This window comes from Scyliorhinus torazame, chromosome 2, assembly GCF_047496885.1.
Source record: "Scyliorhinus torazame isolate Kashiwa2021f chromosome 2, sScyTor2.1, whole genome shotgun sequence".
NCBI classification, from domain to species: domain Eukaryota; kingdom Metazoa; phylum Chordata; class Chondrichthyes; order Carcharhiniformes; family Scyliorhinidae; genus Scyliorhinus; species Scyliorhinus torazame.
In genome coordinates this window covers 372,389,261-372,633,053 of record NC_092708.1, presented here as the reverse complement: position 1 = coordinate 372,633,053, position 243,793 = coordinate 372,389,261, and the positions used below count along the sequence as shown (strand labels likewise).

Genomic DNA, 243,793 nt, shown 5'->3' with positions numbered 1-243,793 from the left:
ACAATGCTGAGGTCCCAGGTTCGATCCTGGCTCTGGGTCACTTTCCATGTGGAATTTGCACATTCTCCCCGTGTTTGCATGGGTTTTGCTCCCACAACCCAAAAGATGTGCTGGGTAGGTGGATTGGCCACGCTAAATTGCTCTTAATTGAAAAAATGTATTGGGTACTCTAAATTTAAAAAAAAAAGATAATTTCCACTTCAGCATTCCTGCCCGTGATTTTCCAATCCTCCAGTGAAATGGGAAGCAAATCAGTTTGCTGAAGATTCCGTCACGTCAGTGATCGTATTGGCAGCATACTTTGTAAAGTTCTGTTTATTTGTATATACATAAACATTTCGATGTAATATAGTTCATTCATTACCTCCTCCTCATTTTACACTTCTGTATAGCAGGAGTGAAAAGTCTCCAGTAACTACCCTGGCTTTCAGATGCAGTTTTGCAAAGGATTGCCCCGTCATCAACTGAAAACTATATCAGTTAATAAAAAAAACCCCATAAAATTAAGGAAACTTCTAAAACCAAATGACTACGTTGTCCCCACTAAACACCAGCCTCTTACAGACGGGTGGTGCTGCTTGTTGCCGTAAATGAGTTATTAAAGACTATTTACTCACTTCGCAGAGGCTCAAAGCTTGAGCTTCAAGTTTAAGGATTAAACCTGCTGATGCCCCACCAAAAGATAGATTCTTCAACATCTAATGTTGCCCTTCCGTTGAGACGCACGAGGGCACCTGCACTGACAACAAAGCATATTTCACAGGCAGCAATGTTGAATGTACACTTCATGTCTCAGTCACAAATGGTGGAACAAGCAATAATGAAGAATTCGGTACAATTGTCTGCTGGAGGCCCATGCCTCTTGAACCCAGTTACCAGCGCCCAACTCGTTGGGTCATCCAGTTACAACAAGTCTTTTAAATACCGATCTGCATCACCTGGGCATATTCTCATGTGGTTTTCCTCACTGTACTTTGATATTAATGTATACACAAAGGATTTACAGCTCAGCATTCCTGCTGGACATCTCCAGAAAGAAGCAACATCTCAAGACAGATACCCGTTATCGATGGGCAAGGTGATCCAGGAATCTGCCAAAACCTACTCTTTGGAATGACACAAGTGCCGTTTTGGCCAAGACAGTGAGCAGGTGCTGGTTCTTCTGGAACATGCAGCAAGAGACAGCATCTTTAAGACAGGAAGCAAGAGAGAAAAAGAGAATTCAAAATTAACCTGCGGATTTTGGAAGAATAATCAATTCAGAGTTCTTGAGGGGAAGATCCTCCGTTTGCGGTTCCATTTCGATGGGAGATGAAGTCAGTTTGAGCCCACCCTTCGCCAGCTTGTAATTCTCTTTGCTGACAGATTGGTTACATCCAGTCCATGTGCAGATCAATAATTTATTTAACTAGGATCTGATTATTAGTTATTTCAAATTTATGATTAGCTTCCCGTGCAGCTCCTGTGGTCTTTCTACAATAAATGGACACAGTGGTTCCAATAGCAAATTTATTCGGCTACAATAGCCACTAAATGTACAATACTATGGTCAATGCCCAGCTCACAGTACAATCTCATATGTTACATTCAGGCATTGACACTTGTTGGAAAAATAAACTTAATTCTACCTATAGACAAGTAATCTACAGAGAAAGAGTAAATTACCTGGAATTCTTATTTTCAAGTTACGTCAGACAACTGGAAAGAGAGGGGAACTAAACTAAACGTAAAAAAACCCCAACAAAGACCAGCATGAAATTCCCAACTGTCCGAGCGTTCCACTTGAGACCTCAACCCAGGAATATCATCGGTTTAAATCTCAGACCGATTGGAACCAACGATCACTTTACCAGCATACATCAATGTGCTCCGTATCACACTTTTGAGAAGTTAGTAAAGTTCATGGACAATTAAGTTTTCTTTTTAAACACAAGCAGACATATCCAAGGAAATAGAAAGGTCCGTCTGATCAAAGCAGCAGTGACGCAGAGTCATTCTCTCAAACCAGGGGCCAGAGATCATTGCCCCGGGCTTTGTTTTGTTTGGTTCTTCCACTGAAAGACAATACGGAGGTGGAGCAGCAGTAGCCCGAGGAAGAGGAAGAAAGAGAGAGGGAGAGAGAGAGAGAGAGAGAGAGGGAGAGGGAGAGGGAGAGGGAGAGAGGGAGAGAGAGAGAGAGAGAGAGAGAGAGAGAGAGAGTGAGAGACTATCGATTACAATAACCAGAGATCAATTCCACCTTTCCAGGGTAACAAATTTATCCATACAAATCAAAACACTGAAACTACTGGTTTTTGAACAAACATATTAGGAGTAAAACAGGCAAAAATGTAACCTGATGGGCTTCTTGGGTAGGGCCAGCATTCACGCAGCTTGCATCAGTCAGTCACAGCCGGCGCAACAATCAGGGTACCAGAATTGGTCTCAGCTCCCTCGCACTGAGGGCCAGCAAGGAAAGAGAGATGGAAATTTATCCTCCAGGGCTCTGGTTCCTTATCTGGCCACTCCTATTGTGCGGATACCAGGATCAAATATGGGCATAATGACCCCCCTCTTCCCCTCCCGCCCCGGTAGAACAGCCACTGACATTGTCTGGGGGAAGAAAACCACCTGTACCTCTGCTTGGAAATGGGGGTGCGAGTGGGAAGGGAAATAACATTATAAGGATGCGAGAATCACCACAGCTCAGCATACCTTTTTTAAATTTAGAGTACCCAATTCATTTTTTCCAATTAAGGGGCAATTTAGCGTGGCCAATCCACCTACTCTGCACATCTTTGGGTTGTGGGGGCGAAACCCATGCAAACACGGGGAGAATGTGCAAACTCCACAAGGACAGTGACCCAGGGCCAGGATTAAACCTGGGACCTTGGCGCCGAGCTCAGCATACCTAACCTATCTTCTCACTCCTAGCAATAAAAAAAAAATCAAGTGGTTGCTTCCTTTAAACATGGATTTAGTGACAATGGTGTTAAATCTTGCAGCAGGAGCTGGGATAAGCTGGGCACGCAAGAGTTCAACGGGCAATTGGTAAGGAACCAAGTCATGCAATTCACGCTATATCATTGAATTAAACTTTTGCCGTTTTCAGATATGACAAGAGCACAAACAACTGCTCTGAGGTCTCCTACACCAAAACGTGAAAAGGGCGGTTTATAATGTTGGCCAGTGTTCCTTACCCTGGGTCCTGCTGAACAAGCTTTGATGAAATCCACATTTTGGAAGTGCATTTCATCAGGTTTAGGAATAACCCTCCATAGCTTCAAGTCTTCCAGCAGTGACTGCTTGAGCTAATTTATGAAGAGGCAACAGGATGTCTGCTATTGCTACCTTTGGAAAAGTGGCAAGAACATAAAACATTGGAAAAACTTTCTTACTTGCTCTCAAGTTAAAATTATTTATTGGAGATTGGTAACCTGTACTGGAGGTCAGTACAATCAGATTCAATTCACAGCCTTCACAGCCAAAGACAGGTCCAGGACAGAACACAATACAAATCTGGTTAACTCTTCCCCCAATTCAGTCTTTCCTCTTCCACTGATTTGGTTGCCCCCCCCTTCGTAAACAAAGTTCCAATGGAGACATTAGTGGGCCAAAAACCACTTGGCAAGAAGAGGTAACCCGGAGGAAAACTTGCGACACAAATTAAGAAATGTCTGGTCACTGATTTGCCAGATAATTCCATCTGGCCGCTTCACGGACTGGTGCATTTTAAACTGGTGGCAACAGCAACCGAGAGAACAAGTTGTAGGAGTACATTTCGGTGGGAGGGAGAGGGGTAGAAAGCTGGCTAAACACAGGAGATGAGGCATCTATGCTGAAGCAAAGCTCCTTCTCACTCACCTGCATCTAGGAAATTCAGAATAGATGGCAGAAAATGAAATAGAAGTGTATACAACTGTTGAACGATATGCATCTGCATTATTGTAACCAATTATGTGGGAAATCAGGCAATCTGAACCATATTCATGGCTCATTTCAGGGCCTTTCCAATCCCAGTGAGAAACCAAATCCCATTTGCCAATTACCAAAGTCCAAACATACATTATCTCAACCAACCTCCCCGAGTCAGCCCGGCCACAGGCGGCATGCCTGGTGGTGGCGGTGGTGGTCCGGGAGGTTGCCCCCCAGGCGGAACTGTGGGAGGAGGGTAGCTGGTTGGTGGGAGACCCAGTGCTGGCGGAGGAGGCACCGTGTGAGCGGGGGGAATCCGAGGAGGGGGCAAGTAAGGAGGATTGTATCCCGGCGGAGGATATCCTGGAGTAGGAGGGGGGATGTTGGGTGGATAATTTGTGGGAGGCGGCACGGATGGATTGGGGTAAACGTGTGGGTGATAAGGGACATGGGTCGGCGGTCCATAAGATGGTATGTTTCCATAAGAGGGTCCGTCAGTCTTCATCATAGATTGCAAACTCTGGAAACCTTCCCCAGACATGTAGGAGCTTGTTGTCGACATTCCCATTATGTAGGCAGCAGAGGGTGGAGGTCGTTGGGGAATCGGTGGCTGCTGGTGTACAGTAGGAGGATGAGGAGGTGGTGGGATGGAGGCTTTTGCCACTTCAGAGGAGTTTCCTGTTGAAGGTGGTTCACTCTCTATAATGTTGGTCCCTGTACTTATGGGTGGTTTGCGTTCTGCAAGTTAATAAAAAAGACAAATTTTATCTTCAAGTACTTAACAAATACCGAGCGACTTTGCACTAGTTTGGGGGGGGGGGGGGGGAAGACAGATAACAGGCAGCAGACACATGCAGAAACATCACTGCAATGATAAAGAAGGCCTAGAGATTTTTCTCTAACATGAAGATCGAGAGTTTGGTTAGTGGGAAGAGGGGAGAAAGGAATAGGTAGAGAAGTACAGGCAACCCCAGTTAACGCCCACCACCTGAAAACAACTAGACAACCAACTGATGCACAATTAACAAGTGGGACAGCATTGGTTGAGAGCAAAAACTATCTGTCAATGTGATCACAGATCCTGCACTGTAAATTCTATGATTCTGATTGAATTGAGGCACAAATGCAGTAGAGAATGCCATCCTTCCATCCCCACACGCATCTGGAAATAGAGAATATACTGCAGAAAATCAAAGGACATCCAACTGTATTAACTGTATTAAGCCCCATCCCACTTAACCCAGTAACACCTAACCTTTTTTAGACACTAAGGGCAATTTAGCATGGCCATTACACCTAACCTGTACATCTTTGGACTGTGGGACGAAACTGGAGCACCCGGAGGAAACCCACACAGACACAGGGAGAATGTGCAGACTCAGCACAGACAGTGACCCAGGGGGGAATGGAACCTGGGACCCTGGCGCTGTGAAGCCACAGTGCTATCCTCTTGTGCTACCGTGCTGCCCCATGAACTAAAAGGTGCCATTTTAAAGGATTGCAGGAAGAGAGAGACTTGCAGGATGTGAGAGGGACAGGACATTAAGAAAAGGGATTTGATCCTAGGCTTTATTAATAAAGAAACAGAGAAGAAAACAAGGAAGCTATCCAAAATCTTTATAAGACACTGGTTATGCCTCAGTAAAGTATTGAATTTCAATTCCAGGTAGCACCTTCCCATCCCCACTCGATCCCCCATTACACTCAGCCGCCGCACACCTTCCCACCCGAAGCAGCCCCCTCCCATTCCCAATCAGCTTCCCATCACTCATTCTTCCATCCCACGCAGCTCCTCTACTCACTGACTCATGCCCTCCCACCCCATTCAGCCACTCCCCAACCACACCCTTCCATCTCACTTGCTCATGCTCCCATCCTTCTCCAACCCTGCTGACCCGCCTGGGTTTCCCCACCCTGCCTGAACATGGGAGACCTGGAATGGAAAAACAGCTAATGTGATGATAGATACATTTCCCCCCCCCCTTTTGACGAATGTGATATAAAATAGTTACTTTAGAGTTACTAGTTAATGTATGTAGAAATAAGCCACTTTGATTCTGGCAGTTAGGGACAAAGGGGTTTGAGACCGCATGGAAAAAGCAGGAAGAGGTGTGTCTATGAGAGTGATGCTGCATTGATAGGGGCCAGAGAAAGGGATTGGAAGTGAGCCAATCAGAATAGATCGAACAGGTCAGGAGGGACATAGGCGGACCTATGTCCGTCGAGTATGTGAAACTTGATACCATTTGAATTGATTTTGCAGAGATCCCTTTGTCTTTTAGTTCAGTCGTTTTCTGGGGTGTAAGAGGCTGGATGTCTCTTACGTTTCTGTAAGATGATTCAAGCTTGCAAGCTAAATAAATAACTTCTTTTTACGTGCGAATCCATCTCAACTTTTATTGAGGCCAGACTGACAGAGAAAGAAATTTGGGGATCAACATTTGGTGCCGAAAACCGGGATTTCTCTGGGCGATCCTGATCCAACTGCGAAATCAGAATTAGACTGATTATGAACAGGAGGATGGGGAACAAAGGGCCCTCAATGTAGAACTGGAAAACAACCGCGCATTGATTGTTCCCCTCTTCTTATCGTCTGATTAGTCTGGTCACTCGCGGTTGGCACAGAAAGACCGCCTCGACGAAATCACAGGTCAGTCTGGGGATTAGCACTTTAATTGATGGGATTTCATATTGTTGTTTCGGCTTGGGTTAGGGTTTTGGGCTGATGGGACTTTAATAATGAAGGTTCAGTCTATTATATGGGTTCAGAGGCTGATGTGACTTCATTAATGAAGGTTCAGTCTATTATAAGGGTTCAGAGGCTGATGTGACTTCATTAATGAAGGTTCAGTCTATTATATGGGTTCAGGGGCTGATGGGGCTTCAATAGATGGAGGTTCAGTCCAGTATAACTGTTTTTAAATCTGAAGATGGTTCAACTCTATGTGTGAGTGTTTTAAATATATAGTTGATTAAGCTAAAATTGTCTCCTTGGACTGTAAAGTTCCGAGGTCTAGTTGAGATTGTGAGGAATGCTGCATATTGGTTGAAGCAGAAGTCTCTCAAAGGGTTAACAGCAGCAGGCGGAGTTGAAAACAGACAGTGCTTCTCACTCAGGCTTTGAGATAACAGCAGCAGCCGTAGTGTAATCGGATACCTTTCCTTTGAGTCAGTGAACACCAGCAAAGTTACGTTTTGAATTAATTAAAGGAAACCAGTGGGTTTCTCCACCTCTTTGATAAAAGTTATTATTTTCAAAAGCAATTGATTGAAATTGCCAGAATCTTAAGTTTTACTTACTTGAAATAAGGTTTATCTCATTTTATCTGGAGATTAATAGAAACTTAAAGAAAATCATGGACACCATTTTAAAAAGTGTCAATCTGGAGATGATAGTTGATTTTGCTAATACTTATGTGTATGTAAAAGAAAAAAAACTTGTTAAAAGAAAAATTGTTAAGATAAAGAAATAATTAAGTTGTAAATGTTATACAAGTTTGTGTTAAGCAAATTGTAAATTTAGTTCTGAGTTGAGATCAGAGCTAAGCTTGCAAGTTGCAGTAATTCAATTTGAATTTTCAAACATTTTTAAGTTTTAAAAAAAAGAGAGCAAATAGAGAAAAGAAGGACACAGATCTTGAATGCGTTGAATAGCACATTTCAAAGGCCCATAAATCTTTCTGTTATCTTAGACCTAAAACCCAGGAAGATTGACGAGCCAGAGGAATTTCTGGAGCGTTTTAATGAAATCTACCGGGGGCAGTCAGGCAATTTGCTGTATCAAAATGGTCAGAATTCCCCTCAATACTGTGCTATGTTAATGCATTGCCTACCACCTTCTGTGGTTACTGCTGTGAAATGTAATAACATGAATTGGACAGAGAACGACCCTTCCCAGATGGCAAGGGCAGTCAGATTTTACTGGAAGGAGGGTGTAGGCCAAGAAGGAGGCTCAGTTACAAAGGTTAAGACTGAGTATGTAATGAAAAAGGATGATCTGCGACCCCAACAAGCGGCAGAAATGGTAGTTTACCAGCAGGAGCTCCAATATGGTGACTTTGGGTGGGTGGATCAGCGAAGAGGAGGATGAGACAACAGTGCTATATTTCTATCACCCCCCCAGTGGTGGACGTTAGACGTTGAACAGTCACTGCATCACGTTACCCTGGCCTATGACAGAACTGGACGAAACAGGGAGTTGGAGGACAAATACCGGCCATTACTTGAGACCGAATGGCCAGTCAAGGTTACAGCCACAGTCACGGGAAAAGAAGGTACAGCCGATTTTGTTACAATATCACCACATTTATGGCCACAGTCAGCTTCGGTAAGCCCTCATATTACAGGTCAGGTCCATGACCAGTACCATGCCAGGGATATGGGGCGAATGGTCAGCATCTTACCGCAGCTCGTCAGAATAGGTATGAGATATACCTTTTGAACAATCCACGTCTGACATTTAAATACTGTACCACTATCAATCCAGCCTGTTTTCTTAGTGGTCCCCCTGTCCATGAAGACGCACCTGGCCACGACTGTTTAGCCTTGATTCAGGAAACTACCACAATAAGGGGCGATTTGAGTGACATTTCGTCAGAACAACCTGACATGATTATGTGTGGTCAAATATCCCACCGGGGTTTAGTTAATGACCTACTGCAGGCCCTCCTTATGCCCGCGCAGATTTCCGTTATTAAATGCGCTGCCCACACGAATGGTACAACCCCAGTTGACGTTGGTAATGAACGAGCAGATTGTGCAGCGCGCACAGCCGCACAAATTCAGCAAGTGATGGTGCCTAAAATGTTAAGTCAGACTAAACGATCTACTATGAATATGTCTGCTTCTGACAAGCCAATGCCAACCATCCAAGACGTCATAAGGTTACAGGAGGACGCTCCTGAGAGTGATAAACAAATGTGGAAACGGTTAGGTTGTACATATGATTCTGTTTCCTCTTTATGGACCACGCCTGCACATCAGACTTGTATGTCTGATGCGCTGGCTTTATGGGTCATTGAATGTGTACACTTTGCAACTGATTGTGGGGCTCGAGGGACTAGTGATTTGTTGCTGGACACTTGGTGGCACCCTAAAATGCAGGGGTTGGCCCAAAGTATCAGTAATCGGTGTTTGATTTGTCAGCAATATAACACCGGAAAAGGCATCCCTTGTGGGAAGGGGCAAACCCCGTTGCCCAGTGGTCCCTTTGAGACGCTCCAAATGGATGACATTGAGTTGGAAAGGTGTCAATGTTACAAATATGTTTTGGTCATTGTGGATGTGTTCAGCAGATGGGTCGAGGCGTATCCGACTATCTATAGTAAAGCTGCTCCTGTGGTTAAAGTCTTGATGAGGGAAATCATTCCCCGGTACGGTATACCAGCTCAGTTAAGTTCTGATAATGGGCCTCATTTTATTGGACAAATTAACAAGGAGTTTTGCTCCCAGTTGGGCATACGCCAGCAGTTACACTGTGCTTACAGACCGCAGGCGGCCGGGTTGGTTGAGAGACACAATCAGACCCTCAAAACTAAATTGGCAAAATTAAGAGCAGACACGGGACTGACATGGCTTAAGTTGCTCCCCGTTGCCCTCTTCCAGCTGCGGGTTACACCTGCGGGACCAGCCCGGCTCTCTCCCGCCGAGATTCTTTATGGCAGGCCTCTTAGAACTCCTTGGAGCCTGCAGGTTCCCAGATGGGTTCAGTTTCATCAGATGACTGAAGAAATGACCACCTATGTTCTAGCCCTTACGCAAGTGCTCAAGGAACTCCATGGCCAAGTCCGTGCGGCTCACCAGCCATTGCCCCAGTACCTAGCTCACTTTCAGTCCAGCCCGGTAGTTATGTCATGGTCAAAAATTGGACTAGGAAGGGGTCGGAGCCGCGATGGGACGGGCCCTTCCAAGTTCTCCTTACCACCCCCACAGCAGTTAAAGTGGAGGGGCGAAGTGCTTGGTTCCACCTACATCACTGTAAATTGAGTCCATCTCCACTACTGTAAAAGGTCGGATACTAACCTGCCTCCCTTCTCCAGTGCTATTTTACAGGTGTGGAGCATGATGGAGTGGCTACGCATCGTCTGTCTGATATTTGGCCTCACTTCGCTTGGCGTGTTATTGGCGATGGACATGGAAAAGGGGAATATTATGTATCTGTGTAGCCCCAACCAATCTACAAGGATACATCACCTATGCAAAGGTGATGTTCTTCGCTGCCCCCATATACGAGGACATGGTATCGACTCATGGAAGGTCATCAAAGTTAAGGAGAATGCAGGAGTCATGAAGCAGCTGCACCGGTCCCGGCGATGGGAAGGGAACATTATATGGACATTGCCTTGTTTTTGGAATACATGTAAATTTGATTTTGGATGTGTTAAAAGTGGTACAATAAAGGTAAAATCAGGCTGTCAGAAGAGTGTAGGAAGAGACCATGAGAAAGAGAAAGGGACTAGAGAGAGGACGGGGCGTGTGAGAAGGGAAGTACAGCTAGAACGTAGGTTACCGGGAGATACACTTAAGTTAGTTAAAGGCCAAACTGAGGAAAACCCGGGTAGTAAACCTTGGGAGCCCTCGGGGCAATAACCAAGGAGTTGTCTCAGCTACGGTTGTTTGCAATGCAGAACCGGTATGCTCTTGACTATCTTCTGGCCCGTGAGGGTGGGGTATGCGCCATAGTACAGGGCAAGTGTATCATGGGTGTTCAGGACTTGACCGCTAACATTACTAAATTTATGGATCGCATATGGGATCACTTGGACGGGATGCAGGATCCTGACTCTTGGGGTAACTGGGGATTTGGAGGATGGAAGGACTGGTTGATAAATATGGCCATGTATCTAGTGGTAGCTATCGGCTGCATCTTTGTGGGCCTGGCCATCCTTAAATGTGTGATGGGTAGAATGCGGGGTGCACTAGATCAGATCACCGCCCCAATCACCGGAAAAAAAAATTTAACTGTTAAAATCCATGAGAGTGAGGCAGATGAAGGGGGGCTAAGACAGGAATTGGAAATGCAGCGACGGATCTTTTTAGATGAGGAACCGTAGCTATGGATTGGATAGTTCAGTTATCATGGAATGATAAAAGGAGGGAATGACGAATGTGATATAAAATAGTTACTTTAGAGTTACTAGTTAATGTATGTAGAAATAAGCCACTTTGATTCTGGCAGTTAGGGACAAAGGGGTTTGAGACCGCATGGAAAAAGCAGGAAGAGGTGTGTCTATGAGAGTGATGCTGCATTGATAGGGGCCAGAGAAAGGGATTGGAAGTGAGCCAATCAGAATAGATCGAACAGGTCAGGAGGGACATAGGCGGACCTATGTCCGTCGAGTATGTGAAACTTGATACCATTTGAATTGATTTTGCAGAGATCCCTTTGTCTTTTAGTTCAGTCGTTTTCTGGGGTGTAAGAGGCTGGATGTCTCTTACGTTTCTGTAAGATGATTCAAGCTTGCAAGCTAAATAAATAACTTCTTTTTACGTGCGAATCCATCTCAACTTTTATTGAGGCCAGACTGACAGAGAAAGAAATTTGGGGGTCAACACTTTTATCCATCAGACTCAAAGGGAATAAACCAAGGCTGTACTAACTCATTGAGGTGAATATTATTTATAATCATTGCCGAGAGGCTGAGCTGTTCAATTCCATTTCCGAATGATAATAATCTTTATCAGTGTCACAAGTAGGCTTACACTAACGCTTCAATGAAGTTACTGTGAAAATCCCCATGTCACCACACTAGGGCGCCTATTCAGGTACACGGAGGGAGAATTCACCTAACAAGCACCTCTTTCGGGACTTGTGGGAGGAAACCGGAGCAGATGGAGGAAACCCACAGAGACACAGGGAGAATGTAGAGGCTTCACACAGACAGCGACCCAAGCCAGGAATCGAACCTGGGACCCTGGCGCTGCAAAGCAACAGTGATAACCACTGTGCTACTGTCCCACGATAGGAACAACTTGGATTTCTATAGCACCTTTCATTAAACTCAGCACATCACATACCTCGTTAAAGGTAGTAAAGTAAAACAGGAAAAATTGCCACTTCAAATGTTTTAAGTAGGGGTCATATAAAATGGCCCAGGTTGATTTGTCTGGATGAGAACTGTAACGGATTTATTCGTATGGTCTGTCACCAAAGGGTGAAAGGGACTTTGTACATAACCAACCCACTCAGCAGTGCTCTTCAAAACACATTGAATGAAGGTTAATAAGCTTGGAACAAACCATCACATTGAACAATTCAACAACTATAAAACAAACAATATACGGCTAATAAAACAAATTAATAGAATTGTAAGGACAGCATAATTTGACAGAGCATCAGTGTGACAATCTCGTGACAAAAACTCAGAAGCTCACCTGGAGGCGGATGGCTAGTTGGTGGTAGTGTTGGATGTGGGGTTTCCAATTTGGGAATTTTAGGAGGCTGTAGCTCTGTAGGGAGATGAGAAACACACAGATAATACATTTGGATTCAGATACTTACAGAAATATAAAACCCAAAGAAATGAATTCAATTAATTTGATATTTTGAGGGCTAGTGCCAGAAAATAAAATTATGAAAACTACCCAATTAAAATCCAACTATTCACTCAAGTCCTTCAAAAGGAAACCTGCTACCCCCTAGCTAGCCTTCCTACACGTGACTTTACTCCACACTGTGTGATTGACTCTCAAATGTTCTCTGAAACAGCCAGGTAATCCACTCATGCACAAACAACTGTGACAATGTTTAAGCCAAAAAGGAATACAGCAAGAAAATCTGGAATTTCTTTCAAATGTCTGTGGAATCTGTAATTGTTTTTTAAAATATTTGAAAAAGACTTAATAGTTTACATCAACTGTAAAGGGATAAATTGCAATTTTCTTGGTTAAGAAATATGGATGTACATGACACGGCAAATCTCAACTTCAGGAAGTTAAGACCAGAAGCCATTGGCTGGCAGACACAAAAGGAGAGCTACAAGCAGGAGAGCTGGAGACTGTGTCTGCATCTTTGTGCTGATCACCTTCAAAGAAAAAGCGGTACACACCAAATTTGTGTGAGGCGATACAGATAATCTTTTTCAGAAAAAAGTCAGAGACAGGAGCTCCTGAAGGCAACATGTGAGCTGGCAAAAAATGTCTAAAACCTGGAAAGCTGTGTGTATAGTTTAGAGACACTAAAGACCTGGATGTTGTCCCAGAAGTGGCCAAACCGGGATCCAAGTTGCTATTGGTTGGTTGGAACAACTCTGGAAAGCCTCACAATTAGGACCATCATGAATAGAGGGAGACAGTGTTTGTAAAAGTGCGCATTGCTGATGATAATTATGCCTATGAAACACAAAGAGAAAAGCTATTGTCGGACAGAACACCTGACCTAGGTGTTTGAATAAAGAACGCATATTGTGTAGCTACGTAGTACCACATCCGCGGAGGGAGTGATGCGCATATCTGTGGTAGGATAAGAATATCTTTGTTGGACTTCCGGTTGCGGCGATGACCAGCTGAGTCGCACGTTTCGGCACCTCCCGTTTTAACGGACGTTTGGGCTCTTATCGGGAGCCCCAACGGAAATTTTTCACGGCCAAACTCAGTGTGAGGCGATAAAGGAAGGAGTCCCCCCGGGTGTGGATGGAAAGAAGCAATAGTAGTGGCCAGATTGCGGAGGGTCCTCTGGAGCAGCGGCAGAGAAGAGAAGGGAGTAGCAAGATGGCGGCTGAGGGAGCCCAGATGGTATGGGGCCCGGAACAGCAGGAGTTCCTCCGGCGATGTGTGGAGGAGCTCAAGAAGGAGGTGCCGGCGCCGATGTTGCTGGCGATTGAGGGATTGAAGGAGACGCAAATGACCCAGGAGATGGAGCTCCGTGGAGTGAAGGCAAAGGCAGCCGAGAATGAAGACGAGATACAGGGCTTGGTGGTGAAGACGGAGACGCACGAGGCACTACATAAGAGGTGTATAGAAAGGCTGGAAGCCCTGGAAAATAGCTCGAGGAGGAAGAATTTAAGGATTTTGGGTCTTCCCGAAGGGTCAGAGGGAGCGGATGTTGGGGTGTATGTGAGTACCATGCTCCATACTTTAATGGGAGCTGAGGCCCCGACAGGCCCCCTGGAAGTGGAGGGAGCATACTGGGTCCTCGTGAGAAGACCGAAGGCAGGGGAAATACCGCGAGCAATAGTGGTGAGGTTCCACCGCTACAAAGACAGAGAAATGGTCCTGAGAAGGGCTAAGAAGACACGGAGTGGCAGGTGGGAGAACGCGGTGATCCGCGTGTATCAAGATTAGAGTGCGGAGGTGGCGAGAAGGAGGGCGAGTTTCAATCGGACCAAGGCGGTGCTCCACAGGAAAAAAGTGAAATTTGGAATGTTGCAGCCGGCAAGACTGTGGGTTACACACCAGGGCAAACACCACTACTTCGAGACGGCGGAGGAGGCGTGGGCATTTATTCAAGAAGAGAAGTTGGACTAGATTTGAGGAATGGATGTTTGGAAAGAAGTAGCGAAGTGGTGGCAAGGAATTGTAAAGGGCTTATCTGTAAAAATGTTGGACGGGAGAATTTTTTCTCCCCCACCCTTAGAAGGGGGGATACACGAAGAAAGGTGGGCACCCATGGGGAAGGGGACAGGGAAGGGGAGAGGGAACTGTGCCATTAGGGGCGGGGCAGAGAGGGAAGCGCGGGCCTTTCTCCCGTGCTACGGAAATTGTGGAGGGAAAAGTGGGCGCAGGAAGGCCAAGGGTAAACGGGGGAAGCCGAGGTCAGCCAGAGTTTGCTGACTCCCGGAAGCAATATGGGGGGAGCAATCAAGCTAGAAGGGAATCTAGCTGGGGGGGGGGGGGGGGGGGGGGGGCGGGATTAACTGGGTTGCTGCTGCTGAGGGTAAGGGGGAGCTGATATGGGATGGTCGGGACAGGAGGGCGGCGTCTGGGGGACAAACGGGTGCGTGGGACCCGGGTGAGGAGCTGGTTTAAAAAAGGGGATGGTTAGTCGACGATGGGGGGGGGGGTAAAAGGGCCCCCCAACCCGGTTGATCACGTGGAACGTGAGAGGGTTGAACGGGCCGATTAAGAGGGCAAGGGTATTGCGCACCTAAAGAGGCTGAAGGCTGATGTGGGTATGCTTCAAGAGATGCACCTGAAAGTGGCGGATCAGGTCAGATTAAGGAAAGGATGGGTGGGACAGGTTTTCCACTCGGGATTAGATGCGAAAAATAGAGGGGTGGCAATACCGGTGGGGAAACAGGTACTGTTTGAGGCTAAGACCATAGTGGCGGACAGTGGGGGCAGGTACGTGATGGTGAGTGGCAGATTGCAAGGTGAGGCGGTGGTGCTGGTGAACGTATATGCCCCGAACTGGGATGACGCGGGTTTTATGAAGCGTATGTTGGGGTGCATCCCGGACCTAGAGATGGGAAATTTTATTCGGCTATAGCCGTTTCAGATCACTCCCCACACTGGGTGGATCTGGATCTAGGAGAGAAGGAGCAGCGCCCACTTTGGAGATTAGACATGGGACTGTTGGCAGATGAGTGGGTATGTGGAAGGGTGAGGGGATGTATTGAAAGGTACCTAGAGGTCAACGATGATGGAGGTCCAGGTGGGAGTAGTATGGGAGGCGCTGAAAGCGGTGGTTAGGGGGGAGCTGATTTCCATAAGAGCCCACAAGGGGAAAGAAGAGGGGAAAGAAAGGGAGAGACTGATAGGGGAGATTCTGAGGGTGGATAGGCAATATGCGGAGGCCCCGGATGAAGGGTTATACAGGGAAAGACGGAGACTACAGACGGAGTTTGACCTGCTGACCACGGGTAAGGCGGAGACGCAGTGGAGGAAGGCACAGGGAATACAATACGAGTATGGGGAAAAAGGCGAGCCGACTGCTGGCCCAACAACTTAGGAAGAGGGGGGGCGGCGAGAGAGATCGGAGGAATTAGGGACGGGGATGGAACAGAGGGCAGAGAGGGTGTTTAAATCATTCTATGAGAGGCTGTATAAGTCCCAACCCCCGGATGGGAAAGAGGGAATGATGCACTTCTTGGACCAGTTGGAGTTCCCGAGGGTTGAGGAGCAGGAGGTGACAGGTCTGGGAGCGCAGATTGAGGTGGAGGAGGTGGTAAAAGGAATCGGGAACATGCAGGCAGGAAAGGCCCCGGGACCAGATGGGTTCCCGGTGGAATTTTACAGGAAATATGTGGACCTACTGGCCCTACTCCTGGCGAGAACCTTCAATGAGGCTAAGGAAAGGGGGACACTACCCCGGACGATGTCGGAGGCGACGATATCGTTGATCCTGAAACGAGACAAAGACCCGCTGTAGTGCTGGTCATACAGGCCCATCTCCCTCCTAAATGTAGACGCCAAGTTACTGGCCAAGGTGATGGCGACTAGGATTGAGGACTGTGTCCCAGGGGTGGTACATGACGACCAGACAGGGTTTGTTAAAGGGAGGCAATTGAATGCCAACATACGAAGGTTGCTGGGGGTAATGATGATGCCCCCACCGGAGGGGGAGGCGGATATAGTGGTGGCCATGGATGCAGAGAAGGCATTCGATAGAGTGGAGTGGGACTACCTGTGGGAGGTACTGAAGAGATTTGGATTTGGAGAGGGGTTCGTCAGATGGGTTCAGCTCCTGTACGGGGCCCCGGTGGCAAGCGTGGTTACAAACAGGCAACGATCTGACTATTTCCGATTACATAGGGGCACAAGACAGGGGTGTCCCTTGTCCCCGTTGGCAATCGAGCCATTGGCCATAGCGCTGAGGGGCTCGAAGAAGTGGAGAGGGGTGCTTAGAGGAGGAGAGGAACATCGGGTGTCATTATATGCGGATGATCTGCTGCTATATGTGGCGGACCCAGTGGAGGGGATGCCTGAGATAATGCAGACACTCAGGGAGTTTGGAGAGTTCTCGGGATACAAATTGAACATGGGAAAGAGTGAACCATTTGTGATGCACCCCGGGGAACAGGGCAGGGGAATAGACGATCTGCCGCTGAGGAGAGTAGCAAGGGACTTTCGATATCTAGGGATCCAGGTGGCTAGGAACTGGGGAACCTTGCATAAACTTAACTTGACATGACTGGTAGAACAGATGGAGGAGGACTTTAAAAGGTGGGACATGGTGCCCCTGTCATTGGCGGGTAGGGTACAGGCGGTCAAAATGGTGATCCTCCCGCAGTTTCTTTTCGTGTTTCAGTGCCTCCCCATGCTGATTACAAAGACCTTCTTCAAGAAAGTGGATAGGAGTATTATGAGCTTTGTGTGGGCTGGAAAGACCCCAAGGGTAAAGAGGGGGTTCCTGCAGCGTAGGAGGGACAGAGGGGGACTGGCACTGCCGAGTCTGAATGATTACTATTGGGCCGCCAACGTGTCTATGATATGTAAGTGGATGAGGGAAGAAGAAGGAGCGGCGTGGAAAAGGCTGGAGATGGCGTCCTGTAGGGGAACAAGTTTAAAAGCACTGGCGACGGCGCCGTTACCATTTTCCCCGAAAAAATACACCACAAACCCAGTGGTGGTGGCGACTTTGAAGATTTGGGGGCAGTGGAGACGACATAGGGGGGGTGACGGGTGCCTTGGTGTGGTCCCCGATAAGGAACAACCACAGGTTCGTCCCGGGAAGGATAGATGGGGGATTCCAACCTTGGTAACGAGCAGGAATTATGAAATTGAAGGACTTATTCTTGGACGGGACGTTCGCGAGTCTGGGAGCACTGGTAGAAAAATAAGAGTTGCCACCTGGGAATGCCTTCCGATATATGCAAGTGAGGGCATTTGCAAGGCAACAGGTGAGGGAATTTCCGCAGCTCCCAGCGCAGGGGATCCAGGGCAGAGTGATCTCGGGGGCATGGGTCGGTGATGGTAAAGTGTCCGATATATACAGGGAAATGAGAGACGAGGGGGAGACGATGGTAGAGGAGCTAAAGGGTAAATGGGAGGAGCTGGGGGAAGAGATTGAGGAGAGGCTGTGGGCAGATGCCCTAAGTAGGGTAAATTCCTCGTCCTCATGTGCCAGGCTCAGCCTGATCCAATTCAAGGTTCTACACAGGGCGCATTTGACGGGAGCAAGGCTGAGTAGAGTTTTTGGAGTGGAGGATAGGTGCGGGAGGTGCGCGGGAAGCCCGGCGAACCACACCCACATGTTTTGGTCATGTCCGGTATTGCATGGGTTCTGGGTGGGTGTGGCAAGTGATCTCAAAGGTGGTGGAGGTCCGGGTCGAACCAAGCTGGGGGTTGGCTATATTTGGGGTTGCAGAAGAGCCGGGAGTGCAGGAGGTGAGAGAGGCCGATGTTTTGGCGTTTGCGTCCCTAGTAGCCCGGCGAAGGATTCTACTTCTGTGGAAAGAAGCTAAACCCCCGGGCGTTAATTCATGTTAACTTGCATCGATTTGTGTTCAGATAAAAGTTAAAAAGTGAAATCTGGTTGGCAATTTCTACTTTGGTGTAATTTGGTAAACTTGCTTATTTGGGGTTATGACTCCCTCAAGGGGACCATAACACAATAGTTACATTAAAAATGATGGACCCATCACCAACTCCAGGTAACAAGGGACAGACAATACACACACAAGTATGGTACAATCACTGTGTGTGGGCACAATGAAGATTAAAGTCTAAAAATGCTACCTGTTGTCTTGCCATCTTCCTTTGGAGAAGCAACCTAACAAAGGGAAGAACAAATGCAAAAAAGGTTAGATTCAACATACTAACAAGATGATAGAAACAACACAATAACACAACTTGCACCGGCATAAATGGGGTTCAGTGGCATGTTTCACTGTTCTCAGACTGCACCCTCAATCACCAGGAATACACCTTGAGCAGAAGTTGACTGTACCTACATTTATGTTGCTTCACTTACCGCGGCTCGTTTGATCTGCCGAGGCGGTGTTGACTGAGGTGAAAGTTTTTTGGTCTGCTGCACCTGTAGTGGTGGTATCGGCTGCTCCAAGCTTGGGATTGTTGGCATTTGCTGCTGGGCTGCCTGGGGCATCTGTTGTTGACCCTGGGAATAAAGGTCCAGTATCTGATGGCAAATATCTACATGAGACAAAAAAAAAAGACATCAGTCATTATAACTGTACAGAGTATTTCAAGAGAAAAATCTAGCAATTGAGTTATGCATACAGATTTTGTACAATGGATCAAAGTTGAATTTGGTAAAAGCTTTGATAAAGTTAAAGTGACTGCCTTGGGTTACAAAGTAGAAGCACCTTAATTTTATCCACAAATCGGAGTATTAATCGGAATTAGTTTCAATTTTTAAAAAAAATCTTCAAATCTTCACTAAATCAGTGGGTTAGGTTCTTGGCACCAAGAAGTGCTACTGGTGCACCATCAATTAACCAAACAATTTTGGGAACTCCTTTCTTTTAAGCTTGTTCTATATCTCAACTGCTAAATTTAACAAGTCAATAGCACGTTGTTAAAAAAACCCACAAAGCCAGCAAAACAATGGCTTATATATCACAACAGAAACAAAGATCTTTGAACTTTTCAGGTTAAATTCCACAAGGTGTCACGACACCACGGGATAGCGCACGGCCAATTTCAGCCCACTTGATTTGGAGCCCAACACAGGTGAAATTAGATGTTATTTCAAAATACCCAAGGACTTAGCCTGAACCCAATAAACTGCTGTCACCAGGTTTGTAATTTTAACACAAATAACCTTCAATTATTTAACAGTAATAATGTACTACTATCTAATATCCCTTACCCACACACACGCCCATGAAATAAAAGATGTCAGAGTTAAAGTCTTTCAGGAGTTCAATCTTTCGCTTTGATGCTTCTTCCTTCTAAGCTTGAGAGTTTTCTCTGGCAAGACTGTTTACTTTCTTTGTAGATTCAACTATATAGTAAAGATGCGCCAGGCAGAGACAAGGAGAGAGGCAGAGAGAGAGAGAGAGAGACAGACAAGGAGAGAGGCAGAGAGAGAGAGAGAGAGAGAGAGAGAGAGACAGAGACAGAGACAGAGACAGAGACAGAGACAGAGACAGAGACAGAGACAGAGACAGAGACAGAGACAGAGACAGAGACAGAGACAGAGAGAGAGAGCTCCTTCATTCAAGATCCAAATCACTTTTGACCAGCTCTCTCAGTCGCATCCCACAGGAACCAATCACTGACTGTTGTCGGCCAGAATACTGCCCTTGACCAACCCACAGATTGCCAGCCAATTGAACGGATTTCCTCCAAAGCCGGTTCTTAAGATTCCCTCAGCACCGAGGAGTCCGTTTTCTCCCCTCCAAAAAACAAATCCTGGAATACACTGTCCTGACTCGCGGGCTGCCTCAGCTTAAGACCGCAGACCAAAAATAATATAATAAAACCAAAGAAATGGGAATAAAGGGAAATCAAGAGGAAAGACTGTAACAAAATAAACCATTTCTTTTTAATAGCATGGAAGGTTCGAAACACACAGCATACTGCCAACACTGTATGGTAATCTGAACTGTTTACTGTACCTTCCAGTAATTCCACAGGCACATCCTGTACAAACTGCTCCCACCACCTTCTGTAAATGGGCTTTGCTGACCACTCCTGGATCTCAAATTTGCACAGCCTACCAGCTAGGTACATCACAGCCACAGCAATGATCTCCGGCTCCCACTGCAGACACAGCATGGTGCACAGGCTGCAAGACAAAATGGATGTCATCCCAGGAGCCAAAGCAAAGCATCAGACAGAAAGAGGGAGTCTGAACGTTTGCAATAAAGAATTTTACCCTGTTAATGCACAGTTGTCACAGCTTTATAAACGAGAATAGATTTTTAAAAATTAGCTTACCTGTCATTTACAAAGGTCCAAGCCATTTGCACCAGCTTTTGAAGTTTATTTTTGTCACCTGCAGAAAGAGAAAATTGGACTAACATTATGTGTAACCTCGAAGCTCAAAACCTATGAATGAAGAAAAGGTTAGGATTAAAGCCTAGCGTCTGTCTATTTTAAAACTGCATCTATTAGCATTAAAGGCAATTAACTCCATTATTTTCAAATCACAATCAACAACACATTTTAGGAAGCATTCTAACGTTAGGTATTAACACATTCCATGCCTTGTTTTGCCAAAGCTCAACCACTGATTATTTAATTTGGGGTGTCCAAACTTTTTGGATCAAGAGGTAATATGGAGCCTCTGGGATACCGATGAAGTTCACACCAACATCCCCATCGTATACCCCAAGGTGCTGATATGATATTGGATGTTCAGATTAACAATTTCCCATGGCCACAATAAACAGCCCGTGCCAAATTTCCAGGCTTCACAAAATTCACACAGGATAAACTAAAGAGTTAGGAAATACAAGTATAAATAGAATGAAGCTTTCAAGGCTTTGAAGGCCAGAGTTTTGGGGCTCTGTGGTCACAGATGTCTCTTGGGATATAGGTTAGACACCCCGTTTTAACTAACTCTGTTCGTGTGGTGTGGTTATAACTACTGCCACAACATGCATTGTACAGTTCATGCTTCAAGTTCACATATTTGCGCTTCTCCCTATAACACTGCAACCTTGTAAATGCACCACATGGTATTGTACTTAGCACGAGAGATCCCAAGCTTAGCCCCTGGAATGTCTGCTTATTTAAACAGGGAAAAATGAAAAATAAAAAGATGGGTGCCAACAAAATTCATAAATGGAGCCTCAACTTTTTTCTTTAAATTAAGAAAAGGAAAGGTTTGAGGGGGGCAAGGTTGTCTCACTCGTAACTTTTACCAGGAACATGCATATTTAAGATCATAGGAAACAGGAGCAGTAAGCCATATGGCTTCCAAAGCTGCTGTATCATTCAATAAGCTCATCGCTGATCCTTTACCTCAACTCCACTTTCCTTTTGAAATTTTTTTTAGATTACCCAATTATTTTTTCCAAATAAGGGGCCAATCCACCTACTCTGCACATTTTTGGGTTGTGGCATCGAAACCCACGCAGACACAGGGAGAATGTGCAAACTCCACACGGACAGTGACCCAGAGCTGGGATCGAACCTGGGACCTCAGCACCGTGAGGCAGCCGTGCTAACCACTAGGCCACCGTGCTGCCCAGACTCCACTTTCCTGTACTATCCCCATCTCCCACAAAAGTATCCAAAATTAGATGGATCTGTCATGAACGTATTGAACAAGAGGGCATCCAGAACCCTTTGTGTCAGAGCATTCCAAAGATCAACAACCTTCTGAACGAAGAAACTTTCTCTCCGTCCTCAATGACCGATTGCTTATCCTGCAAATGTGGCCCAGAGCTCCGAACTCTCTAGCCAGGGTGTCTATCCGGTCAAGGCAGCTCAGAACTTTGTATTTTGCAAAAATTCAATAAGTGGATAAATTGAGGATAAAATGAAGATAATATGGAGTTTGACACTAATGTCCATCCAAGCTCAAAAAACCCTGTGAGGTTCACAAAGAATGGACACAGCCAACAAAAATGGTTGAATGCCAAGGACCTATACCCTAGCAGGAATCAAAACCTGAAGTTACAGGTGGACAGGAGGGGAGCTGGAGGAGGATGGGGGGGGGGGGAGGAATAATTACACTGTGAACTATAGGCAACAGATACAACAAAGGCAGCCAACTGCAGATTCAGATTCTAGAATTACAACCAAATACTAAAAAAAAATGGAAGATGAGCAAAATATGAAATGCAATGGTGCAAACTCTGGGGATGAGAGGGTATGTTTTTAAAACAGTCTGCAAAGGGTGCTGGTCAAATTTGACCTGGCAAGTCCTTGGGGCCTTGCAAATCAGGGCACTTTCAAAAGACCTCCAAGCATTAAAGGGTGGGTGTTATAATCTTGGAATGGAATTGTAGAGTAATCAGTTGCATTAGTGAAACCAGCAAAAAGATCCATAAGGAAGTAAAACATTTTTTAGAGTCACTCTGCGTCAGTCGTGCAGAATACATTAATAGAAGCTACCTCAGCACAGTTGAGGGGTCAAACCAGAGCCATTTTCTATGGCTTAGTGTCATATAAGGTTGTGCATTTACAAAGCAAGTTATACATTGGGGTGGGTACATGCAAGGGGAGTATGCCTGAACCATTCGTGTCATGCTTGACATCACACCGCTTACTTCTAAATGTACTAGACACACATGCAGCGTATGCACATGTGCTTATATACATAAATTGAATACACACATCATCCCATCCCATCCCATCTTACTACATCTTTAGATATGTATGCAGCACTGCATAAGTCATTAATCCTTCAGTGTAAACATCCAATAGATCACATTGAGTAAGCTGGCTTGTCAATATCTTCAAAAAAAAATTGTTTTTTAAAAATTCTCCTCCATTTTCATCCATCAACAATAAACAATAATCAGCAAGATATGTCAGTCCCCATAATAACAACAACGATCCCATCTACCCACCAACCCCCAAACCTCAACCCGCATGTTTACATAAACAAATGACAAAAATAAATCAGGGATTACCCGTAGTCACCCTTAATCTTACACAGCTCCCACCCCCCCCACCCCAGGTCTCCAGCTCCTCCCGTCCACTGCCTCTTGTAAAACTCCTCCCCCTACCCTCGGTTCCTTCCCCCCCCAACTTTCCACCCTGGCTAGACCACTCGGACCCTGTTCTGCCAGGCGCCGATGGCTGCAGCCCCTCCCCCACCTCACTCCCGTTCACTGGCCGGCACACACCGGCCAGCGTGGAGGCCCTCCGCCCGGGTCCCTTTCCCACTTGCCCGGCCCCAGGAAAGCCCAAAGATCCCCTTTTAGCACACAAACCCCACCTATCCACCTACACCCCAAAGAACTCTAATTTTGAGTGAAAGTCCCATCCCTTCCCTTGTCCAAATATATACCACATTGGCTCCTTTAATCTCTACACCCGCGCACAGTGATACAAAAAAGAAAATACAGTCATGAGGTTACATCGGCACATGGCCATTCCTCAATTTGTCAGTTCTGCCACAGTCCTTCTGCTTTCGCAAACTCCTCCGCTGCTTCCGCCGTTCCAAAATAAAAGTCCCTGAGCTTGCAAGTCACCCTCAGCTTCACTGGATATACAATGCCGCACCGCACCTTGCTAATGTACAGTGCCCTCTTCACCCGGTTGAAGGCAGCCCGCCTCCTTGCCAGCTCCACCGTAAAGTCCTGGTATACACGTATACCAGCTCCAGCCCACTGCACCACCCGCTTCTGCTTAGCCCAGCTCAGGACCTTCTCCTTCACCCTGTACCTACGGAAGCACAGAGTCACTGCCCTTGGCGGCTCACTCGCCTTTGGTACAGGCCTCCACGACCGATGAGCCCGATCCAGTTCATATCGGGAGGGGTCCTCCCCCTCCCCCAGTAGTTTTGCCAGCATCGCGGCAAAATACTCAGTCGGCTTCGGTCCTTCAACTCCTTCGGGCAGCCCCACAATCCTCAAGTTCTGTCGCCTGGATCTATTTTCCAGGTCTTCCATTTTTCCTCGCAGATCCTTGTTAGTATCCATCACCTTCCACATCTCTTTCCCCATCGAGGCAAGTTGATCACCGTGCTGCAATAACATCTCCTTCACTTCCTTCAGCGCCTCCCCTTGCTCTCGCACCTCCGCCACTGCGCTCGCCACCTCCGTCCTCACCGGGGAAACCGCCTCCTCCGCCAAGACCGCCCTCATCTCCTTCCTCACCATCTCCATGCATTTCGCAATCTGCGCCAACTGCTTTTCAAATTCCGCAGCCATCACCTTGGTTATTTCTTCAGCAGTAAGCAGTGCGGCCTTCCCTGGTGCTCCAGCCTCCATATTTCCTGGTGACCCCTCAGTGACCTTTCCACTCCCCGACGGACCTCCAGCTGGTTTTTCTTCGGCCGTTTTTTTGCTCACCCGTGACATTTTTCTTTGGGGTTTTTTTTCCCTCCTGTGTCTTCAGTGCCTTCTCCCTTCTTCTGCCGCCTCCGCGGACCCTGGGACCGGGCTTAAAGCCCCGAAATTGCCGTTCCCGAGCGGGGGCTCTCCATTGCGCGGCCGCCTCCCGCCCGCCTTGTCAATATCAACACGCACAAATCAAAACCACTTGAGAAAGATTTAGCGTCGCGAATTCAAGGCTATAGTCGAATTGCGGAATTCAGAAGGTTGTTTTGTTGCCTTGCGATTTAGTTATCTCAGCCCAAATGAATAATTACCTGGTGGCCACTTAAGTTATTCGTTACTAAAGCCAATTTTTTTAATGCATTTCGTGCTCGTTTCACCAGATTATTACCCCATATGTTATTGCAAATGATCTTTCAGAATATATAGCCATCAGAAGCTCCAGCTTGAGCTTTTGTTTGAAATGTGGTGCCTTCTATGCTGAACAAGCAGTGTTAAAATAGCAAATAGAAATGCAGTAAATTGAGATTGCAGATGCTCTGCTTAAACATGTAATTCCAGTACCTTTAAGTTGTTTGGCATACTTAAGCAAGAACTGATAGGGATGTTCAACCTGCAAGTCAAATTTAATTGTCTGTAACAGTATCCTCTCGAGAACCATGACTTCTTCCTAATTTAGAAACAAGACAAAGAAACAGAATGAGTGAAGACATGGTGAAACGCTACCCCATTTCAAAACCATAGTACCGTAGCAATATGAACATGCACAGAATTATATTACTCCACTATATGCAAGAGACATATATATTAACAGCACAATTGTTCTGAAGATTTCTGAAACTGGTTACAAGTTGATGGATTAATATATACAGATTTAACATAAATTATGCCCAAAGTTGGTTCGAGAAATACAATACATCCCAATTACAATATTTGGACAATTGGGTAAGCAAAAAAAACAAACACCCAATGTACAGAGAATGTTGGTTTCACTGGGTAGAATTGCTTTCTTTACAGAAACCCAGTTACTGTATAATACCTCATTGAATGGGCAGCACGGTAGCATAAGTGGCTAGCACTGTGGCTTCACAGCACCAGGGTCCCAGGTTCGATTCCCCGCTGGGTCACTGTCTGTGCGGAGTCTGCACATTCTCCCCGTGTCTGCGTGGGTTTCCTCCGGGTGCTCAGGTTTCCTCCCACAGTCCAAAGACGTGCAGGTTAGGTGGATTGGCCATGCTAAATTGCCCTTTGTGCCCAAAAAGGTTAGGAGGGGTTATTGGGTTACGGGGATAGGGTGGAAGTGAGGGCTTAAGTGGGTCGGTGCAGACTCGATGGGCCTCCTACTGCACTGTATGTTCTACGAATTAGTCTTTTTTCGGATCTATTTCATAGACAAAAACAAGATTCTAAGTTTTGGTGGTGTATTGGATGATCTAACCAAGTCCAGAAGCATCCAAAAGCTCCACAGCTAGTTTCTTCATTAACACATTTTCATAAATGCCTCTTTTGTCTATCTCTACCCACCTACTGGTGAAAGTATTTGTGGCGGCAACTAATTTTTAATTTGGCACTTCAATAAAGTCAGGGTAAAATGCAGGTGAGAAGAATGAACAGTGTGCATGTGCTGTAGGGGCCCACACCTATCTGTCAAATCGCTACAACAGGTGACGACAAAATAATGTGCCCCGAGACATGAATCCCCGTTCTCCAAAGTCTGGCTCTTTCACCCTCCTCTTATTCTCATCGCCTCTACTCTTTACCTCCTCTCTCCTTTCACTTTGCAAAAATGAGCTTGAGGGTCAGAGAGAAGGAGCACATGCACTGAAGTTGTTGGTGTACAAATTCCTTAGAAATAGAAATTACACTGCAAAAAGAGTTTCATTCTGGGACAATTTCAGCAAAGACAACAAATATAAATTCACACAGTTTCATCAAGGGACACTCATTAGCCAATACTTCCTTACCCCAGAAAATATTATTTTGGTGGGTGGGGTGGGGCAAGGTGGAGGAAATTGCTTAATTCTCTGCTGCAGCAGAAAGCACAATGGAATATCAACGTATGTCAGATTTTCAGGTACTTAAGGAGAAGCCCCTGTGACTTGCAATGATTAAAAACAAAATGTGACAAGAGAATTGCAGGTACAAAAACAATGTGATGAAACTTTTCTTTCCACCCAGAAAAGGACGGTAGGGGGCTAGAACTGACAAACTACAACGGGTGGCGGAGGCGAGAGAAGCGCTCGGTATCTTTAAAAAGTACTAGCATGGACACAATGGACCAAGTGGTCTCCTCGTGTGTCAGAAATTTCCTATGATTTGCCACATCGTTAATGTGTACTCTTAAAACATGCAAAACTATAATGAACACTAACCTTGGGATCATCTCCAAATTGTGAGAACTGTACATCATTCAGCAAACTTCGAGCAGTCTTAATGATGTCTTTACACTTTTTGGGAGTTTCTTCTACTTTCCCAGCCAGGAAGAGACAGCAGGCACCTGTGACCTACAAATTAAATTGATATAATACAAGATAACATTAAGTTAGGAAAACAGAGTCCGACACATTTGCTGTGGTGAACAAAACCTATTTAAAGTAGTGGATCTGTGATGCCCACTGTACAAATGATTTGTAAAGTGCGTTTCAACAATACAATATCGTTTCGGCAAGGATCGGCCCTGACCATCCAACCAGAACACGTTATTAATAACAGTTGCGGCAAACCCCAGACATTTTCTAAAATAAATTTTTATTTGTTTTCCTGTGCCATGCTCTTTCCTCAGATGAGCAGCCAGGTATCCAACCTGCACCAATCTGCAACTAGCCTCTCATAACTACACATTAGAACAATGGTTGAGCTTTCTCTTTCTGTGGAGAAATGCTTAGCCTGTCATCGAGGGTTGGAAGGAAGAGCCCCATTTTTCTATCCTCAAGTTTGATTCTCCAGCTCCCACTTAGCCACATTCTTTTCATGTTCTCTTCTCAGCTCCAGGTCAGGCCCAACCAACATCCCTGTGTAATGGCAGCATTACTAGACTTAACATACACTCCAGTCCTTGTTTTACACAACCCAGCATACTAATGGTTTTGACTGGGACAAGGACACACTGCACTACAGAAACGTTATAGTCTTTGATCAAAAAGATTAGAACCGAGCCAATTTCAGACTAGGTTTGATTACTCAATATCCAACAGATTAACTCCTAAAAAAGTAATCTAAATGAGCAGAAAAACTGTCAGTGTAACATTTCTAGAGAAATGGCCATTTCCAAATTTCTGCATTGAAGGGTGATTTTCTCATCCGTAGAGATCTGTGCTCATCCAAAGGTGGTTTGAAATATTTGAAAACTTACTTTCTTCCATTTAAAGAGAGATCCAGCAAATTGAGGTCTCCTGATTGGAATGTCAGTCAGCAGTTTCAGAGCCTGTGGCTCTCATAGGCAACGCTGCACTTATTGCTCTGCTCTTTGCACCAAGGAGTACAATAGAGTTTCTTGTCAGCCCAATAGTCAACCCTGTGCTGTGGACTGGAGTCAAGAGTGGGCCATGTCTGTATCATCAGTGGAACAAGTATAATGCGAGAATTGATGATTACACACTTTTAGTTTATTATACTCGGAACATTTAAAATCTTCATTGCTCTGGATCCATTTCTGAAAATGATTGCCTGTATTGTAACAAGGTCGAAGGAACAAAATGAGAATACCAGATAACACACAATTCCCTTTGTAAATAACACTCGGAGGATCAATGTCTGGATCCTGCTTTCGGCTGCTAAACTGCACACTATTCAAGATTATTCAGGAATGCAGATAACCCCAGTCCCCTTTTGTCTAAATTTTGCTTGCTTAAATCCCTCACCCATGTCTCCCTCCAACAATAAAGATGAGGATTTCTTTACCACGAAGGTCGAGTCATTCAATTAGCACATATGCTATCCTCACAGCAATAGAAAGCTCTTAGGTTTCATTGAGAATGATTGTTGGTACTTACATATCTTGGAAATTGTTTGAAGGAATGAAACATATAAAAACGATGAAAATAGATGATCCCCGTGGCCAGTGTGTCATAATGTCTTGGAGATTTGGTTAAAGATAGGTTCAGTTTGCAATAATTTCTCTCGGCAGCTGTAAACAGGACTAAAATACAGGAGTTGGATAGGGGTGCAGCAAAGACGCATGAAACACCTGGAAAAGGGACACTTGCTGCTGTCACAGATACTATTACAATAGCAAAATACTATTCCATCATCAACACCAGGGCCATTTTCCCTGGACCCTGTCTGCCCGTCTCTCGTATTTCCAAAATTCCCCAATGAACCAGTTGATTGCTCAGTGTGCACTTTAGTCACGATTGAGAAGGTCCACGTTCGATCTCAAAGCAGATCAGTTTACAACTGAAATTCCATTACATTGAATTATCATTCAAAACTGTTAGGTAGGCCAAGACATGACTACCATAGGATGCAAAAGTTGTTTGGACAACTGTTGACAAAAAGAAAAAGAGCAAATTTCCACCTTAACCTCCAGATACTCCCAAGGTTTAGTAATGGAGAAGAGCATGAAACAATCTAAAGTAGAACTTCTAAATTGGAAGAGGGCTAGCTTCAAGGGGATGAAAGGGATCTAGCCAGAGTAAAATGGAACCAAGTTTGATAAGAAAAATTGTAACGAGTGTCTTTTCAAGGAATATATGTTTCGATGTTTCAGGTTAGGTACATTCCAACAAGAGGCATTGGGAGATAGGCCAAAGTTAGGCCACCTTGGATGATGAGAGATAGAGAATATAATGAAACAAAAAAGATGGTATATGATGCATATCAGGAAAATTCTTCAAGGACATCCAAGCATACAAAATATAAGTAGGCTACTTGGCCCTTCGAACTTGCTCAGTCATTCAATAAGATCATTGCTGATCTGTCTGTGTTTAGAGCTCCACATTCCCATCTACCCCCAATAGCCCACGATTCTCTTGCCTAACAAGAATCTATCTACCTCTGCACCTTAAAAATATGCATTGGCCATATATCCATCACCTTCTGAGGCAGTCACACAATCCTCAAAAAAAATAAGGGCTTTTAAAATTGTGCTATCTAGTTCTGGACTCACCCACAACAGGAAGCATCCTTTCCACATCCACCTTGTCAGGACCATTCAGGATCTTATATCGTTCAAATGTCACCCTTCACACTTCTAAATTGTAGTGGAAATAAATCCACTCTGTTCAACCTTGCCTGACAAGACAACTCGCTCATTCCAGGATATTCGTCTTGGAAACCTCCTCCAATGCATTTACATCCTTCCTTAATAATGAGACCAAAACTGCACACAGTATTTGAGATGTGGTCTCACCAATGCCCTGCATAACTGAAGCATAACATCATTATTTTTATGTTTAATTCCTCTTGTAATAAAGGATAGTATTCAGTTAGCCTACTTATTATGTGAATTACCTGCAGAAGTAACATTTTGTGACTTGTGCGCCAGAATCCCCCTGCATCTCAGAATTCTGTAGTTATTCGCCATTTAAGTAACGCTCTACTATTGCATGCTTCCTGCCAAAGTGAACAACTTCACATTATACTTCATCTGCCAGAGTTTTGCCCACTCACTCAACCATCTATATCCATCTGGAACCTCTTGTCCGCATCACAACATACTTTCCTACTTATCTTTACGTCGTCTGCAAATTTAGCTACCATGCCTTCACTCCCCATCATCTCAGTCAGTGATGTAAATTGTAAAATGCTGAGGCCCCAGCACAGAACCCTGTGGAGCTCCAATTGTCACTGCCTGCCAATCAAAGAACCGTTTATGCATATTCTGTTTTCTGCCAGCCAGTCGATCTAATATCCATATATCCTCCTCCACAACATAAGCTTTAATTTTCCACAATAACCTTTGATGTGGCACCTTATCAAACACCTTTTGGAAATCCAAGTACAGTACATCTACAGGGATAAATACAATCAGTTGAGAAGTGAAGAGGAAAGTAAGACTGGCAAAGAGAGAATATGAGAATAGAATGGCAGTTAACATAAAAGGGAACCCCAAAATCTTCTACCAGCATACAAAGAGTCAGCAGTAGTGAGAAGCAGGGATAGGTCCTATTAGATAGAGAGGGTAATATATGCTGAGGGACACAGTGCAAGGCATGAGTACTTGAATCTGTGTTTACTAAGGAAGAGGATGCCGAGAAAATATCAGGTAGCAGAGATGGTGGAGGTAATAAATAGGAAGGGGCAATGGGCACATTTATTAGCTGGATGGGTAAAGTTGGCTATGCTTTGAGTGGTATGTCACCTGGTCTAGATGGCTTGCATCTCGGGTTGCTAAAGGGTGGGAATGGAGATAGAGGAAGAGTTTGTCAAAATCTTCCATAGATATGGGGAGGTTTGGAAAGTGGCAAATGTGACATCTATGTTCAAGGAAGGGTGCAAGGGAATTCCCAGTAATTATACACCAGTTAGCTTAAAATCAGTGGTGGGTAAGGTTTCAGAAACAATAATCGGGTGGGGGGTGGGGGGGGTAGAAAAAAAAAAAAAAGAGTTGATAGACTCTTGGAAAGGTTAGAGTTTACACAGAGCAAGGAAGGATTTGCAAATGGCATATCATTTTTGACTAATCTAATTATTTTTTTTGATGAGGTTACAGAGGTCAGTAAAGAGAATGCAATGAATGTTGTCCCTACAGATTTAAAGAAAATGTTTGACAAAGTACCAAATAAAAGACTGGTTAACAAAATTGAGGCTGTTGTGATAGAAGGGTCAGTGTTAGCTTGGATAAAAATTGGCCCAAGAGCAGAAAACTGCAAGTTGCAGTGGTTGGTTTCAAACTGGAAGATGGTGGATAGTGGTGCCCCCCAACAGTCAAAAAGATCACTTTTTGGAGAGTATGATTTCAAAATGTCTTGATAAATTATTATAATACCAAACTTGGTGTGGCAAACAGTGGGGATGATATCAATTGACTACACGGGATGTAAACAGGTTAACAGAATGGAGAGCCAAGTGCATGATAAAATTTAATAAAGACATGTGTGGGATGATGCATTTGACAAAATGGATCGGTAGGAGGAACATAAATTTAATGGCACAGTTCAAACGAGTGTACAGGAATGGAAGGAGCTTGGGGTTTATATTGATAGATATTTGTAGGCAGGAGACACATTAAGATAATAATAATCTTTATTGGCACAAGTAGGCTCACATTAACACTGCAATGAAGTTACTGTGAAAAGCCCCTAGTCGCCACATTTTGGCGCCTGTTCCGGTACAGAGGGAGATTTCAGAATGTCCAATTCACCTAACAGCACGTCTTTCGGGACGTGGGAGGAAACCAGGGCACCCAGAGGAAACCCACGAAGACATGGGGGAGAACGTGCAGACTTCGTACAGACAGTGACCCAAGCCGGGAATTGAACCTGGGACCCCGGAGCTGTGAGGCAACAGTGCTAACCACTGCGCTACCGTGCCATCCGGTTGTAGGTATTGAGAGAAAGAGTTCCTTTTGCAAGTCAGTAACCCTTTGTCTAAATGAACAAAAATGCATGTTTAGGAACACTTGATTTTAAAATGTGTGATGACAGCAGAAAAATAATAGCTCACAACCAGGCTCTGTGGGTAGGAAGGATAAAAAGCACCTGCTTTAATCACAGCAAATCCCTTTATTAGACACAGAGCTCCCGACAATTCTACCGGGAAACTGTGGTTCCCTATTTGTAGATGGAATTGGATAAATGAGAAATGATGGTTCAATTTCCAAAGTGATAATCTCGGATGGACTTATTATACCCACGCTACTTTCTAATTCCTCAGTAGGAATATCAATCCTCAGATGGTGAAGTCAGGAGTAACAAATGCTCCGGTCAGACTAGTTACACAAGAAATAACAGCGATGGATGTGAACTATGGATTGGAAGCTGCAACATTTTCAAGAAATCCAACAGATAAATAATATCAAACTTTAAGGCAAGGTACATATTCAGTCAGCAAGGTACAAATTTTGGCAGAATGCATATTCTGGGTTGTCAAAAAAATGGCACACACTGAAACGTTAACTGTTTCTCTCCATTGGTGCTGCCAGACCCGCTGAGTGGCTCCAGCAGTTTGTGTTATCAAAGAGCTAAGTGATCTGGGTTTGAAACGAACTATAATTATTGGACCAGAACCATGTCTTTGCCAGGTGTGACACTCCTACTTGAAATTTACTCAATGTATTCCTTAACAGTAAAAGAGTATTCCATTGCTGGCTGGCAGGCTTTGACTGGTAGATCCTGACAATGGGAGAGGAGAACATCCAATTTCCCAGTGTTGGCATCCTTACCTCAATGAGCAGAAATTCTGAAAAGACACCAAAAGGATACAGCCCAAGACGTGTCCCAACATCAAATATAAACCTGGCACCCTCCCGACGGTAGCGTGCCTCTGTTGCTGGATCAAGACCCTCTAGCTGTGACGGGGTGTGCGCAAGATCCTTTTTATCCCAATACCAGCATGGCTTCCTGAGATCCACGTTTGCCAGTGCCGCCGTCGTCGGGGTGGAGTTCTCCTTGTTTTCCTTCATTTACCTGGAATCCGGTAAGCAAGATTTCACTTAATACATCAATTTGCTAAATTTATAATTACCGTTGCAAAAAGTATCAAATTTTGTAAAGCTATTGACCTTCCAAAAACATACTAGATTGAAGTGTTGGTTTAAAGCAAATAGGGGTCAATTTGAATATTGGGGGGGGGGGGGGGGGGGGGAATTGGTGTCGGCCAACACTGCAACATGGTCTCTCAGTGAATCAACAGCCAGTTTTTTTTCCACAAAGCCAGTTTTTATTTTCCAATAAATTGGGAATATTACCACAGCTTTTAATTTCAAACCAAATAAACACATTAGTAAAACTAGCAAATGCGTCTCCAAAGAGAATTCCATTATTGCTCCTTGAACTTCAGTGGTAGTCGTCCTGGGGCAGTGAAACACATGGTTGCTAATTTGCGACAAGCCCATCTCATACGTCCGGGTAGACAGATTTAATTCCCATGTGCAAATAACACCAACCTCACCACTTCTGGGTGGGTCACTGGTAGGCACCCAAGGAAAGAACAATAATCAACTTTACACTAACTCTACAGTACTGAGATTGTGGTCGACTGCAAAAACTTGCACATTCTAAATGAATTCCACAATGATAAGCACCGAGTTAATTACCTTTTGTCTACTATTAAAATGTTTGATTAACGCTAAGAGACATGATAATTTCTGCAAAAGTGTGTTGCATTAATTACCTTTCAATTCCACGGCTAGATATCAGATTAGGTGATTCAGGGCACACCGCCAAGCCTTGTTTTATATGCATGCTTTGAACAATAATTCAGCAACCATTTCAGCTCGGGAGAGACAGAGATATAAACTATGATTCGCTATGGATCACTGGAAAATATGTCTCCATTATAAACCTGTTAATTTCAAACAACATCCAAAAGAAAACAATATTCTCATTTAGGATGCAAACCACTTCAATTCACACCCAGAAAACGTATTTCACTTTGGCGATGTAGAGTTTTGGAAAGCCTATTTATTAAAATTTAAGTTTTCAGTCTTTCAAAATCATGGATCAATTTTCAGCACTGCTGAAGAAAAGGAGTTTCAAACAAATATAAATCCTACCACCCACCTCACTCAGTCTCTGAGCTAGCCTTAAAATGGGAAGCTGGTGATCTCACCATAAACAGGCTCGATGTGGACAGTGATCATGTACATCAGTCTTCAGCCAATACGATTCACTCCTCGTGATATCAAGAAACGGCTGAAGACACTAGATACTGCAAAGGCTATGGGCCCTGAAAATATCCCAGCACTAGCCAAGCTGCTGAAGTACAGTTAATGACACTGGCATCTAACTGACAATGTGGAAATAACTAATAATTTAATAATCTTTTATTGTCACAAGTAGGCTTACCGTAACATTGCAATGAAGTTAATGTGAAAAGCCCCTAGTCGCCACATTCCGGCGCCTGTTCGGGTACACCCAGGGAGAATTCAGAATGTCCAATTTACCTAACAAGCACGTCTTTCGGGACTTGTGGGAGGAAACCGGAGCACCCGGAGGAAACCAACGCAGACAGAGGGAGAATGTGCAGACTCCGCACAGACAGTGTCCCAAGCCAGGAATCGAACCTGGGACTCTGGCACTGTGGGTGTACCCAAGGGTCTGCAACAGTTCAAGAAGGCAACTGACCACCACCGTCTGAAGTGCAACTAGGGATGGACAATAAATGCTGCCCTTGCCAGCAACACCCATATCCCGTAAATGAATTTAAATAATGAAAGAATACGAGCACAAAATATAAAAAATGATAACAAAAGCTTCCATAATTATATAAAGGGGAATAGAGTAGCGAAATTGAATGTACGGCATGGTGACACAGTGGTTAGCACTGCTGCCTCATAGCTCCATTGACCCAGGTTCAATTCCAGCCCCAGCTCTCTGTGCCACGTTCTCCTAGTGTCTGCATGGGTTTCCTCCGGGTACTCCAGTTTCCTCCCACAGTCCAAAGATGTGCAGGATAGTGGATTGGCCATGCTAAATTACCCCTTGGTGTTAGGTGGACGTATCGGGATGGGGTGCGGGCTTGGGCCTAGGTATGGTACTCCTTCCAAGGGTCGGTGCAGACTCGATGGACCGAATGGCCTCCTTGGAGGATGAAACCAGGGAGTTGATAGTGGGGAACAGACATGGCGGAGACGTTAAATCAATATTTTGTCTGTTTTCATGGTGGCGGACACTAATACCATCCCAATAGGTACTGCAGAGGTAATAGAAAGGGAGGAACTTAGAACAACAATCATCCAAAGGGCAAAAATACCAAACAAACAATTGGAATTGAAGGCAGATGGGCCCCCAGGGCCTGATGGCCTACATCCTCAGGTTTTAAAGGAAGTGGCAGCGGAGTAGTGGATTAATTGGTTAAATATTCCAAAATTGCCTGGATGCAGGAAAGCTTCCAGTGGATTGGAAAAATGCTAATGTAATGCCCTTATTTAAAAAGGGAGGGAGGCAGAAAGTAAGGAACTATAGACCCGTTAGTTTAGCATCTGTCATTGGGAAATTGTTAGAATCCATTATAAAAGAAATAATAACAGGACATTGGGGAATCCATCAGTCAGCATGGTTTTATGACGGGTAAATTGTGTTTGACGAATTTGCCAAAGTCGGGATAAATGGGTCATTTTCTGGTCGTTCCTCAGGCCCCAACTATTTACAATCTATATTAATGATTTGGATGCAGGGATAGAAGGTGCTCTCGCCAAATTTGCAGATGACACTAAAATAGGTGGGGTAATAAGATGCTATGAGGAAATAAGAAATTTGCAAACGGATATGGACAGGTGAATGGGCCAAAATTTGGCAGACGGAGTTTAACATAGATAAGTGTGAGGTTATCCATTTTGGTCAGAAAAATGGAAAGGAAACATATAAATAGAAAGAAACTTTAGACTGATTCAGGGCAGAGGGACTGGGTGTCCTTATGCATGAATCACAGAAAACATGCATGCAGGTACAGCAGGTAGTAAAAAAGGCAAATAGAAGATTGGCAGTTATGGGTAAAGAAATAAGAGTATCAAAATACGGAAGTGTTGCTGCAACTGCATAAGGCATTGGTGAGACTCCACCTGGTGTACTGTGTACAGTTTTGGTCCCCTTACTTGAGGAGGGATGTAGTTGTATTGGAAGCATTTCAGAGGAGGTTCACTAGGTTGATTCCAGATATGAGAGGCTTGTTTTTCAAAGAGAGATTGAACAGGGTAAACCTATACTCTCCGGAGTTCAGAGAATGTGAAGAGATCTAATTGAGGTATATAAGATGACAAAAGGTATTGACAAAGTAGACACAAAGCAGATGTTTCCTATGAGAGGTCATAGTTTTTGAAGAAGAGTAGTAGTAGTTTTAAATGAGAATTACCACTGCCCTTAGCTACCAAGGTCCCAAAGCTCTGGAATTTCTTCCCTAAAGCCCATCTGCATTGATATAGCACTGCCAGCAAAGCATCTCAAGGCACTTTAAAAGAGTATTATCAGCCAAAATTGGACACTGAGCCATATAGAGAGATCTTCAGAGGCGATCAAAATCTTGGTCAACGTCTGAACCAAAGTTGCCGTCATACTATTTTGAAAAACACGACTAAGTTTTACAGAGTGACTAAGAAAAGAGAGATGAAAGGGTAAAACCTGAAATATTAACTTGGTTGCCCTGTCCACAGTTGCCAACAGATCTGCTGAGTATTGCCATAATTTCCTGCTTTTATTGATGAAAAAGAGAGATGGGAAGTCCACAGCTTAATAGCAGAAGGAACAGTTGTCAATGGCAGAGCAGCATAAATCAGGAATGCACAAGAGGCAAAAATTGGTCCCAAGGCGCTGGAACCTTGTAGTGCTGAAGGTGGTTAGGAAAATGGTGTGTATAGATGCACAATGTTGTTCTTTCACTTTCTATTATACATCTTACATGAATGTTTCAACATTCATTAATTCTTTCTAGGCTACTACTTCACTAAACATACTCAGTAGAACCACAGATTTGAAGAGTTCTTCCCTCTTTCTAGTACTGCCCTGTTTATGGTTCTTTTATTTAAAAAAAATAAATTTAGAGTACCGAATTATTTATTTTCCAATTAACAGGCAATTAGCGTGACCAATCCACCTAACCTGCACATCTTTGGGTTGTGGGGGTGAAACCCACACAAACATGGGGAGAATGTGCAAACTCCACACAGATAGTGACCCAGGGCCAGGATTCAAACCCGGCTCCTCAGCGCCACAGATACAGTGCTATCCACTATGCCACCCTCATGGTTCTTTTAGAATAATCTTTAATAGTGTCACAAGTAGGTTTACACTAATGCTGCAATGAAGTTACTGTGGAAATCCCCTCATCGCCACACTCGAGCACCTGTTCGGGTACACTGAGGGAGAATTAAGGATGTCCAAATTACCTAACAGTACGTCTTTTGGGACTTTGTGGGAGGAAACCAGAGCATGCATGCAGACTACGCAAGAACGGTGGCCCAAGGCACTCTGAAGCAACAGTGCTAACCACTCCTCTTCTTTAAACAGTGGTTAATTTCAGTCATCTTTCTTTGAGCCTTGCTATTACACCACTCAAGCATCACAATAGTATGATTATCGTAGTCAACCAGAATCAAAACGATTTTTGAAAACCGTGCAGGCAGTAAAACACACTGCACATTTAAATTACTCTTTTTCCATGATTGGGTAAGCCAATTTAAAATAGAAGTACAACCATTAACTTTTTATTTCATGTACTTCTTGGAAAATTGAGTGGCCATTAAGAGTTTGACACACCTAATGGCAGCTAACAATTTACTGCAGTACCGAGAAGTGCTGCATTGTTAGAGGGGTTTGTTTGATCCTGGCCCTGGGTCATTGTGCAAACTCCACAAGACAATGACCCAGTGTCATCATAGAATTTACAGTGCAGCAGGAGGTCATTCGGCCCATCGAGTCTGCACCGGCTCTTGGAAAGAGCACCCTACCCAAGATCAACACCTCCACCCTATCCCCATAACCCAGTAACCCCACCCAACACTAAGTGCAATTTTGGCCAATCCACCTAACCTGCACATCTTTGGACTGTGGGAGGAAACCGGAGCACCCGGAAGAAACCCACGCACATACGGGGAGGATGTGCAGACTCCGCACAGACAGGAATCCCAAGCCGGAATTGAACCTGGGACCCTGGAGCAGTGAAGCAATTGTGCTATCCACAATGCTACCAGTGTCTGCGTGGGTCTCACCCTCACAAACCCAAAAAGATATGCAAGATAGGTGGATTAGACACACTAAATTGCCCCTTGATTTGGGGAATAAATAATTGGATACTTTAAATTAAAAAAGAGGGGTCACCACTCAAAACCTGAGGCCTAGTTTATTCATTCCTGTACCATGGTGGAAGAGACGCCCTCCCAGCTAACGTTTAGCTCTCACAACATCATAATTTATCTCACTGACTTTAGTGTTCTGTATAAGTGGCTATGAAAAATAAGCTCTAAAATAATTGGCTGTAAAATAAATCCAAAACGTGCAGATCAGTTCTCAAAACATCTCGACAACAGAACTAAATATGGTCAAAAATTTCGTCAACTCAACTGATCAGAGCTTTACCAAGTGATCGGAATTCCTCAAAGACAACATATGCAGAAATGTATCTAACGTGAGGGGTGCATTGCCCCCAAACGTGCGTGGTTGTCCTTAGTAAGCTCCCGCAAAACAACAAAGACATGGAGCGTCCTCGGCCCTCTCTGTACTGGTAAACAGCTCAACACAAATTATCCAGGGGTCACCGAATGGACTCTGTAAATTACACTTCCTTTGTGGAGAGGTATAATGTTCCTCCCCACTTCACTCTACCTCAACCAGAAGACGCGAAGCTGAGAGATGAACCTCACTATTATCCCCCGCCTGCTCAAAAGGAGCAGACGGCCCAAAGCAGTTCAGAGGTGAACCAACGCACAGTATCCCGAGGCGCCAGCGACATGTGCCCGTCGCGCTCTCTTACCTGAGACAGTGCCGAGGCCCCAAGCCTCCACTGAACCAGGTTCGGCTACCTCTCCCCGACCGTCCAACCGAGTCCACTGCCCCCGCTTAGCAACCAGCTGACTCAGTCTCGACCCAGCGCGGGGGCAGGATCCGGGGTGACGAGGGTGAAGACGGATCGATCAACGAACCCCAAATCCCTCGCCGGCACTTTCACTCCGCCTCGCTAACTTCCCAAACGAGTCAGAGACAGGGCGCCGCCATTTTGAATGAACCACCCCCACGCAGACAATGGCCAACTGCGCCAGCGCGCGGCCCGACCGGACCTGCCTCCACCCCCTTCTGTGCCCGACGTCGTGTAATTGACATGGCATTCTCACCAATCAAAAGCCGCCATCGGATGGTCGGGCTGGCGTCATCCGCCTAATCGGCGGTAATCCTCCCGGAGGGGGACAGACTGAAGGGGCGGGGCTGCACGAGGAGGGGTCGGAAGGAGGAGGGGTCGGAAGGGGGAGGGCGGCGGCGCTCGGTTGACAGTTGAAATCGGAGGAAGGCTCGAGCCGGCCTGTGATTGACAGCAGGCCTCGCCAATGGGTGCCAGGCACGGGGGAAGGCGTGCTGCTCGGGCAGCTATCAAGTTAGGCTGAGAGGTCAGCAGCAAAGCTTGACTGACTGGGGTGTTTTTTTCCGCTCTCACTACCGAATCCATTTACCTTCATCCAAGAGCTGCGGTGTTCAGGTTGCTTAATTATTCTCTTCGGTGTTTAATTTTTTAAATGTTGCCATTAATTCTTTTCGGTATAAAGTGCGGTGGGCACCCGGCTCTCTGAGCTCCTATATAAGCATAAGGCGATAGAGCATGAGTGAGTGATGGGGGTAAGGCTGGGCCTTGCAGAGCTTCCTCTACCAGCCTTAACCCTTTATTTGGCCATTGCACACTCGATATGGTGTCAGGGATCATCTAAACCTTGCTCATCAAGCCAGACTTTGGATAAAGCGTGTGCAAAGTGAGACCAGGTTCAATCAAGGCTACAAACAGTGTTTGTTTCATTCTGCTGTTGAGCAATTGTTGAAAGTCACTTGCTGCTTTTAAGACTTGAGTAGAAGAAGTGAACTTTTTGGGGGTGAGGGAGCGGTTCAATTTTAAATATGAATGGGCAGTGCCATTCACTGCACTGTCTAATGCCAAGGACAGCAGGCAGTTGCTGTTCACCGAATTGTGAGGCATGGATGGTTTTGTGAGGATTCAGAAAGTTCCACTCCAGACCCTTGTGACCAGACAAAAATCTAGACTGACAGCCCAGAGCCATTACCAGACACTGTTGGGGATGTTGTCTTTCGGATGCATGGTAGCATTTCGGAAAAGAGCAGAGAAATTTTCCCAAGTGATCTGACAACATTAATGAAACCAAATAATCTAGCCTTTATCATATTGTCATTTGTGGGCGATTGTTCTGAATAAGTTAGCTGCTGCATTGCCTACATGACAATAGACCTCATTGAAAGCCCTCCATGCGAGGATGCTATCTACTCGGGGTCGTGAGTTTCTGCCAGAAGATCATAAGACCTAGGAGCAGGATTAGGCTGATTCTCGACCTGCACATGGGGCAGGACATCCTCAGAGGTAGTACGATCTGGAGTGCAGGATTTTCTTTCTATTTTTTCCTTCTCTGCTTCATTGTTACGAAAATGGGTCTCGAAGCTTGATGCACAAGTTGTTGCCATTCTGAGCGATTAGTGACAAGCTCCTCCCAGTTATTAAGGTCAACACTGCTGTACTTCAAGGAAAGCTCCAAAATGTCTTTGAAGAATTTTCTCTGTCCTCCCTGGACTGTTGCCAAGTCGAGAGAAAAGGACCTGGCGGAGCAGATGGTTTTCGGCCGTCCAGACTCTATGGCCATTCTGTCAAAGCTGATTTTGCAGGAGCATTGCCTGAATGATGACCTGGATTCAAGAAGGGCACTCGTGTGTTTTTTATGGTCCTCCTATTGAATCTGGAAGATGCGCCTGGAGGCAATGTTGATTGAATTTATCTAGCGCTCTTGTGTATACTGTTCAGGTCACGTTGCAATACAGGAATGATTCCTACATTACGACAGTGGCTACACTTCAAAAATAGTCTATTGGCTGTAAAGTGCTTTGGGATGTTTTGAAACCCTGAAAATGCAAGTGTTTTCTTAATGATTGGTCCTCCAAAAATTCTTCATACAACCTTTTTGAAGTAGACTAATGCAGCAGCCAATGATTTAATTAATCTGTTTTTAGTGATGTTGGTTGAAGGAGGAATGTTTGCTAGGCCAACAGAAGACAAACTTTGGTTTAGGGTAGTAACTATTTAAAGTTAGAGTATCTTATTTTTAATGGTCGTGATAACATTACAATCATGCTTTACATTGATTCTTTTTATGGTGTCTGGACAACATTTTAGGTTTAATAGAAATAAAAACATTATGCTTCTCTGAAACCCTTTTCATCCCTCTGAAAGGTTGGTGTGGGTATACTTATATACCAGGGCATTTTGTTTTCTTAGAACTGATAAGTATCTGCGATCTTGAAGTTTTATTGTGCAATGTTTTGCATTTGTAGGTAGGTTGCTTAGATGTCCAGAATGACCTGAAATACATAGGGAATCTACTTGAATGCAATATTTTTTTTCTTTTTTATATTACTCTTCCCCGGTTCTGCTGCTCGTGGCAAGTCAAAGAATGAACTGTTTTAGAATCATAGATGTTGATAGCACAGTAGGAGGCCATTTGGTCATTATGTCCATTGCTAAAACAATCCAAAATAAAACAATCCAAAATAAATTCCTTTTTTTCCTCCTGTGTCACATCAGCAATGCTTTTGTGACACCGAGGTCACTGTTGCTCAGAAATCCCTGAAGTAAATGCTTGATTAGGTTGTTACAAATCTAAGTGAGAATTCGGGAATGGTGTAATTTTTGTCAATGGTCACTGAGAGCCATTGGAGAGCTGGCCTGCATAGCAGGTAGAGTGGGGAAAACTGAAATCTTGTTTAGAATGAGCAAAAATGGAATGACCAAGTACAGGAGGTAGAAAAAGTAAATGTAAGAAACATTGTTTGAAAAGTTTTAACTTTCCTAAATTTACATATACACTTACAATTGCTCAATTTATTATTTAAACATCCATGGACTGCTTAAGTTGGCATGGTAGCACAGTGGTTAACAGTACTGCTTCACAACGCCAGGAACCCAGGTTTGATTCCCGGCTTGGGTCACGGTCTATCCGGATGCATGGGTTTCCTCCGGGTGCTCCGGTTTCCTCCCACAAGTCCCGGAAGGCAAGCTTGTTAAATGAAGTGGACATTCTGAATGTAGTGTGGCAACTAAGTGATTTTCACAGTAACCTCATTGGAGTGTTAACGTAAGCCTACTTGTGACACTAATAAATATTATTATTCTTGTGAAGGTAGTCAGCGTGTCAGTCATGCGACATAAAATTAGGAGATGTGGCGTGGTGTTAATGTCACTGGACTAGCAATCCAAAGGATTATTGCACTGGACTAGCAATCCCTAACCCTAATGCCCTAGGGACATGGGAATTTGAATTGAAATAATAAATCTGGTTGACTAATGTCCTTTCGAGAAGGAAATCTGCCATCCTTACTCAGTTTGATCTACATGTGACTCCAGACCCACAGCAGTGTGGTCGATTCTTAACTGGCCTAGAAATGGCCTAGCAAACCGCTCAGTTTAAGGACAATTAGTGCTGGTCAACAAATGCATTCTTTTGTCAGTGACTCCCACAGCACATGAAAGAATAAAGGGGGAAAAAAACTAGGTGTGTAGATTATCAGTTACACAGAATGGCCGAACTGCCATTTATATAGTGCATTTATTCTCTAAGGACATTCCAAAGCACTTGAAAGCCAATTAACTGCTTAATTTTAGGCTAAGGAGCGACAGATCTAAAACAGAAATGAGGAGGAATTACTTCACTCAAAGGGTCGTGAATCTGTGGCATTTTCTACCCCAGATTGTAGTAGACACTGGAACACTAAACAAATTTAACCAGGTGATAGATAGGTTTTAAATTAGTAGCAGGATGAAGGGTTATGGGGATTTGGGCAGGAAGGTAGCGATGATGCTGAGCTGAGATCAGCCATGATCGTATTGAATGGCAGAACAGGCTTGAGGTACTGACTTGCGTACTCCTGCTCCTTGTTCTTATGAAGCGTAGTTATTGATGTAATATAGGAAATGTAGCAGCCAAATTACACAAAACTAGGCCCACAAACATGACCAGATAATATGTTTTTAGGTGTGATAGTGTGCATTGTATTCAAGACTGAGTTTAAGTCAACAGATCAATGTACTGTGCGTAATGATTTATCACTGAAAATGTTCAGCAGTGACATGAAATGCACATCCTTGGAGGAGTGAGCTATCTCGTTTCCTCCATCATGTTTTCGAGGTGTATGTTTCAATGGTTGCCATCATTAATATATGCTAACCATAGAATTTCTTTATAATCAGATGATGACATTGATTATTCCATTTCAAATCTTTTGCATCAGTGGTTCAAGGGGAGACGGTGGTCTAGTCGTAATGTCACTCGACCAGTAATCCAGAGGCCCAGGCTGATGTTCCGAGGACACAGGTTCAAATTGCAGCACGGCAGCTGGTGCAATTTAAATTCAGTTAATAAAATCTGAAATTGAAGACCTGATTCCCTGATTGTTGTAAAAACCCATCTGATTCACTCATGTCCTTTTATGGAAGGAATCTGCCATCCTTACCTGGTCAGGCCTACATGTGACTCCAGACCCACAGCAATGCGGTTGACTCATAACTGCTCTCTACAATGGCCTAACTAGTCACTCAGTTTAAGGGCAGTTAGGGGTGGGAAACAAATTCTGGCCTTGCCAGTGACACCAGTATCCCATGGAAGAATTTAAAAAAAGACTGGGTCCTGGCAGCCTTGCCCACACTGTGTCCAGAAAATAGACTTACAATGTAAAAGACGTTAACAGAATATAAGTTAGTAAGGGGGAAACATGTTCTGAAATGATTGTAAGGCAAGAATCCAATTTCACTGTTCTGATGGCTATTATAAAATTACTCTAGACCTTATAGCTGATGATTTGAATAATTGTAATTGCTTCTGGATATCTGCTATTCTCGACATGTATACAGATGTATGTGATTTAGGTGCAAAAAATACTATTTTTAAAATGTTTGTGAGCACAAAGGGAATCCAGCCTGTGGCATTACAAAAGCTTTTTTCTGGATAGAGAATAACTGCACCTAATATATCCCCTGCAGCATGTTTATGCAATGAAATAGGCTTTTTAAAAATTTAATATCTTGCAGATTATAGTAAAGCCCTTTTGGATCTAGGTGTCAGCCATGCAATTTGTTTAATATAACTTTAATATTAATTACATTACCAGGCGTTTTGCCAACCGTGTTGGACATCTAGAAAAAACTGAGTCACAGTTGACTCCAGAACAGATAGAAACTTGTAATTTTGGTCTGCTCTTCTGGCATCATTGGTAGTTTTATTTTGGCATTGCAATAAGGTTGAGCTTTGGTTCCAATTGTGATGAATGTAGGAAATTATTACGTTATATTTTATGTTTTGTAGTAATGTTATTTAAAAACCCTTGATTCAAACATATATTGGCAGTAAGTTTGCTAAAGCGGGGGTGGCACGTGGTGCAGTGGTTAGCACTGGGACTGCGGCATTGAGGACCCGGGTTTGAATCCCGGCCCTGGGTCACTGTCCGTGTGGAGTTTGCACATTCTCCCCGTATCTACGTGGGTTTCACCCCCACAACCCAAAGATGTGCATGTTAGGTGGATTGACCATATTAAATTGCGCCTTAATTGGGGAAAAAAATAAAATAATTGGGTACTCTAATTTTTTTTTTTAAGCTGTGATTAAGAGGTTGTAAAGGTGAAATAATCATTGATTTTTAACAATTTACTTTTTACATATAGATGACTGATGCAATATCTGTTTACATGTAGATGGCTAATGGAATATTCTTAATATTTAGGAGTTTCCCTGTAGTATAGATAATTTTATGAGGGTTTGTGTTTAATCCTAGCTAAGCAGAGCACGTGACATTTTAGTGGGAGGGGACTGGATAATACCTGATGCTTGCGGTACAGATGATGTAATTAATGGGGAGGAGCCAGGTCAGTCTGTAGTTTTGCTGTAGAATTTTAGTCTGACAAGACAAAGATTTTCAGGTTGTTCCTGAAAGGGTCTCTCCAAATGTCTGCACAGAGAAACATGTAATTTTGATTTTTATAGTGGCATTAGAACTATATTGGGTTGATTAACTGGAATATACTGTGGCAGGTGTAAATAGTGAGTTCAGGTTTTTTTCCCCCTTTTGTTTAAGAACTGTTAATTGAAAAGCTATACCTTTGTTGATAATATGGTGAATTATATGTTTATATTAGTTTGTTTTACCATAAAAGATACCCATTCGTCAGTGTGGTACTCCTGTGGTTTAGTAGTCTTCCCTCACAGTCTCGCAAATTATTGGGATTCTCGCACAGTCCTAACATAATGTTGAATAATCATGATTGTGTTTTGTAACAATTGCAGTTGTCAAACCTGTACTGCAGGATTCCATTAGTGTTGAAAACTGGGAGGGAAGACCATAGACATCAATAATTAATGATTAGGTGATGGCTAAGCTTTGATTGTAAAACCGATGATAGTCGCAGGAAGAGAAGATCTTGCAAAAAAGTGAAGTAGTGAAAGAGGAACTTCTGTTCAATGTCGGGAGGATGCAGGACCCACCACACACCGCTGTAGTTTTCAAACATTATCATAGGATCACAGAATTGTTACAGTACAGAAGATTGCCATTCAGCCCATTGTGCCTGTACTGGCTGTCCAAGTGAAAAATTCACCTAGTGCTACTCCCCTGCCTTCTCATTCTTCCTTTTCAGAAAACAGTTTCATTTCTTTTTTAAAAAAAAATATTTTTAGTAAACATTTATCACTTTATATCCAAAGAATACAAAAAGTATAAAAATTACAAACAACAGTAAACCAAATAATTAAAACAATAACCTAGTTAACCCCCCCCCCCCCCAACAGTTAACAGTGACCAATTCCCTAAAGTACAATATGAACGGTTGCCAGCTACAGTAGAACCCTCCGATTGACCCCCTCACGGTATATTTGACCTCTTCGAGGTGCAAAAGCTCCATTAAGTCACCTAGTCACGGCAAGGCGCTAGGTGGGATCAGCAGTCTCTAACTCAGGATGAATCGCCTCCAAGAGCCAGCGAGGTGAATACCAGGACACCTGCCCCTGCACCCGTCCGCAATTCCGGCAGGTTCGATGCCTCGGATATAGCCACTAAAGGACAGGGCTCCAGCTCAATATTCAGGATTGCCATATTGAGCTTGGAAAAAATGAGACCCAGAAATCCACAAGCTTGGGACAGGACCAGAACATGTGCGTATGGTTCGCAGGCCCCCTCGAACAGCGCTTGCACCTATCCTCAACCCCATCAAAGAAACAACTCATTCTTGCTTGGTGAGGTGTGCCCTAAGCACTACCTTGAGCTGGATCGGAGTCCACCTCGTAAAGGATGACATAGCTTTCACTCTGCAGAGCGACTCATTCTACACCACCTCGTCCACCATGGGTCCAAGCTCCTCCGCCCATTTAGCATTCACCCACACCACTGAGACCAACTCTTCCCCAAAATCCGTCCATAGATGCCGGATGTACTGTCCTCTTCTGAACCTTAGCAGGAAAGAATCCTATCCAATAAGGTTGAAGGCAGCGCCACCAGAAATGTTGGAAATATTGGTTGAGCAGAATTTAGAACCTGGAGCTACCTAAACGTGTCTGAGCTCAAGAGCCCGACTTCTCTTTTAGCTCCTCCAGACTGGCAAACCGCCCCTCCAAAAATAAATCCCTCTCTCTCTCCAGGCCTGTTCATCCCCAAATGTGGCATCCAACTTCGCCAGTTTGAATAAGTGGTTCATGCAAATAGGGACCCACCTTGATGATGACCCCAGCGTTGCCGGAGTTGACTCCATATTTTTAAAGTGAACACAACCAACGGGTTTGAAGAATACTTTGTGCAAAGACGCCGTCGCCAGCACGCCCAAACTGTTCATGTGGAGTTTGCACATTCTCCCCGTGTCTGCATGGGTCTCACCCCCACAACCCAAAGATGTGCAGGGCAGGCCCGCAAATTGGACCCTCTGCATGACCCACCACCCCAACACCTCCTTGTTGGCAGCCCAGTAGTAATACATCAAATTTGGTAGCACAAGCCCCCCCCCCCCCCAAATGTCTATCCCTCTGTAGGAACTCCCTCCACATCCTTTTTTTTCCTGTTTGTTTTAACTTAGTACCCAATTCTTTTTTTCCAATTAAGGGACAATTTAGCGTGGCCAATTCACCTACCCTGCACATCTTTGGGTTGTGGGGGTGAGACCCACGCAAACACAGGGAGAATGTGCAAACTTTACATGAACAGTGGCCTGGGGCAGGGAGCGAATCCAAGTCCTCGGCGCGTGAGGCAGCAGTGCTAACCACTGCGCCACCGTGTCACCCAAAGAACTGCTTTCTCATGGGATTTTCAAACTGTTTTGATTCAGACAGAAGAGTCTCATTCAGATTTGACAACGTTAGCCACTCACCAGCCATTATAAGAATAGGAAGTGTGGAACAATGAATAGTATCATCAAACATGTTCCTTCTATTAACATTGTATCATGTACACCACCTGACCAACTTAATCCCCTGAGGGAACGTTTGAAAATTTTCTCTATAATGTCAAAAGTATATCAAGAAGATTGTAATCATCCTGTGGGTTTCCCCACCCGTATGAAACAAGATATACACGGAACAAAGAAAAGTACAGCATCGGAACAGGCCCTTCTACCCTCCAAGCCTATACCGATCATGATGCCCTACCTTAAAAAGAAAACCCACTGCCCTTACTCGGTCCATATCCCTCTATTTTGTCCTATTCATGAATCCTTCCAGATGCCTCGTAAATGTTGCTAATGTGCTTGCTTCCACCACATCCACTGGCAGCACGTTCCAGGCATTCACCACTTTGCGTGAAAAACTTACCCTGTACATCTCCCTTAAACTTTCCCCCTCACCTTGAGCCTTGCCCCCTTGTAATTGACACTTCCACCCTTGGGGGGGAACCTCTGACTATCCACCCTGTCTATGCCTCTCAATTTTGTAGACCTCTGTCAGGCCTCCCCTCAGCCTCCGTCTTTCCAGTGAAAACAATCCTAGTTTATTCAACCTCTCCTCCTAGCCAACACTCTCGAGACCAGGCAACATTGTGGTGAACCTTCTTTGCACTCTCTCGAAAGCTTCCACGTCCATCTGATATAAGTTGCTCAATCCCCTGAAGAAAAGAGCCTTGGATAGAAATACCAGAAGGCACTGAAATAAAAGCACAAACTCGGCAAGATGTTCATCTTATCAGATTGAACCTGGTCCGCCAAGGACAGTGGAAGGCTTTCCCACCTTTGTAGGTCAGCCTTGACCCTCCCCACCAGGTTGGTGTAATTCAATTTACGGAGCCACGACTAATCCAGAGCCACTTAGACCCACAAATACTGAAAGCTAGTCCGAGCCAGGCGGAAAGGCAACCCCCTCTCCCCCCCCACCTGGCTTCCCTCTCAGAAGAGTTGACCACAAAATACTCACTCTCCCTAAATTTAACTTGGATCCCGAGAAGGAGCCAAGGCTCTTCAACATACCCATTATGTTCCCCCATAACTGGCCTTGGGTCCCTCTTGTATAGTAAAAGGTCATCCACATACAAGGACACCCTTGTGTTCCACCCCACCTCAAATAATTCCTTTCCACTTAGTTGAGGCTTTCCGAGCAATCACCAGTAGCTCAATCACCAGTGGCTCAATTGTCAGCGCGAACAAGAGCTGAGACATAGGACAACCCTGTCTCGTTCCCCCTAACGACCCAAACTCATGGTACGCACGCTGGCCGAAGGAGCCATGTACAACAACCGCACCCATGTCAGAAACCCAACCCAAACTTCTCCAAGACTGCAAAGAGGTACCTCCACTCAACCCTGCCAAAAGCTTTCTCCTGCATCCAGCAGCACTATTATCTCCTGTTCTGGGGTGAGAACAACATTGAACAGTCGTCTCACGTTGGAAGACCCCTTTTGGCCCTTCACAAATCCAATCTGATTGTCTCTGTTTACCTCCGGGTGACGGGGCTCTAACCGTACCGCCAGGACTTTGGCCAAAAGCTTTGTGTTCACATTGAGCAATGGAATTGGGCAATAAGACCCTCACTCAGTGGGATCCTTATCCTTTTTCAGGAGAAGGGAGATGGATGCCTGCCCCAATGTCTCAGAGAGAGAACCCCACTCCAGGGAATCATTTTACGACGTCATAAATAACGGAACCAACTGATCAGCAAACATCTTATAAAATTCTACTGGGAACCCATCTGGCCCTGGCGCCTTCCCAGTCTATGTTTTCTTGGGCTGTTCAGAGCTCTTCCAATTCCTCCGGCACCTACAGTTCTTCCCACAATTCCTCCCCCACCTTGGGAAACTCTAGACCCTCCTAAAAACTGCCGTTCCCCGCTCGTCCTCTGGTGGCTATGATCTATAAAGCTTCTCATAACTCTTTCCCTTTTTAAACCCCCCCCCTCCGGCCCTGCACATTCCAGGTGACTCACCTTGTCGGGGGTCTCTCAAAGCCCGCTACCACCCCACTCACTCTTTCATCAGCCCTTTCCACCGTGAAAAATTATCCCCCACTCCCCATACCCAGGCTTTCAGACTACCTGCTGCCTTCGCTAACCCCAACCCCTTACCAAACAAATGAACAAATAACTCGACCCATTGGGCCTTACCAAAACTGGCCTAATGATTTGCAGCCACCACCACCACTCTTTCCACCCCCCCCCCTCCACTCACACTAACTAGCCACTCCTGCTTGCCAATGAGATGGCCCCACCCAGGATCTCCCTCCAAAAATCCAACCAGAAACAACAGCCTAATGGTTCCTTGCACACCCTACCCACCCAAGTACCCAAGCCCTGGCGTCCTAACTATCCTCTTCCCCTCCTTTTCCAACCCTAAAATCCAAGAAAAAATAATAAGAAACATTGACACGTTGTAGTAAAACATCATCATCAAACTGCCCCCCCACCCCATCTCTCTCAAATTCCCCATCAGCTCTCCTCAGACCGGTCCCAATCCCATCTCTCTGATGCAGGCCTCTATCAAATAAATGATTCTTCGAGTCCATCGATCCTCGCAGTCACGCCGGGTACAGCTACCTGAACCGCAGTCCTTTGCTGTAGGTACTGCTTAACTGCCTTCGCCTTATTGAAGACCGCATGCCTCTTCGCCAGTTCTATCCCAATGTCCTGGTAGATCCGCACTGAGTCCCCATCCCAATCAATGTTACGGTTCTGCTTTGCCCACTCCAGGACTCACTCCTTCCACTGGAGACTATGAAAGGGATAATCACCTCCCGCGGTGGCTCATTCGGCCGTAGCTTCTCCAGGAGTGCCCGATGGGCTCTCTCCAACTCCGGAGGGGTGAACACCTCATCCCCTCCCACCAGCCGAGAGAACATCTTCGAGAAGTACGCGGTTGGTCTCGAATCCTCCACTCCCATCGGCCTTGAGGTTCAATTGCTGCAACATGTTCTACAAATCTTCCACTTTTGCCCTTGTTATTCTCTGCCACGAGCAGCAACTGAAATGAAATGAAATGAAATGAAAATCGCTTATTGTCACAAGTAGGCTTCAAAGGAAGTTACTGTGAAAAGCCCCTAGTCGCCACATTCCGGCGCCTGTTCGGGGAGGCTGTAACTTCACTTCCATCAAGGCAAACCGCCCCTCATGCTGCGACAAGGCCTCCACGACCTTCAACATCTCGCCTTGCTCTTACACAGCCTTTGAGGTCTTACCCAGCTGCTCTCCGATCGGCCCAATGCCTCCTTAACAGTGGCTTTAAAGGATTCCTTCATCTTACCTTGTCGCTCAAATTGCTGGTCGACCTGGTTTCCAAATTCTTCCAGCTCCTGCGCCATCACCACAGCTAGTGTGCCCACTGCAATGGACGTGGCTGCCTCCACAATCTTCTGCCCTTCAGATTCCTTCGTCAGCCTGCCAAACTTTTTTTTTCCCAGCAGCCTTTGTTGTCAAACCTTTCGCCATAACTCTGTGGAGTAATTGTTCCCTCGATCAGCCAACTAGGTTTGGACACGTAAATCCCCTGAAAAACGGGCAAAAAGGATCAAAAAACGAAGAGCCTGGCAGGGGCCACCTTTCGTGCGACTTGCTCTCACATGATGCCACCGGACGTCCAGTAGTCTAATTTATTTTCCTCGTGTAGATTTTGCTGCTTTAAATCCAGTTGCTTTAAATCTGCGCCTTCTTGTTCTCAATCCTTTCACCTGTGGGAACAGTCTTTCCCTATCCATTCTGTTTGGATCCATCATGATTTGGATACCTCTATCAAATCTCCAAGAAAAACAGTCCTAACTTCTCCAACCTTTCTTCAACTCCTTATCCAGTCACTGAAGGTAAGCACGTTCTCCAGGCAGTAAAGAAGGCAAACTGTATGTTGGCCTTCGTAGTGAGAGGATTCGACTACAGGAGCAGAGATGTCTTGCTGAAATTATACAGGGCCTTGGTGAGGCCATACCTGGAATATTGTGTGCAGTTTTGGCCTCCTTATCTGAGGAAGGTTGTTCTTGCTCTAGAGGGAGTGCAGCAAAGGTATACCAGACTGATTCCTGATATGGTGGGACTGACTTATAAGAAGAGATTGAATCTGTTGGGATTATATTCATTGGAGTTCAGAAGAAGGAGGGGATCTCCTAGAAAAGTATAAAATTCTGACCGGACTAGACAGGGTAGATGCAGGAAGGATATTCCCGACGATGGGTGTGTCCAGAACCAGGGGTCGCAGTCTGAGGATACGAGGACCATTCAGGACAGAGATGAGGCGAAACGTCTTCACCCAGAAAGCGGTCAACCTGTGGGATTCGTTACCACAGGATGAAGTTGAGGCCAAAACATTGTATGTTTTCAAGAAGCAGTTAGATATAGCACTTGGATCGAAGAAGATCAAAGCAGATGAGGTTAAAGTGGGATTAGGCTATTGAGTTGGATGGTCAGCCATGATCATAATGAATGGTGGAGTAGGCTCAAAGGGACGAATGGCCTCCTCCTATTTTCTATCCCTGGAACCATTCCCGTGAATCTTTTCTGCACTCTCGCTAATACCGTCCTAAAATAAGGCACTCCGAACTGGACAGAGTACTCCAGCTGAGGCCAAACTATAGAACAAAGAAAAGTACAGGACAGGAACAGGCTCTTCGACCCTCCAAGCCTGCGCCGACCATGCTGCCCATCTAATCTAAAACCTTCTGCACTCCAGGAGTCCATAACCCTCTATTCCCAATCTATTCATGTATTTGTCAAGACGTCCCTTAAACATCACTTTCGTACCTGCTTCCACCACCACCTCCGGCAGCGAGCTCCAGGCACCCACTACCCTCTGCGAATAAAAGACTTCCCTCGCACATCTCCTCTAAACTTTGTCCCTTGTACCTTAAACCTATGTCCTCTAATGATTGACTCCTCCACCCTGGGGAAAAAGCTTCTGACGATCCACTCTGTCCATACCCCTCATAATTTTGTAGACTTCTATCAGGTCGTTCTAGTGAGAACAAACCGAGTTTCTCCAACCTTTCCTTGTAGCTAATGCCCACCATACCAGGCGTCAAGACACCCCTTAAACATCACTATCGGACAAAATTATGACACTGAGCTACATAAGGAGCTATTGGACAAGATGACAAAAAGGGTGGGTTTTAAGGGGGTGTTTACCAGGAGTGAGATAGAGAGGCAAAGAGGTTAGTAAGGGGGGAATTTCAAGTCTTCGGGTCTTTTCAGCTGAGCACATGGTTGCCAGTAGAAAGGTTGAAAATTGGGATGCATAAGATGCCATTATTGTAAGTGCTGGAGGACCTGAGGTTAAAGATGGGAAGCCAGCCAGGTATGCATTGGAATGGTTGAGTCTAGAGGTAACAAAGGCATGGATGAGGATTTCCATGTTGATGAGCTGAGCCGAGGGCAGAGTTGGGTAAGTACAGCACGGTGACACATTGGTTAGCTCTGCTGCCTCACAACGCCAAGGACGTGGGTTCAATTCTGGCTTCGGGTGACTGTGGAGTTTGCACTTTCTCCCTGTGTCTGTGTGAATTTCCTCCAGGTGCTCCAGTTTACTCCCACAGTCCAAAGATCTGCAGGTTAGGTGGATTGGTCACGATAAATTGTCCCTTGGGGTGGGGTTGTAGGAATCGTGCGGGGAATTGGGCCTAGGCATGGTGGTCTTTTGAAAGGTTGGTGCAGACTCAATGGGCCAAATGGCCTCCATCTGCACTGTAGAGATTCTATGATTCTCTGTTACAGGAAACAAACTGCCTTGGTGATGGTGTGACTATGTGGTGGGAGCTCATCTCGGTCAGATATAACACCAAGGTTGTGAACTGATTGGTTCAGCTACAGACAGTTGTCAGGGAGAGGAATGAAGTTGGTGGCTAGGGAATGGAGTTTGTGACATCGGCTGAAACCAATGGATTTGGTGGTCTCAATAATTAGTAATTTAAATATTGTTTTCCTGCTTTACAATTGCTGAACTGAAGGCTCTTTGTGTGCGTGCGTGTGAATTGGAGTGTGGTCAAGTGCTTTGGTGATACACTCAATATGTGTGAGATTCCTGTGTTAAAGCTAGGATCACGTATACTGATACAGGCAGGAGAGTATTCCCTCACTCACCACAATCTGAAGCTTCTTGTCTGCTTTTGCAAGATTCTCAAAACGTGAGAAAATATTTGATTTCACAGAGAATTGGGGATATAATTGTTCCAGATGTGAGAAGACTGGTGGCTCAAGAGGTACTTTGGATCATTTGACTGAACAAGAATCTGAGATGAGCTTGTCTTGGAAGATTTATGCAGGGCACAGCAGCGGAGGCTGAATGAACGCTGTTCTGGTGGAAAAGTCTATAACACCCAGAGGTGCAAGAGGGCAAGAAGACCAGAAAAGTAATATAAACTCCCTTTCTGTAAAACAAAGAAGAAAAAAATAAAGTAGATTAATCATAATGGGAAGGTTCTGTTCTGTACAATCAATAGCCTTGAAACTTTGTAATCTAAAAGGCTCCAAAACATAACTGTCTCCAGACATAAATGCTTGCTTAACATTTTGGGCAGCACGGTAGCACAAGTGGCTTCACAGCGCCAGGGTTCCAGGCTCGATTCCCCGCTGGGTCACTGTCTGTGCACGTTCTCCCCATGCCTGCGTGGGTTTCCGCCGGGTGCTCCGGTTTCCTCCCACAGTCCAAAGACATGCAGGTTAGGTGGATTGCCATGATAAAATGCTCTTAGTGACCAAAAAAAAAGGTTGGGAGGGGTTATTGGGTTGTGGGGATGGGGTGGAAGTGAGGGCTTAAATGGGTTGGTGCAGACTCGATGGGCCGGGTGGCCTCCTTCTGCACTGTATGTTCTAAGTCTAAGTCATTTTTTTAATGAAGGTAGTGTTCCTTTAAAGGGAGTGTGTATGTGCTACAGTAAAACTTTAGATCCAAGATGCCTCAACCATTCATTGTTTCCATACTTTTTTTTTCCTTGGTGTGTTTGTACACACGTGTACAGGAAAACCTTCAAGAAAAATACAGGGAAAATGCATAGTGTTCAGGAAAAGTCTGGTCACGATCTGGGAGCACTGAAAAGGAGGTAAGCCAGGGCCTAGTGTTAAGATCGGTTAAAGGAGTAAAATTCCCGAGATGTTTTGGGCAGGATATTCAGTCATTAGTTTCTGTTATTCCCAAAGGAATATTCTATTTTGTCACTCTCCTTTTAATACAAATTTGTTCTTTTGAAAAATAACTTTATGCCCTGAAATTTATACCCATATGTCTAATGATTAGGAATCTGTAACTAGGCTTCCAGTTGCAATTTGTCTACAGCTCCACTCCATACATTTTCAAACTGTGGCCACTTAACTTTAGGGGATGTGTGTGGAGAATTACAAGGGTCTCCAGTGTCAGATCTTGTCCTCAGATTTCTTTATTTCTTGGCCTATTGTTTTCTTTGTTGTGTGCTCATTATCCATGATTCTGAGATGATTGTTTTGCTTTCGAGTAGCTGACTTTGACTCTCAGAAGTTCGGACCAGAGTCTATTTGCAGTGGGTGCCCCTGCAGCAAAAAATATTTGAAGTCGCTGTTTCAGGGCTTCAGTCAGATACACTAGATTTTGAATTGGCTTACTTGGAAGTATAGCTACTTTTTATTTTGTATAACTTTTTGGTCCTTGTTTTTCCTCCTCTCTATCGTGATATAGCATGGACACTTGTTATCCTTTCCCAAATTATCATTCTTCATGTGTTAGCCAAGGCAGTGAGATTTGACCGGCTACTCCGCCATGGAGGGGGGAGGGGGGCTTTAGCACCAAGACTCTTTTTCTATCCCCCTCCATATTCACACTTGCAGATTTCTAGCAAAAGTGCTAGCTATTTGTCAGGCACAGGAAACCTGGCTTCTTTTTCTGCTTGTGTTTCACACATGCTTGTGTCTCCCAAGGATCTAGCCTTGCTGCCCCCCCTTTCTATCTTTCATCAACATGGTGGCCCTTGGTGATATCATCCAAACGCACATTGTTAGCTTTCACATATAACATGTTCCCTCCGAAAGTAAGAGTGATACTGCCAAATCTAGACGCCCCCCCTCCCCCCTGTTTAGAGGAATACAGGGGAAGATCAAACAGAAAAAGAAAGCGTACGAGAGGCATAAAGAACTAAACACTGCAAATAGTCTAGACGAGTATAGAAAGTGCAGGGACGAAGTCAGAAAGGAAATGAGGAAATCAAAGAGCGGGTATGAAAAAAGATTAGGAAGTAAAGTTAAAGAAAACCCAAAGAAAGGGGCGACACGGTGACGCAGTGATTAGCACTGCTGCCTCACGGCACGAGGATCTGGGTTCAATCCCTGCCCTGGGTCACTGTCCATGTGGAATTGGCATAATTGTTTCCCTTCGTGGAGAATTCTAGAACCAGGGGACATAGATTCAAGATAAGTGGCAGAAGGTGTAGAGGGGACATTAGGAAGAACATTTGTACGCAGGGGGTAGTGGGAGTCTGGAATTCGCTGCCTGAGTTGGTGGTGGAGGCAGAGACCCTAAACTCTTCTTAAAAAGTACCTGGATCTGCACCTTAAGTGCCCTAGGTTATAGGACTATGGACCAGGTGCAGGAAGGTGGGATTAGAAAGGGAACCTGGGTGTCCTCGGGCTGGCATAGACAAGGTGGGCTGAATAGTCTCCTCTTTGCTGTAACGTTTCTATGATTCTCTATGCGCTGATGACACCCAGCACCTCACTCTACTCCATTGTTTCTAAATTATCAGACTGCTTATTCAACATCTGGTAATAAATGTGTAGAAATGACCTCCAATTAATATTGAAAAGGCTGAAACCATTGTTTTGGGGTCCACACTCCGAACACCTTTCCTAGACATTGACTGCGTCAATCTCCCTGGCAAATGTCGGAGAGCAAACCAAACTAATGAAATCTTGATATCCTATCTGCCTCAAGATTTAAAAAAAAATTTAGTGTCCCCAATTCTTTTTTTTTCCAATTAAGGGGCAATTTAGCGTGGCCAATTCACCTAGCCTGCACATCCTTTTGGAGTGTAGGGAAGAATGTACAGTGACCCGGGGCCGGGATCGAATGCGGATCCTCGATGCTGTGATGCAGCAGTGCTAACCACTGCGCCACCATGCCGCCCTATCTGCCACCAAATTGAGTGTTCGACCAGATATCCGCTCCATCATGAAGATCACCTATTTTCACCTCCATAATGCTGTTCCTGCCTTAACCCATCTTCTGCTAAAACTCTGATTCGTGCCTTTGTTATCTCTCGATTTGACTATTCACATGTACTGCTGGCTGTACTCACACATTCTATCCTCTATAAACTTCAGGTCACCCAAAACTCTGCTGCCCATGTCCTTATTTACACCATGTCCCATTCACCTATTGCTCTTGTACTCAATGACTTACATTGGTCTCAGCCAAACAATGCCTTGATTTTAATATTCTCATCCTTATTTTCAAATCTCTTCATGGCTTCACCCGTCTATATCTTTATAATTTCCCCCAGCTCCACGCCATCTGAGATATCCAAGCTCATCTAATTCTGGTCTCTTGAGCATACCCAATTTAAATTGCTCCACCATTGGTAGCATGCCTTCAACTACCTAGGACCTAAGCTCTGAAATTCCCTCTCTAAACCAGAAATTCCCTTTCTAACCCTTTCTGATTCTCTACCTCCTTTTGAAGACACGCCTTAAAACCTACCGCCATGACTAAATTTTAGGCCTTCTGCCCGAATGTGTGTTATGTGGCTTGGTTTTCAATACTCTCATGAAACAGCTTGAGGCTTTTTATTGCATTAAAGATGTAATATGAATATAACGTTTTTTTAACCTAATCACTTCAGGAGGAGTTTGTTCTTTTGATTTAAACTGAAGTGAATTGGGGAAATAAATCAAGTTTCTGGAAGTGTTATACTCATTGGACCCTTTGAAACTGAGCAGCAACAGAAAAAACACACATTGTGAATAAAGTGAAGGCTGAAAATACAGTGTAACCTGTATTTACCTAGTTGAAACAGAACAGAACACTTCATGTTTTAAATTTCGTGTTGATTTTGAAAATTTACTTGGGTTCTTGCAGTATTGTTGAGAGGCCTGTGTGAAGGACATCTGTAAAACTGGACAATCTCTCAGTGGAGACTGAATTATTTATATCACAGCAAGTTATAAGTGTAAGATGATCAGTTCCATTTTTAATTTGGCATATCAGCATCTGCTAATAAAACACCTCTGTTTGGATTTTGTGTCTGTACAGCATGTGGCAATGATCTCCAGTTGCATTGGATCCCTGCCCCTATAATTCATTACTTAAAGCTTAGAAAATATCAGTGGGATGTAAGCATTTGCATTTATTTTGGGAATCTTTAAAGGTAGACTTAAGCAGTCTTTTAAGCAGAGAATTAATTCTATTGATTACTTGCGGGGCTTGGCGAATCAAATGGTTAGCAAGAAATTTAATGGGCACTTTTTAACTGTTTCTGCTCTGTGAATAGTTCTGTTTCATGCTTTTGCTGGTCCCTGGCCAGTATTTCTGCAATGAAATAAGAAATGAATGTGCGATGTAATGTGCTGCTTCTACTTTGGAGCAGTGATAGTGCCGAACATGCATGAAGTGCAATACATCAACTTCCTGTACTGTCTTAGTTATTTTTGTCTATTGAGAAAAGTTGGGGGAACCCGCTCTCGTTTTAATTTTTTTTTAATGGAATGGTATCACTGCAGGCTTGCTTAATTAGCTTCATTATGGTTGGATTAAGTTAGATTTAAACAAAGGGCAGAAAGAATGGGTGTAAGATGTTGATCATGACACTTTGTAACTTTTTAAAGAATGTTGGATAATGATCAAATTCGTAGGGTGAGAATATCCTTTGTCACATGAATACACCGCCCTTTTTGACGTTCTCTTGCCACAGGAAAGCCTTGGCTGAGATGCCAATAATTATACAAGGCTTACTTGCAGCCTGGAACCAATCCAGCTTGTCATCATGAAGGTTTATCTGTCTTTCATTATCTTTGGTTTATCTGCTGGATTTGTACTGGTTCTTATCTTATCTGCTGGATTTGTACTGGTTCTTATCTACAGTGCTTGGCATGATGGAAGTTTGAACACTTGAATGGACTGGAATACCTAATTACTGATGTGAACATTCCTTATACATTCAGATACAATTAAAATCTCTTGCTCTCTTGAGCAGGCATTAATCAGGCAAATAATTATGTTTATTATACATTATCTCTGTCACTAATGCAATTTATCAAGCATGTACACTAGGGAATATTTAGAATCAAAATGCTAAAATGGGGCAAGTTTAGGCAAAGGATGCTGGTTCTCAGAAGGATTTAGATCAGCTTTGCAAATAGGCAAATACATTCAATCTGAGAAATACAAATACATTTAGAGAATGAGAATCCAACTTTTATGCAGTTGTAACATTTTGGAGGCTGTGCATTTCAACAAACAGTTTACAAAAATAATCTGTAGGTTAGCTAAATATTTAGTACAACTCAGTCAGATAAAATAACTAGGAGAAACTGGAATTGCTGCAAACCTGAAAATGCTCTAAATATAGCATTGGTAAAGTAAAGAACTAAGACAGGGTCTGTCTGATGTTTTATGGAGGCAGTTGACTCGCATTGTTTACAGCCTTTTCTGTTCAGATTTTCTGTTCAGATTTTGCTGGAGGTCAGCTCGAGAGTAATGAAATTCGTTGTGAGCTTAGGTTTTAGTGCATTTCTGTCGTCCTCTGATCAGCAATCAGGTGGATCCAAATTGACTGTAGAATGCAGTGTACAAGACCACTAATTTTTTCAGTGCCAAAATGCATGTTTAGGCCGACACTTGGGAGTATAGGTTGTTCAGCTAATAAATTAATGTTTAGGGTTATACTCGCACATCCCAAATTACATGTTTAACATTATAATCACCTTCTAAGTTGGTGCATGGGATCAAGCAGGCTCCTGCAAAATGAATGAAGAGTGAAACTGGTTTAAAACTAAAAGTTGTAACATTTGCTAACTCATCAAATGACAGTGCCTCAATGAATGATTTTGGTGTTTGTGAAGAACGGCAGGAATGGAAGAAGCAATTCGGCCAGAAGATGCCCTAGATCAAATGTGTCATGAGAACCAGGACCAGCTACTTCCCTGACGTTGGCAAGCACGTTTCAGAATCGGCCTTTGAAAATTGTTAGAATAGTTATATCGTCACCGGAAATGCAAGGTGTATTTACACCTTTAAGCAGACCAATTGATGCCCTGAATCCAATAAAGTTTCAGAACAACAGCTAATTGGTGTAGTCGCTTTTTGGAATGGAAATGTTTAGTGTTGTGGAAGACAAAGGTAGAGTAGAGACTACCAAAAAACCTTGGGCTGCATAATAGCACAGTGGTTAACACTGTTGCTTCACAGCGCCAGGATCCCAGGTTTGATTTCCGGCTTGGGTCACCGTCTGTGTTAAGTCTGCACGTTCTCCCTATGTCTGCGTGGGTTTCTTCCGGGTGCATAGGTTTTCACCCACAAGTCCCGAAAGACGTGCTGTTAGGTAATTTGGACATTCTGAATTCTCCCTCTATGTACCTGAACAGGCGCTGGGATGTGGCGACTAGGGGCTGTTCACAGTAACTTCATTACAGTGTTAATGTAAGCCTACTTGTGACAATAAAGATTATTATTGATGCCAAAATTACTAGTTTATAGAGATTCATCATCAGCCAGCATCAAAATCTGAACATCTATTATGTCACATCGGTACCATAAATGTAATGTCCATGATTTTCGATGTGCCCCGCAATTGAATATTGAGATCTTTCAAAAAATGTGGCGTATCCAATTAAATGCATGGAGCAGAAGATAATTTGTTGTGGAGGGATGATTATGAAATTAAAGTGCCACCTCCGATCCAGAGTAGGATTCTTACCATGATGCCATAGCCAAATGACTCGTGATGAATTTGATAAACTCTGATGCCTATGATGATAGATTTGATTGTTTCTAAAACATTATAATTGTGGTTCAAACTATCCTTGTATAATTATTTAATTAGATAAAACATGACACATTGATTTAATTTGATTTATTGGTGCTATTTTGATACACATTTCAAAATGACAATCACTTTCATCAACATTGACGATTCACATTTTATACTGAGTCGTTTTCGGAAGGATGTTTTGAAGCTTCAGTGGTCAACTTAATAAGCCACAATTTAGGTATCTCACAGTTGTGACAGGTTCATAGACTTTTTGTATAGAACATCAAATATTACTAGATTAGACTACTGCTGACTGTAATGATCCATTCCGCAATAATAGAAATAAAATTCACTCGCAGAGAAGGAACCCTGGGGTGTGAGGTTTGACTCATGACATGCAGTATTGAACAGCTTTTCAAATATATGAAATTCTCATGGAAAAGGAAGAGAGTTTGCAGTGGTAGTTGTAGTAGTTTATCATAGAATTTACAGTGCAGAAGGAGGCCATTCGGCCCATCGAGTCTGCACCGGCTCTTGGAAAGAGCACCCTACCCAAGGTCCACACCTCCACCCTATCCCCATAATCCAGTAACCCCACCCTACACTAAGGGCAATTTTTGGACACTATGGGCAATTTAGCATAGCCAATCCACCTAACCCGCACATCTTTCGACTGTGGGAGGAAACCGGAGCACCCGGAGGAAACCCACGCACACACGGGGAGGATGTGCAGACTCCGCACAGACAGTGACCCAAGCCGGAATCGAACCTGGGACCCTGGAGCTGTGAAGCATTTGTGCTATCCACAATGCTACCGTGCTGCAATAAGTTTGCTTATTGCTGGATACTTCTTTTCAGTGAGCAGGCCCAGCATGCACTGAGGCACACTCTTTCTGATATTTTGTGGTTTGTGATAAGTTGTATTTTTGTGGAGGCACTAAATACTTCCAGAAATTCCAAAGCTGTGTGGCCTGTAGAGAACATTGTTAATATTAATGTTTTGTCTGTATCAGCATGTGGGATGTAAAAGGAAGCTGATACCTGCTCAGTAAATGCATCTGGCTTGAAATAAACTTGCTGGATATATCATCTGATTGGAACTGACCCACTTGACTGAGGCATGATCTGAGGCATGATAAATCTATAGCGGGCTGCTGTTTGGAAACAAAGGGAGGGAGGAGGACACACTTTGTTATTTTTTTCATACAAACTTGATATTCGGGGAAGGGATATCTTGTGAAATTAGTGCTTACTGTCATTGACTTGAAACCCTGTGGAGATTGTGTGACAAGAATGTAAGCATTTTGTATAATGTACTTCAGTTGTGCGATTTATAAATAAATAAATAAAAATGCTTTCAGGTTTGATAATCCCCCCCCCGCTACTGTGTCCATAGTATTAATTTGCATCTTTTATTTTGTAACCGTGCCCTCTTTTGTATGTACCTAAACCAGTTCAGTTGGATGCTAAAACTCCATATGTATGCACCAGTGATTTTAGTCTGGCTACGAAGGATGGGATTGTGGCTGATCCCAGCAGAACAGATTTGGATTTCACAAGTTTCCTGCAAACCTGACAGGCTGAGTTATTTTGCTTAGAAATGGGCTTAAAAATTTGTACACCTGGGCGGTTTATGCACTTTCAGAAATGGCTGCATCAACAGGTATTATTGGGTGACTAGCAGAATATAGTTGTGACTGGGAGTATGTGGAGTGGCTGGAAATGTTTTTCACTTCCTTGAAGATCCTGATAATTTGGCTGTTAGTCAGGCAATGGAGAAAAGGAAAAGGGTGATATTTCTGACTGAAGCAGGCTGAGAAGTGTCTGAAAGAATTTTCCTGTCCCTGCTGAGCCAAATGACGCGCTGCTGTCAGATATTTTGTGTAAACAATCCTATGCCATTTGAAATTACAGAAAACGGGCAGCATGTGGCACAGTGGTTAGCACTGTTACTGCGGCGCTGAGGACCCGGGTTCGAATCGCAGCCCTGGGTCACTGTGCGTGTGGAGTTTGCACATTCTCCCTATGCCTGCGTGGGTTTTATCCCCACAACCCAAAGATGTGCAGGTTAGGTGGATTGGCCTCGCTAAATTGCCCCTTAATTGGGAAAAAAATAATTGGGTACTCTACATTTAAAAAAAAAAAAGAAATTGCAGAAAACTATCAGTTTGGAACAAGTTGCCCAATGAGTTTATCATGGCCTTGAAATTCATTGTAACTTTGGAGAATTTCAAGAGAGAGAATTATGGGATAGAAGAGTGAATGCATTTGCAGCAAGTTGTTGTTATTGCTAAAATTAGCTTTTGACGTAGCTAGCCAAATAACATTGTCCATAGATATGGCAGAACGTGACTCGAGAGAAGTTAGCTAACAACCCCAGTCATTTACTGAAGTAAATAGCTGCAGCTGAATAAGCTGAAGGGCTCATCAAAGGCAGCTTGTCTTAGCAATGATACTTAAAGTCCTGGTCCCAGTATTTCGGCCAAAATTGGTTGGACACAGAATTGTCCATTTCTGAAGGCAGACTGCTACAGTTGCAAGAAGAAGGCCATCTTGCCAAGGCATGTCGGGTGTGGGTAAATGGGGGCAAAACCTGAGTGGAGGAAATGGCGCTCACTGTAAACAGTTATCACCTAACCTGCCTCTTACCTCAGACCCTGGTTATAGACCCCTCGACTAAAGGGAAAATTCCTTCCTATCCAGATAATGTGAAGTCGTCATAGACCCAGGTGACCATAGGCTGCTTTCCCCTTTGTGGGGAGAGCTGACTGGTGGCCTTTATGAACCGGTACGGGAATTGAACCCACGCTGCTAATCTTGCTCTGCATCATGAACCAACTATCTAGCCCAGTGAGCTAAACCGACCCCTTATTATCTGCCCAACCTATGTCCCTCATAATTTTGTACAACTCGATGAGGTCCCCCCTTCAGCCTTTTTTGCTGTAAAGAAAACAACCGCAGCCTAACCAGCCTCTTTTCATCGCTGAAACTCTCCAGCTCAGGCACCATCCTGGTCAATCTCCTCTAGTGGGGAAACGGTGCTGACTGAATTGCGAGAACTGGCTTGGACTCAGTGGGTCAAATGGCTGCCTCATTTGCCATTTTGACTCTGTGACAATAATTTGGAGTCTGCTTAATTATGCTTCTAAGTCTTAAATCCATTGGCATTTGATCCACATTTAAAAACAGATCTTCATTATTTAAAACATTTTGCCAAGGGTGTTTTACTTTAAATTTATTTATGGAATGTGGGCGTCACTGGCTAGGCCAGCATTTATTGCCCATTCCTAATTGCCCTTCAGAAAATGATGGTGAGCTGCCTTTTGAACACCTGCACTATAGATGCACCCACAGTGCTGTTGGAGTGGGAGTTCCAAGACTTTGACCCAAGGTCAGTGAAAGAACAGCGATGTTGCAAGTCGAGTTGGTAAGTGACTTGGAGGGTAAATTCCAGGTGATGTTGTTCCCATGAGTCGCTGCTCTTGTTCTTCTAGATGGTAGCAATCATGGGTTTGAAAGATGTTGCCTCAAGAGCCTTGGTGGGTTCTTGTGTACCAATGTGCATATTCAATTTTGCTTTTTTTTGCGGTGCATTCCAGTGAAGACATATTGAGAAGAAGATTTGAAATATTTCAAATTTGGAACATGTCCTAATTTTGCAGACTGCTTTTACATGTGTTTCTGTATCTCAGTAGATTGTTTTGTTTCCAGCCTTTTCTATTCTGATTTGGGACAAGCAAGGTCAGCTGGAGGGGAATTAAGTTGGGGAATACTGTTGTGAGCTTAAATTGTTGATACGTTTGTGCCATCCCCTGGTCATTAGGGTGGTACAGTGGTTGGCACTGCTGCCTCACAGCACCAGGGACCCAGGTACGATTCCGGCCTTGGGTGACTCAGAGTTTGCATGTTCTTCCGGCATCTGCGTGGGTTTCTTCCGTGTGCTCCAGTTTCCTCCCACTGTTCAAGGATGTGGAGGTTAGGTGGATTGGCCATGATCAATGCGTAGGGGTTATGGGGATAGGGCAGGCGAGTGGGCTTAGGTAGTGTGCTCCTTCGGAGGGCAGATGCAGACTTGATGGGTCAAACGGCCTCCTTCTGCACTGTAGGATTCTGTGAATCTGTCCGAGGAGGAGCCAAATCTATCTCTCAGTTGTGTCAATTCACATACAGGTCTATAAACCTTTTTTTAACAGAACACCAATTATTACTAAATTAAATTAACCTCATTTCAGGACTTTTGTAGCAATGTACAATCCTGTCAAAGTAAGGGTGGATTATGTTCATTCTTATTGTACTCTATTGCAAGTACCATTAGACTCCATCTTTTACATCTTAGTTGAATCTTGCACAATATGCCCAGAAATCCAAGCTTGTCATTTAAAAGAAAACTGTAAGAATATTTGAGCTTTCAAGATTATTTGAGCTTTCAAGATTATTTGGTTGCTGGTCTTTTGATGGATTGTCAAGTGTACAATGATTCTCCTGTGAAACACTGAGACTCTTTACTGTGTTAACGTTGCCATATAAATGGCAGTTGTAATAAGTTTCAGGAATGGAAATATGGTTGACCAGTGATTTCTGCTGAACAGCCTCCGACTGAAGTGAACAGACATTGTTAAGTATATAGGCTTTAAAAATAAAATAAACTGCCCTTGCCAGTTCTATCTCACCTTGCTGATCACCACTCCGAAGAAGAAATCATTGATTCTGAAAGAAAATGGTAGTTATCTGCCCTTCATTGTTGCAGTAAAACTAAACTCTGATGACCAATACCTCCGAGCTCCTAAAATTAAATCGGGCAACGTCACCAATAGCAACTCGAACAGCATAATTAATTGTTTTTCTATGCATGACCAACCGTCACACTGGCGCCTACTATGCAGTAATAAAAAGATTAAAGGTGCTGTCATGTCTTATTACAGTCCAGAAAGAGCAATTCTGGCAATCAAAAAACTCTGCCAGATCAGTTTAGTGTACCTGAATGATTCTTTGATCTCCAGTGGCAAATAGCAACACATTTGATTAACTAAATGATCTGACAATCAACTGCATTCCAAAACTAGTATTTTCGCAGCCTCCTGGAAATGTTATGTAAGATCATCGCAAATAGGCCATCCACATTAAGTGCAGAGATTTGAGAGTTTTGTCATGAGATGTTGCTTAGCACCAAATCATTTGCCATAAGGGATCCATATCCAGATTCTATATAAATCAGAGTTAATGATTGCAGTAAAAATACGCATTTCTGGAAATAAGCCTGGCAGCATCTGTGGGGAGAAAAACAGTTTGTGTTTCAGGTCAGCCAATGAACTTTCATCAGAGCAAATTGATTAACAATTGCAGACTGGATTGTCGATCCATTTGAACTGCTGATTTTAGAGCTGCTTTTCCCAGGACAATTTAACATATTTTGGGGTACTGTTTTCAGTCTGGCAAAAAACAAAGATAAGTCACGGAATTAATGGTACCTTTAGCAGCCACAGAGGAGTCCAAATGAGAGACATAAAGAAAACTCTTTTTTTGCAAAATAAACAAAATATACACAGTACACTTCAGGTCCCAGCCACAACTACACACACTCTGCACATCTGGGCCAGCTTTTATGCTGGAGTCCATTTCCTCTGCTGATGGGCTTCTGTCCCTCAGCAAGGAAGCCCATATTCAACGAGGCTCACGAGGAGGCTAATTGGTCCATCACTGTAGGTCTTGTGCGGGTTCTAACATTCCCCCCCCCCCTCCCCTCCAAGTGTGAAGAACTGTTGGAAGAAGGTGGAGCAGAAGGGCGCCGGCTCTTTTTCACGGGTTGGAACGGCAGGTTGGCTGGCCGCCCTGTGGCTTTCGCTCTCAGCAATTTCTCTGGCCACACTCCCCACATCGTCTTGGATCTCCCTCTATGGGACGTATCTCGCCTAGTCAGCCTGGTCCTAGATCCATGGCCCTGGTTTCTGCAGTGTTCGCCCCAAGACCGGGACCTGGGGGGTTCCTAATCTGGGGGTTGTTGAATGCTGGAAGGGGGTATGCCCCACATTGTTTACTTCAATCCCTTGGAGTTCCTGTACTCCCTTTTCTACATTCTTTCTCTTGAGAGCGATATTTTGACGGCCTTCTTGAGGCCTAATAATGGCTCGGCCAGTAACTTTCATATGGGTCACCATATTATTCACACCACCAAACAAACGGTCTAGCAGCATCTCGGGAAGGGATAATCATAAAATGCAGCTGGTTTCCTTAATTACATTAAGAACTCGGTAGCAGACTCCCCTGAGGTCCTTTTTGCCATGTTAAACTGGTAACGTTGCACGATGACCGGTGGGGGGGTCAGAATGGTTAGCCACGAGAGCTACAAACTCTACCAAGGTCTTTGAGTCCGGGGCTGCGAGATGCTTGAGGCTTCTTTTCACGCTCTGGGTGGGGGCTCCACAGGCAGTCAAGAGTATTACTGTGTTGCCTTTTTTTACCTGCTATAAATATGGCAATCAATAAGGTTGCCCTTCTTTCTTTGGATATCGATATTATATTGCTCAGAGTCGGCAGGTATCAAATGATACCATCACAAGGTTCAACCGGATATCGACCAAAGAGCCAAACACCAGTTAGTTAGTTCAAGATCAAGGGTACTTTATTTACACACACAATTAATCATGCAACATAGACACTACTAGTTAAAATACACCTATCAACTATGACAACCTGTACTTAACTTCAGGCACCCGGCTTAGGTCAGAGGAACAGTGGCCTTTGTTCGGATCTGGATCTATCGGGTCTGTAGAAGTAACTGCTGCTCAGCTGGGCTCATCTGTCTGGTAGCGGGCGTTGAACTTGAACTTGCTTCTGGTGGTGCTGCAATTGGTGATAGACGTTGCCGGAGCGCCAGGTCCAAGAGAGATCGATCGCATGGCGGTTTCTCTCTTTATCCTTGGGGAGTTTCGCGCTCTTTTGGGCGGTCCTTCGGTTTGGACCCCATTAATTGGGTAATTCTTGATCACTGGATTTGATTTGAGCCAATAAAGGGGCGGGTGCCTTGATGGCTGGGCGTGTCCTAAGCGGTCATTGGCCCTGTTGTTGATGCTTCCTGAGTACAGGGAGTGGCGCCAAAATGTCTGGGATTGTATCAAGTATCAGTCTTTGTCTTACGGAGGTGGGCCATCAAAATGCTAATCGGTTGGGGGTTTCGATGATGTCTGGATTCTTCGTTCACAAATATACATTCAGGTTCTGAGCCTGCCTGAACCTTACATTGGCGATTTTTCCCGTTATGCTTTGCGACCGTCCATGTTTCTTATTGTAAGTGGCCATCCCAGATGGCTACAACTGTCTTTCGCTCATCGTCACTTATAGCAAGTATCGCATACACTCTGCACATTGCGTCCAATCCTCCACGCTAACATAGAATGCATCAAGTCTCTCAAACTGCGGCATTTTGAAATCAGTACAAACCTTACACTGGTGCTGCGGTAGGAGATGACCGTTCTTCCAACGGTTGTCGCCAATTTAGTGGCCACAGAGGAATCTAAATGAGAGGTGTAAAGAAAACTGGTTTATTGCAAAATAAACTATATACACAGTGCACCTCGAGTCCCAGCCGGGTCTACATGTACTCTGCTCTCATCTGGGTCGGCTTTTATGGTAGATGCCATTTACTCCACTGATGGGTCCCTGCCTCTCAGCGGGGACGCTCTTACACAACGAGGCTCATGGCGAGGCTAATTGGTCCATTACCGTAGATCTTGTGCAGGTTATAACAGCATCTTTACTCCCTTCCACACAAACTGCTGAGTTTCACAAGTGTTAGCTTGTGCTAAATTTTCAAAAATCCACTTGCAGATGTGTAAATTGTCCTGTCTTCTCTTCTTTTCAGTGTGCCTGGTAATAAACAGATGCAATTTCAGGCAAAGTAAAAGTTTATATAGTTTTCCTGCACAGGGGTGGCACGGTGGCACAGTGGTTAGCACTGCTGCCTCACTGCGCCGAGGACCCGGGTTCAATCTCGGCCTCGCGTCACTGTCCATGTGGAGTTTGAACATCCCCCCCCCCGAATCTCACACCACAACCCAAAGATGTGCAAGGTAGGTGGATTGGTCACTCTAAATTGCCCCTTAATTGGAAAATTTTTTTTAAAAAAAATTATTTGGTACAGTACAGCTCATTTTTGTATCTTACAATTATTCCTCAAAGCTATTCATGCCTTCAACACAAATATATAGGGGGATAAAAGGCAATTTGTCCCTTTGTGATCATCCGTCCTCAGAGATGCCACAGTCCCCCTTTCTTATAGTGTTTGGGAATTTCACTCTTTGGGCCTACCCAGAAGTTTGAATGTTGATCACTGCATAAAACAGAATCAACTGCTGTCAGTCATGTTCTCACTTTTGCACTGCTGGGTTCAGTTAGGACCTCTCTACTCCAGGTCTCATTAAAGTCTTGGTCCAAACATGGGCAAAAGAGCTGAATATGTAGGTGAGGATGACCATGACATCAAGCAACATTTGAGTGTGGCATCAAGGAGACCAAATAAAATTCAAGTGGGTGGGAATCTGGAACGTAAAACTCTCCACTGGTTGGAGTCCTACTTAGAACAAAAGAAGATGGTTATGGTTGTTGGAGGCTTATCACCTCAGCCACAAGGTATTGCTGTAGGAGTTCCTTAGGCCCAATCATCTTCAGCTGCTTTCCTTCCATCATAAGATCAGAAATGAGGATGTTTGCTGGAGATTGCGGAGTGTTCAATTCTTTTCACACTTCTCTGGATTGTACTCCACTTTGGTTTGATGTTGCTGCATTGCAGCTGCTGGACATGTTCTGAGTCTGCATACATCCGTGGATTTTTTTTTTCGGGCTCACTGTTAGCTATTCATAGGTTCCATCTGTCACCCAATTTTTCTTTCTCCATGAATACTTTAGTTACCCATACTGAATTTCAATATGGTTAGTCCAATTACATGTTAGATGTAATGCGTTTTGTAGGACTTTGACTTCCCCCATCCTCCGTTTGATATCTGGAAATTAAACAAGGTTACGTCAGGGTACTGATTCAGGTTGTTACTGTAAATTACAAATATATGGAGTCCTAATATAGATTTATCCTTTAACCATACTTGTAATTATTTCTATCAATGTTCTACTGTTTATCTCATTGTGTCCTTCCCCTTTCTCTTTGCAGATTATATTTTTCTCCCTTGTATATCAGGTTTGATATTTTCTTATTGATGCATTCAGGTCATGTATTCATTCATAACATTATTTTGGTATAAAAGCTCTCTAACAACAAATTGTTAGTGAGAACATTGGCCAGAATAGTTATCAGAAGCAGTTTAACTTTTGAATTGCCAAATTAAGTACTGGTATGCTACAATAGGATGTAAACTGAAGGTGGATTTTCAGCTTTGAATCCCAGGATAACTTTCAGGTTTATAGCTTTAAGTCGCAACAACTCAGGTGGACGATATTTTTTTAAAATGAACAGGCGTATTGCAGCAGCAAAGGTTTTGAGGCAATAGTGCAGGATTAATTGTAGTAGGCCATGGCCTGTTTGAATGCGCATAGATGTAATTAATGAGAGACTTTGTACTGCTTTATTTTACAACAGAGCAATGGGCAAAAAAAGTAGAGTCAAAACACAGAAATCGGGAGGTGGAGCTACAGCAACTGTTTCGATAAAGGAAATAATGAATCTGATAACAGAACTGCTGCAAAGTAAGTATGCTTTAAATTGACTTACAAACCTTATACACAGTGTAATTTTAATTTATCCCCAGGTCATTTTAACTTATCAGGGGTGGAAAAAATAGATGGTAGTGACGTGGCACCCTACTTAACATCTTACCTGAGTTTAGTTCCCATAACTGGCTGGGGTGTGAAATAGGCTGCCTTTTTGCTATCCCCTATTTATCAGATTTGATTTTTTTCCAGTGATGCCTTTAAGGTCTCATATTTATTTAACATGCACCTTGTGTGATAAAAGGCATAATTCTTTCCAGTGAATTTGATTGTTTTCATGTCATAAAATTTCCAGAAATTGGGAATCATTTGACAAATGTCATCTTGAAAAGCCGTGCCACGTTGATTGAACTTGTGCCAAATCTGAAAAGTGAATTATGCAATGAGGATATAGAATCATAGAATTTACAGTGCACCGGCCCCGGAAAGAGCACCCCACCCAAGCCCACAACTCCACCGTAACCCAGTAACCCCACTTAACCTTTTTGGACACTAAGGGCAATTTTTTTATCATGGCCAATCCACCTAACCTGCACATCTTTGGACTGTGGGAGAAAACCAGAGCACCAGGAGGAAACCCACGCAGACACTGGGAGAACCTGCAGACTCCACACAGGCAGTGACCCAAGCTGGGAATTGAACATGGGACCCTGGAGCTGTGAAGCAACTGTGCTAACCACTGTGCTACCATGTCTATCTAAAATATAGATTTTAAAACAGACAGCGAGATAATTTCTTGGGCAAAGGACACCTGAAGAAACTGGCCACAAAAGATATGCTTTGGGCATCCTATTGGTCATCCCGCTTTGCCAATCTTGCCATACAGAAAGCCACTACTTTGCACCCTGTGGACCTGCCCAAGTCAACAAAACCACTTCAGTTTGATGAATGCTTTTGATCTGCAGTGATATACCCATAAAGTGCTGCAAACAGCAAAAATGGAAATTGTTGAGCTTTGAGCTTTTCTTGCAAGCTGCAAGTCATCCATATTTCACAGTCATACTATAACGTGCTGAAAACACAGGTCTTATATAAACCTTGCCCTGCAGGTCAGCTTGATGTTGTTCTGAACACATTTTGTGGTTTCTGCTTTCCCTATGCCTGAATCAAGATTTGGGGGCAAATTGGCTGTTCACTGAAGCTGTTCAGTCTCCCTCCACACTCCTTCCATGACAACATGCACTGCACTGTACAATTTGATGGTTCCACTTCTGGCTGTTTCAGGCTCCTCCTGCGGGTCTTCCCCAGGCTCGTCCTTTATCCCCACTAAGTCCTCCTCCTCCAGTATGTTGCCCTGCTGCTGTGCCAGGTTGTGCAGGGTACAGCAGACCACCACAAAACAGGAGACGTTCTGGGGGGTGTACCACCAGAGCAGTCCGGGCATCGGTACTGCTCAATCTCAGCATTGGTGGCAACATGGGCCTCATTCCCATAGATTCACTGTAGCAAAAGGAGGCCATTCAGCCCATCGAGTCTGCACCGACCCTCTACCTAGGCCCAGGCCCCCACCCTAATCCAGTAACTCCACCTAACCTTTGGACACTAAGTGGCAATTTAGCATGGTCAATTCACCTAACCTGCACATCTTTGGACTGTGGTAGAAAAACGGAGGACCTGGAGAAAACCCACGCAAACATGGGGAGAACGTACAAACTCCACACAGATATTTGATTTATTGTCACATGTACCGAAGTACAGTGAAAATTATTTTTCTGTGGCCAAGGGAACATGCACATATGTACATCGTCACTTAAGGCTGGAATTGATCCCAGGTTCCTGGCGCTGTGAGACAGCAGTGCTAACCACTTTGCCACAATGCCGCCCTGTTACATTGGGTCTCGTCATCGGTCTCTAACCTCCAAACTGGCGTCATTAGCTTGGACCTCGGCAGGTACCCCTTATCCCCCAAGAGCCAATCTGTCATCCTGGGTGTTACTCGGAAATGCCAGGGATCTCCCGAATTTCCCAGGATGTAACTGCCATCCACACATCCTGCGAAGCGTGCACATAAGTGCATGAACGGAGATGATGGTCGCACACGAGTTGAACATTCAGGGAGTGGAACTTCTTCCTGTTAATGAAGCGCACTTCCTGATGCCCTTGTGCGTGTAAGGCACATCAATTGCCCCCTAAACCTGGGGCAGCCCGGCAATGGTGGAGAATCCTTCAGCCCAGGCATCTTGGTGCGCTTAGTCTAGATCAAAAGTTGAAGTCTGATGCCCAGGCATGCAGGGCAGCCGTGACCTCCCGGATGACTGTGTGGGTTGTAACTTGTGATATTTGGGTTGTAGCTTGTGATATGTTGCACAAGTCCCCGCTCGAGCCTTGGAATGAACCGGTTGCATAGAAGTTCAGGGCTGCGGTCACCTGGAGCCGGTGTCCTCCTCCTCCACAGAGCCTCCTGCGGCACATGCTGTCCGTCATTTCTTCAAATGACCATTGATGTCTGTGCATCTTGAGCCGTCGCTGGCGTCCCCCTCTGGATTCCTCCTCTGCTTTATGGATGGCCAGGTCTTCAGGGTCCCTGCACGTGGGGTGCCACCTCCAGCCTGCATCAACCTTGGCTGCCACCAGCCCTGCGAGGACATCCTCTGCGCGACCAACACCACCATCCATTTTGATATATGTAAGGAATTGGAGAAGGAGAGAGACCGACAATCCGTTAGGGCTTCCACCCAGGGACCCTCAAATCCCACACTCTTCAATGCCCCTTCTTCTCTTAGAGTGCTATCCAGTGAGCCAATTGTGCTGGAGAACCAGCTCTGCACAGCCACCTCTGACCACACCAGGAGCCCTAGACCCCCCCAGATCCATGCCAGGAACAACAGTGAGACCGTGCTCCGGTGCCATCCCCTGATCCATACACTTGCCCTATGGTTGCAAGGATGTCCCCAGTGCTGAATGAGTGTTTAGTTATTGGCTGCTGCCTCTATGGTGCTGTCGCTTCTAGAGGTCAGGCGAACTATTCAGGATTCAAAGTTTGATTGAAATGTGATGCAATAAGCATCATCTGAGACATGGCACCTGCACCCACGAGAAGCCAGTGAGAATATTTTGTTTATTAAATGATCAACAATATCAAAGATTTTAAAATCAACTACATAACATCCAATGTCACACTAACCATTAAACAACAAGGAAACATCACCGTTCCACATTGACGCCAATACAAAGCCTTATCAGTTCATTTTCACAAAAACAACCAAACCCTTCGCAGGTTTCTCAACAGAAGTGGAGGATAAGCCTGAGAATGTGTTATCATGTCCAAGACTGTGTCATAGAAATGATCTGTCCATCAATGTGTTACTTGTTCCCCATATCAGTGCCATTCTCTGTCCAGGAGCCACAGCTGGATAGGCCCTCCCACATGGCCCAATCTCACCGGAACCAAATCCTGGCATCCACATATTCCACTGGTGCTCAAGGTGCAGTTGAACATCCTTGACTTCCAGCGTGTTTAATCTGCGGTGTCCTGCCAGTTACAGGCAGCATTCACCACACCAGCAACAAAAGCAGCCACAACTACAAAAGCATTGCTTTTATTTTTATTTAAAAAAAATAAATTTAGAGTACCAAACTTTTTCCCAATTAAGGGGCAATTTAGCGTGGCCAATCCACCTACCCTGCACATCTTTAGGTTGTGGGGTGAGACCCACACAGACATGGGGAGAATGTGCAATTTGCACACGGACAGTGACCCAGGGCCGGGATTGAATCAGGGTCCTCGACACCGTGAGGCAACAGTGCTAACCACTGTGACACCGTGCTGCCCTTGCAAAAGTATTTCTTCAACTGCTTCATCAGGTGGCCCATTTGGATCGAGCACCAGTCCCCGCAGCATCTTCTTGCTTCAAACCAGATTGCCTTCTGGATGCATATGTCCCCCCTGAGCCTGGTTTTCCAGGACACTGGTATCGTAGAAAAAATTGTTCTTCCTTCCAGCTACAGAAAAGGAAGGAAACAGCAAAAGCAGCCACCAGGCATCTGCAGCTACCAGCAGGAGCAAGCAGCAAACACAACCTGCAGCTGTGAAGTGCTCTCACAATTAACAATGCCGATTCCTTATTAGCAATAGCTTTCATAGAATCATAGAATTTACAGTGCAGAAGAAGGCCATTCGGCCCATCAAGTCTACACCGGCCCTTGGAAAGAGCACCCTCTATAAGAGGATTGGATAGGGTGGACAGTGAGAGCCGCCTTCCTCGGATGGTGATGTCTAGCATGAGGGGACATAGATTTAAATTGAGGGGAGATAGATATAAGACAGATGTCAGAGGTAGGTTCTTTACTCCGAGAGTAGTAAGGGCGTGGAATGTCCTGCCTCCAACAGTAGTGGACTCGCCAACACTAAGGGTATTCAAATGGTCATTGGATAGACATATGGACGATAAGGGAATAGTGTAGATAGGCTTTAGAGTGGTTTCACAGGTTGACGCAACATCGAGGGCCGAAGGGCTTGTACTGCGCTGTTATGTTCTATAAGGCCACACCACCACCCTATCCCGACACCTTCCAACTATCCCTGTAACCCCACCTAACTTTTTTTTGGGACGCTCAGGGCAATTTGGCATAGCCAATCCACCTAACCTGCATATCTTTGGACTGTGGGAGGAAACTATAGGACCCAGAGGAAACCCACGCAGAGACGGGGAGAACGTGCAGACAGTGACCCAAGCCGGAACTGTGCTAACCACTGTGCTACCGCGCTGCCCTTAGCTTTGAAGCTTGAGGCTGCTCACAGTCAAAGGGAGTTGGTGACCTTCAGCGTATAACTAAGAACAGGGCTGTGTCCTGGAAGCGTTTGGTAGGACAGACAGGCAGCAGCTGTTTTTGTCCCTGTTATGTTTGTCCAAAATATTTAAAGGTGGCTTGAAGGCTACATTGGATGAAAAGCCCCCCCCCCCCCCCCCCGCCCGGGCCCTGCGGCGACCCCCAACCTGGAACCCTTCAGGCCCCCGACCAAGCCCAAAGCCTCTGAGGTGTCGTTCTCTCTTTCTTCCTCCTCCTCCTCCTCCCCCCTCCCCCCCCCCCCCCACTCACACCCCCAGTTCCCCATATCAGTCATTGCATCAGCTTCACGATTTTAAAAAGGACGACTAAACGACGCCCGTGTGATTCTCGCGAGGAAGCCGGTTAATTCTCCTCAGGAGGCTGTTGCATTCGACTTCATTCTCGCTAATTAGATGGAAATTAATGTAAATTAGGTTCAATTATATGCTCGCCATATTTGGGAGAACTCCGGAACTCGCCATCGTGAGCAGGACGGTTACATAGCAAACTGATTCATGCCTGGCGCAAATCTCGATTTTGGCCTTTTAGAAGATAGAATATAGAATTTACAGTTCAGAAGGAGGCAATTCAGCCCATCAAGTTTGCACCGGCCCTTGGAAAGACCACCCTACTTCAGCTCCACCCTATCCCCGTAACCCAGTAGCCCCACCTAACCTTTTTGGACACTAGGGCAATTTAGCATGCCACTCCACCTAACCTGCACATCTTTGGACTATGGGAGGAAACCGGAGCACCTGGCGGAAACCCACACAGACACGGGGAGAACATGCAGACTCAGCACAGACAGTGACCCAAGCCGGGAATCGAACCTGGGACCCTGGTGCTGTGAAGCAACCGTGCTAACCACGGTGCTACCGTGCTGCCCTGTTTTCTGCTGTTCCGACACAGACCTAATGTTTCAAATTATCTACTCTCCAGGGAATCTCCAGCAATCATAACAAAGTTCCTTTCGGCATCTCTTTGTAAACAAGTACATGTTTGGAATGAATGATATTTTCACTTTTACGACGTACTAATTACATCCTTTGCAGATGCACCGCCTGGATGTTAAATCAGAATTTTAAAAAATATTACTGCAGCAGTTATATATACCTTAACCCAGGCTTTTAATAACATTACTGCAGACATATATAATACAATCTATATAAAAATTTCCTACATTCATCACGGTTCCCTACTCTTATACTCCAACCCCATTAATAAAGGCCAATATTCTATTAACCTTCCTGATTCCTCCTGCGGTCCCAGCACTGATCACTGTGGGACCTGCCTGGTTATAGGCTGCCAACCTGAAGACTCTTTAACCCCTCTTGCTGTTTTCCTGCCCAATAGCCAATTCTCTATTCATGCCAATATACCACCTCTAACATCATGGGCTCTTATCTTTTTACTTAACCTACTGGTGAGGTACCTTTTTGAATGCCTTCTGGAAGTCCAAAGTAGACATAGAGGATCCTAGGCTGCTTTCCCCTTTGATGGGGAGAGCTGACTGGTGGTGATTTAACCTGAGGATCACCGCACCTCGGGTGAGGGGCAAGGTTGAGAAGGCGGGCCTTCATGAATACCATCAGCCAGTATAGAGATTGAACCCACACTGTTGGCCTCGCTCTGCATTACAAACCAACTGCCCAGCCAACTGAGCTAAACCAGCCCCCAAAGTCCAACGCAGCTACTGGTTCCCCTCTATTCACTCCAGTTGAGACTTCCTTGGAAAACTTTAATAAATTAGTCAGACGCGATTTCCCTTTAATGACGCCATGCTGACTCCGTGATTAGATTATGATTTTCCAAATGTGCTACTATTACTTCTTTAATAATTGATCCAACATTTTTACAACAATAGATGTTAGGCTAACCGGCCTATAGATACCCACTTTTTTGCCTCCCTCCCATTTAATATCCTGTTAACATTGATTGTGCGTATTTTGGTAGAATAAGTTTGTCTCTTGTTTTGACTGCTCCCCAGCTGAGGTTCCCCAAATCTTTTAACCTGGGCGAGATCCTGCATTTGTTACTGTCCAGCTGGGATAGTCCCAAAATTGTTATGCTTCAGGTGAAGAGGGGTGAACTGGCTCCATTTCTTTATTCAACCCTTTCTGCTGGTTGCAACAGGATCAATCTAAAAATGATCCCTCCGTTCATGGATACCTTTTCCCAATCTCAATATTTATGTTTTAAAAGGATCCAATTTAACCAGGTTTCCTTAAGTTAAAGAAAGAATGAGTTTATTAACTACTAAAGGCAAGAAAATGGTAAAATACATGTTGTGTATTCATGGTATTTCTACTGTTTCCTCAGTAGCAACCTTGCAGTGGAACAGGGACACTTTAAGAGACTGATCACATGGCATCGGCAGTTTGCGCGGGCAAATAGGCAGTATAACATAGTAGCCTGTATTGTTTTTCTTTTTAATTTAGAGTACCCAATTCATTTTTTCCAATTAAGGGGCAATTTAACTAGTTCACATAGCCGAGGACCCGAGTTCGGTCTTGGCCATGGGTCAGTATCCGTGTGGAGTTTGCACATTTTCCCCGTGTTTGCATGGGTTTCACCCCCACAACCCAAAGATGTGTAGGGTAGGTGAATTGGCCAGGCTAAATTGCCCTTTAATTGGAAAAAAATGAATTGGTCCTCTAAATTAATAAATAAATAAACAAATTGGCTGAGGTCAATCTCATGACCGATTCTGAATCAGGCCTACCCAAAACCTTGGAGAAGTATGCCATTGTCTTCAACGGTGAGCTGGGAAGCATGAAGGATATCTCTAAAGCTGAAAATCAAGAAGAAAGCTCAGTCAGTCCCGTACTCAATCAGACTCAAGGTAGAGGCAGAATTCGAACGACTGGTCAAAACGGGAGTCCTTGAACCTGTTAACGTGAGTGATTGGACCTTACTGATCATACCCATGCTGAATAAAGATGGATCTGGATGCATTTGTGACTATTTTAAAGTCATCATTAATCCTGTACTGTGTGCAGAGCAGTACCCTCTGCCCTTGATTGATGAATTATTTGCTGGTTTGGCTGGTAAGCCAACACTTGGTAAAATTGACCTCTATCAAGCATATCTTCAAATGAATGTGGATCCAGATTCACAGCAGCCCTTGATGATTGTGACACACAAAGGGTTATTTTGATATAAACTTCCGCACCAGTGTTGTTCTAATGAGCTGTGGATCAAATCTTAAGATTATTAGACAGAGTCCAGTGTTACCTGGATGACGCGTTGGTTACAGGGAAGAACATCTCGCAACCTAGATGCCACATTTTAGAGATTAGAAAGTTATGGATTAAGAGTCTGAAAAGACAAATGTGAATTTTTCCAATCTTCAATTGAATATCTGGGACTTGTCATTAACACCAAGGGACTGCATAAGTCGTCTTCAAAAGTCATAGCCATTACTGAGGCACCGCACCTCAAGACTGCGAATAGACTTCAATATTTCCTCGGTTTACCAAACTACTACAGAAGACTTCTTCCTAATCTGGCTGTTATTCTAAAACCTTCCAATTTACGGTCAAAATAAAAGGTGGACATGGGTAGATCAATGTGAGAGAGCGTTCTTGCAAGCCAAATAGGAGCTACTCCAGTCAGATGTCCCGACACATTTTGATCCACATTTACCCTTGCAACTGGAATGTGATGCATCACCTTATGGGGCTAGGGCGGTGGTTTTCCACATAATCCCCACAGGTGAAGAGAAGCCGATTGTCTTTGTGTCCAGGACCTTTAAGAAGGCCGAAAGTAATTACACGCAGATTGAGAAAGAAGCCCTAGGAATCATTTTTGGCATGAATTCCTGTATGAGAGGAAATTTACTTTATTGGCGGGCCATCGTCCACTAACAACGATTCTTCAACCTCATACCCAAATTCCATCAATGGCAGTGAGCAGGATGCAGCGGTGGGCATTGCTCTTGTCACCTCACCCACACCACACGACACACACACACAGTCAAGCCTGCATAGGAATGCTGATGGACCCTTTTGACAACCCTTATCAAATAGTTTGTCAATGAGCAGTTCGTGTGGAAATGTTTTCTACTTCGAGCCAGTAGATAACATCTGTAGCCACAGGATAAGTTAAAAAGCAGACCAGAAATGATCCAATTCTGTCAGCGATCATGGACAAGGTGCTACAAGGAAAGAGTTCAGGAGCAATCCCTGTGTTAAAGCCATATTCCACTCGAAGACTTGAATTATCCGTAAAGGCAAATTGTCTCCTCTGTGGAATGAGTCATCATTCCACCACCACGAAGGAAACATGTATTAATTCAATTACGCTAAGGCCACTGTGGTATTGTAGGGGTGAAGGAAATAGCCAGAAGCTATTTTTGGCAGTCAGAGCTCGATGCCGAAATCGAGGAGAAGGCAGGAATGTTTTGAGCAAAAGTGCGGAATCTGCTGCCATTAGCCCCAATAAATACATGTGAAGAGGCCTGGAAACAGATACATGTCAATTACACTGGACCTTTGAAGGGCATATGTTTCTCATTCTAGTTGGTGCTCACTCAAAATGGCTTGAAGGTGTTATCATGAAGACGGCGCCAACGGAGAAATTGAGTGATTGGGTGAAATCTTCAGATTCGGTTACCCTGGATAACTTGTGAGCGATAATGACTCGCAGTTCAATTTGCAAGAGTTTGTGCACCACTGGACGACCTGGACGTCAACTCCAAACACTAGGTCGATTCTGGTTAAAACTACCGCGGACGATGTCCAAACCAAGCCAAAGACACAGAAATTGAAGCAAGCATTGAACTGCAGATGCCTGTGGTTTGCCGACAACCACACAGAATGACGGCCTCCGAAACATCTGATGTATTGACTTGTTGTTGATTGATTGTTAATGTTATACTGTTTATTGCGTCGCGGACCATTGATTTAAGAGGGGAGAAAAATGTTGTGTATTCATGATATTTCTAGTGTTTCCTCACTAGCAGTCATACAGTGGAACAGAGGCACTTTAAGAGACCGATGATGTGAAGTCATCTCCCTGCCATTTGCGCGACAAAACAGGCAATGTAATAGAGCAACCTGTAGTGTTAACATCATCTCACCAAGCTCTTTGTGTGTTTGAACCTCTGAAGCGTGCAGACTTAATTTTAAAACCACCACACAAGCACATTGGGCAGCACGGTAGCACAGTGGTAGGCACTGTTGCTTCACAGCATCATGGACCCAGGTTCGATTCCCAGCTTGGATCACTATCTGTGCGGAGTCCGCACGATCTCCGTGTCTGTGTGGATTTCCGCCTGGTGCTCCAGTTTCCTCCAACAAGTCCTGAAAGACGTGTTTGTTGGGTGAATTGGACATTCTGAATTCTCCCTCAGTGTACCCGAACAAGCGCCATGGTGTGACGATGCAGTGTTAATGTAAGCTTACTTGTGACAATAAATATTATTATTTTCTACATTCATCCAGGTTAGAAGTGGGAATTGAGTCCTAAGTAAGTAAAAATTAAAAAAAAAAAAAATTATACGAACAATCCTTGACTCGTGAGGAGTAGATGAATGAGCATATGGGCAGCATGGTAGCACAGTGGTTAGCACTGTGGCATCACAGACCACTGTCCCAGGTTCGATTCCCGGCTTGGGTCACTGTCTATGCAGAGTCTGAATGGGTTTCCTCCGGATGCTCCGGTTTCCTCCCACAGTCCAAAGATGTGCGGGTTAGTTGGATTGGACATGCTAAATTGTCCTTAGTGTCCAAAACGTTATGTGGGTTTACTGGGTTACGGGGATAGTGTGGAGGCGTGGGCTTGACTCTGGCCTCTTTCCAAGGGCCGGTGCAGGCTTGTTGGGCCGAATAGCCTCCTTCTGCACTAAATTCTATGACTCATTGCAGCCATTGTGATTCCAGTAACACTGACTTCAGGAGGCAAATGATCAGTTTTGAGATTCTGGTGTTCTGCAGTTTGGCAAAAAAGCTTCCTTGTTTCCATTACTGCTGTGGTCTGTGCTGACTTGGCTTATTTCAATACTCCAAGAGGGATTAAGATATACCTGCAAAAAGCTTTTGCAGAGGTGCTACTGCTGCTGGCTGACGCTTTGGTGTCACCCACGTTCTGATACATCCAGCACTAGTTCACACTTCCATACACACACCTGGGGCAGTTTTTTTCAGCTGATTGTATCCCAGTCATATCCCATTATGTCCCATTGTCTCCAGCGGAGATGGCAATTGATTTCTGTATGCTTTAGAAGTATCATTGTCTGGAAACCGGGTGTGGATCTGTTACTTGTTACATCCTCAACCATCTTTGGCTTGTGTGTCCATTTTAAACGAGACCTGAAGTCTTATTTATAGTTCAATATTTCCAGATGTAATTCCGTATTTTGACTCTGTATAATGTCTTTCATGACCTCGAGAGATTACTTCTTGGAGATAAACTAATATGTTACTAAAAAGCAAAATTCTGTGGATTCTGGAAAGCTGAAATAAAAACTGAAATTACTAGAGCAAGTCGGGCAACATCTGTGGAAAGAGTTAATTCTGGGGGCACGGTAGCCCAGTGGTTAGCACTGTTGCTTCACAGCGCCAGGGTCCCAGGTTCAATTCCCGGCTTGGGTCACTGTCTGTGCGGAATCTCCACGTTCTCTCCGTGTCTGCGTGGGTTTCCTCCAGGTACTCCGGTTTCCTCCCACAAATCCCGAAAGACGTGCTTGTTAGGTGAATTGGACATTCTGAATTCTCCCTCAGTGTAACCGAACAGGCGCAGGAGTGTGGCGACTAGGGGATTTACACAGTAACCTCACTGCCTTGTTAATGTAAGCCTACTTGTGACAGTAAAGATTATTATTATTACTTTTGATTAGTGGCTCCATCAGAAATTATTGTGAATCCTCTTATTTGCTGCCCTCGTACCCCATTGTAAAATTTTGATATTGTTCAACATGAGAGGAGGTGGTTCTATTTCTGTGCTAAGAATACCAGATTAAATTGAAATGTTTGTAATTTCCTTTTGTAACTTAAATCAGTATTTTGCAGAAGCTTAAACTATCATGGGTATTCCCAGATTTAGACATACAATTATTTTCTAGAATTTCATTGAAGTACGTGAAACATCATCTGTCCATGTTGGTGTTTAGGCTTCTCTCGAATTTCTTCCATCTAGCTTTATTGGCATAACCCTCTATTCCCTTCCCCCTCATTTGCTTATCTAGCTTATTAAATACACATAGAGGATTCAAACTCCACATTCTCACCACTCTCTGGGTAAATAGGTTTATTCTACAATCATTATTTGATATCTTGGTGATTTGTTTTTATATTGATGCTTTCTAGTTTACCCTTTCTCACAAATGGAAACACCCTCTACCTGCCTACTTTTTCAATACATTTCATCATTTTAAACCTACCACTCAGTAGAAGACAAAGCTATTCTTTTTCCCTTACTTTATCTGTCTACATTTGTTGGTCTCCCAGTAGTGAGCAAACAACTTGTAAATAAATTGAAGAATATCGTTATTTTCTTTTCTTCTTTGTGGGGCAACATTCCATATGGTTAGTAAATGTTTGTTTCCAAACCTGCCAGGATCATAATGATGAGTTAGTGTTCCGTTTATTTTCGTTTATTTCTAAACTCTTGAGTCATTCAAACTTATTTGTCTAAACTTTCATATTGCCCATGGAAGTGGTCATAATCATAAATTGCTTTGATGAGAGTAAATAAGGAAGAGCTACCTCTAGTGGCAGAAAGGTCAGTAACCAGGATACAAATTTAAGGCGATGGGCAAAAGAACCAGAGGCAACATAAAGAAATGTTTTTAATGCAGCAGGCTGTTGTGATCTGGAATACATGGTTAGAAATAATAGTGAAAGCAGATTCAATTGAATCTTTAAAAAGAAGTTGGATAGATAATGGAATGGGGGGGGGTGGGGTGGGGAGAAGATTATGGTGCTGCGAGGATAGAGCAGAGAAGTAGAACTAATTAGGTACCTCTTTCAAGAACCGGCATGGCCATGATGTGCCAAATAACCTACTTCTATGCTCTGATTCTATATGACATTTGAGTTCATCAAGTCATTATGTTAATACTGAAGAATTAAGCACTTTGCTACCCCAGAAACAATGGCTTAACATTAATCACCCAACGCGGGTTTATCATAGCCAGTTTCACAGTGAGGCTTAATGAGGGCAACAGTATGTTGTTGTCAACTTCTGATCATCTCTATAGCCCCAGAAGATTTGTATTTGTATGTTAGCTACCCTTGAGATTGGAAATGTTCATGCCCATTAATGCTGGGGTATTTGGAGGGGGGGATTCTTAAAATGTTCACACACTCAAAAGACTGGGTTATTGAGCCTGGACAATCATTCACATAGAAGAGATAGAGGGAATACCTTGTAGACTAAGGAAGAAGAGCCATTCCTGTCAGTTTAATGGAGATTTGAAAGCGGGCTACAGGACAATTGTCTACCTCCGTATCCACCTAGGATGAGATATTTAACTGCTTCACCTTTATAAGCACATGGATTTGTAATAAAATACATTTTATTTTTAATTTCTCTTCAAGAATGTAGCAATCCTTCCACAGCACCAGGAAAGGAATGGGAAGAATATGTGCAGATCCGAGGCTTGGTTGAGAAAATTCGTAAAAAACAAAAAGGTATATATGATTGATTTACACTCTTGCAGAATATGATTTCTTATGTCCACATAAACAAACTCACTCTGATTCCACACACTGTCATCGCTAACCAGTACAGAGGTAGTGTAAAATTGAAACTGGTTCATAACAGATGACATGATGTTACTGTGCTGTAGTTTTAAACATCCATGTTTTCTACAGCATTCCATTGCCAATTTCATCAGAAGTAATGTCAAAAGGAAGCCTGTGGCTTATCTTTGGGAGGACCAATTCTCCCGGAGCACGCTGTAGACCTGGAATTGAGTTTTCTACCCACTTTACAGCTATGCTGTGGATCGTAGCTTGGGCACCTCCAATAAAGCTCCAAAATTCCTCCCCAACCCTAGTATGTAATAGTGAAAAGACTCCACTACACATTCATTTGGAATCTCCTATGTAATAAATCTTAATTCTTGGAAGTCTTATGTTAGAAAACAATCGAAAATCTTGACTTTAAAAGTACGTGGCAACAAAACTTCTAAAATGGCATTGTGCTTGGTCTGCTGTGAAATTCGAGCATTAGAACAGCAACATAGAAAATAGGAGCAGGAGTAGGCCATTCAGCCCTTCACGTCTGCTCCGTCATTCAATATGATAATGGCTGATCCTCTATCTCAACGCCATACACCAGTGCTCTCCCCATACCCCTTCACACTTTTTAGAGTTTAGAAATCTATCTATATTCTTCTTCAGTATATTCAGTACTTTGGCCTCCACAGTCTTCTGTGATAGAGAATTCCACAAGTTCACCACCCTCTGATTGAAGACACTTCTCTTCATCTCAGTCCTAAATGTCCTACCACGTATCGTGAGACTGTGGCCCCATGTTCTCGACCCTCCAGCCAGAGGAAATAACAACCTTGAATCCAGTCTGTCCAGCCCTGTCAGAATTTTATACGTTCGATCCCCTCTAAATTTTCTAAATTTCCGTGAATACAGGCCCAGTTGACCTAATCTCTCCTCTTACAACAATCCTGCCATCCCCGGAATCAGACTGGTGGACATTTGCAGCACTACCTCCATGGCATGTAAACCCTTTCTTGGAAGAGGAGACCAAAACGGCATACAATACTCCTGAAGTTTCTATCCATGTCCTTTTTCCCCCCCCTGGATCCTTCAATATTGGAAACAGCCCATTTCTCTCCACTCAGTTCACATGCATGAAATAGCCTGATAGAAGTAAATGCCATTCTACTCAACCATTCTCTTTTGGTGCTTATCATCAATCTGAACAGTAGTCCCAATGCAATGTACCTGCTATGCTCCCATAACTCTCTACCTCCCTTTAAACCACTCATCGAAACATATCTTAAAGATGGTCTCTGTTTCAATCGCCCACTCTAATTCCTCTTACGCTTTGTCCTAAGTCTTCTATTTGTCGCTTTGTTTTCTGGACCCTTCACGGCCTATTCTCTCTACTCTGTTTAATCTGATCACAGCACTTTTGACAAATGATGATCTCTGTTTGAATGAAAACGGTCTTAGTTTCTCAAGTCTTTCTTTGCAATTTTGTAATCCTATACCAGGCAATTCCTAGTACATCTGTGCTTTACTCTGCTCATTGTCTTAAAGTCCTTCAAAAAATATGGGGCGGGATTCTTCCATTCGGCGGCAGAGTGTCCACGCCGTCGGAAACGCCGTTGCGTTTCACGACTGCGTGAACGGGCCGCTGTGAGTACCAATTCTGGCCCCTACAGGGGGCCAGCACAGCGCTGGAGCAGTTCACTCTGCTCCAGCCTCCCATCCCGGCGTGAACTGTGCGCTGCGGGATTTGCGCATGCGCAGTGGCACCGGCGTCAACGAGGACATGCACAGCCACCCCGCGCATGCGTGGTGGCCTCCCTCAACGTGCCAGCCCTGACGCGACATGGTGCATGAGTTCAGGGGCCGGCGCGTAAGAAGAGAGGCCCGGGGAGCGAGAGGCCGGCCCGTCGATCGGTGGGCCGCGATTGCGGGCCAGGCCCCATCAGAGGCCGCCCCCCGACCCTGCGCGCAGAGTTCGCGCCAGCTGCGACCAGGTGTGGACGGCACCGGTGGGACTCTGCCTTTTTATAGCGCCCGCTCGGTCCATCCGGGCCAGAGAATCGGCGGCCCGCGACTGGCGCCGCGCCAAATGCGCCGGCACAAATGGCACTGATTCTCCGCTGTGCGGAGAATCGCGTGCTGGCGTCGGGGCGGAGTGGCGCAGTTGCGGGGATTCTCCGGCCCGGCGCGGGGCTTGGAGAATCCCGCCCTTGGAGTCCAAAATGCACAATACTCCCAAAGGTGGACTAACTGCGAATACCCCTTTGATACTTGCTCAGCCTAGCATGCAACTGTATTTTGAATGCTTGTAATCTGTTTGACTCTTAATAAGGTTATGCTCAATTTACAATTGGCTCGTTTAAATGCAATTTCTTGGGTCATGCTTCAGCTCAAAAAATTACTCCTGCTGCATCTTAATTGCATCATTATATAGTACTTTATATCACCATATATACACCATCATCACTTATTGCTAAGCCTAAGCTTCCCTAGTCTTTTCTTGTCTCAGTTCCTTTAAATTTGAAGTTACTATGCTTCCTCTCCAATTCATGTACGCCTGTTTTAGCTTTGTGACCAATATTTTGCATTGTCTGATTTGGCAAATAAATTTAAACTTAAGGAAAGGTGAATTTATAGCACAGAAAAGGTGGATTACTCCAACATTTTATTTGAACTTTAACTATTACTCTTTGGGCTACTCCTGGATCCTTTTTTCTCTTTCTCAACTATTTTTCACCCAATAAGCAATACTTCATATATTTTATTATTAGGAACAGGAATAGGCCATTTAGCTTTCTAGTCTGTTCTGCCATTAGGTCTCTGACCTAACTCCACATACCTGTCATTGCCCCATATCCTGTTGCCAATTGAGGCCCTTAAATGGGCACATAATTCCCACTTGGGGACCTCATCCCTTTGCCACTGGTATTAATCCAGTGGGAGACGGGACTCACTATAGGGGGAACATAGCGAGCAATCCCGTGCAGGGTTACTTGTGGTCACCTGGGGTGGCAGGGGTCCAACGTTCAAAGGTAATCAGTCCTGATTCAGGGACTCAGAATTGGGAAGTGCGACGCTCTCCTGAGGGCCAACAACTGTTTCTCCCCACCCCACTGCCATTACACAGCTGTGCCTGGGTCCATTGGCGATCCTAGGCTTCGGGTGGATGTTGTACTGACAGCAGCCTCAGCTTCCTTGGTGTTGGTGCCATTCAGCAGTTCTGTGGGTGGGAGTTCTGCTCCCAGGGTTATGATCCCTGGGAAGGCCTATCCCGATCCAATAAAGTACCTGAGTGGCACTTAATTAAGCAGGCCTTCCCTAAAAGAGGAGATGTGAGGCTGTCACCGTTTCTCAGTCGATGGGCAAACCCCTCCTGTTGCTTCCAGTAAATACCGTCAATGATCTTTAATTCTAGACTCCAGTAGGTACAGTTAGATGAACTGGTCTATAATTCCCTGGTCACCTTTCTTAAATGGCAGATTGATGTGCAAATTTCCAGACTAAAGAAACAGTTCCAAATCAAAAGAACTTTGGATAATTCTCAGTAGAGTATCTGCAAAGTTCTCATCTATTTCCTTTCAAATCCAGGGATGGAAACCTTCTGACCGTGGGCAACTGTCACTGTAGTGCCAGTATTTTCATCAGTATTGTTATTTTGCTTCTGTAAACTTTAGTGAGTCCTGGTCCCTGATTTAATATTAGTTTCCTTGTTATGTCCAGCATGCAATCCTCTTCCCTGACTGTGAATACTGATAGAAAGTAATTATTCAGTATATGTGCTCTGGTGCAATACCACGGTTATAAGTTTTCAAGCAGCCCACATTTCTCTGGACCACAAAATAGAAAATGCTGGACAATCTCTGCAGGTCTGACAGCATCTGTGGAGAACGAACAAGCTAATGTTTCGAGTCTGGATGACTCTTTGTTATCTCCGTTCTCCATTCTCTCTGTTTTTGCTTTGGATTCCAGCATCTGCAGTAATTTGCTTTTTTTCTTTTTAAAACCTTTTTTTCTTAATATAGATTTTTTTGGTTGATTTTGATATCCCTTGCAAGTTTTGTTTTCACACTCCCTTTTTGAGGCTACTCCCATCTATCTTGCCACCATTTGCTGCATTTTCATCTGCCAGGATCTGTATTTTTTTAATATGTTTTTTCTTTGCTTTATGTTGTCTCTCACCTCTTCAATACTATTAAATTTTTGTTTGAACACTTTTTCATCGAAATCTGTCTTGTCTAAATCGAGACCTTCATCTGTTGTATTTCTCCTTTTGAAGCTCCATGTTGTGCTGTATCATATGATTGCTATTCGGTAATTTACCATTTTTCGTTCAGTTTAAAAAAAAAAACAGCTCTAAATTTGCAAATTATTAATACGTTCTCTGTGAGCTTTTACTCCATTTAGTGTTATTTGCAGATTTAATAATCTTATTATCGGTTTCTGCATCCAAACCGTGTATGAATATACGTTTTAAAGTAGTTTAAGCACTGAGTCCTGTGATATTCCACTCAATGCCTTACCCTCATCTGATGCTACTGACATTTGTATCAAGTTGAAACCAAATCATAAGGAGTTATACATTTTTTAAAAAGCGGAAATTTGTTGAATGGGATCTTTCCCATTTAAATTCAAGCTGGCTATTTCTTAAACAAATATCCTGAAGTTTACACCTTTTCATTTTCCATTATTTTACCCATTATTGATGATGCAGTTGCTCAGCTATATTTGTTTTAACTATTAATATAATATTTAAATTGTTGATATAATCTTGCTGAGCTTCATGCCTATTCCCTGTCGTCTCCTTAATCTCACCTGGGATAGACTCTCTATTTTGTGAGTTATGTTTACATGGAGGGAGCACTTCATACGTTAAGGAAACAGAAACATCTTGAGGACACGTGGGTATTTGTTTACTATTGAACTTTCACAATTGATTGGTATTTTCTGCCTTTGTGTATATAATGTAAATAATTATTCGATAATGTCTATCTTCAATGAATTGATCACTTTACAATTCCTAATTCCTCCAAACCAACCTTTTACTGTTATGGCACGAAAACTGTTTTAATATTGCTTAACCTTCCTTGCTACATTGCTTGCTAGTGTCTTCTTTGGACCAGTGTGTTTTTAAAGGCATTTAGAAATTCTTTGTACTTGCACATATCCAAAACACCCTGTCCCTCTTTTGTCCTGTTGACTTTGCATAGACTATTTGCTTAGCTTTATTTTGACTTTTAGTGTAGGTCAGAACATTTCCAGATTCAATCTCTGGTCCTCGACCCACACAAGAATTGGAAGCACTGAAGTGTGACTATGGACTGCAGAGAGGATAGAACTATTGGATCAGTGAAGCTGCATGAAAGTGACCGTCAAGTGAGGGATAGGATTGGTTCAGATGACATGACCCTTGTTTGAATTACTTCCCCTGACATTGTCTAGGTTACCACATAATAAAACTAACCATTTGAATGAGGTTGTTAGCAGTTGGATATTCACCAGAGCAATTTATGCCAGGACAGAAGAAAATGGATGGAGGTATGCAATAATTAAGTAATCCTGTGCAATGTGAGATTAAAATGGCATTGTAAACCACAAAACTGAAGTTTCAAACAGTTTATCAACCTCAAGATGTTTACTGCTTTTTAAAGCTCCAGACTGGAAAGCTCTTTTTTGAACTGTTTTATGCATCTGGGATAACATTTCAGACAGCAGCAGATGGCATGCTTCTCCAATTAAATTATGTTGCACAGCCAATCATGGTATCGGGATTTAATTAACTGAGCAATACAAATATTATTCTAGATTGTGTTATCATTCTTTTACCAAAGCTGCCGCCAATCAGTTTGTACACAACCCGAAGTTCTCCATTTATTCCTTTACATTTTTGAATTCTTGAATGTCTAATATTACGTTGAATTTTGTTTTAATCTTCTGATTAGTAGAATTTTGTGATTCACTTGTAATTAACTTCTCTGATTTTAAGTGACTATGTAACCATTTGTAACCATTTAGGACTATCGGTTGTCTTTGATGGGAACAGAGAAGACCACTTTGATGAACTACTGCAGTGGGCAGCTGACTGTGGAGCCTCAACTGAGGGTTTTGAAATCACTTACTTTCCAGAAGAGGGCTATGGTTTAAAGGCAACTAAAGACATTAAGGTTTGTCTCGTTTAACCTTCATCATCCACCATCTTTCCCATAAGGTAATTTTGGTCTGCAGAAATCAGAGTACCCCAGATCATTTGTAGATTATCTTTAGTTTAGAGGTCATCCCAGTTATTTAGCAATGGTTTCATAATCCTAAATGTCTGTCCTGTAGTGTCCGCTGCCACACTCTCAACCCCAACTTCATTGCAGTATTGTAGAGTAAATGAGGCTACTTCTGTCTTCTGAAGCAATAACTCCCACCTAAAGGTCTGACTACAAATCAGTTATAAATAGTACAATAATAATCTTTTAGTGTCTCAAGTAGATTTACATTAACACTGCAATTAAGTTATTCTGAAACTCCCCTAGTCGCCAGACACTACGGCACCTGTTTGGGTACACTGGGGGACAATTCAGAATGTCCAATTCACCTAACAAGCACATCGTTCGGGACTTGTGGGAGGAAACCGGAGCACCCGGTGGAAACCCATGCAGACACTGGGAGAACGTGCAGACTGCACACAGACAGTGACCCAAGCCGGGAATCGAATCCGGGACCCATGCACTGTGAAGCAACAGTGCTAACCACTGTGCCAGCTATTTATCTGTAGATATTGAGATTTATTGTCTATTTACATGGAACTGCCTATTCTTTGATTCTGTGTGTCGACTAACATTCCTATACAGACGGAAATGGGAAGGGCTATTAGTACTCTGCACACATGCTAATATGGAGCCCGTTTCATCATCCACCTTGCCCGGTCGTCTCTCCAAAATTATTTTAGAGACTGCTTTAAAAGCAGGAAATAAGGTGGGAAATGGTCTTTCTAGCCCTGCATAACCACTTACTTAAATATTTCCTGTATTTTTCTTGGCATTGTCAGGAAATAATTTCCAATTCTTCGCTTGTTACACAAGGATGTCGTTTTTATCTCAGCTAAATTTTTTTTGCATTGGTTAGAAGTGAGGGGATGCTAACACTTCTGCATTTTACCTCTCATCCAATCTCCACTGCTTCAAACCTGTGCCACCAGGTTCGACAGAAAATGCAAAATGGGCATTTTTAACACACTTGACTTTCTCTGCTCGCTCTCTCCTTTTTGCACTTTTTCATCTTTAATTGTGTCTTTTTATTTCTCATCTTACAATTTTCTTAATGTGTTCTTGGGATATGGATGTTGCTGGCAAAGCCAGCATTTATTGCCCAGCCCTATTCCCATCAGAAGGTTGTGGTGAGCTGCTTTCTTGAACCGCTGCAGTCTGTGGGGCGTAGGTACACCCACTGTACTATTAGGTAGGGAGTTCTTGGAGTTTGTCCCAGTGACAATGAAGGAAAAGCAATTTAATTTGAAGGACGGTTTGCGACTTGGAGATGGTGGTGGTTCTGTGCATCTGCTACCCTTGTCTTTCTGGATGGTAGAGATGGGGTGGTGTTTGGGAGATGCTGTTGAAGTCTTGGCGAGTTGCTGCCGTGCATCTTGTTGAGGATATATACTGCAACCACGGTGAGGAAAGTTTAAGGTGGTGAATTGGGTGCCACTCAAACAGCTACTTTGTCCTTCATGCTGTTGAGCTTCCTGATTGTTGTTGGAGTTGCTCTCATGATCTTGCTGTAGATTATTTTGACTGCAGTGTCTTGATCATTCCCATTATCAGTCCCAACTCTTGTACCTCTAGGAGTGTCTACCCTTTCCTTATGATCTATAATGAAATGAAATAAATGAAAATCGCTTATTGTCACGAGTAGGCTTCAATGAAGTTACTGTGAAAAGCCCCTAGTCGCCACATTCCGGCGCCTGTTCGGGGAGGCTGGAACGGGAATCGAACCGTGTGTGCTAAACCAGCCCATTCTGTAAAAAGCATTCTGTAACTTGTCCAGGTAAACAAACAGGAAATCCTGTTTAGTAATTGCTTTTAGGTACTAGATTAACCACACCTTATTATGATCAGTCCTTGAAGACAGCATAGGAGCACGTGAGATATTGTTTAAAATTTGAAGTATAATTCCTTAACCACGCAAATAATCAGTCATGTAAATTTATTTTTATAATAGACTTTTGTTTAAATCTAGTGGAAGACGAAATGATTGAAAGATTGCAAATTGAAGAATTATTCTCATTTATAAATGGCTTGCAAGTGCAGTGTTTTGCATTCTTAGTGGCATTTGAAGCTAGTGGTCTTTTTCAAACAATGAGTGCTGCTGCTGAGATTTCAGTAACTGCTTTCTCATGGGATTTTCGAACTGGTTTGATTCAGACAGAAGAATCTCATTCTGTTATTAGACCCTGGACTGTGAATGTCTGACCTTGTCCACTGGTCCTTGAAGAGGGCAGGATAGGTGGTCAAGAAAGCACGTGGAACGCTTTCCAATATTGGGCGAGGTATTGAATACAAAAACAGGAATGTAAAGATGGAACTGCATAAAATGCTGGTTATGCCACAGCTGGAATTTGGTGTACAGTTATCGTCAGCACATTACAGGAAGGATATAATTGCTCTGGCGCAAGTGCAAAGAGGTTTTACAAGAATTAAAAGTTAAATTGCAGCTACGAGAAGGGATTGGATAGGCTAGGGTTGTTTTCCTCAGAACAGGGGAGGTTAAGAGGTGACCTAATTGAGGTATACCAAATTATGAGGGGCTTAGATTGACAGGAAGGACTTGTTTCCCCTAGCTGAGAGGTCAATTATCAGGGGACATAGATTTAAAGTGTTTGGTAGAAGGGTGAGAGGGGACATGAGGGAAAACCTTTTCACCCAGAGGGTGGTGGGAATCTGGAATTCACTGCCTATGTCGGTGGTTGGGGCTGATAAGCTCAACTCATTTAAAGATGCCTGCATCTGCATCTGCATCTGAAGTGCTGTAACCTGCAAGGCTACGTATGGAAATTGGATTAAAATGAGCAACTGGTTTATTTTTTTATCTCTCGGCTGGTGAAGGTGCAATGGGCTGAAGAGCCTCTTTCTGCACGCCAACTTTTCCATGGTTTGTAAATTCAAGAGGGAAGTCAATCACCAAGTATATAAAAATGTGAAAACTGTGTCACCCACCCTTGAACCATCCAGGGAGCCCACAATAATCTTCTTCTTGAGTACTCTTCCCGAAGGCCAAAACATGGCAACGTGTTCTGATTTTTTTACTAGTGGTAGAATTCAGAGACCAGCCCCAAATTTGCTTCAGGCATAATGGGGATCAAACCCTGCGCTGTTGGCGTTAATCTAATTCACTGAGCTAACCTGCCCTTTACCACAACCGTAAATGCTACTAAGTTGTACTGTGGTTAGGACCTTCGCAAAAACTGGTTCAATCTAACTGCACATTGATAAGTTTCAAAGGGGTAGAAACCACACCAAAACATAGACATCATTTTTGTCATACTGACATCTTTATGTTTTTCATTCAACTATTCTTATCCATTCCATCCATTCAGTCACTTGCACCTAATTTCAGCGAACGTCACTGCTTATTTCTGTTAGTTTTGCACCTGATGTCAGTATAAACTATCATTCTACTAGTCAGCTTTACTCCAGCTGCACGTAAACGGGGCGGGATAATCCCATCCCGCGGCAGAGTGTCCACGCCGTCGTAAACGCCATCCCATGAACGGGCCGCTGCTAGGAGTAATTCTGGCCCCTCCAGGGGGCCAGCACGGCGCTGGAGCGGTTCGCGCGGTGGCGCCGGCGCCCATGCATGCGTGTAGTGGCCTCCTGCAACGCGCAGGCCCCAACGCAACATGGCGCAGGGCTACAGGGGCCGGCACGTAGGAAAGGAGGCCCCCAGCTAGAGAGGCCGGCCCGTTGATCGGCAGGCCTCGATCGCGGGCCAGGCCACATCGGAGGCCCATCCTGGGGTCAGACCCCCCCCCCCCTCTCCCCCAAGCCGCTACCCGACCCTTCAACGGCGAGGTCCCGCCGGCTCAGAGCAGGTTAGAATGGCGCCAGCAGGACTCTGTTCTTTTCTTACGGACGCTCGGCCCGTCCGGCCAGGAGAATTGGGCCGGCCGCTTAGAGCAACCGGCGCCACGCCAATCACCCTGGCACCAATGCCGCTCTGCGGAGAATCGCATGCCGGCGTCGGGGTGGCGTGGCCCGGTCGTGGGGATTCTCCGGCCCGTTCCAGGGCTGGGAGAATCCCACCCAGGTTGTCAGCATTCTTGTGATCCAGACGTGCATGCAACATTTCTATACAAGTTATTGCAGAATCTCAGCAGTGTGTTTATTTCTACAACTGTTTGCTTCCTTGAATTCACAGCTCTTTGTGGACTTACCTTTTTAAAAAAAAAGTGCTGAATGCAACATTTACAATGTTTACATGCTTTACGCAGTGGCTCATCTTATCTTGGGCTTAGTGATCTTTGAAGGTGTGTAACCATGGCTGAACAGACCCAACCTTCAAGAACAGAATATTGTCCAATTTACTGTGAGAAGAAATGCCTAATTGTGTCACATTCATGTTAATGCAATTTGTTCGTAATATTACACAATACAATTTCAAACCTTTAAGGATTCTTTCTCCAGACTTATGGTGTTGTAACAATTTTCATTTTCTGATTTTTATTTTTAATTCCATTAGTTTAATTTCCTTTTGTTTTGCCTCATATCCATTTTGTTCTATACAAGTGATACAAGGCTTCTTTACTGTCGTAGTGGATACTAGTGGTATGATCTTAAAAGAAATTTGGAGTTTGAAAATTTACAATCCTAAAAGCTTATTGTTTGGTATAAATCGATGCTTTCATCCTCTTGTGTTATAATGTATTCCAATTATTTTCAATCTGTACACAAGCTTTTAACCCAGTCTGTTCACCGTCCACGTAGCAACCATTACAGCAAAATAACCATGTTTATCAGGGAACTTTGTGGGAGATGTAGGAATTACTAGTGAGGTCAGCATTTATTGCCCATCACTAGTTACTCTTCGGTGATAGGGAGCTGCCTTCTCGAACTGCTGCAGTCCATGGGCTAAAAGTACTCCCACAAATGCTGTTCGGTTCGGGACGGCGTTACCAGATTTTGAGCCAATGGTGACCAAAGGAATGGGAATAAAATCCAAGAATTGGATGGTTTGTGATTTGAAATGATTGTTCCCTTCCATCTACAGCACTTTCCTTTCAATTTGGTAGAGTTTGAGAGTTTCGGAGGTGATGCATGATTCTCAATAAGACCTAGAAAGTTTTAATGTTTCATCTATGTAGAATCTAATCTTGTTTACAAATTCGTGGGTATCGGACCATCTTGGGTTCGAAATAATTTTCTCACTTTGTTGCAGCAAATGAGTGCATCAGCTTCAGTGAGTAATGAAAAGGTAAAACTGAAGATTCTCTTCTTTGAAATGAAGGGTAAAACCCTTCCATGACGAGAATGTTTAAGTTTTAGTCCCCATTAACTTCATCTCCAGTTATCCCCAAGCTACAGTTCTACATTTGGTAACAGAATTTTACACAAGTCAACTACCAAGCAAGCCATAATCTATACCAAGCGATGGATGGTTAAAGGGCTGTACTGAATAGATTTTGTGCCATGCTAACCAGGAATGTAAAGTCTAGCTTTAATTCTTGCAATCACAACATCAGTTCATATTTTTCTTTCTTTGCTGCCTTAGCAAAGTAAGCTAATGACATTCATTAAGATAAAGATATTTGCAACCACTTTACTGCCTTATTCTAAAATTCATTGCAATAGTTTCTTGCTCTTTGTTCTAACTTGTCATGAACATTAAATTGTATGGTCATTTGCCTTTTTGGTTTTGCACTACTTGGTGTAATTCAGTTACATGTGCAGCTTGAAAACTACGTGAGCTAGGTTTGATATGTTCCCCTCATTTTTCTGAATGTACATTAATCTTGCAAGCTCAAGGCTCATTGATCTTTTCCCCCATCCCCTCCGATTTGCTTTTCTGGAGTACTGCAAATTGAGCTTATTTGATTTTATCACTGCGCTTATCTGGTTGCATTCACGTGACACTGTTGCTGAGTCCTGTGCAAAATCTCTTCTGTGAATAAATTAATAATTTAATTGAATATAGTGCACAGAAGCAGGTTATTCGGCCCAGACCATCTATGTCGGCATTATTGTTCCAATCAATCCTCCTCCTGTCTTTTGTTATCTAATTGTATCACTTTGATCCACTATTCCCTTCGTCCGGATGAGCTTGTTTAGCCTTCCCTTTCCCTGCTTTTAAGTTGAATCTTTCCTGAATCTCTTTCTCTAAAGATAGCGACTATATCATCTTTGTATACATGAATGATCATGTGGAATAGCATGTAATTATAGCATCCAGCCACTACATGGAGTAAGAGCACATCTCACAAGCCACAAGGTGGTCCACGTGCTCTTGGAGTGAGTGAGGGGTTGGAGACCATCGTGTTTTTCAGTAGTTCTGTGTATTGATTGTAATTATTTGGTCCAATGCTTTAATGCTTTATCGGCATACTTAAGAATTCACAATTTATAGCATTTTCTAAATAAATTGACATTGATTGAGTACAAAGTCTGTATGTTCTTTGCAGCAACACTACAACCTTAATAATAATTTAAACAAACAAAGAACATGACACTTACTTCCATCACCCCCACCCCCCCACCCCCAAACATTTAGTTTAATGTCCTGTTTGCCTCCCTTGTTAGTAGATTTATGAAGCCACTCGTCCCAACCAGGTTTAAGTGGAGTTCACCCCAACTGAACAGCTTCTTTCCCTAGAATTGCTGCCAGTCCCCTATGAATCATAACTCTTGTCTCCCACACCACTTTCAGCTTTGACTACCATTTAACATTATACTCTGTTTGCCCCAATTTGCACATGGCTCTAAAGATTATTAACTGTGAGGGTCTGAGTGTTTTACTTTTGAGCCTAGCTCCTCAAACTCTCAGCAGAACATTATCCTTAATTGTACCTGCTTAAAAAAAAAAAAAAAAAATTTAAATTTTTTTATTAAGGTTTTCATAAAATATCAACAACAAAATGAAAAAGGAACCCAACCGGGTTAAGTACAAAACACAGTCTAGAAAAGCAACCCTCCATACCCCCTCCCCCCTGTACATAAATAATAAATTAACATTAACACCCAGCTTAACACCCCCTCAGACCCTCCAGTGTAAATAACAAAACCAAAAATAAAGTAAACTACCCCCCCCCCCCCCCCCCCCCCCCCCCCGAGTTGCTGCTGCCATTGACCAATGTCTACCGTTCTGCTAGGAAGTCGAAGAACGGTTGCCAGCGCCTAAAGAACCCTTGTAACGACCCTCTCAAGGCGAATTTCACCCTCTCCAACTTAAACCCCGCCATATCATTGATCCAGGATTCCACGCTTGGGGGCCTCGCAGCCTTCCACTGAAGAAGAATCCTTCGCCGGGCTACCAGGGACGCAAAGGCCAGAATACCGACCTCTTTCGCCTCCTGCACTCCCGGCTCCTCTGCCACCCCAAATATTGCGAGCCCCCAGCCCGGTTTGACCCTGGATCCTACCACCCTCGACACCGTCCTCGCTACGCCTTTCCAAAATTCCTCCAGCGCTGGGCACGTCCAGAACATATGGGTGTGATTTGCTGGGCTCCCTGAGCATCTAACACACCTGTCCTCTTCCCCCCAAAGAACCGGCTCATCCTTGTCCCGGTCATTTGTGCCCTGTGCAGTACCTTAAACTGTATGAGGCTGAGCCTCGTGCACGATGAGGGCGAGTTCACCCTCCCTAGGGCATCTGCCCACGTCCCTTCCTCAATCTCCTCTCCCAACTCCTCCTCCCACTTACCTTTCACCTCCACCACCGAGGCCTCCTCCTCCTCCTGCATCACCTGGTAAGTTTCCGAGAGCACCCTGTCCTGTACTGTGTGTGGCAGCAGCCGCGGGAATTCCACCACCTGTCTCCTGGCAAACGTCCTTGCCTGTAAGTACCTGAAGGTGTTCCCCGGGGGGGAGCCCGTACTTCTCCTCCAGCTCAACCAGGCTTGTGAACTTCCCGTCCACAAACAGGTCCCCCAACTTTTGTATCCCTGCCCTGTGCCACCCCGAAAACCCTCCTTCTGTTCTCCCTGGGACGAACCGGTGGTCCCCCCTGTATTTGGGTCCACGCCGAGGCCCCAACTCCCCCCCCCCCCCCCCCCCCCCCCCCCGCCCCCGTGCCGCCTCCACTGCACCCAGATTTTGAGGGCAGCCGCCACCACCGGGCTCGTGGTATACCTCCTTGGAGGGAGAGGCAGCAGCGTCGTTGCCAGCGCCCCCAGACTCATACCCACACAAGACGCCGTCTCCAGCCTCTTCCATGTAGCCCCCTCCCCCTCCATCACCCACTTGTGCACCATCGTCGCATTGGCGGCCCAGTAGTACCCACAGAGGTTGGGCAGCGCCAGCCCCCCCTTATCCCTACTCCGCTCCAGGAACACCCTTCTCCCTTCTCACCCTCGGAGTCCCTCGCGTCCACACACATCCCATTATACTCCCGTTAACCCGCCTAAAAAAGGCCTTTGGGATAAACACAGGGAGGCACTGGAACAGGAACAGAAACCTTGGGAGCACCGTTATTTTGACTGACTGCACTCTACCCGCCACGGACAGCGGCAACGCATCCCACCTCTTGAACTCCTCCTCCATTTGCTCCACCAGCCTTGTGAAATTAATCCGATGCAGGGCCCCCCAGCTCCTGGCCACCTGGACCCCCAAATATCTGAAGCTCCGCTCCGCCCTTTTTAGTGGGAGCTCGCCAATCCCCCTCTCCTGATCCCCTGGGTGAACCACGAACAGCTCGCTCTTCCCCATGTTTAGCTTGTACCCCGAAAAATCCCCGAATTCCCTAAAGATCCTCATTACCTCCGGCATTCCCCCCACCGGATCCGCCACATATAGTAGCAAGCCGTCCACATAAAGCGACACCCTATGCTCCTCCCCACCCCGCACCAGCCCCCTCCAGTTCCTTGACTCCCTCAGTGCCATAGCCAGGGGTTCATTCGCCAGTGCGAAGAGCAGGGGGGGACAGGGGACACCCCTGCCTCGTCCCTCGGTGCAACCGAAAGTACTCGGACCTCCTCTTGTTTGTGGCCACACTTGCCATCGGGACCTCATACAACAGCCTAACCCACCTGACCAACCCCTCCCCAAACCCAAACCTCTTCAGCACCTCCCACAGGTACCCCCACTCTACCCTATCGAAGGCTTTCTCAGCGTCCATCGCCACCACTATCTCCGCCTCCCCCTCCCTCGCCGGCATCATGATAACGTTCAAAAGCCTCCGCAGATTCGCGTACAACTGCCTCCCCTTCACAAACCCCGTCTGGCCTTCGTGTATGATCTGCGGCACACAATCCTCAATCCTCATGGCCAGACCTTCGCCAGCACCTTGGCATCTATATTTAGCAACAAAGTCGGGCTGTAAGACCCACACTGCAGGGGATCCTTGTCCCGCTTCAGGATCAAGGAGATCAGTGCCCGGGACATCGTCGGGAACAAAGCCCCCCCTCCATTGCCTCATTGAAGGTCCTAACTAGCAATGGGCCCAACAGGTCCATATATTTTTTATAGAATTCGACCGGAAACCCGTCCGGCCCCGGTGCCTTCCACGCCTGCATGCTACCTATCCCTTTGGTCAGCTCCTCCAGCCCAATCGGGGGCGCCCAATCCCGCCACCAGTCCCTCCTCCACCTTTGGAAACCTCAATTGGTCCAGGAAGCGGCCCATCCCTCCCTCCTCCCGTGGGGGCTCGGATCGGTACAATTCCTCGTAAAAGTCCCTGAAGACCCCATTGATGCCAACCCCACTCCTCACCACACTCCCTCCCCTGTCCGTAACTCCCCCGATCTCCCTAGCTGTGTCCCGCTTCCGAAGCTGATGCGCCAGCATCCAGCATGCCTTTTCCCCATACTTGTAAATCGCCTCCTGGGCCTTCCTCCACTGCACCTCCGCCTTCCTGGTGGTCACCAGGTCGAATTTGGCCTGGAGGCTGCGCCTCTTCCTCAACAATCCTTTCTCGGGCACCTCCGCATACCTCCTGTCTACCCTCAACATCTCCCCCACCAGCCTCTCCCTCTCCCCCTGCTCCCTCCTCTCCTTGTGGGCCCTAATGGAGATCAGCTCTCCCCTAACCACCGCTTTCAGCGCCTCCCATACCATCCCCACTCGGACCTCCCCGTTGTCGTTGGCCTCCAGGTACCTCTCTATACTTCCTCGGACCCGCGCGCTCACCTCCTCGTCAGCCAACAGCCCCACCTCCAAGCGCCACAACGGGCGCTGGTCCCTCTCCTCCCCTAGTTCTAAGTCCACCCAATGCGGGGCATGGTCCAAAATGGCTATCGCCGAATACTCTCTATCCTCTGCTCGCTATCAGCGCCCTGCTCAAAATAAAAAAGTCGATTCGGGAATAAACCTTATGGACATGTGAGAAGAATGAAAATTCCCTAGCCCCCGACCTTGCAAATCTCCAAGGGTCCACCCCTCCCATCTGGTCCATAAACCCCCTCAGCACTCTAGCCGCCGCCGGCTTCCTACCCGTCCTAGACCTGGGGCGATCCAGTTCTGGATCCAGCACTGTGTTAAAGTCTCCACCATTATCAGGCCCCCTACTTCCAAGTCTGGGATCCGAACCAACCTACGCCGCATAAAACCCGCATCGTCCCAATTCGGGGCATACACATTGACCAGTACCACCCTCTCTCCCTGCAACTTACCACTTACCATTACTTACCTACCGCCATTGTCTGCCACAATGCTCGACGCCTCGAATGACACCTTTTCCACCAAGGTTGCCACCCCTCGATTTTTGGCATCCAGCCCCGAATGAAACACATGACCTACCCATCCTTTCCTCAATCTTACCTGGTCTGCCACCTTCAGGTGTGTCTCCTGGAGCATAACCACATCCACCTTCAGCCCCTTCAGGTGCGCGAACACGCGGGCCCGCTTAACCGGTCCATTCAGTCCCCTTACATTCCAGGTTATCAGCTGGATCAGGGGCTACCCGCCCCCCTCCCCCCGCCGACTAGCTATAACCCCTCCTCGGCCAGCCACGCGCCCGCACCCCACGTCCGGCCCGTTCCCCATGGCGGCAGACCCCTGTCTCGACCCCCCCCCCCCCCCCATTCGCTCCAGCTCCCCCTTGACCATAGCAGCAGCAACTCTATTCCCCCCCACCCCCCAGCTAGGACCCATCCTACCTAAGTTACTCCCCCCCCATTGCACTTCCGCAAGTCAGCTGACTCCTGCTGACCCTGGCCCCTCCCGCCTCTCCGACTCCTCCCCTTGTGTGACACACCCTCCTCTTCCGTTCCCCATCCACAGGCTCTCCCCCTTCCATCCTAAGCTGGGGAAACAACCCTCGCTGCCCCGGCCCCGCCCCCTCCAGTCTTCAGCGCAGGAAAAAGCCCGCGCTTTCCACCTACCCGGCACCGCCACCTCTGACTCAGCTCCTTTTATAGGCCCAGTCCTCTCACCCCCGACTCGGGCCTCCCCCTCCCCCGCGGGGCCCCATCTCACCGCCGCCCATCCACCCCTGTTCCGTTTGCTTACCCCCCCTCCAAGAGCGCCCTGACAAACCCAACCGGAACCGTGCCCAACCCGCCCTAACCACCCTCACCAACCAAAATGAGAAAAACACAAAGAAAAAGAAACCAAGAGCAAAGCCCCCCCCCCCCCTCAAAAAGTAGCATATCAACTGCAGTCCCAAAACGCCCATCCCGACCCTCAATCTGTGTCCAACTTCTCCATAAAACCATAAGACATAGGAGCGGAAGTAAGGCCATTCGGCCCATCGAGTCCACTCCACCATTCAATCATGGCTGATTTCAACTCCATTTACCCGCTCTCCCTCCATAGCCCTTAATTCCTCGAAATCAAGAATTTATCAACTTCTGTCTTAAAGACACTCAACGTCCCGGCCTCCACCGCCCTCTGTGGCAATGAATTCCACAGACCCACCACTCTCTGGCTGAAGAAATTTCTCCTCATCTCTGTTCTAAAGTGACTCCCTTTTATTCTAAGGCTGTGCCCCCGGGTCCTAGTCTCCCCTGCTAATGGAAACAACTTCCCTACATCCACCCTATCTAAGCCATTCATTATCTTGTAAGTTTCTATTCGATCTCCCCTCAACCTCCTAAACTCCAATGAATATAATCCCAGGATCCTCAGACGTTCATCATATGTTAGGCCTACCATTCCTGGGATCATCCGTGTGAATCTCCGCTGGACCCGCTGCAGTGCCAGTATGTACTTCCTGAGGTGTGGGGCCCAAAATTGCTCGCAGTATTCTAAATGGGGCCTAACTAATGCTTTATAAAGCTTCAGAAGTACATCCCTGCTTTTATATTCCAAGCCCCTCTTGAGATGAATGACAACATTGCATTTGCTTTCTTAATTACGGACTCAACCTGCAAGTTTACCTTTAGAGAATCCTGGACTAGGACTCCCAAGTCCCTTTGCACTTCAGCATTATGAATTTTGTCACCGTTTAGAAAATAGTCCATGCCTCTATTCTTTTTTCCAAAGTGCAAGACCTCGCACATGCCCACGTTGAATTTCATCAGCCATTTCTTGGACCACTCTCCTAAACTGTCTAAATCTTTCTGCAGCCTCCCCACCTCCTCCATACTACCTGCCCCTCCACCTATCTTTGTATCATCGGCAAACTTAGCCAGAATGCCCCCAGTCCCGTCATCTAGATCATTAATATATAAAGAGAACAGCTGTGGCCCCAACACTGAACCCTGCGGGACACCACTCGTCACCGGTTGCCATTCCGAAAAAGAACCTTTTATCCCCCCCCAAAAACCTTTTATCCCCAAAAAAGAACTTTTTATCCCAAGATAACCTTTATCCTGGACAAAGGCCCACGCCTCCTCCGGAGACTCAAAATAATGGTGCCGGTCCTTGTAGGTGACCCATAGTCGCGCCGGCTGCAACATGCCAAATTTCACCCCCTTCCTGTGCAGCACCGCCTTTGCTCGATTGTATCCGGCCCTCCTCCTCACCACCTCCGCCCTCCAGTCCTGGTATATTCGAACCTCCGCGTTCTCCCACCTGCTGCTCCTCTCCTTCGTGGCCCACCTGAGCACACACTCCCGAGCAGCGAACCGATGAAACCGCACCAGCACCGCCCGCGGAGGCTCGTTAGCCTTGGGCCTCCTCGCCAGCACTCTATGGGCCCCTTCCAGCTCCAGGGGCCCCTGGAAGGACCCTGCTCCCATCAGCGAGTTCAACATGGTGACCACATAGGCCCCCACATCCGGCCCCTCCAGCCCCTCCGCGAGGCCCAGAATCCGCAGATTCTTCCGCCTCGAGCGATTCTCCATCTCCTCGATCCGCTCCTGCCATTTCTTGTGGAGCGCCTCGTGCGTCTCCACCTTTACTGCCAGGCCAAAGATCCCGTCCTCGTTGTCGGAGATCTTTTGTCGGGCCTCGCGGATCGCCACCTCCTGGGCCGTCTGTGTCTCCAGCAGCTTATCAATAGAAGACTTCATCGGCTCTAGCAGGTCCGCTTTGATGTCTCTGAAGCAGCGCTGGATACCCTCCTGCTGCTCCTGCGCCCACTGCATCCACGCTACCTGGTTTCTGCCCGCCGCCATTTTGTTCTTCTTCCCTCGCACCTTTTTCGAGTCCACCACCACCTTTTTGTCGCCCCGCTCCTAGTAGAAGCCATATACTATCGGGGAATTGTTATAATCTCCTTCCCACACCGGGAAACGTTGAAAAAGTGCCGTTGGTGGCCCTGAAAAGAGCCCAAAAGTCCGTTTTTGCAGGAGCCGCCGAATGTGCAACGTAGCTCAGCATAGCCGCAACCGGAAGTCCCAATTGTACCTGCTTGAACTGCAAGAGCTAGATCTTTTCCCAGCATCCCCACTCTTACTTCATCTCTACTTTTGAGCAGATTTCTTAATTCTGGCATCAAGCAGAAAAATTTACCTTTGCAATTCATATAATCATAGAACTTGCAATGCAGAAGGAGGCTATTTGGCCCATCGAGCCTGCACCAGCCCTTGGAAAGAACACCCTACTTAAACCCACACCCCCACCCTATCCCAGTAACCCCACCTAACCTTTTTGTTTTGGACACTAAGGGCAATTTAGCACGGCCAATCCAACTAACCTGCACATCTTTGGACTGTGAGAGGAAACCAGAGCACCCGGAGGAAACCCACGCAGACACGGGCAGAACGTGCAGACTTCGCACGGACAGTGACCCAAGCTGGGAATCGGACCTGGGACCCTGGAGCTGTGAAGTAACAGTGTTTTGTTTTTTTTATAAATGTTTTATTGAAAATTTTTTCCCCAACAACAATTTTTCCCCTCTTACAAAGCAAACGCAACAATAACAATACAGAAATTTTAAACAATACACAAGTAACAAAACCCCTTTATCTTTGACCTAAACTAAACCCCCCCCCCCTCCCCCTGGGCTGCTGCTGCTGGTCATCTGTCTTCCCTCTAATGTTCCCCTAGGTAGTCGAGAAATGGCTGCCACCGCCTGGTGAACCCTTGAGCCGATCCTCTCAGGGCAAACTTTATCTGCTCCAGTTTAATGAACCCCGCCATATCATTTACCCAGGCCTCCAGTCCGGGGGGTTTCGCCTCCTTCCACATGAGTAGGATCCTGCGCCGGGCTACTAGGGACGCAAAGGCCACAACGTCGGCCTCTTTCGCCTCCTGCACTCCCGGCTCTTCCGCAACTCCAAATAGAGCTAACCCCCAGCCTTGTTTGACCCGGGCCTTCACCACCCGCGAAATCACTCCCGTCACTCCCTTCCAATACCCTTCCAGTGCCGGACACGCCCAAAACATATGTGCGTGGTTTGCCGGGCTCCCGCCACACCTCCCACATTTGTCCTCCACTCCAAAGAACCTGCTCAATCTTGCTCCCGTTATGTGTGCTCTATGTAGCACCTTAAATTGAATCAGGCTAAGCCTGGCGCATGAGGAAGAGGAATTTACCCTGCTTAGGGCATCAGCCCACATACCCTCCTCTATCTCCTCCCCTAGTTCTTCTTCCCACTTTCCTTTTAGTTCGCCCACCGACTCCTCCCCCTCTTCCCTCATCTCTCGGTAAATCTCTGACACCTTGCCCTCTCCGACCCACACCCCTGAAAGCACCCTGTCCTGTATCCCCTGTGTCGGGAGCAACGGAAATTCCCTCACCTGTTGTCTAGTAAATGCCCTCACCTGCATATATCTCAAGAAATTTCCCCGGGGCAACTTATACTTTTCCTCCAATGCTCCCAAGCTCGCAAAAGTCCCATCTATAAATAAATCTCCCACCCTCCTAATTCCCAACTGGAACCAGCTCTGAAATCCTCCATCCATTCTTCCTGGGGCGAACCTATGGTTGTTCCTGATTGGGGACCCCACCAGGGCTCCCCGCACCCCTCTCTGTCGCCTCCACTGTCCCCAGATATTCAATGTTGCCGCCACCACCGGGTTCGTGGTAAACTTTTTAGGTGAGATCGGTAGCGGCGCCGTCACCAGCGCCTCTAAACTCGTCCCTTTACAGGACTTTCTCTCCAGTCTTTCCCACGCCGCTCCCTCACCCTCCATCATCCATTTACGTATCATTGCCACATTGGCGGCCCAATAGTAATCGCCCAAGTTCGGTAGTGCCAATCCTCCTCTGTCCCTACTACGCTGAAGGAACCCCCTCCTTACTCTCGGAACTTTCCCTGCCCACACGAAGCTCGTGATGCTCCTGTCTATTTTATTAAAAAAGGTCTTAGTGATTAGTATAGGGAGACATTGAAATACAAATAAGAACCTCGGGAGGACCATCATCTTAATTGCTTGCACCCTGCCCGCCAGCGATAGAGGCTGCATGTCCCACCTCTTGAAGTCCTCCTCCATTTGTTCTACCAACCGTGTCAGATTAAGTCTGTGCAAGGTTCCCCAGCTCCTAGCGATCTGAATCCCCAGGTATCGGAAGTTTCTTTCCACTTTCCTTAGAGGCAAGCCTTCTATCTCTCTACTCTGGTCCCCTGGATGTATCACAAATAATTCACTCTTCCCCATGTTTAGCCTATACCCCGAGAAATCCCCGAACCCCCTCAAAATTCGCATAACCTCTATCATTCCCCCCGCTGGGTCCGACACGTATAACAATAGGTCATCCGCATATAACGAGACTCGGTGTTCTTCTCCCCCTCTAATCACCCCTCTCCATTTCCTGGAGTCTCTCAACGCCATGGCCAGAGGTTCAATTGCCAATGCGAACAACAATGGAGACAGCGGGCATCCCTGTCTTGTTCCCCTATATAGTCGGAAATACTCCGATCTATGTCGACCTGTAACTACGCTTGCCGTTGGAGCCCCATAAAGAAGTCTAACCCAGCTAATAAACCCGTTCCCAAACCCAAACCTCCTTAACACTTCCCATAAATACTCCCACTCCACCCTATCAAATGCCTTCTCTGCGTCCATTGCCGCCACTATCTCTGCCTCCCCCTCCACTGGGGGTATCATTATCACCCCTAATAGTCGTCGCACGTTAACATTCAGTTGTCTCCCTTTTACGAACCCTGTCTGGTCTTCGTGCACCACCCCCGGGACACAGTCCTCTATCCTCGATGCCAGTACCTTTGCCAACAATTTGGCGTCCACGTTCAACAATGAAATGGGTCTATAGGACCCGCACTGCAACGGATCTTTATCCCTCTTCAAAATTAACGATATCGTCGCCTCCGACATCGTCGCGGGTAGAGTCCCCCCTTTCCTGGCCTCATTGAACGTCCTCACCATCAACGGGGCCAACAAGTCCACATATTTTCTGTAATACTCCACCGGGAACCCGTCTGGTCCTGGGGCCTTCCCTGCTTGCATGCTTCCCAGTCCCTTAATAACCTCGTCCACCCCAATCGGTGCCCCCAGGCCTACCATCCCCCGCTCCTCCACTTTCGGGAACCTCAATTGGTCCAGGAACTGCCGCATCCCCTCCTCTCCCTCTGGGGGTTGAGACCTATACAGTTCCTCATAGAAGGTCTTGAACACCTCATTTATCTTTCCTGCCCTTCGCACCGTGTCTCCCCTTTCGTCTCTAATTCCTCCTATCTCCCTCGCTGCTGCCCTCTTTCGCAATTGATGAGCCAACAGGCGACTCGCCTTTTCCCCATATTCATACCTCCTCCCCTGTGCCTTCCTCCACAGTACCTCCGCCTTTCTGGTGGTCAGAAGGTCAAATTCCGTCTGGAGTCGTCTCCTCTCCCTGTACAATTCCTCCTCCGGGGTCTCTGCAAATTCCCTATCCACCCTTAAAATCTCCCCCAGTAACCTTTCCCTTTCCTTGGCCTCTGTTTTCCTTTTGTGGGCCCCAATGGAGATCAGCTCTCCTCTGACCACCGCTTTTAGTGCTTCCCATACCACTCCCACAGGGACCTCGCCGTCGTCATTGACCTCCAGATATCTCTCAATACACCCCCGCACTCTTGCACACACTCCCTCATCCGCCATCAGTCCCACATCTAATCGCCAGAGTGTTCTCTGCTCCCTTTCCTCTCCTAATTCCAGGTCCACCCAATGTGGGGCATGATCCGAAACCGCTACGGCTGAGTACTCAGCTTCTTCCACCCTAGAGATCAACGACCTTCCCAAAACAAAAAAATCTATCCGGGAGTACACTTTATGGACATGGGAGAAGACGGAAAACTCCCTAGCCCTAGGTCTAAGAAATCGCCATGGATCCACTCCCCCCATTTGGTCCATAAACCCCTTAAGCACCTTGGCCACTGCCGGCCTTCTTCCGGTCCTTGAGCTGGATCTATCTAGCCCCGGGTCCAGCACCGTATTAAAGTCCCCTCCTAAAATCAAGTTTCCTACCTCCAGGTCCGGTATACGCCCCAGCATCCGTCTCATAAATCCCGCATCGTCCCAGTTTGGGGCATACACGTTAACCAACACGACCTCCATTCCCTCCAGCCTGCCACTCACCATTACATATCTACCTCCGCTATCTGCTACGATGTTCTTTGCTTCAAATGCGACCTGTTTCCCCACCAAAATGGCCACCCCTCTATTCTTTGCGTCCAGTCCTGAGTGGAACACCTGTCCCACCCATCCTTTCCTTAGCCTAACTTGGTCCGCCACCTTTAGGTGCGTCTCTTGGAGCATTACCACGTCTGCCCTTAGTCCTTTCAAATGCGCGAGCACTCTGGCCCTTTTTATCGGTCCGTTCAGGCCTCTCACGTTCCACGTGATCAGCCTCACTAGGGGGCTACCTGCCCCCCTCCCGTGTCGACTAGCCATTACGTTCTCTAGGCCAGTCCCATATCCCGCCTCCGCGCTCCCGCTCGCTCCCCCAGCGTCACACACCATCCCCGCCCACCCACTCTTTAGCCATTTCCTTTTGGATTTCCGCAGCAGCAACCCAGTTGCCGCCCCCCCCCCCCCCCCCCCCCCCCCCCGCTCCCCCCTCCCCGCTAGATCTCTTTCTAGCATGATTGCTCCCCCCATATTACTTCCGTAAGTCAGCTGACTTCAACTGACCCCGGCTACTCCTGCTCACTCCTCGACCCCCCCCCCATGTGGGGAACTCCCATCCGCCTTGCGCCTGTCTTCCCGCCTTATTCTTTCTGGTGCGGGAACATCCCTTTACCTGACCCGCCTCTTATGGCGCAGCTCCCTTTCCCCTCCCCCTCCCCTTCCCCATTCTCCAACTATGTCCCGTCTTTCCCCCCTCACCGGCGCCCACATTTCCCCAAAGTCTCCCCCCTTCCCTGTTTACTTCTCAATTAACTTCCACCGTAACATTAACAATAACATTTCCTGCAGCATCAGTCCCTCAGTTCCGATCCAATTTCTCTTCTTTGATGAAGGTCCATGCTTCCTCCGCCGTCTTGAAACAATGGTGTCTCTCCTGATACGTGACCCATAGTCTTGCCGGCTGCAGCATCCCGAACTTCACCTTCCTTTTATGCAACACCTCTTTGGCTCGGTTGAAGCTCGCCCTCCTTCTCGCCACCTCCGCACTCCAATCCTGGTATACCCGTACCACTGCATTCTCCCATCTGCTACTCCGCACCTTTTTAGCCCATCTCAGGACCTCTTCTCTATCCTTAAGGCGGTAAAATCGCACGATTATCGCCCTGGGTGGTTCTCCCGCTTTTGGTCTTCTCGCCGGAATCCGATTTGCCCACTCCACCTCCAAGGGGCCCGTAGGGGCCTCAGCACCCATCAGTGAGCTCAGCATCGTACTTGCGTACGCTCCACAGTCCACTCCTTCCACACCCTCAGGGAGACCCAGTATCCGAAGGTTCTTCCTTCGCGCTCCATTTTCTAGGGCTTCGATCCTTTCAGTACACTTTTTATGAAGTGCCTCGTGCGTCTGTGTCTTAACCGCCAGGCCCAGGATCTCGTCCTCAATATCTGTCACCTTCTGCTCCACCACACGGAGCTCTGTCTCGTGGGTCTTTAATGTCTCCTTGAGCCCCTCAATTGCCTGTAGCAACGGGGTCAGCACCTCCCTCTTCAGCAGCTCCACGCACCGTCTCACAATTTCATGCTCAGGCCCCCATGTCGCCTGCGCTTTCTCCGCCGCCATCTTGTACTTCTCTCTTTCTGACCCTTTGGTCGACGATTCCTCGCGCTGCAGCCTCCGCCGCCGGTTTTTTCCTCCTTCGTTTGGGGGGACTCCCTTCTCACACACCCCACACCGGGTTGCGTCGTCGAAAAATTCCCCGTTGGGGCTCTTAAAAGAGCCCGAAGGTCCGCTGGAGCCGCCGAAGTGTGCGGCTAGCTAGGCATCACCGCAACCGGAAGTCCCTTCAGTGGCCTTGATGAGGTCTTTTCACAGTTGTTCCCTCTGCTGCTAGAATTCACTTTTGATACAGGCCCTCAGGTCAGCTTGCAGCTTTAAGCTTGCCCTTCCCCCGCCTGCATGCTGGAAGAGGCCCTGTTTATCCTGCAGTTGCAGCCAAATCTTTTACTGTTTCTCCGTGTGTCTGGCAACCAAGAGACATACCCTTCCTGGGGGACACTGTCGGGGGAATATTGCAGCCTTCTTCCCACACCGGGAAATGTCAAACAAATGCCGTGGGGGCCCTGTAAAAGAGCCCAAAAGTCCGTTCCAAGCAGGAGCTGCCGAATATGCGACCTAGCTCTGCATAGCCGCACCCGGAAGTCCCGTGAAGAAACAGTGTTAACCACTGTGCTACCGTGCTGCCCCCAATTCCCAGTCACCATGGTACAGATTGGTGACTACTCCACTAACTACCGTCCACTAGCACTGTCACATTGCTTTTCAGCACCCCCACCCCCCCCGCTCCCATTTGGTTGACGCTGGGTGAAATAGCAAGGCTTACAATGCTACTAAATAAGCATTAACGGCTCAGTGTTTTGTAATTTTTCTCTTTTTGGTTGGCAGCCTGTTCATTTCTGCCGAAAGGGAAAACCTCATTCAAAGAATGAGGATGTCCATTCCAAAAGTAGTCAACATTTTCAAGCACTACTCTACAATGTGCTGAATTAGCATATTATACCCAATAGAATCAGGGCCCTGCTGATATCATGCAGATAAACCCGATGATGCACCAGCTCTATAAGACTTGTGCTGAATGGGGCAATTTGTGTGTTATTTGATGTTGACTGGAAGTGGTACTACTGTCTAGATTAACGAGATGCTGCCAGTTAAGGTAAAAACAAATGGCCATCACCAGCGAGATGCTGCCAGTTAGGGTAAAGAAAATGGCCATCACCTGGTTTTCGTTTTGAAGTTATTTTACATTCTTTCTGCGCCTTCTAATCTGATTTTGAATGTGATCAGCACGGATTTTTGCTTCTTGCACAATCAAGATGACAGCTGATGGAAGGAGAAATTAGCACCATGCATTTTTTATTTAAAAATCCGAAGTGCTGTAGTTACTGCGACTTGGGACTCTCAGTATACATGTGATTTCTTTTGGTGGGAATTGGTTGCTTGTGCTTCTATAACCCACATTTATTGCGTTCCTGCTCCAAATCTGGCAAAGAATGAGCGTCTCTTCCTCTATTTTGGAAACGATTAGAATTCTTAAGTGGAATGTCAATATATTTTGGGATGCTGTGGTGACATGTTCCTTTTGCATTTTTAGGCAGAAGAACTTTTTCTGTGGATTCCCAGAAAAATGCTGATGACTGTTGAATCTGCTAAAAATTCTGTACTGGGTGAGTAATGATTTACCAATATAGCTATGGTTTCCTGACATCGTTGTCTGCAGTTACTATGGTTTACTCTTGAAATATTTAATCTTCCTGAAATGCAAACGGTAGTTTGCACAAAACATTTTTTTTGTCAGGGCCTGGGGAAGAGATCAATTTGTGTTTATCAAGTTGAAGAAGTATGTGTGCGATTCTCCTGATTGGAGACTTAAGTACTCCCGCTAGTGGGAAAACTGGAGTGATTCACACTGGTGCGAGAAGTGACCCTGAAGTGCCATTCAATGGCACTTAGAATTTTTTTTTACCCTAAGTCAGGTTTTCAGTGCCATTAAATGGCACACCAGGGGGGACTTCCGGTGATGGCGGGCGGGAGGCGGCCGCACAATGGAGGGCTCCCGTTCGGCAACGGCATTTTCGGGGCTTTAAGCCCGGTCCCAGGGTCCGCGGAGGCGGCAGAAGCAGGGAGAAGGCACGGAGGAGGCACAGTGAAGACACGGGAGGAAAAAAAGAACAAAGAAAAATGTCGAGGGTGAGCAAGAAAACGGCCGAAAAAAAACCAGCTGGAGGTCCGTCGGGGAGTGGAAAGGTCACCGCGGGGTCACCAGGAAAAATGGAGGCTGGAGCACCAGGGAAGGCCGCACTGCTTACGGCTGAAGAAATAACTAAGGTGATGGCTGCGGAATTTGAAAAGCAGTTGGCACAGATTGCGAAATGCATGGAGACGGTGAGGAAGGAGATGAGCGAGGTTCTGAGTGTGCTTGTGGAGGAGGCGGTTTCCCCGGTGAGGACGGGGGTGGCGAGCGCAGTGGCGGAGGTGCGAGAGCAAGGGGAGGCGCTGAAGGAAGTGGAGGAGACGTTATTGCAGCACGGTGATCAACTTGCCTCGATGGGGAAAGAGATGCGGAAGGTGATGGATACTAACAAGGATCTGCGAGGAAAAATGGAAGACCTGAAAAACAGATCCAGGCGACAGAATTTGAGGATTGTGGGGCTGCCCGAAGGAGTTGAAGGACCGAGGCCGACTGAGTATTTTGCCGCGATGCTGGCAAAACTATTGGGGCAGGGGGAGGATCCCTCCCGATATGAACTGGATCGGGCTCATCGGTCGTGGAGGCCTGTACCAAAGGCGAGTGAGCCGCCAAGGGCAGTGACTCTGTGCTTCCGTAGGTACAGGGTGAAGGAGAAGGTCCTGAGCTGGGCCAAGCAGAAGCGGGTGGTGCAGTGGGCTGGAGCTGGTATACGTGTATACCAGGACTTTACGGTGGAGCTGGCAAGGAGCCGGGCTGCCTTCAACCGGGTGAAGAGGGCACTGTACATTAGCAAGGTGCGGTGCGGCATTGTATATCCAGCGAAGCTGAGGGTGACTTACAAGCTCAGGGACTTTTATTTTGGAACGGCGGAGGCAGCGGAGGAGTTTGCGAAAGCAGAAGGACTGTGGCAGAACTGACAAATTGAGGAATGGCCATGTGCCGATGTAACATCATGACTGTATTTTCTTCTTTTTTGTATCACTGCGCGCGGGTGTAGAGATTAAAGGAGCCAATGTGGTATATATTTGGACAAGGGAAGGGACGGGACTTTCACTCGAAATTAGAGTTCTTTGGGGTGTAGGTGGATAGGTGGGGTTTGTGTGCTGAAAGTGGATCTTTGGGCTTTCCTAGGGCCGGGCAAGTGGGAAAGGGACCCGGGCGGGGGCCTCCACGCTGGCCGGTTTAAGGTGGCCAGTGAACGGGAGTGAGGTGGGGGAGGGGCTGCGGCCATCGGCGCCTGGCAGAACAGGGTCCGAGTGGTCTCGCCGGGGTGGAAAGTTGAGGGGAAGGAACCGAGGTTGGGAGGAGGAGTTTTACAAGAGGCAGTGGATGGGAGGAGCTGGTGACCTGCGGTGGGTGGGTGGGGCGGGGGGGGGGTTGGGGGGCTGTGTAAGATTAAGGGTGACTACGGGTAATCCCTGATTCCTTTTTGTCATTTGTTTATGTAAACATGTGGGTTGAGGTTCGGGGGTTGGTGGGTAGATGGGATCGTTGTTATGGGGACTGACATATCTTGCTGATTATTGTTTATTGTTGATGGATGTAAATGTGGGAGAAAAAATGTGAAAAAGGAGAATAAATTTTTTTAAAAAAAAATAGCACACCAGGGTTCTTGCTGGACCCGAGAGGGGTGGGCCCTAATCTCTGACAGGTCCCATCCCTCAGAGACCAGACCACTGCTTTTAAAGGCGTCCTGGTCTCAGAATGTGGCAGTGCCAAGAGCTTGCAGGTGCTGAGAACAAAGAGATAGCTTCTGCTCCTCTGAATGAATGGATCTCTATTGAGCTATATAACGAAACAATCTTAATCCTCCCTTTGAAACTGCCTGGACCTGTCAAATGGAAAGCTTGTAAAAGCCAGTCAGTGAAATTGAATTTAAACAATGCAGTTCTAAAATTTCGGCTTCGAGGCATACAAACGGGTTAGAAAAAGTTAAAAGGGCAATGAAATTGACTGTGCAAAAACCACTTAAAGCTTTCCACCAGATTAAAAGGAATTATTTTACCTTCATCTCACAGATCTTTGAACTTGGCATACTGACAGACTGTGTAAAGAGTTCTGGGGTACCACTGGGAACACTTTCACTTTATTATCGCAGAACTGTATTTTTGAGATACTGCCAGACGGGGTTTAAATGCTGCAGATGGGAAGAGCAGCCAAATGACCCCCATTCCAGAAAAGGCTCCTGACCTGAGCCCCTCTGGCCCAGCACAAGCTCTCCTGACCCCCACCTCCCATGAAGGACCTGCTGAGGCCTCCTGGAGGCATTTGTAGGGAAGGTTACCCCCCCCCCCCCCCTCCCCCCTTGCCAACCCTCGGACTGCAAGCTGCCAGGTCCCTGTTTCTCAGGACATGCATCAATTCATGCCAGTGGGACTCTTGGCTGGGGAAGCTGGCGCATTCCAGGAGGCAGGTGAATCGGGCATCCTGCCCGCAAGTTACATCCAAAACAGCTCTTATTAGCTATTTGCATGTTCCCATTGAGGAACATCATAGGGGATGCTGGGAAACTCGGCAGGGCATGCTAGGAAACTTGCAATACGTTTCACGACCGTTGTGAAAGCAATTTTTGGCCTGATGTCTGATTCACCAGGCCAACGGGATTCCCTCCACTGGCGGGCGGCCCCGAGTGTGTTCAATGTTGTATTTTGCCCTTCAGGTCAATTCCACCACAAAGATTTTTTCAAAATTTTTTAAAGTACCCAATTAATTTTTCCAACTAAGGGGCAATTTTAGCATGGTCAATCCCCTTAGCCTGCACATCTTTGGGTTGTGGGGGCGAAAACCACGCAAACGCGAGGAGAATGTGCAAACTCCACACGAACAGTGACCCAGAGCCGGGATCGAACTTGGAACCTCAGCGCCGTGAGGCTGCAGTGCTACTCACTGCGCCACCGTGCTGCCTGTTCCACCACAAAGATGAAGAATAGATGTCTACTCGCCCAACAATGAGTCTAGTATCCTCTCCGTGTCCTGAGCACGTACGGTACAACCTAAATTAAAGTTCCTCTTTCTTCAATTTGTTTTGTGTAGGATTATGCAACCATTCGCGAGAAGGGAGATGCTGATCAGCCCAGCCTGCTCAGAACTACTGCAATTCTATTTTTCTAGTTTTTAAAAAATAATTTTGAAAATTAGATGCTGAACCCAAGGAAACAGTGGAGCGTAATTTGCTGTAGGATTGTACCTGCTGACAATTAGACTCGCTCTCGCCCATTTAATCTTAGCTATATTTTGTGCTGCAAGTTGCTTTAATTGGGTATTTGAGTCCCGAGTGAAGAAGTTAACCAACCATGTACCTCCTTAATCAATCAGCTCATAGGATTGAGAAATAGCCAGCGCAAGGACTGACAAAGAATTATTATTTTTATTCATTTTTCAGGATATGCACGTCGCAGGCTTGGCCAGCATTTATTGCCCACCTAGTTGCCCTTCAGAAGGTGGTGGGGAGCTGCCTTCTTGAACCGTTTCAGCCCCCAAGGTGTAGGTACACCCACTGTGCTATTGGGGAGTGAGTTCCAGGATTTTGACCCAGCAACAGTGAAGGAACAATGATTTATATTTCCAAGTTTCTTTGCCGTGCAGTGTTTGCAGGTGGCAGGATTCTTTCTTCATGCCACTTGTAACCGTCCCATGTCACCGCAAAATCCGCTGGTGGGGTGCGCTGCCGGTGGGAAAACTGAATCGAAACGACCGGAGAATTCTGGCCTATGTTTCTATGGATGTGTGGGGATCTGTAGTTTACATAGCACCATCTAGTGGTTGACATGTCGCTGAAGTCCGGGTGCTCTGGTTTCCTTCCACAGTCCAAAGATGTGCAGGTTAGGTGGATTCGCCATGCTAAATTGTCCCTTGGTGTCCAAAGATGTGCACGTTATGTGGGGTTACAGGGATAGGGCAGGGGAGTTGGCCAAGGTCGGGTGCACAACAGATTGGTGCCGACACGATGGGCCAAATGGCCTCCTTCTGCACTGTAGGAATTCTATTCTCACTAAATTTACGTAGCTGTACTGATTGGTGTGTAGTTCTCACTAATCTTACAAATGTGCTTTTCATGTAACCCTACCGAACCTACCCTATGAATTTTAAAATTAATATTATCCTCTAGGTGTAGAATTGTGGATTAGCTTTCTATCTTCAGTTTCAAAATGGCATATCATTTGCCAGTTTTCACTGCAAAATTGAGATTGCTTCCTCCTCCTCCTCCTCCTCCTCCTCCCCCCCCCCCCCCCCCCCCCCCCCCCCCCAATTTGGTCTAATGGGTGCTCTTCTGAGGTTAGAGCATTTTAGTGATTGAAGAGTGATCAGCAGTTTCCTCTGCATCAAAGTTCATTGCCCAGCTGGTTTGATAGAGGACTGGCTAAAATAGAAAATGATGTTTGATTTTTTTTTTTGTCATCAACTAAAATTGTCATTCACCTGCCCTCACAGGTCAACTTTTCTCAGTTTCCAGTGAATTTCTGTGTGGGAGCAGAGACTGAAATTACTCATTTCCTTTAGAATTATGGCTCCTGATGATTGACCACGGTGTTGACAACTATGGAGAAACTTTCTGTTGTGTATTTGTAAAGGCAAAAGTATGTGCGGGGAGAACACAAGTGCACAAGCTAAAACTAAACACTATGTTAGGGCAGCACGGTGGTGAAATGGGTTAGCACCGCGGCCTCACGACGCTGAGGTCCCAGGTTCGATCCCGGCTCTGGGTCACTGTCTGTATGGAATTTGCACATTCTCCCTGTGTTTGCGTGGGTTTCGCCCCCACAACCCAAAACAAAATGTGCAAGCTGGGTGGATTGGCCACCCTAAATTGCCCCTTAATTGGAAAAAATGAATTGGATACTCTAAATTTATAAAAAAGACACGGTGTTACAGACCTATGAATTAAAATTTGATGAAGGCCTTATATATTTATGCTTTTCAGGAAGCCTTCATTTGAATGTTCAGCTCACCTCTATTTCACTTATCTGTAAGGGCACCACACTGTGGGTCCTTCTTCTCAGTTCCCTCCATTTCCCCCTCACCCAATTTTTCTATATAACATTAGAACTATGAACCAACAAAAGCCTGTCTACACTGTCAGTGAGTTTAAAACCTGGTGGCTGTGCTACTCAAAACTCGTGCAAAAAAATAAAGTTCTGTTGGAGTCAAAGTGTATTATACCAAAGTATTGTTTTTTCTTTTGGCGGACTTGGGACCTAGCTCTAGAAGTTCCATCAAAACAACAATCCTCTGAAGACGAGTTATGCAGACACAAAACACTGTTTGTGACAGCTTGGCACACTGGCAGTGCCACCTGGGTGCAAGCCTGGCACTGCCAAGGTGCCTGGGTGGCATTACCAACTGCCATGGGCACTGCCAATGTGATAGGTTGGCACCAAGGTGCCAAGCTGGCATTTTATGCATGTGGCAGATTGGGCAGGGGATGGCCAGTGTGGGCTTTGGGGAGGGGGGGGGGGGGGCGCGGGGACCCTCCCATAGTGCATAGTGTGTTTGGGCTGGGGGGTGGGGATTGTTTTGGGGGCTTTGGCGATCGAGATGCCATTTAAAAATCTCACTACACTTGGGGATTCTGGTGAGCGGAGCTCCCCACTGTACAAAACGGAGCTCCCCACTGTACAAAACGGGGCTATGTGTGGCCTATGGCGCGTGCTCCCTGTTCAGGCCCCTGTATACACAGCGCTTTGGGTTGAATAGCCATGTGTTGTCGGCACTGCGAGCGCCGGGAAACACGTGGCTAAACGCGCTCACTCGGGGACTTTGTTCCCTTTTGGGAGAATCACCTCCCCTGTTTCTCTCTCCACAGATGCTGTCAGACCTGCTGAGTTTTTCCAGCATTTTCTTTTTTTTTGTTCAGATTTCTAGCACCCGCAGTATTTTTGTGTTTAAAACAATTATGTGCTCGCCATAGTGGGCTGGAGCTTTTAAAGTGTTATTTGTTTCATGTTGTATTCTTACCATCAATTATTTGCACAGTCCAACTAGCAAAGACAAACTGCAAACAAATAAAGGATTACTATTGGCTTTGGCCGAAAAGCAGGGATCTGTGTGCTTAATTACTGAAACTTCTGTGATACGGTTGAGTGGAAGTGAAAGGCTGTTAATGGGAATAAGCAGGAAGCATGTTTATTTTTTATACTGGCTACATATTCAATATCATTTTAGGATTACCTCAGTGGAGGTATATCTGTGGACAAACATCCTGGCATTTTAAAATGGCCCTGCCAAATTCATGTCATTACTCAGTGGCTTTTGGGCAGAAGCTCAGTACTCAAATTCCCAAATCTGCACCTTGAACATTGCTACAAAATTAGTTCTTTTGCATTTACACACAAACTGTTCTGGGTGAAGGATGGAAACCGTGGTGGGTGGTGGACTGTATGGGCATGGCTTGGGGTTCCCCAGTCACTACAATAGAATAGTCCTTTTGAGAAATGAAAAAGTAACTTGCATGGTATTCTACTTTCTTTGGATTTTTCTCTTTTAAATTATCTTTAAAAAGTGAGACTTGTAATGAAGTAAGCCCCGATGCTTTCAGTAGCCTTAATAATGTAATATTTGTGTTATTCGCATCATTGAATTTCCTGTGCTGAAAGCTGGGTAACTTGCAGAGGCAGTAAGCTGGACTTGCTGATGACCAAAGAGGTCAATTAATTATTTCTCATACTGTTGCATTAATACTGGCCTAAAATCTGTACCTTCTTTGAAATGCAGGTCCCGTTTACACCCAGGACCGGATACTGCAAGCCATGGGAAATATTACCCTCGCCTTTCACCTGCTTTGTGAACGTTTGAATCCCAATTCCTTCTGGCTGCCCTACATTAAGACATTACCTATGGAGTATCATACCCCTTTGTATTTTGAAGAGGAAGAAGTATATTACCTTCAGTCAACACAAGCCATCCACGACGTTTTCAGTCAATATAAAAACACCGCTCGCCAGTACGCTTACTTCTTTAAACTCATCCAGGTGAGTTTACTCATTGCAGCAATCTTTAATGGACCTTTGAAGGAGGTCTCTAATTTCAATAAATCAGCAGGCACCATTTCCGTTTCTTTTAAAACACTATCGAATTCAGTCTGGCTTTGAAGGTATTTTTAAAATATTTTGGTTAACTACTGATGGCTCTACCTCAGCACTGCTCACATTCCAATATGCTTTGTTTATGACAAACACCTCATAACTCGCTGTCTTGTATTTTGTATTATGCTGCTGCTAAAGTGGGACTGTTGCATTTCGGTGCTAACGTTTAATTCTTGTAAAATGCGGGCAGCACGGTGGAGCAAGTGGTTAGCACGGTTGCCTCGTGGCGCCGAGGTCCCAGGTATGATCCCGGCTCTGGGTCACTATCCATGTGGAGTTTGCATATTCTATCATCTTTAATTTTCGAGACTTTTTGTGCTGCAACATAGACATGAGAACTTGCATCAGAGGAAGAACGACCTGCAATTATTTAGCATGAGTTAAGAAGCTTTATGCATTTGTAAGTTTAAATATATTGATTAGGACCAGTAGTTAACCTGGTTTGTGTTTTAATCTCTTATCTCCATGGTGAACCAGAGTTAATGTTAGTGTTTTGCCAATTTTTTACTCTTTGTCTACGAAAATCATTTTGAGAATTGTTTTTGTGTATTCCCACAAGTTTTTCTTGATAAAAGGCCATTCATATGCTAATTGATTTTTTAATAAAAGAAAACAATAAGCAATTAATTGTAAAAGGCAATAAAGAAAGAAATAAAACGCTAAGAGGAGTAAAGGGGATTATGAAAGCAAAGCATGCAAGGGTATGGAAACTAAAACAAAAGCTTTTATAAATATATCCAGCTGGGATATGATGATGGGGAATGTAGGTGGGACTATAATAGATAATAAGGAAATAGGTGACTTAGCACTTCCATTTTCACAGTGGAGGAAGAGACGAACTGCAAGCGGTGCAAGGGAACTTAAAATAAGTCACGGGGAGTGACGTGTAGATTTAATATGTTTTCAAATGTTAATGGAGAAAATAATAGGACTTCGAATAGACAAGTGCCCAGGGCCTGATCGTTTTCACCCAGAGGAATTTACAGAAATAGTTGAGGAAATTGTAGATACATCAGTCATAAGTTTCTAGTGTACTAGTTACAGAAATTGTGCCTTCAGATTGGTAAATAACAAATGTCACTCTTATTTAAAAGGTGAGGAAGAATCCAGAAAACCAGAGACCTGCCCTGTGAACAACAATTATGGGGCAGTTACTGGAATGTATTAATAGAAAAGGGGGGCAAGGTAATTTAAAACCTCGGGGTGGTTGCCCCTGCCCTTGTACGAGTCTCCCTCGGTAAGTTACCTATACTCAGGGTTACGAGCCAGGGCCAATGCCAGAACCAGTGAATTTACAGAAGTGATGACAAAAGAGGTAGAACCCTGATGTTAATGATATGTTAATTATATTGTTAATATTCACCGGTAAGGGCATTATTTAATTAAGTACTTTGAACATGTATAAAGAGGGAGAAGCTGGAGCACTGGCAGCAGAAGAGCAGCGCTTTGAGATGAAACAAAGTCATTAAACTTCCAGTAAAGAAAAGCTCTGTCTCTTGATTTTGACGTCACCAACAGGCTTGGATTCTATGAACACTTGAGAGACGACGGCTACTTACAGATGGAGGATGCTTTGGGAAGAATGTTTTCTTTAAGCACATGAGGAAAAAGACGGGAAATTGCCTCGTGTATTCTTTTCCCGAGTACTTTTGCTTGTTGAAGTTGAAAATGGGAGGCTCCTACAAGCAACTGAAGAGGAAAGTGCATGACCATGAAGTGTGGAGAAATTAGAAGAAGAGCTGCCCTCCGACAGATCACCACTATGTAAATAGCAACCGAGTAAATGAGACTTGGACATTATAAGCTGATAAAAGAGACATAGCATAGATTTATGAAGGGCAGTCTCACTGAATATTGATGTGGAGATGCCGGCGATGGACTGGGGTGAGCACAGTAAGACGTCTTACAACACAAGGTTAAAGTCCAACAGGTTTGTTTCGAATCACTAGCTTTCGGAGCACAGCTCCTTCCTCAGGTGAACAAAGGGGTGGGTTCCAGAAACATATATACCGCCAAAGTCAAAGATGCAAGCCGATACTTTGAATGCGAGTCTGTGCAGGTAATAATGTCTTTACAGGTCCAGACGGAGCAACTGGAGAGAGGGATAATCACAGGGGAAAGAGGTGTGAATTGTCTCAAGCCAGGATAGTGGTAGGGTTACGCAAGCCCAGGCCGATGGTAGGGGGGGGGGGGGAGGGGGGGGAGTGGGGGGGGGGGAGGGTGAATATAGTCCAACATGAATCCAAGATACTACCATTACACGTGAGAACACCACCCACCAGGTACGTGATACATACTCATGCGACTCGGACAACGTTGTCTATCTCATAGGCTGCAGGAAAGGATGTTCCGAAGCGTGGTACATTGGTGAGACCATGCAGACACTGTGACAACGGATGAACAGACATCGCGCGATAATCGCCAGGCAGGAATGTTCCCTTCCAGTCGGGGAACACTTCAGCAGTCAAAGGCATTCAGCCTCTGACCTTCGGGTAAGCATTCTCCAAGGCGGCCTTCAGGACGCTCGACAGTGCAGGATCGCTGAGCAGAAACTTATATCCAAGTTCCGCATATATGAGTACGGCCTCAACCGGGACCTTGGATTCATATCGCACTTCATTCACCCCCCACCATCTGGCCTGGGCTTACGTAATCCTACCAACTGTCCTGGCTTGAGACAATTCACACCTCTTTATCCCTCTCTCTAGTTGCTCCGTCTGGACCTGTAAAGTCTTAATCACCTGCAAAGACCCACATTCAAAGTATTGTCTTGCATCTTTGACTTTGTCTATATATATATATATATATATATCCTATATATATATATATATTTCTGGAACCCACCTCTTCATGCACCTGAGGCAGGAGCTGTGCTCTGAAAGCTAGTGATTCGAAACAAACATGTTTGACTTTAACCTGGCGTTGTAAAACTTCCTACTGTGCTCACTGAATATTGAGAAGGTTACTAGTATGATGGATAGGGGAATGTCCATGCATGTTCTCCAGATGGACATGTAGAAAACATTTGATCGGGTTCTGCATAAGATTATTAGCAAACATGTGAGTGCATGGAGATGTGTCATATGAGAGCAACTGGAGCAGAGGTTAGAGACAGAGTGTGTATAAAGGGCACATTATCAGATTGACAAGATGTGATAACTGGTGTTCCCACTTATATTAACCGGGCTTCAACTTCTCATTATGTATTTTATTGACTTGAATGAAGGAAGTGTTCAGATGACACTAAGTTAGAAAAAGCAGCAAGTTATGTAGATGGGAGCATGATGTTATAGACTTAAATTTGAATATAAAACTATAAACCACATAGAGATGGACCAAGTGAATGAACAAAGTTATGGTAGATGGGCATCAGTGTGAGGTTATCTACTGTGGTTCTGAGAAAGACAAATCAGAATATTTTCTGAATGACAGAGGTTAGGAACTGTAAAGGAGCAAAAAAAATTACAGTCCATGTACATTAATGACTAAGTTCGTATATTGGTAACAAATCAAAGACTTCTGTGATGTTGGTCTTTATCTACCAAGGAGTTGGAATACTAAGTGGTGCTTTAGTTGTACAAACCATCCTCTGAACCCATTGTACCTACTTTTGGGTACTGATCTCCGAAAGATATCTCTGCTTTGGAAGGGGGTCAGTTCAAATTATCTGGAATTCTATCCTGGTTTAAAGTGCTAAATTATAAGGACGGATATAATGGGCAGCATGGTAGCACAAGTGGCTAGCACTGTGGCTTTACAGCGCCAGGGCCCCAGGTTCGATTCCCCGCTAGGTCACTGTCTGTGCGGAGTCTGCACATTCTCCCCGTGTCTGCGTGGGTTTCCTCCGGGCGCTCCGGTTTCCTCCCACAGTCCAAAGACGTGCAGGTTAGGTAGATTGGCCATGATAAATTGCCTTGGTGACCAAAAAGGTTAGGAGGGGTTATTGGGTTACGGGGATAGGGTGGAAGTGAGGGCTTAAGTGGGTCGGTGCAGACTCGGTGGGCTGAATGGCCGCCTTCTGCACTGTATGTTCTATGATTGCATAAACCTGGCTTGTAATTCCTTATGTTCAAGAGGTTGTAGGGTAAACAAATTGAGATTTTAAAATGATACAGGAATTTAATAGACTAAGTACAGACAAAGCAATTTTGGTGGAACCCAAAAGAGAGCATAATCTTAAATTACAGCTCGACAAGTTGGGATTGAAATAAGGAGACACTTTTTTTTTCAAGTGAAAGGCAGTGGAAATCTGGAACTTTTTTTTTTGTCTGGAAGGCTAAGTCGACCAGATCAATTGAATTTTTAAGAGCTTGAGTGATAAGTAAGGGTATTGATGAATAAACTGAGTAAATGGGTTGAATTACAAGTCATGCTTGATTTAATTAATTTGTAGAACCGGTTCAAGAGGTTGAATAGCCTACTTTTGTTCCTACTGTTCTGTTGGAAAGCATTTGATCTATTTGTATGTTTTATGTTCCTCTGTTTATAAAGATAGTCAGGTTTGTAAATGAGAAGGCTGTATGGCTTTTCCCAAGTGATGAAACTGCTGAAGGACTGTTAGTCATTTTGCCAAATAAGATATGGGAAGTGTGTGTTCTTAACTTTGTGCAATTCTACAAAATAAAGTCACACTGATTGAGTTAAGGGTACCTGATATTAAATGCAGTTCATGTATTTACTTTACTGTGAAATTCAACAACTTATTATTAATTTGTGGCAAACTTGACTTTCTCTGTCCGTCTTCGAAGAAATTGAAGATGTACATTAACGAAAGACATCAATATCTGGTTCAGGTCACAAAGGGATACTATTTCCGTGCAATTACAGGAGATGCTGACAGTGCTGAATCTGTGGAAGTACTTTCAAAAGATTATAGACGTAATGGGTCATGCAACTCGCAAAACAATGGCAAATGTAATACTTCACTCAATGTGATGTGTGGAAAGACTTCATGTGTAGCTACTATGTAATTGTTACAATATGTTCTATATTTAGATTTATTATGTAGTTATTAATTGTAGATAAAGTGGTTCATTATTCGACAACATGTTTTGTTTCATCAGAAGTTTAAAGTAGTGGCCTTGCTTTGACCACGTTAAATAGAATTTATTGGGGAAGACATAACCACATACAACAGTTGACGTCAAATGAGATAGATATCTGGTATTTTTACATTTTGTTTTTCAGGACTCAAGGGATTCATTGGCCTGCCTCCATTTCTGCCTTCAGTGCTTGCACGTATTTCAGTATATAATACAATTACAGTTGTAATTTCTAGCAAGCCAACAGTGAAATCACCTGAATCCCATATTATCTAATTCAATTAACCAGTTTGTGTATCATTATGGACTTTACAAGGCCAATTAATGAAGTAATAATGGAGTCAAATGCTAGAAGTGCTCTGCATAATAATGTAAAAGGCAAGCAGCTGAAGGCAGGAGTGGAGGGAGATCATATAAAAACTGAAATCCTTATGGTGTTTTTACAGTGATTAAATACTGTTTGTGTACATGTATGCCTCTAGTTGTATAAAGTAGGTGAATTACATGCTTCTAGCAATGCCCAATATCTGATGTTTCACAGTTCCTTAGAACAGCTGTAATAGACACACAACTGTCTCTCGTGGCCCTCTCAACAGGGTCAACAAGAACCAGGTCAAAAACAAAGGGGAAGATTCGAGCTTGGAGACTGCTGCTATGCCTCTCACCTAGCATCATGTGCATGCTATGAAAAATATTGTTTTGGCTCTGTTGAGTGAAAAATTTGTAAATTCAAGTCTCAGTCCAGGAAATATAGAATGACATTTCTATGCTGAACTGATGGAATGCTGTATTTTTGGAGGTGCCAATCTGCATATTTGGGTGGACATAAAAATCCAAATCACTGCTGGCAGACATGTAAGAATTCTTCCCAATGTCTTGACCACAAGTTGCAGTCTCCTCCCTCGATAAGCCAGCAAAAAAAGATGAACTGATCTTCCATCTCATTTGCCGTTTGTGGGTCTTGATGCACACAAATCTAGGCCAAACTTCTCCCATATAACTGTGACCCCACTTCAAAAGCAATTCAGTGGTTGTAAAGCACTTTTGGTCATTCTGGGAGCATGGTGAGGCACTCAATTATAGTTCTTTCAGAATTCCCATGTGTTATGGGCCAGTGTTTAGAGAACACCAAAGTGTATCATGGAGTTCATCTGACCCACAACTTTTAATGGATTTTGGTTATGGGGAGCACAAGGGCTACTTTACAGGTGTGATGCAACAGAGATCTAAAGTACTTTTAAAACAAGACCATGTTTATTTATGAATCCAGTGAACACTTTATAAACCCACTGTAAACATCTTAACAACTATCAACACCAATAATCTCCACAGATACAATATTCTATATGTAATCCTTCATAACTTTCCTAACAACATCCAATAGACCAAAATACCCTTTTTACAGTAAGACAGCAGGTTTAAATTCTCTACAGAAACAGGTATTACTTTGACAACTTCAAATGATCTGGAGACAGTCTTTAGATTGCAGAGAGAGATCAATGCACCTTCTTGCTGTGACTGCAGCTTCTTCAACTCTGAAAACAAAACTAAAACACACAGACACACACCAGCTTTTTTGCTCAAGCAAAAGTAAAAGCAGAGTCGCAGCTCAGCTCCACCCACACACTGACATCACTGCAGCTATTTCTTAAAGGTACATCCACTACAGCTATTTGATAAACATCCATTTCTTAAAGGTACTCTCACATGACACATGAACAGTAAGAAGTCTTACAACACCAGGTTAAAGTCCAACAGGTTTGTTTCACATCACTAGCTTTCGGAGCACCTGAGGAAGGAGCAGTGCTCCGAAAGCTAGTGATTTGAAACAAACCTGTTGGATTTTAACCTGGTGTTGTAAGACGTCTTACTGTGCTCACCCCAGTCCAACACCACCATCTCCACATCATGACACATGTAAACTGCTGTAAATAAGTTACATCCATGTGGCAGGTGCTACAGTGAAGTAGAACTTCATGTTTGCACTAGAACATCTAAATAATTCCGCATTTCAAGAAACAGGGAAACCTCATCCCTGTATCATGTTCCTGTTTGCTGAGAAATAGTAGTTGAGGGCAGGTGACTAATGGCGTAACATTGTAGATGTAAACCATGGATATAGTAAATCTGTGGCCAGAAGCTTGAATGTCACTTGACTCGGAGTTTTACCACAAGTTTGCATTCTTTTTGTGTTCACCTAGATATATGTTTCTGTATTCGGATTCTGACACATTGTAGACTTGGTACAGCTCACTTTCACCTTCTTAAAGGCTCCAAAATGTCAATGCTAATAGCTAAATTCAATCTATAGCAGCCTATATCTCTACTGGAATAGATTGCAGAGTGGTCTTCCAACTACTGGAGGTGAAGGTAGCCTTTGCTATGCCATGTACAAACACCTTTATTGGTAACCAATTGAAATCTGACAAAAACACATGAAAGTGATCAAGACTGGATCACTTGCATAACTTCTGGAGTTAACAGCCTGCAGCTTTTGACTCATTCTCCGGGTTCATGAAAATCTTAAGAGCTCTGCGCTTGCCCTCCAGTGCCCACTATCTATACAAAGAAGCTCCCAAATCTAGCACTGAATGAGTGGCATAGAGATGCAGAGTTTGGTGCTATTGATTGATTGCTGCTTAAAAGTGTGTCATGGGAGTGTCCCGTTAAGAAATGTTTTTGTCTTATCACATGGCTTCAGTGATGTCATTGTGTGGGTGGAGCTGGGCTGTGGCTCTGGGAGTTGGTTTTACTTTTGTTTTGAGTTTGAACTGGTTTCGTTCTGCTCAGGTTGAAACAAGGTTTTTTTCTCTATCTGCATTTCAAAAGCTGTTTCCAGACTGCTTGATAACTTGAAAAGAAATAACTGTTTTCTGGAAGGAATTTAAACCTGTTTTGGAAAGGACAAAGAGCATCCATACCACAATCTTAAAGACACTAGGTCTTGAGTGCCGTGTGCTGGCTACACCTTTGAAAAGGGTTTTCTGGTTTTTGGGATCTTGTTATTAAATTGGAACAGCTAAAGGGGGAGTAGCTGTGTGGGGTATTTATGTTGGTAGTTATTAAAAATGCTTACTGTGTGTCTTTCTAAAAATGTTAACTAAATTCGTAGAATAAACTTGTTTTTGATTAAAAGTGCTTAAGGCCTCTGTTGAATAACCTGAAAGGCAGGCCCTTTTGCTCATCGTAACCAAATCAGTAAACAGTTGTAGGTTGGGTGAACTCCATGATATACTTTGGAGTTTTTTAAAACCCTGGTCCATATTAAGTGTGTGGTTAGTCAAGAATGTGATCAGGCTTAGCTGCCATCCCACTGAACATCTGACACCCTCAGCTGGAGAATGTTAGAAAGAGGGCAGTTTGAAGGAAATGGCTGAAGTTTCATACTTCACTGAATCAGTGAATCGGAAAAATAGAAGAGGAGTGTACCTATTGAAAAATAATACTTTTTACCTGCATTTGCTACTCCTTTTTTACTTGCCTAATCATAATTGCAATTTGGAAAAAAAAAAAAATTCCCTTGGCTTCTAAGGTATGTGGTAAATGAAAGTTCTTTTATTCTTTCCTCAGCGAAGGTAGAAATGTATAGAACTAGTTTGGGTTGTTTCTTCAGTTAATTAGAAAGAATGTTACAAATGTTAGGTGGTGGCCCACATCCATTACCTTGGCATTCCTGCGGGAGAAATTAAAGCCAAGAATATCTAGGGCTGCCCACCAGTGGAGGGAATCCCGATAGCCCTGTGAATCAAATGTTGGGCCAAAAACCGGTTTCACGGCAGCCATGACACCAGTTGAATGTTTCCCAGCCCTCCCCAACAGCCTCAACGAACTTCCGACATCCCCCACAATGTTCCCACTCCGACTCAGTGGGAACATGCAAATAGCTCAGAAGAGTTGTTTTGAATGTAATTTACAGGCAGAACGTCTGATTCACCTTCATCCTTGGGTGCTCCAAACCCCCCCCCGTCAACAAGATGCTGAGGGGGGTCTATCATGGTCATGGGAGGTGAGGGTCAGGGGGCTTGTGCTGGGCTGGAGCGGATCAGGTCAGGGGTCTTTCCTGGAATGGAGACGATTGGCTGCTCTTCCCTTCTGCAGCCTTTTAAACCTTGTCTGCCAGTATCTCAAAAATAAAGTTCTGTGATGAAGTGAACATGTTCCCATTTGCACCCCGAGCCCTTTACACAGTCTGTCAGTATGCCAAGTTCAGTTTGTGAGAAGAAGGTAAAAGTCTTCCCTTTAATGTGGTGGAAACCTTTGAGGTGGCTTTTTCCACAGTCAATTTCATTGACCTTTAACATTTTGTAGCCTGTTTGTATGCCTAGAAGCCTAAAAGTTTTGGACTGCATTGTTTATATTCAATTTCACAGACTATTGGCTTTTACAAGCTTTCTGATTGACAGTTTCAAAGGGAGGATTAAGTTTATTTATATAGTTCTGCAGGGATCCATTAAGGGGCAGCTGTTTTTCTAACTGCAGCTTTTTTTTTTGTTCGCAGCATCTACAAGCTCTTGGCACTGCAAAGGGACATGGCCTGAAGGGGGGAAAACTCACCGGTTGCGCGGGGGGGGGGCGGGGGGGGGGGGGGGGGCGGGGAAGAGGAGGCTGAAACAGCATTCTCAGCCCTTTAAAAGCGGCGACCCAGTCCCTGAGGAACAGGGCCTGTCGGTTAGGGCGGCACGGTGGCTTGAACTGTTGCCTCAATTCCAGGGACCCAGGTTCAATTCTGGCCTCAGGTGACTGCCTGCGTGGAGTGTGCACTGTCTTCCCGTATCTGCGTGGGTTTCCTCCAGGTACTCCGGTATCTCCCCACAGTCCAAAGAGGTGCCAGTTAGGTGGATTGGCCTTGATAAATTGCCCTAATGTCCAACGGGTTAGTTGGGGTTACAGGGATAGGGTGGAGGTATGGGCTTAAGTAGGGTGGTCTTTCCAAGGGCCGGTGCAGACTTGGAAGGGCCGAATGGTCTCCTTCTGCACTGTAAATTGCAAGGAGAGATTAGATCCCGCCCCTCCAGCAAGAACCCCGGCATGCCATCGCTCCTCGCGCCAGCGGGTATCACTCCAATTTTCAGGTTTTTTTTAAAAAACAGTGCAAATTCACTTTGTTTTAAAACCCAGTTCCTTTCAGCAGGGGCATAACTTCATGAAACATAGTTCCATCTCAAAACAGAATGGTGCTTTATGTATTTACATGATACTTTATTTAAAATAATGCATTACCTCACTTCAAAGAGTGAGCAAAAATTGTTTAATCCAATTCACCTATGTGTGATCATGTGTTGCACTTTATTTCTTGGAGAGTGAAAGGCCAGCCTGAACTCATAATTGCATCTGTTGAAACCAATTAGCTGAGGAAAACGTACAAAGTAGCCTCATAATTGACCTGAGCAGTCACACGAGTATAGCCTCTGGTTGACTTGCAATAGGCATTGTAATTAAGCTTTGTGATCTTAAAAGGTTGCACACATCAGAAGTCCAGAATAATTCTACGTGTGTTGTATGATATAGTGCCCCTCTCTTTATAAATTATATATTCTGATCTACCATGAGCAATGCAGTGGAGATCTTCAAATCTATAATATGCCAATTCCGTTATAATTTACTTATACCATGAACTCTATGAATCGCCCTCTCCAATGCCCTGATTGATAGTTTGAAATTGAAATGGAAAATCGCTTATTGTCACAAGTAGGCTTCAAATGAAGTTACTGTGAAAAGCCCCTAGTCGCCACATTCCGGCGCCTGTTCGGGGAGGCTGGTATGGGAATTGAACCGTGCTGCTGGCCTGCCTTGGTCTGCTTTCAGAGCCAGCGATTTAGCCCTGTGCTAAACAGCCCCTTGGACAAGTTGGACAAGAGATGTAGTCTTAATGACTTTGCAGATCATTTCAGATCTGACCAGTAGAAGCTGGGGCACGAGAATGGCTTGTGTGACTTTACCATTGGTCCTTTTGTTATTTTTAGAAAGTGCCTAGCCCCTCTTCTGTAGTTGGTTTTGATAACTTCTCCTCAATAGTTTTTTTTGATAACCTGTACAAAATTGGGAACTTCACCAACTTCACACCTCTGCTTTTATGACTCCAGCATCCAAAAACGTCTCTCTAATCTACCAGCATGGTTAATGTAGAAAAGCATACTTTTATGCCACCTGCGGGTCCTCTTTAAATGAAATTGATGCTTTGTGCTGTGGATTGAGATCCCACCAACTTGTTTATACATTCAAACTTTACAGCACCAGTAAAACAGGCCTCTAAGCCATAGGACTGATCCTATGAAAGAGCAATGTATGAAAGAGCAATGTATGAACAAACCTCTACTCATTTCCCAAGATGTTTTTACCTAGAGTTTTATGGTACCGATCTGTGCTCCTTTTTCTGGTTTATGAGACTGTGGAAGATGACAAAGCAAAAACCCGACTACGGGCCCAGGAGTGGGGTGCCATAGACAAAGGAGTCCTGGGACAGAGAGAGGTCCCAGAGAAAAGAGACGAAAGGTCCTAGAGATAGAGGACCGAGGAAGAGGCCAAAGAGAGACGTGGCCATGGGGCAGCACGGTAGCATTGTGGATAACACAATTGATTCACAGCTCCAGGGTCCCAGGTTCGATTCCGGCTTGGGTCACTGTCTGTGCGGAGTCTGCACATCCTCCCTGTGTTATTTGATTGAGTTTTTTGAGGGGAAGACCAAGAAGGTAGATGAGGGCAGTGCAGTAGACGTTGTCTACATGGACTTTAGCAAAGCCTTTGGCAAGGTACCGCATGGTAGGTTGTTGCAGAAGGTTAAAGCTCACGGGATCCAGGGTGAGGTTGCCAATTGGATTCAAAATTGGCTGGACGACAGAAGGCAGAGGGTGGTTGTAGAGGGTTGTTTTTCAAACTGGAGGCCTGTGACCAGTGGTGTGCCTCAGGGATCGGTGCTGGGTCCACTGTTATTTGTGATTTTATATTAATGATTTGGATGAGAATTTAGGAGGCATGGTTAGTAAGTTTGCAGATGACACTAAGATTGGTGGCACAGTGGATAGTGAAGAAGGTTATCTAGGATTGCAACGGGATCTTGGTCAATTAGGCCAGTGGGCCGACGAATGGCAGATGGAGTTTAATTTAGATAAATGTGAGGTGATGCATTTTGGCAGATCGAATCAGGCCAGGACCTACTCAGTTAATGGTATGGCATTGGGGAGAGTTATAGAACAAAGAGATCTAGGAGTACAGGTTCATAGCTCCTTGAAGGTGGAGTCGCAGGTGGACAGGGTGGTGAAGAAGGCATTCGGCATGCTTGATTTCATTGGTCAGAACATTGAATACAGGAGTTGGGACGTCTTGTTGAAGTTGTACAAGACATTGGTATGGCCACACTTGGAATACTGTGTGCAGTTCTGGTCACCCTATTATAGGAAGGATATTATTAAACTGGAAAGAGTGCAGAAAAGATTTACTAGGATGTTGCCGGGACTTGATGGTTTGAGTTATAAGGAGAGGCTGGATAGACTGGGACTTTTTTCCTTGGAGCGTAGGAGGCTTAGGGGTGATCTTATAGAGGTCTATAAAATAATGAGGGGCATAGATAAGGTAGATAGTCAACATCTTTTTCTAAAGGTAGGGGAGTCTAAAACTAGAGGGCATAGGTTTAAGGTGAGAGGGGAGAGATTCAGAAGGGCCCAGAGGGGCAATTTCTTCACTCAGAGGGTAGTGAGTGTCTGGAATGGGCTGCCAGAGGTAGTAGTAGAGGCGGGTACAATTGTGTCTTTTAAAAAACATTTAGATAGTTACATGGGTAAGATGGGTATAGAGGGTTATGGGCCAAGTGCGGCAACTGGGACTAGCTTAATGGTAAAAATAGGCGGCATGGACTGGTTGGGCCGAAGGGCCTGTTTCCATGCTGTAAACTTCTATGATTCTATGTGTGTGTGTGGGTTTCATCCGGGTGCTCTGGTTTCCTCCCACAGTCCAAAGATGTGCAGGTTAGGTGGATTGGCCATGATAAATTGCCCTTAGTGTCCAAAATTGCCCTTAGTGTTGGATGGGGTTACTGGGTTATGGGGATAGGATGGAGGTGTTGACCTTGGGTAGGGTGCTCTTTCCAAGAGCCGGTGCAGACTCGATGGGCCGAATGGCCTCCTTCTGCACTGTAAATTCTATGAAGACCACTGGTAGGAACTACTGGGGAGAGAAGCGAAGGAGGTGGCTGCAAACTGCAAACCTACTGCGAATGAGCGGCTCCAAGTAATGAGGGCTTAGGAAAAGGTTAGTGACTCGTGCTGAGGCAATGGTAATCCTTTGGAGCAGTCGTGTTCCCTTGGTGTGACTGAAGAATGTTGTGCCTGAGCGTTGGTGTTGGAGTGTAGACTTGTGAATCCAGGGGAATGTAGTCTCACAAGATGACATTGAAACCCTGGGAGATGAGCAGTTGTGGAGGTAGTCTGTGGCTGAGTGGCTTCGGAGATCTGATGTTTGAGATTAAACAGTTTGGAATCTATTATGAGGGAGACTTTAATAAGATTGTTTGACTGATGATTATTGATATTTGGGTCGGTTGCTGAGAAATCTATGGGGAACTCTTGGTCACATCTGTCATTTGTTGTGCATTGTGGTTTTCTTGACCACAGTTTGCCTCTCAATTCACATTTGCCTTCTGTTAATCCTGAATAGATGTTGTAAATTGTTTTCTTTTTCTGACCTTGTATAGTAAAGTTTATTTCATTTGTTCAAATACTATAGAATCCTGTGCATTGTTCTTTTAGTAAGTACCTGGGATTGCAAACTTTGTCTGCTGTAAACAAAAAGTACTGGTCCCTAACAGATCATAACAAAACCTGGGGGTCTGGTTCTGGATCATAACACAGAAAACTGAGAGCAGGTATAAATGGATCACGGGTTGGCAAGATGTAATGAGTGGTGTGTCACAGATCAGTGGTTAGCTCAGTAGGCTGGACGGCTGGTTTGTGAATTGGAGCAATGCCGTGGGGTTAAATTCCCACACCGGCTGAGGCCATTCATGAAGGCCTTGTCTTCTCAACCTTGCTGGAGGTATCTCAGGTTAAATCACCACCAGCCAGCTCTCAAAGGGGAAAGCAGCCTATGGCCCTCGGGGTCTCTGGCAACATTTACATTTGTTTTAGTGATGGAACCTCAACATTTCGAATTTACATAATTGACTTAGATGAAGGGACCGATTGTATGGTTGCTACATTTGGTGATGGCAGCAAGAATAGGTAGGGGATTAAGTTGTGAAGAAGACAGAAGTGAGTGGGCTGTTTTTAAAAAATGGTTCGCCGGGCTTCCTGAGCACCTCCCACATCTGTCCTCCACCCCAAAGAACCTACTCGGCCTCGCCCCCGTCATGTGTGCTCTGTGAACTACCTTAAACTGTATCAGGCTGAGCCTGGCACACGAGGAAGAGGAATTAACCCTACTTAGGGCATCAGCCCACAGCCCCTCCTCAATCTCCTCCCCCAGCTCCTCTTCCCATCTACCCTTCAGCTCCTCTACCAAAGCCTCCCCCTCTTATTTCATCTCCTGGTATATCGGCGACACCTTTCCCTCTCCGACCCATACGCCCGAAATCACCCTGTCTTGAATCCCCTGTGCCTGGAGCAGCGGGAATTCCCTCACCTGCCGCCTCACAAACGCCCTTACTTGCATGTACCTGAAAGCGTTTCCCGGGGGTAGCAAAACTTCTCCTCCAGCGCCCCTAAGCTCGCAAACGTCCCATCAATGAACAGGTCCCCCATTCTTTTAATCCCTGCCCTATGCCAGCACTGAAACCACCTGTGATCCATCGTTCCCGGGACAAACCGATGGTTGTCTCTGATCGGGGACCACACCGAGGCTCCCATCGCACCTCTGTGCCATCTCCACTGCCCCCAGATCTTTAGCGTTGCCGCCACCACGGGCTCGTGGTGTACCTTGTCGGCGAGAGCGGCAGCGGTGCCGTCACCAGCGCCCCCAGGCTCGTTCCTTTGCAGGACGCCACCTCCAACCTCTTCCATGCCGCCCCCCTCTCCCTCCATCACCCACTTACGGATCATCGCCACGTTGGCAGCCCAATAGTAGCCACCCAGATTCGGCAATGCCAGCCCTCCTCTATCCCTACTTCGCTCCAGAAACCCCCTCCTTACCCTCGGGGTCTTATTCGCCCACACAAAGCCCATAATGCTCCTGCCTACCCTCTTAAAAAAAGGCCTTGGTGATCACAATTGGAAGGCATTGAAATACAAAAAGAAACCTCGGAAGGATCACCATTTTAATCGACTGTACCCTGCCCGCTAGCGAGAGTGGCAACATATCCCACCATTTAAAGTCCTGCTCCACCAGCCTCGTCAAGTTCAGTTTGTGCAGGGCCCCCCAGCTCCTAGCTACCTGGATCCCCAAGTATCGAAAGCTCCTATCCACCCTCCTCAGCGGTAGGTCGTCTATCCCTCTTCCCTGATCCCCCGGATGCACCACAAAGAGCTCGCTCTTCCCTACATTGAGCTTGTAGCCCGAGAAGTCCCCAAACTCCCTTCGGATCTGCATGACCTCCACCATCCCCTCCACTGGGTCCGCCACATACAGCAACAGGGCGTCTGCATACAGCGACACTCGATGCTCCTCTCCCCCTCGGACCACCCCCCTCCATTTCCCAGACTCCCTTAATGCCATGGCCAAAGGTTCAATTGCTAGTGCAAACAACAAGGGGGACAGGGGGCACCCCTGCCTCTTCCCTCGATACAGCCGGAAATAGTCCGACCTCCGCCGATTCGTAACCACACTCTCCACCGGGGCTCTATATAGGAGTTTAACCCAACTGATAAACCCCTCTCCAAACCCAAACCTCCGCAACACTTCCCAGAGATATTCCCACTCTACTCGGTCAAAGGCCTTCTCCGCGTCCATAGCTGCCACTATCTCCGCCTCTCCCTCCACCGATGGCATCATTGTCACCTTTAGGAGCCTTCGCACATTGGTATTTAGCTGCCTACCCTTTACGAATCCTGTCTGGTCCTCGTGAATCACCCCCAGGACACAGTCCTCAATCCTCATAGCCAACATTTTTGCCAGCAACTTAGCATCTACGTTGAGGAGCGAGATTGGTCTATGCGACCCGCATTGCAGTGGGTCCTTATCCCGCTTCAGGATCAAAGAGATAGTCCCTTCCGACATTGTCGGGGGCAGGGTCCCCACCCTCCCTTGCTTCATTGAAGGTCCTTACCAGCAACGGGGCTAACAGGTCTACATACTTCCTATAGAACTCCACCGGGAACCCATCCTGCATGCTCTCCAGTCCTTTAACCAGCTCCTCCACCCAAATTGGCGCCCCCAAACCAGCCACCTCCTGCTCCTCCACCCTCGGGAACCTCAGTTGCCCCAAGAATTGTCTACCAGTGAAACCACTCCAGTTTTACACCAACTCCTATGAGGATTTATTTGTCTTGACTGCTTTTACACACAACACATTTCAACATGCAGCCCCGATTGCTCCATAATTATTTCAGTTAATGTCTCACAAACTGTCTTAAGATATCACAAACCTTGGGCAGCATGATGGCGCAGTGGTTAGCATTGCTGCCTCACTGCACCGAGGTCCCAGGTTCGATCCCGGCTCTGGGTCACTGTCCTTGTGGAGTTTGCAAATTCTCCCCGTGTTTGCATGGGTTTCGCTCCCACATCCCAAAGATGTGCAGGGTAGGTGGTTTGGCCATGCTAAATTGCTCCTTAGTTGGAAAAAATGAATTGGGTACTCTACATTTTAAAAAAGACATCACAAACCTTAGAACCATTCATGTATCTTTGACTTCTCACTAGCCAGCTGCTTTATAGTTCTGTGACTTTAAATGAACAGTCCTCTGTTCTGCTCCCAGTTCCTCTTTGTTCCTAGGCTCCAGGAAACTCCTCTTCATTGTTCTGACTTTCTCAAGTAACTGTCCTTTAAATTTCTGGCACTTGCTTACTCCACTGTATGGCTTTTCTTCTAGAAAAACTGAGAGAGATGTTCCCTTTCCACATGCCTGTCACTAACTACTGTCACTTCCCGCTAAAACTAAAGAGCAAAGGAAAGCTTTTTTCCCTTACAAGGGTTTCTAGTTGCTAAGCAACTACATTCTTCACGCCGTAGCTCTCACAATAAAAATGCAGTTGGAACTTAACAATCCCCCCCCCCCCACACACACACACACACCTTTTCCCAGCATGAATCTAAATATAGGTCCCTTCCAAGCCCAGAAACAATAAATTAAACCCACCTAAAATAATACCTTCCAATGCTTATCAATACAAATATAAATGCTTAAAACTTACCTTTATTTTCCTAACAGGGCATACATTTAGCAGATTGAGTGTATTGTGGGAAAATATGAAGTTGTCCACTCCGGCAGGGAGAATCGAAAAGAAGCATATTATTTAAATGACAAGAGATCACAAAACTGTGCAGTAGAGGGATCTGCATGTCCTGGTACATGAATCACAAAAGGTTAGAATGCACATACAGCAAGTGAGTAGAAAGGCAAATTGAATGTTGTTTACTGTAAGGGGAATGGATTATAAATGTAAGGATGTTTTGCTACAGTTGTGCAGGGTGCTGGTGAGACCGCACCTGGAGTACTGTGTACAGTTTGGTCTCCTTTATTTAAGAAATGACGTAATTACATTAGATGCAGTTAAGAGAAGGTTCACTCATCTGATTCTTGGGATGAAGAGTTGTCTTCTGAGCAAAGGTTGGACGGGTTGAGCCTGTTTCCACTGGTATTTAGAAGGATGAGCGTCGATCATAATGAAATATGTAAGATCCTGAGGGGACTTGACAGGGTAGATGCTGAAATTATGTTTTCCCTTATGGGAGAGATTAGAACTTGGGGACACAGTCTAAATGTTAGGGATCTTCCATTTAAGATGGAAATGAGGAGACTTTCTTTTCTCTGAGGGCCATTAGTTAGTGGAATTCTGTTCCCCAGCAGAATCGTTTGAATATTTTTAAAGGATAAGCTAGATAGATTCTTGATTAACAAAAGAGTCAATGGGTATAGGAGGTAGGCAGCAAAATGGAGTTGAGGCTGAATCTGATCAACCATGATCTTATTGAATGGTGGAGCAGACGTGAGCGGCCGAATGGCTTCCTCCTGCTCCTACTCCTAATTTGAATGTTTGTATGTAAAGACATTTTTCTCGTATCACATACTGAATTTATAGTGACTGTCTTATATTTATAACTTTTAGCTTTGGACTCCCGGGCAAGTGAAACCATTTACTCCATGCTGGTTTCCTCCCACAGTCTAAAGATGCGCAGTTTAGGTGGATTGGCTCTGCTAAATTGTGTCCTCAGGTTAGGTGGGGTTATGGGGATGTGGCGGGGGATCAGCTGGAGGTGGGATGCTCTTTTGTAGGGTCGATGCAGACTCGATGGGCCAAATGGCCTCCTTCTGCACTATGGGGATTCTATGTCTGGACAACACTATTATTTTGAGTGAAGACATCAGCACCAGCATATAAATAACGGAACAGCAACAACATTTAAAGGCGATAATAACTTTGTCACAATGCTGAGTCATGGATCCACTGAATTAGGTTTTTATGGGAACTATTTTTCAATGAGTACAAATGCACAAACACAAGACTGGCTTATGCAAACTACCAGACTTTCTGTGGAATAGTGTGGTGATCCACTGTAATAGAAGATGTAAGGTAGGACCTGCACTACAGGTTCGCCAGTAGCTTCTGCCAGCTGGCTCCACCCAGGGAGAACTGTATAAATATGCATGACCTCCAGTGCCTCGCCAGCTGCAGCAGAAGGCCACGCATCTGACTGTAATAAAGCCACAGTTGTACCCAACTTTAGTCTTTGTGCAATTGATCGTGCATCAATTTATTACAGTCAGATTTTCCACAGAATGGATATCCGAATTAAGCCCGATCGCCAGCAGCTGGATCCTCACTCGCCCGACGCCAGGAAAGACTTTACTCGCTGGCTAGCATGTTTCGAGGCTTGCATCAACGCGGCGGACGCCGCACCAACGGAGGCTCAGAAGATAAACGTCCTGTACTCCAGACTGAGCTCCAGCGTGTTCCCATTGATCCAAGACGTCACGACTTACACAAGCAATGGAACTCTTCAAAGAACACTACGCGCAGAAGACGAACACGCTCTTTGCCAGGCATGTACTTGCCACCCGCTCGCAACTACCTGGTGAGTCCATCGAAGACTTCTGGCGGGCCCTAATCCCACTCGTTCGGGACTGTGACTGTCAGGCCGTCATGGCCGCCGAACACGCGAATCCCCTCATGCGCGATGCCTTCGTGACGGGGATTGTGTCGGACCGCATCCGAGAACGATTGCTGGAAGGGGCCACGTTCGTACTGGTGGAGACGAAAACCTTGGCGCTCTCCATGACGGTCGCATCCCGTAACGTACAATCGTACCTCTCCCGCCCCGCTGCCCACCCTTCTACCCCTTCCTACCCCTCCTGGACTCCGCCGACGACCTCCTCAGCCGGGGTCCTGCCTTCGCAATACGCCTGTGCCGCACGCCGATCCGCGCACCCCGGGGGTCCCCGCTGCTACTTCTGCGGTCAGCAGAAGCTGCCCGGCCCGCACTGCAGTTTGTAAAGCCTGCAGTAAAAAGGGCCACTTCGCGGCTGTGTGCCAGGCCCGCGCAGTCACTGCGTTCACGCCCGCTATCGTCCCCTCCCCCACGCCAGACGCACAGTGGGAGCCGCCATCTCCCGGGTGCGACCATGGGCGCCGCCATCTTGTCCCGACCCCGCAATGTGCGCACCATGGGCGCCGCCGTCTTGTTCCCCACAGGGTCCCCGGACATCCCGACATCGGAACCGCACACGCTCGCCACCCGAAGCATCCGATGGCTACCCGCAGCTCGCCTCGATGACGCTGGACTAATCTCGCCCGCACAACCTGACCACCGCGTCGACTATGGTTAAAATCAACGGCAACGCGACCTCGTGCCTGCTGGACTCCGGGAGCACCGAAAGCTTCGTTCACCCAGATACGGTAAGGTGCTGCTCCCTCGCGGTCCACCCTGCCAATCAAAGGATCTCCCATCTCCCTAGCCTCCGGATCCCACTCCGTCCTGATCCGAGGCTTTTGTACAGTCACCCTCACGGTCCAGGGCGTAGAATTTAGTAACTTCCGTCTCTATGTCCTTCTTAATCTCTGCGCTGCACTCTTGTTGGGCCTGGACTTCCAGTGCAACCTCCAGAGCCTCGCCCTCAAATTCAGCTGGCCCTTACCCCCCCTTACCGTTTGCGGCCTCGCGACCCTCGAGGTCGATCCCCCCTCCCTTTTTCCAAATCTAACTGCGGATTGCAAGCCCATTGCCACTAGGAGCAGACGGTACAGCACCCAGGACAAGACCTTCATCAGGTCCGAAGTCCAGCGACTGCTTAAGGAGGGTATTATTGAGGCCAGCAACAGCCCCTGGAGAGCCCAAGTGGCAGTAGTTAAAACTGGGGAGAAACACAGGATGGTCGTGGACTACAGTCAGACCATCAATCAGTACACGCAGCTCGACACGTACCCCCTCCCACGCATATCTGATATGGTCAATCCGATTGCGCAGTACCGGGTCTTCTCAACAATTGACCTGAAATCCGCCTACCACCAGCTCCCCATCCGGAAGTCGGACCGGCCATACACTGCCTTCGAGGCGGAGGGTCGCCTCTACCACTTCCTTAGGGTCCCTTTCAGTGTCACAAATGGGGTCTCGGTCTTCCAAAGAGAGTTGGACCGAATGGTCGACCAGTACGGTTTGCGGGCCACCTTTCCGTACTTAGATAATGTCACCATCTGCGGCCATGACTAGCAGGACCACGTTGCCAACCTCGATAAATTCCTCCGCACTGCCACTCTTCTCAACCTGACCTACAACAAAGAGAAGTGTGCCATTCTTGGCTATACAGTCTAAAACTGACTTCTCGGGCCCGACCCTGACCGCATGCGCCCCCTCATGGAACTTCCCCTCCCCCACTGTCCCAAGGCCCTCAAACGCTGCCTGGGGTTCTTTTCCTACTACGCTCAGTGGGTCCCAAACTATGCGGACAAGGTCCGCCCACTCATCCAGTCCACCCAATTCCCCCTCGCGGCCGAGGCACAACACGCATTTCCCCCGGAAATCCACGTCCGGGGTGTCGCTCCCGACTTGGGTCGCTGCTCCAGGACCGGTCCTTCTCCGTAGGCATGTCCGATTCCACAAGGCGGACCCCTTAGTGGACAGGGTTCACCTGCTCCACGCCAACCCTCAATATGCCTACGTTGAGCTCCCCGACGACCGCCAAGATACTGTCTCACTCAGGGACCTGGCACCGTCAGGTTCCACCACAACACCCCCCCCCCCCCCCCCCCCCCCCACCAATGCGCCCTCCCACCTCACCGCCAATATTGACCCCACCAGACCACCACCCCCCTCCCCTTTTCCACACAAGAGGACGAAGAGGACTTCTGCATGCTCCCGGAGTTCCCCGATGACTGATCAGCACCGCCACCGGTGCCACCTCCAGCACCGACTTCGCCGCCACCGTTATGCCGCTCCCAACGACGCACCAAAGCACCCGACCAGCTGAACCTTTGACGGACTCAGGACCGTCAACATGGACTTTTCTTCCCCTACCACTGTACATAATTGCACTAATTGTATATAGTTTCACATCACCCCTGCCGGACTCATTTTTAACAGGAGGTGAATGTGGTGATCCACTGTAATCTGATGTAAGGTAGGACCTGCACTACAGGTTCGCCGGTAGCTCCTGCCAGCTGGCTCCGCCGAGGGAGAACTGTATAAATATGCATGACTTCCAGTGCCCTGCCATTTCGCCAGGTGCAGCAGGAGGCCACACATCTGACTGTAATGAAGCCACTGTTGTACCGAACTTTCATCTTTGTGTAATTGATCGTGCATCAAATAGTTCATGGTCGTCTGAAATATAAGGAAAATAAATTATATAATTTGAAGTTCTGTTCTGTGTACCTGCAAAGTTCGTGACTTAGTTTCCTGAAATTTAGTTTCTTGAACATTCCTGTGAACAATCTGGGTGATAAATTATAGGAGCTGCTTTTTCTCCTTGTAGATGGTGGTCAGACTTTGGGGGGGGGGGGGGGGGGGGTCAGAATGTGAGTTACTCACCACACGATTCAGTGATGGTAATACCATTGACTGTCATGGGGCAATGGTTTGATTTTCTCTTATTGGAGATGGTCATTGCCTGGCACTTGTGTGGCGTGGATGTTATTTCTCACTTGTCAACCCCAACCTGAATATTGCCCAGGTCTTTTGGACTTTTGGCTGCATTTGTTACGTCGACTGCTTCAGTGTCTGAGGAGTCATAAATGTTGCTGAACATTGTGCAGTTATCAGCGAACGTCGCCACATCTGACCTTTTGTTGGAAGGAAGGTCATTGATAAAGCAGCTAAAGGTGGTTGGGCCTAGGACACTATCCCAAGGAACTGTGGTCTTGTAAAAGTTTTCAATAACTTGAGTGGTTCCTAGAGTGCAGAGTATTGTGGGCATTGTACCTGTTATTGTTGACTGAGTGATGTGTTGAGCAACCAGTGTGAGGGTGGGAGGTCATGTGATTAAATCTCCCAGACTGTGCTCCGACCAGAATTGCAACCCCATAATTTTCAAACCTATTTCATTAGTCCAGAACCTTTTGGGATGTCCTGAGGGGGAGAAAAGGCGTACGTATTTATTTTAAAAAAAATGTTTTGTTCATCCACCCTTGGGATGTGTGTGGTGTATGTATTACAATCTTAGATTATTACCTGAAGTTTTTTGAAGATCTGGAGTACTCCTGATCAATTCCCCTCAACTTCCACTAGAGGGAGCCAGACTCAAAGACACATAACTGTGTACTCAGGAGTCCAACTCAAACCTCTGCTAAAGGAGTGAAATCAGCCAAGATTGTTAACTTATTCCTGATGGACTGATTTACAATTACATTTTGGCTAGATTGTAAATTTCCCAGAAATTATAATGAGGCGGGCGAAACTCTTTAAGTAAATATGCCCCTCATAAGGGAACAGGAGTCTGGTTCATGAGTCTTTGATACCGGAGACTAAATTAGACAATTTAAAGTTTTAAGCTCTCAAATTTATTATAATAAGCAAGCATGCAATCTGGTGGTTATATAAGATGCATAAATCGCAACACGTGGATCAGTAGTTCCCAACCTTTTGTCTGTCACGGCATACCTTTTATACTACAAAAGATTTTGAGGCACACCTCCTGTTTTCTCCAAGTAAACTGTCCTCTAGCAAAAGCCATTGATCTTTAAAAGCTCCATAAAAACCTGTCAAGCCACCATTTAATACAGTTTTTTAAATCAGTTTTAAGAAGTTTGCAATGAAATATTTATCACCAGTTGTATATTGAACAAAATATTTTAATTGAAAATTTAGACGTGTTTCCCATTAAAGATTTCAATTGTTTTCCGGGTTTTTAAGTCTACATTTCACAATGTGAAAGTTCATAAGTGAAGGAAATATGTGAGCAGCATCTTCCAGACAATGTTAACATGACACCCGGGCCTGCCTGTGTAAGCAGAGTCCCTTGATATCCAAGGAGGAACTGATAAAAGGCAACTCACAGGTCTTGCTCCACTGACAGGTGCTCCCTCCTGTAGTCTTTTACATAAACCAATATTGCAACAGTCAACTCTCACAGGTAGGTTGTGGGAAACGGTGAGAGTACTGCTATAGTGTGATCTGAAATAGATGGGTATTCTTGCCCCCCCAAGCAACTAAAACGTGCCCAGAGGCAACTCTGCAAACTTTAGTTTGTGTATGGTCCATCCTGAGATTGAGGAGTTCCTAGTGTTCTGTTAATTTCTTTGACAATTCAAGAGAAAGTGAACTAAATGGACCATGTATCCAGTTAAACCTTCCATACTCGTGAGCAGCAGGACCATTTAAACTTTTCTTGTGGTAATTTAAGATTTGTGGGGATGCGGTTGAGTATGGTTTTTGCCAGCAGGATTTGCTGATTCCAGCGTGAACAACTCGGTTGACCCACCTGTTCCTACCAAAGGGCCTGTTTTGATCTGAAATCTTGAAGTTTATCTCTGGCAGTTACAATGTTCTCTCTGTTCTCTCTTTCCTCCTGCATTTTAACATTCAGATCATTCAAATGACTGAATATATCTGAAAGGTATGCAAGCTTCTTTGTTTGCCAATTCATGCAGAACCAAAAGCTCTTTCAGTGTGTTACGGAGCTCGTAAGGGTGGGCGAGGACATTCCCCCAAGATAGCCATCACACTTCTGGGTGCATGGGTAAACCCTGGTACTCTGCTACCGTCTCATCACAAAAAATAGTAAACAAGCGCGATTTCAAATGACATGACTTCACGTAATTCACAGTTTTCAGATGGCATTCTTTTGGCAACAAGGGCGTCACGGTGTAGGATACAGTAGCTAACTTGGATGTCAGGACTCTTCTTTTTTAAAAAAAAAATTTGGAGTACCCAATTCTTTTTTTTCCAATTAAGGGGCAATTTAGTGTGGCCAATTCACCTACCGAACACATCTTTTTTGGGTTGTGGGGGTGAGACCCACGCAGACACTGGGAAAATGTGAAAACTCCACACGGATATTGACCCGAGTCCTTGGTGCTGTGAGACGGCAGTGCTAACCACTGCATCACCATGCTGCCCTCTGTTCTTTCACCTTACTCGCGAATCCTTTGACTTGTCCTCTCATGGACGATGTTCCATCAATGCAGATGCTAGTGCACTTGATCCAGTTAAGATCGTTTCCCTCCAAATAAGCAGTTGTGATGCAAAATATTTCCACTCTGGTCCCATGACCAGGTAATTCTTTGCAAAAAAAGAAATTCTCTTTGATAGATTTCCGATCCGCTAATATCTGTGGAGTCATCAATCTGCAGGGCATATTTTCCACTCATTTCACGTTTCTCTGCAGCACCTGTTCACTATCAATAGACATTTTGTCAATAGCCGTTTAATTATACTATCAGGAAGAGGAACTTTGGGTGTGATTTCTCTCCCCCCCCCCCCCCCCTCTTGGCAGTGTGTTTCGCAGCAGATGGAGGTGGCCCGCCTTTGGCTGGTGGCGGGATCTTCTGATCCCACCGCTGTCAGCGGGAATTCCAGTTTTATGCACTCAAGCGGGGTTCGCCGGCGGCGGCACCCGAAAATCCCGCCGGTGAGACCTGTGGAAAATTCCGGTCTTTGTCGATTTCTTTGGCAGCATCAGCTTCCAACATTATTCTCTCAATACTTTTGCATGCCGGCAGGATTAAGGTGGAGCAATGGTGTCTTTGATTTTGCTCTGAGCTCAGCTACTGGGTGACTTGCCTCGTGTACATTATCTGAAGTCCCCACCCTCTCCATCGTATGTTGATTTTCCTTTACATTTTGTTTTCTGGAGAAAGAATGATGTTCTGTGTTGAAATAGTGCATCAACTTACTTGGTACCGTTGCAGCGTTTAGGCATTCTGGGACAGGGCAAAAGGCATCATCAGTCCACAAAAATCCAGAGGCCAAGTAGCAGTCACTCTACTTCTGTGTATGAACCTCGCTTTTCTTTTCTTGAGGTTCCATTCTTTCAGCCACATCTGAACTGGGGGAATGATTCTTCACAAACTTACCCATGGCAAGCTGTGGTCAAAGACATCACACTGCAGAACAAATGCCCTCGAGCATCAACTTACAAGCACAATTTCAGCTCTTTAACCATGCCAAGCCAAAGGCTGCTCCTCCAAAGTGCATGCGTGGGAAGCCAGAGGCTTGTCGCGATTCGGACAAAGGTTAAGAGTTGGTTTATTTACATTCATTTTTCATAATTTTGAACCTTATTTTGCAGTACTCCGGTTGGGAACCTCTGACTTGGATAAATCCCAAAATGAAAAGATAGCTAGTTCTCATTTCTGTTAGAGAATTCAAGTTTTAGATTTGACTTGTTGCAGGGGCTGCTGGGGTTCAAGAAGGCAACACCCCACCACCTTCTGAAGGGCAACTAGGGATGGGCAATAAATGCTGGCCTAACCAGCAATGCCCACATCCCGTAAATGAATAGAGAAAAAAAAAGATTTCTTAAAAGAAAGTAGTGATATCTATCAGATATTAAAAGTAAGATGATCTTATTCCCCGAGAGTGTGAGGCTAATTAGATTCAGAATGAATTTGTGTCGAGGTATTTAGGATGAATTTTGGGGTTGTATAATTGTGTACAAGATGTACAAGAATTGTGTACAAGATTGTGTACGACCTCCGCAAAGCCATCCGGAATGCCAAGAGAGAATATCAAACCAAGCTAGAGTCACAGACAGACTCTCGACGGTTGTGGCAAGGACTAAACAACATAACGGGCTACAAAGCGAAGCCGAACAGTATCTCTGGCAGCAGCGCACCCCTCCCCGATGAACTCAATGCATTCTATGCTCGGTTCGAGCAGGTAACCAACAATCCGCTGGCGAGTGCCCCAGCAGCCCATAGTTCACCCATACCCACCATCATAGCTTCCGAAGTCAGATTGGCCTTCCTGAAAGTGAACCCTCGGAAGGCGACGGGATCCCTGGTCGTGCACTCAGAGGCTGCGCGGACCAGCTGGCAGAGGTATTCACGGACATCTTTAACCTGTCCCTACTCCACTCCAAGGTCCCCACCTGCTTCAAGAAGATCACCATCCTACCGGAACCAAAGAAGAACCAGGCAACGTGCCTCAATGACTACCGACCAGTGGCCCTGACTTCAGTCGTAATGAAGTGCTTCGAGAGGTTGATCATGAAGCGCATCACCTCCATACTCCCAGAACGCCTTGATCCACTGCAATTCGCATACCGCTGCAACCGGTCCACATCAGACACCATTTCCCTGGCCCTACACTCATCCCTAGAGCATCTCGAAAGCAAGGACTCCTACATTAGACTCCTATTTATTGACTACAGCTCCGCCTTCAACACCATAATCCCAGCCAAGCTCATATCAAAGCTCCAAAACCTAGGACTTGGCTCCCCACTCTGCAACTGGATCCTCGATTTTCTGACCAACAGACCACAATCAGTAAGAATGAACAACAACACCTCCTCCACAATAGTCCTCAACATCGGCGCCCCGCAAGGCTGCGTACTTAGCCCCCTATTCTACTCCCTGTACACACACGACTGCGTGGCAAAACTTGGTTCCAACTCCATCTACAAGTTTGCTGACGATACGACCATAGTGGGCCAGATCTCGAATAACGATGAGTCTGGATACAGGAGGGAGATAGAGAACCTAGTGGAGTGGTGTAACGACAACAATCTCTCCCTCAATGCCAGCAAAACTAAAGAGCTGGTAATTGACCTCAGGAAGAAAAGTACTGTACACACCCCTGTCAGCATCAACGGGGCCGAGGTGGAGATGGTTAGCAGTTTCAAATTCCTAGGGGTGCATATCTCCAAAAATCTGTCCTGGTCCACCCACGTCGACGCTACCACCAAGAAAGCACAACAGCGCCTATACTTCCTCAGGAAACTAAGGAAATTCGGCATGTCCACATTAACTCTTCGCAACTTTTACAGATGCACCATAGAAAGCATCCTATCAGGCTGCATCACAGCCTGGTATGGCAACTGCTCGGCCCAGGACCGCAAGAACCTTCAGAGAGTCGTGAACACCGCCCAGTCCATCACACGAACCTGCCTCCCAGCCATTGACTCCATCTACACCTCCCGCTGCCTGGGGAAAGCGGGCAGTATAATCAAAGATCCCTCCCACCCGGCTTACTCACTCTTCCAATTTCTTCCATCGGGCAGGAGATACAGAAGTCTGAGAACACGCACGAACAGACTCAAAACAGCTTCTTCCCCACTGTCACCAGACTCCTAAATGACCCTCTTGTGGACTGATTTCATTAACACTACACCCTGTATGCTTCATCCGATGCCAGTGCTTTTGTAGTTACATTGTATATGTTGTGTTGCCCTATTATGTATTTTCTTTTATTCTCTTTTCTTCTCATGTACTTAATGATCTGTTGAGCTGCTCGCAGAAAAATACTTTTCACTGTACCTCGGTACACGTGACAATAAACAAATCCAATCCAATCCAATCCAAGATGGTCATCTGATCAATAATAGACCACCGATAATTAATACCCTGTTTTTTGGTGAAAGGGCCACCCATTATAATGAGAGTGGCCGTTCAATTTCTAAGAAATGTTCTTTTGAATCTATTCCTGAAAATTGGACCTGAGGTAACGGTCATGTTGGTCAATTTTGCTTAGTCAAGATGCGGTGTCCAGCGAGATAATAAGACTTACAGCCTTTTATCTGATTGTGGTTTTAATTATCAGGGCTGGCAGTATGCTTACGTGGCAGTGTAATAGCATGAACCAAACAATACTGTTATTTAGGCATGTGTATTTCTTATCAGTGAATTCAGATTGCCATGAAGGGAGTTAACCATGTCTTTTTGCAAGCTAGTTTTGACTCCTTTAAAATAAGTTTTACTGTGAATTGACCTAAAGTAACTTTGATCTAATATCCCTGTATTAATTCCATATTATTTGACCCACATTCCTTCACATGTGGACATCACTGACCAACATTTATTGCCTATCCTTAATTGTTCTTGAGAAAGTATTTTGCTTTAGTGGAGCTATGCTTAGACTACACGCAACTTGTATGTACCCCTTTTAAGGTGATGAGATCTTATTGCAATGAATAGGAGCATCCAAAATTCAATTGGGGAGTATTTCAGTTTTTACCTGCTTGTAAATTAGAGGCTGCTCCCCAAAGTCAGAAGAAACCAGCAGTAAATGATCGCCGTAGGCACTTTAACACTTGGAAGTGAGAGTTGTATTTTTATTTTAAATAAAAGTATTTATTATAAAAGGTTTAACTTGTCCCCATGTATCGTTTCACCCCAGCTATGTTACTGGCTCCTCCCTAAGCTAGAAACCAGACCCTCAACAGCACGAGTGCAGCTAGTACAGAGCAGCCACATCACTCGGGCTAATTCCTTCAGGTGTGATGGGTGCTCCTCACAAAAATGAGCTCAATCCCTCATTACAATCTTGTTTAACAAAAGCGATTTTTTTTTTTTCTCCAAGATATAGACTTTGGTTATGTATTCAAGTTTTCAATCTACCTGAATGAATTCGTATGTTTGCTGTTCATATGGGGCAGAATTCTGCGGTCCCCCAACCGCGTGTTTCTCAACGGCGTGCCATTCGTCGGCAACGGGAATCTCTACTCCCGCCGCTGGTCAATGGAATTTCCCATTGAAGCCACCCCACGCCACCCGGAAACCCCCAGGAGCGAGTGTGCTGCTGGCAGAAGCAGAGAGTTCCAAGGCCAGAGAATTCCGGTCGCGGCATTTGCTCAGATCCTTTTCTGGATAAATATCTAGAGAATCGCACCATATATCCCCAGTGGTTCCAGTTACTTAAATTATCTATTTATTTGGAGGTTTGTGTTCGAAGGCATCATCTACAAGGAAATCTGATGACGAGTTCTGAGATGGACAATCTCCTTCTGCACTGAAAATTCTATGAAATGATGAACATCGTGCAGCTGGTCTGCCTCCAGACTTGGGAAGAGCCAACATTTATTTATTTAACTCAACCTTAGTTTTGTAAAATGGTGCTAAATAATCCTGGAAAGAGACCAAATGCTTACATAACCATGGTGGTGGCCAAACTTCATGGAAATCCCCATGTCTCTCGTTTTTACTAACATTAGTATGAATGGAGTTGGTCTGTTTCCAGATGTTTTGGGATCCTTTTTTTAAAAAAAGCTTGATCCCTGCCAAGTTAAAGTGCTGAGTTTACTAATGAACAACTGCACTTGATAAGTCAAAACAGACCGACTGTATTCTTTAAAAAAAAATTTAGAGTACCCAATTAATTTTTTCTAATTCAGGGGCAATTTAGCGTGGCCAGTCCACCTACCCTACACATGTGGGGGCGAATCCCACACAAACACGGGGAGAATGTGAAAACTCCACACGGACAGTGACCCAGAGCCGGGATCGAACCGGGATCTGCGCCGTGAGGCAGAAGTGCTAACCCACTGCGCCACCGTGCTGCCTCCGACTGTATTCTTATCATCAATGTGCAATGGACATGTCCTATGGGGACCTGTAGTTTCCACCTCTCTCTTTCCCCCTCCTCCCCACTCGAGGGAGACTGCTTGTCTCTTTGTGACTGAAATATATGTTTCCTAACCTCTATGGAGGAGGCCTCCATGACCATTTTCTCAGGAAGCAGAGATTTGTGGTTTATCACTAGGTTATGTTTTGACGGTTAAATAAATAATTAATAATGCAAAAAAAACATATACAGGAAATACTCAGTAGCCCAGGCACTATCTGTGGAGAGGGAAAAGCTAATGTTTCAGGTCGATGACCTCTATCAGAACCTCATTGCCTTGAAATATTAACTCAGGTTCTCTCTATAAATGCAGCCTGGTCTGCTGTGTATTTCCAGCACTTCCTGCTTTTTATTTCTTGTTTCTTGTGTCCTCATTATTTTGCTTTTGTATTTTTTCATGGGATTGTTGACAAGGCCAGCATTTATTTCCCATCTCTTATTGCTCTTGAGATTGTGGTTGTGAACCATTATTCTGTTCTCAGTCTAGTTTAAACTAGTTTTGACTTTCAAGGCTGTAAAGACCAGGGGCGAAATTCTCCGATATCGGCGCGATGTCCGCCGACTGGCGCCCAAATGGCGCAAATCAGTCGGGCATCGCGCCGCCCCAAAGGTGCGGAATGCTCTGACCTTAAGGGGCTAGGCCCGCGGTTGACGAATTTCTGCCCCGCCAGCTGGCGGGAAAAGCATTTGGTGCCCCGCCAGCTGGCGCGGAAATGACATCTCTGGGCGGCGCATGTGCGGGAGCGTTAGCGGCCGCTGACTGCATTCCCGCGCATGCGCAGTGGAGGGAGTCTCTTCCGCCTCTGCCATGGTGGAGACCGTGGCGAAGGCGGAAGGGGAAGAGTGCCCCCACGGCACAGGCCCGCCCGCGGATCGGTGGGCCCCGATCACGGGCCAGGCCACCGTGGGGGCACCCCCCGGGGCCAGATCGCCCCGCGCCCCCCCAGGACCCCGGAGCCCACCCGCGCCGCCTTGTCCCGCCGGTAAGGTAGGTGGTTTAATCTACGCCGGCGGGACAGGCATTTTAGCGGCGGGACTTCGGCCCATCCGGGCCGGAGAATCGCGGAGGGGGGGGGGCGCCAACCAGCGTGGCGCCAACCAGCGTGGCGCGATTCCCGCCCCCGCCGAATATATCCGGTGCCGGAGAATTCGGCAACCGGCGGGGGCGGGATTCACGCCAGCCCCCGGCGATTCTCCGACCCGGCGGGGGGTCGGAGAATCTCGCCCCAGTAGCGGGATTCTCCCGAATCCCCCGATGGCACGAATCACTCCGGCGTCGGACCAACTGGATGTTGCGGAATCCTCCGCACTTCTGGGGGCGAAGGGCCAGCACGAGTTAGCGCATGCGCAGAATCGCCGGCGTGGTTCCACAGAATATGGCAGCCGGCGTCGGAGGGGCAGGATTCACGCCGCCCCCAGGGATTCTCCGACCCGGCGGGGGTTGGAGAATCCCACTTCACGTTTCTCCAGGATAGGAGATGGCCATTTTCCATTTGCTTTCCCATTGTCTCTCACTCAGAAATCTGCCTGATATTGACATCAAAGCAGTTCTGAGAATTGAAATTTGAGCGCAGTATTAGAACATAGAACATACAGCGCAGAAGGAGGCCATTCGGCCCATTGAGTTTGCACCGACCCACTTAAGCCCTCACTTCCACCCTATCCCCGTAACCCAATAACGCCATCTAACCTTTTTTGGACACTAGGGGCAAATTAGCTTGGCTCTAGTGACAAATTATTGTGCCTCCACAAGTTGTACAACATACAGAGAAAATAGAAGCAGGAGGAGGCCATTCAGCACTTCGAGCCTGCTCCGCCATTCATTATGATCATGACTGATCATCAAGTTCAATACCCTGATCCTGCCTCCCCCCGCCCCCACCAATATCCCTTGATTCCATTAGCCCCAAGAGCTATATCTAACTCCTTGAAATGACACAATGTTTTGACGTTAACTACTTTCTGTGGTAGTAAATTCCACAGATTCAATACTCTCTGGGTGAAGAAATTTCTCCTCACCTCAGTCCTAAAAGATTTACCCCTTACCCTCAAACTATGACCCCTAGTTCTGAACTCCCCCCACCATTGGGAACATTCTTTCTGAATCTACCTGTCTAATCCTGTTAGAATTTCATACCTTTCTATGAGAGCCTCTCTTACTCTTATGAACTCCAACGAGTAGCCAAACTGCAGCAGCGGCAGAAGTTAATGTTATCTTGTATTGATTTTCAAATACTGGTGAGTCGTATAAATGTTACTCTGTCTTTTTAGGTCTGTGTTATGCTTCAGTATCGAAATTTGTTTAACAAATTTCAGATCCTATCCTCCAGAATGAAGTCTTTCTCCTTAGACATTAGCACTCCTGTACAGGAGCAACTTGCATTTATATAGTTCCTTTAACATAATAAAATGTCACGAGGCACTTTACAAATGTTATCAAACAAAATTTAACACTGAGCTGCATAGAGATACTAGGCCAGCTGACTAAATGTTTGGTCAAAACGGGACATTTTTAGGAGCGTTGGCAAAATTAAGGGAGCACGTTGAGGTTGGCACGGTGGTGCAGTGGTTAGCACTGCTGCCTCACAGCACCAGGGACCGGGGTTCGATTCCGATCTTGAATAACTGCATGGAGTTTGCACTTTCTCTTGTGCCTGCGTGGGTTTCCTCCGGTGCTCTTGTTTCCTCCCACAGTCCAAAGAAGTGCAGGTTAGGTGGATTGGACATGATCAATTGCCCCTTAGTGTCCAAAAGGTTAGGTGGGGTTACTGCGTGACGTGACGGGGTGGGGATCTGGGCCTAGGTTGGGTGCTTTGTCAGTGGATCGATGCAGAATCGATGGGCTGGGTGGCCTCCTTCTGCACTGTGGGGATTCTATGAGTACGTTCCAGAGCTTGGGGCTTAGGCTGTTGAAGGCAAAGCCGCTATTGGTGGAGTAATTAAAATTGGGAAACTCAAGGAGCCACAATTTGCGGAGAGCATGCATTCTGGCGGGAGGGGGAATGGCTGGAAGGCTAGGGAAAATCACAGAGACAGGGAGGGTGAAGCCATGGAGGATTTGAAAACAAGAATGAGAATTTTAACATGTGGCTTTGCTAAACCAAGAGCCTAGGTAGTTCAGCATGCATGTGGGCAATAGTTGAACAAGATTTGGTGCAAGTTAGCGTGCAGCAGCAGAGTTTTGAATGGCCATGCGTTTGCACATGTATAATGAGGGGGAAGGCCAGAAGTGCATTGGAATGCTCAAATTCAGAGCATTTCCATTGCAAATGAGCTGGGGCAGAGGGCGCTGATTTAAAGTGATCGACAAAAGAACCAGTGGCAACGTGAGGAAAATGTTATCCAGGTTAGGATCTGGAGTGCACTGCTGAGAGTGTAGTGGAGGCAGATTCTCACATGGTTTTCAAAAAGGAATTAGATAGTTGTCTGAAGTTTGCAAGACCAAGGGAAAAGACTGAGCAGCTGGATTAGATGAGTTGCTCTCACAGAGAACTGGCACAGATGCGATGAGCTGAATGGCCACCTGTATTGTAACCATTCTATAGTGTGTCAGGCAATATTACCAGAGATAATTTAACATCAGGAGGCAGGAGGGGAGTTAGATAGCAGTTTTTTGTGCCGGAGTATCTGATCCAGCAAAAATGATGTGGGTCTAATCAGTGGGATGGACTCTGAGAGGAGAGGACGTGAATGGTGGTAGGAAAGATGTGAATCAGAGTTAGGGCATGGGGAGCCAGAAACAAAGTTTACCCCAGTGGACTGGGAGAAGAGAAAGATGCAATGGAGGCCGTTGAATAGATGGTCTTGATCTTTGTAACAAAATATATGAACTCATGAGCTCCTCACACTTAGCGACAGGAGAGTGGGATTTGTAATGGAGAGGAGGCAACAGAGTTGTGACTTTGATATATCGCAGTAGTAGGAGCAGGTTTTTTTTTTTGCAAGCTGACTTCTAATTTTGAAATACTATTTGTCTGTGGCTGCATGTAACAGGCATGTGCAGGTCGTGCAGAATAAGATCACAGGAATGTACCATTCGGCCCCATATGCCATATATTGGTACCGACTTAGGTGGTGTCCATCAAGCGAGACATTCAACTGAGGCACGCTGCTTCCTGCTCATTTGGATATAAAAATAGTGTGGCATGATCTGAAGATTGACAGGGGCGTTACCCCAGTGTCTTGGTCAATTTTTGTTCCAGCTTCACCAAAAATAAATTATCTTGTCATTTGTGTCACTTGCAGACTCTTAGAATGTGCAGATTGACCTCTGTATTTGCTTGCCAAACAGTAACTGCACTTCAGAAGTATTTCTTAGCCACAAAGTGCTTCAGGGTGTTCTGGGATTCTGAAAGACTATGGGAATGCAGTTTTTTTCCTCACTTTATTTTCAATATATTACAGTGGCCAGTACTCGTGCAGATGTAAAGCAAAAATTATTTACAAGAGCTTTTTGCAGACAGCCTCTAGAAGCAGCCAAGAGTAAGTGTGGCCTTTAACAGACAGCACACTCTCGCCAGAAATCTATTTGTACTCCGATCCTTCATTGACTGGAACTACTACACAGTCTATCTAATAAATTGCACTGAGGCACTCTTTATGCAGAATTTATGCTATAACCTGTCTCTTTTACCCCCACCCCCCCACTTCCCTCACTGGGGGTTTGTAACAAATAACCTAAACCGTCTCTGCAATAATGTCTGCGAATCTTCATGCACTACTCTGTTGGACTCATCTAGTTAGTTGTTTTACACCTAAGCCCTGCTGAAACCTGCCCTGCCCCCCTCCCGCCACCTGTTCAACTATATGGGCCACGTGACTGAGCCAAACCTGTCCTTGCTCATCCTACCCCCAACTGACATCTCCATTTCCAACTGGGTTGCATTGCAGTGCAAACTGAGGATTTACTCTATTGATCGTTTGTCCATGTAGTGCCTTTTTGGTACCACAAGATGGGGCCTTGGAGTTCAGATGTGCTCTTTCAGGCTTCCTTGTATAATCTGCATGCATTTTGCATCTAATTCAGATACCAAGGGAAACGGACTCAAGAAAATTCACACATCAAACTGCGGTGACCCCACCTTCAGGTTTTGGGAAAAAAGATTAAAATATTTTTGCAAAACACTCTTTTTTTTAAAAAAAAAAAGAAAGAAATCAAGGATAAATCATCCGTGAGGAAAGTAATTTGTAACAGGTGGTTTGTATATGACAAGAGTCGGTGTTGTGACCAGGTTTATCAGAAGCGTCCACACGCCATCAAAGAACTTTAAAAAATATCACATTGACCTGCAGTGGTCTGCCTTGAGATGGTCTGCTTTCCAAATTTGTACAGCCTTTGAAAAGTGCTTAGAATTAGATGCTTGTCTGTTTGGGGCACTGATGTTTAGAAAAACCCTAGTGCTGAACAGGCTGCCAGAATTTGTTTGAATGCATAACTCTTAACCTATTTATTAAATTCTTCAAATAATATTGTAAATATCAGTTCCCTCTTTTTGCATTGAACATCTGGAACAATTACAAAAGTACACAGACAATGATTGATCTATTCTCCCCCAGTGCACACTGCTATGCATGTACTACATGTTTAACAGATTCTCAATGTAGCTATAATGTTCTCGACTAATTAGTCTCCCTTAACTGAGTCCAGGTGGTGCATGTTTTCTGTGGTCTCCCATGGCTTTAAAATGCAATTATTAGTAAATTTGCTAACCTGCTCACTAACGTCCATAATTTGTATTTTCAATGGCGTTCCCAGATCTGTTGCAATCTTGATAAACCGTCATAAAACAAGGGTGCTTTTTCCTTCAGTGCAAGGGATGTTACGTGACTGGTTTGTTTTTCTCCTTTCCTGCGGCATACAGACCAATGGTCAGTGCATGCTCAGTAAATTACTACTGGATGTCTAATAAGGGCACAAGTCAAATGTTACAAAACTTTGATAATACGCTCCTCAGCTAATGGGATTATCCCTCACTGTGATCTTGAATGTATTTGGACCTAAAAATGTATACATCCATAACCATTTTTTTTTTTTTTGGAAAAGGTACCCTTTGACCTCATGGCGGCAAATGGCAGAAGAATATCTGGAGGGGAATGGATCACTTGACCCAACCAGTTGGTGTTTATCCTCCATTTGAGTCCCTTGTCCCATTTGTCTGCCTTTTCCCTCAACCATCAATCTAACCGTCTTCTTGACTGGATTTCAAACTCAAGTCCAGCCAGGAAGGGAGCTTATGGGTGGGATTCTCCGTCCCGCCAGCCCCGATTTCCTGCGCGGCTCTCACTCGCCGCCAGAGCGATTCTCCGTTCCCACAGCCGGCCAATGGGGTTTCCCACTGTGGTCACCCCACGTCATCGGGAAACCCTCACGAATAGGTGCCCTGCCAGCATGGCAGAGGACCCTGCCGACATAGAATCCCGCAGCATATATTTTGATATTTCTTTTGCTTTATTTCCATAAAATTTATTTTCTCTTTTTTGTGGGGGGCTGTTACCACAGGCCTAACCTCAGTGTCCGTGTGGAGTTTGCACATTTTCCCCGTGTCTGCGTGGGTCTCACCCCCACAACCCAAAAAGATGTGCAGGGTAGGTGAATTGGCTAAATTACCCCTTAATTGGGAAAAAAAAAGAATTGGGTACTCTAAATTTTTTTTAAAAACTTAAGCCTAAGCTGATTTTCATGCCCGTGTGTGTATATTGTCATGGGCGAGGCTTTTCAGAACCCCAAAATGTATCATGGAGTTCAACCGACCTCACCCTGTAATGGATTTGTTGCTTTTCCTAGCACATGGCTTTTCCTAGGTGTGATATTACAATTATGGACACGTGGGTTTTTAAACACAAAACACTGTTTATTCCATGAACTCAACTTAACATCTTAAATAAACATTGGATCTCTTAACACCCCTTACTTCAAAGATAACTCAGAAAATATTGCAACAGTAAATAACTCCTTAAAATGTTCCTTCAAACTTCCAAGAGACTTAACACCTTTAAACCGTATCACATCAGGTTAAAGGATATATATAGTTTCTGTAGAATGGCAGAGATATATTAGCTTGGTTGACTTCAGCTCCAGCAAAACAGGCCGGCACTTTTAAACTGCTCTCAGCAAAACCAGCCAGGCACTTTTTTTTAGCTGCAAAACCAAACTGCAAAACTTGCAGCTCTCTGGAAACACACAGACACACACACTGCTTTTAAACTGAAACTAAAAACCTGCAAAATGGCTGAACTGAGCTGAGCTCCACCCACTCTATGACATCATTGTTTTCTTAAAGGTACATTGCTTAAACATCCAGTTCTTAAAGGCACACTCGCATGACACCACCCCCACCCCCCAAGAAAAAAAAAAAAACCCCCATCAACTTCAGGATGGTTTCATTTTTCACTTTTGCACTATCCACTAAGAAATGTACACTGTAAATATACTTTTTCGGTTTTAAAAAAACAACACACGCAAACGGGTATAATAATATAGTCCATTTTTCTTTGTTCTTCTTCCTCCAACCGAAATCCTTCTCGATTTACAGTCTCTTTGAACAAAGTCTCTGCACGATCCATCCATTCCTCTACTCCTCGGCATTTCTCTTTAGAATCAGATACTTTAGTTCAATCAGACCACAGAGCCCCTTGCAATTCTCCAATACAGGAACATTGGTAATCACAGCTTTCAGGCAGTCAAATGCCTGTTGAAAGTCCGCTGTCCATTGAATTTTTTTACGGTTCTTCAGCAATTCCATCAGTGGAGTAATCACGCCACAAAACTTTTGCACAAAGGGTCGATTAAATTCATTCATGCCAAGAGATTGCATTATTTCCCTTTGTCTTGAAGGTATCGGAAACTCCGCAAAGAAAGTGATTCGGGCTTCTCCAAATTCACTTTCGGCTAGGTTCATCACCAAACCCGCCACCTGAAGTCGATCGAAGAACTCCATATGATGGTTTAAATGTTCTTTCCATGTCTGGAAGTTGGAAATCAAAGCAGATTGTCCCACTTTTTCCATGCAATCCTTCAATGGTGGGACAGGATAAGAGTCCTTTTTTGTAACTGCATTCACCTTTCTATAGTCCTCACACAACCGTTGGGTACCATCTGGTCTAGGTACCATCACTATGGGTGAGCTCCATTGGCTGCAAGCCATTTCAATTATGCCATTCTTCAGCATACTCTCAATCTCTCTGTTAAACTGGCCAATTTTAAAGGATTAAGTCTATATGGATGTTGTTTGACAGGAACAGCATTTCCCACATCTACATCATGTATATCCATTTTAGTACTTCCCAATTTATCTCTACAAACTTGCCCATGTGATATCAATAACTCTTTCAGGTCAGTTTGTTTTTCCTCTGGAAGGTAACTTAACAATTCATCCCAATTTTTAAGAACATCCTCATTTTCCAATTTAATTTGAGACATGTCAAATTCACAGTCATCTGGATTTGGTTCGTCACTTTGAGTTAGAATCATTAAAACCTCCTATTTTTCTCCTTCCCTTTCAAAGTACCTTTTAAGCATATTCACATGACACACTCGGTGGGTTTTCCTTCTATCTGGTGTTTTACCACATAATTCACCGCACTTAATTTCCTTTCAATCTGATAAGGTCCACAAAACCTTGCTTTTAAAGGCTCACCTACCACTGGTAACAACACTAAAACTTTATCTCCACTAGCAAAACTACGAACTTTGGATTTCTTGTCCGCTACCTTTCATCACATTTTGTGCAACTTTTAAATGTTGTCTAGCCAATTCACCTGCTCTATTTAATCTTTCCTTGAAATTTGACACGTAATCCAATAATGTAATTTCCGATTTCTCACTCACCAATTTTTCCTTAATCAATTTAAGTGGTCCCGTTACCTCATGACCAAAGATTAGTTCAAAAGGACTAAATTTGGTTGACTCATTATGTGCATCCCTAATTGCAAACAGTACGAATGGAATTCCTTTATCCAAATCCTCTGGATAATCTTGACAATAAGCCCTCAACATTGTCTTTAATGTCTGATGCCACCTTTCTAATGCTCCCTGCGATTCTGGATGGTACGCAGTTGATTTCAATTGTTTTATTCCTAAGCTATCCATAATTTCTTTGAATAACCTTGAGGTAAAATTTGATCCTTGATCCGATTGTATTTCGGTGGGTAGTCCATATCTAGTAAAGAATTCAAGTAACTCCTCCACAATCTTTTTAGCTGTGATATTACGTACTGGAATGGCCTCTGCAAACCTAGTAGACACGTCCATTTTAGTCAAAAGATATTGATTCCCACTTTTTGTTTTAGGAAGCGGTCCTACGCAATCAATTAGGACCCTTGTAAAAGGTTCCTCAAATGTTGGAATGGGTATTAAGGGTGCTGGTTTTATCACTGCTTGAGGTTTCCCTATCACTTGACGTGTGACATGATTGAAAAAATTAAACTACATCTTTAAGTAGTGCAGTCCAATAAAAATGTTTCTGGATTTTAGCTTGAGTTTTCCTTATTCCCAAATGACTTCCCACTGGTACCTCATGTGCAACTCGCAACACCTCCTTTCTATACCCTACCGGCAATACTACTTGATGAACTTCTGCCCACTTTTCATCCGCCTGCATATCTAAACGTCTCCATTTTCTCATCAAGACATTACATTTACGGTAATAACACTCTGGTATACACTCAGATTCCTCTTCCGTATATGCTTTCTGATATCCGTTTTATTTCTATATCTTTCTGTTGCAACTCTGACAATTTTCCTGAACTAAAAATATCCGCCTCATCCTCCACCTGTTCTTGTTCTTTTTCAACCATCTGATCAAAAATCGTTTCTGATAAGTGCACTTCAACGTCATCTTCACTCTTTGATTTCTCCTCTTGTTTTAACCTGTGACTTTGCGACCTTCTCACTACACAATCCGGAAAAATCCCAGGATATTCGTCCTTCAACACTTCAGTTGTCTGATTTCCTATTGGTTAATCAACCACAGTAGGCATCACTCCCACCTGCGATCCAGCTATATCATTACCCAAGATAAACTGTATTCCTGGACAAGATAGTTTCTCTATTACTCCTACTACCACTTCACCACTCTTCACTGAACTTTCCAACCTTACCTTATATAATGGAACACTACTCCTCTCACCCTGAATTCCACGTATTACCACCTTTTCTGGTAATATTCTTCCCAAACTACGTAACTCCTCATCTCTTACCATTAAAGATTGACTAGCCCCTGTATCTCTTAAAATTGTGACTTCTTTACCTGCTTCTCCTGATACACATGAGTAAACTTTACCCACACAAGTAAATTATTTTAAGAGATCTGGCTACTTAACAATTACTTTTGAACAGGCTGTGCAATCTTTTGCACCTCCTTCGCTTCACTTGGGCTTTCCTTTACCACTATAACAAACCCCACTGTCTTAACCTGTTTTACCACATCAGCCTTTCCAGTGCTTTTCTTCAACCACAAACACTGCGACTTTACATGGCCTAGTTTATTACAGTGAAAACATCTGAAACTTTTCATTTCTTTTCCACCCTCCTGGATTTATTTTTTAATCTGAGGTACACTCTCTTTATTGTCTCCCATCAGATCACCTTTACCTTTACCACTGGAGTATTTCTCTCGTCCCCAGTTTCTATCCCTCACCGGCTGAAACTGATGTCGGAAACCAATCTTTGATTTATGAACTAATTCATAATCATCTGCCATTCCTGCTGCTAATTTCGCAGTTTTAACCCTCTGTTCTTCCACATGAGTTCTCACTACATCAGGAATTTAATTTTAAAACTCCTCAAGTATAATTTCTCTCAGAGCTTCATACGTTTGGTCTATTTTCAAAGCCCTTATCCACCTATCAAAATTACTCTGTTTGAGCCTTTCAAACTCCATGTATGTTTGACCAAATTCTTTCCTTAAATTTCTAAACCTTTGTAAGGTTCAGGCACTAGCTCATATGCACTTAAGATGGATTTCTTCACCTCCTCATACTTTCCAGATACCTCCTCCGGTAGTGATGCAAACACTTCACTAGTTCTACCTACCAGCTTTGTTTGAATCAGTAACACCCACATGTCCTGTGGCCATTTCATGAGGATGACTTGCTTCCACTCCGGGAGGTGGGTTCTGCGTTGCTTGAATAGTCCAATCCTGGATCCGCAGACACTGGTTTGGCATCTGGTGTTTGATGAGGTGGGTGGGTGGCATTCTGGATCCTGTGCTCTCCTTCCTCTTGGCCTCTGCCTGCTCCACCCTGTGATACTCGAGGTTATTGGCACCTTTGCGTTTGCTTCTCCAGCTTTTGAGTTCTTCTCAAGCAAGCGATTCCCACTTGTCGATGGGGACGTTGCATTTATTTAGGGAAGCCTTCAGAGGGTCCTTGTAGCTTTTCCTCCGCCCTCCTAGTGATCACTTGACATTGCAGAGCTCAAGAGAAGTAAGCGTATCCGCCACCCATTTCTTTAATGCTGGCCTTCTCCTGCCAGTCGTGTCTCGCTCGGGGCGGAGATGTGGTATCAGAGTTCCCGGGCTATGATGGCGGTGCAACATTGTTATGGGCCAGGGTTTAGGGAGCCCCAAAGTATATCATGGCGTTCACCTGACCCATAACTTTTAATAGATTGTGGTATGGGGAGCACACGGCCCACTCTACAGGTGTGGTAGAGCAGAAATGGAAAAGTATTTTTTAAAGCAAAACAATGTTTATTCTATGAACTCAAGTTAATCTTTTTAAAACATATAGTGAACATCTTAGCAACCATCAATTCAAATACAACTCCCAAAGAATACAATACTAAGTAATCCTTAATAACTTCCCAAACAACATCCAGAAGACAAAAGAAACACCTTTTACCAGAAGCACATCAGGTTTACATTCACTACTGAAAATATTTATAATTCTGAATTCACCAAATGATCAAAAGATAGTCTTTTCATGGCAGAGAGATCAACAGTGCACCTGCTCTGCCTGGCTTCAGCTCCAACACTGAAAACGAAACTAAAACACACCCTGCAGCAAGCAGCCTAAAACGAAAGTAAAAAGCTGGCAGACAGCCCAGCTCCACCCACTCTCTGACATCACTGCAGTAATAAACACCCATTTCTTAATGATACTCTTACTACAGATATTTATATACATACCCATTTAGAAACACCCATTTCTTAATGATACTCTCACATGACAACACTCAGGTCTGTTTCTATTGCCCATAAGGGTCCTGACGTTCCAGGTCCTGAAATTCATTTGGGTGGATGGGGTGGGGTTGGGCTGGAAGATGCCTGTGCATGGATTCTTTTAACATGGGGTGGTCATTGCACGCCAACCACCACGCGTTCCCAGTGGAGAGAGGTCCTGGCCCAGAGGCAGGGAAACCCGAGACGGCTGGAACCAGGCTTTGCTGTAGGATGGGGACTAACAAACACTCATCATTCTCTGCTCACCTGTCCGCCTGTCAGTGACTCACGTTTAAGGGGTGATGTAATTTTTCCACTCTCTCATGCCTTGCAGTCTTGCCCCACTGCTTCTCCTTTCGCCCCGCTGCGTTCACTGCTCCCCTCGCCCCTGCGTTCACTGCTCCTCTCGCCCCGCTGCGTGCACTGCTCCCCTCGCCCCTGCGTGCACTGCTCCCCTCGCCCCTGCGTGCACTGCTCCCCTCGCCCCTGCGTGCACTGCTCCCCTCGCCCCTGCGTTCACTGCTCCTCTCGCCCCGCTGCGTGCACTGCTCCCCTCGCCCCTGCGTGCACTGCTCCCCTCGCCCCTGCGTGCACTGTTCCCCTGGCCCCGGCACTGCTCTCCTCGCCCCTGCACTGCTCCCCTTGCCGCTGCACTGTTCCCCTCGTCCCTGTGTGCACTGCTCCCTCGCTCCTGCACTGCTCCCTTCGCCTCTGCGTGCACTGCTCCCCTCGCCACTGCGTGCACTGCTCCTCTCTCCCCGCTGCGTGCACTGCTCCTCTCGCCCCGCTGCATGCACTGCGCCTCTCGCCCGGCTGCGTGCACTGAGCCTCTCTCCCCGCTGCATGCACTGCGCCTCTCGCCCGGCTGCGTGCACTGAGCCTCTCTCCCCGCTGCGTGCACTGAGCCTCTCTCCCCGCTGCGTGCACTGCGCCACTCGCCCCGCTGCGTGCACTGCGCCTCTCGCCCCGCTGCGTGCACTGCGCCTCTCGCCCCGCTGCGTGCACTGCGCCTCTCGCCCCGCTGCGTGCACTGCGCCTCTCGCCCCGCTGCGTGCACTGCGCCTCTCGCCCCGCTGCGTGCACTGCGCCTCTCGCCCCGCTGCGTGCACTGCGCCTCTCGCCCCGCTGCGTGCACTGAGCCTCTCTCCCCGCTGCGTGCACTGCGCCTCTCGCCCCGCTGCGTGCACTGCGCCTCTCGCCCCGCTGCGTGCACTGCGCCTCTCGCCCCGCTGCGTGCACTGCGCCTCTCGCCCCTCTGCGTGCACTGCGCCTCTCGCCCCTCTGCGTGCACTGCTCCTCCCGCCCCTCTGCGTGCACTGCGCCTCTCGCCCCTCTGCGTGCACTGCTCCTCTCGCCCCGCTGCGTGCACTGCTCCTCTCGCTCCTACGTGCACTGCTCCTCTCGCTCCTACGTGCACTGCTCCTCTCGCTCCTACGTGCACTGCTCCTCTCGCTCCTACGTGCACTTCTCCTCTCGCTCCTACGTGCACTGCTCCTCTTGCTCCTACGTGCACTGCTCCTCTTGCTCCTACGTGCACTGCTCCTCTCGCTCCTGCGTGCACTGTTCCTCTCGCCTCTACGTGCACTGCTCCTCTCACTCCTGCACGCACTGCTCCTCTCGCTCCTGCACGCACTGTTCCTCGCGCTCCTACTTGCACCGCTCCTCTCGCTCCTACTTGCACTGCTCCTCACGCTCCTACGTGCACTGCTCCTCTCGCTCCTACGTGCACTGCTCCTCTCGCCTCTATGTGCACTGCTCCTCTCGCTCCTACGCGCACTGCTCCTCTCGCCTCTACGTGCACTGCTCCTCTCGCTCCTGCACGCACTGCGCCTCTCGCCCCGCTGCGTGCACTGCTCCTCTCGCTCCTACATGCACTGCTCCTCTCGCTCCTACGTGCACTGCTCCTCTCGCTCCTACATGCACTGCTCCTCTCGCTCCTACGTGCACTGCTCCTCTCGCTCCTACGTGCACTGCTCCTCTCGCTCCTACGCGCACGGCTCCTGTCGCTCCTGCACGCACTGCTCCTCTCGCTCCTACATGCACTGCTCCTCTCGCTCCTACGTGCACTGCTCCTCTCGCTCCTACGTGCACTGCTCCTCTCGCTCCTACGTGCACTGCTCCTGTCGCTCCTACATGCACTGCTCCTCTCGCTCCTACATGCACTGCTCCTCTCGCTCCTATGTGCACTGCTCCTCTCGCTCCTACATGCACTGCTCCTCTCGCTCCTACGTGCACTGCTCCTCTCGCTCCTACGCGCACGGCTCCTCTCGCTCCTGCACGCACTGCTCCTCTCGCTCCTACGTGCACTGCTCCTGTCGCTTCTACGCGCACGGCTCCTGTCGCTCCTACGCGCACTGCTCCTGTCGCTCCTGCACGCACTGCTCCTCTCGCTCCTACGTGCACTGCTCCTGTCGCTCCTTCGCGCACTGCTCCTGTCGCTCCTGCACGCACTGCTCCTCTCGCTCCTACGTGCACTGCTCCTCTCGCCACTACGTGCACTGCTCCTCTCGCTCCTACGTGCACTGCTCCTCTCGCTCCTACGCGCACTGCTCCTCTCGCTCCTGCACGCACTGCTCCTCTCGCTCCTGCACGCACTGCTCCTCTCGCTCCTACGTGCACTGCTCCTCTCGACCCTGCGTGCACTGCTCCTCTCGCTCCTGCACGCACTGCTCCTCTCGCTCCTACGTGCACTGCTCCTCTCGCTCCTACGTGCACTGCTCCTCTCGCTCCTGCACGCACTGTTCCTCGCGCTCCTACGTGCACTGCTCCTCTCGCTCCTACGTGCACTGCTCCTCTCGCTCCTACGTGCACTGCTCTCGCTCCTACGTGCACTGCTCTTCTCGCTCCTACGTGCACTGCTCCTCTCGCTCCTACTTGCACTGCTCCTCTCGCCTCTACGTGCACTGCTCCTCTCGCTCCTACGTGCACTGCTCCTCTCGCTCCTACGTGCACTGCTCCTCTCGCCTCTACGTGCACTGCTCCTCTCGCTCCTGCACGCACTGCTCCTCTCTCTCCTACGTGCACTGCTCCTCTTGCTCCTACGTGCACTGCTCCTCTCGCTCCTACGTGCACTGCTCCTCTCGCTCCTACGTGCACTGCTCCTCTCGCTCCTGCACACACTGCTCCTCTCGCTCCTACTTGCACTGCTCCTCTCGCCTCTACGTGCACTGCTCCTCTCGCTCCTACGTGCACTGCTCCTCTCGCTCCTACGTGCACTGCTCCTCTCGCCTCTACGCGCACTGCTCCTCTCGCTCCTGCACGCACTGCTCCTCTCGCCTCTACGTGCACTGCTCCTCTCGCTCCTGCACGCACTGCGCCTCTCGCTCCTGCACGCACTGCGCCTCTCGCCCCGCTGCGTGCACTGCTCCTCTCGCTCCTACGTGCACTGCTCCTCTCGCTCCTACGTGCACTGCTCTCGCTCCTACGTGCTCTGCTCCTCTCGCTCCTACGTGCACTGCTCCTCTCGCTCCTACGCGCACTGCTCCTCTCGCTCCTACGTGCACTGCTCCTCTCGCTCCTACGTGCACTGCTCCTCTCGCTCCTACGTGCACTGCTCCTCTCGCTCCTACGCGCACTGCTCCTGTCGCTCCTACGCGCACTGCTCCTCTCGCTCCTACGTGCACTGCTCCTCTCGCTCCTGCACGCACTGCTCCTCTTGCTCCTACGTGCACTGCTCCTCTTGCTCCTACGTGCACTGCTCCTCTCGCTCCTACGTGCACTGCTCCTCTCGCCTCTACTTTGCACTGCTCCTCTCGCTCCTACGTGCACTGCTCCTCTTGCTCCTGCACACACTGCTCCTCTCGCCTCTACGTGCACTGCTCCTCTTGCCTCTACGTGCTCTGCGCCTCTCGCTCCTGCACGCACTGCTCCTCTCGCCTCTACGTGCACTGCTCCTCTCGCTCCTACGCGCACTGCTCCTCTCGTCACTACGTGCACTGCTCCTCTCGCTCCTACGTGCACTGATCCCCTCGCTCCTATGTGCACTGCTCCTCTTGCTCCTGCACGCACTGCTCCTCTTGCTCCTGCACGCACTGCTCCTCTCGCTCCTACGTGCACTGCTCCTCTCGCTCCTACGTGCACTGCTCCTCTCGCCTCTACGTGCACTGCTCCTCTCGCCTCTACGTGCACTGCTCCTCTCGCTCCTAGGCGCACTGCTCCTCTCGCTCCTGCACGCACTGCTCCTCTCGCTCCTGCACTGCTCCTCTCGCTCCTGCACGCACTGCTCCTCTTACCCCACTGTACTGCTGTAGGTTTTAGTTGATTGTTGTGTTTTTCATTTTTTGGTTAATTCTTTTAATTTTGTTTTTCATTATTTTTCTCTAATTCTCTTCACCATCTTAATCATGCCTTCAGTTTGTTTTTCTCTGTTTTGCTTTCAGTCTTCTCACAAAGTCATAGAATCATTCGGCCCATCAAGTCTTTCTGGCTCGCTGAAAGTGTGTTCCATCTAATCCCACTCCCCTGCCTTATCCCTGTAACCTTGTGCATTCTTTCTTTTCACCTGTTTTAAAATAAATATCACTTTAAAAAATATATAACATCCTGGTTTCTCAGCTGGATAAATTTTGGGTTTCTCCAATAATCTTCCTTTAATTTCCTTTTACTAGACAGCATAATGGATCAATGCCTTAATGATGTATTTTTTACAACGGGGAACACCAGTGGGTGTTCCCCAAATGGAGTTTTGTATCTAGGTTCCATGTTTATTTAGCAGTAAGCACCAAGCAAGAAGTTGGGCTTTCCCTTTGATTCACTGACTTTGAATGATGGTTGCATGCTTTTTTTTTAACATGAATTCCGTATGTAAAATGTTTCCAAAACAGCTCCTCTTAAATGCATGCTCGACCCATGGCTGCTTTCCACTTGCTATAATTGTGGATAGCACAATTGCTTCACAGCTCCAGGGTCCCACATTTGATTCTGGCTTGGGTCACCGTCTGTGCGGAGTCTGCACATCCTCCCTGTGTGCGCGTGGGTTTCCTCCGGGTGCTCCGGTTTCCTCCCACAGTCCAAAGATGTGCAGATTAGGTGGATTGGCCATGCTAAATTGCCCTTAGTGTCCAAAATTGCCCTTAGTGTTGGGTGGGGTTACTGGGTTATGGGGATAGGGTGGAGGTGTTGACCTTGGGTAGGGTGCTCTTTCTAAGAGCCGGTGCAGACTCAATGGGCCGAATGGCCTCCTGCACTGTATAATCTATGATAATCTCTATCAAATTGGGTAGAACCAGATTGGAGCAGCCCCACATTTACATCCCCACCGGAGTTGAATCTTCTGCCCAAAACCCTAATTTACTTCCTTAACTCCCTTCAGAACCTGCCGCTAATCCAGTTTACAGGCAGCACCCTCTTCTTTTTTTTTTCTCACCCGAGCAGTCCTGACTGCATTCTGCTTTGATTTCATTTGCCACTTTCTTGTAAAGTCAGAAGCTTATACAGTCATGTTGGTTAATGTAGTGTGTCACTTCTATCCTGAGCCATTTGCTGCAACGTGGACAAAGAAACTGATTAGGTTTAGAGCATTGTGTCATCCTGTCTGAATGATGTGATCTGATCTTTTCAGGTTTTCACTGCACTTGTAATATGGTGCCATACTGTACAGTCACTCAGTCTGCAGTGCTCTTTTTGATTAAAAGTATAAATCCAACTTCTCCCATATTTATCCCCCCCCCCCCACAACCTCCCATCTCTACCATTCTCAAGATTTCCAGCATTCCTCACTTGCCAGCTCCCCGTGAAGTAAATATTCTGCAGACTTTTTAAACGTCATTTTCTCTCGTATCAATTACCCCGGCAAGAAACGGGAATTGCCTGTGTTTTAAAAAAGAGATGTGGGTTCCTCTGTAAACTTGGGCTTTAGACCAGTTCATCCAACTACCACTGTCTGCAGCAAACTGTGCTGAAAATGTATTTTCAGTCAATAAATTTCAGTAAGTGGACCAACATCTGTGCAGTGATAAATGACATTTTTAAAGATTTGTTTTGTTGGAGAGTGACAGGCAGCTCTGTGGACATGTTATCATGCTGCAGTTTGAAGATGCAAGGGATGATGTGATGCACACTGGCATCATGTTGCTTCCTTTTTCATGCATTTACATTTTTGTATTGTACAGAAGTTATGCTGCAGCTATACAAAACCCTGGTTAGACCTCACTTGGAGTACTGTGAGCAGTTCTGGGCACCACACCTTAGGGTGGCTATTTTGGCCTTGGAGGGAGTACAACGTAGGTTTACAAAAATGATACCTGGACAACAAGGGAGGCAGTGGCGTAGTGGCATTGTTGTTGGACTAGTAATCTAGAGACCCAGAGTCATGCTCTGGGGACCAGGGTTCAAATCCCGCCATGGCAGACGGTAAAATTTTAATTCAATAAAAATCTGGAATTAGAAGCCTCATGGTAACCATGAACCCATTGTTGATTGTTGTTAAAATCCCATCTGGTTTATTAATGTCCTTTAGGGAAAGGAAATCTGTCGCCTTTACCTGGTCTGGCCTTAAATGTGACTCTTAAATGCCCTCGGGGGTAAGCAATAAATATTGGCCCAGCCAGCAACACTCACATCCCATGAAGGAATAAAGAAAAAGGGTTTAAGTTACGAAAAGAGATGACACAAATTAAGGGCGGCACAGTGGTCGCTGTCCATGTATGCACATTCTGTGTTTGTGAGGGTCTCACCCCCACATCCCAAAGATATGCAGGGTAGGTGGATTGGCTACGCTAAATTGCCCCTTAATTGGAAAAAAAAATCCAGTACTCTAAATTTATATTTTATAAAAATTACAGAAATTAGCCCTGGTTTCGCTAGAATTTAGACGGTTAAGGTGATCTGATCAAAGTATTTAAGACAGGGTAGATCAAGATAAACTATTTCCACAGATTCGAGATTCTAAAACTAGGGGGCATAATCTAAGAATTAGGGCTAGGTCATTCAGGAAAGATGTTAGGGAGAACATCTTCGCTCAAAGGGTCTATATACTGGGAAATTTGGCATGTCAGCTACGACCCTCACCAACTTCTACAGATGCACCATAGAAAGCATTCTTTCTGGTTGTATCACAGCTTTTGGTATGGAGCCTGCTCTACCCAAGACCGCAGGAAACTACAAAAGGTCGTGAATGTAACCCAGTCCATCACGCAAACCAGCCTCCCATCCATTGACTCTTATCTATAATTCCCGCTGCCCCACTCACCCCGGACATACTCTCTTCCACCTCCTTCCATCAGGAAAAAGATACCAAAGTTTGAGGTCACGTACAAACCACTCGAGACCAGCTTCTTCCCTACTGCCATCAGACTTTTGAATGGACCTACCTCGTATTAAGTTGATCCTTTCTCTACACCTTGCTACAACTGTAACATTATATTCTGCAGTCTCTCCTTCCTTCCTTAAGTACGGTATGCATTGTTTGTACAGCATGCAAGAAACAATACTTTTCACTGTATACTAATACATGTGACAATAATAAATCAAATCAAACAGGAATTGAAGGTAGAACAGTTGTTAATTTTAAATCTGAGATAGATAGATTTTTGTTCAGCAAAGATATTAAGGGATATGGCCAAAGGCGGGTATATTGAGTTAGACAACAGATCAGCCATGATCTCGTTAAATAGTGGGACTGGCTCGAGGGGCTGAATGACCTACTCCTGTTCCTATGTTCCTACTTTTTTTTTTTTACAAAGAAGTGTTTTTGCACAGTCAGTGGGGAAAGCAAGTTTAAAACAACTGATTAAGCTGTTGTGACAATTTGTGGTGGATGATTGTTTAACATTTTGATTTATAACACTGACACCATGAAAACCTTTGTAAGTTTAATGATTTCAGTAAGGTGCATGTGAAATTTTGGGCAATGCTCATTTGAAATACCCTTTGCACGAGTACAGATTTTGGCTTGCCAAAGTTAGGTTGATCATTTTTGATCAGGACTCCAGAATAAGGTACTGACAGTGGCAGTAATTTGAAGCATCATAAAAGAAAAATATCATCACAAGCAACAATAAATATTAGCTTAACGACTATTTTTACCTTTTCACTTTTCTCTCTCCTCCCCTTGGTGTATACATTGAATAAGCTTAATCATGGTGGTTGCATGCCTCATTCTATTATCTAAGCTCTATTTTTTAAAAAATCATTTACGGGATGTGGGCACTGTTGGCGGGGCCAGCATTTATTGCCCATTCCTAGTTGCCCTTTAGAAGGTGGTGGGGAGTTGCCTTCTTGAACCGCTGCAGTCCCTGAGGTGTTGGTACACTCACACTGCAGTTGGGTAGGGAGTTCCAGCATTTTGACCGAGTGATGGTGAAGGAACTGCGCTATATTTCCAAGTTGGAGTGGTGAGTGGCTTGGAGGGGAACCTCCAGGTGGTGGTGTTCCCAGGTATCTGCTGCTCTTGTTCTTCTAGATGGTAGTGTTATGGGCCAGGGTTTAGAGAACCCCAAAGTGTATCATGGAGTTCACCTGACCCACAACTTTTACTAGATTGTGGTATGGGGAGCACACGGCTCACTCTTACAGGTAAGCTTTCCTTTTTAACATCCATATGACTTAAAAACAAAACCTTTTATCAGAAGCACATCAGGTTAAAGTCACTACTGAAAACATTTATAATTCTGAATTCACCAAATGATCAAGAGATAGTCTTTTGATGGCAGAGAGAACAGCAGTACACCTGCTTGGTGTGACTCCAGCTCCAACTCTGAAAACAAAACTAAAACACACCCTGCAGCAAGCTCAAAAACGAAAGTAAAAAGCTGACAGACAGCCCAGCTCCACCCACTCTCTGACATCATTGCAGTAGTAAACACCCATTTCTTAAAGGTACTCTCACATGACAGTAGTGGTCGTGGATTTGGAAGGTGCTGCCTAAGAAACATTGGCGAGTTCCTACAGTGCATTTGGTAAATGGCACACATGACAGTTGTTCATCGGCAGTGGAGAGATTGAATGTTTGTGGAATGGGTAGCAATCAGTGGGCTGCTTTGTTCTGGATGGTGTCGAGCTTCTTGAATGTTGGAGCTGCATTCATCCAGGCAAGTGAAGAGTATTCCATTACAGTCCTGACTTGTACCTTACAGATGGTGGACAGGCTTTGTGGATTTGGAGGTGAGTTACTTCCCGTAGGATTCCTAGCCTTTTACCTGTTCTGGTAGCCACAGTATTAATATAGCTAGTCCAGTTCAGTTTCTGATCAATGGTAACCCCCAGGATGTTGATTGTGGGGGATTCAGCAATGGTAACTCCATTGAATGTCAAGAGGCGATGGTTAGATACTCTCTTGTAGGAGATGTTGTTACTGTACTTTATTCAGATAAACAAGTTGTAACGATTTCCCGATGCTCATGTTCTCTCGGATAATGGTTCTCTTTGTTAGTGGAATCTTGTGGAGGTATGCCTCATATTTTCTATATTTTGCCACAGAAAGAAAAATAGACTTGCATGCGTATGGTGCCTTTTACAACCTCAAGACACCCCAAGAGACAGATTCTGTCCATGTGGAATAAAGGTAGCAGTATTTGCTAACCACTGCCAGCGGAGTGTTTATATAAGTGATCAGGGAGGAGATGTGGCATCTTGTCCCATAAGCACGGTTTCTTGATGCTTATAGTAAAGGAGAACAAATTGCAGGCATGGGAGAGCCAATCCAGGAGTCTTTGCAGCAGAGTTTCTGTGTGAGCAACTGACGAGGCATCCTCATGGAGGGCTTCTTTAATCTCTCTTTTTGTCTTCACTGAAACATGAACTACTTGCAGCAAACAAAGAAAAATTCAAGAACTCCTATCTGCACTGTCTGTGGTGCAGCATTCTGGGTATCGTGTTCAAGGCCAAGTCACAAATGTGACAGTCCTCTCAAAAGACAAATCTCCCAAGTATGTTGGTCACTGAATTGGAGGCAATTTCACTGGCTCGGCGACATTTGCAGGATGGAAGACTGTCGTGTACCCTAAGAGTTTCTGTATGGCAAGGTAGCCAGAGTTAGTGGGCTGACAAAAGCTTCAATTCAAGGGTGCTGCAAGCATGACAGTAAGGTGCTAAATATCAATTTCCGCACCTTGGAGAGACTAGTTGATGGTAGGGGGAAGTGTCGCCATCACCTCTGGGCCAGCATGTGCCAGCGTGACTATAGTTGTTCCGCAATGGTTTTGTTTTTAACTCATTCGTGGAATGTGGGCATCACTGGCTGAGCCAGCATTTATTGCCCATCCCTGATGGCAGTTAAGAGTCAACCACTTTAGTGTGGGTCTGGAGTCACATGTCGGCCAGACCAGGTAAGGATGATGGATTTCCTTCCCTAAAGGACATTAGTGAACCACATGGGTATTTACAACAATTGACAGTGCTTATCGTTAGGCTTTTAATTCCAGATTCCTTTTCGACCAAATTCAAATTTCACCATCTGCTTTGGTGGGATTTGAATCCAGGTCCCCAGAGCATTACCCTGGGTTTCTGGATTACTAGTCCAGTGACAATGCCACTGCCTCCCTAACATTGAAGTTGACAACCCATAATGGCACCTGATGACCACTTCATATGTGGCACAACCTGTCCCATGTGGATTGGTCTCCACAGCCATCATCAAAAGGGCACCATATGAAGGTACCTCATTCTCAGCAGATGTGAATTGCCGCATGTCCATCATACACAGATGGAAGGATGCCGATGACAATATCCTTCAGATAAGATGTTGAACCAAGACCTTATCCAACCATCAACACCAAAGATCCCACGCCGCTAATTGAAGATCGTGGCGTTCTTCTCATGTCCTAACCACCATTCTTTCCTTGACTAATTAACACCAATAAATAAACAGATTTGCAGGTTTTTTACCTCATTGCAGTTTGCGGGACTTGCTGGAGCAAAATAACAATTTGATTGCATTTGACCATGTAACAACAGTCGACCACACTTTACAAATAATTAATTTTGTGAAATGCTTTGAGCCATTTCAACCTGACACTTTGTAAGTGCAAATATTAATTGTCGTGATCAAAGTGGATGTGAAGGTACTAGTGCTGGCTCTGTTGCTGAAATTGGCAATAAAAAATTCACTCCCTGATGTTAGCTGCCATTTTAGAAGACGTAGAAAATGTGTGTTTTTTCCCTCGAAATTTGTGCTCCTCAAAGGGTTAATATACTTAAACTCATTAATTTTTCTTAATGATTTTTCCACTTGACTGAAATTGTTAATCTGTACAACACAGCAGTTGTCTGTCTGCTGTGTACATAACTTGTGTCTGCAGATACAAGACAATTTAGTGAAGTCTCAATTGCTTCCCCACTTGACTTGACACAATTAGCTGAGTGCATGACATGTTGATTGCTGATAGTCTCAATTGAAGGGTGCACTGCTGCTAAACTGTCATATTCAGTGGGCAACTTGAAATATTTTTAAATATTTGCTTGACCTTGTAATTCCTCTTTCTATCCTCCCTCCAACTGCGAAGGAGGAGAAAAATTGCATTAGAATGCCAGTTATTCGTGTATCTTTTACCCAAAGAGTTCAAACCTGTAGTTCATTCAAACCTGTAGGTAATGTGGAGAATCAAAATGCGATCCATATTAAAATATTGCTATGTACCAGCTTCATTGTATATTGTAGTGTTTAATTGTGCCTAATTTTTTAACCTCATTTCATTCTGGGAGAATAGGATTTTACATGATGGTAATGCTCGTCCATCCCTCTGTGAGCACTTCTCACCTCACCAGTTTAAAATGGTTTCACCTGATTTGGAATCAAACTTCATTAAATCATCCCTTCATTCAGAGGAGGTATAGTTGGAAATGGGTGCCCTCCAAATCATTGTCCCATATGTGACAATTGACACCAGTTTCCACTCTGAATATTAATCCACAGGAACAGCCTTTTGATGTCTAGAACATACAGTGCAGAGGAAGCCATTCGGCCCATCGAGTCTGCACCGACCCACTTAAGCCCTCACTTCCACCCTATCCCCGTAACCCAATAACCCCTCCTATCCTTTTTGGTCACTAAGGGAGATTTATCATGGCCAATCCACCTAAGCTGCACATCTTTGGACTGTGGAAGGAAACCGGAGCACCCTGAGGAAACTCACGCAGACACGGGGAGAACGTGCAAACTCCGCACAGACAGTGACCCAGTGGGGAACCGAACCTGGCTAGCCACAGTGCTATCCACTTGTGCTACCGCGCTGCCCTAAAGCATGAGAATTTGCTGATGACCACCTAAAGGCATCAGTAATATCTGAATGGTTGTTCTGGAAAAGAGCCTGGTGGTTTAATGTTTCTTTTTATATTAGATGGTGAAAATACTTTACAATGAACCACTTTTCACTGCCTCCTGTTTCTTGTTTTTATTCACTTCATCCTTTTGCATTTTTCATTGAATATTGTTCAAGACTGAAGGGACTTCATAATTTTAGAAGGATGTTTTAACAACATTGTTGTACTTGGCGATGATCAAGTCACCTGACTAAAGGAGTTGAGATTTTACATCGGGACAGAGGCGAAGTGTTTTCAGAATAAGGTCACGGCCAAAGTGAATAATTAAATAAACAATCGGACGAGTAAATTGGGCTGAAAAGACCGTTGCATAGATATAGACTTAACCCGACAGTTTATTTGCTTTGATTTTAACGTTGTGGCGACTTTAGAATTTTATTGACTGTATGTAGGTAAGAATATCTGTGTTCTCAACATTGCAGTAGAATTATTTCTCCCCCCCCCCCCCCCCCGTTAAAATCAATTCACTTTGATGCACAGACAAATATTAAATTAAATTTTGATCACATCAGACAACGGCCCTGTGATTATTCAAAAGATCTTCTGCTTGACAAAACAACTTAGTTTAATTGACCCTGTCGGGAAAACTTTTCGCCTTTATATTTATTGCGTATTTACAAGTTGGTTGGCTATGGGCTCAACACGATCAACAAATTCATTTTCTTTCATTGGGGAGTAACAAAAGATGCATATTTAGTTGATGATTAAGACAGGACATGAGGAGTTGCGCAATTTACCTGAACTCCATGCGGGGCTTGTAGGGGGACATTAATTCTGTCGAGCGCCCCCTGGACCTGGGGCATCCGGCGATGGCAGTAAATCCCGCAGCCTGAGGAACCTGGTGGCTTGGGCCGTATTGAGGTTGATGTATTTGCTGCCCGGGCATATGGGGCCTCCGTAACGGCGCCTGAAAGGATCCCATTGCAAAAAGGTTCAGGGCGTCCATCACCTTGACTGCCACCGGGAGCGGGTGTCCTCCCCAAAACCTCGCGGCTCCAAATGCAGCAAAATTTGGCACAGATGTCTCACAATCTCCCTCAGCTGCGGTAGTCAGCGGTACGCTCGGTCTAGCAGGTCTTTGTACAACAGGCGCTGCTGGTATACACAGGCCTGAGGCGATGCCTCCTGCCCACCTCTTCCTCAGCCTGTTGGGTGGCTGGCACCTGGGGCAGGCTCCTGTTTTGCAGGGTCCTCCCAGAGCAGCTCTTGCTCATGCAGCCTGAGTGCATCGGCTAGGGATACGGCGGCTCGGCAGAGGCCAACCACTCCTGGTTTGATACCAAACAGGGGTAAAGGGCACACGTTTGCATGGTGAGTATCCCCATTCCAACCAGGTCCAATGATCTACCCGGTGGCCCTGGCCTGCAGTACGACCCACATGTCCCCCTCCCCGGCCGCTGCTCCTGACACTTTACCCTCGGTCCCGCTGCCTTCCATCCCACACCCATGGCCTCGTCGGCACTGGGGGACACGGGACACTCTAATGCCACCACCCATCCCTGCAGGCAGAAGCACCAGTGACTAGCGCTACTGATACGCTAGTGATACACTCTGCGGCCCCTGTCTTGCGGCCTCCTGTGGGGCACCTCCTTGGGTGGGCTGTGTGAAACCCTGCCTTCAGGGTGACGCGAGTTTGTGAGGGGGGGGTTGCAGTGCGCTATTGACTGGCGCCGTACTTGGTGGTGTGTGGGCAGCGCCCATGGGTGGGGGTCAGCCAGGGGGTGGGCACCCTCTGGAATCGTAGCTGCGGTGTGCTGTGGGTCCTATGTGCGATGCACAGGTTGTGCCTACTTCTCTGGGGGCAGGAACGCAGTGGGCAGCCAGGGCTTAGTGACAGCCTGTAGTCATGCGGGGTCAGCTAGCTGAGGATGTCACTGGCGGGATGTCTGTCCTGCGAGGGGCAGTGTGCCAGGGTGGGTGCCGGTGGCCATGGTACATGCATCCGCCAGTCGGGACGTGCTTCATGGCTCCCTGCTTCCCCTGCTACGCCTTGGATGGGTGCACTGGGGTGTGCCAACACCTGGTATGCCACTGGCTGCGCTGAACCACGGTCATGCCGTTGATGGGCCAGCTGGGATCTGTGGGCTTCTCTTCTCTTGCCCGCTCTCTCTCTCTTCGCTCTCGCTCTCTCTCTCTCTCTCTCTTCGCTCTCCCTTCTCTCTCTCCTCTCTCTCCTCTCTTTCCCCCCTCTCTCTCTCTCTCTAGCTCCACCCCTCCCCCTTCACCCCCACTGTTTCACTCGGTCCCTCACTTTCTACTTCGCATCCCCAACCCCTCCCTCTCCTTTTGGAGAACTGTGGAGAGCCTTGCATCGCTTTCCTGCAGAATGGCTTGACCTTATAAGTGCCTGTCAAACACTGAACTGTACAGCGGTAGGTCTTCAATGAGGAGCTCCCTCTCTGAGCAACTCCTTTCTCTCTTACCCCCCTTTCTGTCTTCCCCCCCCCCCCCTTTCTGGCTCGCCCGTCCCCCTTTCTGTCTGGCACCCTCACGATTTATGTTACCTCCCCTCCCCGTTTCTGTCTCGGCCCTCCCCCCTTTTCTGTCTCTGCCTGGCCGCCCCCTTTTCTGTCTCTCTGATTTTGCCGTTCCCCCTTCTCTGTGTCTGTGCCGTTCCCCCCCCCCCACCTCGCAATACCCAGTCTCCCCTTCTCCCCGTCACAGACAAGCCTATGTTTTACCTTTCCAATGCTCAACTCCCACCAACTTATTCCATTCATCTGAGAGCCGTGATGCAAGTAAAACTGGTCAAACATGAATTATTCCATCTTAGAAGGAGGCAATAGAGATCTCCTGAGAGGTGCATGAGACAGTAAATTAAATGAAATGAAAATTGCTTATTGTCACAAGTAGGCTTCAATGAAGTTACTGCGAAAAGCCCCTAGTCTCCACATTCTGGCGCCTGTTCGGGGAGGCTGGTACTGGAATCGAACCGTGCTGCTGGCCTGCCTTGGTCTGCTTTAAAAGCCAACCATTTAGCCGAGTGTGATAAATCAGCCAAAAAGGAAATTCAGGACTGATTGCTGTCCCACCACACCGTAATCAGCATGTAAATGAGGTAGTGGAAGCAAACACCCTAGAGTTCATGTAGATACCTGAGCTGGAATGGGTAAAATGGCCATCCTCGTCTATCAATGATGGCATCTTCAGTGACACTATACTGGACCCCATTCTCGATTAATCATACTTGGCAACTTGTCTACTGCATTTTAGACATGTCTAGAAATATACTGCAGCTTGTCTATTTATGTGCCAAATAAGGGGAAAGAGACATTCTTCCTTGCTATTTCTGGTTTCTTCTGGAAATCCCCGAAGAAGGCACATGCCTGAATACTGACACGCATGCTGAAAATGCTGAAAAACTCAGCAGGTCTGGCAGCATCTGTGGAGAGAGAAACCGGGTTAACCTCTCGAGTCCGTATGACTCGTCAGAGGCTGAATGTTTCCCGATATCACTGCATGCCTGCATCAGCAAAGCAGTTCCAATGCCCAGTACAAACCATGTATCGTTTAATTTGCCATTGGAGAGTGGGTTCACTGGGTTATAACAAAATGGTCAGGAAGCCTAAACCTATTCTTTTGCTGAGGTGATTGGGGGCCTGTTCTTGACCTCCACTGACCACATACAGGGTTTTGCCTTAGTAGAAATGTCATCATGTGCAGAGGCTAAATGGATTTTGTTTTTAAACATGGTACGTGGTAGACCGGACAAGTTATTTTCCTGAATGTATCTTGTCACATGAAAGTCTTTTTCCATTCCACCCTCTGGATATTTAGAACAACATTGGCTGTTTCTAGGAACATTGAATGAATGCACCATTGAATGCTGAAAAACTGCAGTATTATATTGATGTTTATCCTTGTCTTGGAGTAGGCGATGTAGAAGCTGAAGGATTGAACATGACAGTGTAAGGAAATAAACCATCGACTGGCTGAGTAAGGTACTGGATTGAGACTGGCAAAACCTCTGAGCATCAATTTGAGTGCAGCACTGGGTGAACATGCAGTCTCTCTCAAGCTGGCAACAAACCCGAGTGAGACAGCCATCGGGTGGCAAAACAGAGAATGGGGTAATCTCTGTCAAAGTGACCAGTTTGCACAGCACATTGCAGCTGGGAATCTGGCATAAGCTGGCATGTCTTTACTCGGGTGATAATCTTTGCTGTGTACCCCTCCCACCTCGCATTAGCAACGTGAGTTTTTTTCATTCTGTCATGGGATGTGAGCATCTCTAGTGAGGCCAGCATTTATTGTCCATCTCTAAATGGGGTGGCACATTGGTTAGCACTGCTGCCTCAGCTCCGGCTTCAATTCCGGCCTTGGTGACTGTGTGGAGTTCGCACTTTCTCTCCATGTCTGCGTGGGTTTCCTCCGGGTGCTCCGGTTTCCTCCCACATGTCCTGAAAGACCTGTTTGTTTGGTGAATTGAACATTCTGAATTCTCCCTCCATGTAGCACAAGTGGATAGCACTGTGGCTTTACAGCGCCAGGGTCCCAGGTTTGATTCCCCACTGGGTCGCTGTCTGTGCGGAGTCTGCGTGGGTTCTCCCCGTGTCTGTGTGGGTTTCCTCCGGGTGCTCCGGTTTCCTCCCAAAAATGTGCAGGTTAGGTGGATTGGCCATGCTAAATTCCCCTGAGTGTCCAAAAAATGTTAGGAAGGGTTATTGGGTTACAGGGATAGGGTGGAAGTGAGGGCTTAATGTGGGTCTGTGCAGACTCAATTGGCCGAATGGCCTCCTTCTGCACTGTATGTTCTATGTATGTAATGTACTGAACAGGCGACGTAGTGTGGAGACTAGGGGATTTTCACAGTAACCTCATAGCAATGTTAATATAAACCTACTTGTGACACGACTAAAGATGATTTTTTTAAATGCCTTGAGAAAATGGTGGCGAGCCACTGTCTTGAACCACTGAAGTCCAAGTGGTGTAGGTACACCTACTGTGTGGTTTGGAAGGGAGTTCCAGTTTTGACCCAGGGACAGTGAAGGAACAGTGGTGTAATTCCAAATTAGGATGGTGTGTGGTTTGGAGAGAAACTTGTAGGTATATCTGTGATCCTTGTCGTATGTAGTACAGGCAGCGGCTTTAGAAGGTGATGTCAAAGATGGCTTGGTAAGTTGCTGCTGTATATCTTGTAGGTCATACACTGTCTGGTGGATGGACTGAATGTTTATGGTTAGTGGGGGTGCCAATCAAGTGAACTGCTTTCCCCTGGATGGTGTCCACCTTCTTGAGTATTGTTGGGGCTGCACTAATTCAGGCAAGCAAAGAATATTCCATCACACTCCTCACTGGTGCTTTATAGATTATGGACAGCCTTTAGGGAGTCAGGAGGTGAGTTACTTGCCTCAGAATTCCTTACCTCTGATTTGTTCTCCCAATCGTAGTACATGTCTGGTCCAATTCATTTTCTGGTCAATGGTAACCTCCAGGATGTTGATATTGGGAGATTCAGTTGTGGAAATGACATTGAATATCAAGGAGAGTTGGCTAGATTCTCTCTTCTTAGAATTGATCATTGCCAGGCACTTGTGTGGCAAGAATGTTATTTGGCACTTATCAACTCAAAGTTGAATGTTTTCCAGATCTTGCTATACAGAGACATAAACTGCTTCAGTATCTGAGGACTTGTGAATCGTACTGAACACTGCAGTCATCAGTGAACAACACAACTTCTGATGTTACGATGGAGGGTAGATCATTAATGAAGCAACTGAAGATGGTTGGGCCTAGGTCATTAACCGTAGGAACTCCTGAATTTATGTCCTCTGGTTTAGACAATTGGACAACCACAACCATCTTCCTTTGCACTTGGTATGACTCCAACCAGTGGAGAACTTTCCCACTGATTTCAGTTTTGTTAGGGTTCCCTGAGGCCACACTAGGTCAAATGCTGTTTTGATCTAATGGGCAGTCACTCTCCTCTTGTCTGTGGAATTGAACTCTTTTGTCCATATTTGGACCAAAGCTGTAATGAGGTCTGGGTGACTCTGGCGGAAACTAAACTAAGCATCAATAAACAGTTACTGCTGTAAAAGTGCCACTTTATTGCACTGTTGGCGACACCTTCCGTCACTTCGCTGGTGATTGAGAGTAGACTGATGTGGTAATTGTCTGGATTGGATCTGCCATGCTATTTGTGGACTGCACACACCTGGGCAATCTTCCACATTGACAGGTGGTTGAGAATATTGCTACAATACTGGAACAGCTTGGCTGGGCATGGCTAGATCTGGACAAGTCTGCAGCATTGCAGCTGAGATACTGTCGGGGCTCATAGCCTTTGCTGTAAACAGTGCCTTTGTCTATCATGGAGTGAATTGAATTGGCTGAAGACTGGCATCAGTGATGCTGGGGACCTCGGGAGAATTGTTCTCCCTTTTTCTGTTGCTTCTTCGGTTGATGAGTAGTTATTCACACTGAATGGGTTTGGCTTGCTTGACACTGCTCAGTCAGACTCCATTCACCTGCTTTTCCCTCACCCTTCCTGCCACTCAACAAGGGTCAGAAAGCTAATGCCTCGTGGTTGGACGTCAGCTCCAACTTGAATTTCACAGCCAAAGGATTATGAGCTGTTACTCCAGGCTGTAGCCACTCCAGTCTGTATCAGGATAACTAATCCTAAATCAGTTTGACCAGTCCCCAATGAATTTGTACTTTGTAAAATATTGTTGTAGGTCAACCCAATTTTGCATTAAAATGTTGCTTCCCAACTCACTTTAAATTGTCATTCAATAGCCAAAGTCTTTTTTTAAGCTTGGCTTTTTAATGAGGAGGAAAGATGTTGACTGCGTTTGACTGAACCGAATTGGAAGGTGTGGAACCAGAGTGAAAAGAAAGAAGTGACCTTGGGATCCCCCAGATGCTTTGCATCCACTCGACTACTTTTTGAAGTGTAGTCACTGTTCTATAGAAAATGCAGAAGCGAAATTACAAACAGCAAGCTCCCCGCAATAGCATTGCGGCAATAACTCAATAATCTGTTCTCGTGACCTCGGTTGAGATTAAATATTGTTGGGACGCCGAACAAATTATCCTGCTCTTCGTGAAGTAGTGTCATGAAATCATTTGCATCCCCACCCTTCGAGGACAGAAGGGGGCTCAGTTTAATGTCTCATCCTAAAGACTGGAAAGGACATTCAATTATCACTCAATGTCCTAGTTGTTTTTTTAGGTGCAGTTCACTGTTGCGTGGACAAATGTGACTGTAAGGTTCCTCAAACCTCAAATAAATGGCCAAACAATCTAGTCAAGAGCTCATGGTGGAGAGGGTAACATATCAACATGGATAAATGATTGGTTAGCTAACAGGATGCCAACTGTAGGGAGAAATGGGTAATTTTCTGGTTGTCAAACTGTAAGGAGTGCCACAGGGGCCGGTGCTGAGACCTCAACTATTTATAATCTATATCAATGGCTTGGATAAAGGAACAAATGTATTGTAGCTAAATTTACCATGACACTAAGATAGGTAGGAAAATAAGCTGTCATGGGAGGTAGAGAGCCGACAAAGGAACATAGATAGTTTAAGTGAGTGGGCAAAATTTTGGCTGTGGAAAATGTGAACTTGTCCATTTTGGCAAGCAGTAAATTATTTAAATGGTTGAGATTGCAGAACTCCGGTTCAGAGGGACCTGGGTGTTGCTGGTACATAAATTATAAAAAGTTATTCCACATGCAGTAAGTTATTAGGAAGAGGAATGGAAGGGCGACACGGTGCCTCAGTGGCTAGCACTGCTGCCTCACGGCACCAAGGACCCAGATTCTATCTCGGCCCCAGGTCACTGTCCACGTGAAGTTTTCACATTCTCCCCGTGTCTGCGTGGGTCTCACCCCCACGACCTAAAGATGTGTAAGGTAGGTAGGTGGATTGGCCACGCTATATTGCCCCTTAATTGGGTAATCTTAAAATTATTTTAAAAAAGAATAGATATCAGGAGGAGGTTTTCCCTTGTTTGGGAGACTAGAACTAAAAGGTATCCCTTTTATAACGGAGATTAGATTTTTTTTTTGTGCCTCAAGAGGGTCGGCAGTCTGGTATCCTCGTCCCTGGAAGGCAGTGGAGGCTGGGTCATTGAACATTTTCAAGGCTAAGTTTGAACATTTTCAAGGCTAAGCCCGATAGATTTTTGACAGACGAGGGAGTCGAGGGTTAAACAGGTAAGAAAGTGCAGTTGAGACCACGACCAGATCAACCATGATCTCTTTGAAGGCGGAGGAGGTTCAAAGGGCCGAATGGCCCACTCCTGCTCCCAAGTCCTATGTTATTTAACAGTGAGAGTTGATTGAGCAATGTTGGCCAGGACGTCCGGAGAACTCCCTAATTTTGTACAAATAGCTTTGAGCTTTATTTTACATATCTACTGGAAACTGAAGGTGGAGCCTCCGGTTTCCTCTTGACAAATTCCCTCAGTCTCGTACATGCTCGACACTGCACTGTTTGGTGGCCAAGCTAAACATAAGTCCTTAGTGGGGCTTGAACCAGCAACCTGCCGATTCAGTCAGGTGTGTCACAAACTCAGCCGAGATTATGTTATTAGTATGAGACCGCCAACCACAAAGCCCTCTGCTGACCGACTTCAATCAAATCACAGCTTAATTGTGAAGTACATGGACCAAGTTTGCAAAAAGACAGCCGACATGTAAAGGATTCATTTGGTTGCAGAACTTCAAATTGCCAGTAGATGGTGCCACTTACTTGCATGTTGTGCAATATTGCAAAATAGCATTGGCGGACTAAAGCGAACCTTGGAACTTTTTTTTAATATAAAATTGATTTTTTTTTTCCCCCGTAGCAATAAACATAATGTTCTTACAGAGAGATAAGATCAATAAGAAATTAATTTAACCTTTTCTTTTCTCTGAAGAAATATGATTTTACAAATATTTGAACCCACTGAACTCTTGCAATTTTAATCTTTCTCGGCACCAAGGTTGTGTTATTATAAATTACTGATAATTGAAAAATGGTAAAGTGTTTAAACTTGGGATTCGTTTAAAAAGGAAAAGCTGCAATATTAATCTGCAGCAGTACAATCAATACCCTAGCAATTTTTGTTGAAAAGTATAGAATAAGTCAGTATAGAATAAAAGCAGATTTACTTTTTATTACCAGACTAGTAGTTATTTTGCGACAGTGTCCTCGTGAGCGCAGGAGTCAATAAAAATGGGCTTCTACATGGAACTACTTTAGTATCCGTCAGTATATATCTGAGGGATTTGGTCGCCTGTAATTATTTTCTCCTCTTTATAATGCAGTCGACATTGAAAGCCGATAGACTTGTCTAACATTCAAGCTGGGGGTTTTATTGAAGCCAGCTGCCTGTTAATACATGCTGCTGCCTTGATGCTGAGAGCAAGCATCTTTCATGGAACAAAAAAAAAAGGCTATGGTTTATGATACTGTGTTTTTCTTTTTCCATAAACGGCAATGCCTTCCCCCGCCCCACCCCATTTCTTTGATTTTTCTTGAGCTCTTTCATCCGAAGGTGTTGGTTCCTTGCAGGTGTTCAGTTCCACTGTCACTCTCCAGTACCTATGGCTATTATATGCGGATGAGCCCTTGACTGTCGATGTGGCCAAGAATGATCCTGCTGCCCTTGCCCCCTAAACAGCAGCATGGGCCCGTAATGGGCTTTTTGTTTAGTGGGAGTTTGCTGTGTGAAAATTGACTGCCATGTTTCCTATTTTACAAGAGTGACTAAAAGTACTTTTAATGGCTGTTTTAAGTGCTTTGTTAGGTCCTGAGGTCATAGAGGGCATTAAAGAAATGAAAGAAAAATAAAGAAACATTTCCCTGGACGGGTGCAACCTGGGCCCAGGAACATCTCCAAATAGTTGAATGTAGAACACCGATGACTGAAGTCTGGGTGCAGATCAGCTGTCCTCTTGTTTAGAGAATTGTGCATGACGTAGAGCTGAAGAGGGTAGAAAATTTTCTTCCGAAATAAAGATTAAACAGCATGGAATCTTTAGACTGTTACCCTTTGCAATGTATACTGACCAGGCAGTGGTTTCTTTCTTGCGGTGCACATACGGGCATTTTAAGAAAGAAAGAGGAAAGTACGCAATTATATAGATACATCTTCAGGATATCCCAAAGCACCTCTTAGTCAATGAAGTCCTTCAGAAACATAATTACTGTTGTGATCTAGGGAAACATTTTGCTAATTTGTATATTGCAATGTCGTACATACTGGAAATGAGATTAACAAACAGGTAAGCTTTTGAAAGGTGTTGGCGCAACGGTTAAATGTTGAACACTTACCTGCTCCTTTTTGAGTTGCTGGTATTTGGCATTTTACATCCACCTGCATGGGAAGGTGGTGCATCATCTGAAAGATGGCACCTCCAACAAGGCATCACTCCCTCAGCACTGCACTGAACTACAGATTTTGTGCTGAAGTTTCTAGAGTGCGAATTGAACTGGAGGCGAGAGTTGGCACAGCTTTGTCAAAATTGATCTAATGTCAGCCGCATGGGGAAAAGGACAAAGCTTTATTGAAATGTCACTGTTCATAACCTCATTCTGTATGCTCCAGTCGTACTTCAGCGCTTTGCTGTTAACACTTCACTGTGTGGTTAAACCCTTAAACTGATCCTTACTAAAATGAAGAAATTAAGGTGTACCAGTAATTTTTAATAGTCCACACAGGTTACAGAGGTGAGTCTCTGCTGGGTAGCACTTTTATTTTTAAACGCAATTTGTCTGAAATTGGTCAAATCGATGCTAACGATTATGGAACATTTAGCGCAAATTATATGCGGTGCAAATCAGGATTCCGTGATCTTTGGTGCTGTTTTAAAACCATTGGAAGCCCTGCCCACAAAACTGGGCACCCCCTCCCCATATTGAATCATGGAAGATTTTACTTTTGGCAGTGTGCAAATGTCATGACCTGAAATTTTGAGCTAAAAATAACACTTCTGAAAGCTAGCACAGTTTGTACTTGATTGCCAATTGTGCCCGAAGCCGAAACTCTTGGCTACAGCGTACTAGCCCAAACATTTCCTGACAATTGAGTGGAAATTAATTCCTCCTACATTTGAAGTATTAATGTTGGGTTATGGAATCCTTTGCTTGTCGACCGGAAATAAACGGTGAGCAACACACTGGAAGTCAACTTTTACATTGCTGACTGCTGCTAGTACAATAATAGGTTGAAATCTAAAGAACCTCCATGAAGAAAATTAACAGTATATGTTTTAGATTAGAATAGGGTGCTTTGCAGTTAATTGAATAACTTTTTACGATTCCAATTGATGTTCTAACTGGATGAGAAGACTGTAGAATGGAACCCTGGCTCAAAAGACCGTAACTTACTTTTTTAAAAATAACATGCGGAGGACCAGAGTCACAGGACTGTTGGTTTGTTTTAACAACAATAAAGAAACTTTAATTAAACATGAAAATTTGGATTATTATATCATACTCCTTTACTCTTACCCTTAGCTTGACAATTACGCACAGGCTTTAGAATTAACACGGATTACAAAGTAATCTACAATGGTCTCATTAACACAAGGTCCCTTTGAAGCACACAAGATGACTGGGCAAATACACTCTCCACTCGGAGCCCCAAGTGAATGTTTGTGAATGTCTCCTCAGAATCTCCCCAGATGATTGTTACGTGAAAGTTTCCAAACTCCACTCCCAAACACAAACTTTAAAACCTCTCATAATTATGCTTGCCCTTAGCTGTTTGCATTTCCAAATCCAGACCAGTTTTTCCAAATGACACTTGTAAACAAAGCTTCCACTCCACTTTTAACAGAGAATCCAGTCCAGGATTTTACACCAACCCCATTAGGATTTCTTTGTCTTGATTGCTGTGCGAATTGCTCACAATTGCTTTAGTCCTCGATTCCCAGATTGCAATAAAATGGCATTAGATGTTGGATTTACCTTTGAAGGCTGCTGTCCCACTTTTAAATCTGGTTATTGCAATTGTCTCTAACTCGGAACACTTGGTTTACTCTCCATTGAATTCTTCTGAGCCATATCTTGGTCTCTGTCCACTTAACTCCAGTTGTCTTAAACTTTCTTTCTGTCCCAATTCCCTGGCTATCAGGACTGTAATTTGTATTTTAGAGAGCTTGCCTCTTTGCAACCCCCATTCTGTCCAATCTTTCTTCTGGCAGAGTTGAAAGATGATCACTCTCCAAGGTCCTGTCTCCAACTGCCCCTAAATCCATCTAAAACTAAAATTTAACAGCGTCTCTACTTTATAAAACCCCCTAGCAACGGCCACATACCTCTGCTGGCCTATTTATTCTTCACGCTGTAGCCCCATCCAAGCACAATAGAAACACAGTGGGAACCTAGCCAACACCCACACATACAAACATCCTTGTTCAGCATGAATCTGACTATAGGTTTTACCCTTTCACGCACTGAAACATTGAACCCACTTAAAACTATGCCTTATTTATGTTTACCAATACTCGCCTCACTAGGGGCTTTTCACAGTAACTTCATTGAAGCCTTCTTGTGACAAAAAGCGATTATATTAAAAAAAATACAAATATAATTCCCTTAAAACTACCTTTGTTTTTCTAACAAACTATAACTGCATTGTTTTGAGCGTATTATCTGTCCAGCAGTGAGGGGGTGTTGCACTGTTGGCAGTGCCGCCTTTCGAATGAGGAGTTAACTCCAAGCTCAGTCAGTTCAGGTGGATATAAAAGATCCGCTGACATTCTTTTTTTAAACTAGGAGTTACCCTGGCCAAAAATAGAAGTTCTGATTGCTGGTCCTTTGCTGTTTGTGGGAACTTGCTTGCCCACAAACGCATCTCTTTCTACATCACTACATGAGAGGGGTTCTATAAATGCAGGTTGCTTGGTTGGTTCCTTCATGTTCCAAATAATTTAATCTTGTGGTTTCAGATGAATGTAATAAACTGCTTGAGCTACGCTCTGGCAGTCCACAATGTTATCTGGGCACCTTGATTAGATTGCTACCTTGTAATCACTGCTAGATAACTATTTTGTATATGGCACCATAATGCTGAGTTAATAGGTTTGTTTTGTTTGTGGGGGGATCTCTTCAGATTCATAATGGGTATTTCATACTCCTGAAACAGACCCAGTAATGCACTGCTGGTGCTTTATTTAGCAATTCCTACCACAGGCAGTCAAAATAGTTTTTAAATCAGATTTACGCTGTAGCCTCAATATTGATTTAGTTGCAGTTAGGTTTGCCATGTCGAGATGGAGTAGGGCATTCATTCAGCTGTCGAACCTGTTCTGAAACAAAGGGCAAATTTAATGGCCTCTCCCATGGCTGGAGGGGTGGGGGTGGCATTTAATCAGGTGGGCGGGGTCTGCATTTCGCCTCCACCCCATGGGAAGGTCCATGGTTGGCTTTCCCCCCTCACTGTCATTTTGGGCCTGTAAGTGGCCAATTAATGCCACTTAAGGATCTCTTCATAACCGCCAATTATATTAACCCAGCAGCAGTTTGACCAGCTGATGGCTGAGACCCCTGTTGCCTCCATTAAATGTTGCCCGAAATCTGTTTCATGTTCCCGTTGCAGTTTCCCACCTTAACGTCTGCAACCACAAAGGTTAGCTGACCCTCTTGCTCAAGGTCTCTCCAAGTGTCTGTAGCTGTTTGGTTTCAACTTCCTTTCCTCCTTTTTTTGCTACAAAGTTGTTACCTTTCGCTTATGACTTCTCTTGTCGTTCACCACGGTAGGTCTTGTGTCTGGACACCCGTGATTTCCATCACTGCACACTTTTTATTTAGTACTTGACCAAATTTCCCATCATGCAATTTGGTTCAGCTACAACAGGAAAAGGAAAGGCTTAGGTTCCTACCTGATTCTCCCAACTCGCCGCTTGTCCTCCTCTCCCGAATCACCGCCTCTCACTTTTTCACTTCCCGCATTGAGAGCAGGGGGAGGCGAGTGGCGAACGGGAGGGCCAGGGGAGGAAAGAGGCGAGTGGGAGGGATGAGGCAAGCTGGAGAACTGGGGGAGGGAAGAGGCGAGCGGGAGGGCCGGGGGAGGGATGAGGCGAGCTGGAGGGCCGGGGGAGGGAAGAGGCGAGCGGGAGGGCCAGGGGGTAGGGGGGGGAAGAGGCGAGCGGGACGGCAGGGGGGGAAGAGGTGGGCGGTAGGGCAGGGGGAGGGAAGAGGCGAGCGGGAGGGCCGGGGAGGGATCAGGCGAGCGGGAGGGCCGGGGGAGGGATGAGGCGAGCGGGAGGGCCGGGAGAGGGAATAGGCGAGCAGGAGGGCAGGGAGAGGGAAGAGGCGAGCGTGAGGAGCGGGGGAGGGAAGAGGCGAGCGGGAGGGCCGAGGTGAGCTGGAGGGCCGGGTGAGGGATGAGGCGAGCTGGAGGGCCGGGGGAGGGATGAGGCGAGCTGGAGGGGCGGGAAGAGGCAGACTGGAGTGCTGAAGGATGGAATCGCAGTTAACCTTTTGAATAAAACTAACTTGCTCAGTAACCCCATTCAGAATGATATAATGGTGGCGCAATTGGGGAAACGGCCCTAATTTACCAGCTGCACTAAAATGAAAGCCCCTTAAATGAGAAACGCTTGTGCTTGAAATGGAAGCAGTTCAGAGGAAGTTAATTCTTGGGGTGAAGAGTTTTTTCTGGTGGAGAATGTTGTGCCGGTTGGGACTGTGCCCATTGCGTTTAATTTTCTGAGGGGGCTTGACGATGTTTTCCCACATTGGGGAGTCTAGAATTAGGGGGCATGGTTTAAAAATAAGGCTGTCCCATTTCAGGCAGAGATGAGGAGGATTTTCTTCTGAGGGTCGTTAGTGTTTTGACTTCTCTTCCATAGAGAGTAGTGGAGGCCAGGCCATTGAATATATTCCAAAGTGAAATAAGTCAGATTCCTGAATTACGAGGGAGTTGAGGAATATGGAGGGCAGGCAGTAAAGTGGAATTAGATCCACTCTCTGATCTGCCATGAACCTATTGAACAGTGGAGCAGGCTCGAGGGGCTAAACAGTCTGCTCCTACTCCTATTTCTTATCTTATGATATAGTTACAAAGTTTTTCCTTGCAACAGCTATCTTATTGTGTTCTAGCATTAATAGTTTCTGTTGGAGAGTTTGTGAATTTTTCTGTTGATAAGAGGTGCAAGAAGCCAATGCTAAAGAATGGAGCACTTTTCCATTTATAACGTGCATTTCCTGCTCCCAGGTCTGACAAACCGGGCCGGTGGGATACAGACAGAATGCTTTTTGCTGCCTGTCCAGTGTATTTTACCCCAAGTACTTGCAGGCCATCCCTTTTACACCATTTCTGTCCATTTCTCACGTGAACCCTCTCTGAGTGAAATTGCCAGATTGTATTCCAGAAATATGAAAAACTTGAATCATGTATCAAATTCTTCCTCGTCCACATTCTGACTCTGAGCCACTCCACAGCAGATAGAAAAGCCACTTGGAGCAATTTTAGTTCCATGATCATGTTACGTGTGGGCTGGTGAAGTAGCCCCTGACTTATGTACACTGGCACCATGTGCCTTTTCCACCACATTTGAGTGGAAACAGAAGTTTATAGCAGCTAAAATAACATTTACTTTTATTCGGCTAAGCATAGTCGTCAAATAAACTGCTTAAATCAGATTAAATAAATGTTTCACCATAAGGGTTGTTGGCAAATGAATCTGGCATATAGATGCATTAATTTTCTCTCAACTCACTTGAAATTGTGTACAATCATCCTTCGAAGAAGGAAATACAGAAGAGCCAGGTTTATTTCGATCATTTAAGTTTGTCTGTATGCAATGGTTAAAAAGTGGATATTGTTACTCGTATTTCAGAAGCATCTTGCCTTTAATACTCCTGTCCTATGAAGAAAGCGGAATGAAACAGGTTTTTCCCCCCCACATTAAAGCACAGTAGAGCTAGCATCTAATTAGCAGTCTTTTGTGATCTCCAGTTTGGCCAAAACTGCATTATCTGTGCTGGCTTTTGTTGTATAATTGATTTGCGGTGCAGCTACTTAAACCTGAGTCTCCCCCCTCCCCTCCCCTCACCACTACTGTACTCCTGATGCCAACCAATCTACTATTGAGAGAAATGATGAATTACCCCAACTTCTGATGCTAATGCATCAAGGAAGAAATTGCACGCTACATAGACTGCCACTGACAGTAGCACTGCATCAGAGCGCAGTGCAAGGAAAGGCTCCCAGTCCATAAAAAAAAATCCGTCTCCCGGGCCCCTGCCAGTGTCAACAAGTGAACGCTTTTGGAAAAGAGGTGACATTCGGTAGGCTGATGAAGGACTTGTTGGCAGCAGATTGCGTTACTGTCACAGGCCCTAAGTTTTATTTTGTATTGCTGGTGGGTTCTGCTTGCAGGAGTTGATGGAGCAGATTTATGACAGCTGCTGGGCACAACAAATTAAGTTGACAGTGATGTATGGGAGCATTATGGCATGATGATCCTGCCGTAGCTCGGCTGGACTCCTCTTGCTTCATTTGGCTCTTGTTAGTATCTGTTAGGCTGCTAAGTAATGAAATTCTGCTGACTGACTTGTGTTTTTTTTTCTCTTTCCCATTCTCCTGTTTGTTTGCTCCCTCTCCATCTCTTTCCCCCTTCCTCCCCACTCCCACTTTTCCCTGTACTTTCACCTCTTGATTCTTAGACCCATCCAAATGCTAGCAAACTGCCCTTGAAGGAATCCTTCACGTTTGACGATTACAGGTTGGTATTTAAAAGAAAATGTGAGAGAGAATTTAGGAAAGTTATATATTTTTTTCCCCTAGTGAAATAGTGTTGTGAAACGAGCTCTGCAGCAGCCTGTGCATAAAGTTAGTGCCTCATTTTAATAATGGGAACCCCACTGTACTTGCAATCCATCTGCTTCATCAAAGGTGACTCATCAGGCAACGAGCAGGATCTAAAATGTGCTGACTTAAACACTCTTAAGAATGAGAGAGTGAAATACAGCATTTTTCAAAGACAACAAACCCAAAGTACTTTATCCAAGTATAGCTTTTTGTTTGATGTGTTGAGAAACGTATCTAAAATTTGCTTACTGAAGACTCGATTGATTTGCTGATCATCCACTGGCATTAGTAAGTTATGCAAGTGGACATATCACTTTCGTCTTTATCTGTCAGTGGATTTTCATCACTCAAACTCCAGCTTCCAACTGTTGCACTAAGTTAATACTTTATAACTAATTTTAAAAAGCGATCAAAATTGAGGAGGTAAGGGTTCTTTAATATCCTTCGAAATTTTCTACAGTAGTTGTCACAGCAGCAGATTAATCTTTAATTCCTGGAGATTCCAAGACCGTCCTGAAAACTAAACCTCCGAAGGACCACGCTTGAAAATGGGTCGAGTTCAAACTTTTAATCCGCATTTCCTTGTTGCTGTTCAATGACTATTTAATTCCCAGTAGCTATCCCTTAAAATAAAAGCGGAGTTTATCGTGGAGGCTGAATGTGCAGGAGGGTGAGGGTGGGAAGACTGGAGGTGAGGGTGAGGGAGCCTTTCTTTGAAGACCGATCAAATAAGATCAAAACAATTGTACCCGCAAGGGTCTGAATAAGGCCTCTACTAATGCCATGTTGAACTCTTAATTCTGATCGGAGTACAATTATTTTTGGATTTATTCTTCATGTCTCTCTTTACCTCACATGGGTCTGATGTACATGCGGTGTTCCCACTACAACACCGGTCGGGTTTGATGCTTATGAAACACAGACAACCACAGAGATTTGGCAGAGAACCAGTGATGGCACAGGCACATGCTAAATAGACTTTTTTGCACAAAGTAGCAGGAATCCAGAAGCAAAACAGTGGATGCTGGAAGTATGAAAGAAACTCAACAGGTGAGGCAGCATCTGTGGAGAGAGAAACAGTGTTAATGTTTCAGGCTGTTCTGATGAAAGGTCATGATTTGAAACTCAGTTTCTCCCTCCACAGATTCTACCTGACATGCTAAGTGTTTCCAACGTTTTCTGATTTTATTATTAATAGAATATGGCCCCCCGAGCCTGCTTTCTCATTCAGTAAGATTATGACTGATCTTCTACCTCACTTCACTTTTCCGTCACATTCATTTATCCCTTGATTCCTTTAGTGTCCAAAAATCTGTCCATCTCTGGTTTGAGTATACTCGATGGCTGAACGTGTAAAAGCCTTCTGGAGTTTCAAGAATTCCCAAAGTTCACAAGCCTCTCGATTACAAAATGCTTTTCATCTCCGTCCTAGGTAGAGTTTTATCTCATCTCACTGCGCTTGTAGACTTCAATGAACAGCAGCTTGTAGATACAAATAGTTTAGAACTGCTTTATTAAGTGTGTAGTCTGGTTCATAACCTAAGAGTTTGTCATCACCAGCACCTTCAGTCACAGAATTAAAGGAGACGTTAACCTAACACAGTTGAGTTGCAGGGGTTTTATTACACGTTTAGTTGTGTGTTGTGTGAACCTTCTCTGAGTTTGATGTCTGAAAAATGACTGCTGAACATTCTCTGATAGGGTATATAAACTGACATATGTTTCATAGATCATAGAATTTACAGTGCAGAAGGAGGCCATTCGGCCCATCGAGTCTACACCGGCTCTTGGAAAGAGCACCCTACCCAAGGTCCGCACCTCCACCCTATTCCCATAACCCAGTAACCCCACCCAACACTAAGGCCAATTTTGGACATTAAGGGCAATTTATCATGGCCAATCCACCTAACCCGCACATCTTTGGACTGTGGGAGGAAACCGGAGCACCCGGAGGAAACCCACGCACACACTGGGAGGATGTGCAGACTCAGCACAGACAGTGACCCAAGCCGGAATCGAACCTGGGACCCTGGAGCTGTGAAGCAATTGTGCTATCCACAATGCTACCGTGCTGCCCATACCGTGTTTGCATATAACTTCCCCCACATGTGATGATCCATGCTCTCCAAGGGATAGAGGAAGATGCTGAATCAACACTGAGAAGCAGCAGTGAGATTGGGAAAAATAACTGAAAGAATGCTTGAAGAACATTTTTGTCTTTGGGCGCTTTTGAAAGAAGAATGGTGGCTTGGTCCTTGGGGCATTCAAATTTATGAAAGCATTGCACCATGGTCTGGATATTACAGGGTGCCACAGTCCTAAGAGAGCAGGGGGAGGCGAGTGGCTAGCAAGGTTGTTTTCCCCTCCCCTCGTACAATACCAGGCAATGCAGCTGAACCTGCCAGGCTTCCCGCATCGTCTGGACTGCCTCGCTGTGGGTAAAGTACCAGCCGGGCCAGGATGACTCCAAAACCTCCCCACTGCTCCCTGTAACATTTTGTAGACCATCATGAGCGTAAAGTTAGGCGGTGGAAAGGCCCCCACTGGATTTTACATGCCCCCACTTGTAAACTTGCTGGTGGGGGGAGAAATCTATTGGTGGGAAGTGTAAAATTCAGCTCCATATCCTTGAACTTGAAAATATCAACTTACTTTCCAATTTCATAACGGTTTCATTTTTCTGTTTCGTTGCAGATGGGCTGTCTCTTCTGTCATGACCCGCCAGAACCAAATTCCAACTGAAGATGGTTCCCGGGTCACTTTGGCCCTTATACCTCTGTGGGATATGTGTAACCATACCAATGGCTTGGTGAGTGAAACATCCACTTATACCCTGTAAGGGACTTTAGTCTGCGTCACTTAAAGTTCACCTTTAATTCAAGCAATCTGCCCTTATGTTTGTTTCCAGCAAGTAGCCCAGTGACAAAGCAGTTTAGGCCTTGTCTTTTCAAACAACATTAAAATAGTTGCCTGCCTGTGAGGTCTTGGAGCTCAAGGTGCTTCCTGCAGCAATGCAGACTAGCTAGGTTGCAGAATGACCTGGGCTACAGACTTCCCCACAGCCACTGCTTGTGTTGTTGTGACTTGCGATGAAACAGTTGTTCAAGCTCTGATGTCTTTTAATGGATACGAGTGAGTCTCTTCTCAAGGAGTCAATAGCATAGATATAGAAAAGGTATTTCCTCTCATGGGCCACTCCAGACTGGGCGACATAATCTTAAAATTAGGGCAAGGCCATTCAGTATGTTAATCAATCAGGAAGTACTTAAAGGGTATCAGCAATTCTGACTCCCAAAGGCTGTGATTGATAAAACAGTGAGAGCTTTTAAGACTAAGATCGCTCGTATTTATGTTAGCTCAGGGCATCGTGGATAGATGGAGCTCAGATATAGATCAGCCATCATCTCCTCAAATGCTGGAGCAGGCTTCAGGGGCCGAATAGCCTGCTCCCGCTCTATGTCAAGTTGGAAGTTGGCCAACTGATACACTTCTATTGTGTGAGAAGGGTTAATGCAGATAAACTATGAGCCGACAGCTACGGGTGGTTATCAGTCCTGCAAAATATCTTGGGTGATGGTGGGCACGAATGGATCTATTTGTGCGGTTAGTTATGCAAGTACAAACTCCAAAGAAGGCACACGTTGCCCTTAAATCCACATCTGTTCATTACATAATAGTGAAAGATATTTTCTCATACCGTTTCTTGGTATGGAGAAGCAGCGTTCCTTGTGATTGGATGATAGACAGCTAATGTGGACAAGGACTTGAGAGTGCAACAAATGTAGTTTTGTCCTCTGACTGTGTAAACTCTTATGTATTTCATCTTGGGAAGAGCGAGAGGAAATTTCCACCTTTGCTTTAAGCTACGGTTTTACATAGACTGTTTTTGTACACACCCAAGGACATTTCAGACCTGGAAACGTTTTTTTTAAAGTATTTTTACTCCACACACTTTCAGCATTTTTACAATTTTCAACAACCCCACAAACCCCCCCCCCCCCCCGACCCCTCTCCTCCCTCAACATCAACGGTAACCAACTCCCCAAAATGCACGATAAACAAACCCCAACAATTCTAGAACCCATCACTTGCTCTCCCCCCTTTGGAGCAAACTTCACTTTTTCCAGGGTCAAAAACTCCAGCAGGTTCCCCCGCCACGCCGAGGCACAGGGTGGAGAAGCTGACCTCCACCACAGTAATGATAACAATAATCTTTATTGTCACAAGTAGGCTTACACTAACACAGCAATGAAGTTACTGTGAAAATCCCCGAGTCACCACACTCCGGCGCCTGTTGGGGCACACCGAGGGAGAATTCAGAATGTCCAAATTACCTAACAGCACATCTTTTGGGACTTGTGGGAGGAAACCGGAGCACCCGGAGGAAACCCAAGCAGACACTGAGAACGTGCAGACTCCTCACAGACAGTGACCCAGCGGGAATCAAACTTGAGACACTGCCACTGTGAGGCCACAGTGCTAACCACTATGCCAACGTGCTGCCCAACAAGACCCACCTGCGAGCAATCAGCGAGGCGAAGGCTAAAACATCTGCCCCGCGGCCACCTTGAGCTCCGGAGGGTCAGACAGACCGAATATGGCTTCTAGGAGACCAGGCTCCTTGTCCATATGTAAGACCTCTGAAATGGTGCTGAACACCGTCCTCCAAAACCATTCCAACTTCGGGCAGATCCAAAATGTATGAACATGGTTTGCAGGGCCCCTCTCACACCGCTCACTGACATCCTCCACCCCTCAAACAGCTGGCTCATCCTAGACCTTGTAAGGTCGGCCCAATAATGTAAGGCTACTTGTGACAATAAAGATCTGTTTCAGGCCCAGCCTCGCCAGAAGAACGAGGCATTTACCCTCCACAGCACCTCGCACCAAAGTCCTTCCTCCAGCGCCAGCCCCAAAGTCTTCCTCCCGTTCGCCTTGACCCCGTCCGTGGACACCACCTCCAAAATCCTCCCATAAATCGCTGAGACAAGCCCCCTCTCCAACCGCCCTGCTGACGGCACCGCCTCCAGCAACAAGGAGGCATGTGTTTCCGACCTTCCTCGCAAAGTCCTGCACCTGCATATACCTGAAACCTTCACTCCGCTCCAGCCCAACCTCTCGCCCAGCTCCTCCAAACTCGCAAATCGCCCTCCCAGAAACAGATCCTTAATTTCCTTAATCCCCCATGATTGCCCTAGTTGGGAAATAAAGAGAAGTTTCCAATAGTTAACAGAACAGCAGAAACTGAGAACCAGGAACAGATTACTGTTCAGTAAAATCCCAGAGTTGGAAAGGCATTGGATCATGAGAGGCCAAAAAGATATCTGCAGTAGGGTTTGTGAGAAATTACTGGTTTGGGAAACTGGTTTGAAATAATTGTGACCCAACCTAAAATGCTGCCTCAACTGCCTCCAGATCTTCAACGTGGCCACCACCACTGGACTCATCAAATACTTCCCTGGGGCCATCGGGAGCCATTGCCAGTGCCCACAATCCCGACTTCCTTCAAGAACCCACCTCCATCCTCCCCCACAAAGCTCCATCCCCAAATCTTTTCTGCATTTGCCGCCCAATAATAATTTATCAAATTTGGGAGGCGTCCCCTCTGCAGCATCACCTTCCTAATCCTAGGCACCTTTCCCACCCAAACAAACAAGGAGATCAGCCTGTCCATCCCCCTAAAAAACACCTTGTGCAAAAAGACCGCAGGCATTGAACCAAGAACAAGAATCGCGGCAAAACATTAATCTTTACTGTCTGTACCCGGCCTGCCAACAACAGAGAGAGATTGCCTCACCTCAGCAAGTCCACCTTCACCCACTCAATCAGGCTATTGAAATTGAACTTCCGAAGCCTTGCCCAATCCCGGGTTACCTGCACCTCCAGATACCTAAAATGCAACGCTGCCAGATGAAATGGCAGCCTCCCCACCCCCACTCCCGGAGGGGAGACTATAAAGTATTCCCTAAATTCAATTTGTACCCCCAAAAAGTCCCAAATTTGGCCCTGGAAACTTGGTGCCACTTAGTTGTAGGACTATCTTAACCTTCAGTCCTTCTCTTTGTAGATCACAACTGGGTATAACCTGGAGGATGACAGGTGTGAATGTGTTGCTTTACAGGATTATAAAGCTGAAGATCAGGTAAGGAAGAAAGTTATTGGTTTCATGCTTCTGAGCGGTTTTGTAAACATTAACATTATTTTGTTATTGGAATGACATTTAATTTTTTTTAAACCCAAGGGAAACAGAAATTTCAGTGAAGTAATCTTCCCAACAGAAGTAGTGCTATGTGTTCACGGGTGACAATTGGGAATCCTGTTCTATTTTAAGACGGATATGTAGATAGGATTAGATGAAGTAGGGTGGGAAGGAGCTCCCATGGAACATAAACACAGCATAGAACAGTTGGCCCGTTGACCTGTTTCAGTGATGTAAATTCTATGTAATGTAATATGCTATCAAGGCATGAACAGCTTTACTCCTTTGTAGACTTATTTGAGGAGAGAGAGTGCACATTGTCCTATTTTTAGCTGATGGGTAATATACAATGAATCACACCCCAAATCCTACACAAGTGGGATGACTGAGACTTCAATTTTTTTTTTTAAAGTAAAAGATTTAGCCAGTTCCTTTGCGACTTGCTGCTATTTTTAACCCTATTAATGAGGTCATCTGATTTTTCAAACAGTTTATGCATACTTGATTGCGCTATTGTTTTAGTATAAAGACTGCTTTATCTTCTACAATTTTTCTACAACACACAAAGATGCAGCAAGCTTTGGTAAGGGCCGAAAGAACATGTGGAAGTATAGTGAGATGAAAGCTTGATGGTGACAAACCCAGATTCTGAAAGAATCGCAAGATCACTGAAAGGAGTCACAATGTAAAACTGGGGCAGGACAGCAGGGGAAATGTCAAACACAATGCAACCCTGGCTGACATCAGTGTGCTTTGCTAAATTAACTGCAAAGTATTGTTAGGAAAACAAAGGTAGTTTTGAGGGATATTTATTTGTATTAGAAATAAGTTATGGTTTTAAGTAGGTTTAATTTAATGTTTCTGTGCCTGAGCAATGGAGTTTGTATATGTGGGGGTTGGTTTCAATTCCAACTGTGCTTCTATTGTACTTAGAGAGGGCTATGTCGTGAAGAGTAAATAAACTAGCAGTAGTTGCTTAGCAACTGGGGCCTTGTAAGGTAGAAAAGCCTTTACGTTTTAGTTTAGCTAATTTGATTGCAGTTGGAGATGGGTAGTGAGAGAAAAGGCAGCTCTCATAGCTCTGCTAGAAGCAGTTGGCCTTAGACGATTAAAGAGGGAACATCTCTCTCAGCCTTGCTGGAACAAAAGCCATACTATGGAGTAATGGTTAAGAAAACAAATGGTTAAGGAAACTGGAGAAATGAAGAGAAGTTTCCAAGAATTAGCAGAACAGCAGAAACTGCGAACCATGAACAGATTACTGTTCAGCAAAATCACAGAATTGAAAAGGCATTGGATCATGAGAGGCCAGAAAGATATCTGCAGTAGAGTTTGTGAGAAATTACTGGTTTGGGAGACTGGTTTGAAATAATTGTGGAGATCAGTGGCTGGACTTTGGAGTTTGTATAAAAGTCTTTATGACAAAAGAAACCTGAAGGGCAAAGTGTAAAACCTGAAAGCGAAATCTTGATGGAAGCATCGCAGGGAAAGGGTAATTTAAAAGTGTGACTTGAAAGCCGAATTTGAAATCACTTGTGTGGAAGCCGAAGTTCAGAGAGACAAGGTGGCTCACGGTATAAGAATCATCTGAGGGGGTTTTGAGGAGAAATCCATAGACATTCACTTGGGTTCAGAGAGGAGTGTGTCTTACCATAGTCATCTTGTGTGTTAATGAGGCCTTTGTAGTTTAAGATGTACTTTGTAATCTGTGTTAGTCTTAAAATCTGTGTGTAATTGTTGAGATAAGGGGAGAGTGAAGGAGTATTGTATCATAATCCAACGTCTCATGTTTTATAAATGTTCCTTTTCTTGTGTTTTTAAAATTAACTAACGATTCTGCTTCTCCATGTTTTATATATATTTTTTTAAAGTTAACGTTGCGGTCTTTTGAGCCAGGTTCCATTCTGGAATCTTCCTGTCCAGTTATAACATCAACTAGGAGCATAACAGTATTAGTAAAAAATTTAATTTCTCAAGAATCAGTTAGTTTGTTTACTCATGAGTATTGTAAGTGGAAACAGACCAGTGCATTGGCACTGAATTTGAATTGGATTTGTAGCATATCACCTGCCACCTCCCATGATTGGTTTCATTGATCACCGAAAAATTATTTTTCTGTATTTCTTTGGATTTGTGTTAGCCACTTTAGTTTGAAACAGCCCATTTGCCAACCCTCAGCAATTTTCAGCTCTTAAGGTTAGAACAATTATGCTCACGTATAAATGCTGAATGTAATTATATTGCCTTCCTGGGCATGGTATTTTTACGCAGGCGTGAATCTGTTCGTTTTACATTTTAAAATAGCATGCACAGGAATTTAGTACAGGCTCATTAAATAAAAGAAAGAACTTGTATTTATCTACCTCTCACAAGCACAGGATGTTTCAAAGTACTTTTGCAGCCAGTGAAGTACACTTGCAATATCTGGTGAAATTGTAACTCATTCAAAACCCACCACGTGCGCAAAGTTAAAATCAGGTCCGTAGTCGCAGTTGTACAAAGCATGGCCAAGTCTCTCAAAAAGCAATGAAATACATTACCAGTTCACCAGCTTTAGATAAGGAAACCGAAAATGCTACAAATACTCAACAAGCCTTTCAGCGTCTATGGGGAAAGAAGCAGTGTCAGTGTTTCAGTTTGTGGCCTTTCATCAGAACTTTATTTTCGGTGTTGGTTAAGGGATAATTATTGACTATGACACTAAGGAGGATTCCCCCGCTTCTCATTGAATAGTGCCAGGAGATCTTTTACTTGCACCTGAGAGGGCAGATGGGGCCTCGGTGCAACATCCGCAATAAAAGACAACACCTCTCGATTGTGCAGCCCTGCTGTGAATTGTGAGCTTGGATTATACCCTGGTTCAAATGTGAACTTTGCCAATAGGAAGTTGGCTGTTGAAGCCTTTATGTTTGTACATTGTAACCTAAATGCATTTCCTTTAAGAATATCAAAATTTCCACACCTCCCCTTGTTGCTGTTATTTTCACTTGTTACTTATGGATTTTCTTTTACAATCAGATGGAGATTTCTATCACATCCCTTTCCTCAAAATCTGGATGACATTGACCCTTTAGGCCTTGTGCCTGACTCTTTTGACATCAATTTGAGCTGCTTAGAGCAAACGGGTTGAAATTATGGGATTACACTGATAACACAAAGATAGGTGCATTGTAGATAAGAGTATAAAATTACAAGGGAATATTAATGGGTTAAGTGAATGGGCAAACTGACAAATGGATTTCAGTGTAGGTAAATGGGAAGTCGTCCATTTTGAACTTTAATGGATAGAACATGTATTTTTCAAAGATGAAAAGTTAGAAGTAGTGGAGCTCCAAAGAGTCCTTAGAAAATGTCATCAACAGGTAGAGAAAATAATTAAAAAGACTAATGGATCTCAGCCTTCGTATACTAGAGTACCAGGGAGTAGAGGTAATTCTTCAGCTATACAACGTCATGGTTGGACCACACATGGAGTCCAGGGAGCCATTCTGCGCATCATACATAAGGAAGTATATATTGGCCTTGGGGATAGAGGATAGCAGTGTAGATTGACCAGATCATATCTGGACGTCCCAAGGTTTAAATAAGGAGGAACGATTACACAAACTAGGATTGCATTTCCTGAAATTTTGAAAGTCTTGAAAGTTATTGGCTGATTTCATCAGAATTTTCAAGATTTATTGGGAGTAGATAGAGAGAACATATTTCTGTTTCTTGTGAAGTTCCAGGCTATAGAACATGGTCTAAAAATTAAAGACCAACCTTTTGAGAGTGAAATTAGGAATCACATCTACACATAGAGCGCAATAGATGTTCGGAGCATTCTTCTGCAAATGGCAATTGGCACTAGATCAGTTAATTTTAAGACTATGATTGATAGATTTTTGTTATGCAAAGGTATTAAGCAATAAGACAGGGTGGATTTATGGGGTTAAATCGCAGATCAGCGATTGAATCACAAATCAGACTTGAGGGGCTAAGTGGCTTGCGCTTGTTCCTTTTTTGCTATGCAGCAGGAAATCCCTGAATCGTTTTGAAAAGTGCACTTGTAAACTAAGCTGAAACTGCCAGAACTCTCTGCTTAGTATTCAGTTTAAATCTACATAGTAAAAAGCAGAAGCTTCTGCAATTGGAACTTGGGGCCTTTGATTTCCAGCCAGTTTCCCAGACAATTTGTACTGATCTAACACATGATATTTGAATCTTTCAGATCTATATTTTCTATGGGACTCGCTCCAATGCTGAGTTTGTGATACACAATGGATTTTTTTTCAATAATAACTCGCACGACAGAGTGAAGATAAAGCTGGGAGTGAGTAAAAGTGACCGACTCTATGCTATGAAAGCAGAAGTTTTAGCTCGTGCTGGCATACCAACGTAAGTATTTTAGAAAGGGTTTTGTCCATCTCTTAGCATTGGGCAATCACCAACCGGCAAATTCAGCTGTTTATGCGAGAATACATGTAAAAATATTAAAATTGTTTACCTTATCTGCAGTTTACCCTATAAGGCATATAAAATAATTAATATATGGACATTTTAATGCTAGTTTTTTGAGTTTCTGGATCAATGAACAACTTTGTCTGGCAGTTGTGTTCCTCAAGATATCACCGTAATGCTGCCCACTATCTTTCTAATAAATTTAACGGGCGAAAAATCATGGACTATGTGCTTCCAATTTCTTGATAACATGTAGTTGGTGGGTGAGACTCTCTGCCAGTTGTAAACTCAGAAAATTACCCCTCAGTCTTCGGTTGTGACAGCCATAATCTAAGAAGCAGGTAATTGTGGTTGCTTCCAAACATGGTAAAACATTATCGGGGAAAGGGGAACAGTCCAATTATTTACAGTATTGATTGGAGGAAGCATGAAATTCAGTTACTAAAAGTGGATCTCTATGTATACCGAGGTGGGGAGCAGGGGAGGTGTGTTTTTCCATTTAAAACTTAAAGACAAAGTTTGCAATATTTCATCCAAAGTGACATATGAAGCTTTGGTATGGTCACTGCAGATCTTTTATGGGCTAACTATTAGAATACAGTTTCTCTCTGCCTGAAAATCTCCAGCCCTCCCTCAGAAGCCTGGGTCCCTCTGTCAGGCGAACAAATGAGACTAAAGCGACTTAAGAATTATTAGTCCGCATAAAATAAAGTATTGCATTTACCACAAAAAAGAGTCTCTGCATTTTTCTTGACAGAAGTATTTACTTATTAAATGCATTGCTGCTTCAGAGTAAAAGTCTGATATGCCACCACCTATGATTATAACACTAATTAATAGAGAGAGCATATAAAGTGTCCTCTGATACCCAACTCACATCAACACACATTTTGTATGGCTCCCTAAGACAGCCTGATAATGATGGAATTAAGAGAGTGACTTAAGTGGAACTGATTGTGCCTTTTTCTCACCAGAGTCATATTCTTTAAAGCATCAGTGGTATAATTAAATGTACACTCCAATGTTTTGAAAGCTCTTTTTGCCTCGCTACAATATTTTAAATGCCTAAGTGCAGTTCTCCAAAATGCAAGTTTTGAGACCTGTTGCAGTTGAGATGAAAGACTGCTTCCTGGTCCCCCACCTCCTTGTTTAATGCACAATTGAGTTCAAATCAACAGGAAAAATTACAGTATCCATTCATAATGGTCCCACTGAAATGGGTTTAAGAAGTTAGAATAGGCAAGTGTTCGAAGCACAAAACTGCTCTTGAGAGGAAAACGATAATAATTTGTACAACTACAATAATTTGTGTAGTGTGGCCATGCACAATTTCCTTTGCTTCTGAGACCATGCGGCTTATCTTCAATATAGTGAGGACTTCATATATAATGCTTTCTAATTATATGATGGTGAGATATTTTCCTACAAACATGTTGAGCTCTACTCCGTTTCTTTCCTGCTCAAGAAATGATTAAGTCTGTGAGTATTGACTTGCAGGCACAAGGTTGTGCACTACTGCCCCACTCAGCAAGATACAGATGCATTTCAAGGCTGTCAAGATTAAACTCTATCTTGTTCTTTTCACACTTTCTCACTCACTATCTTGAACAATCACAGTAGGCAAGTCTTTCTCCTTATTAACTACCCATGGGGCTGGGTGGCATGGCCCGCAGTGCTGCCTACGGCGCTGAGGACCCAGGTTTGATCCCGGCCCTGGTTCACTGTCCGTGTTGAGTTTTCACATTCTCCCCGTGTTTGCGTGGGTTTCACCCCCACAACCCAAAGATGTGCAGGTTAGGTGCCCTCAATTGGGAAAAAATAACCGGGTACTCTAATTTTTTTTAAAAACTACCCATAGGGTGTCCTTTACACCAACTCAAAGTCTCTTACATTCCCATCCCAACTTCTAGCTGAAGGAAGAAGAATGGAGCTTGGAGGGAAGAATAAGCAGCAAAAGTACCAAGGAGAAAAAATAATCATACCTAAAGTAATAGTTGGGAATCATTTTCTGCATTTTGCACTACCAGAGTACAGCACACATGCTGGAAGCTCAATATTGAAATATCAGTTGCAGAAAGTTGTATATTCATTATGCAGCCCACCCAAGTTGCCATTTGTTAATTTAAATGGATGAAAACGTGGTCAAGCTGAATCATGGATACATGACCCTGATTATCTAGTTTGTGCACCAGGTGTGAGATGGGAACTAAAGGTTGGAAAACTTGCCCATTATTCATGGTACTTAATCAGAATGGGCTGTCAGTGAATCTTACAATCTGTGGCCACTTGCTGTTCATTATATGCTGTGAACTTAAACTATGACTTGAAAATTGCTAGGTCATTTTCTGGTTTGCGGCTGCTGCTTTGATAACTCACCTTTGGTACAATTAGATACTTGTTGAAGCTGATATTGTGACTATTCTGACAGACTAACTCTAGTGTCCATTGTTTCTGTCAGTTCCAGCGTATTTGCTCTACACTGCAGCGAACCTCCCATCTCAGCCCAGCTGTTAGCTTTCCTACGCGTCTTCTGCATGACTGAAGGTAAAGCCTTTCCCCCATTTTTCTTTTTTAAAGTGGGGGATATTATTGTAAATGATTGTGAGGTGCTAATCTCAAAAGGCTAAAAATTACTTCTTTCGAACTGCAAGTGAGAAACTCGAGTAGTTTATAACAGATCCCTAAAGTGAGATCATATCTGAGAAGTTATTTGTGATTATCTATTCCATTGACTATGTTTTGGACTTGCTGCTGATGCACATCTTTGTGGACATTGGCCAGTGCATTCTCTGCTGCAGATGCATAATGATGTTCTTGCTCACTTGTGTCTTTTCTTCCACATAATTTACTCCAATCATCAATGACTGTACGTTTTGCTATTTCTCAGACTGTCCTAAGTAATACTAGGTCAGCATTAAGGATGGCAAATTCTTATATTTATTGCCTTTACTGTAATTGTTAAAAGGATACCTTGATTTGTCACTTGGCTGTATTGAGAACTGCTATTAATATTGTCATTTTCCTGCAAGTGCTATCTCTTCTCCACCCCCTCCCCCCACAAGTAAAAAGCTTTCTGGGGATTTATGTAATCTAGTCTTGTGCACCCTGATTTTTTATTTTTAAATCTCTCCTCCATATATTGTCATTTATATCTGTTAAGTCGTGTGTATTTGTGATTTCATTTGTGATGTCGCCTCCCTGTGACAGTAATTCTCCCCCAATTTCCCTCTTTAAATAAATAACCATTTATTACATGGGGTAGGAAAGAAGTGTTTTAAATTTTTTAGTCATGGTGTTCTGGCACTCGTTGTGTGGGGTAGGCTTGATTGCTTTTTTTTCCTGGCCTCTGGGGCAACATGGTAGCACAGTGGTTAGCACTGCTGCCTCACAGCACCAGGGACCGGGGCTCGATTCCCACCTTGAGTGACTGTCCGTGTGGAAGTTTACGCATTCTCCGTACCTGTGTGGGTTTCCTCCGGATACTCCGGTTTCCTCCCACAGTCCAAAGATATGTAGTTTAGGTGGATTGGCCATGCTAAATTGCCCCTTAGTGTTCAAAGGTGTATAAATATGGATAGGGGGTTATTGGGATAGGGTGGGGGAGTGGGCTTGGGTGGAACGCTCTTTCAAAAGGCTGGTGTAGACTCGATGGGGCGAATGGCCTCCTTCTGCACTGTAGGCTTTCTATGATCATGTAAATCAGCTAGATTCATATTATCACTGTAAAATTCAGTTTTGGAAAAAGGGGTGGCACTGTAGCACAGTGGTTAGCAGCTGCTGCCTCACAGCGCCAGGGTCCTAGGTTCAATTTCGGCCTTGGCTGACGGTAGCACAGTGGTTAGCACTGTTGCTTCACAGGGCCCTGGGTTTAATTCCTGCTTGGGTCACTGTGTGTGGAGTCTGCACGTTCTCCCTGTGTCTGCGTGGATTTCTTCCGGGTGCTTTGGTTTCCTCCCACAAGTCCTGAAAGACGCGCTGTTAGGTGGCATTCTGAATTATCCCTCTGTGTACCTGAACAGGTGCCGGAGCGTGGCGACTAGGGGATTTTCACACTAACTTAATTGCAGTGTTAATGTAAGCCTACGTGTGACACTAATAAAGATTATTATTACTGGGAGGAGTTTGCATTTTCTCCCCGTGTCTGCGTGGGTTTCCTCTGGGTGTTCCAGTTTCCTACCACAGTCCAAAGATGTGCAGGTTAGGTGGATTGGCCACGCTAAATTGCTCCTTAGTGTCCAAGAATGTATAGGTTAGGTGGGGTCACAGGGATAGGGTGGGTGTGGGCCTAGATAGGATGCTCTTTCAGGGTGTCGAAGCAGACCCGATGGGTCGAATTGCCTCCTTTTGCGCTGTAGGAATTCTATGGTTCTACATGTCCGTATCTTTCTATTAAAGTGATTTCTTATTTTATGTTGTATGTTCATAATGGGTTGTTGTTGTGGCTGACTTTGTTGATACAGATTGCAGAGACTGGCTTGAAGCACCTCCAAAAGGAGCATGTATTTCAGATTAGCTAATGCTCCCAACTCGTCTAGTTGTCATGTTTTTGTGGGAAGGCTTCACTGGAAAGTTCCCAGTTGATGATAGAGGGGTACTGTTCTGTAACATCTGTGTCTGTATACATAATACAGTTCAGAAAAGAAAGATAATTTCACCAAGGCATTATAAAATCTTTAAATGAAAATCAGCAAAGAGAACTTTTCTTCACAGTAATGTTTGCTATTAATACATGGAGGAGCCCTTTTAAATTTCATAGAATGTTTACATTCACCTAATATGAATGTAACTACCTTTTATATACTGTTGTATCTTGACTAGTGAGTAATGAATAATAATTCGAGCACGGTGACCGCGAGGTCTTGTGGCATAGTGTCCCTGCCTCTGAGCCAGAAGCTCTGGGTTCGGGTCCTACTCCAGGAGTTGATAGCCAAGGTAGGCAAATTCATGCCGCGGCCAAAGGATTGAATACCAACCTGCAAAATCCTTCCAATATGCCTTTGTCAGGCGGTAAGAGCAGGAGAGGCTTGAGGTCAGCCATGCCTAATGCGGAGTAACGTTCCTCAGGCTATAAACCTCTGGTGACAGGTTAGCAACTCTCGCTGTGGGAACAGATGAAAGTCTACCTTGTGCACCACTAGGTGAGAGAAGAGAAACAACAACAAACAACCAGGGCCAGGATTTTCCAGCCGGGGTCCACGGCGGTGGTATCGGAAGATCCTGGTGGCGGGTGGGGCCAGAAAATCTCCACTCATAATTCTGATGGAATTCTGCATTTTTCCATGCATTCTGCAAATCATGCACCTCTTCTGAGACTGGACAGGAACTGTGATTGTATCTTGTGGCCTTGAGTTCTGGCATTTCTGCGAATAAAACATTTTGTTTGCAGTTTTAATGTCTTCACATCATGGAACTTCGAAGTAACAAGAAAATAGATAGATTATTTAATGATCAGACTGTGGTTTTTTTGGTGGTGCGGAAGTGGGAAAACTGGAGATGGGCTGATATTTGGGGAGGAGAAGCAGCAGTGGGCACTTTCTTCAAATGTGACGTTGCAATGAGCATTCCTGTTCCGTTTGGGTCTACATTCAGGTATTTTGAAAAACACACCTCATAAGTTACAGGTAGACCCAAAGGTCTGGTTTTCCTGAATGAATAAGGTGTTTGCTGCTTCAGAGCAATCGATAGTAATCTCTCTGTAAATTATATCTGCAAATATCTGCAAAATCTGCAAAATTGGGGCGATGGATAGTTACAAGGTAGCGAGGAAGGATCTAAAGCGAGAGCTAAGACGAGCAAGGAGGGGACATGAGAAGTATTTGGCAGGAAGGATCAAGGAAAACCCAAAAGGTTTCTATAGGTATGTCAGGAATAAGCGAATGACTAGGGAAAGAGTACGACCAATCAAGGACAGGGATGGGAAATTGTGTGTGGAGTCTGAAGAGATAGGCGAGATACTAAATGAATATTTTTCGTCAGTATTCACTCAGGAAAAAGATAATGTTGTGGAGCAGAATGCTGAGCCCCAGGCTAATAGAATAGATGGCATTGAGGTACGTAGGGAAGAGGTGTTGGCAATTCTGGACAGGCTGAAAATAGATAAGTCCCCGGGACCTGATAGGATTTATCCTAGGATTCTCTGGGAGGCCAGGGAAGAGATTGCTGGACCTTTGGCTTTGATTTTTATGTCATCATTGGCTACAGGAATAGTGCCAGAGGACTGGAGGACAGCAAATGTGGTCCCTTTGTTCAAAAAGGGGAGCAGAGACAACCCCGGCAACCATAGACCGGTGAGCCTCACGTCTGTAGTGGGTAAAGTCTTGGAGGGGATTATAAGAGACAAGATTTATAATCATCTAGATAGGAATAATATGATCAGGGATAGTCAGCATGGCTTTGTGAAAGGTAGGTCATGCCTCACAAACCTTATTGAGTTCTTTGAGAAGGTGACTGAACAGGTAGATGAGGGTAGAGCAGTTGATGTGGTGTATATGGATTTCAGCAAAGCGTTTGATAAGGTTCCCCACGGTAGGCTATTGCAGAAAATACGGAGGCTGGGGATTGAGGGTGATTTAGAGATGTGGATCAGAAATTGGCTAGCTGAAAGAAGACAGAGGGTGGTGGTTGATGGGAAATGTTCAGAATGGAGTACAGTCACAAGTGGAGTACCACAAGGATCTGTTCTGGGGCCGTTGCTGTTTGTCATTTTTATCAATGACCTAGAGGAAGGCGCAGAAGGGTGGGTGAGTAAATTTGCAGACGATACTAAAGTCGGTGGTGTTGTCGATGGTGTGGAAGGATGTAGCAGGTTACAGAGGGATATAGATAAGCTGCAGAGCTGGGCTGAGAGGTGGCAAATGGAGTTTAATGTAGAGAAGTGTGAGGTGATTCACTTTGGAAGGAATAACAGGAATGCGGAATATTTGGCTAATGGTAAAGTTCTTGAAAGTGTGGATGAGCAGAGGGATCTAGGTGTCCATGTACATAGATCCCTGAAAGTTGCCACCCAGGTTGATAGGGTTGTGAAGAAGGCCTATGGAGTGTTGGCCTTTATTGGTAGAGGGATTGAGTTCTGGAGTCGGGAGGTCATGTTGCAGCTGTACAGAACTCTGGTACGGCCGCATTTGGAGTATTGCGTACAGTTCTGGTCACCGCATTATAGGAAGGACGTGGAGGCTTTGGAGCGGGTGCAGAGGAGATTTACCAGGATGTTGCCTGGTATGGAGGGAAAATCTTATGAGGAAAGGCTGATGGACTTGAGGTTGTTTTCGTTGGAGAGAAGAAGGTTAAGAGGAGACTTAATAGAGGCATACAAAATGATCAGGGGGTTGGATAGGGTGGACAGTGAGAGCCTTCTCCCGCGGATGGAAATGGCTGGCACGAGGGGACATAACTTTAAACTGAGGGGTAATAGATATAGGACAGAGGTCAGAGGTAGGTTCTTTACGCAAAGAGTAGTGAGGCCGTGGAATGCCCTACCTGCTACAGTAGTGAACTCACCAACATTGAGGGCATTTAAAAGTTTATTGGATAAACATGTGGATGATAATGGCATAGTGTAGGTTAGATGGCTTTTGTTTCGGTGCAACATCGTGGGCCGAAGGGCCTGTACTGCGCTGTATTGTTCTATGTTCTATAAGAGGCATAATGGCTTTTTCAGCCCATGATCGTAACATGATAATTTATTTCCCTTTCACAGTAAGACAAGCTGCACACCTTTGGACACAAATGTGCATGTTTCTTGCCTAAACTATGGCCTCAATAGAACAGCACCAGAAAATGGACACTGTGTCCAGATTTATGGGTAGTTATTGTCAAACATTTATTGGTTTATTGTCAAACGCTTATTATGAGAAGGTTCAATGCAGCTAGAATTTCTCAAACTTTGTCAAAGTGTCTTCCTCCTCCACTCTCTTGAGAGCCATGCCACTTCCATTTCTTGCTCTGAATTGGAGTTACATTTTCACTGCATTTGGGCATTTCACAGCAATTTATGCTGGACCTTTGACTGATGTAGCGATTTTATAATGTGTATGGTGCATCATGTGAATTCAATCAGTGTTCATGTAAGAGTACATACCACACTGATGTTAAATGTTGCGTCAATTAAACTGACGAAGATAATTAGAAGGCCGTCAGTTACAAAATTGTAGGACAAACATGTTGAGCAAATGAAAATAGTTTTTTCTGCAGTTTTCCTTTGCCAGTTTAAAAATTGGTTTAGCATTTAATTTTAAGACTGCAAGTATTTGAAGGATTACAGATAACTTCCATTTTACACTGCTGTTTATGGAATCCTACTATCTTAAAAATAGCCAGTTGTAGCTTTCTGGATTATGTAAAGAAAGTGAGTTTGCTGTGAAAATGCTGATATATATAAAAATAAATTGCGGAAGGTTAATCAGAATACGATTGCAATGAAAACTGCTGATGATTTTTTTTAAAATGAGCAGAGGTTAAACAGAGTTGGGCAGAGATACCAGTAGTGTGTGGGTACCGAGCAGTTCTCAGTCAGCTCTGAGTCAGCTAGTCTTTATCTGCCTCTGTTTCCTCCTCGGACACTACAGCAGAACCATGGAGGGCTGCAGCAAAAGGCAGAGTAGGTTTCACTACATACTCCTCACTGCACCCTCATGAATGATTGTTTTTTCATTATTGTGAAGCAGATAGAACCCTACTTCAATGTCTTTGTTTTCATGTTTGTCAGACGAATCAAAGAATAAATGGTGGGGGTGGAGAAATAGAGCCACATTCTTACCCTCCCTGCTCCACCCTTGTAACCAGTCAGTGTGCAATTGTGACAGACTGCCAATGGAGTCATACAATGAACCAATGGGCAATGAACGTAAATAAACAAAAAACAAGGTACAGCAGCACACGTGGTTCTGTTAAGTTTAGTTAGTGTAATAATCAAAAGTGAGCATTGTGCAATGAGAGTGCTTGTAAGTCAAGTTGGCTAACCGCTTCTCTGGGTCATTTAACAAGGTAGTGGAATTATTTAATTTGTATCCTCCTAAGGATCGGTGCTTCATGTGACTTGCCTCCTGACTCCCCAAAGAGTGTCCACCATCTACAGTTCATTAGGTTGATTCCAGAGATGAGGGATTTGTCATATGAAGAGAGATTGAACTGTTCAGGCCTACACTCTAGAGTTTAGAAGAATGAGGAGGGATCAAATTGAGGGAGAGAAGATGATAAAAGGTATGGATAAAGTAGACGTGGAGCGGATGCTTTCTCTTGTGGGACATTCTAGAACGAAATAAGAGGTAGCAAATTTAAAACGGAGTTGAGGAGAAACTACTTCTCATAGAGGATTGTGAATCTGTGGAATTCGCTACCCCAGAATGCAGGAGTTGCAGGGACAGTGAGTACATTTAAGGAGGAGTAGATTTACAATTGGTAATGGGTTGAAGGGTTATGGAGAACGGGCAGGACAGTGGAAGTAAGGCCATGATGAGATTAGCTATGATCGAATGGCCTAATTCTGCTCTTATACCGTATGAACTTATGAAAAAGACACATTCATGATAGAATACTCTCCACTTGTCTGGATGACTACAGCTCCAACATTGCTCAAGAACCATCCAGGACAAAGCCCACTTGATTGGTACCCCATCCACCTTAAAATTCACCCCCTCCACCACCAACACACAGTGGCAGCAGTATGTACCATCTGCAAGATGCACTGTAGCAACTCACCAAGACTCCTTCGACAGCACCTTCTAAACTCATGACCTCTACCACCTAGAAGGACAAGGGCAGAAGATGCTGAGAATACCACCACCTGCAGTCACACACCAACCTGAGTTGAACTATATCGTCATTCCTCACTGTCACTGGGTTAAAATCCTAGATCTCCCTTTCCAAAAGCACTGTGGGTTTAGCTGCAACACTTGCACTACGGCAGTTCAAGAAAAAACATTTGGGGATTGTCAATAAATGCTGGCCTGGCCAGTGATGCTCACATCCCTTAAAATAATATAAAATAAATGCCTTTCCTTGGACAGCTCCCACCTGTTGCACTTTGTGGGATCTTACTGTGTGGAACATTGGCACAAAACAGTAATTACAATACTTCAAAAGTATTTGCTTTGCTGTGAAGCTATTTGAGGTGTCTTGAGGTTGTGAAAGGTGCAATATAAAGTTTTTATTTCATAGAATAGAATCACAGAATTCCTACAGTGTAGAAGGAGGCCATTCAACCCTCATAGACTCTGCACCAACCCTCTGAAAGAGCACCCTACCTAGGCACACTTCTCTCTTTCCCCCCCCCCCCTTTATCCCTGTTACCCCACCTAACCTGCACATCTTTGGTCTGTGGGAGGAAACTGGAGGACCCGGAGGAAAGCTACACAGACACTGGGAGAAAGTGCAAAGTCCACAAAGACAGTCACCCAAGGCCGGAATTGAACCCTGGTCCCTAGCGTTGTGAGGCAGCAGTGCTAACCACTGTGCTGCCGTGCCACCCTGAAACTCCTGAAGTGTGTGCCTGCTACTTATTTTTCTATTCTATGTGCACTTTACTTTTATCTGCATTACATTTTACCGCCCCTTGCTTATTTTGGCCAATTTGCTATGCCATTCCTCCGATTCCATTGACCCTTTCATTTTGGTATCCTCGGCAGATTTTACCACTTTGCATTGTGGTTCTTGATTTAAGTCATTCAATAAATGATAAACTGTAATGGTCTCAACTTTGAGCCCCAGGGCACACCACTCTATGCCTTCCCCCAACCACACCACCCATTAATGGCTGCTCACTAATTTCTGCCCTCAACCAGCTTTTTACATTTGAAACTAGGGCTCACCATGAATCCCCACTGCCTTGACTTTGACTAATAGCTGATCGTGAGTATGTTGTCCAATATCTTTTGGAAGTCTAAAGGACTTTCAGTTATCCCCACTTGAGATATTACTCCCATAAAGACAATGAGGAAGTTGGCCAAGCAGGATCTTCCTTCCCTGAATCCATGTTGGTTACTATACGTAATGGGAATAAATCATATAGCCCTTCTTTGGCCATTCAAATAGAAGATGGCATATCTGTACCTGAACTTCATTTTTACCTCCTTTTTGCTCTCTCTCCTTTGAAACCCTTAACCGACAAAAATCCATCACTTTGAGTCTTAATAATTTAAGTTGACTGAGCCGCAGTCTCATTATCTTTTGGGAATATGTTCCAGACTTCCTCTGCTCTTTTGTGCGAAAAAGTGTTTCCTAGACAACCTGGTTCGAATTGTATTATTCTGCCCTCTTCTGGATTGCCCGACAGAGAAAGTGCTTTGTCTATGTCTTACCCTATCAGATAATCACATCATTTTGGGTACCTTGATTAGATCACTGCTCAGCCTTCGAAACTCAAAGGAGGATTTAGCCACTTGGTCGCTTCATTTAACCCTTTAAGCCCTGCCATCATTCTGGGTGTCCGGTCTGAAACCATAATGAGAGTACAGCTGGTCAATATTTATAAGTCACCATTAACATAGATTACAGTACTGAAGAAAGTTGAATGATTCAACAGAGCTTGATGGCAATTGATGCTATCTGCATTTGTGTGTATGAAATGCAGCCTTTTCTGACCCAGCTCTTGATAAGTTCGCTTATTAATCAAAACATTTCATGGAAATGAATTGATTTTTAATGTTTTGTTAAATAAATGTTTAAGCATTTAAATTTCCTGATTACATCATATTCCGAGGTGACATAGGTATGATGGGTTGCACTGTGATCTCTGGAGATACAAAAAGCTTTCAGCATGTATCTATTCCATTATTGTGACATAGTTAAGTTTTACCATTTTGTTGTGTTTAACTGAATTAAAGGTAGCAACATCAGGATATCTGAAATACTTCTGAACTGTGTTGATTGCTGTAATGTAGGGAAAAGTGGAGTCATTTCTTTTTCACAGCAGAATCTCACAAACAGCAATGAGAAATAAGACCAGATAAACTGTTTTTGATGATGAGGGATAAATGTTGGGCAGGATACCGAGACATCCCGCCTGTTCTTCCAAAGTGTGATTGAGTTATTTTACACCTATCTGAAAGCACCGACCTCTGTTTAATGTCTTATTCAAAAAAAAAGTATCACACTGAATGATTAGCTTGGATTGTATGATCATGTCTTCAAAGGAGGGGTTGGACCCACAACCTTCTGATTCAGAAGTGCCAGCACTGAACCAAGTATGACACTGTAATGATGCAATGTGTAAATAATTGACAGCAATGATCAATTTGGGATTTATCTGGGAAAACTTGGCAAATGGATCCATCCTCTTTTTAGCTGTTTCTTTCTTGAAATATTGGGCTGGATTTTCATCCTCGAGGTGAGCACTGGGAGTTGGGAAATTTGTCTGCCTGGCGCACACTCCTTAGGAGAAAGTGACTTCAGAGGCAGGATTATTGTTGTGGAGGAGGAGAGCAGGTTGGTGATTGGAGTCAGGCCTGCCACCATCCCAGCAAGAGTTTGGAGGTAGCCCCAGGGGCTGAGCAGTTTAAAAGTCCTTGAGGACTTTGTCATATTTACAGTAAAATCAATAAAACAACAGTTCTCTAGCCCACACCCCTCAACTCCTCACCCCTACATGCCAACTCGTGTCACCAAATTGCCCCACAGCCCCTCAAATCCTCCATGCTAACCTATCATAGAATTATAGAATCTCTACAATGCAGAAGGAGGCCATTTGGCCCATTGATTCTGCAACAACCCTCTGAAAGAACACCCTACCTAAGCCCCTGCGCACGCCCCTCCCCCTCCATAGCCCCATAACTCCACCTAACCGTTGGACAGTAAGGGCCAATTTAGCATGGCCAATCCATCTAACCACATCTTTGGACATTGTGGGAGGAAACCGCAACACCCGGAAGAAATCCATGTAGACACTGGGAGAACATGCAAACTCCACACCGCCAATCACCCAAAGTCGGAATCGAACCCAGGTCCTGGCGCTGTGAGGCAGCAGTGCTAACCACTGTGCTACCCCCCTTCATCTAGTATACACTCTGTACAGAACTATTGAACCCTATAGTAACAACAGCATATGTGACAAAGCTTTTAAAATGTAATTAATTACTACAGCCCGATTTTAAAATGTCAATCACCAGACCTTTTAAAGTATCAGTAGCAGAAATTACAAGCACCTGAAACCTCTTTCTCTGTAAATCAAAATATTTGTGCAATTGACTGAGTAGATCAAAGAGAAAGAGCTGTCAATCAAGCAATGTTTTCACTGAGGTGCAGGTGTTTCAACAAAGTTTATGGATGTCTGGCCTCTCAGCCAAACCTTATTATGCATTCACCAGTGCATAAACAATATAAAAGTAGAAAATGCCAGAAATGCACTGCAAATTGGTCAGGTCCTGCAAGGGAAAGATAGGCGAATGTTTGGGTAGAACCCTACTTTTGGATTTAAAAGTGACTCCAGTAGAGACAGTTTACAGGTGAGTTTAAAATTTTCAAAAAGCAAATGAATTTATACCATAAAATGTACTGGCAGCCAGAGGCTAATAATAGTGATGAAGGAGAATAATCTTTGAGCAAGTCAGCACAAAGTATTCTGTACATCTGTTTGTAGCCATGAACACATACTTCAGAAATTCCTGCTCTCCGAGCTGGGATCTGGGTACTACTTGAGGGATGCAGAAAAGGGGGGAAGAGAGATTTTCAAAGAACAAAGCATGGGGCGATAGGCCACATGCTACCACTTTCTTTTCAAATTGTAATCGGACAAAGTTACCTGATGTTGAAACCTTGCCCCAGGGTCTTTGAACTATCAACATCTGAATGCTCTCAATTATATCTTATGTAATTACAGATGAATTGAAAGAACATCTTGTGGAAGAGCATGCAATCGATAAGATCTTTACCGTAGGAAATTCTGATTTCCCTGTAAGCTGGGATAATGAAATCAAACTGTGGACCTTTCTCGAAACCAGAGCTGCACTCCTCTTAAAAACATATAAAACTACTACTGAGGTAGGTTCCTCATATATTGTTTTCATATTTAAAAATATTAAACCGGGAACTTGGTGATTTAGCTAGTCTTATGAATTTTTACTTGCGTGTTTAGTCTTGCATGTGTAAACAAAACCTCACTTTGTGTCTTCTAGAATTTATTGATACTTTTATTTCAAGAAGATTGTCACTATGTAAAGCTGCAATAACTAAAATGGAAGTAAAATTATAGAATGATTTAGGCGGCCACTCTGACCATGGTGTGTAGACTTTGAAAGAAGAGCTGTTCAATTTGTCCCCCTGCCCTGCACATTCCCCATGTCCTGCAAGTTTTTCAATTAAGTATTTATTTAATTTCCTTTTAAAAGTTACCGTATGCTGAAATTGTGGCATCCAGGAGTCAATGGGAATCTGGATTGGATACATAGCTAGCACAAATAAAGATGGTTGTTGGACGTCAGTCATCTCTGCTCCAAGCCACCATTGCAGGAGTTCCTCAAGGTAGTGTCATCGGCCCAACCACTTTCAACTGCTTCATCAATTTCATCAATGACTTTCCTTCCTCCCATAAAGTCAGAAGTGGGGATGATCGCTGATGATTGCACCAGCACCATTCGCAACTCCTCAGATACTGAAACAGTCCATGTCCAAATGCAGCAAGACCTGGACAATATTCAGGGTTGGGCTGACAAGTGGTAAGGAATATTCGCACCACCCAAGTGTCAGGCAATGACCATCTCCAACAAAGAGAATCTAACCATCACCCCATGACATTCAATAGCATTACCATTGCTGAATCCCCACCATCAACATCATGGAGCTTACTACAGACCAGAAACTGAACTGCACTAGCCATATAAATGCTGTGGTTATAAGAGTGGGTCAGATGATAGGAATCCTGCAACGAGGAAACTCCACCTCCTGACCTCCCAAAGACTCTCCACCATCTACAAGGCACAAGTCAACAGTGTGATGAAATACTCTCCACTTGCCTGGATGAATGTAGCTCCAGAAACACAATATTCAAGAAGCTTGACGTCATCCTGGACAAAGCAGCCCGCTTGATTGCCATTGCACCCGCAAACTTGCACCCCGTCCGCCACTTACACGCAGTAGCAGCAGTGTGTACCATTTACAAGATGCACTGTAGAAACTCACCAAAGCTCCTTGACACCACCTTCCAAACCTGCTTCTCTAATGCTTTGTTTTTAAAAGTTTCTTGAATTTCCACAGCAGAATGGCAAGTGAGATTGTGACGTCCTGGGGCATACACAGTAAAGTGCTTGCCATGTGGTAATAGTACTGAATTTTTGGAGGTAAACATTTATAAGGAAATGTTGTGCAGAGGGTATTAACCGGTATGTATACTTAAGTGAGATTATTTTCAGGAGTATTCTGTGAAACAGTTGACATCTGGACCATAACGCACAAAACATTTTCCTTATTTGCTCATCTGTACCTTCTTATCTTTGTTACCTGTGGATTCCACTATTCCAAAGCTCTCATGGCCAGCCTTCCAACTTTTACTCTCTGTAAACTTGAGTTCATCCCAATCTTTGCTGCATGTCCTAACTGTCACCAAGTCTTTCTTTTTAACAAACATTTTATTCAGGCATTTATGGTTTTATAACAACAAAAGATACCAATACAAATGTAAACATAATTCAGTGTGTAACACCTCCCCCAACCAATAACCATACCCCGCCAACATAGCTTATACACACAATTCCCATGTCCCTCCAGCTCCTCTCGCTGATCCTGCCTAAACTAATCTAAACTAAACTAAAATAACTCCCCCTACCCCTCCGTATTCCCTAACCCACTTCTTATTATATCTGCTAACTGTTTAGGTTTCCCCGAAGGGGTCGATAAACGGCTGACAGCTCCGGATGAACCCTAACACTGATTCTCTCAGGGCAAACTTATTTTCTCAAGCCTGAGAAACCCGGCCGTGTGGCTAACCCATACCCCCTTTTTTGGGGGCTAATAAGATCCGACTCCAGGCTATCAAGGAGGCAAAGGCCAAAACATTAGCTTCTCTCGCCCCCTAGACTCCCGGGTCTTCCGACACTCCAAAGTTTTCCATCTCCAGACTCAGCGCCACCCTCATTTTTAGCACCATGGACAAGACACCGGCAAATCACTGCCAGAATCCCTTTGTACATTTCCGAGACCTTCCCCTCACCCACCCCCGTTTTAGAAACTGCCTTATCCTGTATCCCCTGTGGCGGTAGAAGCGGAAAGGTCGAAACCTGCCTTTGCACAAAGTCCCTCAACTGTAGACAGCGAAACCCATTCCCATTCGGCTTCCTCCTCCAAATAAGGAAAGCTCCCATCAATAATGAGATCTCCCAGTCTCTCAATACCTGCTCTCTGCCACCTTCAAAACCCCCCATCCAACCTCCCCGGGACAAACCGGTGATTGCCACAAATTGGAGCTCACACCGACGCTCCCTCCACTCCCATATGTTTCCACCACTGTCCCCAAACTCTCAGGGCCGCCGCCACCACCACCGGGCTTGTAGAGTACTGAGCCGGCGAGAACGGCAAAGGTGCCGTTACCAGCGCTCCTAAACTTGTGTCCCTGCATGATGCCGCCTCTACCCTCTCCCATATCGACCCCTCCCCCACTACCCACTTCCTGATCATAGCTACATTTGCCGCCAAGTCGTAATTCCTAAAGTTCGGCAGGGCCAACTCTCCATCCCCCCTTCGGCTCTGCTCCAACAGCACTTTCTGCACTCGTGGGGTTTTACCCGCCCACACAAACCCAGAGATCACCGCGTTAACCGCTTAAAAAAGGCCAATGGTATAAAAATTGGGAGGCACAGGAAAACAAACAAATATCTCGGGAGAACCATCATCTTTACGGTCTGTACCCTCCTGCCAGTGACAACGGGAGCGTGTCCCAGCTCCAAAAGTCCTCCTTCATTTGCTCAACTAACCGGGCGAGGTTCGATTTATGTAGCTGCTCCCATCCCCGTGCCACCTGAATCCCAAATAGCGGAAACTCCCTCCCACCGCTTTAAATGGCAACTCCACCAGCCTCCTCTGCTGCCCCCGCGTCTGGATCACAAAAACATCACTTCTTCCCATATTCAATTTATACCCCTAGAACCGGCCAAATTCACCTAAGATCCGCATAATCTCTCCACCACACCCCCCTGGCCCCGCCCCACGGGTCAGAAATATGCAGGAGCAGGTCATCTGCATACAACGAGACCCTGTGCTCCAAACCCACGTCCCTGAACTAGCCCCTTCCAGTCCTCTGATGCTCTCAACGCCATCGCCAATGGCTCTATAGCCAAGGCAAATAACAGTGGGGAGAGGGGACATTCCTGCCTCATCCCCCCGGCTCTGTCTGAAATATTCCAAGCTCAACCGGTTCGTCCGCACACTCGCCACTGGCGCCTGATGCAGCAACCGGACAAATCTACAAAACCCTGCCCAAACCCAAACAGTGCCAGGACCTCCCACAAATACTTCCACTTCACCCGGTTGAAGGTCTTCTCCGCGTCCCTCTCCCTCCCCTCGGAGGGCATCATGGTGACATTCAAGTGCCTTCTAACGTTGGCCGTTAACTGCCTTCCTTTAACAAATCCCGTCTGGCCCTTCCCTATCACTCCCGGAACACACTCCTCTATTCTCGAGGCCAAAATCTTGGCCAGCAATTTGACGCAACATTTAGTGAGGAGATTGGTCTGCATGACCCACATTGTTCTGGGTCCTTCTCCCACTTCAGAATCAAGAGATCGAAGCCTGTGACATTGTTGGCGGAAGGACACCCTGCTCCCTAGCCTCATTAAATGCCCTCACCAGCACCCTAGGAAACTTCTTATAAAATTCCACTTGGTATCCGTCTGGTCTCCTTTTCCTGAGCTGAGTGTGCTAGCAGCCTACTGGCCTTCTCCCCATATTCATACATCGCTCCTGTCGCCTTCCTCAACTGCCCCACCACCGTCCGTGTGGATATCAGACCAAACTCCATCTGCAGCTTCTGCTACTCCTTCAACAACCCCGCATCCAGGGCTTCAGAATACCTTCTATCCACCTGGAGTATCTCCCTAACCAGCCTGTCCATCTCTGCCTGCTCCACCTCCTCCCTATGAGCCCGTATCAAAATCAGCTCCCCCCTAACTACTGCCTTCAGTGCCTCCTGTACCATTGCTGCCGAAGCCTCCCCTGTGTCATTTATCTCCAAATAATTCTGGATGGCCTCCCTTACCCACCCACACCTCCTCATCCACTAACAGTCCTACGCCCAATCTCCATTATGGGCGCTGACTCCCCTCCTTGCTCACCTGTAAATCTACCCAGCGTGGGGTATGGTCCGACACAACAATCGCCGAATACTCAGTATCCACCACCCCGCCAGCAAAGCCCTGTTCAAAACGAAAAAAATCAATCTGGGAGTACACTTTGTGTACATGGGAGAAGAAAGAAAATTACTTTGCTCTTGGCCGTCCGAACTTCCACGGATCTACCCCTCCCATCAGTTCCATAAACCTCTTTAGTTCCTTCGCCACGGCTGGCACCCTCCCTGTCCTAGAACTCGACCGATCCAACCTCTGGTCAATGACCGTATTAAAGTCTCCACCACCACCACCACCACCACCATGATCAGCCTATTTGAGGCCAAGTCCAAGATTCTCCACAACATCCGCCACATAAACTCCACGTCGTCCCAATTTGGTGTATAGTTATTCACTAATACCACCGGCATCCCCTCCAGCTTTCCACTCACCAGAACTTACCTAAGCCCCGAGTCCGCCACTATGCTCCCTCCCTCAAATGACACCCGCTTATTGATCAAGATCACTACCCCCTTTTAGAATCAAGCCCCGAATGGAATACCTGCCCAACCCATCCCTTCCTCAGCCTAGTCTGATCCACTAACTTCAGGTGTGTCTTCTGTAGCATTGCCACGTCTGCCTTCAAACTCTTCAAATGCGCGAACACGCGGGCCCTCTTGACCGGCCCATTCAGCCCTCTCACTTTCCATGTGATCAGCCAAGCGGCCTAACCCCCACTGATTCCCCCCCCCCGGGCTCGAACACACATATTAAAAACATAACAACCCCAACAAACACAAAGAAGAAAATTCCACCCACCATCCCCCATGAAGAAGAAAGTTAACCCGCAAACAAAACGGAGCAATGACCCCAAACCTAGTGCAAAACAATACAAACAAAACCCAAAGAGAAAATAAATTTAGCAGCACATCAAGAACACAGCTATTCGCCTCACAAGTAGGCTTACATTAACACTGCACTGAAGTTACTGTGAAAATCCCCTAATCGCCACGTTCCGGCACCTGTTCGGGTACACAGAGAGAATTCAGTATGTCCAATTCACCTAACAAGCCCGTCTTTCGGGACTTGTGGGAGGAAACCGATGCACCCGGAGAAAACCCACGCAGACACAGGGAGAACATGTAGACTCCGCACAGTGACCCAAGCAGGAAATGGAACCCGGGTAAGTACTGTGGCTGTAAGAGTCGGTCAGAGGCTAGGAATCCTGCGGCGAGTGCCTGACTCCTCAAAACCATGCCCACTATCTGAAAGCACAAGTCAGGAGTGTGAAAGAATACACTCCCTTGCCTGGATGAGTACGATTTCAACACTTGACACCATTGAGGACAAAGCAGCCTGATTGATTGGCATCCCATCCACACAAGTACACACCCCCTTCATCAGCACCACATAGTGGCACCAGGGTGTACATCTACAAGATACATTGCAGGGACTCATCCAAAACCCCTCAGGCATCATCTTGCAAACCCATGACTGCTACCATCCAGAAGGGTAAGGACAACAGATGAATTAGAACACCAATGCTTGGAAATATATCATTGTTCCTTCAGTGTGACTGGGACCAAATCCTGGAATTCCCTCCCTAACAGCACTGTGGGTATACCTACACCACAGGGACTGCGGCAGTTTAAGAAGGCAACTAATGACCACCTTCAGAAGGGCAATTAGGGATGGGCAATAAATGCTGGCCTCGCCAACGACAGCCACATTCCATGAATGAATTTAAAAAGGCTGGCCTCTTGCCAGATTTTCTTGATTCCACTCCTGGCAGCTGTACCTTCAGCTGCCAAGCTCTATACACTGGAAGTCCCTCCATAAACCTGGTGTGTGTGTGTGTGTGTGTCTCTCTCTCCCCTGCTTTATGTTACTCCTTAAAACCTGCCTCTTTACCCAAGCTTTTGGTCATCCATCCTAATATCTCGTGTGGCTCAGTGTCAATTTTTCTCTGAAAACACTTTAGAATTTTTTTACTAAGTTAAAGATGATATAACCTTTATATTGGAACGCTACATGAATTTACCGCCTCAATTAAATCACCTTACCTTCTCTACTCTAAGGAGAACCTGAACCTCTATATTATCTCTATGTAACTAAATGTCTGAATCTTGTGAAATTAATTCAATGTTGTCTCTTTCTAAATCCCCCCCCCCTCCCCCTTGGTTTTAGGATGATAAATCACTGCTTGAAAAGCCAGAACTGTCCTACCACACCAAGATGGCCATCCAGCTCCGCACAGCAGAGAAGGAGATCTTGGAAAAAGCAGTGCAAAGTGCTACGACAAAAAGAGAGCACTTTACAGAACTTCAGGACAAAGAGGCGCCGCTTCCCAAATATGAGGAAAGTAACATCGCCATGCTGGAGAACACTGTAACAGACTCCAAAATTCCGATGGTGCTGAGAAATTTAAACAGTGATGATGAAGGAGAACAGGATTTGAATTTAACGGAAGCCCTGGAGGAGGCAATCGTCGGAGGGGGGGGCATAATGAATGGAGAGAGCACTTTTCCCAATGATACCGATCCCAAAAGTCATGAGAACCCGAAAAAAGAAAACAATGCCAAAGAGGCTGGAGATGCCAAAAAGACCATATCAGGAAATAATGAGCACACCCTCACAGTAGAAATTGAAGAACAATCATGAAATATAATGAGAAAACAAAGAGGCTTGTACTTGTGTGAAGTGGAAATGGGAACTCTGAACATTTACTGTAGCTGAAAGTGCAACATATTTGATCATGTCCTTTTTAAGGTGAGGTGAGGTGTAGCTGAAGTGGTCTTGTCATAAGAAATTACTTTCCAGTAAAATTGCAATGTATTTAAAAGAAGTGATCTTAAAATAGCTTCTGGCCAATGTTTGTCTAGTCTCGTTGGGCTTGGATATAGGGAGGACCGTCAACCGTCAGAATGCATTTTTAGTAGCAAACGTCAGCGAATTAAGACTTGTTTTATTTAGCTCAAAAAATAAGCGCTGGGTCATATGAAAAACAATCCAGCAGTGAAAAGCTGATGTTAAATATTTTTTTGATTTCATAACATGTGTATATTGTTTAGTACACAAGTTTCTTTTTAAAATGTAATACTTCTAAACACAATATTCATTTTGTTTCTACATTTGAAGAGGTTCCATAGGAGTGATGACTCGTATGCACTTAAACCCATCCACAGTGACCACAAACCAGTTGCCCCTTGTCGACTATCATAATCAGGTGGTTACTGTTTCTAGTTTTTGTTTATTGGTGCAAAGAATATCAAGTGGTGGGCGAGTAACCAACTGGAATGTCATAGACTGAATGTCACGGTTCCATATGTCTGCTCCAAACACGTTGTACGCATTAAACATAACCACAAAGTGGGGTTGACGTAGAATGACTTCCAGTGAGGCTCAACTTTCTGACTGGGCAAATAAAGTGCCAAGCCTTTTGCAACCACAGCATAGAAACTTATAAACCCTTAGAAGCTCCGGAGTCTTTGATGATGTTGATTGGTTCATACGTTTGGCACCAGTGTCATCTGAAAACAGTTAAGGAAATCTAGACTAATATTTTCTGTTCTAGTCTGTGATAGTTTAAACTGGTGTGGTCCTTCGTTCCCATGAGAATGTTAGTGCTATTTGTTTGAATCCCTCAACCAAAGGCATATCGCATCTGCAAAAGACTATGGGCAGATAGTTACCAGAAGCTGGGCTTTATTCCGGTTGGAATAATGGGAATTCTGTGAGGGCTGAGGTTTAATGGCCTTCATAAGTTGGTGAACCAGCATTACCATAGTGCAAAGGCTAATATCCCTTTCTTTCTACACCTCTTCAAACTAATCATTGGTAATGTAATCTCTGTCCTAAGCAAAGCCATACATTTTCTTACTTTTAGACTAAATTTGTCACTATGCTGGTATATTGAATCAACGTATCCTATTTTGCCGATTTAAAATTATGTAATAGTGCAATGACTTATGGGGAAAACTCCTTGGATATGGAGCAAACGGAGCAAACATTTACTTAAAATGTAAATACAGTTGTACACTGATTCTCAAAATATACGTCAAGACTTGCATCCATAAGCCTTTGATAATTTACTGCTCCCACCCCACCTCTATGCAGCCCCATATAACTGAAAATTACCTTCATATGATGCTGGGCACAATCTAATTTGGACTTCAATTGTGCAACTGCAGCTCTGAATCTGAAGTTCAGGTTCAGTTAATGTTATGATTGAACCATCTTTGGGTGTTGTGAGCAAAGTAATTCTGAGATTATTGCCGTAGCAATGTAATTCAAAGTTGCTCAATTCAAATGGCCAGAAAATTCCACGCTTTTCTTCGTACTAGATTCCCAGCTGCTGATATTGATTTTGTTTCCTTGCTTAACTCACAATTTTTTTCAAGTGCGCGATTAGAGTGTGACCGAAATGGAGTGAATTTGGAAATCTGTAGAAACAGGATACTTGCCCTTGTCGAAGGAGAGTGAAAGTTCATAGCACAAACCAATCCCACATAAGTGGGAAATGGCAGAGCTGATGATTTGACACCGCTAAGTTTACACCTTTTTAAGGCACAATTGTGTTAGCTGTCTTTGGATTATGAACTTTTTATTTCTATCATGGTGACCAGTATATTGAGCATGATTTATGCTGACCTCTCTGTATTCTGAGAATTAGCAGAACCGTATTTGAGAAGGTGGTGTAACGACTGCAATGGAAAGGGCTAACTGCTGTGTCCATATTCTAGTGTGTTTATAATTTGCACAACTTATTCTATTTGAAAGAATACATGTGAGTTTTGTAAATTTGCAGCCCTTATTTGCTTTAATAATTTACCTGGCTGTATTGCTCATTTAACCCTTTGAAAATTCAAAAGTAAATTTTATTTTGAAGAATAATCTTTTTTACAGTTTGATTTGGAGATGTGTCTGTAGCATCCCTCCTTTGTCTCTGAAATATTGTTCACTGATCAGATTGTTTTGACTTCAAATGTTGGACAGGGTGTGAAACACCCTGTATGTTTTATACAGTTCTTTAAAGTAAATGTAACTATCTATTAATGTAGGATCTAGACCAGATGCTTCTACAACCTTCAAAATATTAAGGGAGATCAATGAATGTGAAGCTTTCAAGAAGGGGCCAGTGCCCTAGAAAGTTCAGGCTGCATTTCCTCTTGAATGTGATTACATTAAATGATGAAATTAAAGTAGTTCACCTTCTAAAGATGATGACTGGGGAGCATTTTGTTTGTTTTTTGAGAAAATCTACTTTCCACTCGCTACTGACCCTGTTCTTGTTTGTTTGCAAATTGAGTTTCTGGCTCCTCCCCACCATGTTGGAAGAAATCTTCTGCTCAGATTTGTAAATCACCACAGAAAGGAAATATTTTCATTTTTAAAAAGAAAAATGAACATTACTTCAAGCAACGTATTATTTTATGTAAGTGTATTTGTATTCTGATTTCAAAAGAAAAGATCGCAGTTATGGGGCACTTCTCTGAAGCTGCAGCGTATTATAACAGCAAAGTATTAGCATGTCACCTATTAACTTGAATAGGAAACTTCCCCACAAAAGGATGGCCGTTGTTTAGAAGATCAAGTAAAGTAAGTTCACATAAATGTATTAAATCAGGTGCAGCTAAGTCTTTCAAAAAGTACCAGCAGCAACTACAGACACTTGTCCAGACTTCTTCCAGAGGGCCACCTACATATAGTTGTGCATCGTAGAACACTGAGGGATGCATATAAACAGGTTGGTGGATAAATCCTAAATGTGTCCATGTCTAGAAATTTAAGCACACAAAATCAGTCACAAGAATTCTTTATTGTGAAAGTAGGAACGAGTCACCAGGTTGCTAGGTTTCTTGGGCACATATAGCCCAGGGGTTGTAGTTTGGACTCTCTCGCCCTCTTTGGCCCATGTATAAGTTTACTAGGGTCCGACTTCATGGCAAGATCTATACATCTGCAGGTAACCATGAAAACAATAAAAAAAGACTGGCAATCTAAAATAAAAACAGTTACTAGAAATTCTGAGCAAGTCCAACCACACTTGAGGGAGCAGTGGGCACATAAAATAGGATGGGGTGGGCCATCTTTCCACCCACTCCATAATATGGGAGGAGGGGGCATCGGAATTGACAGCCTAACCGCTTACTTTAAATGAATAATTAAAGTTCAATTGGACTTGTTAAAAAGCCAGCCAAATATCATCTGCGGGATTCTCCGTCGGCGAGATCCCCCACTTTCCCGACAGTTTACTCACGCCCACGGGTTTCACGCAGCCATGGGGTGGCCACAGTGGGGAAAACCCATTGGCCAGCTGCAGGAAGGGAGAATCCCACTGGCGGCGAGGGCGTGCCACACAGGAAAACGGGGCTGGAGGGATGGAGAATTCCGCCCATGTTTATGCTATAACTGTTTATGCAACAAATGCATCTCTGGTTATTTACATTTATTTTTATTAGGCTGAAATTTGTGCTTCACTATATTTACCAATTATACATTGCAAATTAACTTTCTTTTAACATATGATGTGTTGCAGTTTTTTTAAAGGAGTTGAAGGGGAGTGTCCAATAGTGACTGATTGCTGAAGATGATTAGCGGTTACTGTGGTGGTGTTCAAATGCAACCTACACCAAACTATAATTATGGTTTTAGCAGTTTTTTTTGCTTCATGTGACTGGCCACTATTATCCAATTTCTCCCCGTTGCTTTATTTTTCCCCAGTGCTGTAGGTTTATTCACAAAGTTGAACAGTGACTACATTATTGTTCATTGCATGAATTAAAGTAACATAATAAATAGAACTTTTGATCCATGAGGTGAGAGTGGCTGCACTAGAAATCAAGGCAGCTTTGACTGAGTATAGCATCAAGGAGCCCTAGCAAAACTGGAAACATGGGAATTAGGAGGGAGAATGTCTGCTTGTTGGAGTCAAACTTAGCCCAAAAGAAAGATGGTTGTGATGGTTGGAGGTCAATCATCTCAATCCCACGTCATCACTGCAGCAGTTTCTCAAGGTAGGGCCCTAGGCCCAACCATCTTCAGCTGCTTCAAGAGTGACCTTCATTCATTAATAAGGTCTGAATTGGGGACATTTGCTGATGATTGAACATTCAGCACAATTGCAACTCCTCAGATACTGGTATGTCCAAATGCAGCAAGACCTGGCCAATATCCAAGCTTGGACTGACAAGTACCATGTAACATTCATCCCATGAATGATTTTTTAAAAAAGACCATTAAAGGCTTCTACTGTTGAATGTTATTGATACTTAGAAGGGAGGAAGAAAAGACTTTGAACAGACCATGTCTGTTGCTTTACCATTTTTGCTCAGTGACATCAAAACCATTTACATGATCAGACAAATTAATTTAAGTGGCATAACCAGCAAAACTAACTTTGCCATGTAACTAACAAGTGAACACTTCACTTGAAGCATGTTAGTTGCTTCAGTCCATGCTACACGAGCATGCTTTTCACCACCTACGCAAAGCAGTCTGAAGCTTTTATTAAAAGACAATCGAGTGATCACTGGTAAAGGACTGTAGTGCAGATGGGTGCAGGAATGCTGCACAACTGAGCCATACTCCGCAAATAAAAAACTAAAATGCTTTTATCAAAAACATGGGGCAGAATTCTCCCAACCAGCCAACAGTGGGTTTAAAGGCAGGCAGGCGCGGACAATCTGGCAAGAGAGAGGCAAAAAGTCAGAAACCCACCAGTGCAAAACAACGCTGCACTTGCCCCAATGGGCAGCATGGTAGCACAGTGGCTAGCAATGTTGCTTCACAGCGCCAGGGTCCCAGACTTGATTCCCAGCTTTGGTCACTGTGCAGAGTCTGCACGTTCTCCCTGTGTCTACGTGGGTTTCCTCCGGGTGCTCCGGTTTCCTCCCACAAGTCCCGAAAGACGAGCAGGTAATTTGGCCATTCTGAATTCTCCCTCTGTGTACTTGAACAGGCGCCGGAGTGTGGCGACTCGGGGCTTTCCACAGTAACTTCATTGCAGTGTTAATGTAAGCCCACTTGTGACAATAAAGATTATTATATTTTTCTAAAGTTGGTCTACCCGCTGCAAGTGGTGTGAAAACCATTTGCATTTCCTAAATGTTTCTTAAAACAGCTAACCACCAGCATCCCGTTAGGCCTTTCAATCTTGTGTCAAGCCAGCGGCAAATGACATTGACGTCAAACCTGATTGCTAATGAGTGGCATGCACAAGGCGGTCCACAATCACCAGAGACTTCAAGGTGAGTGCAGCAACATCCTGCCATTGTGCTGTGCGGCTCATCACTCTGCCTGGGCAATTGGTTCCTGCCTCCATTTCCATGCCGAACTGGACATCATGGATCCTCTTGTGTCACTAGGTCAGATCAATGCTGCGCCTGGGGTTGGGGAGTACAGGGTTTTCCTTCCCCCACTGGTACCACGTAGCAGTGCCTATTGAGACAGGACTGTGCTGCGGAACTCCTGCAGCCACCGCATCAAAGGTCCGAAGTCCGATCTGGGGATAAGGTGTGAGGTGAGGCCAGGGAGCAAGGCCTAATTAATACAAGGGGGGTAATGTGGAAGGAGGATTATTCAGGGAGGGAGGGTGAGGGCTCAAAATGGCACACGGGGGCAAGGCGGATGAGGATGATGAACAATGGAAGGCAGAGGGAGGATCGGAGCAAGGGAAGCTGGACCCTGACAACACTGCAGGAAAAACTCACAAATAAAGTGGTCAAGGAGATACCACATAGTTTATTCAAAAAATATGGATGAAGACTCCAGGTGTGGTGGGTAGACATTCAAGTGGGGCATGAGCGCCTTCCAGGTGGTGGGCTTGGGTGGAGGCTTCTTGAGGCTGCTAGCATTTTCCCTCTGGGTTGCTGACATCCTGCACAGTCTGATGAAGACAGAAGGCTGGGGTCAGTGATATGAATGTGCTGGACATGTATTTAAATATGGCGCTGGGTCCTTCGAACCCACCAGCTGAAGGCAGGTGGATGAATCAGCTGCCAGCTCGCCAGGTGACTCAGAGGGGAATGCGCTTGTGCAGAATTAATGAGGCTCCAAGTGCAGAATCTGGCATGGGATCCCGCTATTCTGGTTGGCGGGACAGGTGCCGCCGGATCTGCCCGCCATCGCACTTGGTCTAAAAATGGGTGAAGTCCGCATGCAATGTAATGGAACAGAATGTGGGGGAAAAAGCGTCTGGCCCTTATGGCACAAAATACTGTCGCCGCCTCCACTCTTCAACTCGGACTTTTGTTTTCAAACACCAGACAATAATTGCATCTTTAAAGAAAAATCTGATTATTTTGCTTACCACCAACAAATGTTTTTTTTAAAATAAATTTAGTGTACCCAATTATTTTTTCCAATTAAGGGGCAATTTAGTGTGACCAACCCACCTATCACGCACATATTTGGGTTGTGGGGGTGAAACCCGAGCAGACACGGTGAGAATGTGCAAACTCCACACAGACAGTGATCCAGGGCTGGGATTCGAACCACCAACAAATGTTAAATGACACCAATTGATTTTCCCCTCCAAAAGATGTAAACCTTCCGGGATTCTTTTCCCCAAAGCTTGAACATAGCCTTTTATCTGTTACTTGTCCTCAAAAATCATGTTAAATTGATGCTTTAAAAGAAAAAAAATTTAGAGTACCCAATTCATTTTTCCAATTAAGGGGCACTTTAGCATGGCCAATCCACCTACCCTGTACATCTTTTGGGTTGTAGGGGCGAAACACACGCAAACACGGGGAGAATGTGCAAACTTCACACAGACAGTGACCCAGAGCCGGGATCGAACCTGGGACCTCGGCGCTCTGAGGCAGCAATGCTAACCACTGCGCCACCATGCTGCCCTAAATTGATGTTATTAACGACAAAAATAAATCTCATTTCATTAGATAAAATAAAGTTGATTTGCATCTGGTTATGTACTTGGTAGCTGTACAGATAATCAACAATGCCTCGGCTTGTCAATGCCCTTCAGAATAATCCATTGTAAATGAAACAACCTGAGAACTTCTGAACACGTTTTATATGAATACAAGTCCTTGTTTTTTTCACCATGCACTGAGCATAATGACTTTTAAAATGGCAGTAGTTTTAATCATTGAAACATTTTGCTGGCAGCTTTTTAAAATATAGGTACAAAAGGAGGCAAAGCCCAACTTTTAGCAGGGAGTGCATCGTCGAGGAAAGATAGAAGATTTTGATTCCCTGGAGCGTGTGCACTGAGATATCACTCCTTGCTGTGTCATGAGCTCACCCCTTCTGTATGGAAACTCTGCTGAAGGAATTTTTTTTTTTTTTTTTTAATGAAAAGTATATCATCTTAATTGGCAAAAAGTCTCTAAAAGGAGGGCAGCAAGGCGGTGCAGTGGTTAGCATTGTTGCTTCATGGTGCTGAGGACCCAGGTCACTGTCCTTGTGGAGTTTGCACATTCTCCCTGTGTTTTCGGGGGTTTCAAACCCAAAGGTGTGCAGGGTAAGTGGATTGACCATGCTAAATTGCCCCTTTATTGGAAAAAAACGAGAATTGGGTACTTTAAAAAAAAGATTTTAATTTATTTTTTAAAGTCTCTTGCAGGTACAAATATGATTCACCGAAACAAAAACTGCTATGGCATATTATAAAGTATGAATATGCTGCCACATTGAACTGTTTCCGATTCTGCCATAAAGCTTTCAACAAAAGCAAGGATAGTTGCGCCAATGGGCAGAGCATGTGCTGTGATCTAAACTTTCTGGATTATCTTTGTGAAGTGTTGTCACACCCAAACATGAAATTTAAAAAAAATATATGATCCTCGCCTCCAAATACAGTCATACAAATTAGGAGCAAAAGTAGGTCATTCAGCCCCTTGAGCCTACTTCTGCCATCTGACTGTGGCACATCTGACTGTGGCACATACCTTTCTGTCTACCCCCTACACCCCTTTGGCTCCCTTGTCAGTCAAGAATTTTTCTAACTCAACCTTAAGAATATTCATTGACTGAGCCTCAATTGCTCTTCGGGGAAGAGGACTCCATAGACCAATTGTCCTCTTGGGACAAAGACAATTCTTTTTGCTGTAGCTCGGGCTCCTTTCGACCTGGCTGTGCTTCAAAACACATGGAAATACAATTTCAGCTGTTGTACTTGTATTTATTAAATATTTTGAAGTCCGAAAATGGTGGAGAATAAAGGCTCATCTGCAAAATGTGCGATTATCAGCCCTTTTAAGTGCTTGTACTGTGGTAAAGGTTGAATTCCACTTGAAGAATTTATAAAATGTGAGCAGTAGCCATGTTTAGGTTGGCCACTGGAGAATCTTAACAGTTCAGCTCATTTCCAGAGGAAAGAATTAGCTGACCTCACTTTTTGTACTTGCTACTGATATTTGCATTTGCTTTTGGTCCTATTGTAATCCCGAGGGGCGAGCAGAAGAAAACTGAGTGATTACTGAGCTTCATTAAATAGCCAGGCACATATCTGCTTCCATTGAATTTTTTTTAAACATAACTCCTCTGTTCTCTTGACTCACCAGGTACCAGAGAGATCGCAGAGGAAATGGAATCCCTCCCTCTAAAATACAACTGCTGCCTTCTTCCTGTCACTGCAAATTGTTCAAGGCAGAGGATGCCAGCAAAATTAAACCAGTATTAACCAGAATCGAAAACCCGTATATAATTTGAGAAAGTGCTTCTAATCCGGGTGTTAACTGGAGCTCGGTGGTAGCGATTTGTCTCCGTGTCATAACGTTCTGGGGTGAAGCATCACTCTAGTGAGAACGAGAGCACACAATCGAGATTAATGCTCCAGTGTCAGTACTGAGGGAGTGCTGTCGGGAGTATTGTTTTTCAGATGAGGGGTTAAAAGTAGGAGATCTCCCGTCATTGTTTGAAGAGCATGGTCCTGACCAGACGGAACCACCAACATAGATTAACTGGCCATTTATCTTCCTGCACTTTGTGGTGGCTTGCTGTGCACAAATTGGCTGCTATGTTTGCCTCCATCACAAAAGTGACTACATTTCACAAAGCACTTGATTGTCCGTGAAGAGCTTCAGAGCATCCGGAGGTTGTGAAAGACCCTAATTAAATTGAATCTCTGTATTTCCTTCCTTCCTACCCTCTGCATATATAATGGGGCAGAAAAACAGCATTTCTCCAAATGGATTTGAGTTTACAGTAGCTCATCAGAGCACCAACCAGCTGAAACAGTTCAGGTTAAACGTTAGAGATTACAGACGAGCAAAGAATGAACTATTTGCGTTTTTTTCCCTTCTTTCTCCAGGTAAGTGAGTTCAATTATTCTCTATGCTTCGCAAATAACTACAGCCTCTGAAAAATCATACTGCAAATTACTCCATATGTTCCAACGATACAGGTGCAACCCAAACGTGCTCCTTCATCAAAGCAGAGAACCAGTATCATGTCACCTGCAGGTAAAACCCCATAACCCTGCATCATGTAACCATTTCAACAGACCAAGAAAGCTAACTGCACCCAGTGCGAAAACGTCCAAAGTTCTGCACCAAAGTAGGTCATAGAATCGTACAGTACAGAAGAGGCCCAATGGCCCATCAAGCCTGCACAGACAAAACAAAAACTAATCTACACTAATCCCACTTACCAGCACTTGGCCAATAGCCTTGAATATTATGACATGTCAAGTGCTCGTTGAAACACATTTTAAAAATTGTGGGCTGGATTCTACGCTGTCGGGATTCTCCGATGCGCCGGCAACCCGGGGATTCCCTGACGCCGTGGGGATTCCCACAGTGGGAAACCCCAGCTGGTGAGACGGAGCATCCTGGGGGCACGCCGCATCTGGGGGCGATTCTCCCATCCCCGGGCCAGAGAATCGGTGCAACCACGCCACGACGCCGGCGCGCGATTCTCATAGGTGTCAATAATTTGCGCCGGCACGTTTGGCGTGGCGCTGGAATTGGCGGGGCCGCTGATTTTCCAGCCTGGATGGGCCAAGCGGCTGCGCGGTTACGACAAGAGTCCCGCCGGCGCATTCACCCCTGGTCGTTGCCGGCGGGAACTCTGCGCAATCAGTCGGGGGGTGGGGAGGGGGGCTCCATCCCGGGGGGGCGGGGCTCCGATGGGGTCTGGCCCGCTTTCGGGGCCCACCGATTGGCGGGCTGGCCTCTTCCCCCTCCTGGGCCTACTTTCCTGCGCGGCCGGCCCCTGAACACCGAAGCTATGTTGAGTTGGGGCAGGCGTGCTGAAGAAGCCCCCCCCGTGCATGCGCAGGTTGGCGCGGCCCACATGCGCGGGTTGGCGTGGCGCCCATTTGACACTGGGAAGGGAGGCTGGAGCGGTGTGGGGGCCAGAATTGGTCATCCCCATGCCCGACGGCGCGAGCACTTGGACTCCATTTTGGAGAATAGCCCCCCAGAAATCTGGTGCGACGGGACGGAGAATCACGCCCAGTGAGGTTTCCTGCCTCAACTTTCATTGAATGAAAAATGCAACCACATGGTTCCTTGTGTAAACAACAAAAAGCCCAGTATGATCTCTGATTCAGTCCTTGCTCTGCTTAGTTAGCTGATCTTGGCTAGTGAAGGGGTAGAGCCACTGCACTTGGCCTCAGTGTCCACCGGCTATGAGGAATATAAAGAGCCAGACATCCCATTTTTGATAGCTGAGTTGCCCCTGCTAAAAAGTGAAAATGTGTAGCTGCTAATTGAGATTAAAGATTGGTTCAGTCATGAAACTCCTCACATCAAATGTCATAATGACATTTCGAGAACAAATGTAAAGATTGGCTGCATGTTCAAAGTACTGGTCAGCTGTCTGTATTTATCGAACTGTATTCCAGTGTAAGTCATCACCTTTTAGAAGGTGGCAGGAAATTGGTGTGGGTAGGGCTGGTCAAAAATAAATGAGTCACTTCCACGCACCCAGTATTCGGTATCCAACTTTCTGTGAAGGCTGACATGTTGAGCTTTGTGTGTTGCAAAGGAGTGAGTTGAGAAGGTGTGAACGGCATGGCATCTTACTGAATAATGCAAAAAGTCTTCCCTTGATCCACTGACATTGTCTTTTGTTGACAAGTGCATTACGTTATATGTACGAAGCCTTACAACACCAGGTTAAAGTCCAACAGGTTTGTTTCAATGTCACTAGCTTTTGGAGCGCTGCTCCTTCCTCAGGTGAATGAAGAGGTATGTTCCAGAAACACATATATAGACAAATTCAAAGATGCCAAACAATGCTTGGAATGCAACCATTAGCAGGTGATCAAACCTTTACAGATCCAGAGATGGGGTAACCCCAGGTTAAAGAGGTGTGAATTGTATCAAGCCAGGACAGTTGGTAGGATTTCGCAGGCCAGAAGGTGGGGGGTTGAATGTAATGCGACATGAATCCCAGGTCCCGGTTGAGGCCGCACTCGTGTGCGGAACTTGGCTATAAGTTTCTGCTCGGCGATTCTGCGTTGTCGCGCGTCCTGATGGCCGCCTTGGAGAACGCTTACCCGGAGATCAGAGGCTGAATGCCCTTGACTGCTGAAGTGTTCCCCGACTGGAAGGGAACATTCCTGCCTGGTGATTGTTGCGCGATGTCCGTTCATTCGTTGTCGCAGCGTCTACATGGTCTCGCCAATGTACCATGCATCGGGACATCCTTTCCTGCAGCGTATGAGGTAGACAATGTTGGCCGAGTCGCACGAGTATGTACCGCGTACCTGGTGGGTGGTGTTCTCACGTGTAATAGTGGTATCCATGTCGATGATCTGCAGAGATTGCCATGGCAGGGTTGTGTGGTGTCGTGGTCACTGTTCTGAAGACTGGGTAGTTTGCTGCAAACAATGGTTCGTTTGAGGTTGCGCGGTTGTTTGAAGGCAAGTAGTGGGGGTGTGGGGATGACCTTGGCAAGATGTTCATCGTCATCAATGATGTGTTGAAGGCTGTGAAGAAGATGACGTCGTTTCTCCGCTCCGGGGAAGTACTGGACGACGAGGGGTATTCTGTCGGTTGTGCCCCATGTTTGTCTTCTGAGGAGGTCGGTGCGGTTTTTCGCTGTGACGCGTTGGAACTGTCGATCGATGAGTCGAGTGCTATATCTCGTTCGTATGAGGGCATCTTTCAACGTCTGTAGATGCCTGTTACGCTCCTCCTCGTCTGAGCAGATCCTGTGTATACGGAGCGCTTGTCCATAGGGGATGGCTTCTTTAATGTGTTTAGAGTGGAAGCTGGAGGAGTGAAGCATCGTGAGGTTATCCGTGGGTTTGCGGTAAAGCGACGTGCTGAGGTGACCGTCCTTGATGGAGACAAGTGTGTCCAAGAATGCAACTGATTTTGGAGAGTAGGAGAGACTACGTCGGAGTGGAGAAACTACGTCATCTTCTTCACAGCCTTCAACACGTCATCGATGAAGATGAACATCTTGCCAAGGTCATCCCCACACCCCCACTACTTGCCTTCAAACAACCGCGCAACCTCAAACGAACCATTGTTTGCAGCAAACTACCCAGTCTTCAGAACAGTGACCACGACACCACACAACCCTGCCATGGCAATCTCTGCAAGACGTGCCAGATCATCGACATGGATACCACTATTACACGTGAGAACACCACCTACCAGGTACGCGGTACATACTCGTGCGACTCGGCCAACGTTGTCTACCTCATACGTTGCAGGAAAGGATGTCCCGAAGCGTGGTATATTGGCGAGACCATGCAGACACTGCGACAATGAATGAATGGACATCGCGCAACAATCACCAGGCAGGAATGTTCCCTTCCAGTCGGGGAACACTTCAGCAGTCAAGGGCATTCAGCCTCTGATCTCCGGGTAAGCGTTCTCCAAGGCGGCCTTCAGGACGCGCGACAACGCAGAATCGCCGAGCAGAAACTTATAGCCAAGTTCCGCACACATGAGTGCGGCCTCAACCGGGACCTGGGATTCATGTCGCATTACATTCATCCCCCACCATCTGGCCTGCGAAATCCTACCAACTGTCCTGGCTTGATACAATTCACACCTCTTTAACCTGGGGTTACCCCATCTCTGGATCTGTAAAGATTTAATCACCTGCTAATGCTCGCATTCCAAGCATTGTTTGGCATCTTTGAATTTGTCTATATATGTGTTTCTGGAACATACCTCTTCATTCACCTGAGGAAGGAGCTGCGCTCCGAAAGCTAGTGACATCGAACCAAACCTGTTGGACTTTAACCTGGTGTTGTAAGACTTCGTACTGTGCTCACCCCAGTCCAACGCCGGCATCTCCACATCATTATTATATGTGTTTTGTCAAGTTATGTTTGTTTAAATGGATATTTATTTCCAGCTCTGTAGGACCTTCAAAATCAAATGTTAAGCCCAGACTGTTAGATGAGCTGTGTTCTGATCTCTTCATACTAGAACTGTTCGAGGTCCATCAAAGTTGGCTTCCCTCCCTCAATGATTCCACTCTGTACCTTTCTTCTGAAATTCCAGTGTGGAGAATTTACACAAAGAACCTGTTTTTTGTCATAACATAACCAGACTCTTGGACTTCCTTGATTACGTTTCAAACAATATAATTGCATACCTAAAAGGTTAGGTGACCGAATGTTGTGCATGGGAAATTCAAAGTTGTCTTTGCTTCAGACCTGAGTGTTTTCCAGCTTTGATCTCCTTCTGGAAGAATTAAGCTTCATAAAATTTAAGTTAAATAAGCTTGGATGTGAGAGAGCCCAGAACCACTGTGCTGTTGAAGAACCACGGGTGTAATTTTATAGCCCCATCGCGGCAGGGGGCGAGGCCGGGAAATATGTTGAGCCATTCAAAAGGATTGACTTCGGAGGGCCTGGAAAGTCCTGCTGGTGGGAGGGGGCCATGAACTTCCACCTGAGGGATGGAGAGTCCACACTGCAAGGCTGGTAATAAGCTTATGGTTGAGAAATAGGAATTTCAGAGCTATGTGCTGAAAGGGGATGTTACAAAGAAGTTTGATGAAATGCCCCATAGAGCCCAAAGAACCCCCAATATTCCAATTTGGAACTTACACAATTCTACAGCATCGAAGGCGGGCTTTCGCTATGATAACCTCAGCCTACTGAAATTCAAGGAAAGTGTGTCCCTTTAACAAGAGAGGCCCAAAGTGATTCTGGCTTTTCCTATTGACTTCCTGGAGAATACTAACATAGTGTCGTTAGAATAGGTTGCTGCGCTGGGCGGCACGCGGCTCAATGGTTAGTGATGCTCCCTACGGCGCTGAGGACCCGGGTTCGAATCCTGGCCCTGGGTCACTGCCCGTGTGGAGTTTGCACATTCTCCCCATGTCTGCGTGGGTTTCACCCACATGACCCAAAGATGTGCAGGTTAGGTGGATTGGCCACACGAAATTGCCCCTTAATTGGAAAAAAATAATAATTGGGTACTCTAAATTGATATATAAAAAAGAAAGAATAGGTCACTGCGGGGTAGGGGGGTCACATGGTGTGACCACGGGAGTGGCTGCATTTTCATGAGCTCTGGCTCCGCTCTTTTAATCTGTCTTCATCCTAGTTCACGTTTCATATTTGTCTTTTCCTAGGTTACATGGCTTGTGCTATGTCCCTGGAAGGCGTCCTTGTGAGAAGAGGCCAAGATAAAATGCTATAATCCTCGCTTGTTTGTGGTGGCTGGAGTGGGCCCCTGCATGCAGTGGTATAGTTGCTGTTCCTGTGTGCATTGGACGATGGCTGCCAACGGAGATGGTGGGCTGGATTCTCTGGTTCAGCACGCCGGCGGGATGCTCCGTTTCGCCGGCTGGTCAATGGGGATTCCTAATATGGGGCAGCCCCACGCCGTCAGGAAACCCCCGGGCAACGGAACATCCCGACGGCGGAGAATCCAGCCCGTTGTCTTCGATGGATATGTCGGCACTGCGGTGCCGGTCGGCAGGGCTCACTTCCAAGAGTTGCGGGCTACTGTTATGGAGGCACACAAAGAGGTTCTTGTACTTGACAGGGCACTTTTCCTGATGGGGGCCTACCTCCATGTTGTCAAGATACTGCTATGTGGTTTGTTGTCTCTCCCGGTTTTCGGGAGACTGAGAAGGAGACCGAGTGGGGTAGAGTTCCCGAGTAAGTTCGAAAAGTGGCTGCCATGTTTTAGTAATCTTGATTTGTAGGCTGTGTATCAGATTCGATGCAGCAGAACGTATCCCATAGAATTCCTTAAGTGCGGAAGGAGTCCATTCGGCCCATCGAGTCTGCACTGACCCTCCAAATTAGCACTCTACCAAGGCTTATTCTCCCACTCTACCCACGTAGCCCTGCACATTGTTTATAGCCAATCCTGTCTTCGAGGCCAGGGGTTGGTCTGTCCCACCGAAGGTCCGGTATTGTCCTGTTCCTGAGGGGATGGAAGTGGCCTAACCGGCCGGGTCGAGTCATCCAAACGGCCGGGGCCTAGACTGTAGACCGTCCGGGAGCTGGTGAGATGGCATGGCAGAAGTAATGATGTCTCGTGCTTTGATCGTCGGAATCCTTGAGAGACCCTGAAGAGTGCTCATTGATCTTGCTTTATCCTTAGCTTTTGCTTTCTTCCATGAACATGTCTTTATATATCAACATAGAACTCTACAGGACTTCCGGGTGCGGCGATGACCAGCTGAGTCGCACGTTTCGGCAGCTCCCTGTGAAACGGACTTTTGGGCTCTTGATAGGAGCCCCAACGGCAATTTTGACGGCTAAAAACACTGTGCGGTAAACCAGAAGGGAATCCCCCCTGGATACGGATGGAAAAAGGAGGAGAGAGTGGCCAGATTGCAGTGGATCCTTTAGAACAGTGGCAAGGAAGGCAAGCAAAAACCAAGATGGCGTCGGAAGGTGGCAGTTTAACATGGGGCCCTGAACAACAAGAGTTCTTGAAATGCTGTGTGGAAGAGATCAAAAAGGAAATGAAGAAAGAGCTGTTGGCCCCGATACTACAGGCGATCGAAGGGCTAAAGGAGGAACAAAAGACCCAGGAGCGGGAGCTTCGGGTCGTGAAGGCAAAGGCAGCCGAGAATGAGGACGATATACAGGGCCTGGTGGTGAAGACGGAGACGCAGGAGGCACATCAGAAACGATGTGTGGAAAGGTTGGAGGCACTGGAAAACAACGCAAGGAGGAACAACCTGAGGATTCTTGGTCTTCCTGAAGGTGTGGAGGGAGCGGACGTCGGGGCATATGTGAGCACGATGCTGCACTCGTTAATGGGAGCGGAGGCCCCGGCGGGTCCGTTGGAGGTGGAGGGAGCATACCGAGTGATGGCACGAGGACCGAGAGCAGGAGAAATTCCCAGAGCCATAGTGGTGAGATTCCTCCGTTTTAAGGATAGAGAAATGGTCCTTAGATGGGCGAAGAAAACTCGGAGCAGTAAATGGGAGAACGCGGTGATCCGCGTTTATCAAGACTGGAGTGCGGAGGTGGCGAGAAGGAGGGCGAGCTTTAATCGGGCCAAGGCGGTGCTTCATAAAAAGAAGATAAAATTTGGAATGCTGCAACCGGCAAGACTCTGGGTCACATATCGAGGGAGGCACCACTACTTTGAGACGGCGGATGAAGCGTGGACTTTTATTGTGGAAGAAAAACTGGAATGAGCGGGTTATTAAAAAGAACGTTCGAACAAAGTGGTGGGGCGAATGTGGGGGGCAAAGAGGGGTTTTATGTACTGATCCTGCGATGTGGTAACTTTTCTCTCTCCCACAGGTGGTGATGGGGGGAGGAGGGGAGGTGGAGGAGATGGGGCGTTGGCCATTGGGGGCGGGGCCAAGGGAGAAGCGCGGGCTTGGTTCCCGCGCTATGATAATCATGGCGGGAATAGAGAAGCAGGAAGGAGGGGGCGTCGCACGGTGCGAGCCGAGGTCACGGGGGGAAGCCGAGGTCAGCCAGAGTTTGCTGACTTCTGGGAGCAACATGGGGGGAGTAATTACGCTAGCGGGGGATCTAGCGGGGGGGGTGGGAGGGGGGAATTACTGGGTTGCTGCTGCTGGGGAGAGCTGGTATGGGAGAGGATGGGCGGGGGGGCACCGCCTGGGGGAGATACAGCTGCGTGGGAACCGGGTGAGGAGCTGGAAAAAGGTGATGGCTAATCGACAAGGGGGGGGTGGTAGGAAGCCCCCCAACTCGGCTGAACACGTGGAACGTGAGAGGGCTGAACGGGCCGATAAAGAGGGCACGGGTACTCGCACACCTTAAGAAACTTAAGGCAGATGTGGTTATGTTACAGGAAACGCACCTGAAACTGATAGACCAGGTTAGGCTACGCAAAGGATGGGTGGGGCAGGTGTTCCATTCGGGGCTAGATGCGAAAAACAGGGGGGTGGCTATATTAGTGGGGAAGCGGGTAATGTTCGAGGCAAAGACTATAGTGGCGGATAACGGGGGCAGATACGTGATGGTGAGTGGCAAACTACAGGGGGAGACGGTGGTTTTGGTAAACGTATATGCCCCGAACTGGGATGATGCCAATTTTATGAGGCGGATGCTAGGACGCATTCCGGACCTAGAGATGGGAAAGCTGATAATGGGGGGAGATTTTAATACGGTGTTGGAACCAGGGCTGGATAGGTCGAAGTCCAGGACTGGAAGGAGGCCGGCAGCAGCCAAGGTACTTAAAGATTTTATGGAGCAGATGGGAGGTGTAGACCCGTGGAGATTTAGCAGACCTAGGAGTAAGGAGTTCTCGTTTTTCTCCTATGTCCATAAAGTCTACTCGCGAATAGACTTTTTTGTGCTGGGTAGGGCATTGATCCCGAAGGTGAGGGGAACGGAGTATACGGCTATAGCCATTTCGGATCACGCTCCACACTGGGTGGACTTGGAGATAGGGGAGGAAACAGGAGGGCGCCCACCCTGGAGAATGGACATGGGACTAATGGCAGATGAGGGTGTGTGTCTAAGGGTGAGGGGGTGCATTGAAAAGTACTTGGAACTCAATGATAATGGGGAGGTCCAGGTGGGAGTGGTCTGGGAGGCGTTGAAGGCGGTGGTTAGAGGGGAGCTGATATCAATAAGGGCACATAAAGGGAAGCAGGAGAGTAAGGAACGGGAGCGGTTGCTGCAAGAACTTTTGAGGGTGGACAGACAATATGCGGAAGCACCGGAGGAGGGACTGTACAGGGAAAGGCAAAGGCTACATGTAGAATTTGACTTGCTGACTACAGGCACTGCAGAGGCACAATGGAGGAAGGCACAGGGTGTACAGTACGAATATGGGGAGAAGGCGAGCAGGTTGCTGGCACACCAATTGAGGAAAAGGGGAGCAGCGAGGGAAATAGGGGGAGTGAGGGATGAGGAAGGAGAGATGGAGCGGGGAGCGGAGAGAGTGAATGGAGTGTTCAAGACATTTTATAAAAAATTATATGAAGCTCAACCCCCGGATGGGAGGGAGAGAATGATGGGCTTCTTGGATCGGCTGGAATTTCCCAAGGTGGAAGAGCAGGAAAGGGTGGGACTGGGAGCACAGATCGAGGTAGAAGAAGTGGTGAAAGGAATTAGGAGCATGCAGGCGGGAAAGGCCCCGGGACCGGATGGATTCCCAGTCGAATTCTATAGAAAATATGTGGACTTGCTCGCCCCGGTACTGACGAGGACCTTTAATGAGGCAAAGGAAAGGGGACAACTGCCCCCGACTATGTCTGAAGCAACGATATCGCTTCTCTTAAAGAAGGAAAAGGACCCGCTACAATGCGGGTCCTATAGACCTATTTCCCTCCTAAATGTAGATGCCAAGGTCCTGGCCAAGGTAATGGCAATGAGAATAGAGGAATGTGTCCCGGGGGTGGTCCACGAGGACCAAACTGGGTTTGTGAAGGGGAGACAGCTGAACACGAATATACGGAGGTTGTTAGGGGTAATGATGATGGCCCCACCAGAGGGAGAAACGGAGATAGTAGTGGCGATGGATGCCGAGAAAGCATTTGATAGAGTGGAGTGGGATTATTTGTGGGAGGTGTTGAGGAGATTTGGTTTTGGAGAGGGGTATGTTAGATGGGTGCAGCTGTTGTATAGGGCCCCAGTGGCGAGCGTGGTCACGAATGGACGGGGATCTGCATATTTTCGGCTCCATAGAGGGACAAGGCAGGGATGCTCTCTGTCCCCATTATTGTTTGCACTGGCGATTGAGCCCCTGGCGATAGCGTTGAGGGGTTCCAAGAAGTCGAGGGGAGTACTTAGGGGAGGAGAAGAGCACCGGGTATCTTTGTATGCGGACGATTTGCTACTATACGTGGCGGACCCGGCGGAGGGGATGCCAGAAATAATGCGGATACTTGGGGAGTTTGGGGATTTTTCAGGGTATAAATTGAACATGGGGAAAAGTGAGTTGTTTGTGGTGCATCCAGGGGAGCAGAGTAGAGAAATAGAGGACCTACCGTTGAGGAAGGTAACAAGGGACTTTCGTTACCTGGGGATCCAGATAGCTAAGAATTGGGGCACATTGCATAGGTTAAATTTAACGCGGTTGGTGGAACAGATGGAGGAGGATTTCAAGAGATGGGATATGGTATCCCTGTCAATGGCAGGGAGGGTGCAGGCGGTTAAGATGGTGGTCCTCCCGAGATTCCTCTTTGTGTTTCAGTGCCTCCCGGTGGTGATCACGAAGGCTTTTTAAAAAAGGATTGGAAAGAGCATCATGGGTTTTGTGTGGGCCGGGAAGACCCCGAGAGTGAGGAAGGGATTCTTACAGCGTAGCAGGGATAGGGGGGGGCTGGCACTACCGAGCCTAAGTGAGTATTATTGGGCCGCTAATATTTCAATGGTGAGTAAGTGGATGGGAGAGGAGGAGGGAGCGGTGTGGAAGAGATTAGAGAGGGCGTCCTGTAGGGGGACTAGCCTACAGGCTATGGTGACAGCCCCATTGCCGTTCTCACCGAGGAACTACACCACAAGCCCGGTGGTGGTGGCTACACTGAAGATTTGGGGACAGTGGAGACGGCATAGGGGAAAGACTGGAGCCTTGGGGGGGTCCCCGATAAGAAACAACCATAGGTTTGCCCCGGGGGGAATGGATGGGGGATATGGAATGTGGCAAAGAGCAGGAATAACGCAACCGAAAGATCTGTTTGTGGATGGGAAGTTCGCGAGTCTGGGAGCGCTGACCGAGAAATATGGGTTGCCCCAAGGGAATGCATTCAGGTATATGCAACTGAGGGCTTTTGCGAGGCAACAGGTGAGGGAATTCCCGCAGCTCCCGACACGAGGTGCAGGACAGAGTGATCTCAAAGACATGGGTGGGGGTGGTAAGGTGTCAGATATATATATAGGGAAATGAGGGACGAAGGGGAGACTATGGTAGATGAACTAAAAGGGAAATGGGAAGAAGAGCTGGGGGAGGAGATCGAGGAGGGGCTGTGGGCAGATGCCCTAAGCAGGGTAAACTCGTCGTCCTCGTGTGCCAGGCTAAGCCTGATTCAGTTTAAGGCATTACACAGGGCACATATGACTGGAGCACGGCTCAGTAAATTTTTTGGGGTGGAGGATAGGTGTGCGAGGTGCTCGAGAAGCCCAGCGAATCATACCCATATGTTTTGGTCATGCCCGGCACTACAGGGGTTTTGGATGGGGGTGACAAAGGTGCTTTCAAAAGTAGTAGGAGTCCGGGTCGAACCAAGCTGGGGGTTAGCTATATTTGGGGTTGCACAAGAGCCGGGAGTGCAGGAGGCGAGAGAGGCCGATGTTTTGGCCTTTGCGTCCCTAGTAGCCCGGCGCAGGATATTGCTAATGTGGAAAGAAGCCAAGCCCCTGGGGGTGGAGACCTGGATAAATGACATGGCGGGGTTTATAAAGTTAGAGCGGATTAAGTTCGTCCGAAGGGGGTCGGCTCAAGGGTTCACCAGGCGGTGGCAACCGTTCGTCGAATACCTCGCAGAAAGATAGACGGAATGGGAAAAAGAAGGCAGCAGCAGCAGCCCAGGATCGGGGGGGGGGGGGAGGAACCAGAAGGACTCTCAGGGTTGTTAATATATACTGTATAGTATGTATAGGTCGTTGCTACAGATAATTATATATTGGACTGTTAAATTATATTTTTGGAGAGTGTTACTTGTGACAAGGCAGTTGCCAATTAGGGCGAGTTTTCATTTTTGTTATTTATTATTTATTCATTTTTTGTTTATAAAATAGGTCATTGTTATTTGTGTTGTTATAATATTGTGTAAAGGATGCACAATGTACTGTGTTGGTTGACCAAAAATTTTCAATAAAATATTTAATAAATAAAAAAAAATAGAACTCTACAGTGCAGAAGGAGGCCATTCAGGCCATCGGATCTGCACCGGCCCTCTGAAAGAGCATTCTACCTAAGCTCACTCCCTTACCCTATCCCGTTAATCCCACCTAACCTGCACAACTTTGCACACTTAAGGGGCAATTTCTTTTTAGCATGGTCAATCCATCCAACCCTTTTTTAAATATTAATTTATGGACTGTGGGCGTCGCTGGTGAGGCCAGCATTTATTGCCCATCCCTAGTTGCCCTTCAGAAAGTGGTGGTGAGTTGCCTTCTTGAACCGCTGCAGTCCTTGAGGTATAGGTACATCCACTGTGCTGTTAGGGAGGAAGTTCCAGCAGCTGCTTTCGGGAGGCTCCCGCCCTGACTGTGCGGTGTGCTCCGACAGATATGGCTGCTAGCGATGATGTTGATCTGTCCGATCATCTCGGCTCTGCGGTGCAGGAGTGTCAAAGACCAATTTTAAGAGTTGCGAGGTGTTTTTATGGAGGTGTTGGAGGTACACATGGAGGTTCTTGTAGCAG

The 243,793-nt window shown here is 45.5% G+C and overlaps 2 protein-coding genes across 5 annotated transcripts; one reads left to right on the top strand and one right to left on the bottom strand.

Moving 5' to 3' along the window:
- Window positions 1–1,495: 1,495 nt before the first annotated feature.
- On the bottom strand, window positions 1,496–39,715 carry ccnk (cyclin K). Of its 3 annotated transcripts, none has more exons than XM_072493029.1 (11): window positions 39,619–39,715; window positions 33,059–33,262; window positions 28,688–28,769; window positions 27,068–27,199; window positions 25,260–25,365; window positions 20,677–20,755; window positions 20,355–20,524; window positions 18,746–18,924; window positions 18,511–18,544; window positions 12,268–12,342; window positions 1,496–4,632 (listed from the first exon to the last, which is right to left on the bottom strand). In XM_072493029.1, the coding sequence occupies exons 2-11, from the start codon at window positions 33,256–33,258 to the stop codon at window positions 4,046–4,048; spliced, it is 1,644 nt and encodes a 547-aa protein (XP_072349130.1). In that variant the 5' UTR covers window positions 33,259–33,262; window positions 39,619–39,715; the 3' UTR covers window positions 1,496–4,045. The 3 variants fall into 3 exon arrangements, with proteins under 3 accessions (XP_072349130.1, XP_072349140.1, XP_072349120.1); XM_072493039.1 differs by lacking the exon at window positions 39,619–39,715 and adding an exon at window positions 39,261–39,552 and having other exon boundaries at window positions 20,677–20,734; XM_072493019.1 differs by lacking the exon at window positions 39,619–39,715 and adding an exon at window positions 39,261–39,551.
- Window positions 39,716–39,850: 135 nt separating this feature from the next.
- setd3 (SET domain containing 3, actin histidine methyltransferase) lies at window positions 39,851–224,303 on the top strand. Of its 2 annotated transcripts, XM_072493000.1 has the most exons (14): window positions 39,858–39,977; window positions 54,930–55,010; window positions 70,486–70,592; window positions 83,927–84,019; window positions 90,077–90,225; window positions 111,230–111,302; window positions 118,538–118,794; window positions 190,060–190,118; window positions 192,899–193,013; window positions 196,272–196,346; window positions 200,614–200,780; window positions 203,302–203,387; window positions 214,654–214,814; window positions 221,273–224,303. In XM_072493000.1, the coding sequence occupies exons 2-14, from the start codon at window positions 54,958–54,960 to the stop codon at window positions 221,744–221,746; spliced, it is 1,869 nt and encodes a 622-aa protein (XP_072349101.1). In that variant the 5' UTR covers window positions 39,858–39,977; window positions 54,930–54,957; the 3' UTR covers window positions 221,747–224,303. The 2 variants fall into 2 exon arrangements, with proteins under 2 accessions (XP_072349109.1, XP_072349101.1); XM_072493008.1 differs by lacking the exon at window positions 54,930–55,010 and having other exon boundaries at window positions 39,851–39,977.
- Window positions 224,304–243,793: the final 19,490 nt, after the last annotated feature.

Coding starts and splice junctions, on each gene's coding strand:
- ccnk (XM_072493029.1), bottom strand. CDS start 33,258: ATGAAGGAAAACAAGGAGAACTCCACCCCGACGACGGCGGCACTGGCA. Junction 28,770..33,058: donor GTTGGGACACGTCTTGGGCT/GTATCCTTTTGG, acceptor CAAATCTCCAAG/ACATTATGACACACTGGCCA. Junction 25,366..27,067: donor AATTTGGAGATGATCCCAAG/GTTAGTGTTCAT, acceptor TTTCTAAATTAG/GAAGAAGTCATGGTTCTCGA.
- setd3 (XM_072493000.1), top strand. CDS start 54,958: ATGCATAGTGTTCAGGAAAAGTCTGGTCACGATCTGGGAGCACTGAAA. Junction 90,226..111,229: donor AGGCAACTAAAGACATTAAG/GTTTGTCTCGTT, acceptor TTGCATTTTTAG/GCAGAAGAACTTTTTCTGTG. Junction 214,815..221,272: donor CATATAAAACTACTACTGAG/GTAGGTTCCTCA, acceptor CCTTGGTTTTAG/GATGATAAATCACTGCTTGA.